The sequence below is a fragment of the Oryzias latipes genome, chromosome 21, assembly GCF_002234675.1.
Source record: "Oryzias latipes chromosome 21, ASM223467v1".
Classification (NCBI taxonomy): Eukaryota; Metazoa; Chordata; class Actinopteri; order Beloniformes; family Adrianichthyidae; genus Oryzias; species Oryzias latipes.
The window spans coordinates 7,307,209-7,581,417 of NC_019879.2; the positions used below are offsets into that span (position 1 = coordinate 7,307,209).

The 274,209-nt window shown below is 38.9% G+C and overlaps 3 protein-coding genes across 7 annotated transcripts; 2 read left to right on the forward strand and 1 right to left on the reverse strand.

The window, feature by feature from the left end:
- The first annotated feature begins 26,264 nt into the window (after positions 1 to 26,264).
- On the forward strand, positions 26,265 to 148,102 carry fgf14 (fibroblast growth factor 14). Of its 3 annotated transcripts, none has more exons than XM_011489299.3 (5): positions 26,265 to 27,029; positions 108,377 to 108,487; positions 110,234 to 110,337; positions 144,545 to 144,743; positions 146,375 to 148,102. In XM_011489299.3, the coding sequence occupies exons 1-5, from the start codon at positions 26,774 to 26,776 to the stop codon at positions 146,515 to 146,517; spliced, it is 813 nt and encodes a 270-aa protein (XP_011487601.1). In that variant the 5' UTR covers positions 26,265 to 26,773; the 3' UTR covers positions 146,518 to 148,102. The 3 variants fall into 3 exon arrangements, with proteins under 3 accessions (XP_011487601.1, XP_011487602.1, XP_004081491.1); XM_011489300.3 differs by lacking the exon at positions 26,265 to 27,029 and adding an exon at positions 59,515 to 59,713; XM_004081443.4 differs by lacking the exon at positions 26,265 to 27,029 and adding an exon at positions 98,971 to 100,485.
- Positions 148,103 to 150,238: 2,136 nt separating this feature from the next.
- On the reverse strand, positions 150,239 to 194,475 carry itgbl1 (integrin subunit beta like 1). Of its 2 annotated transcripts, none has more exons than XM_004081444.4 (11): positions 194,163 to 194,475; positions 191,334 to 191,536; positions 177,445 to 177,591; positions 176,406 to 176,528; positions 174,253 to 174,393; positions 168,238 to 168,378; positions 167,686 to 167,832; positions 158,582 to 158,698; positions 155,361 to 155,507; positions 153,743 to 153,856; positions 150,239 to 150,591 (listed from the first exon to the last, which is right to left on the reverse strand). In XM_004081444.4, exons 1-11 carry the CDS (start codon positions 194,252 to 194,254, stop codon positions 150,503 to 150,505), a joined length of 1,461 nt encoding a protein of 486 aa, XP_004081492.1. In that variant the 5' UTR covers positions 194,255 to 194,475; the 3' UTR covers positions 150,239 to 150,502. The 2 variants fall into 2 exon arrangements, with proteins under 2 accessions (XP_004081492.1, XP_020568656.1); XM_020712997.2 differs by having other exon boundaries at positions 191,334 to 191,532; positions 194,163 to 194,244.
- A 1,564-nt stretch (positions 194,476 to 196,039) lies between these two features.
- Positions 196,040 to 272,484, forward strand: nalcn (sodium leak channel, non-selective). Of its 2 annotated transcripts, none has more exons than XM_020712912.2 (46): positions 196,040 to 196,175; positions 200,574 to 200,676; positions 200,864 to 200,925; positions 202,200 to 202,340; positions 203,308 to 203,490; positions 206,189 to 206,272; positions 206,680 to 206,819; positions 206,913 to 207,041; positions 208,117 to 208,268; positions 210,549 to 210,691; positions 210,825 to 210,929; positions 214,463 to 214,549; positions 227,226 to 227,357; positions 227,676 to 227,843; positions 232,816 to 233,007; positions 235,062 to 235,199; positions 235,590 to 235,664; positions 251,900 to 252,030; positions 253,435 to 253,576; positions 253,833 to 253,906; positions 254,813 to 254,914; positions 255,025 to 255,094; positions 255,241 to 255,332; positions 257,159 to 257,281; positions 257,497 to 257,553; positions 258,826 to 258,946; positions 259,039 to 259,170; positions 260,435 to 260,602; positions 260,825 to 260,929; positions 261,257 to 261,363; positions 261,575 to 261,695; positions 261,781 to 261,879; positions 262,344 to 262,437; positions 264,750 to 264,856; positions 264,955 to 265,029; positions 265,109 to 265,228; positions 265,342 to 265,410; positions 265,492 to 265,640; positions 265,741 to 265,834; positions 265,943 to 266,075; positions 267,574 to 267,689; positions 267,903 to 268,060; positions 270,980 to 271,130; positions 271,217 to 271,366; positions 271,484 to 271,601; positions 271,714 to 272,484. In XM_020712912.2, the coding sequence occupies exons 3-46, from the start codon at positions 200,884 to 200,886 to the stop codon at positions 271,854 to 271,856; spliced, it is 5,232 nt and encodes a 1,743-aa protein (XP_020568571.1). In that variant the 5' UTR covers positions 196,040 to 196,175; positions 200,574 to 200,676; positions 200,864 to 200,883; the 3' UTR covers positions 271,857 to 272,484. The 2 variants fall into 2 exon arrangements, with proteins under 2 accessions (XP_020568571.1, XP_004081493.1); XM_004081445.4 differs by having other exon boundaries at positions 196,041 to 196,175; positions 251,894 to 252,030.
- The last annotated feature ends 1,725 nt before the right edge of the window (positions 272,485 to 274,209 follow it).

Sequence of the window (274,209 nt, forward strand, 5' to 3'; positions counted from 1 at the left end):
ATATGAAAGCAGCCTGTGGGGGGTGTGGGAGGGGGGGACTGTAATCTGTTGCCTTAAGGGACAAAGACTTTTGCATATAGCATGAACGAGTGAGTGAATGAGCAACGCCCTGCTCGAGCCGTTTTGTGTCGTTCTTCCTTCTGCATTCTGGCGCTGCAAGCTACATTTAACATGACAGCAGCCTTTCGGCGGAAGGTGGGGTGTGGGGGGGGGGGGGGGGGGGGGGCTGTAATCTGTTTCCTTGAAGGACTGATATTTTTGCATATATTGTGAAAAAAATTCAAACAAAGCTTTGTTTAGTCCTGCTCATTTTCTCATCCAGAAGGCCTTTTCAGATTAAAAAGTTGTCAATCAAGCAATGATGATAATCACTAACACTGTACCTAAATATGTGAAGAATAGAAGTGATCTAATTTCCACTACAATGTCTCGACATGTGTCAGCTATGTTTGATAACTTGGCTGATCAGGTGGAATGGGATCTTGCAAAGCGCATGTTGATGTGCATCCAGTTTGAAGATTATCTAGACAGCAGCAGTGCAGCGCAGCTGTGTGTTTGTTTGTTTTTTTTGTTTTTCTTTACATCAAGAGAAGAACTTTTGACAGAACTGCCCTTACAAACAAATATAGGAGGAGTTGAAATGTATAACACGGTAAAGGAGTTTTTGTGCAGAAAAAGGTACCATTAGAAAAGCTGGTAGCAGTGACTGCAGACGGGGCTCCTGCTATGATCAATAGACAAACAGGTTTCATCACTCACTGTAAAGCTGACCCAGACTTTCCAAAATGTCTGCATTACTGCTGCGTCATTCACCAGCAGGCCTTATGTGCAGAAGTGATTGGCTCTGGACATATAATGACTCTTATTCTGAAAATCGTAAACAACCTCAGCTGCAAAGCAAAACAGCACAGGATTTTTAAGGTGCTATTGGAGGAGATGTCTGTTGAATATGGTGAATATGAACATTGTGAATCTGAACTTGCATTCTTGACTGACATTACTGGAAAACTAAACCACTTGATCTGCGAGCTGCAAGACAATGGCAAAACTATTTTTTTTTGACCAGCCTGCCTGAGCCAGTGTTTTTCTTGTGGGGATCTTTTCTGCCAGGGCTTGTCAGCTTGGTCAGTGGATGTTGCTGCAGTTGTCTACCTTGCTGGGACAGCTGGAGTTAAACACAGCAGCTCACGGCTCTGAAGTGGACCCCGTTGCTGTCCCAGTCTGGATGGGCACTGTGGCGATGTTCCAATGGCCAGGCTGGCTCCTGGTATAAAGAGATTCCCAAATACCATTTCCTAACCGCAGAGCCAAGGATGTGTTTACATGTTTAGGTCAAAAATGTGATGGACAGCTTCATGTTGTCTAAACATGCCACCCTGTTATTAATCCAGTTGATATGGTTCTCCATCTGTGTCTAGGTGATAGAAAAGCATTTTTTTTTATATTTAGAGCTCTAAGCAAACAAACAGTTGTCTATATAAAAGAGCTTTTACAATTGTGCACTTTTAGCAGGTCTCTGAGTTCATGTGACCAATGTATGGTGGATTTTCACAGACCTTGTTTAAAACTGAAGGTGAGAGAGACTTAGAGAAATGGCTTCATTGTTCTGGAGTTCTTTGTTTCATCCACAGAAGAGTAGAATTGGTGATTGATTTTGAAAAGCTGCTGAAAAAAGTATCTTTTTCAAATTGCAATTTCTAACTTGGGTTTTACATTTTGTGTTCCATTTTTTGTGCTTTAATTGGGAAGCATTTGTTATTTGTTTGGTGTTTTTAAGGTTCTGCAAATATACACATCATTTTTTAGAGACATTTGTTATCAGTTGTGTTTGTTGATTTGTAGTTTAATTTCATTGGATGTATAGATGTCGTGTGGGGGGGAGGCTCGAGAGCAGGTAGGACCCAGGCGCAGAGACGGGAGGCAAACGGGTTCAGGGCAAGTGGGTTTATTTAACTAACAAAAAGCGCTGCAGAGCAGGATGACAAAACTAAAAACAAAAACTTACTGTGGCATGGCAAGGGACATGGACGCCAGACAAGAAGACGTGATCAACATGAGCAGAAGTTAATGGACCAGCACAGGAGGAAGGCAGAGACAAGACTTATATACAGACAGGGCAGACAAGACACAGGTGAACACGATTAGGGCAGATGGGGACCAAAGGAAGTAAAACTCAAGAAACATGACAAGACAGGAAACCTTTCAAAATAAAACAGGAAACAGAACCAAACAAGACAGAACAAGAACTAAAGCGAAAAAAAAGACAACAAACTGAAACCATGACAATAGAAAGGAAAAGAAGTTCAAACATTGATTATAAAAAAGGATATAAGAGATAAAAAAAAAGAAAAAGGAAAAGAAAAAAGATAAAATATTGATTTAATTGCATTTTGAATGAATAAAAAACAATGATTAATAGAATCAGAATCAGAATCAGGAATCAGAAAAAGTTTTATTGCCAGGTTCAGTAGAGCGCACTTTACAAAACGAGGAATTTGACTTGGTGTATAGTGCAATTAAGAATAAGTTAAAAATTAAGTTAACAACAACAACACACTATATACAGTAGAGTAAGGTGAATTAAAGTGGGAGCACAGATGGGCTGGGATGGTGGGGCCTGTAAGTGGCACCGACAGTCCTTTGGTGGGCGGGGGGGGAGGGGGGTCACCTGGGGGAGTTGGGGTTCTGTTCAGCAGGCTGGCTGCAGTGGGGAAGAAGCTGTTCTTGTGGCGCGAGGTCCTGGTCCTGATGGACCGGAGCCTCTTGCCAGAAGGGAGGGGCCGAAAGAGATTATGTCCTGGATGAGAGGGGTTGGCTACAATCCTGGCTGCCCGCCTCCAGGTCCTGGAGATGTGCAGCTCCTGGAGAGACGGGAGGTGGCAGCCGATCACCTTCTCTGCTGAGTGGATGACGCGTTGCAGCTTGGCCTTGTCTCTGGCCGTGGCCGCAGCGAACCAGACTGTGATGGAGGACGTGAGGGTGGATTCGATGATGGCGGTGTAAAAGTCTACCAGCATCTTTTCAGGGAGGTGAAACTTCTTCAGCTGCCTCAGGAAGTACATCCTCTGCTGGACCTTCTTAGTGATGGAGCTGATGTTCTGCTCCCACTTGAGGTCCTGGCTGATGATGGTTCCCAGGAAGCAGAAGGACTCCACAGAGGTCACCGGGGAGTCACAGAGGATGACAGGGGGGAGGGGGGCTGGGGCCTTCCTGAAGTCCACTGTCATCTCCACTGTCTTCAGAGCATTAAGCTCCAGGTTGTTAGCGCTGCACTATGACACCAGCCTGGCTATTTCACTCCTGTAGGCCGACTCATCTCCGTCAGAGATGAGGCCGATGAGTGTGGTGTCGTCAGCAAACTTCAGGAGTTTGACAGACAGGTGACCAGCTGTGCAGCTGTTTGTGTACAGGGAGAGTAACAGGGGTGAAAGGACACAGCCCTGGGGGGATCCGGTGCTTGTGGTCCGAGTATCTGAGACGAGCTTCCCCAGCCTCACATACTGCTGTCTGTCCGTCAGGAAGTCTGTGATCCACCTGCAGGTGGAGTCAGGCACATTCATCTTGGAGAGTTTTTAATACTAAAGATGTATGAAAGACATACCGAAAAAATATGTCTTTCAGTGTTTAACTGGCTGTCTTTGGATTATGCATGCCTGAGTAATGGCCATTCTTACTCCTCATCTCTCTGTTCACTGCTTGCTAATTTACATAGCAGGGGTCCCAGCAGGAGGGGGCGGGGTTGTAACACGACTCCTTCAGCAGAGCCAGGCTGAGAGAGGCTTTGACATGTAAGATGTTAGATGTTAGAATGCCAGATGTTAGAATGACCAGTTCATTTTATATCTATGAAAATATTCAGGTAGCTATGGGACATGTTCAGCTTTAGGTCTGTGAAAATTGGTGTCGATTGTTGAAACATAAGTTACCATAAAAAAATGTTTGTTTGGAGTCTAGACAGATTTAACACAGGTTTTTGGATGAAAAGGATTTTTTATAAATCATCTGTTACACTTTTAAGTCTGAAAAAAATATGGAAGGCAGCAAACACAGATCCCTACCGTTTTTAATTTTTTTGTGCTGATATTTGAAAGATAAGTTATGCAAAAAAATAGGTGTTTGCAGTTTTGCCTAAAAAGACGTTTTCGGACCTTTTTGGATGAAATGCTTCTAAAAGTTCACCTGTAACTTCAATCATTCTGAATTTTTTTAGGAAGCAGTAGCACATAAATGCCTATGAAAGTTGAATTCTTGGTGCTGATAACCTAAACAGAATTTATGCTAAAAATCTTTGTTCAGTCCAAAATTTCATTAAAAAAATCAAGTGATGAAGTTTCTCGTAGACCCTATAGTGTTACATATCAAAGCTGGAGGTTATTAAAGGCATCTAATTCTGAAATCTCAGCTTCCTGAGACAAACGGCTGATTTATAATAAATTTCTATTATTTGGGTGCACATAATCGACCACTTCCTGTTACGCAGGCACCGTCAGGTGTACACCCATGAAACTTTACATGATGAGAGAGGACCCTTCTGAGTATCTCCAGTTTTAATTTCATGCACATCGGACAAAGCAAAGAGAAAATACAGGGCAGAATGTGCCCAATGCAATAACTAGGTGGCGCTATAGAGCTCGTCCAAGATTGTCATATCCATGGGTTCAGAATAGAAGCTTCATCATATCCATTGAATTTCAGTGAGATTGGACAAGGAATGTGCACGTGAGAGCAACTTTTGTGTGCATAGCGAGATGCCCAACTTTGCCGCTCTGTCACGACCACACCCCCGCATTGAAAGTTATGGTTTTTTGTCAGAGTAAACTTCAATGGCTTTTCAACAGGTGGACGTCATTTTCAGGTGTGTCGGCTCATCCTACTCGGAGCAGTGATGCTCCAAGTAAAACATGTCATTTCCTCTTGCCAGCAGGTGGCGCTACACTTTTTCCAGATTTTTTCACTGCAGATGTGTTCAGAGTCAGACTACAATCATGCACATCAATTTTGGATCAGATTGGATTATGCATGGCTGAGTAATGGCCATTTTTCTTTTCATGGCGTGTTTTCGAAACGACCTCCAATTTTGACGCGCCGCCATGGTCACAAACATCCATAAAAACTTAAAAGCTTTGCAATTTAACATCGGACATGTGTCTAGTTTACAAAACCAAAGTTTGGAGTCATTACTCTCAAATCTCTAGGAGGAGTTCGTTCTAGAGCGAGGCCTGCAAATGACCAAAATACAGCAAAAATGACATATTGACATCAATATATCAGACTTCCTGTGCGACTGACAGCTTGGTCCCAAGAGACTTTTTTGTAGGTTTCCATCTGATGAACATGCCCTGTAAAAATCAGCTTGTACTATAAAGCATATGGGGGCTCGCGAAAACAAATTTGCAGGTGGCGCTATCGAGCCATTTTTGTTTACCTATGCCATTCTCCTATAAAATATGAAATTTTTCGCGACTCCTGATGTGTATACAAAATTTGGTGAGTTTTGGGGTATGTTAAAGGCCTCAAAAAGGCGACGGAAAAGTCGGAAGAATAATAATAATAATAATTAAAGCTACAAGTAGCATTTAGCGGGCCCGAGCACGTGCGACCGCATGGCACGAGCGACCGCCCCGTGAGCAACGCCCTGCTCGAGCCATTCTCGTCGTTTTTTCTTGTCCATTCTGGAGCTCCAAGCTATTGTTAATACGACAGCAGCCTGGGGGGGGGGGGGGGGGGGGGGCTGTAATCTGTTGCCTTAAGGGACAAAGACTTTTGCATATAGCATGAAAAAAATTCAAGCAATGATGATAATTGCTATCACTGTCCCTAAGGATGAGAACAATAGAACTCATTCAATTTCCACTACAATGTCTAGATGAGTGTCAGCTATGTCTGATAACTTGGCCAATTAGCTGGACCGGGATCTTGCAAAGTGCAGGTGGTTAACGTCCAGTGTGATGAGTCTGTGGACGGCAACAGTACAGCATAGCTTTTGGTTTCCACAAGAGAAGAACTCCTGACACATCTGCCCTAACAGACAACTACAAGAGGAGTTGAAATGTATAACACGGTGAAGGAGTTTTTGTGCAGAAAAAGGTACAATTAGAAAAGCTGGTAGCAGTGACTGCAGATGGGACTCCTGCTATGATCAATAGACAAACAGGTTTCATCACTCACTGTAAAGCTGACCCAGACTTTCCAAAATGTCTGCATTACTGCTGCGTCATTCACCAGCAGGCCTTATGTGCAGAAGTGATTGGCTCTGGACATATAATGACTCTTATTCTGAAAATCGTAAACAACCTCAGCTGCAAAGCAAAACAGCACAGGATTTTTAAGGTGCTATTGGAGGAGATGTCTGTTGAATATGGTGAATATGAACATTGTGAATCTGAACTTGCATTCTTGACTGACATTACTGGAAAACTAAACCACTTGATCTGCGAGCTGCAAGACAATGGCAAAACTATTTTTTTTTGACCAGCCTGCCTGAGCCAGTGTTTTTCTTGTGGGGATCTTTTCTGCCAGGGCTTGTCAGCTTGGTCAGTGGATGTTGCTGCAGTTGTCTACCTTGCTGGGACAGCTGGAGTTAAACACAGCAGCTCACGGCTCTGAAGTGGACCCCGTTGCTGTCCCAGTCTGGATGGGCACTGTGGCGATGTTCCAATGGCCAGGCTGGCTCCTGGTATAAAGAGATTCCCAAATACCATTTCCTAACCGCAGAGCCAAGGATGTGTTTACATGTTTAGGTCAAAAATGTGATGGACAGCTTCATGTTGTCTAAACATGCCACCCTGTTATTAATCCAGTTGATATGGTTCTCCATCTGTGTCTAGGTGATAGAAAAGCATTTTTTTTATATTTAGAGCTCTAAGCAAACAAACAGTTGTCTATATAAAAGAGCTTTTACAATTGTGCACTTTTAGCAGGTCTCTGAGTTCATGTGACCAATGTATGGTGGATTTTCACAGACCTTGTTTAAAACTGAAGGTGAGAGAGACTTAGAGAAATGGCTTCATTGTTCTGGAGTTCTTTGTTTCATCCACAGAAGAGTAGAATTGGTGATTGATTTTGAAAAGCTGCTGAAAAAAGTATCTTTTTCAAATTGCAATTTCTAACTTGGGTTTTACATTTTGTGTTCCATTTTTTGTGCTTTAATTGGGAAGCATTTGTTATTTGTTTGGTGTTTTTAAGGTTCTGCAAATATACACATCATTTTTTAGAGACATTTGTTATCAGTTGTGTTTGTTGATTTGTAGTTTAATTTCATTGGATGTATAGATGTCGTGTGGGGGGGAGGCTCGAGAGCAGGTAGGACCCAGGCGCAGAGACGGGAGGCAAACGGGTTCAGGGCAAGTGGGTTTATTTAACTAACAAAAAGCGCTGCAGAGCAGGATGACAAAACTAAAAACAAAAACTTACTGTGGCATGGCAAGGGACATGGACGCCAGACAAGAAGACGTGATCAACATGAGCAGAAGTTAATGGACCAGCACAGGAGGAAGGCAGAGACAAGACTTATATACAGACAGGGCAGACAAGACACAGGTGAACACGATTAGGGCAGATGGGGACCAAAGGAAGTAAAACTCAAGAAACATGACAAGACAGGAAACCTTTCAAAATAAAACAGGAAACAGAACCAAACAAGACAGAACAAGAACTAAAGCGAAAAAAAAGACAACAAACTGAAACCATGACAATAGAAAGGAAAAGAAGTTCAAACATTGATTATAAAAAAGGATATAAGAGATAAAAAAAAAGAAAAAGGAAAAGAAAAAAGATAAAATATTGATTTAATTGCATTTTGAATGAATAAAAAACAATGATTAATAGAATCAGAATCAGAATCAGAATCAGAAAAAGTTTTATTGCCAGGTTCAGTAGAGCGCACTTTACAAAACGAGGAATTTGACTTGGTGTATAGTGCAATTAAGAATAAGTTAAAAATTAAGTTAACAACAACAACACACTATATACAGTAGAGTAAGGTGAATTAAAGTGGGAGCACAGATGGGCTGGGATGGTGGGGCCTGTAAGTGGCACCGACAGTCCTTTGGTGGGCGGGGGGGGAGGGGGGGTCACCTGGGGGAGTTGGGGTTCTGTTCAGCAGGCTGGCTGCAGTGGGGAAGAAGCTGTTCTTGTGGCGCGAGGTCCTGGTCCTGATGGACCGGAGCCTCTTGCCAGAAGGGAGGGGCCGAAAGAGATTATGTCCTGGATGAGAGGGGTTGGCTACAATCCTGGCTGCCCGCCTCCAGGTCCTGGAGATGTGCAGCTCCTGGAGAGACGGGAGGTGGCAGCCGATCACCTTCTCTGCTGAGTGGATGACGCGTTGCAGCTTGGCCTTGTCTCTGGCCGTGGCCGCAGCGAACCAGACTGTGATGGAGGACGTGAGGGTGGATTCGATGATGGCGGTGTAAAAGTCTACCAGCATCTTTTCAGGGAGGTGAAACTTCTTCAGCTGCCTCAGGAAGTACATCCTCTGCTGGACCTTCTTAGTGATGGAGCTGATGTTCTGCTCCCACTTGAGGTCCTGGCTGATGATGGTTCCCAGGAAGCAGAAGGACTCCACAGAGGTCACCGGGGAGTCACAGAGGATGACAGGGGGGAGGGGGGCTGGGGCCTTCCTGAAGTCCACTGTCATCTCCACTGTCTTCAGAGCATTAAGCTCCAGGTTGTTAGCGCTGCACTATGACACCAGCCTGGCTATTTCACTCCTGTAGGCCGACTCATCTCCGTCAGAGATGAGGCCGATGAGTGTGGTGTCGTCAGCAAACTTCAGGAGTTTGACAGACAGGTGACCAGCTGTGCAGCTGTTTGTGTACAGGGAGAGTAACAGGGGTGAAAGGACACAGCCCTGGGGGGATCCGGTGCTTGTGGTCCGAGTATCTGAGACGAGCTTCCCCAGCCTCACATACTGCTGTCTGTCCGTCAGGAAGTCTGTGATCCACCTGCAGGTGGAGTCAGGCACATTCATCTTGGAGAGTTTTTAATACTAAAGATGTATGAAAGACATACCGAAAAAATATGTCTTTCAGTGTTTAACTGGCTGTCTTTGGATTATGCATGCCTGAGTAATGGCCATTCTTACTCCTCATCTCTCTGTTCACTGCTTGCTAATTTACATAGCAGGGGTCCCAGCAGGAGGGGGCGGGGTTGTAACACGACTCCTTCAGCAGAGCCAGGCTGAGAGAGGCTTTGACATGTAAGATGTTAGATGTTAGAATGCCAGATGTTAGAATGACCAGTTCATTTTATATCTATGAAAATATTCAGGTAGCTATGGGACATGTTTAGCTATAGGTCTGTGAAAATTGGTGTCGATTGTTGAAACATAAGTTACCATAAAAAAATGTTTGTTTGGAGTCTAGACAGATTTAACACAGGTTTTTGGATGAAAAAGGATTTTTTATAAATCATCTGTTACACTTTTAAGTCTGAAAAAAATATGGAAGGCAGCAAACACAGATCCCTACCGTTTTTAATTTTTTTGTGCTGATATTTGAAAGATAAGTTATGCAAAAAAATAGGTGTTTGCAGTTTTGCCTAAAAAGACGTTTTCGGACCTTTTTGGATGAAATGTCTAAAAGTTCACCTGTAACTTCAATAATTCTGAATTTTTTTAGGAAGCAGTAGCACATAAATGCCTATGAAAGTTGAATTCTTGGTGCTGATAACCTAAACAGAATTTATGCTAAAAATCTTTGTTCAGTCCAAAATTTCATTAAAAAAATCAAGTGATGAAGTTTCTCGTAGACCCTATAGTGTTACATATCAAAGCTGGAGGTTATTAAAGGCATCTAATTCTGAAATCTCAGCTTCCTGAGACAAACGGCTGATTTATAATAAATTTCTATTATTTGGGTGCACATAATCGACCACTTCCTGTTACGCAGGCACCGTCAGGTGTACACCCATGAAACTTTACATGATGAGAGAGGACCCTTCTGAGTATCTCCAGTTTTAATTTCATGCACATCGGACAAAGCAAAGAGAAAATACAGGGCAGAATGTGCCCAATGCAATAACTAGGTGGCGCTATAGAGCTCGTCCAAGATTGTCATATCCATGGGTTCAGAATAGAAGCTTCATCATATCCATTGAATTTCAGTGAGATTGGACAAGGAATGTGCACGTGAGAGCAACTTTTGTGTGCATAGCGAGATGCCCAACTTTGCCGCTCTGTCACGACCACACCCCCGCATTGAAAGTTATGGTTTTTTGTCAGAGTAAACTTCAATGGCTTTTCAACAGGTGGACGTCATTTTCAGGTGTGTCGGCTCATCCTACTCGGAGTAGTGATGCTCCAAGTAAAACATGTCATTTCCTCTTGCCAGCAGGTGGCGCTACACTTTTTCCAGATTTTTCACTGCAGATGTGTTCAGAGTCAGACTACAATCATGCACATCAATTTTGGATCAGATTGGATTATGCATGGCTGAGTAATGGCCATTTTTCTTTTCATGGCGTGTTTTCGAAACGACCTCCAATTTTGACGCGCCGCCATGGTCACAAACATCCATAAAAACTTAAAAGCTTTGCAATTTAACATCGGACATGTGTTTAGTTTACAAAACCAAAGTTTGGAGTCATTACTCTCAAATCTCTAGGAGGAGTTCGTTCTAGAGCGAGGCCTGCAAATGACCAAAATACAGCAAAAATGACATATTGTCATCAAATATCAGACTTCCTGTGCGACTGACAGCTTGGTCCCAAGAGACTTTTTTGTAGGTTTCTATCTGATGAACATGCCCTGTTAAAATCAAGCTTGTACTATAAAGCATATGGAGGTGCTCGCGAACAAATTTTGCAGGTGGCGCTATCGAGCCATTTTTGTTACCTATGCCGTTCTCCTATAAAATATGAAATTTTTCGCGACTCCTGATGTGTATACAAAATTTGGTGAGTTTTGGGGTATGTTAAAGGCCTCAAAAAGGCGACGGAAAAGTCGGAAGAATAATAATAATAATTAAAGCTACAAGTAGCATTTAGCGGGCCCGAGCACGTGCGACCGCATGGCACGAGCGACCGCCCCGTGAGCAACGCCCTGCTCGAGCCATTCTCGTCGTTTTTTCTTGTCCATTCTGGAGCTCCAAGCTATTGTTAATACGACAGCAGCCTGGGGGGGGGGGGGGGGGGGGCTGTAATCTGTTGCCTTAAGGGACAAAGACTTTTGCATATAGCATGAAAAAAATTCAAGCAATGATGATAATTGCTATCACTGTCCCTAAGGATGAGAACAATAGAACTCATTCAATTTCCACTACAATGTCTAGATGAGTGTCAGCTATGTCTGATAACTTGGCCAATTAGCTGGACCGGGATCTTGCAAAGTGCAGGTGGTTAACGTCCAGTGTGATGAGTCTGTGGACGGCAACAGTACAGCATAGCTTTTGGTTTCCACAAGAGAAGAACTCCTGACACATCTGCCCTAACAGACAACTACAAGAGGAGTTGAAATGTATAACACGGTGAAGGAGTTTTTGTGCAGAAAAAGGTACAATTAGAAAAGCTGGTAGCAGTGACTGCAGATGGGACTCCTGCTATGATCAATAGACAAACAGGTTTCATCACTCACTGTAAAGCTGACCCAGACTTTCCAAAATGTCTGCATTACTGCTGCGTCATTCACCAGCAGGCCTTATGTGCAGAAGTGATTGGCTCTGGACATATAATGACTCTTATTCTGAAAATCGTAAACAACCTCAGCTGCAAAGCAAAACAGCACAGGATTTTTAAGGTGCTATTGGAGGAGATGTCTGTTGAATATGGTGAATATGAACATTGTGAATCTGAACTTGCATTCTTGACTGACATTACTGGAAAACTAAACCACTTGATCTGCGAGCTGCAAGACAATGGCAAAACTATTTTTTTTTGACCAGCCTGCCTGAGCCAGTGTTTTTCTTGTGGGGATCTTTTCTGCCAGGGCTTGTCAGCTTGGTCAGTGGATGTTGCTGCAGTTGTCTACCTTGCTGGGACAGCTGGAGTTAAACACAGCAGCTCACGGCTCTGAAGTGGACCCCGTTGCTGTCCCAGTCTGGATGGGCACTGTGGCGATGTTCCAATGGCCAGGCTGGCTCCTGGTATAAAGAGATTCCCAAATACCATTTCCTAACCGCAGAGCCAAGGATGTGTTTACATGTTTAGGTCAAAAATGTGATGGACAGCTTCATGTTGTCTAAACATGCCACCCTGTTATTAATCCAGTTGATATGGTTCTCCATCTGTGTCTAGGTGATAGAAAAGCATTTTTTTTTATATTTAGAGCTCTAAGCAAACAAACAGTTGTCTATATAAAAGAGCTTTTACAATTGTGCACTTTTAGCAGGTCTCTGAGTTCATGTGACCAATGTATGGTGGATTTTCACAGACCTTGTTTAAAACTGAAGGTGAGAGAGACTTAGAGAAATGGCTTCATTGTTCTGGAGTTCTTTGTTTCATCCACAGAAGAGTAGAATTGGTGATTGATTTTGAAAAGCTGCTGAAAAAAGTATCTTTTTCAAATTGCAATTTCTAACTTGGGTTTTACATTTTGTGTTCCATTTTTTGTGCTTTAATTGGGAAGCATTTGTTATTTGTTTGGTGTTTTTAAGGTTCTGCAAATATACACATCATTTTTTAGAGACATTTGTTATCAGTTGTGTTTGTTGATTTGTAGTTTAATTTCATTGGATGTATAGATGTCGTGTGGGGGGGAGGCTCGAGAGCAGGTAGGACCCAGGCGCAGAGACGGGAGGCAAACGGGTTCAGGGCAAGTGGGTTTATTTAACTAACAAAAAGCGCTGCAGAGCAGGATACAAAACTAAAAACAAAAACTTACTGTGGCATGGCAAGGGACATGGACGCCAGACAAGAAGACGTGATCAACATGAGCAGAAGTTAATGGACCAGCACAGGAGGAAGGCAGAGACAAGACTTATATACAGACAGGGCAGACAAGACACAGGTGAACACGATTAGGGCAGATGGGGACCAAAGGAAGTAAAACTCAAGAAACATGACAAGACAGGAAACCTTTCAAAATAAAACAGGAAACAGAACCAAACAAGACAGAACAAGAACTAAAGCGAAAAAAAAGACAACAAACTGAAACCATGACAATAGAAAGGAAAAGAAGTTCAAACATTGATTATAAAAAAGGATATAAGAGATAAAAAAAAAAGAAAAAGGAAAAGAAAAAAGATAAAATATTGATTTAATTGCATTTTGAATGAATAAAAAACAATGATTAATAGAATCAGAATCAGAAATCAGAAAAAGTTTTATTGCCAGGTTCAGTAGAGCGCACTTTACAAAACGAGGAATTTGACTTGGTGTATAGTGCAATTAAGAATAAGTTAAAAATTAAGTTAACAACAACAACACACTATATATAGTAGAGTAAGGTGAATTAAAGTGGGAGCACAGATGGGCTGGGATGGTGGGGCCTGTAAGTGGCACCGACAGTCCTTTGGTGGGCGGGGGAGGGGGGGTCACCTGGGGGAGTTGGGGTTCTGTTCAGCAGGCTGGCTGCAGTGGGGAAGAAGCTGTTCTTGTGGCGCGAGGTCCTGGTCCTGATGGACCGGAGCCTCTTGCCAGAAGGGAGGGGCCGAAAGAGATTATGTCCTGGATGAGAGGGGTTGGCTACAATCCTGGCTGCCCGCCTCCAGGTCCTGGAGATGTGCAGCTCCTGGAGAGACGGGAGGTGGCAGCCGATCACCTTCTCTGCTGAGTGGATGACGCGTTGCAGCTTGGCCTTGTCTCTGGCCGTGGCCGCAGCGAACCAGACTGTGATGGAGGACGTGAGGGTGGATTCGATGATGGCGGTGTAAAAGTCTACCAGCATCTTTTCAGGGAGGTGAAACTTCTTCAGCTGCCTCAGGAAGTACATCCTCTGCTGGACCTTCTTAGTGATGGAGCTGATGTTCTGCTCCCACTTGAGGTCCTGGCTGATGATGGTTCCCAGGAAGCAGAAGGACTCCACAGAGGTCACCGGGGAGTCACAGAGGATGACAGGGGGGAGGGGGGCTGGGGCCTTCCTGAAGTCCACTGTCATCTCCACTGTCTTAAGCTCCAGGTTGTTAGCGCTGCACTATGACACCAGCCTGGCTATTTCACTCCTGTAGGCCGACTCATCTCCGTCAGAGATGAGGCCGATGAGTGTGGTGTCGTCAGCAAACTTCAGGAGTTTGACAGACAGGTGACCAGCTGTGCAGCTGTTTGTGTACAGGGAGAGTAACAGGGGTGAAAGGACACAGCCCTGGGGGGATCCGGTGCTTGTGGTCCGAGTATCTGAGACGAGCTTCCCCAGCCTCACATACTGCTGTCTGTCCGTCAGGAAGTCTGTGATCCACCTGCAGGTGGAGTCAGGCACATTCATCTTGGAGAGTTTTTAATACTAAAGATGTATGAAAGACATACCGAAAAAATATGTCTTTCAGTGTTTAACTGGCTGTCTTTGGATTATGCATGCCTGAATAATGGCCATTCTTACTCCTCATCTCTCTGTTCACTGCTTGCTAATTTACATAGCAGGGGTCCCAGCAGGAGGGGGCGGGGTTGTAACACGACTCCTTCAGCAGAGCCAGGCTGAGAGAGGCTTTGACATGTAAGATGTTAGATGTTAGAATGCCAGATGTTAGAATGACCAGTTCATTTTATATCTATGAAAATATTCAGGTAGCTATGGGACATGTTTAGCTATAGGTCTGTGAAAATTGGTGTCGATTGTTGAAACATAAGTTACCATAAAAAAATGTTTGTTTGGAGTCTAGACAGATTTAACACAGGTTTTTGGATGAAAAAGGATTTTTTATAAATCATCTGTTACACTTTTAAGTCTGAAAAAAATATGGAAGGCAGCAAACACAGATCCCTACCGTTTTTAATTTTTTTGTGCTGAAAGATAAGTTATGCAAAAAAATAGGTGTTTGCAGTTTTGCCTAAAAAGACGTTTTCGGACCTTTTTGGATGAAATGATGTCTAAAAGTTCACCTGTAACTTCAATAATTCTGAATTTTTTTAGGAAGCAGTAGCACATAAATGCCTATGAAAGTTGAATTCTTGGTGCTGATAACCTAAACAGAATTTATGCTAAAAATCTTTGTTCAGTCCAAAATTTCATTAAAAAAATCAAGTGATGAAGTTTCTCGTAGACCCTATAGTGTTACATATCAAAGCTGGAGGTTATTAAAGGCATCTAATTCTGAAATCTCAGCTTCCTGAGACAAACGGCTGATTTATAATAAATTTCTATTATTTGGGTGCACATAATCGACCACTTCCTGTTACGCAGGCACCGTCAGGTGTACACCCATGAAACTTTACATGATGAGAGAGGACCCTTCTGAGTATCTCCAGTTTTAATTTCATGCACATCGGACAAAGCAAAGAGAAAATACAGGGCAGAATGTGCCCAATGCAATAACTAGGTGGCGCTATAGAGCTCGTCCAAGATTGTCATATCCATGGGTTCAGAATAGAAGCTTCATCATATCCATTGAATTTCAGTGAGATTGGACAAGGAATGTGCACGTGAGAGCAACTTTTGTGTGCATAGCGAGATGCCCAACTTTGCCGCTCTGTCACGACCACACCCCCGCATTGAAAGTTATGGTTTTTTGTCAGAGTAAACTTCAATGGCTTTTCAACAGGTGGACGTCATTTTCAGGTGTGTCGGCTCATCCTACTCGGAGTAGTGATGCTCCAAGTAAAACATGTCATTTCCTCTTGCCAGCAGGTGGCGCTACACTTTTTCCAGATTTTTTCACTGCAGATGTGTTCAGAGTCAGACTACAATCATGCACATCAATTTTGGATCAGATTGGATTATGCATGGCTGAGTAATGGCCATTTTTCTTTTCATGGCGTGTTTTCGAAACGACCTCCAATTTTGACGCGCCGCCATGGTCACAAACATCCATAAAAACTTAAAAGCTTTGCAATTTAACATCGGACATGTGTCTAGTTTACAAAACCAAAGTTTGGAGTCATTACTCTCAAATCTCTAGGAGGAGTTCGTTCTAGAGCGAGGCCTGCAAATGACCAAAATACAGCAAAAATGACATATTGTCATCAAAATATCAGACTTCCTGTGCGACTGACAGCTTGGTCCCAAGAGACTTTTTTGTAGGTTTCTATCCGATAAACATGCCCTGTTAAAATCAGGTTTGTACTATAAAGCATATGGAGGTGCTCGCGAAAACAAATTTTGCAGGTGGCGCTATCGAGCCATTTTTGTTTACCTATGCCGTTCTCCTATAAAATATGAAATTTTTCGCGACTCCTGATGTGTATACAAAATTTGGTGAGTTTTGGGGTATGTTAAAGGCCTCAAAAAGGCGACGGAAAAGTCGGAAGAATAATAATAATAATAAACCTAACAGATACAATAGGGTCCTTGCACTCCGTGCTCGGGCCCTAATAAACCTAACAGATACAATAGGGTCCTTGCACTCCGTGCTCGGGCCCTAATAATAATAATAAACCTAACAGATACAATAGGGTCCTTGCACTCCGTGCTCGGGCCCTAATAAACCTAACAGATACAATAGGGTCCTTGCACTCCGTGCTCGGGCCCTAATAATAAACCTAACAGATACAATAGGGTCCTTGCACTCCGTGCTCGGGCCCTAATAAACCTAACAGATACAATAGGGTCCTTGCACTCCGTGCTCGGGCCCTAATAATAAACCTAACAGATACAATAGGGTCCTTGCACTCCGTGCTCGGGCCCTAATAATAAACCTAACAGATACAATAGGGTCCTTGCACTCCGTGCTCGGGCCCTAATAAACCTAACAGATACAATAGGGTCCTTGCACTCCGTGCTCGGGCCCTAATAATAATAATAATAATAATAAACATTCGAATTACAATAGGGTCCTTGCACTCCGTGCTCGGGCCCTAATTACAACAGAAATTCAAATGAACATATATTTGCAAAAAGAAAAGTGAAATATGTTCTGCAATATTGGCATGTTGTGCAATTCATCCTCATAAATAATAGTTAACAGAACGAAATAATGTACAAAACTGATATTCTCGTCAGTGTGTCCGTCTGGCGGAGCAGATAGGTGCGGGCGTGCGGACGGACGGACAGACGTACTAATTGTCCACTGGGGAAAGTTATTTTCATATTAAAACATTTCTTCATAAGCCATGGAATTATGGTATTCATACATATGCCTTTAGTTTGTTTTATTTTTGATAAAACAATGTATGGCGTATGTCTCAACCATTCAGAAAGCAACAAGAAATTACATTTGCGCGGAAAAATTTCCCATTTCCACGTCGATTATTCCCGACATCTGTAGCTTTTCAGATGTAATTAAATGGATGGAAATAAAATGCCCCATCACAATGCGTAATGACGCACAATGGCTGATCTTGCGCTCTTAGAAGATGTGGCAAATGGAAGAATTCGGAGTGAATGCATCTTTAGACAGCAAGAAGTCTTGCTGGCAAACGAGGACGAGTGGCTTATGAGCCGGTTCCGACATTCTCGAGCCGTCCTGTTGGACCTCTGCGGGATTTTGGGCCCGACGTTACAGAGGAGCACTCGGAGAAACCACGCGTGTCACCCGGTGCATCTGGCGCTCCGGTTGCCCCCCCCCCCTGGGTGGCAGAGACACTCTGGCGATGCAGCGCTAGACGTTTTTTATGCCTCGACTTTTGATGTCCGACCATTTCTTTTTTATTTCGGCCACGGTCCGAGGTTGTGAGGCTACAGCATTTGGCGTCTGCCACCGTTCGCCACTCAAGTGCCTTTTTGGCATTAGTAATGCCCACACTGTGACATCCAAACAACATTTTCTCCTCTTTTCCACCTCGCCAACGATAACTTCTACTTCACATTGAGTGAAGTTATGTTTTTTTGATTTCCTCTCTGTGTTTGCCATGATCTCGCAAGACATGAATATTAATTTGTGGGCGTTTCACGGACTATTTATGGGCAACTATGGGCGCGTCATGAAGCCGCAAAAGCTGCGCAGCATTTAGAATTGGTTGTGATTTATTAAGGGAAAGATGCGTAGGATGTGCGTGCGCACGGTGTTATAAATCCGAATATTTCTGTGCGTACGCACGTCCTATGTTTCATCCGTACGCCACTTCTGACGCAAATCCTACGCAAAGTTTTATAAATGAGGCCCCAGGACGCCAGCCCCCCCCCCCCCCCCCCCCCCCCCATAGCTCCGCCTCTGTGCAATAGCATCCTGTAGGTACCCCTTAAATTCAAATACTCAATTTTGTTCAAAACATTGAGACTGGGGCAAATATACATTGAGTATTCTTATACAACTGTGTGTATGGTAACCATATTAAAAAATGGATTTTTCTGATGGTAAACAGCTGTGAAAATCTTTTTTTGGGGGAAACTCTGTGGTTATAGGGATAGTGTCTGCATTAAGAGGGACATTAGCATTTTTAAAACTATCAAAAAGGTGAAGTAAACACTGCACCACTGCAGTAATTATCCAAAGTGTCACTGCATTTTCTCATACATGTGAAATCTCTAGTCCGCAAGTAGCCTGCTGCCAGTGTGTGGCAAAAGGTCCATGTAACTGATGTCAGTTTGATGTGGTAAAATCCACCATACAGGTCGCTCTCAAACAGCTCAATTACATTACAGATTTTTGTTTATTATGAAATGATGCTATCATTTTTTAATTGTTTACATTTAAAAAACGTATGTTTAGTAAATCGTCAGCTGTGGTGGGTCGAATTTTCCCGAATATCTTCCAGGCTGCAGTGAAGTCATCCTATCAAAAGAAAACACACAGATCCTGCTTTGAACTCAGGAAATGTCTTCCGTTAGGTTAATTGCTGATTTTTAATTTGGTGGAAAATATTTCCTTTTCTTTAAGGTTACAGTTATTTCCTTTTTTTTTCTCTTTGGGACAGCAACAGAGAAGGAAAGACTGGCTCATTGCCCAGCACATCAGCAGTTAAAGAGGGAATAGAATGGTCTAAATATTGATTAACTTGTTTGCTATGTAGGAACCAATCAGTTCAATCGCCACACATGGCTTTATATTTGGAGAACCTGATTCTTCACAGCTAAATTCAGTAACTTAAATGTTTCAAGCTTATTTAGTCTTTACAGAAAAAAACAGTATAGTTGATGCAATATAAAGATCAAAAGAATGATATTTAGATGAAGGGCTAGTGGGGTAAAGAAGAAGAGGAGAACACAGGGATAAATATTAGCGTGGTGTGAAAGTGGTCTCTTCTGCAGTAACTCATTTCTGCTCACATATTCACTGCACTATGGGGTCATTCTGGAGGCTTTGGGCGGCTAATTACAGCTGCCATGTTTTACATGACCCCAAAGAAAAAGTACATTTATCTTCATCTCTGTTTAGGCTAAGCCAAGAGCTTCATTTGGTAATCTTCTTTGCAATCACAGACACAAATCTGAAACATTTTACCTATAAAATAAAATAAAAAAAATCAAGATTTTTAACAGTATAACAAAGCCTTTATCAAAGCAAATATCTACACATGCAATTTGTGGTTTGTGGTCGATATTGGTTCATTTTAAATGATATGATTCATTGACTTAAAATGGATCCAGGACATCTTTGTCCTGTTCAGTACCAGTACTGAACAGTGCAGGTGAAGTTTTCTAGTTTCCTTGTTTTTCCTGCAAGATAATCAAGTGTGAATTGAATATGTGTACAAACAAACAAGCAAGCAATTATTAATGGTAAATCCATTCACATTTTAGTTTCCTAAAGTTCAGCCCACTGTTGTTTTTGCACAACAAAATAATGCAAAGGGAACATTATTAGAACATTCTACCACACTGTTTGGTATCGGGTTTCCACACGTTAAACTGTGAAGATGGACTGATCATTTTTTACTGTCATCACATGTGTGTTGTCTCATTCCAAATGTTTTTTTTCTTCCAAAACTGTTTATAAATTGTGTATTTAAATTCATTTCAGCTAGATTTTATTTGTATAGCCTAAAATTACAACATTAGTCGTCTCAATGGGATTCATACCAATTATTTCATTTTAAAATTATTTTATAATTGTATAGGTCAATTCAATTAGAAATGTGCCTCAGACAGATCGATGTGGTTGTAGGAATATAAACTGATTAATCAATTAAGTCAATTACTTGTTACATCCCTCAAACAATGTATTTTTATTGTTAGATTTCTGCAAATGGTCTACAAATTAGTTTTGAGCAATAACATCTATTAACAAGTCATTGCACGTTTTCTTTTTTTTACTGTTTTGTCTCTAAATAATAAAAAGAAATTAGCCAGATGTAAAAACCAAAACACTGCAGCCATAAATACATTTTCAGAGGGTTGTGAACCTGCCTTCAGTTTGTACTGAAAATAACCAAAACAAAATAAAATGATCTAAATTGCAGATCATAACCACACCACAGACATGAAATCGTTCTGTGTCCAGGTGGACAGAAGTGTAAATTTAAAAGTCTTTCCACAAAGGATGTAGGTTGGCTTGCTGTAGAGGGTTCCTGAATTCTAAATGGCTCATAAGTGACCTTGCCCCTATCACTCTACAATAATGAATACTCCTGGCAGCAATGGATTTTAAAGAGAAGTGGTTTATTATATGTGTGGGATTTCTCAATTTGTTTTATCTGTCTTTTGCCACATTAGTCATTATGTGGGTGTAATCTGAAAGAGATCAGCGACTGCAAAGTCATGGCTGGGGAGAGTTTGTGCAGCCAGACAGCACGGGAGGTGGTTAGGTTGGACATGTCTTGTAGGGAAGTGGATGAAGAGGACAAGTGGGGGAAAAACAGAAAACCAAGTGGTGGAAATGGAAAGGAAAGAGAGCTGTGTGGCTTTAAGGGAGGAGCTGAAACATGTTTGAGTTGAGACAAGAGTTTGACTGGAAGGCCACAGCTAAAGAGATCAGAGAGACTGAGAGAGCAGGACTTGGTGTGTCATCTGAAATTAGGAAAGCAGATAAGATGATTTTGTGGTGGAAGGAAGACGTTCAAGAATGTGTGAAGAGGAACAGGGGACAGAGGAGCAGGGAGTTGTAGCACCAAGTGAAGGTGGAGGTGAAAAAATGCCAAACAAAGGGTGTACAAGAACTTGTATGACAAGTTGGACACGAAAGAAGGAAGAAGTGTGTGTACAGATTTTTTTATTTAATCTTTATTTAACCAGGTAAGCTATTAGGAACGTGTTCTTATTTACAATAATGATCTGGTAAGGGAAGAAATATAAAGGTGTCTAAGTGTCTTTGGGCAAGACACTGAACCCCACCTTTCCTCTGGTGGAAGGTTGGCGCCAGTGTTCGGCAGCGCTATACAAGTATACGTCATTTACCATCACATCACAATATATACAACAATTTACATCAAGAAAATTTAGATAAGCAAGGCAGAGACGCTGGAAGGATTTGCAGCAGGTTAAGGTGATAAACAGATGGAAGGAGAACTTTGAAGACCTGATGAACGAGGAAAATGTTAGAGAGCAGCAAAGATCTGTAAAGCTGCTTTGACACCAAACACGATTCGTGCAACAAAATTGTGTCGGACGCCCCTCTTTCACCTTTTGAGGTCACACGATGGCAGTCTAATAACAGACAGAATAGCCCGCTTTTAAATACCCACAGGCTACCGGGCGACTGGTGACACTTGATATGGACGAAGACATTTAAATATAGTCCAATTAGAGATGCTGCCGGTCGGCAATCCGGCCGTCGCCCAATATTGTTAAGATATCCTCGCCTAACTCACTGATGCCTGACTCTCGCCATCTACATTCATGATCAAGCCAAGGATTTTCAAAAAATTCGGGCGGTGGTGAGATTCTGCAGATGCCGCCCTATAACCAGGTGGCAATTGTATTTGTGACCATAGCTACATTCACACCAGCCATGTGATGCACGTTCTTTAATGCGCTTTTAGCCCACGGTGTTCACAATGGACTCTCGATTCCTGATACTAGAGCAAAACGCCACCTACGGTTGAAATTCTTAATTTCTACTCCATGATAATTTTTCAAACATTTGGTATGTCCATGAATTGAAAAGAATCCATATGTCAAAGTTCAACCGGTTTAACTTTCAATGCGCGTTCTATGGATGTGTGTTTTGTACGCAGAGCCCGAAAACTGTTTAAAAATGCAAATAGCCACACCTTATGGTGAGAGTTTTGAATACTGAAGCCAGAGATGCATGTTCACACGGACTTTTCTTTGGAAGTGGTCCGTTGAAACGTGCATTGCCGAGAATGATGTGAACGAAGCTTTGGCTCTCATGGAGCTTCTTGGATGAGAGCGGGAAAGTCTCCATATCTACCAAAGCAAAGTTCCTTCTGCTTTATGCTTTCTGAATGACTTAGAATCTATGCCAGCATTTCACAGTAAAGCCTCCCATAATTCACCCTTTCATTTTAGGGTATTCCTACTACCATAAAGGTAGTGCTGAATGCAGATTCCCAAAGAAAAATTTAAAACACTTTATCTTTAAGAAAAGACAGTATTTTTTTTCTATTTATGGAATGTCTGGATGACGTTAGCCCTCTGGTCTATTAAATCCTGCTTTGAATAACCTAAAACTGCAAATCTTACTAGTATTAATTCCTTTCTATTCTCCAACTTTGATTTATTAATTTTCTTAAAGGAGAAAAGAGGCTCACATGAGCCACTTTTTACAGGCTGCAGCCTGAGCAATCAAAAGGATGTATTCTAATGATCCCTGACAAAATGGTCAGTTGATATCCTCAAGGGTGCAATGATATTTTACATTAGAGTGGATGGATCGATAGCAGAAATGACACGAGGGGCATCTGCAGACGGAGAAAGTTCCAGACTGCGTTAGTCTCCGATTAAGCCTATTACACAATAAGTCCATCAAACCCTGCAGAACAAGTTTATTAATAGATCCACATAGAAATATGTACAGGTATACGGAAAATTCGTAGTTGCAACACAATTGGCTGTTAGGACAACAAAGATTTCATAGTCCATATTTGGAACTGTGACATCGCAACATTACATTGCAGCATAAAGGAAGCATCTTGGTTCAAAATGGCCCACATCCCCAAGGTACCAGCAATCACAGACAACTGACAAGACATGGGTGCCACAAAACTAGGTCATTGAAGTGGATTAATGTGGTAACTCCAAGTTCAATGCACAACACTATTTCAGAAATTAACCGTCTCTGGCCAAGAGATAGACACTTTTCTTTTTCACAAACTGCATCTTTTTCCTGGTTATGCAAAAAAAGCAGGCTGGCATACAGTTGAAATCAGTGCTAATAGAGCCTGAAGGAGGTTTTTATCATTAGACTCTGACCCTGGCAATTAGTTTCACTCTATGTGGCATCAAACACTGGCAAATTGAGTTGACTCAGGATCACTGAAAGCTTTAAAAAACAAAAACTGAACTGACTTCTACCATTCATTCTGAGAATGAACCACTGATCTTAGGCTGAAGAAAAAATAGTACTATGCTATGTTTATAGCATATATATAGCATGACATGGGTTCTTGAACACGCTAAACTCACATTCTTGAACGCCAGCTTAGTCAATGGTGTTCACACTGGACTGTTGCTAGTAAATACTAGCGCAAGTCTGCCACTAAAGTCTGCCACGCTTGGCGTGAAATGTGGAAATCTTTTAAATCTTACCCAGGGTTTTCCTTTCACAGCTCTGTTCTGATATAAAAAATACTTAATGTGATAAAGTTATGGCTGGGAACAAACTGCAATAACTAATTGCTCCCTCATGATCAATTTTCAAACTGTTGGCCCTTCTGTGGAGAGAAAGGGGCATCATCCACACATCACTACTAAACCAAAGTCCCTGATTGGCCAACGTTTAACCTGGTTTAACTTTCAACGTTTTTTTCCACATTGAGCCCGAAAACGGTCGTAAAAACGTACGAACATGAGAGTTTTTAACCCAGAAGCCCAGAATGGGCATTTACATGTGTTTACACAAGTTTTGCATTGTAATTGGTCGCTTGAATGCATGTTGCCGAGGGCGGTGGAGTGGAGGTGTGTGGAGTTTGCATGTTCTCCCTGAAGATAGAGGTTTTCATTACTTCAGCGTCCTCCCACAGTCATCATGCTTCACAAATTGTTGTCTTTAAATTTTTCCTTAGTTGTGACCCTGCAATAAACTGACAAATAACCCAGAATGTGCCCCACCTTCACTCAACACTGACCAGGATAGGCTCCAGCAGCCCTGTGATCCCAAAGGGGATTTAGCAGGTTTAGTAGATGGATGGATGAACTGAAACACCACAAATACTTGAAATACTTCTGAATAAAGAACTTAGTCACTAAATTAGTATATTTTCCATCAATTTAACTGTTATTTCAGATATATGTAAGTTAAATATGTAGGAACTTTATGAGGTCAGCTAATTTGACTTTCATTTTCTTTTCCACATTATTTCCTCTCCCATTTTTCCTTTTTTTATTTTTTAAGGGAAACAAATATTAGTTTGCATGTGTTCGTATGGTTGATAACATTGTTGGCAAACTGTTCTAAAAGGTTTCAAGACTGAATCCACAGGAAACATTTCTAAGAGTCTGTAGAGATCGAACCTTCACTTAAGGCCAACTTTATCCTTTTTGCATGAAGAAAATGATTGATGATTATATAAAATGATAATAATTTAAATACAATTTGAATTTAGGTAGATTTGAATTTAGGTAAATTTGAATGTAGGTAGATTATTTTTAAGAAAAGAAAAAAAACACGTCTGTGTTTGTCCTGCTCTCACAAAGCAAGCAAACAAAAACAAAAAAACTGGTTTGACATCAGCTTGAACCTGTCGCTGCAAAATTGTCTGTGGACTGCTGTGCTTATATCAGGGGAAAACAATATCTTTTCTTTTGGTTGCCCGATGGAAAGTCTTTATAGGACCTTTGAGAGCAGTCATCATTAGAGAGGAAGAGTTGCTGTGAGCAACACCAACTGAAGCTCTGCTGCTCCTGTGGTGCTTAAGGGAGGAAAACACAATCAGTGAGGTATTTTCTAATGACAGAGTCGGATCACCATGGAAGAAAAGAATAAATTAATTCAAAAAGTGAAAAGTTTACAAGAAAAAACTTGAAGAATTACGAGTAAACAAAAATCAATATTTTACAATAATAAAATTAAAATGTCATAAGTTATAAGTTGAGGATATACGAGATTAAAGTCATACATTTATGAGGCAAAAGTTTGTTTACCAAGAAAAATAACAAGCAAAAAAGAAGCAATATCGTGTTTCAGTATGAGAGATGCAGAACGCATTGCAAGCGGCTACTTTAGCATTTGTTCCACAAATAAGGAAATTCTGTCTTTCAGTGAGTGAATGTTGACTTAGTGTAATATAGGCACATTGAATAGAATTTGCAAGAAATTTGACTTTTTCAGATTCAAGCAGTGGATTTTCATTCATTATCATTATCATAGCTGTAGACATTCAAATGCATTATGTGACATAGATTCCTGTCCTAAACTAAATCCTTATGGCATGTGACTCTATTTTTGAATGACCATGGCTTTTCCTTGTAAAACTGCAATATTTTTTCTCATAATTTTCCGACTTTATTCTTGTAAAATTTTCCCTTTTTTTCAAACAATTTCGCAATTTAAAATTAGTAAAATCTTGACTTTTTTTTCTCAGGATTTTACAACTTTATTCTTGTAAATAAAATTGACATTTTCCCTCTAATTTTACAACTTTAACTAAAAAAATGTTGCTTTTTTTCCTAGTTGTATGACTTTCTCATAATTTTACAAATTTCTTTTTGTAAATCTTGACTTTTTTCTCATTATTTTACAACTTTATTTCGGTAACATGTTTACCTTTTTTCTTTTAATTTTACGACTTTAGTTTAGTAAAATGTTGCCTTTTTAAAATAACTTAAAGACCTTATTCTGAATTTATTATGTCCCCCTTTTATGGTGGCTCTATTACTCTGTAGTAGTTTTCTTTAGGTGTTGCTGGCATGAAATGACTTTTCTCGTTCGATTGTGCTGATTCATATTGGAACGCATCCATATGAACCTAAATATTTGAGGTTTTAATACAAAAAGTTGACGAAATTTTGGATAAATTAAGGGGGGGGGGGGGTTGACGTATGTAATAGTTGCAGGTGATGTCGACATGCGCACAACCCCTCCAATTATTGATAATAATAAAAAAAAAGTCCACATGAAAATCAAACATGTGGGACAGATCATTGAGCATCTGCACGGCGGCGCAGAAACCACGTGTTTACGTAACTGAGGGGAGATCTTTCAATTGAACCCCTCCTTCCCGTCCACGTCCAACTGAGGTCCCGTAAGCTGAAGGGAATCCACGCACATGTTCGCTCCGGGCGCACCGCACTTTTTTACTGAGAGACGCCTGCACCCCGCCGCCGACACTGCCTGAGACGAGAGAGAGCACCCCACGGAGGGGAGAAACGCACCAAATAAACAATTAAATAAATAAAAAGAGGCTGCGGCGTGGGACCGTCACGGAGAACTGCTGGCCAGCATCCCCGCAGCTGCTTCCACAGGAGCCACTATTGGACCTGATCCGGGGCTATGTGCTGCTTTGTTGGGGGCTATCATTGCAGCAGAGGATGCATCCTCCCATCCGCCCTCCTCTCCTCAGAGTGATGAACTCATAGGCAATGATCTCCTCGGAAATCCACCGTGACTGTTTCCCCCGTTAGTTTCCTGTCTTCTGGTGCGACCCATGCCATCGCCACAGTCTATTTTCTAATTAGTTGAGGAGGCATCCTTCATCCTTCCATCGCCACAAGAAGAGACGAACTCTGAGACAGACTGACTGTGCAGTCACGTGAATGAAAGCGCATAGGACTTGGAATTTTTTCTATGATCCAACTGGTAGCCTTGCTCGGGATCCCATTGTGTCATTCTTCTTCTTCTTACTATTCTTATTATGCAACCGCACGGATCTCATCTGTATCTGGGTGTTTAAGCCTCTGGAGTGCTCTTCGCCCAAATCAATGTGGTTTCTTTGGAACATTTTCAGCCAAGGAACGCATATGCTGCAGTGTCTTTGTGGCAAGAGTCTTAAGAAAAACAAGAACCCAAGTGGTAAGATCAATTCGGCTTCTTGTGGTGTGCGTGAAGCGGTGCTGTGTTGTGATACTAGATCTGCAGTCATGTTCATGCAGCCAGTTGCAGGAGCATGCATGTGTGTGGAAAGGAACAGAAGAAAGGGGGGGGGGGGGTATTCTGTGCTGCAACTACATATTTGCTAAGATTTTGCTGAAGGGGGGGGGGGGGGTGCAACATGCAGCAAGCCCCCCACCCCCAACACACACACCACCACCACCACCACACACACACACATCCCTTACTCCTGCATCACCACAACGTCCTCATCTCCCAACTTTTTAACTAAGGCTTGCTCACTTGCAGCCCCTCTGTATAGACACCGAAGCTGCACAACATGTGTGTTCTCTTTATTGATTCCTCATCCAATTGCTTCCTCAAATATATATATATATATATATATATATATATATATATATATATATATATATATATATATATATATATATATATATATATATATATATATATATATATATATATATATATATATATTTATTTATATATTTATTTATTTATTTATTTATTTATTTATTTTTTAAATTTCCCCCCTAACCAGATTATTCCATCGTTGGGTTCACTGCAGCAGTATCCCCCCCCCCTCCCCTCCCCTCTGCATCACCACTTCTCTCTTAAATGAGCTACTTGCTGTGTTTTCAGCAAGACAGCCTGAGGAGACAGGCCCCCCCGTCTTTTCATGTCTATATCGCTCTGCTGTTTCAGGCCAGTTCTAATCAAAGCTGGTCTTTTTTTTTTTTCTTTGGGGGGGGGGCTTTTTTTCTCATGAGCTTGAACAGATTCCTCTTCCAAAATTCCTGATCGGTTTTTGAAACAGTTTAAAAGTGCAAACGGGACTAAAGGCAAAAAAAAGAAAAAAATACACTTTTTGTGAAACAAACATCATTTTTGTTTATTGTTGATAAATATGCTTAAAATCTAGCTCCACTACTACAATATCAATTCCTCCGTAGAGACGTTTCGCTAGAATGTTTATTTCAACAGGCGGCTCAGGTAGACAGCATGCAGCGTTTAAAGGTGTTGTGCTGAGCAAGAAAAACAAACCCACAACACTGCAACTGCAGCATAGTAGATCATCTTCTTTAGACTCCAGCAGGACTATTATGCCTTAACGACTCTGCAGGAGCAAATAAATGCATTCTGCAATCTTAATGTCTACGTACTTTAGGAGATTGGCTAATACTGTTTTATTATTACCAAAAAAAACTGCAAAAACAACTTGTCTGAATACATTTAAACTAAGACTCTTATTTTTTATTATGCTTTAGAGTAAAGAAAAGTTAGAAAAAACAAAGAAAACTGTCACCTCCCAAAGAAGACATTAAAATCTACTTGGTTAGGAAAACGGAGGCATAAGAAAAGGGAAAAATATGTTATACGCTAAACCAGTTTCTATTCAGTTCTTGATTTAAGTTTAAGTTGACCTTTTATTTTTGGGCCACCCTGATCTGCTAGCTTGAGCTAACTTAGATTAGCCTGCTTTGTTTCCCTGCGAGGACATCAATAAGATCATTAATAGGAAACGACTGCATGAGGTCAATATGGGTAACACAGTTTGGGGGCATTTTGGTTTAACACTTTAACACCGTAGTTTTAGCTCCTGTCTTGACTTTTTTTAATGACTACTGTAACTCTTTCACCATTGATGCAAATAACATAATTCCAGCACATTCTGAAGCTGAGAAAAGTGGCCTTGCAGTGATATGCAACACTGTGCTGTTGCTGACATAAAGGAAAAGCAAATTACATTTCCTTTTATATTGTAAAACGTGCGCATCGCTGAAACAAATGCATAAACACTTTCTGTAGTGAGGTTTCTGACATCAAGTGCCATCGGCTGTGATAGAGATGCCTGAAGAGTTTACATTCACATAAAGCAGTGAGGCACTGCATGGGAGATCTTGTGAGGGGGGCAAATAGGATAGGAAAAGCTGCTTTTCTGCGTATGAGAATCAGCTGATTCATGGTGATTGCGGCCAAAGATTTACAGTGTGTCAAAGAGCGTGTTTTTTTAAGTTGTTGCTGGCAACATCTCCAATGTTAAAGTCCCACTTCAATCATTTTTTGATCCATTTTCAAAGTGTTCCCAGTGGTCTTTAAATGATGATTATGACGTTTTTAGCCCAAAAAAAAAAAAAGACTGTGCTGTTTTCCAGGACATAGTTTCTGCAGAGCACCAGGTGTTCATAAAAAATTTGCCTCTGACTTGTGGGCAGGTCTTTTGGCGCGGAGTAAGCCCACCCCCACTTCCCATCACCCACCTGTTTACACGCTATCCTGCAAGCTCACAGCCCCTCACACCCCCAAGCTAACCTTACCAGTGGAACAAAAATGGCGAGCAATGTTGGAGCTATGCAGCCATACAGTTTTGAGTTTAGACGAGGAAAACAAAGTTGTACACAAATCTATTTGTCTGCAAATGGATGCATCAGAATGGAGCAGAGCAGGGAGATCGTGGCCGTTCTTCTACATCACAAATATGTTTCATTTTTTCATCTGACATTTTTTTGTCTGATTCACAACAGTTTGAATAATGAAATACTCAGAAATGTAATTTTAAGTTTATATTCTTTAAATACGTCCTCCATCATCAGAAAATAGCCACAAGAACATGTTAAAAACACGATTTTCACCTGAGTGGGTCTTTAAAGCGCCATCAAGTGAATTTGGAGAAACGTTAAGCACCTTCTATAGCCCCGTATCTAACTCACATGGGTAATTAGCAGCTAATGTGGAACTTGTGGACAGTTCCACATGTGGCCCATTTTTCAGCTCATTTACTGGCTACATAGACACCAAATGTCAGTTGACTAAATACTATTTACTTATGATGTCACAAATGGGGCAGGTCTCAAACAGAGGAATTGTGCACCATTGCAGCTTTGATAAAAGCGCATTATGCAGCATTTTACATGCATTCATAGCATTGGGTTAAAAGACCTAGGTAATGCAATGTGAGGCTGGCTTATCTCCGAAAGATTGAAACCTATGCTACGTCTCAGAATCCACCTTTTAGCTGTGATAGACTTTCAGATTTGCACTGCTAACTTACTAACTTCTCTATGTAAACATTTAACCCATAAGAACCCGGACCAAATTTTTCAGAAAAATTAAATAATGCAGAATACACCACAAACCAAATGGACCACTAAACACATTTCTGATATGTTTTCTGTTACACTGATATCACCATGGGTTCTTACGAGTTAAAGTAGGAAGGAACTACAACTCTGTCCTAACATTTTGGACTTGTTGAAATCATTCTCAGAGCTCTGGAATACTCCATCTTTTGGTGAAAGACTGCTTTGCTTGTTTCAATCAAATCTTAAACCTGAACAGGAGGAGGCTGCTGTAAAAAAAACGTCAATGGAACCCTGTTATGGTTTAATAGGATTCAATGGTAGCGAATGAATTAATGATACTACACCAAATATGAAATTGAGCAGATACTCACAAACAAGAGCTAAATCAAAACAGATAGTAAAATGTGTGGTTTTTACTGATGCCTGTAGTGTCACAGCTCTCCTTAGGGTTGGATACGGGCGAAAAATAGGTAAACCTGTATGGGTGGTCCACATGAAATATCCCCGCTTGGTGAGCCCATAGGTCGAAAATCTTCATGCACGCTGTGGGAGACAAGTTGTAGGGAACCCTTATACAACACACAATAAGTGAAATACTTTGCGATACCGCACACAGGACAATGGTATGTTCCATTTTCATGACGTCCCTTATGATGACCGATCCTTAAGGAAACTGCAAGACACACCTGCTGACAACCCAAAAACCTGCAGCACCCATGCGGGTCAACTCCCCGTACGGGCTCATATGACTAAGGTATAAAGTGCTGCGTGTGCTTGATCCTCCAAAATGCCTGTAGTTACTTTATATAGAGACCAAGTAATCCCATTAAGCATTTTCTGTCTTCAGCTACTGATTGGTTTAATTTATTAAAGTGGTTAGAAAAGGCAGAGCCAAAAGACATCCCTGATCTGTACTGTCTGCTAAGTCTTTGTTCATTGGAAGTTTTGAAGTTTCAGCCACTGATAGACTGTTTATCTCTCCAAAGAGAGGAGGTGTTTTCGCAGGCATTTCTGCTCTACTTTTAAACAAGTAGCAGGCAGTGACATGTTTGTCCTAATAAAACCTCATTAACACAGAAAAGAACACAGTTTAAACAGCATTATCTAATCTCTAAAGTAAGAATGGGCCAAAGCTGGTATAACAGCCAACACCATAGTTATAAGTATGTTTTCAATGCAGATTATTTGAATAATAACTGATTATTGCTGCTATGCAGAAATTTACAGGAGGCCATATTTACTTACTAACCACTTTCTCACAACAAACTGTTTTTTAATAACTGAATAAATATATTTTATTTCGTGGAAGATTCCCAATAAATATTGAGGCGAACAGACGTTCACAAAACCGACTGAGTTCAACCAGAAACAGATGGATATGATAGTTTAGATGAGAAAAGTAGGCCAGAGTACAGACTGTGTCAGTGGGGTGCTGTACTGTTTCCTGCAAATAAAATCTGCTAAATCATTGAATTGAAACAGGCAGACGACTCGCACAACCAATTGGTTTAGAGTTTCAGTTGTATTTTAAAACGCAGTCCTACACTGCAGGTGGTCTTCTTAGAAAGTTTACTTTGGCAGGTGAATGTTCACCTGAATATTGGTGTGAACCAAAATAGAAAGGGGGGTGAAGAAGGATGAATCATAAAAATAGCCTTGTTTTGTAAATTTGGTGTAGAGAGAAAGGCGTATAATAATATATGATAGTCATTAGCCAGTTCATTTCTTTTTTAAGTGTCCTCACCTGATTAAAGCTTGGCAGTATGACCTCAGATGAACTGCATAACATTAGCTTTGTTGTTTCTATTGTTGTATCTGTTTTTCTCAACCTACTTGAACTGAATTTGCAAGACTATCCGATGCTACGTTCACACGGAACATATGCTCCCCCGGTGTGAATGTGCTAAATGTTCACATTAAACCCGTATTTTTAATAGTGCTTTTAGCGTATGTTGTTGACACTGAACTGTCCCTACCCAATACTCGCCCATGCCTACCACCTACAGTTGGAGGAGATGGTGTGAAATATCAAAGCGGTGCAAATCTCCCTAATCTTGCTCAAAGGCTTTTTCTTTCACAGCTCTATTACAATACATGAAAGACTTGGTGTCATTGAGTTCCAACCGGGCACAAACTGTAATTATTAATTTTTCCATCATGATTAGCTTTCAAACGGTTGGCCCTTCTGTGAACTAAAAGGGATTTGTCTTTACCAAATGTGAGTCCCTGATTGGTCAAAGTTCAACTGGTTCAACTTTGAATGCGCGTTCAGTGTCTTAAACTTGAGCAGCGTCACATGAACATGAGAGGTATGAATGCTGAAGCCCGAAATGTGCTTATACATAACATAACAATGTAATGTATTGTAATGTAATGTGGCTTAGCATGGCATAGCATACACTTTTCATTAAAAGTGATCAATTGAATGTAAGTTGCCAAGGCTGGTGTGAACGTAGCTATAGTGTCAAAGCACCTTTAGTAGCTAAATATTTTGGTATGACGTTTGTCACAAAGGTGCATTTAATGAAATGTTTTTTCAAAAAACTACACCAGACGAAAGCTGCAAAATCCTAAAATAAGGCTTCATCTATTTTGTTGTATTTTATTAACACATAGTAACCAGAAAAAGACAGTTTGGCCAATTAAAACTGGCTATATTCGTCTTTGTTCATATAGCCATGTTGCCTGGCTTTAGGTTGGTTGCCTTACTATGTACCTCTAATGTACCTAGTTGTGTGTGACTGTCAAGCGCTGCATACAGAGTGCATATTGTCGGTGTGACACTTTATAACCAAGTACCATATATTTATTCATCAGTTTTTTATTTCAGTCATTCTTTCCTGCATATTTCTCCCCCCTCACAAGATCTCCCATGCAGTGCCTTGCTGCTCTATGTGAATGTAAACTCTTCAGGCATCTCTATCACAGCTGATGGCACTTGATGTCAGAAACCACACTACAGAAAGTGTTTATGCATTTGTTTCAGCGACGATGCAGCTTTGCACATTTTGGAATATAAAAAGGAAATGCAATATGCTTTTCCCTTTTTCAGCAACAGCTCAGAGCAGTGCTATGATTATACAAATCAAAGAATGTGACTTTTAGTTTTTTCCTTTTTTTCTATCGTCAACAACAGTTTTACTTTTGAAAAAGTTTTAAATAAATCTTTCACAATATTTAAAAATTATTTATTTTTTACGTTTTTTTAGTGTTTCTCAGCTGTGAATATCACTGCGAGGCGAGGAAAAAAATGCTTTGTGAATTAATTGCTGTTGAGAAATACCATAAAAGACTGGCAGTAATAGTATATACATATACATACCTATATATATATAGATATGTATATCTATATCTATATCTATATATATATAGATATAGATATAGATATAGATAGATAGATAGATAGATATAAACAGAAAAATCAATAATAGTCCTTTCCTTTTCTTGATCTGTTTTCTTATTTTCTTTGTTGTTTTTAAATCGTTTGGAATCGAAAAATCCAAACAGATAATGGACTATTTCTGTTGCCATGTCATAAAAAGGATGCAATTGTGCTGGATTCTTGGGATACAATTAGAGACTTTAAGTGCGAAACATTGATAATAAAAGCTCAAAAGAAGATCATCAAGCCTCTCAGTTTTCTCATAAAATTAGATTGTATTTCCAGTGACTCTTGTTAGTGTTAAGCCCCATTTGATGTATGGGGTACCTAGAGGAGCATAACATAAAAGTAAAGTATTTGCAAGTTTAAGTTAATAACAGAACACCAAAAGATTGTCTCCATACAAAAAATAACATTTATTTACAAATGAAAAAATAACCAATAATAATAATAATCAACAATAACTTAAAAAGTGAAGAAAAAAGGCATCAGTGAAAATACGCTTGATGATACAAAAAGGGTTGGGGACCAGTGATTTATAAGACACCACAGCTATAAAAAAGGTCAAAAATATAATTGTTATTTTTGCAAGATTTAATATGACATATAGACGATCTCTGTCCCAGCATTTTGTTAAAAGTAGATGAAACTAAAATCAGCTGATAGAACTGATAATTTGCTGAAGCCTGATTCACAGCCTGTATGTTAGTACTCCAACTTCTGCTATTAACATGAAGCTATGGAAATATAATCAGTAAAACGCCCCAATACATTTTAATACCAATAGAAGGTTTTTCCGTTCCGATTGTTCCGTTCGAAATTATTTTAGATGGTTAATATGGTAAAAGGATTATTTAAATTTTCCTATTAATATAGGAAACGTGAGGTTTGCAAATATCTTTTAATCTCTGCATGAACTTACAAGCACCTCCTGCTTTCAAGAAAGATAAAGGAATCGTGATGGAAGAGAATATTAAACCCAGCAGTAAAGGACTGTGCAAAACATCAATGTGTATGTGGACAATAGATGATTTTACAACTCTTAAGAAGTATACAAAATAACAAAAAAACCCCACCTAACTGAAATCTAAAATCTTAGCTGTGAATGAAAGAAAAGGGAAATCAATAACAAAACACTAACCTCCCTAGACTAACATAAACAGGAGAAAAAGTACAGTATGTGAAAGAAGACTAAACTGAGTGGGCCTGAATGCAAAAACCACAAAGACTACATTGTGCAACATAAGCTACAAAACAGTTGGGGAAGAACGCCAAACTGCAGTGGAGACAGGTTGCAGCAAAGATCCCTTCTCTCAGGCTGGAGGTCCACGTGGTGCTTTTAAAGGCTGCCCCCATCAGCTTGGGTGCAATGGAAGGCACACCCTTTCCAGCATCACACCTGAAAATGATCAAGCAGCCACACAAAGATCAACAAGCACAGCAAAGTCCCACTCTGATAGAAATTAAATACATAAAACACAGAACAAAAGAAAGAACATAAGCAGATACGGCCACAGCCGTAACAGTTAGTGTGATGCTACACACACCTCGCATGTGACGCGCATTCAAGAACGTGCGTTTTTCCCACTGGACTGTTGATACTCGATACTAGTACATGTACCTACAGTTAGAAGAGGCTTGGAGCAAAATGGTGCAAATCTCGTGAATCTTGCTCCAGGCTTTTTCTTTGACAGCTCTATTATGATATGTCATAATTCCATTCGGGCACAAACCACAATTAATAATTTCTCCTCCGTGATCAATTTTCAAACATTTGGTACTTCCGTGAATTAAAGGGGATTCCATTAATATGCCACCACCAAATCCAAGTCCCTGATTGGTCATTATAATGTGTATGTGTTCAAAGCCTAAGTGTTGTGTGCGTAGAGCCCTAAAATTGGTTGTAGAAACTACAGTAGCTATGCATGAATGGAAGAGTTTTGAACGCAGATGTCAGGAACTGGAGGCCGGGTTTGTTGGCAGAAACTAAAACATTTAATAAATAAAGTGAAACATGACAAAAACCCTTGAGAAACAAAAAGGAGGCAAAGCAGGGCAGATGACCTGACAAGGTAGAAATGAAAACCAGACAGTTCAATACGCTGAGGGTAACTGACAGTAAAGAAAACAGCTGTAAATGATCATCATGAGCCTGGAGGGACTGATAGAGGAACAACTCACATGACAGAGACAACCATGAACGCAACTGAAAAACCAAATGAAAGCACAGAATCCTTACAGCGAAAGCTAGAAACCGTGTTTACGCGCGTTTACATGGACTTTACATTAAAAGTGGTCGCTTGAATGCATGTTGCTGATGGCGGTGTGACTGTAACTTTTACAACTATTATTTTTTTAAGTAACTTTCCTTAGCATTGTAGTTTTCAGCTAAAAAAACAAGACGATTTCTCATTTCTAGACCAGTGTTTTTCAACCCGTGTGCCGTGGGAGATGGTCAGGTGTGCTGTGGTAAATTACCCATTCACTGATCTAAAAATATTTTCCATCTCCAGGATATCATGTTACGGGGAGCGGTGGGAGGTACCCAGGCGCAGAGAGGAGAGGGGGCAGGAGGATGCAGGGAATGGGGTTTAATAACAAAACTAAAGACAAAAACAAGACCACTGCATACGGCAGGCAAAACTCGAAACACTAGAAATGTACTAAGCTCAGAAACCGGGGAAGAATACAATATGGACTAGCACAGGAGGAAGGGAAAGACAGGACTTAAATACATACAAGGCAACAAGACACAGGTGGAAACACTCAGGACTGATGGGGCAAGGTAAAACTCGAAACAACAACAAAACAGGAAATACTACAAAATAAAACAGGAAACCAAGGAAACAAAACACAAAGAAACCGAAACCGTTACATTACCCCCCCCCCTCAAGGAACCGCACCGAGGTTCCTTCTTACAGTCCAGGAGGGGGCGGGCCTGAAAGGCCAACATAGTCTGGAGGACGGCCGGGAGGCCGCGCATTCCGGCGTGGCGGGTCCGGAGGGCGGTCGGGAGACCGCGCAGTCCGGCGCGGCGGGTCAGGAGGACGGCCCGGAGACCGCGTAGTCCGGCGCGGCGGGTCAGGAGGATGGCCCGGAGACCGCTCTGTCCGGCGCGGGGGATCCGGAGGACGGCCCGGAGACCGCTCTGTCCGGCAAGGCGGATCCGGAGGACGGCCCGGAGACCGCTCTGTCCGGCAAGGCGGATCTGGAGGCAGCGCCGTCTGGCATCGACAGTCTAACCAGCAAACGGCTGGCGGCTCGGGGTCCGCGGCAGGCGGCTGGGGCTCGGGGTCCGCGGCAGGCGGCTGGGGCTCGGGGTCCGCGGCAGGCGGCTGGGGCTCGGGGTCCGCGGCAGGCGGCTGGGGCTCGGGGTCCGCGGCAGGCGGCTCAAGCTCCGCGGCAGGCGGCTCGGGTTCGGGGTCCGCGGCAGGCGGCTCGGGTTCGGGGTCCGCGGCAGGCGGCTCGGGTTCGGGGTCCGCGGCAGGCGGCTCGGGTTCGGGGTCCGCGGCAGGCGGCTCGGGTTCGGGGTCCGCGGCAGGAACAGGAGGGGTTGCGTCCGGCAACCTCCTCGGAGCCGAAACGGGTCGTGGAGCGTCCGGGACCCTCCTAGGAGCAGGAACGGGAGGGGTTGCGTCCGGCAACCTCCTCGGAGCCGGAACGGGTCGTGGAGCGTCCGGGACCCTCCTAGGAGCAGGAACGGGTGGGGTCTCGTCCAGCAACCTCCTTGGAGCCGGAACGGGTCGTGGAGCCTCCGGGACCCTCCTAGGAGCAGGAACGGGAGGGGTTGCGTCCGGCAACCTCCTCGGAGCCGGAACAGGTCGTGGAGCGTCCGGGACCCTCCTAGGAGCAGGAACGGGAGGGGTTGCGTCCGGCAACCTCCTCGGAGCCGGAACGGGTCGTGGAGCGTCCGGGACCCTCCTAGGAGCAGGAACGGGTGGGGTCTCGTCCAGCAACCTCTTTGGAGCAGGAACAGGTCGTGGAGCGTCCGGGACCCTCTTAGGAGCAGGAACGGGCGGGGTCGCGTCCAGCAACCTCCTCGGAGCCGGAACGGGTCGTGGTGGGTCGGACACCCTCCTCGGAGCTGGAATCGGACGGGGTGCCTCCAGGTTCACCTCCGAAACCAGGGCGGGACGTCGAGAAGGGCAACAGTGATGACGACGTCGGCGGCGTCCCCCCCTCACTGCCAGATGACTCCCGTCAAAGTTGGAGGCAGGGAGCTGGGGGCAGTTCAAGGCCCACTGGGCCTCGACCCCCTCCTCCTCCAGATAAAGGTCCTCCCACAGCCACAGGTCCTGGTCCAGAGGGTCCAGGAAGGCCTGTGGCTGGAGAATGTCCCACTCCATCCAGGCGTCAGGGGAGGGCTTACGGTGAGGGCGGTGACGGCGGTGAGGGCGGCAGCGACGACGACGACCCCCTCTTGAGGCTAGGCGACTCCCCCTGAAGTCCGAGGGCATCTGGGAACACTCAGGGGTCCACCAAAACCAGGTCCTCTCTGCTGGGTACAGGTTTGGCTGGTCCATAATGTCACGGGGGGAATAGGGGACGTACCCAGGCGCAGAGAGGAGAGGAGGCAGGAGGATGCAGGGAATAGGGTTTAATAACATAAACTCGAAACTACAAAAACAAAACCACTGCAACAGGCAGGCAAAACTCGAAACACTAGAAACGCTCGAAACAGGGGAGGACCAGAATAAAATATGGACTAGCACAGGAGGAAGGGAAAGACAGGACTTAAATACATACAAGGCAACAAGACACAGGTGGAAACACTCAGGACTGATGGGGCAAGGTAAAACTCGAAACAACAACAAAACAGGAAATACTACAAAATAAAACAGGAAACCAAGGAAACAAAACACAAAGAAACCGAAACCGTTACATATCAGCTCTTTGTTCATCCAAACGGGACCTGATAACACACTGAGTAGTTAGGAATATGAAAGATCATACAATACTATTTTCTTTGTGTTTATTTGATTCTATTAAAGACATTTTGATATGAATGACGGTAACGCAATTTAGCCGCAGCTTTAGCTTTGTTTTTGGAAAAGTCCCGCCCCTTTTACTGTCTCCACCAATCATTCTTGGGGGTTTAATAATACGTCACCAGTCTGACCAATCAGAAGTGGTTAAAATCTTCATTTCCTTGTTCTGATTCTGCTCATAAAGTCTCTCAGTTCCAATAAAAATTAAAGCTACAAGTAGCATTTAGCGGGCCCGAGCACGTGCCACCGCCTGGCATGAGCGACCGCCCCGTGAGCAACGCCCTGCTCGAGCCATTCTCGTCGTTTTTTGTTGTCCATTCTGGAGCTCCAAGCTAATGTTAATATGACAGCAGCCTGTGGGGGGGGGGGGGGGGGGGGGGGGACTATAATCTGTTGCCTTAAAGGACAAAGACTTTTGCCTATAGCATGAAAAAAATTCTTAAATCTAAGCCTCGTTTAGACCTGCTCATTTTCTCATCAAGTAGAAGAAGGTTTTTATCAGATTAAGAAACAAGCAATGATGATAATTGCTATCACTGTTCCTAAGAATGAGAACAATAGAACTCATTCAATTTTCACTACAATGTCTAGATGAGTGTCAGCTATGTCTGATAACTTGGCCAATTAGCTGGACCGGGATCTTGCAAAGTGCAGGTGGTTAACGTCCAGTGTGATGAGTCTGTGGACGGCAACAGTTCAGCATAGCTTTTGGTTTCCACAAGAGAAGAACTCCTGACACATCTGCCCTAACAGACAACTACAAGAGGAGTTGAAATGTATAACACGGTGAAGGAGTTTTTGTGCAGAAAAAGGTACCATTAGAAAAGCTGGTAGCCATACCTGCAGACGGGGCTCCTGCTATGATTGACCGACAAACAGGTTTCATCACTCACTGTAAAGCTGACCAAGACTTTCCAAAATGTCTGCATTACTGCTGCTTCTTTCACCAGTAGGCCTTATGTGCAGAAGTGATTGGCTCTGGACATATAATGACTCCTATTGTGAAAATCATAAAAAACCTCAGCTGCAAAGCAAAACAGAACAGGATTTTTAAGGTGCTATTGGTGGAGATATCTGCTGAATATGGTGAATCTGAACTTGTATTCTTGACTGACATTACTGGAAAACTAAACCACTTGATCTGCGAGCTGCAAGACATTGGTAAAACTATATTTTTTTATTGACCAGCCTGCCTGAGCCAGTGTTTTTCTTGTGGGGATCTTTTCTGCCAGGGCTTGCCAGCTTGGTCAGTGGATGTTGCTGCAGTTGTCTCCCTTGCTGGGACAGCTGGAGTTAAACACAGCAGCCTCACGGCTGTGAAGTGGACCCCGTTGCTGTCCCAGTCTGGATGGGCACTGTGGTGATGTTCCAATGTTCAGGCTGGCTCCTGGTATGAAGAGATTCCCAAGTACCATTTCCTAACCGCAGAGCCAAGGATGTGTTTACATGTTTAGGTCAAAAATATGATGGACAGCTTCATGTTGTCTATTGATGTAAGTTTAAACCTAAACATGTTTCCCTGTTACTAATCCAGTTGATATGGTTCTCCATCTGTGTTTAGGTGATAGAAAAGCATTTTTTTTATATTTAGAGCTCCAAGCAAACAAACAGTTGTCTATATAAGAGCTTTTACAATTGTGGACTTTTAGCAGGTCTCTGAATACATGTGACCAATGTATGGTGGATTTTCACAGACTTTGTGTAAAACTGAAGGTGACAGAGACTTTGGAGAAGTGGCTACATTGCTCTGGACTTCTTTGTTTCATCCACAGAATAGTAAAATATGTGATTGATTTTGAAAAGCTGCTGAAAAATGTATCTTTTTAAAATTGCATTTCTAATTTGGGTTTTACATTTTGTGTTCCATTTTTTGTGATTTTATTAGAAAGATTTGTTATTTATTTGGTGTTTAAAGGTGGTACATATTGTATATAAGCAATCTTCTTAGAGACATTTGCTATATGTTGTGTTTGTTGTCGTTGTAGTTTAATTTCTTTGGATGTATTGAAAGGAAATGAAAAGAAGTTGCAGCATTGATTAAAAAAGCATAAAAGAGACATTTACTGTCTGATGTTACATCTGTAGGAGTGTACTGAGACTGGGTTTTGTTTTAGAGTACATTCATATATTTTGTTTGTAAAAAAAAAAAAAAGATAAAATATAAAGTTAATTGTATTTTGGATGAATAAAAAAGCAATGATTAGTGCTAAGGATGTATAAAAGACAAACAAAACAAAGGAAATTGCTGTATTTTAGTGTTGAACTAGGCTTTCTAACTGTTCTACTTTCTGTCTGCCACTCCTGGCTAATTTACATGTGAGCACACAGCCGGGGGGGGGGGGGGGGCTAACTCCACTCCTGCAGCAGGGGAGACTGATGAAAAGCTTGAGGATGTAAGATTGAATAAATAAAATCCTAGAGTTGACCAGTTCATTTTATAAATGTAAATATTTTTTATTTTGGTGCTGATAAACTAAACAGAAGTTATGATAAAAATATTTGCTTGAGTCAAAATGTCCAAAAATTTGCTTTCAGCACAATAGGGTGATTAAGGTGGTTAAATTTTTCTCCTACGTATAGTGCTGCTTTTCAAACGTGGAGCTTTGTAGGACGCATCTAATTCTGAAATCTCAGCTTCCTGAGACAAACGGCTGATTTCCTATGAAGCTTGATTATATGATCATGCTTCATGATCATTTATGAACATATATAGCTCGTTCAAAATTGTCATATCCATGGGTTCAGAATGGAAGTTTCATCAAATCTATTTAATTTCAGTGAGATCAGACAAGGAATGTGAACGTGAGAGCAACATTTGTGCATGGCGAGATACCCAACTTCGCCGCTCTGTCACGACCACACCCCCGCGTTGAAAGATTTGTTTTTCATCAGAGTAAACTTCAATGGTTTTTCAACAGGTGGACGTCATTTTGAGGTGTGTTTGCTCATCCTACTTGGAGCAGTGATGCTCCAAGTAAAACATGTCATTTCCTGTTGCCAACAGGTGGCGCTACACCTGTTTCGGATTTTTCCACTGCAGATGTGTTCAAAGTCAGACTACAATCATGCACAACAAATTTGGATCAGATTAGATTATTTATGGCTGAGTAATGGCCATTTTTCTTTTCATGGCGTGATTTCGAAACGACCTCAAATTTTGACGCGCCGCCACGGTCACAAACAACCGTAAAAACTTAAAAGCTTCGCAATTTAAGATCGGACATGTGTTTAGTTTACAAAACCAAAGTTTGGAGTCATTGTTCAAAAATCTCTAGGAGGAGTTCGTTCTAGAACGAGGCCTGCAAAGGACCAAAATAGAGCAAAACTGACATATTGACATCAATATAGCAGACTTCCTGTGCGACTGACAGCTTGGTCCCAAGAGACTTTTTTGTAGGTTTCCATCTGATGAACATGTCCTGTAAATATCAAGCTTGTATGTTAAAGAACATGGCGGGGCTCTCAAAAACAAACATGGTAGGTGGCGCTATTGAGCCGTTTTTTGTTCACCCATGCAAGTGCTGTGTATCTAAGTTGGAGATATGTAAGGAGGCATCTCATTCTGAAATCTCAGCCTCGTGATACAAACGGCTGATTTTTTATGAATTTTTAATTATCTGACTGCAACGCAATCAACCACTTCCTGTTTGGTGGTGGCTTGCGCAGGCACCGTCAGGTGTACACCCATGAAACTTTAGACGATGAGAGAAGACCCTTATGAGTATCTCCTGTTGTAATTTTATGAATGTCGGACAAAGCACAGAGAAAAGATAGGTCAGAATGTGACATAAAATGTATTTGTCAATATCTAGGTGGCGCTATGGAGCTCGTCCAAGATTGTCATATCCATTGGTTCAGAATGGAAGCCTCATCACCTCTATTGAATTTCAGTGAGATTGGACAAGGAATGTGCACGTGAGAGCAACTTTTGTGTGCATGGCGAGACGCCCAACTTCGCCGCTCTGTCACGACCACACCCCCACATTGAAAGTTATGGCTTTTTATCAGAGTAAACATCAATGGCTTTTCAACAGGTGGACATCATTTTGAGGTGTGTCGGCTCATCCTACTTGGAGCAGTGATGCTCCAAGTAAAACATGTCATTTCCTTTTACCAGCAGGTGGCGCTACACCTATTCCAGATTTTTCCACTGCAGATGTGTTCAAAGTCAGACTACAATCATGCATATCAACTTTGGATCAGATTGGATTTTGCATGGCTGAGTAATGGCCATTTTTCTTTTCATGGCGTGTTTTCAAAATGACCTCCATTTTCGACGCGCCGCCACGGTCACAAACATCCGTAAAAACTTAAAAGCTTCACAATTTAACATCGGACATGTGTCTAGTTTACAAAACCAAAGTTTGAAGTCATTACTCCAAAATCTCTAGGAGGAGTTCGTTCTAGAGTGAGGCCTGCAAATGTCCAAAATGAAGCAAAAATGACATATTGACCTCAATATATCAGACTTCCTGTTCGAGTGACAGGTGGGTCCTTTGAGACTTTTTTGTAGGTCTCCATCTGAAGAACATGCCCTGTAAAAATCAAGCTTGTACGTTAAAGCGTATGCGGGGCGTCGGGACAAAAGTCACTGTAGGTGGCGCTATCGAGCCGTTTTTCTGCGCCCATGCCAATCTCCTATAAAATACGAAATTTTTCGCGACTCCTGATGTGTGTGCCAAATTTGGTGAGTTTTGGGGTATGTTAAAGGCCTCAAAAAGGCGACTCTTCCGGTAGAATAATAATAATAATAATAATAAACATTCGAATTACAATAGGGTCCTTGCACTCCGTGCTCGGGCCCTAATAACAGCTAAAGCTCGTCTTAAGCGGTGTAGCTTTCCACAGAAGCTCGCAATTTTTTTCAGGGTGTAAGCTATGTTCGGAGTGGGACGTTAACACTAGAGTTTTAGCTTCAGCGTTGACTTTCTTTCAATCACCCTACCTCTTCAGTTGTTTCCCCAATCTGCCTGAGTTACGTCAGTTTTGTCCACCTGAATCTGATTAATTGCGTAAGCGGTTGAAGAGTTACAAAAGTTAAAAAATGTGTGTTATTTTCCCGTCACCGCCGACAGCTCTGCAGTAAAGGGTTAAAAATATGTGTGACAGCACCTGACCTTTTAGTATCCGTTTTTTTTACTTGCTGTGGTTGTGTTTATAAACTACCAGTCAGGTGAGAAATATTCTTTCTTGTACCGTTTTTCCATTATGGTCTTTTGCAACTTTAAATAAAGAAATCATGCTTTCTCTTGCTGATAAAGTCATCTGCTGTAAAAATGGAGCAGGGTTACAGTTTCTGTGTGAAAGTGACTGTTTGCCATCCTGTAAAGACTTCATTATCAGTTTGCTTGTGGCTCTAAAAGGATGCCCCAGAATTTTGTCTTTTTATATTTTATTTTATGACATATAGCTGTTGTTTTTCTCTTTAATACTGCTGTTGCTTTTTTGGGAGATGATCTTGTCTGTTATTCATACAGGGACCTACATCTCTCTGAGCCCTTCACTAACTCAATTAACTAATGAGCCAGCTAAGTATGATAGAAGGACATCCAGACAACCCTGCAGCACTCATGACTATGCCATTGGCATTTGAGTCAATATAAATCTTCAAGAATTATACCTACACAACATGCATTCAGGTTTTATTAATAGTAGAGGGTCATTGATGGGATTCGCAGTGAACAGTTATGCGGTGAGCATGCAATGACGGTCAATACTTGGTTGGTATGTAGTTGAAATTTAGCAATAGTAGACGTCAAGAAGTCTCTTTTTCCATAAAGTGCAGAGTTTGGAGTGGCTGTGGGATTTGACACCAGTGGGTGGTTTTCTCAAAAGGTTTACAGCAGTGGTTCATTGACAGCAAAATGCAGATCACAAAACCCGGAAGCTACAGACACACCGGGCATGTGACGCACATTCTTGAATGCGCCCCAGGCTTTTTCTTTCCCAGCTCTATTCCGATATATGAAAGACTTGGTATCATATAATTCTGGCTGGGCACAAACAATATATAATAATTTCTTCTTCATGATCAATTTTCAAACAGTTGGCACTTCCTTGAGCTAAAAGGGACGGCATCCATACGTCACTACCAAATCTGAGTTCCCATTGGTAAAGGTCAACTGGTTTGACTTTTGCACCCGTTCAATGGACGCACGTTTTGTACATAAAGCCCAAAAATGTTCATTCGTAGCTACCCGCGTAGTTACAAATGAACGGGAGAGTTCTGAACATGGAAACCCGAAACATGTGTGTACATAGACTTCTCATTGGAGTGGCTGCTTGAACGCGTGCTGACAAGAGCGATGTGAATTTAGCTTGAGAGATGCATTTTATATTTCCAAGGAAATCTAACTTTGTGACGCAATAAATGACCAGAACATTGTAACTTGTGTACCATCTTAATAAATAAGTCAGAATTAATCTACAGAGCAAGTGATTTTAAAAAATTCTAAAAGTTGTGAGACTTTGTGACACTTGGTGACACATATTAGACTTCTTACATTTTTTTATTGTTATGAGCATTTAACCAGCAGTTTTACATTAGTCATTTAGAGTATTGCCTCCAGAGGAGGGTTTATTATGAGAGTTGGGTAGAACGTCCTAACAATTATCCTTAAGTTAGAGTTGTGTTATTTGAGAACATTATTACTTAAAAAGAGGTACAAATATATAAAGTGAAAAAACGTACCAGAATAAGAGAAAAAAAGTAATTCATTAAAAAAAATCATGTATTTTTTTAGTTATGTATATATACAAAAAAAATTATATTGAAGTTTAAAATATTTTTTGCAACACTAAGGTGTTTATTGATTTTCTAATTTGTAGAGTTGAGTTTGTAGAGAAGATTTTGACCTGGCTGACTTGTTGACATATTCAAACACATTTTCTGTTGATTAAAGTCTCAATTAAATTTGCTCTTGCTTTGTATACATTGTTTCTATTTTTTATCATATCACACTTACTTTTATAAATGCATAATTTCTTTTTTTATTTTCTTTACAATTTTTTTTCCCATTTAGTTTAGCAAGTTATCCATGTAATAAAATAGTGAACATTTTTTTAGTAAAGTCCAAATTTCAAGCATACAGATTGACACAAATCCTTAAAAAAAAAAAAAAAAGACTCATGAAAAAATCGACACAGCCCACATTTGTGTCCTCTAAGTGAATATTTTTTCCGGCCGCATCACGATTTAAACAGTGGTCTTGTTTGTTTTGTGTTAACAACGAGACAGCAGTGTAATTAAAGGGGATGTTAGACTAAAACAAGAACTCCAACAATTTCAAGAACAGCAGTTCTGGCTAACAATGTCCTCCTCTAACCATCCTTGTATGTTGCTGGGTTTAATACAAACATGCTGTTCCAAGTTCGTAAATGCAATTGCAGCACATTCACTCACATGGGGATTGCAAATCAAACGGTATATAAAAGCAGTCAAGTCAGAAAATGTGCTCATACTTCCTCATATTATATCAAATAAAAGTACTAATAAGAAAATGTATTTTAGGACAGCTAAAGACATATGCTTTGGTAAAAAAACAATCATCCAAAGAAAGAAGCTAAAACATGTATTTTTCGATTAAACAGACTAGTATAATGTCAGTGTCATTTGCAGTGTTGACTCAATTTAACACTATTTGAACAGTGAGTATACAGGAAGACCTGCTGCACCTTAAACATGGTAACCTACGTGATTTGTTTTCTATTTTGATTGGATTGACCCGTCCAGGTCCTGTGGGTTTGGGGGTTTTCCGGGCCAGGGTAGCAGACAGGTGCAGCCATATCTTTAAGTTAGCGCAGGTTTGTCTTCCCTTGAGCCTTGTACAGGTCATGAAAATGGAACATACCATTGCTGTGCCTGTGGTAAGTTTATCGTGAAGTATTTGTAAGGATAATGTAAGTTGCACGCACTTATTATGTATGGGTAATGCTGTTGCCCTTACGGCAACACTCAAGATATTAGTGTACTGGCTCCTATTAGACCGTGTGCAAATGCTGCCTGCATGGGTTTGCAGGTGATTTGTAAGTGCCTGTGGGATATCAGCGCAAACTAAACTCTGATTGTCTAATTTCCTCATATCCAACAGTCAGGAGTCCGTATTTATCAAGTGAACACCACTAACAGGCTCCTAGTCCAGTGCACAGGGTTCAGTGGGGTTGAAAAGATGAAAATAAATTGTATGACACCTGCGTCTCACCTTATGTGTTTTGTGTTTGCTACCACTTGTTGTTCACAGCATACTCGCAGAAAGATTTGTATGAACATATTCGCTCTAGGGGCTCATCGAGTGCTCTGGAAACTCAAATTGTTGCGCCCCGTACAGGTTGGCCCTTTTTTCACCCACAGATTCCCTGTATCCAACCATAAGACAGTTACGACTGAGGCAGTAGGTTACCTACTATTTGCACTCAAAGACCACAAAAAACCTGCAATCTAACATTTAGACACCTCCCCCGCCTGTTTTAAAGACTCTGTGTTGTTGGAAAAAACTCATTCTCTGTGAATTTTCTTTTACTTTACTTACAGATTCTGTTAAAAATAGACTCCCTCATTTGTCAGGTCTGAGCAGAATGATTATTTTAGCATATGTTGGCTTTCTGAGTGGCTGCACCCAGCATCTGCTGCTGCATCACACCCATTCATGAAATCAACAAGTTGCATCTTTTCTCTTGGAAGACTTTCTTGGGAATGAAAGGGAAAGTGAGGACGAGGATGCCATCTACCAGTTGAAATTGTTTCCTTTGCCATTGCATATATTCACAGTAAATAATCTGGTGTTTGCTAACAAACTTGTCATGCAGATTTGAAAGGGTTTTACCACGATTGTATGTTCCTGCTATCATTAATCACATAAATCATCATTATGATCTTGACAGTGGTCACAGTCTGAACAGGATACTCTGTAGTCTCTTTAGAGATGCTCCTGACTTGGGCTTTGAAAACCGTAATCCAGTTTGACCTATTTTCAGTCAGTAAATATGGGGAATTTTTGGCAACATTCTTGTAGGAATGACAAGTGTAATGCTTTAATAAAAAAAACAACAGTATTTTGCAGATTTTAAAAAGGTTCAATGACTGCTATCTATATAATTATGTTGCTTAGTTGATTGCTTTGTGACTCAAGTCACATCTTGGGGTTGTATTAAGGTGTTCAAATGGAGTAAAACCACTTACTCTGACTGATACCGATCAGACAGCTTTGTTAGAAAGTGTTAATTAAACACTTTACCTACCTAGACTGTCTGCATATAACAGACTAAAAAAAGACAAAAAAAACACAAGCGAAGCATCCCTTTCAGAAAACAGGAATCCTAATGTCTGATATAAAATGTTTCAAATGTTTTTATCCCAATTTTATACAATATAAAGCATCTGCCTAAAAAAATAAGTCTGAAGCTACGTTCACAAATTAGTGACAGACGTTCAAGTATGCACAAAACTCACATTCTTGAACGTGAGTATATCCCATGGTGTTTAGTCTAAACAAGCAGAGAGGGGCTTCTTCTTCTTCTTTTTCTACTGTTTACTAGCACATGTCTGCCACCTACAGTTAGAAGAGGGTTGGTGCCAAATGTCAAAGTGGTGCAAATCTCGCCAATCTTGCTCCATGCTTTTTCTTTCAGTTCTATTCCAATTGATGAAAGACTTCGTATCATAGGATTCTGGCTGGGCACAGACCACAATTATTACTTTCTCCTCTATGATCAATTTACAAATGATCATAGAGGACGCCATCCATATGCATTTAGCCAATCTGAGTCCCTGATTGGTCAAAATTCAACCTGGTTCAACATGCAACCCGTGTTCAGTGTCTGCGTGTTTTGTACGTAGATCCCGAAAAGGGTCTTAAAAATGTGCGCAGCAAAATGTGAACGTGGAATCCCGAAACATGCATTAACGCGTGTTGACATAGACTTTTCATTGGAAATGGTCACTTAGTAGCTTGTTGATGATGGTGATTTGAGCAATGCTTAAGACTTTCATAGTAAATTACTCTTGAAAACAAATGATTATTTTTAGAAAGCAAACTTTTAGTAAAATAACTCTGAACTGAGTTGGTTGGGACCCTAATTTCTGAGATGACCACGAACATTTTAAAAGGGTTGTCAAAGCTATTTTGTACACAAAATGATTTTAAGACTCACAAGTATCATATTCCTGATCAATTTTGAGTTTGTGAACGAAGGGCCTACAAAATGTGTTTGATCTCCCCTCTCCAGTTTTATGAGGTTAGCAAGGCTCGCTGAAGTGTCAAGGACTGTGACTCACAGACTGCGAGTCTGACAAGAGGAGCCGGTTAGTGACAGATCAGATCACAGGGATCTGCCAAGAAGTGCAGTTGACAAAGCAAAACAGTTTCAGTTCTTTCTAATCTGCTTTCATGCTGAAATGTTACTGACAGAAATAAGTTCATTTAGAGCTGGAATTGTTTTCTCAAGAGATGGTACCCTGTCATTAACCAATATGGCATGAATTTACAAACTGTACCAGCATTTTAAATTGATATTTTTCTGGAGAATATACAGTCGGTGGCCACTTAAGTCAAACCACTGAAGCAGAACTTGGAGACTCCAAAACTAAAAGAAAAAAAGGACAAAATGATTCTCTCACACTTCTCTCACACAAGCTCGGCTCCTCGACCTGGAAGCTTGAGGGTCCTTTGCAGTACCTTTGCTTTTCTTACCACAGCACTTTTCTGCACTGAGAGGTTTTTCCAGGGATGTACTGTAGTCACTCGTCCAGTTTAGACTGTCCAGAGGGGTCTGATCCCCACGAGTACCACTCTCACCTTCACCTCCTAGGCCTCTTCCAGTTCTCCCCAGAGTCCCTAGTATTTCTCCAGTTTCTCATGTTCCTTCTCCCTGATGTTTCCATTGCTTGGTACCGCCCCATCCACCACAACGTATATCCAAGTGTAAAGCTAAAGGCCAAGAGGATGATGAGTTGGAAATAAAAATGTGTTGTAGCAACTAACTTTGCTCTAATGTTTTTTACAAATGTCCCTTTCTTGGAATGTTTTACTTGATCTAATACAGGAAGTATTTGTGATTGGCTGCAGGGTGTGGATTTAGAAGGGGATAAGGTGTGCGTTATTATAAAATTAATGGAAGACGAGGAAGGTTAAACTGTCTTACGTGAAGCATCACGAAGCAACTATCAGACAGTTTACGCTTCCTCGTCGTCCATTTATTTTTTATAATACACACGTCATGTGGCAATATCCCTTACTTAATTTATAGTTTACTAAGGATTTGTGTATCTAACTAAAACAAATAGCTATGATAAAGTATTACCCATTTTACCTTGCATTCCCCGCTGTCGTTTCCGATGGGTTAACTTAAGATCATCTATGAGAAAACGCTGAAGGATCTGTCATTTCTGTATATATGTAGCCTTGATTGTTGAACTTTGGCTGTCCTGTTTATTGGCATCTAGAAACTGAAGGTTTTCATTTAACAGTGTTGGTTTTTTTTGTCTGTACTTAACCGTTATCACACTTGTAGACAATTTGTGTTATGTGTCTTTGACGTGAAAGTTTGGTAAATAAAGTCCAAGTTCCTAAATTATGACCCCAAAATAGTAAATAAAATATGATCAACAAAGAGCCAATAAGACTTATGTAACATACTGTACTGTACAAATTCAAGGTTGTTCAGACATTCTTTTAAAAATGTTAAAAGTTGGCGAAATAAGGTTTAAAGGCAGTGACACACAAAATCGATGTTAAGAAGCAGCAGGGATGCATGGCTCCATTGTGTCACTACATGCTGACTGTTTCTGGGCCATAAAGACTCAACACACCGCGTTGTAAGGGTTCTGTGGATTTGTTTGTTTTTTGTGGTTTTTGGTCATGTTTTGAGTCGCCCTCAGTCACAGTGGTTCCAGGTTCATCATGATCCACAGCAGTCGTCCATTTAGTTAATTGCCCTCAGCCTATTTAACTGTCTGATTTTTTTAGTTCATCCTTGTCAGGTCATCTGCTCTTTTCTGCTTTGCCACCTTTTTATTGCTCCCATGGTTTTGGCATGTTTCAGTTTGTTTATTAAATGTTTTATTTTCTGCCTGGTCTCCTGCATTGTGGGCTCTCTACTAGCGGTTCCTGACACGCATAGGCTTTTACAAAGCAGTGTTTGCACCTTCGCAATCGAAACTGACTGTTCTTCCTGGCAAAGAAATGTTTCCCCATCCCAATTTTTAATCATTTTTGCAGTGGCCCTCTTGTATTTAATGGCAAATCTGTTCACTCTGTAGTACAGTAACAGGTTTTAAAAGCAGCTTCTATAATAATCCCCCTGGCCTCTGATATTTGTTCTCAGATTGAAAGCTGAGACAATTATAGTGGAGATGTTTTAATGAGAGCATTTAGCTAAAGCTGAAAGAAGCTCAGGAGAGTCATAATTTTAGCTGTTTAAAGTTGAGAGGCCTTAAATGTTCACCTGCAGCAAAGACCTGAGCAGTGTTGACTGAGCCTATCAATTAGAAAACATTATCCTAAAAGAATGGGCTCAGTTTTGACCAATGATGTTCACATTCAAATGTCTGAGAAATATTAAATCAGGTCAGATTTAGAGAGTTTAATGAGCTATTATGTTAACCCACAAGCATTGCTCATTTATTGTTTCTTTTATTATATTAACGTGATGTGAGGCTTTCTCAATTTTTCAACAATTTGTATTAATATGAATGCATGTCAAGCTAAAAACCGAAATTAAAGTTTGATTTTTAAAACCTAAACTATGATAGTTACTAGCTGTCTCTTAGATAATTTTCAGTCACATTTGTTTTCAGTCAGAAATCGAAGTGTAGCAGTGTCAAAGGCTATGTGCGAATTCCCACCCTAACCCTTATATAGTGCACTATACAGTGCGTTCAGCATTTTGTAGTGCTGTCCGAATCTACAATTCCCAAGTCGAGTGCCCTGCGTCGGAACAATTCTTGCCCCTATGATGTATTTTTTTAAATAAACCATCAACGTTTTGATCTGAAAGAGACAGTGAACTCGTCGCATAATCGTCGCAAAACGCTCCTACTAATTAGATTTTAACTTTGTGAAATCGATCACGTCATATCCGTCTTTTAAAAAACAAAAAAAGTAGTGAGCATGGTGTCCGAATCACTTTTTAAATTCAGGGCACTATATAGGGCCACACTGTATAGTTTCTTAGTAGTTAGGGGTAAGGGTGGGAATTTGGACGTAACCAGAGTGTTTTTGTGTGTGTTTCTAGCAAGGTTGGGAGTTAGCGTCGTCACAGTAATGTTTGTTTTAGATTTATCACCCTGGTTATTTTTGTGTTGAAAACAAGATTAAGTCTTTTAAATCAAAAACAAACCTTGAAATTGTCACCCATGTCTGACTAAATTATTGCATCTCTTTGTATGCTGGGACACCCAAGGCTTCAATAGCCAGGCTGCAGCTGGTCCAAGATGGCAATGGCCCAGGCGGTTGAGCAGTTCGTCCAATGATCGAAGGGTCGGCAGTTCGATCCCTGCTCCCCCCAGCCAACTGTTGTTGTGTCCTTGGGCAAGACACTTCACCGTCCTTGCCTCCAGTGTGGCTCCACTGGTGCGTGAATGCGTATGAATGTTCCGGTGATGATCAGAGGGACCATAGGCGTAAACTAGCAGCCACGACTCTGTCAGTCTGCCCCAGGGCAGCTGAGGCTACATCAGTAGCTTAGCATCACCAACGTCTGAACGAGGAGTGAATGAATAATAGACACACTGTAAGCGCTTTGGGCGTCTGGAAAAGCGCAGATAAATCTAATCTATTATTATTATTATTATTAGATGCAGCAGCCAGATTTATTTTTGGGGAGAAACAATTATTTTTTTTAAATCTCTATTTCAGCACTTTAGCATCAGCCTAACTCTGTAATGACATTGTTTTTATGCTTTTTTATGATTTTAAGTTTATGACTCGACAATATTTTGATTTGGTTTGAGGCTTTTTATTCTTTTATATTTTATGATTGTGCAATGTTTTGTCCTCCCTGTGTACAGCACTTTGGGACTCCTTGACTGGTGATGGAAGGTGCTTTATAAATAAATAAATAAAAAAATAAATGACAATAAGGACAATAAAGATTGGTAGTACCAGGTATTGTAAATATGCTAAAGCGGCTAACGTGTAGTGGTGTCGGAGTGAGTGTGTTTTTGAGGTGGTACCATCAAGGATGGAAGTTGGTGTAGTCACAGCAACGTTTGATTTAGCAGTATCATTCAGGTTTTTTTTGTGTTGAAAAGGAGGTCCGGAGTAACAGATGTTGTGTATAAATGTAGCACATCACAAAGAAGTTCTAGAGTTACTGTGAAAAAGGGAAAGTGACTTATCTCTGACTCTTATGTCTCGTTCAAAGTGCAGCATAGTTTGGTGTGTCTTAAATGTGACATATATTCATTGAAGGTGCGCCTTATAATCCGATGTGCTCAATAGTGCGGAAAATGTGGTAATTCCCCTTTAGTTCAGATCTGTCTTAGCTGATTGAAGACACAAAAGTTGCTCTAAAACATATACAGGACTTTGGGAATAGATTTTTTTGGAATGTTTCTGACTGGGGGAACTTGCTGAAATATTCACCTTAAAAGATGAACAACTTGCTGTTCTCCTTTTACCTTCTCCTGTTCCTTTACTATTTTCAAAAAACTAGGAATTTTGAAATACTGTAACTGGAATGGCAGTGTCCCCATACAAATAATTACCCAAACTCTTTGGAATAAGCTCATTACCACACTAGTAAAGCTCTGTGGGCAGTTTTGTCCCCATGGCTCTTCCGTAGCATCGCAGTAAAAGTTGAAGCAGAACTCTGATGAAGAAAGTAGGAATTGTTGAGCTGTACCATTGTGTGACAGAGGGGGTTCTGAGAGATCTGTCAACATGAACCTGAACCGATCATAACTGTCTGTCAATTTGATCGAGCCCGTTGATTTGCCCCTAAAAATTGGATAACTGGAAGTAATTGGATAAATTAAAATTGACTAGGGAAATTCATTCATTGGAAAAAATCCTGGTCTACATGGTAATAAATTTTCTGATTCATTTCAGAGGACTAGGTACAAATGGGTCAGGAAATATTGACTTATGAAAGGAAAATCTACATCTAATATCTCAGTTTTTGGATTATTGTGGAATAGACTTTGGATTATCCTGTCTACATGTTACTTGTAACAAATCTGATAATGAATGGATCTTTGATGTGCATGTTAATGGGCTCAGTGTTCTCATTGTCTGTTCTTATCTGCCTGCTTCCAGCACAGTGTACGGGTGTTTATTTGAGTTTCTATGGCAACTACGGGTAATACTTTGCCATCTACAAATTCTTCCTCAAAACTTCAGCAGGGTTTATTTGGTTCATATGTTCTTTACATAAGCATCAGCTTCACATCGACTATGTATGTTAGGTGTATGGACACCTGGACAGAGGGAGGAATTACATGAAAAGTTGGCATGGAGCTGTAGGTGTCTTATGTTAGGATTAGAGTTAGGGGTTAGGGTTACAGATTTTTAAGTGTTTTTCTTTATCTGGCGCAGGAGTGAAATATGAATAACTCATATTACAGAACTTAATAAATGTTTTTATCTTTACAAATACACAGAGCTTGCTGCCACAAAATTCTTGAGCTTGAGAGGATTTCTTAAAACGTCTGGATTTTTGTGATGCTTGGTTCTTGGTCGTGTTCTGTTTGCCGTGTTGCCCCTGTCAGTCGTTACCGGTTTAGGTTGCCAATAATCCACAGCTGTCTTGATTCCACTCACATTTCGTCAGTTTATTTGATTGTCGGGTTTTCAGTTCTTCCTTGTCTTATCTGCTTATCTGCTTTTTGTTGTCAAAGTAGGAAAGACTAACATTTCCAAATTAGAGACATTTTGGACAGTTGAAAACAGATAAAACTGAAATATTAAAAAAAATATCAGGAACTTTTAAAAAATTTTAAACACCCATTAACCCATTATTTACCATGTTTTCTATACTATAGAATGCATTGGATTAAAAGGTCCATTGTGAATAAATGGTCTACTTTTGAACTTACGTCATAAGTAAGGTGCATCAAACTATGAGGCACATTAAGCGAGACCAAAGTCAGAGATAAGTCTATCAGTCAGTCCGACTTTATTAACTGCTTTCACAGCAAGTCTAGAACTTGTTTGTAACATGCGACATGTAAGCCATGTTAGTGTATTCACAATAGTTGTGTAACTCCAAATCTTGTTTGCAACATGTAAAAAAATAGACAAATATGGATAAAAGAAACATTACTGTCACTACGCAAACTCCAAGGTTGTGTACGAATTCCTTCACTACTAACTACTGTACATAGTGGACTATATAGTTCATTGTCCATTTAGTAGGGCAGTCCGTACCTACAATCATACAATCAAGTGCTCTAGAAATGTCCTAGAAGTCTCTGCAAAAAAACAGTTTGCATCGATAATCACTAGATTGGGGAATATAAACCGCAATGCATGGCCTTTGAACATTTTTTGTGAAAAAAAAGGTGTTTCAATTAATTAATTTAAATTTTTTTTTTTTTTTTTTTTTAAATATCAATGTTTTGATCATCTGAACACAGTGGATTCATAAATAGTCATCGCAAAATTTTCTTAGTGATTAGGTTTTGACCTTGTGAAATCAGTGACATCATATTTACCATTTAAAGAAAAAAACAGTAGCGAGGATGTGTCCAAATTGCTTTTAAAATCCGGTGCACTAGATAGTCCAGCACTAAATCGTTTTTTTTAGCAGTTAGGAAGTAGGGAGGGACTTTGACATAGCCCAAACTTCATTAGTAAACATGAAAAAACCACAGTTTGACACCGCTACACGCTAGCCACATTTGCATATTCACACCCCCAACCTTGTTTGTGACATAAAAAACAGACTCATCTCGCCAAAATAAACGTTACTGTGAATATCTGTCACAAGAACAGGCAGACGGCTGGATCCAAATGCAGCAGGTTTATTAACTCAGCTAAAAGTCCACATAGCTCAATCAGAGTAAGGCAGGCAGGGCTCAATAACAGGCATTAGGTCATCAGGGGGGAGACAGGGTAGTCATAGTGATGGCTCCAGGAACACCGACGCGTCGGCTCTCGTGTTGAGCTCATAAAGTAAAATCCCATGTCGGTGCGTGTATCGCTCTTGGAAAAGTCACATGACCGATACAACCAAACAAGGAAGCGCAGCTATTCGCAGTGTTACCAGATTATGTGGTTTTGTCACCTAATTGGGTGGGTTTGATTTGGATTTTGCGGAGAAAATTTGATTTGGGGAGTTGTCACGTCAATTTAGCGGGTTTTAGTTAGTTTTACTATGAGTCTCTAAGCTATCTTTTATTTTGAAAGATATATTATTTTTAAAAACTACTTCTCGGTTACATTTCTGTCACTTGGTGCTAAATCAGTCCAGCAGTGAGTTTAACAAAGCAGGGAAAAAAACAATTATTGATGCCATCCAGCTATTGAATGATTCTTTCGCTTGTGCGCCCCCGTTTTCCCCGTCCACCTGTGTTTGAGGTTATATTTTACTGAGTCTTCAATTAAGTTGTTAATGTGGTGTTTTAATGACTTTGTGGAATTATTTAATAGTTTTAACAGTGTTTTTGGCTTTTTGTTTCTCCTGTTCCTCTCAGTTTCTGCTTGATCTTGCAGAATACAATTCCAGTTCAAACAGACTCTTATTTGAAATTAGTTATTTCATGTTTTGGAGGTTAAATGTGACATTTATTCTGCAGAACTTTTAAAATTAAAAGCACTTCCCCAGTGCTGGGGCATTATGGAGCCAGAAATTGGAACGAGGAACTGCAATGACAAACATTGGATTTAGATGAAATATAATAAGTATTTCAGTGCAGTTTCTTAACTTTGTTGCCTGCGATGACGTTTTTGGTCCAGCAGGAGTCAGTATTAAGTGACACAGTATCGACACAGTAGCAACACAGTTTGGGCAATGTGCCAAACCGCTTCACAAGGCCTCATCTACCCATCACTAGGTAGTCAGGATCCAGGCGAGAGTCGAGGCAGGCGGCAGGCAAACAGAGTCAGATACAGGGTCAGGAGACAGAAGATCAGATCCAAATATAACGCTCAGTAAGGAAGGCAAAGGGGCAAAAACAATACTTTGCACTGAGCTAAGTGCTGAGCTTAAGTATGCTGTGGTTGATTGAGTGAATGAGAGTCTAGAGTGTGGCATGCTGGGTGTCCTGGGAGATGAATTGCTTTCAGTGATCTGGAGGCTGCTCTAGCTGGTGAGACCAGAGGGGGAGACAGAGTTCTGACTTCTGACACTAAGCCAACTCCCAATCTTGTTTGTAACATGTCGGACACCGCTACATGCTAGCCACATTTGCGTATTCACAATAACACCCAATCTTGTTTTCAACACGCAAAAAAATAGACACGCTAAAATAAAGGTTATTGTGACTATGCTGCCTTTTGGAAAAAAATACGGTTTTTAGGGTTAACCTTATGTGAAAATTATAAATGTGGCTTTTAATATTCCAGAAAAATAAGAAGTTATGACTGATGCAAATAATTATTTAGTTAGCCTATTTTAACTGATATAAAAGCACAGACTTCACTAGAAAGATTATTGTACTAAATCTTTTTCATAACATTTTCACTTGCTGTGATTTTTTTTCACAATCCCACTGACACTGAACCCTGCCAGACTTTCCTTTCATATGCTAAAACAAGAAGCATCAAAAGTAATAAGAAGACAGATGCACAGCAATATGCGAACATGCAGCTTTTAACCATTTAACAGTTAATGTGACATAAACCACACTGTAACCATGGCCAGATGCCTTTTAGCAAAGAACCAAAGCGAGTTCAACTGGTTCTCCTGCTTCTCTGTGCTGACAGAACATTTTAATTATTTGATTATGATGGATGACTGATTTGATTTCATGACTCACAGCTGGCCTGTAGCTCATTTATTACTGTTGTCCATCATCTCTGCTCCCATTGATGGTACAAGCTGGGTGAGGAGGGGCTCCATTTCTATCTTTCTCTGCCTTCCTCCTCTTTATTGGCATGAATACCAACCATTATGGGACGATATTATCTAAATTCAAAAATGACTATGAAAATAGATTAACTACTGACGGGCCTTGAAAAAAAATGTATGCCTGTGTTTTAATCTTTTATATCACTCATTAAAATAGTAAGGTGCAAAGTAGTTTTCTTTTAAACCTAATGTTTATTTTGGATTTATTGCTTAAATAATACTTTTTTAGTTATCACAATGCTATTATTGTTTCCAAAACACCGTGTGTTTTTTTCAGAACACACAATTTCTGCTTTGCTTTCTAGCAGAACTAAATAATGTTTCTAACTTTTAAGCTTTGAAAAGCCCAGAAGCATACAGGTAATAATGAAACAATTAAGGATAGTTGTTTGCAATTTTGCACTCTCATGTGTACACAGTTTTGGAAGTAAAACATTTTCAGTCTAAAGTCAGTTATCTGAGTTTTTTTTTTTTAACATATATTGCACTGGATAATGAAAGTGTGTTTTATTTAAAGAGCTTATATTATGCAAAATCTACTCTTTTGAGCTTAAAAGTGTATTACAGTGTTCATTACTCACAAAATAACCACCCAAAGTGATATTTTGACCCAGCATTCCTCTAAAAACCTCTAAAAAATATGTGCGACTAGTGTTACACTTATTTCTTAAATTTAGGATTACTTTTAAGCTGCGTTCACACCAAACACAAGTCGCGTGGCAGAGGCGGCCAGTTTCAATGCTAAGTCACAGACGAAATCTGAGGGCGCATTTGGGCGACGTGCCAGAGTTCACTATGCCGGCTCTGGGAGGCGAGCTGGCGGCCAGACAGAAAGCCGCTGCGGGACGGGGAGCCAGCCTGCTCGGCTCTTCTGAATGTTATTATATTTTTCATATTTTCATCATACTCGGAAATGTCAAAATGAAATGATTACTTATTACATTTGTTCTCTTTTACAACAAAAATGCCAGACACACATGTCAAAAACTGAAAAAATATGATTTTCATCAGAGGGGGACTTTAAGAAAAAGCATGATATAGCATGCGGTAGGGTGTCATTCACTTCACAAGAACATCTTCCTGCCGTTTGTGGATGACTCCACTCGCTCTGAATAAGAGTCAGTGCAGCGCTGAAGGTGGTGGTTGTGGTATGCTGGGTAGTCTTTTGCTGCAGTGCAGCAGGCTCCATTGTACTGCTGCCTCTGTCTTCTCTCAGTGGATTCTTTTTTCTTTCTTCCAATCTTGCTTCTCTCTGTGTGCATTGTTATTACTTTTATTTTTTAGAATGTGTGTAGCTTTGGCGTGCTTTCAGGCTGTAAAAATAAATGACTGAATGAATAAATAATAAAATGTGAAACACGAATAAATATCGAGACGTAACCTTTTTACACTCATCACGCTTGGCAAACCTCACACTTCACATTTTCTTATTTCCAACGCTTTGTCAACTTGATAACCTTTTACATAGGTTACATTTTTGATTCTTTGCAGCTCCCTTTGCAAAAGCCAAAATCATCCAAACTTAATTTTACCTGAAAACGTTTTTTTTATATATATATATATTTTTTTATGAAGTCAACAGTGACTAAGTAACCTGTTTATTTTGGGTGCTCAGCTCTTTGTAAAGAAAAAAGCTGACTTGTTTTTTAGTTTTGGACTCAGGAGCGGACATGGAAGCAGTTCGTCAACAGTTTAAGACTCTATGAAAGACTTCCAAAGAAAGTGTGTATAAACTTGACTGCCTTTTGAAAATCCGTTTTGTTTGCTGACCTCTGCTCTGAAATCAGTTTTTAACTCTCCATGTCACCAACACTATGTAGCCATGGAGGAGCTTGACATTTCTGGTCAGGCACCTCCAGGGAACTGAGAGTGTGACAGTGCTATGATATGATTATCTGTTAGGAAGAAAGTTCTGGTGGGGAGCTGTTGGCAGAGTTTTGGAAGTGGGTGTTAGGCATGGCATGAGTGTGTGTTCACTTATAAAATGGGAATCCTGTTTGTGTGTTTAGGCTTTTGGGATTGGGTTAAACTACAGCACTAGAGTAGCAAAGACTGAGTTCAAAAGTGTATTTATTCACTCAAAGTTTTATAATTTTTTAAGCTGTTCAACTATGGAGGCGGCATCTTTTGCAAAAATTGTGGAGCGACATGTTAGAAGCGTGTTGAAGGCTGAAGGAAAGTATGGTGAGTCAGCATCCTGCAGACAGTTTTCATGGATTTAAACTTGCTGGGTGCCGTGACTGCTTATGTGTTTCCTTTTCAATGTCTGTAAAGTTACGTTCAAGCTACGTTCACGTCACCCTCGGCAACACGCATTCAAACGACCACTGAAAAGTGTATTTAATACGCATGAATACGAGGTGTGCTAGTAAACAGTAGTGCTCTGCTTGTTCAATGTGAACACTATATGCTGAACATGCTTTTAGCGTGTTCTTGAATGTGCGTCACATGCCTGGTGTCAACGTAGCAGTAAACCGCCTTCAGCAAGGCACGCTCAAGCAACCACTTCCAATGAAAAGTCTTTGTAGATGCATGTAGGTAAGCTTTTCCGTGTTTAAAACTCTTGTGCGTTGCTACACAGGTTTTTTTGGTCGTTTTTTAATTTTACGTGCAAAACACACATCCAGGTGTTGACAGCTAAACCAGGTTGAACTCTAACCAATCAGGCATTCCCTTCTAGTTCACAGAGGTGCCAACTGTTTGAAAATTGATTATGGAGGATAAATTAATAATTGTCCGATACTAAGTCTTGCATATATCAGAATAGAGGGGTGAAAGAAAAAGCAAGATTTTCGCCGCTTCAACATTTCACACCGAGCCTCTTCCAGCTGTAGGGTGGTGGAGATGCGCTCGTATCATGTTCAAGAATGTGCATTTAGCCTGCTTTTAGTGTATTAGCCTTAATTTGAACGAGTGTCACATGCCTGGTCTGAACAGAGCATAAAGGGAGCATGGAAAATAGTGACTTCCCATTTGGAGAGGAAAATGCCTTATCAATATTTTCCTTCCACACCAATAACACTAATCACTGCTCTGTGGACTATCATACCTGAAGGTCACATACTGAAGAGAGGGTATGTGTCTGCATGATTACGTGGGACTTTTTCACTCTCTTGATTGCTTTTTATTTAATGTGCAAAAAAAAGGGAGGAAGCCATTTTTATCATGTTTGAACTGCATCTAAGGATTCTCTCTCATTATTTTCCCTGCATAAAACATGAAGCTTTCTAAAGGCTGGGTGAAAAAGAGAGGTGGCTGTGGGTTTACAGTGTCATTGTCTTTCTCCTCTCCTCTGTGAAGTTTGGTACATTTGCTCTGCCAGCTGGACAGTCACTTGTTATATACAGTTTCTGCACACAATCAAACGGATGCAGCAACGGGGATGATGTCCTAACTTGTGAGCAAAAAAACAACCTTTTAAGCTACAGGAATAAAACTACAATCTCCAGGGTAGAGGACGAAAGGTGACTGCTGGTTGTTATGATCGCTGGTGTTACCAATCACCATAATATACCGGTAATCATTTTCAACTCATTGTTTTTTTTAATCCCGAATTTACACTGGTCCTTTTTTCTTCAATGATTTGTGATCTTCTCTGGTGTCCATGGATTACATGAAATCTTTCCACCTTTGTCATGGTAGGAATAACACGTCAATGTAAGGGTGGGGTCATCTAAGATAGCACAAGGGGTATGATGCACTGAAGGAATGGAAATGAACTCCTGCGCAAAGCTAGTGTTGCGTTGCGGAGGGCTGGACTTCCGATGCAGCCACAACTGAGGTGATCTATACATTCCGATTGATCGCTGAACATCATGTTTTTAAGTGTCAACGCAACGGAGATGCACTGAAGATGAACCTGTGTAAATCAGCTTAGGACTGTGGCTGCCGTCTCTGTTCTTGGTTTTGTAGGTATGGAGCTACAAAACGGTTCAAAATTATGAATTTAGCCCACGATGTTCACACTGGAAAAGTAGAAAGCAGCTTCTTCGTCTTTTTTCCCACTGTTTACTAGCAACTGTTGTAGCAATGCTTTTCTTTCACAGCTCTATTCTGATGAAAGACTTGGTGTCATATAATTTAGGCACAAACCGCTATTGTTAATTTCTCCTCTATAATCAATTTTCAAACAGTTGGCACTTCCATTAATTAAAAGGGACGCCATCCATACGTTATCTGAGTCCCTGATTGGGCAAGGTTTGACCTGGTTTAACTTTCAATGCTTTTTTAATAGATGCACGCTTTGTACATAGAGCCAGAAAACGGTCGTAGAAAATTGAAGTAAAATCATTTTGAACGCTGAACCCTAAAACGCTCATATTCGTGTGTTTCCATAGTTTTCATTGAAAGTGGTCGCTTGAACGCGCCTTGCAAAGGGCGGTGAGAACGTAGCGCAAGACATGCTTAAAGACCGACATCCAAGCATTTTGAACAGATAGTAAAGACTTACATTTTAGACTTTTACTAAACTCAGCAGTGACTGTAAGAGACGTGTTTTGTAATTTTCTTGTCGATAACTATGGTTAAAATAGTTTACATGTACTGTACTGAAATAGTAAAAAAAACTATTTGGCATAAGTTTCTTTATTTCCTAAAAAAATGGAAATTACTAGGTTGAAAGTGTTTGTTATCTGGACCGAAATTCATGACTTGAAAAGATAAGAAAAAAATATTTAAAAGTAATGATTTTACAAAAAAAAAAGAAAATTGGAGACAATGTCACATTCTTCTGTTAACAGTGAAGCTATAGAATGACAGACTAAAATAAAATGTCATTGTGCTTTTGTGATTGTTAGAAAGACACTTCATGCTCAAAAACAAATGATTAATCACTTATTGAATATTGTTAAATTGATTGACTTTTAATGATATTACTTCACTTTCTCCAAAAATTGATAAATTGATTCAAAAATCTTTCCTAATGTAGCATAATTTTGCACGTTTTTAACTTTTGATACTTGATGAAATTTTGCTATGAAAATTCCTGAAACAGTGTTGTGTCTACTTTACTGATATAGTATTATGTTTTATTCATATGAATGGCTTTTATAAGTAACATAATCTGCATATATTCCAGATGACTGATCTGCATTTGCCATGTTGATTTCTAAAATAGTTATTTTTGACGTAATACTTAAGTAATTCATCTTTGTCATGTGCTTTATCGATATCTTATGATTTTTAATTCTGTCTGATAAAAACTGGGAACTGGATATTGATAAATCACGTAATAAAATGGTTATAGTATAACGGGGTGGGATTATATAAGTTCGCTTCCTTCCACTCCCTTTCAAGCAATATTTATTAATATGTCTAGTTATCCTAAGTTTGATTAGTTACAGTATGAATGTATAACTGATGATTATATTGCTGTTGTGTATTATTTCTACTTGATTGCTTGATATAAACCATTTCAAAATAAAAAAAAATGCTCTATTTCTGGTACCTGAACCTTCTTGGATAGGGAAACTTTATTGTACATCAAAAAGGAAAAATATTTTATAAATTTGATCAAGGTTTTTATTGATTGTCATCATCTAGTGTGGCTCTGTCTGGCTTTTTCACGTTTAGAAAGTTTACACATGGGGGTTATTTTTAATCAATTTAATTAAATAGTCAACTGTTCTTTTGTTTGGTTGACTAGAGCTGACTTTCTAATGAATTACTGCTGGTCTGCAAAAAACTATGTCTTAGAAAAATACACAGGTTTTTAGATTTTGGTTAAAAGCAGTCCAGTCATATTTAAAAGATCCACCCTAATGTTCTTCTTGATTGTGTCCGAACCTCTTTCCTGGTAGGTCCATCATCAACACCCTTTTACCAACAAATTCCCTGTTTCTCTTCTAAGACAGGTTTAAACCATCAGTCTACTGTTCTGCATTTATCTTCAAAACATCTAACATAATCGCTTCATCTGATTAATTAATTCCTGATCCATCTTTATCCCTCCCAAAGAGAACTTCTACATCTTCATCTCTGCTACCTCCAGTTCTGCCTCCATTCTCTTTCTCAACATCATGGCTGTTCTCCCCACACCTTTCCTCTCAATTCTTGCTGACACTCCTTTGTTACATATCACATCTGACACCTTCATTCACCTTTTCTAACCTGCTTGCACTTAAAAAAACATACCATATTTTAATAATAATGTGTGAGTCTTCCAATATAGAAATGTCACTTCAGAATAATTTCTTTCGGTTGAAAAAAAGCAACAAAAATATGTGCTGTATTGTGAAGCACAATAAAAGGAATACCTTTAATGAAAAACCCAAAATGTGAATAAAGTAAAAAAAAACATCCCCTTTGATTTGATCTATTTAAATAATGTCAATCAGAGCCAACATCTTCTCTTTATATGTTCAAAATGTTTGTCTTTAGGAAAAACAAAAAAAAGGAGTTTTGCAAAAATGCAGCTGCAGACATTCAAGCATCTGTCTTTGAGTTTAATAACATTAAAAGGCACAGTATAAGTACAGGCCACTTTCTGTTATGTATGTCCTGGATTTAATAGTAGCCTTTTATCAGCACTTTGGCTGGGTAAAAATCATTTGTAAAACATCAATTTATAGCATATTTATTAATAGCGCTCCCTTTAACATACATACATCCATTTTATGGTACTTCACTTTACAGGGGCAACAGTCTGAATAAGGATATTTGGACACAGCTGTGGCACTAGCCTAGAAAATACTTTTTTCCCCTCTTCTTATACGCAAGAACACACATGGAAAGCCTTCCTAATCAGATGCTTAAACTAAGAATTCATCAGAGCAGCCAAAGTGATAATTTCCTGGAAGTTTAGCCCCTGTTCAGCATGACAAAAATTTGAATTACCCAAGACTTCTTTACAAAGGGCAAACTAGAAATTCTTTACCGTAAAAAGCCCTGAAATTCAAGATAAATATATGTCCCATATTTTTTAGAACTCTTTAAAAATCCTTAAACTTTCTCAAAAACCGACAGTTATGTGAATTCTGGTTATGTTTACTGACCCTGAACCATTTTTTGGTGGTACACGGCGCTGAAAAATCTGTCAAAAGGTTTTTGTAAGACCTAAACCTACAAAGCCGTACCGCTTGGTGGAATGTTGGAGCATTATGGGTTCTGTAGTGAGGAGCTTGTACTTCATACTGGGCTTCAACATTGGGCTGGGCTTATTATAAAAAAGAAATAAAAAAATACAAAAAAATAATAAAACAAATGATTAATCAATTATTGAAAATGGTTAAATAGATGAACTTTCAATGACTTTTAATGGAAACATGTAAATTCAAAATTGGATTGAATCGAATTGATCCAGGCTCTGGTGAATTGAATCAAATCGACTGAAAATTATTGGTGATACTCTATAAGATAAGCATTTGGACTTGTTTTGCTGCCACATGGATTGGACAACTTGCTGTTTTAATGAGCACATTAAACATTTTTCCTCACACCAAAAATATTCTAGCATCAGATGTTCCACAGTAAAGGTCTGGTGGAAATTGCTATATTTTACCTGAACAAAGAGAGGAAGTCTATCCATTAATCCTTTTTCCAAACCTGCTTCATCTCTTTTAGGGTCATGGGGTTGCTGAAGCCTATCCCTGCTACTGCTGGGGGAAGGCAGTAGCAGGGCAGGTTGTCAGGCTGTTGCAGGCCAAGAAAAAAAAAGAAAATAGTGCAAATGCTTTGTTATACAGTTTTTACTGTTCTATGGAACTCTTAATTCTTGGATTGACAGATTTGGTCAGAGCTAGGAAATAAAGAGCCTTTGCCCATCCTAGAAGTTTCTGTTCCGAACCGCTGAAACATATTTGACCTGAAATAGCAATTTGAATGCTATCTTGGGAATTGTCTTTGTTTTTTTCCTTCACAGCTTCTCTTGGCATCTTGTCTCACTCTTATCTGTTTGTGATGCACTTTGTTTCCTTTTTTTCAAAGTGGTATCACTTTTCCCTGCAAGGGCAACTCTTGCTCTCCTAGACCTACTGCAAAATGACCTATCAGTAAAATCTGATCCTTTTAGACTGAGCACCATGGGTCTTTCTCATGCCAAAGTCTTGTGAATGGAGAACAAATGCCCTCCCAGTGCCCTCCATCTCACTAGCAGCAGCAAGAAAGGATCTCTTGATACCTTTACTGTAACTTTGGATTCTGTTGACATTAACAAAGCAGGTTGAAATTGCAAAAAGAGCGTGTCATTTTTTTGCTTCTACAGTAAAACTGCAAGGGATGTCCTACAATTGTAAATAAATTGCTAAAGAAACTATTTAATTAAATACTGCAAGAATAAATTACTCTCATTTGCTTACTTGCAGTTTAACTGAATCGTATTGTTTTTTATTGTGCTTGATCCCACAACAAACTCTTCAGACTTGCTGTGCAGACATACAGCTGTGATTGTAGGTTCTCACTCCACAAACTCTGAAGAACTGCCAAAGATACTAATAAAAAGGAATGCTGTGAATTAAAAAAAACAGTTCTAAACCCAGCTTTTGTCAAAAAAAAACCCAAGCCGCAGTGCTGCTCTTTCCTGTTTATCCAAACCTATGCAAGTGTCTTAAAGCCTATTTATGTCTGCACTAAGTTACCGTATTTTCTGCACTGTAGACCGCACCGCCAATGAATGATCTAATTTTGAAACTGATGACATATACACAATACATACATATACACGAACAATATGGCATATTAAAGGAGACAAAAGAGTCAGAGATAAGTCTGTCAGTCAGTCAGACCATTAACTGCATTCACAGTAACTCTAGAACTTGTTTATGACACGCTAAACGTTAACCAAGTAAAAGCATTAGCCGCGTTGGTGTTTAGTCAATACCTGTAACTTCCAACGTTGTTTGCAACACTTAAAAAACAGACCGATATCTCTAAAACAAAAGTTACTGTTTCAATGCTAACTCCCAACCATGTTAGTAACGTAAAAAAAACTCAAAAAACAACGCTACACGTTTACGCGTTAGCGTATTTACAACACCACCCAAACTTGTTTGGGACTCGTAGAAACAACAAACTGACACTTGGACGGAGCACCGTGTACCTCTGAATATCGCTACGACATCAGTAAATAAAATACAACCACATTCAATCCATATATAGGCACTCCAGATTATAAGGTGCACTGACATTTTTTGAACAAAATTAAAGGTTTTTAGTGCTCCTTGTAGTGCAGCAATTACATTAACCTTTTAATTAATTTGCATGAACTTTGCAACAACAAGCATTCAATGTTTACTCAAATGTAAGACAATTGACGCAATTAATTTCTGCAAATAGTCATTTAAATGTTGTTTGTGTCTTCTCAAGACCACATACCTGTGCAAGTGACCTGCAGTTAGTCAACATTTTAATGCAATCTTCTTTTCCTAACTGGAAAGTGTTTTCAGGTATTTTTGACTGAAATAAATTAGCTTGTTTTGATACAATGTGATGCCCTAAGTTCCTTTTGTGTTCAATACAGCGAACACATCACACTAGAAACTGCTGATAGTTTTCATGCAGTCAAGCTGTAAGTCAACAAGGTCAATGAATATTTTTGGATCAAGCAATAGCACGACCAGTGAGATGATAAGCTAAGTGAAACTTAAAAGTGATTCTGTCTGTTTTAGGAAACACATGAGCAGAAGAATGCTGAACTGTTGTGCTATGGTCATGACAATGCGGGTTCAAGTGGCCACTTTCAATGAAAAGTCTATGTAAATGCATGCATAGGGGGGTTTTGGACTTTTTCATTCAAAACTCTTGCCTTTGTGTAACAATGCGTACGTTTTTCAGTTCATTTGTAGGCTTTACGTACAAAACGTGTGAAAGTTAGACCAGTTGATGTTTGACCAATCAGGAACTCGGATTTGGAAGTGACGAATGGCAATTCACGGAAGTGCCAACTGTTTGAAAATCGGTCATGAAGGAGAAATTAATCATTACAGTTTGTTCCCAGCCGGAATTACATGACACAAAGTCTTTTGTATCTTGGAATAGAGCTGTGGAAAAAAAGGCTTGAGCAAGATTTGCCAGATTTGACATTTTTCACCAAGCCTCTTCCAAGTGTCAGTACATGCGTTAGTATCGGGTAATGAACGCCGTATGCTAAAAGCACATTCAAAAACCCACAATCAGCGCGTTCTTGAACCTAGCACACATGCTCAGTGTACATGTAGCATTAGGGTCCTGTGAGATAAAAGGATATTGCAGATATGCATCTTTACAACTTTTATTTACTGCATGAATAGTTATCTTAAGCCAGTTTGCAAAAGAACTCCATGACCAATTTAAATCTTGCTGCAATTGGTGGGTGTATTGTTTTAGACCTCAAAACAATCTTGTGATATACATCTGACATTTTATGAAAAGTTGTCTAGTGTGTTTCAATGCTTAGCAAACGTTCCTTTGAATTGTGAGAGCTTAAACACCATTTTATATGTATTAGCACCCAAAAGGAAATACATTTTTGCCCATTTTGCAGTATGAGAGAGACGTTTTAGACAAATGATTATATCTACAGTCCCCAACAGGCCAAAGCTTGTAATTTGAACACCTCGCAGGATGCAACTGTGGGACACTTGCATGTGGGTCTGCATGCCTGTGGTAGGATTTTTCTGATTTGCACTTGTCCTAATTCAATTACCCAGTTTGCTGTGATATGTTGGCAGCAACATTGATGGTGAGGGAAGTTAAGAGTAAGTGACAAGGACACTCACCAAGGTCTCCGTGTCATATACACCCCACTTTGTGGCAGCATTTGCTACTCAGCTCCTCAGAAAACTGCCACCTCAGACTCTCAATAATAATATGTATTTTGAGATAATCTTATTAAAGGTGCTTGGATAAAAATAGATTGTGGAACAGAGCACTAAATGCTATTATACATGGAGTGTGCTATATGTTTATTCAGGCAGAAGTGGCCAACAGGACATCTGAAAGTTAAAGCTGTTGTAATGCCCTATAAAGTGGATGGCAAAAGTGTAAATTTATAGTCTCCACTGTGATTCCAGAGGTCTATCACAGCACAGCCATTGACTATAAATTTTTAACATGCTGTTTAAGTGAGTTGACAAGCATAAGGTCCCCAATATTTGTGTCAAAAACAATACGAATGGACCCCAATAAATCAGACTGTTCAAATCTACAGTGTGTTTTGCGCATGAACTAATTTCTCAGGTTTACTCATACAAGTGAGTGAAGGATATTGATAATCTCTTGGTTTAAACTATCAAAAAGACAGAGAATATCAAGAAAAGATTTTGCTCTTGCCTAAGACATTGTTTTTTGAGGCATTCAGTACATTCTTCACTGACATAACACAGAATTGAGCATGGTGAGCTAGGCCTTGTTGTAGGTGACTACAGTGTCCAAATGACTCCACGAGTAATAGTTTAGTAACATTTCTGTAAATCTTAACTGATTCCAAGTGACAAAAAGGACTGATATGGAGAGCACCTGTGAGATTTTCAGAGAAACCAACAATATGCCACTTAATGTTCTTAAAAGATCCTGATCATTAAGGAAAGTAATGGCTTTACTATCTTTTACACTTTGAAATAGATCATTAAACCAACAGCTGACTTGGAAAAATATTGTATTTTCAACACGATAAGGCTCACTTAAAAGCCTGTAATTCTGGTTGTGCTTACTGATGTCTAGGTGAATTTTGAGAGGTACAGTACACTGCGCTAAATCAAGAATTTTGGTTGGGTGGTACTGAGAATTCCCCAAAATGGCTGATAGGTAGTGGTGTCAGAAAGTGTTTTAAGTTTTTATTTGTTACTAACAAGGTTGGGAGTTAGCATAGTCACTAAATTTTGTGTTTTTTTTTCAGTCTGTTTTATACATGTTGCAAGATCTAGAGTTACAGGTATTATTTAAAACAAAAACAAGGCTAACCCTTCAATCGTGGCTAACATGCTCCTGATTGTTGAGGAAAGTAATAGCTTTACTGTCCTATAGACTTTGATATGGCTTGTATTAAGCCAACAGTTGATTAGTCAAAACACCGTATTTTCAGTACCATAGGGCACACTTGATAATTTAAATTCAAAGATCACATTCTCTATAAAGAAATGTCTTTATACTCCCATAAAACTCCTAAATGAAGTAATCCATAGTATTGCTTTAGAAAATATCTTGTTACAGGAATATCTGGCTTAACTATTTAATGAAGTATTTACGGCATCAGGCATAGGTGAACAAGTTAACAGATGCCTTCACATCTATTCACTTGGGATCCATTTACCACCTTGATGCTCTTATAAGTCTCTCCTTAATTTTCAATGGTAGTGTGCACTCAGAGATTCCAGTTTTGCTGTTTTTCTCATTAAAAAATGGTGAGTCAAGTCTAGACTTGTCAGCGCTAAGATAATAAGGGGAGTAACTGACTGTGGGTCAGCAATTGTATGTGTTATATCTGTTTCTATCTTATGACTCACAGATGGAATCTCCATTATTATTGTAGTTTAATGCCCTCCTTTCCCACATTTATCACCTTTTAGTCATAATGGAACCACGCTTCTGCTTTACACGTCTTTCTATACTTAACCACTACTACATCAGGAACTGCCCGTTCTAGCAAGCACTTAAAACAATTCGTACACATTGGACATAAAAAAAGCACTGAGTGCAGGTTTGTTCAGGTCAATAAACCAAAGTGAGCACATTCTTGTGTGTGCTTGTAGGATTGGTATTAGTACAGTACAGCAGTTGCTGAATTTATTATGGTTTAACCCTGTCCTGCTTTCACAAAAAGCATTTTTGCTGCCCATTGTGGGTAAAGATGCATAAGGAATCAGCCTTTAAAAATAACATCAAGGTAGTGGAAACTACAGCTTTTATCATGGTCCATCCTGAGTTTACTGATGTGTTACCAAGCATGTTTTGGGGAAGTAGGCTGTAGACTGAATTTTTTTACATTCATGATAAAGGAACATGTCATACATATGCAATGCAATTTAAGTGTAATACATTTAATATTTAAATGTGGGTTTTAAATAGGTTAAGTGTTTTATGTCAAGAATTTAAACTCATTTAAATTAATGTGTTTGGCCGTTCTAGGACATTTTGGGAAATTATGTCCCGTGTTTTAATTTGATATCAGTTGTTTCTCTGTTTTGCAGGGGGCAGGTTACCTAGAGAAGGAAATAGTTTTTGAACAGATTAGATCTCCCAGAAATCTTTGTGTGGCAGGGGATAACCCCAACACAAGACGACTGAGCTTGAGGGCTATAGGGAAACCCACACCAGCATGCCACTTCTCACCAGGGGCAACTACAGTGAAAGAGAGTCCAACCAATTGTTTATAGTGCCTCACCTGCCGCTTTCTCGTGTATTTTAACAGGAAATTCAAAATTTTGATACTTTCCCCCCCCCAAAGAAACGTTGAAAACCCACACAGAAAAACATAGTCATTAAATAGACATGTTTAAAAATTAAAAAAATGTAAATAAAAAGTATATTCATTTTATTGAATTTATGTATATATTTTGCAGGCACAGCCTCCCCTGCTTGCACATTACTGTATAACAGTAAAATTTACCTTTACAAAAAAGTGGAGCATCCACACAATTAAGTATCTGTTAGTTCTGCTGCACATCCTTTAAAATAACACAGGTATCATTTCTAAAAATAAGTTACTTTTAATGTGAAATGAAACAACTTTTCCCCCCTTTGTTTCATTCGCTTACAACCTCACCAGAACAATGACAGTGTTACTTTTTGTCTCTGCTTGGTCATGATTTACTGTCTGATAGTTTTCCATTCCTCTTTCCACTGTCTGAGTCACTGATCTATATTTTTGTTCACACGTATTCTTTCTGTGGTTTACTTCTACATCCTATTCATTTTATTACTGATCACACAATGCATAATAACACATGGTTTACAGACATGACAAGCACACATAAATGGCTGAAAGATAAGGGTTTAAAAGAGAGCAAGCGGGAGAGACTTCCATTTCTGAGAATCCAGTTTTATATTTTTAATATGGTTATTTTGGTCGTAGTTTATCAGAAGCTTTCAGAGGAGATGGGGTTTCATACCTGGACTAATGTAATAATTCTGTGCCTATTCCTTCTCACACAAAGATATATGATCTAATTTTCCTGTGCCATTTACAGTATTGGACAGCAGTTTTGCTTCTTAAGATGTTATGACAAACTGATGATGGAAAAATCTTCCACTCTTGTTTTTACTCTGTGTGAGTCATATCATTGAAACAAAATAGAATAATTTCACAATTTTCTGACAAGTGGTTTAGTGGTCTTGGAAGAGTTGGGTAGTAATACAGTAAGTAACACTTAGGGTACTTACTTACTTTTTAAAAATACTGTAAAAGTAGTAGGACCATACTCAATACTTTTAAATTTGATTGCTTTAAAAAAGATACATGTGTAGCCCCTTTTTTGTCTTATGTTGCCTCTAAAACCGTTTGTCTGTTCCATACATTGAATGTTTTTAACTGTTCTTTTAACATCAAGACCATGGGGCTACAGATGTAACAAATGCTTTAGGCTATTTATGCGTTTGGACTCTTGGTTATCAAGTGTTTTATGCAACTGCATTGTCTCTTTTAAAACACACACACACAAAATGTAATAAGTGCTATTCTTACTACATATTGTTTGACTACATTGATCACATTTCTTCCATTTATTCTACATTCAAACTGTACACATAATACATAATTTAAGCTTAATTTGATCTATTTTAATTTTGAAATGCCAACATTTTGCTCATTCTTGAAGGCATAAACCAACAGGTTTAAATTTTGAATAAATTAAAAAAAACATCATAATTATGGTGGTTTAGGGGCATCCAGCATTAACATTTCTTACCAAATTAGTGTGTGTTTCAGTTCTCTTTCGCTATCCTTAAAAATGGGCAGCAGCTAAAAAATAGTGACTTTTAAGGCTCACACATATAGTTGACATTGTTAGATCGACAGCTAAGTTTGGAGTATGTGTTAGCTGCCCGACAGCTTTAGATGTAACATTTAAATGTTGCATTTGAGATTTCTTTACTTGGAAAAAGGTGGTAAAACAGAAATAGTGCTAAGAAAATGAAGCCAAATGTGCGAAACTCAGAGATTCTAAAAAAAAGAAGAAAAAAAAAGAAAACAAGCTTTCATTTGACTTTCAAACTAAATATTATGGGCAAAAAAGTGGAAATAGTTCTTATTTCATCTCTTGATCCTTGAAAGGAAAATGGGGAAATAGTCACAGTGGGCCTTCAGAATGACCCCTTTTGTTCCACATCAGAATCCATATAAAAACAGATTTGAACTTGCTGTGTGTAGTGATTAAGCAAACCCCTCAAATTGAGTTCTCGAATTTTTTGCAAGCAAACTTCTGATGTGGTTTGGCAACAGTGTGAATGCAGACGGATGATCCTGTATCCAAAAAGTATAAAGTGAGTGAAGAACATATAACAGTTTTTGCGCTATAAGGCACACTTATGAGCCTAATTTATTTTCTTATTTTTTTATTTTTATTTTCTTCACCTCCCTGTTCCTTGAAAAGGAGATCTTATCTCAAAAGGGCTTCCTGGTACAAATAAAGGATAAAAAAAAATCAAAGTGCAATATGGATTAATAGGTTCTACTTACTGATGTCAAAGTGATTAGGAGAAGTACACGGCGGCCAGTCAAAATGTCTGGTAGGGTGCTAATGTGAATACGCCAACATGTAGCGGTCTCAGACTGTTTTGTATTTGTATTGTATATTGTGACGATCGTGTGGTGTGTTGCAAACAAGTTCTAGTTAATTTTAACACAATTAATAAATCCTGATTGACTGATGGACTTATCTCTGACTCTTTTGTTTACCTTGTAGTTACGTGCGGCTTAGTTTGTGTCATAGATTTGAAAATAAACGATTGATTGACGGTGCGCCTTAAACCCTCAAACTCACTAATCTCATCTAACTACAGTTACTTCATACATAAATTATAGTCAGAGGAGGCTTGCAGTTAATGGAACCCAAACATTTGAGAGGAACTGATTCCTGTGAAAAAGACTCAAGTGTCTCCTGTTATTTTTGAACCTGTCCCAGATGATGTATTACATAAGAAAACAGCTTGACAGAAGTTTATCTGCTGAATGACTTTACACAAAAATGAAATAAAACAAAAACTGTCCTCACTATCACACATTTCTCACCAATTATTTTCTTTTTTTACCATCTTCCACGGGAAGAAAACATGACTTGCTTTACTCATGTAGAAAAATGAAACAGTTGTTTGTGGTTTTTCTATTTTCATTTTTTGTAAGGTTTCAGAGAAAAAATTGTTGCTGTGACAGACCACTGCTTGGTTTCACCCTGCATAGATCACTGTTGCAATACCTCATGGCAAACCAAGTCTTGTAAGAAAACACTCTGAAGACACACAGTTCATACAGAAGTTTATTTTTGTTTTTTAGTAAACACGATTGTAGTAGAAACTCCTCTTACTCTTGAAGTGACACAGGCCAGCAGAGCAGCCGTCATTTGTGTTCTTGCCTGCGGTCCAAACTTGTCACATGTGCTTTTTCTCCAGATTCCCAGTGAAGTGAGAGATGTTTAATTATGACATTGTGCAGTTAGTGTGTGTCACTCTTCCTAATGTTAAGTGACTGGGCGCAGAAGATAGTCCTTGTCATACACCCAACATGCCTTACTTTTTAAGCTGTACAAGGAAACTGCATTGGGGTCTACAAGTATCCTGGGAGGGAAGATTCAATTTGGGAAGAGGAGAATGGCTCGGCCCACTTGTGCAGTTTTTAATTATGCAGCAGTTTTTGTCTTTTCTTTGAATAGCTTTTTTCTTACAAAATACTGTAATATTTTTCAATAAGGAGAGATCTTATGAACACCAGTAATGATTTGATCAGGAAGATTTGCAGAAACAAATAAGTCCATAAATCTGTGGTGGTTATGCTCGGGGCCGATGACGTATGGCATGCTTGGGATAAAGTTAGACGATAGATGAACAAAAGTCCAGAGTTTAGATGCTAATGTTGGTTAAGGGTCTGAGCGTGCCAAAAGGAGGATCTTGGTTCTTGGAGCGGAGAAACTGTCTGGAATGTGGAGAGACAACCATCCATGAATTTAAAGGCAGAAATATGGTTGTGATTGACTGAGAGGAAGAGGCGGGTAATTTTGCTACTGGTAGCAATATATTTTCCAAAATTAATATCATTTTTGACTGTTTTAATTTACTTTTTTACTCAGTGTTTCTTGTGTTTATCATTAGATTTTCAGAATTATTGTTCAGTTAAAACTAAACATTTAAATTTGTGCATATCAGTTAGACATCCAATACATTGGATACTCAATATTACATATATTATCTGCAAGGGATTAATTTACACCACTGCTTCCTCACCCATGAGTCAGCGCTTTAAATTTTCTAGAGGAACATTTCTCCAGCATTCAGACGCTGCAGCTGCTGTAACCTCTCCTAAATAGCTCATTTTGCTGTCAGAAAGTGGCGCCCCTGGACGTCTCAGACAGACTCCACAGCAGATGATTCACTGATGCTGTGTCACCATTGGTTACTTACACTGTGAATTCAGCGAGGATTTGTCTGTCATGCTTGGAGAAAACAGTGTTTGCCAGTTGAAATTGAGTGACGATATGGATATTTTTAAAGTGCTTCAAGTCAAGTATGAGTGAAGTGGCTCTTATTAAGCAGGTAAGGAAGCGTTAGGGACACTTTTTCCTTCCTTTCTATTTCAGCCTATAAAAGATTTAAAGTCAGTAAGATTGACATCACAAGATTCAAAATATCTTTTTCATTTACCAGATTATTTTTTAAAAGGATCACTCAGTTAATCTCATTTATGTGTTAATCTCACTCCATAGTTTGGGATTGAGATTTAGGAATCAAGAGATGCACTTATTGTCAAAAGAAAACAGATGTTTTTTTTTAAATATCTGCTTTGCCAATTTTTATGGTAAGAGAAAAATTACCATGAACTTGAAGTGCAACTGTTTCCCAAACATCAGAACTGGATTATATCGTGAAATAAATGTTTTAAAATACATACACTCACTGGACACGCTTGTCCAACTGCTCATTAACGCAATTTTCTTATCAGCCAATCACATGGCAGCAACTGAATGCATACAGGTATGTAGACATGGTCAAGACGATCTGCTGCAGTTTTAAACCGAACATCAGAATGGGAAAAACAGTTAATTCAGGTGACTTTGAACATGGCAAAGAATTGGGTCATTTCAGCCTGCAGTGTGAACGTAGCCTAAGGCTACAATTCACACAATCAACAAAACTGGAAAATAGAAGATTGGAAAAATGTTGCCTGGTCTGATGAGTCTCCATTTCTGCTGCATCATTCGAATGGTAGGGTCAGAATTTGGTGTCAATAACATGAAAGTTTGGATCCATCCTGCCGTGTCTCAACAGTTTAGGTTGTTAGTGGTGGTATAATAATGTGCAAGATATTTTCTTGGCATACTTTGGTCCCCTTAGTACCAATGGAACATGGTTCTAATGCCACAGCCAACCTGAGTATCGTTGCTGATCATGTCCATCCCTTTATGACCACAGTGTACCATTTTCTGATGGCTACTTCCAGCAGGATAAGGTACCATGTCATAAAGTTGGAATAATCTCAGACTGGTTTCTTGAACATGACAATGAGTTCACTGTCCTCAAATGGCCTCCACAGTCACCAGATATCAACCCAATAGATCACCTTTGGGATATGGTGGAACAGGAGATTGGCGTAATGGATGTGCAGCCGATAAATCTGCAGCAAATGTGTGATACTGTCATGTCAACATGGACCAAACTCTCTGCGGAATCATCAAGGATTAAGGTAGTTCTGAAGGCAAAGGGGATATTTAGTTAAATGTATTTTGATGTATTTTATAGAGGTGAAGCAGGCTTGTATTTTCAAATGGTTGATACTCCAGTTAATAGCAATCAGAGTGAAAATATCTTTTTTTTGTTTTTGATGCTAATAGGTCAAATACAGAGCCACTTAAGCAATCAAGTCTGTATATAATGAGAGGTAGCTGGTGGATCTCATTTGGAATTAATTGGAAGTGTGTCGAGTCATTTTAGAGGGGGTCCTAATACAAAAATAATAAATTACCTGGAAACAGAATTAGATAACACTAATTACAAATGCAAACAGATAGAAAATTGGGAAGAATTTCTATCAACACTGTGATACATCCACTGATGACTTTCATAACATAATTAAAATAACCATGTCCTAAATTATTAGGCTATATAAACTATAGTTTTTCATTTTCCATATTTTCCTTTTTTTTATTTGTTTATTTACTGTATGAATGTATAACTGATGATTGTATTGTTTTTGTGTATTATTTCTATTTAATTGCTTGAAATAAACCATTTCAAATTCAAATTCAAAATTCTTACCTTTATAGAATAGAAAAAGGGCAATTAAATCACATTCAATGAAATCAAAAATTTAATAGGTTTGTTTGCTATAACTGATCATCAAAAATTGTATTTATTATGAGACCCCTTATAGATAGTCATGATCACATTTTAATTAAAAACAAAAGAACACATAAAAACATAAAATATTTACCAACTAAAGCCCTCACCTTATGTTTCTTAATTGACACAAACTAGAAAGTGATAAATGTTGCACTTCCACAATGACCACTAGGGGCAAAAGGGAGCAGTCACTGTTGTGTTAAAAAATGTAACATGCCTTGTGGTATGTTGTGGTTTCTACACTTTTTCTGATATTTTTTGCTTTCTTATTTATATCTTTCTATAAATTAATTGAACTTCATATTTAATGGTTTCGATGTGCCATGTACTGTATATATAATTGCTAATTGTCTTTAGTTTTGTTATTGTTTTGATTGCTTGAAATAAACCATTAAAATGACATCAGAACTCACATTTCTCTTTTCTTTCTGAGTTTTTTTTTTATTGGCCAATGGGTGGGGCTTAGAGAGCTTTTAATTGCACTTTCTTCTGTGGCGTTTACAAAGTTGTTGACTTGGGTGGATAGATTGATATTGATTCTATTCCTTACCTTTCTGGATATAAGGTGCAACAGTGACAGTGAGTGTTAAGCGTTTAAGAACTACATGACATATTCACACCCATCTGCACCAGCCGGTGCTCTGAAGTAAAATACTACAGTGTCACTTATTTTTGAAATTCTAAAGTAAAAAGTGAAAGCTTTTGTTTTTTTTATTATTAACATAGAAAAATGTGCTAAAATATTCATCACATGCAAGTTATTTGCAGACAAAGGCTTAGTTAAGTTGTAGTGAAGAAAGAGCTGAGCCAAAAAGGAATATATCGATCAGTCTATGTTCCTGCTCTCCCCTTTGGTCATGTGCTTTAGGACATGAACGTAAGCATAAGATTCAGATACAAGCAAACACCTGCAAGGTGCTAAATTGACTGGGTATTGGTGTTCCTCCAGAGAAAGAGTGTGGAAATTGGTCACCTGGGAGGAGCTGGGGCATCTCCTCCTCACATTGTGATGAGCCGGTTGAGGTGGCTGTAGCATCTCTTTCAAATGTCTCCTGAATGTCTACCTAGGGAGCTGTTTGGGGCATGTCCCACAGACAAGAAGACGGGAAGGTTCAAGTCATGCTGGAATGACTATGTCTATGGGTTGGCCTGGGACTGCAACCTGGCTGTAAATGCACAAAGCAGCGTCACTCATGCGTCATCAGTACGTGTATCCTTACAAATACTTCAAGACACACAACACGCACAATAGTATGTGTTCCATTTTCATGGCATCCCTCAAGGTGGCCGCACAACCTCTAATGGAACTGCAAGACACACCTGTGCTCCCTCTAAGTTGCATCAGCAATATCCACTCCTCTTTACGGGCCCATACAACCCAAGAATCCACAGCACTGGTACGAGTTAACCCGCATACAAGTGTGTGTGGCTAAGGCTTTGCAAAGTGTGGTTCAGGTGGGGTTTTTTCTACCAATTCTTCCATTTGAAGGGAGCATCCCCCTCTATTGTTACTTTTTACTTCCTCAGTATGGGATTACACCTTTCAAAAACCCTTCAGTGTAAACTGTTGGTCATCTCTATGGGTTGTTCTTTAAGTACAGTCAAAACAATCTTCCAAAAATGTGGATTAAATTGGATTATAAAGATCCTGAAAATCTATATTCGGTCAGGTCGATGCTGATGCTTTTTTTGTAGTGCCTAAATGTCTTGATTGTGAAAAGGGCAAATGAATTGCACTAAAATTCATTTGAAAGAAACCTGAATAATGACTGTGTCTAAACAGACACTAAAAAGAAAAGGAAGAAAAAAATAATAAGACTATCAGCTTAGACGTCTAAGGATTTCTCTCTTTACCATTTGACTATCATCCATTTAAAATTAACAGTGTGTAATTTCATCTGTCTCCAAAAACACCCATGAGGAGAAAAAAAAAGTCAGCCTATTATCTTCTTGTGTTTGTCATTTTCTTTCATGGCTTCTCTTAAATCGATGAGTCTCTTATACAAAAACCTTCTTCTGTGATCATGGTTTTGCTTATTTTCTAAAACCTAGAGAGTAAAAAAAACAAGCTGTGTCAGCTTTAATTGGGAATGTGATATGTAGTTGTTAAGGTCTGTGGTTGAAAAGCTCTTCTTTGCATTTTTACGCCTCAGGGGTAATTTTTCTAGAATAAAGGTGAAGAACATTCAAGATAAATCAGTTTGTCCTGGATTTTCACACTAAAATGTGGGTCAAAAGCATGACCCGTAAAGCTTTTTGCTTCATACTTTATTCTAATAGTGTGGAATGATGTTAGACAGCACAATACATTGGTGGAGTTACAGTTTGAGTGCTTACTTATATATAGTGTGAACTCACCTAATATTTAATAAAATAAAAAAACAATGCAACTTAGACTTGCATCAACAGTCTACAACATAAATTTGGTATTTAGGAAAGGCACATTATAATTTCTAAACTAAGCAAAAAGGAAAATTGGAACGGTGAATTTCCTATTGTGTGCATTGCTAATGATTTTTTTCCCCCAAGAGAAATTGACTAAATTGAATTCTTTCAAAATCATACTTTTTAGGGTTACTTTACTATGAAAGACATTCCAGAAGCTTTTTGACAGACACAAGAATCAGGGATGCTACATTAGAGGAAGCTACCTGAATTTTTATAGGATGATTATTGAGGATAGTCCTATAAGGACAGTAGAATCATGTTTAAGACTTACAGGGACTCTCCATTGAATCACAGTCTCTCTATTAGTGACGCAATGATTAACTTTCATCGCAATTCGTATCAAACATCAATTTTTGGTCCACCATTTTTGTTTCGGGTTGGTATGATTTGTGTATTTAAAACCAAAAAAAACCCCTAAAAATTCAGAAAAATCTGTTTTTTAAATGTGATAATAAGCAAATAACTAAGAAGAAAAACCCTTTCGTTGGCTGATGCTAAGCCTGGTGTAATGTAATGAATCAATAAATGATAAATCCTTTCTAAATTTAGCTCAACACATGTGTTTGACACTTCACGTAAACATACGCACAAATATGCAGTAGTGATGTAATGATTTACTTTCTCCATAATTTGGTTCAGTGGTGCAACACACAATTCAGTTCAGTTGTTTTAGTCTTCTGTATGGACGGACAGTTGTCTGTCTGTCCATACATTCATGCATTATATTCCTCTGTACATACAAATAGTACATTCGTCTGCACATACATACAGTACATTTGTTTGTACATACATACAGTACATACGTCTGTACATACATACAGTACATATGTCTGCACATACATACAGTACATTCGTCTGTACATACATACAGTACATTTGTCTTTACATTCATACAGTAAGAGTTTTAGTCAAACATGAATTTTGGTAAGCACATGTCTATTTGGTTTTGTTATCCTTTAAATGTATACATCTAAGAAAAATAATTTTAAAGTTTGTTTGCTTTACTTCTGCAACTTTCAAACAAACTACAATCACTTTAGTGCTCATCTACTGTCCGCATACTGAGGCTACTCAGCTGTGTTTCCTCCAAAGTAGGCTGTTTGTAATTGAGAGGATTTTATTATAAAAAGCCCAAAGGATGTTTTAAAACAAATAGGAGCATTCTGGAAAGTACGGCTAGCTATAAGAGTCCTGATTCTGTCGTGGTGATTTACACCACTGTGTTGTGTAGGTTTTCAGGAGGTCTTTCACACACATGACTGGACCTCTTTTGGGGCCAGATACATGATGAATTACCTGGTGGTTATGAGATAAAACATGTCAAACAGTTGATGTCACACTCTCACTGTGCTAAGGGAGCAGTAAAACACAGAAAACAATGGCCTGATAATGGATAGGTGATGAGAGGGTGACAGGGTAACAGAACTGGCTGAATTAAAGTGATAAGAGGTTAAAAAAAGCAGGAGCCAGTGGGATGCCAGGCAGAAGAGACATCCCACAATTATCTGGGGTAGCTTTTCCCTACTTGAACTGATGATAGGAATGCATCAAACAGGAAAAAAAAGTCATTTTAAGAAATACATTTTACCAGAAATGTTTAGGCTTGTTCAATCGACTTCACAAAAACATATTCTTTAATTATATGTGTATTAAAGTAAACTGCAGAATAGGGTGGTGAACATTTTGAGGCAGGAATTGCTTCACTCTTTGATGTTCTGCTGTCCTATCATTGATGGGAATTTCTTCTTGTTATTTTTATTTTTTCCTGGTCCACCTACAGTCACATCACCTTGGAGGACCAAAGGCCATGAATATTCAACTAAGTGTCCACTGTTTATTGCTCTGCAGCAAAGATCAATGCATGCCCTCTGCATGTAAACACACTTTAATCTCTTTGTTACTGTACCAGCCAGCAAACAGAACGGTGAAGGCACGTACTCTGCTGTAATCCGAGGGCAAAGCGGCGAAGAAAGGAACCAGGGGAGCTAATGAGTTCAGTAGACTCATTTCCATCTTCTCTGCAGTTACTGCTGTTGCTCTTTACTCACAGTTAAATTCTGTTTCTCTGAGGGAGTGTCCCCTTTTTCCAACGTGATGCTTGTGCTTAAATTCTCACCATGAATAAGCGGAAAATTATGCTTTCGACTGGCTCAGAAGTAAAGCTACTCTACCATGCCAAATAGGGAGTTTGTGAGATTGTACTCATTCTCTAATTGGCAACCAACTTCACCAGTGACATCTTAGTGCAAATCATTTACCCTATTTTCTGCAGTATAAGGCGCATTTAAAAGCCTTACATTTTTTCAAACAACACCAGTGCACTTTGAAAATCCGGAGGGCCTTAGATGTGGATAAATAATGGTTGTGTTTACTGATGAAAGGCACACGACGCAAAATGTCAGTCTGTTTTTTTACGAGTTGCAAACTTCAAAATCGAATTTCAGTAGTATTTCTTATTTGGAACACGAGGCGGGAGGGGTTCCTCGGTCCAGTTCTCATTTACAGTCAATGGTTCCTCACAAGGTTGGGAGTTAGCGTAGTCACAGTAACTTTGTTTTAGCGGTACCAGACTGTTTTTTATGCCTTACCAACTGGTATTATGAATACACTACATGGTTGACTCCTCTAACATGGATAACGTGTAGCGTGTAACCAACAAGTTCTAGAGTTTCTGTGAACACAGTTAATGAAGTCTGGCTGATTGATGGACTTATCTCTGATTTTTTTTGTTTCACTTGTATATGACTAAAGTACAAAAATGGACCAGTCATTGACAGTGCAACCTATGGTCCGGAAAATGTGGTATTTCAGTTTAAGTACTTTCATCTAAATAAATGTGTGAATACGTGAGCTTCATGTATGTTTTAAAGCCTTGTAAGAAGGGTGGCTTTGGCCATGGAGGTATGGAGATGTGCAGGTTGGTCAGTAGATCGATTGTTTGCCTCGATGTTAACATGTCCTTTGGGAGACACTTAACCCCACACACAATGCCTCTTGTGTACATATAAATGTTCTGCTGACTCCATGTAAGGACAATCTAAAGTCATCCAGTTTTTTTTTTTAGATAAAACTTATACTTCAGTCCAGCAGAAGAGGCTGTGGTGGGGCCACACTTTAACATGGATGAGGAGGTCTTGTATGCAATCAGCTAATGCCACCCCACAGCTGACTTGTCCAGCTGTACGGATGTATCGAGCGTCCTCTGCGCTGAATAGCTGAACTCAGCCACTTACTCCCTGCAGATGAAGAGGGCTTATAATAAAATAGTTTTATTGGGAGGGCTCTCACCAGCAGATCCAATGCAGTGGGAGGAAGAAGAAGGAAGAGTTTGGACTTTTAGCAGGAGGACAAGCTTTGTTGGCGTTTGCATTATCCATGGGAGGGTTTTCACATGTATTGCTTTTTTATCAGACAGCTGTGTTGTTAGGCCGAGGAGGATGTCACTGCAATATGTCAAGAGTCAGTGGCTGCAAGGACGGCGAAACACACGGCTGCATGTAAATGTGGTCACACATGTTAAGTCAATCAATGAAGTTGGGTTTGGCATACCCCTGTGTATATTTCCTTCTGTGCATTTTAATTCCACAAACAATTTGAGAGGAAGACCTGTGGATGGGCACTTCAGATGATTTAGCATTTTCATGGACAAGATTCATGTTTTATGATTATAGGGACCAATACATTAGACAGTCCAGCTTTGCAGATTCTGCCGCACACAGCAATTCACTTTTTCACTCACACGCCTTCATCTTTATATCGCTTTTACATTTTTTTTCCCTCCACACTCTTTTTTTGCCTCACACTGAATACATAAAAATTTTGAATCATTTGTTTATTTTACCAGGCAGCGAGCCCCTTGTGTCCTGAAGAGAGCTCCCCTTTCACCGACAAATGCGTCCTGACTCTGCGGGTTACCTGCGCAGCATATGCAGGCATGTGACAGGCCCCAGAATTTATTGGCGTGTACTTCTCTTCTTGGGTGTTACTTAGCAACTGTGGGTTTGCGCTTTGTTTTAGTCTTCTGAAGCATCCTTGCATTTTCTCATGGCGCTCTGTAAATGCAGGTTTGAAAAGGAAAAACGAGACTAAGCAAAAAAAGAGGCTAAGATCAACAGATGTGTCAGAGGCTAACTTTACTCTGGAGAATATTCACCATGCCTTGCAGCTAAGTGTGCACCTGAGACGGCAGGTGCTTGAGACTATGTGTAGTTTTATGAGTGAAAGTGTGTCTGAACACAAAAAAAAACAGAAGTGTACATTCCCTTCTCCAGATTTATGAGATACTTTTCTTTAAAGACCTGCTTTTGATCTATTTTAAAATAGTTCCCAGTGGTCTTTTATTTATGATGATGCCGTTTTTAGCCAGAATCTAAAAACCTGTGCAGTTTTCTAGAACATAGTTTCTGCAGAGTGACAGGAGTTCTTTAAAATTCATTTTTGACTTGATGGCGGGACCGCTGGGATGAACTAAGCCTGCCCCCACCTTCCATCACCCATCACTCTCCTGCAAGCTTACAGCCCCTCACAATTCCTTCCTGTTTTCCAATAGGAAAGGGTTCATTTTACTGGATGTCTAACCCGTTTTAGAGCGAAGTCTCATTTTCTTGTTTGGTGTTCTTAGTTCTGGAATTTCAAACGGAAAAACAACTGTCAATTGTAGAAACCAAATTAGCAGAGAGTGACTATCTCTCTCCGATTTCAGACCAAGGAGTCAGATTACAAAACAACACAACAATGTACACCATCTTCTACAGGTTTCTTTACAGTCAGGTTTCTGTGGCAGTATTCATTGAGTTTAGGGTTAGGGGATACATTTGTTAATGGAGGGGCAGGGGCATGGGGGTTATTTCAAATGTTGGTAGCTACCTTTTTTATTTTTAAGTTTCATGTCTGTTTATTTATAATTGTAAAGCACTTTAAGGTGATAAAAGCATTCAAAGATTTTTTGGGGGTTTGATTTGATTTGATTTGATTATAATCCTGATATTTTGACTTTTTTACATGAAGCTTTTACGTCAGTTTTTAGACAATACTAGAACGTGTAGTACAAATATAAAAAATTGTAACCTGCACACACTTGCACAGATCGCATTTTCACGCATAAGAAAAGACGCTATAGGTTTAGTGTGTAAACATAATGTTAAGCATCTGCCATTAGTTTCTGTTCTCGGTTTTTCCATTGCACTTTTAGTGCTTTTGATGATCTGAAATCATATAAAATTGCAGAAAATGTCGCAGGAATTATGTTTTCAATGAAGGGATTTGTTAAACATGAGTGCAAATTTCTTTAAGACTTTAAAGCCCATGCTAGTCTGAGTTTTTGTGCCAATTTTTCACAGCTTTTGGCTTTCTCCATTGATTAGTGATTGATTTTTATCATGTTTATGAAAAAAACAACACGAAAATAACATTTTAGGTGAAAAAAATGTGAAAGGAAGTAAACCACCACGGTGATTCACTCAGTCCTGTTCCCTCGTTTGTAGTGCCTGAGGATTATTGCTGAACACAAGTTATGTGACAGCCTGGAAATGAGGCTGGCTTCAAATTTGTTCATAGAGTAGAAATGGTAAAATATGATGCCTTCTGAGTCACAAATTAAACCATGTTCACGCTTATGTCCTCTGGTGTTCTTGTAAATTTATGTTAATAGTTTACAGGTAAACAAAATATTGCATTTTTGCAGAAAAAAGGGAAGAAAATCAAATTACTGTTCCAGTAGTCTGGTAGGAGTGCAACCTTTCCACCAGTCTAATGAGTCAAACCAATCTAATTCAAGCTTATTGAAGGAAATGAGACACATTTCCTCCAAGCAGAAATTGACCTGGTGTCAGTGGGGTTGATGAAGAGAGCAACGTTGAATGTGTGTGCTAATGCACACGCATCTGTGCGTTGTGGCTGCAGATGTCTGCACGCCGGCTTCTCACATGTGTTTAGCCCATCCCAGGAGTTTCCCTTTTATTTCAGAGGGCTGCTATTTTTAGAGAAATGTCAGAAGGGCAGCTCCTCTGCAGGCTGGGAGAACACGAGAGGAACATTACAACAGAAAAAAAAAGATGCACCTGACATAAAAAAAGTCTCAGTCAGAGTCACCTGCTGCATTTTTTATTTAACCAAGTTGTCTTGTCTGGGTGTATTTTGAAACATTGCTGTTCTTAAAAGTTATTTGGCCTTTTTGACTAGTGCACCTGACAGAAAAGCAGCTTCCTGATAAGATCATAATAGTGATTATGATGGACCCAAATACAGACTTCAGACAGAAGCTTCAATAATTCATCAACAACAACAAAAACTTAAAACACAAAAGAAGTGGACTAGAAAGGAGGTAAATGTGCCAAGGTTGATACATAGCATGAAGGGGGATAACAACTGTTTATGAGAACTGGACTGAGTCACTCCTCCCCCTGGTGTACCAGATAGGAAGTACTGTACCCACTAGCTCTAAGAAGCCGAAATCCCATAAACTTCTACTGAGAAATAAAAAGCTGATACTCAGTAATTTTTATTATATTTTTTTCCATAGTGCAAGTTATTCATGTTATAAACTGATCAGATGCCTCAATAAAAGTATGTGAATTGTATGTGGTTATCTGGCTCCAACATGGCGGCATCTGTATCGGAAAAAAAAGGCGTATGAATTGACTTTGTTTGATTGGAGTTGGATGTAAGTCATTTTCAGTGGGTGATGTCACACTCACTTGCTTCAGTTCCCCTCTATAGACCAGGCATACAGGAAAGGGGGGAGTGCCAGTGACGCTCTTTGGAAAAGACAGACAGAGAAGGCAGGGTACCAGAGACCCCCTCTGAACAGGAAGACATGAGAAGGAGTCTGTTTTGCAAAGAAATATGGGTAGTGGGCAGCCTAAATCTGGCAGCACGAGGGATGTCGATGACTGTCACTTTGAGAGGATTCACCCTCCTGGCTGCAGAGTGATCAGATCCTTTTCTTGTCACATGTTTCTTTCTGCTTTTTTCTTTAAGTCATACCAAAAATGGGTGCTGTTCTTGGATTTTTCAAGTCTTGACTTATTTTTTTTGCATTTATGCAGTCCTTTTTTGGGGTTTTTCCACAATATCATTGTGTGCTTCACTGTATAGTCATCAGTAAATGATCCAACTGATATGCATCATGGTCAATTTACCAAGATCTATTGAAACAAGATGCCAACTCCAAGTGGAGGCATACTACAAGTTAATGATATTTCGTACCATTGAAATTGATCTTAAGAGACTCTCTCTTGGCTTTGTTTTGTCCTCCAATCTTTCTGCCACATAATTGGACACCAATTTTCTTCTTTTTTAGCGATTTGTTGGCGGCCTTTGAATTTTTTAACTTTTAGATTATCTATTGTATGAGACTCAAAACTTTCAGCAACATGCTGGCCCAAACCAACACTCTTCTACTGCTGTGCTTGACAGTCATTGTGAGGTGTTTGAAGTCATGTCATATTTGGTAGTGTTTTCAGTAGTTCTTAAAGACCTACTCTGATGAAAATGGTGTTTTTGGTGTTTTTAACATGTTCTTCTGGCATTTTTCTGATGATGAAGAACAAAGATAAAGAAAATTGAGCTTAAAATTGCATTTCGGAGTATTTCTTTATTCAAGAAATTGTGAATCAGGATGCAAAATTGCGGTTTGAAAAAGAGCTTCATTGTGGTGTAGAAAAGTCTTTGGATGAGGCAAAAGCTATTTCCACTTTCAACAATGGGGAGGGGAAAGGGGGGGGCAGGGTTTCTCCACACCAACAATCCCGCTCACAACTTAGAGGTAAATTTCTAATGAACTCCTGCAGCTCTGCAGAAACTATGTTCTAGAAAACAATACAGATTGTTTTTGATTTTCGGCCTGGGGATATAATGCTGACCTGCACAAAAAAGCACAATCCTGCAAACAATTGCAGTTTTTTTTTACACTTTAATTATTTTGGGACAGGTCAAGTTTTGCAATTATTCGGATTTAAAAGAAACACCAAGAATAAGTTATTAGAGCTGTTTCTTCATAGCAGAAACTTATTTTTACCAGCTTTTACCCAGGATGCTCTGCTTTGTCCAGGAATATAATTTAACACCTAAAGTAACAAAAGAGCAAAGGCCTGTCATTTGCGCGACAACAAAATCACAACATCATCTGTTGCTCTGTCTTTTGCCACAAAAAGTCAGCATTAAATACCCAAAACTCAGAGACAGAAACGTGTCCCTTCTCTCGGTCCTCCTCCACGTTCTCTGTAGGTAGGCGTGGAGGAGGAGGAGGTGATAGAGCCTCAGCCGCAGAATAAAGACCAGCATCAGTGTCCTCTTTGCTGGCTGGTTAATAAAGTCTGAATAAAAAAGCAAAAAAAAAAAAAGAATTCTAGACAAAATTGAAATGTTAGAAAATTTGAATTTCTTCAAGTTTTTCGCATCTGTAGTTATTTCTATTCTAATAAACTATGAAAATTAAAATAAAACACCCATCTCACACACACTATTTCAATTCATTTGTTTATTCATCACTGTATTTTTCAATTTGTTAAAAATTCATTATTAAATAATGTGGTTGACACAGCATGAGGAAGACCATGGTCTTTATGCGATAGCACTTCCGAACATTGTAAGTCACTTCTCATTAACTGCTGACATGCAAAACTGTTTTTTAAGTCGGTTTTTGACCTTTACTTCTTTCATAAGTCACACCTTTGCAATGACTACTCATTGCTCAAAGGCACTCACCCTTTTTTTTCTGTCAGCTGACTCAAATCTGCATTTTTGCATAAAATGCTTTTTGGAGTCAGAATAAATTATCTTCTGTTACATAATATATGACTAGGTAAACAAACAGGGAGTCATCTGAGGGGTTTTTGTAATGAAGTTGTTGCATTGATATGGGATGAGGCTCGTTTAGGTTTATAAGTTCAGGGTGAAAGCTGCTTCCTGAAAGTCGACTCTGTGGTCACATGACCTCTTCGTACTGACAGCATAGTCCCACAACACTGCACCATGAACTCCTGTTGAGAGACGTGTGTCCTAAGGTGCTGATCTATATGTCAGTGCTTCTAATGCATAACTAAGAGAAATGAAAATACTAATTTCTTTTAGTTTTTTTTCCCCCCTAATTGTATTTTTTAAAATTTGTATTGATCATAAAATTTCAAAAATTGTGATGAAAAGGCGGAAATGGAATCCATAAGGTGATCATCCCTGTGTTAAGCTCACATACCTTTTTTTGACATACAGATTTCTTAATTTCTTTTCTCCACTTGAGGGATTTTTCTTAACTTTCTTTTTAAATATAACGTTTTTCATTATGTTATATCTATTACAGTCTTTTATTAAACAAGATCGCTGCATAAACTGGTGCAACATTTATTGATAATACAGTTTCATGGACCTAAATTGACATGAAATTAATTTAGCAAATGCACCTTAATGTATTGTTTTTTTGTTGTTGTTGTCATTTTAAACAATTAAAATCTACAAAACATTTAGATCTTTAATTCTTTGTAGAGCTGTTCAGCTTTGGTTGAGCTGGAGTTCCTCTGTGCCATCTGAGCTCTGTGCTGCTCTCTAGTGGTGAAACACCTTCATAGCAGTTTGACTGCAGCATGTTATAAATGAAGAAAATTGCAGAAAGATCTGCAATTTTGTTTCACAATTATGTATGTGATAAATTAATCTGTCGGCATTAATAAAATCGACTCTGCTCTACATTTGTGTCGACTTAATGGGCTATAGAAGCGGTTGCAAAAAGATATCAAGGAGGTTTGATTAGCCTTAGTAAAAATGTAGATAATATTTAGATCACTTCATGTTAATATATGTAATTTTATTATTAATCAGTAGAAAAGGAGCATTTATGTTTTTCTTAAAACCTCTTGTTGGTTTCTTACTTATGTTGTAAAAAAAAAATCTAAAAATCTGCACCTCATATTTATTTGAAATTTACTTTAAATAAATTAATAATAAGAAAAGTGCTTCCTTACAGAATGAGTATGTTTTTTGCAAGCCCAGACCGGTTTATGTGGAAATAAAATATTGGTTGTTATTTTTGTTTGGCAAATTATTTGATTAATAACAAAATATTTCATTTGATCCTATTTAAAAACAGTTAGGAGATGTGAATAAAAAACTAGATAGTGCTTAATTTAAATAGTTAGATATTATAAACCTATTTTTTGCATAGCTTTGCTGCACTCCTTAACATGCTTTGTGATTTTTGTTTCCACTGGAAATGTGCATATTCAAAGGTTTGCCATTTGATGTGTGCCACCATCAATTCCATTGTAATCTGTCCTGAATTATCACTGTTATTATGAGAGATTGTTCTGAATAATCACTGCGCTGCTCATCATCTCCATTATGCAACAGTCGAACACTTGTTCTCATGCGCACTTCTGCTGTCACGGCCGAGCTTCTGCTGGTGTTTGTCTGACTGAACTCCCAGTGAAAAAGAGGGTCGTAGTGCAAGCAAGTCCACGTACGAATAATTATTATGAGCTGTACAATTACAAACATCATTAGATTTTAATTTCCTCTTATGAAAACCTCAATGGTTTGAGCTGTCAGGATGAGGCTCCTAATAGGGATTTATGGAGCATGTTGTGTGAGTGCCAGTGGATTGTTTTGATGAAGCTGTGAGCTTTAGGTCAGACTGCATCTAATGTGTTGTCTTTAGTACCTCCTCCAATGTTTTTAACATGTTATTGCATCATTTTCTCATAATGGTGGACTTTTATAAAAGAATATACTATTAAAACTACATTTCTGAGTATTTCTTTATTCCAATTGTGGTGATTGAGGAGCAGATAAAAACCAGAAAAAACTTTCAGTTTTGAAGCAGCAACTGAAATGGGCGGGGCATAAGCTCCCTGCTCCTCTCCTCTTCTGAGGTGGAATTTGGCAAAAAAGTCTACGCTCCAATGTTGCTCGCCATTTTTGATGTACAGATAATGTTAGGTCAGGGGTGTGACGGGCTGTAAGCTAGCAGGAGAGAGCGTGGACAAAAAGGAGGGTGCTAGCGGTCCCACTCACAACTCAGAAGTGAATTCCTAATGAACTGCTGCCGCTCTGCAGAAAATATGTCCTAGACAACGACACAGTTTTATTTTGACCAAAAACGACATTATCATAAATAAAAGAACACTGGGAACGCTTTTTACAACAAATCAAATATGACTGAGGTGGGTCTTTAAAAACTTTCAATTTTTTTGTATGTCTTTGCTGTATAGTTTTTAATATTATTAATAAAATTACATTTTTAAAAAACAATTAGATAAATAGTGAAAAATTAAGAATTTCTGCATTTACGTTGGTCCCCATGTGAGATTTGAAATAACTCAAAAACTAAATGTACACAAAAAGTTGCATAAAACTATGTAAACACTGGGCATGTGACACGGTTTCAAGAATGGTCTACTTGAAGGCGGGCTAGTGTTTACACTGGACATGCAGGGAGGGGCTTCTCCGTCTTCTTTTTCTGCTGTTTACTGATGCTATTTTCAAGCCAAATTCCAGCCCCTATCTATCTATCTATCTATCTATCTATCTATCTATCTATCTATCTATCTATCTATCTATCTATCTATCTATCTATCTATCTATCTATCTATCTATCTATCTATCTATCTATCTATCTATCTATCTATCTATCTATCTATCTATCTATCTATCTATCTATCTATCTATCCATCTATCTATCCATCTATCCATCTATCTAACTGTCTGTCTGTCTGTCTGTCTGTCTGTCTGTCTGTCTGTCCATCTATCCATCCATCCATCCATCCATCCATCCATCCATCCATCCATCCATCCATCCATCCATCCATCCATCCATCCATCCATCCATCCATCCATCCATCCATCCATCCATCCATCTCATTGAAGGCTTAACAAAATGCAAATTTTCGTCTGAGTTTCCGCTTTTCTGAAAACCTATTTGACAAAGACCTTTCTATTGTTAGCTTCTGCATCAACTATGACAGCTTGAAACACTCAGCTACCTACTTTAGATCCTAATATGGACCTTAAATAGGGACACATTCTTTTGTTTTTTTCCTCCTCTACTGCACCCACCACCACTGTGGTTTTGCAAACTCATTTTACTGGCACACAGAAACGTGGCATCTTGTGTATCCCCAGAAGCATTTACTGACCTGGTTTCCTCCACATCTTTGCTGTGAATTACCAAACGCTGCCTCACCTGACCTGACTTTACTCTGATTAACATTCTGTTGAGCAATGCGACATACAGATGCACCCGGCTCCTTCACCTGCAAGATATTAATTTTAATGTGCCTTCTTTTTTGCATTTAGACACTCGAGCACACGGTTGTGGTTACCTAAACACCCTGAAACAGACACGCACAGGCTTGTTGTCAGCCCGTCAGCTCTGGAGGAAGGCTTTTCCAGGGAGGCTTGGATTAATTGATATTCTCTGACAGCATGATGTCCAGGGTTTCTCCGAGGATCCACTCTCTGTGAAGCTGCTGACAAGGCATATTCCATCACTGCTGCAGACTTGGGGGGGGGGGGGGGGGTTGTGTATGCAGGGCAGACTGGCAGGTAGAGGTGATGGGACAGAGGATCTAAATGACCAGAATGTAGATCCTTAGCATATAGGGGCAGTCTGACAGTTACGCTTTTATTCACATTTGATTTACTTAATTATCTCATTTATTCTAGACAATAATTACTCATTTGCATAATCAGCATTTCAACCGTCTTCATGTATTATTCTTCATGGTTTTTCATGATTTCACTTTATTCTATGCATTCTATATATAAATCATGTTTTTTTTTATTCATGTTTGGCTATTGGTAACAGTTTGAAGCCGCTGTGTTTAATTAATGTCTCAGTCTGAGAACTTCACACCTCCAGCCCACTCCATCTCACACTGGGGACAGTCCTGCACTCCATCATCGTACATACATATACAGACATTTCATTAGGCAGCTATGCATAATCTATACCCGCATTTTTAAATGACCTTTTGCTGATTGTAATAGATAATGAGATGTACGTTGAATGTGTGAGATGATGGAGCTGCCATTGAAGCAGATTTAATGGGTTTCATTCACTCTGCGTCTTTTGAATCACTTCTTCCAGAAGTCTTGGGTTTAGCACTCAATCAAGTTTGCTGTATCATTTACTCACATGTGCATCAATCTTGCACACGCTATATATTAGCGTATTCCATTTAAGTGAAAAAAAAATGGAAAGACTATAGTCTCACTGGATTAGTGTGTGTGAGTCGTACTTCATTTGTAACTCATACAATGCATTTTGTGTAAAATTGTGTGTATTTGCAACAGTGTATTCACATGTACACTCAAATATCAAAAACTTGCGCATACAAAATACAATTGATGCACGAACAACTTCAAATGACGGCAGCTTCAAACAAATTCAGAACAGCTTCTACACAGATTTGCGGGAAGATGATGCATTCAAATGCAGCTAGAACGCTGGGTCATCAAAGTTTTCTTATCAGCCACTTTGAACTTAGATCGTGAATAATATCTGGTAAAAATGTGACATTTCCACTTTCTTAAAACAGAGATGCCTGGATAATTAAGATATCAAAAAAGAAAAATGTCTAAATACGTGTTTCTAAACCACTAATCACGGTGCTATTGCACAATTGCAATTTAGTATGAGCTCAGTTTAGTGTCAGTGGGCTCTGAGGTTTGAGTCGTTTAACTCCTCCCCATAAACTGTACGTTAGAGCAGAGTGGCCTCCCATTGAATGACTGATCTACATAACTCTTCTTGGGCTTGTCCCATTTTTTTTAATTCTCATCTATAACGGTCAAGAAGTCATCCAACTGTTCTTTCAAGTGACTTTTATTTTTTGCTTGTTCTTGCCAGATCCAGTTTTGGAAAACAAGTTTTTAATTCTGCTGCCTGGAACATCCTAAAAACTGAGATAAAACTCTCTAATTTATTCCTTTTTTATTATTTTTAATATTTTAGTTTAACAAATAAAACATGCAAGTCTTTCAAACAGTGCTTATGCTCCTGATTTATTATTACTCTTCTGATTCTGAACTGTTGTCCTCCTGAATTTCTATTTTATCTACAGTTTTTTTTTTTTACTTTTATATATTTTCTAAGATTGTATTTTATTTGTACTTATCTTTCATATTTTGTCTGTTTTGTTTTTATGAAATGCCAGATCACCCTTTAAAAAGAGACCCTGATCTAAAGGGGTCCTTAGCTCTTCAAAATAAAGGTTCCATTAAAAAATAAAAATAAATTGAACATTATGCACTGGGGAAGGGGAAGAAAGGTCCAAATAAATTTTAAAACAAACTGCCTTCTAGTTATTTTAGAAAAAAATGACCCTCCCCTGGGGGATTAATTATGCAAAACTGAACTCTTGAGTCAAGCTTCTTTGAAGTCGTCCTCTATTTCACAGAAGTGCAGTTTTTTGAAAGTTGCACGTCCTTCATAACATAATCAGGCGTCTGGAGGTTCGCGTTTTTTTGTTTCTCAGCAAACATTTTCTGTGGGACAAGCCGAGTTTCTGCCGTCATCTGGATTAACGACGTTGGTTTTCACCTGACAAGCCTCCGTCGGATGATGTTGGCTGAAAATCCTACAAAAAAATGAAACATTAAAGAAAATGAAGAGTAATTTTCCTCTGTTTTTCCTTCACAGCTGCAGGTTTCCAACTGTGAGGTTACATTTTCCATTAAAATAATACACCTTTAAAGGATAAATGACAGCAATTCACGCATATCTCACATAATCACTTAAAACCCTCAGTCTAAGGTCTTTTTGAGCATTTTTTTTTTTTACAATTGACTCTATTCATTTTTCTTTAAAACTGTTTTTGTGACAATGCTTGAGCTCCATCTTTTTAGTAAAACTCCACCTTCTCTCTTTTAAAGATACCAAAAAAAAGTTAATACAATGTGAAATTTTTCTTTAGCACCACTGAAATTTCGAGAGATGTATTCCAAGGGGTGTAAAAATTTTGTGTCATAACTCTCGTGTTTTTTTAATTACACAGTTACAACTTTTTGAAACCTTAAATATTAAATGAAACCAAAGCTAATGGGGGTCAGTGTCACTCCTACTGTCCTCTTCCTGTGCGAGAAGGAAACATTCTGAAAGAGAAGCCAATAGAAATGCTTGATTTCACAATAAACTTACTAAAGAACAACACTTTAATCCTAAATCAACGGTGGCTCTGAAGGGACAATCACACCAAGAAATCACTCAACATAAAAATAAAACAAATAAAAGCAAATCAAATAATAAAAAAAACACATTACAATCTTTTAACCTTTCTTTTTGATTATTTGGAAATTACTTTTGTTTTCTGAGACAACTTTTAGATTTCAGTATTGGGAACTTTGTTTCGATTTTTGAAAATGTAATGTTAATTATTTGCTCTGCTTTTTTTAATTGCAATTTTCAAAAACCTTTTTGTGTTAAATGATTTGTTGGTGCGATTGTCTTTACAATTCTGCACCCTTGAGCAAAAATTTGCCTCTGCCACAAACTCAAAAACTCAACACATACCAACACCTGGTGAAGAATTTTGATAGAGTGAAAAAAATAATAATAATAATAAAAAAGATGACATCATAGTGGGAGAAACCATCCAAAAAAAATGAACGGAGCCGAAATCTCTTACAGGGCTCAAAAAAAGTATTTCAACATGGCCACAGGACCTGCAGCTGCCATTTTGTGGCAAAGTGTGATTTTGGTGATTTTCACATTTTCACACAAAGAACACTTTGGTTCAAGCGATCTGCATGACATTTTGTGTGCATACGACTAGCTTTATTCTAGAACCACAACCAAAGTTCTATTGACCTTTGACCTTAGACGAGGCTGCCAAAAAAAATCCCCTTCTCAAGCATTTCAATCTAGTGCCTCCCAACTCCCTTTGCATCATTTGGAACCTACTTGGAAAAAAACGTTGTAGATTTTCCACTGCAGTACCATTGAAAGCTTGCAAAAGTGGCGTTCCCCTGTTCCTTTCACATTTTTTACCCGAATGTTGAGAAAATGTAATGCCTGAATTCATGGCTCAAGATGAACAAAACAATATGATATACGTACAATATGAACATAATAAGAATATGGGCGAGATTAATAAAAAATCTCTCAGTTGCCAAGGACATTTTTTAAATTACTTTTTCCAATTCTTCTAAAGCTTTCATAGATTTGTTCATCACCCCCATACGACCAAAAATTTAAATGGTTGCTATGGAGATAAAACCAACAGAAAAGCCGCCATTTTGAAAAAAAGTGTTTTTGTTTTTTTTTATGAATATAGATGCAGCCATGACCAGGGTAACATACTAAGAGGGGGGTGGAGGGTTGTGTCTGCAGGCCATATAGCAGTGCACTAGGCTTTAATCTCTCTTTATCTTAAAGCTGATTAACGATGTTGAACGACTAGTCTCTGCAAAAACACAAATAAATTTAAATTTAAACTTCATGCTTGAATCTGTCACAAGAACAGGCAGTTGGCTGGATCAAACGCAGCAGGTTTATTAGCTCAGCTAAAGGTCCACAAAGCTAAATCAGGGTCACGCAAGAAGGGGACAATGACAGGCATGAGAGCATCCGAGGAGAGATGGGGTAGTCTAGATCCAGGCGAGAGTCGGGGCAGGCAGCAGGCAAACAGAGTTAGACACAGGGTCAGGAGACAGAAGAGCAGATCCAAATATAACACTTGTTATAGAAGACAGAGTGGCACAAACAATACTTCACAGTGAGTGTGGCTCAGGGCAGTGCTTAAGTAGACTGTGAGTGATTGAGTGAATGAGAGTCAGGTGTGGGGCTTCCAGGAAGTGCATGCTGGGGATGCTGGGAGTTGAAGTGCATTCAGTACTCTGGAGATGGTTTCCGCTGGTGACCGGAGGGGGAGACAGAGCTCTGACTTCTGACAGAATCAATACAAGCCTCATAACGATAGCTGTTTCAAATAGTGCAATGAAATAACCAATGAGGTTACAACATAATGTGTCTGCACTTCTACAAATCTAACACAAAAAAAAAAAAAATGGAAACAGATACATTTGCATTTGATCTGGATGCCATTGTGGTAGAAAATAAAGAAAAAACAAATGAACATAGTTTAAAAGTCATGAATTATTATCTCACATTTGATATATCTATTTATACAAATACATTACTTTTGTTGTTATTCTTTTTCTTAGTTTTGAGTGCTTACCATAAAGCAACTCCAAATCTAATTCCACTGAGTGCCTGTATGCACATGAGGTTCAAGTCCAAATGACAAGTGTAGATCATTAGTTCATCAGACTTTTTTAGTAAAAATGCTTTCAAAAATCATAACAATGGACTATTACGGTTTTATTTGAAGTTGTTTATTTGCCTTTTGGTGGTTTGCATGTCTCGGTACAAGCCCCAGTCTTCATGCTCTGGTTAGCTCCGACTGTTAGACCCATCAAGACAAATGAGACATAAACAAGCTTTGTGGGAGATGCGCTTGTGCATATGGGGCTCAGAGCTTTTATTGCTCGGTGCATAGGCTCATTACATTAAGTGCTTCAACATCTTAAGCATTAAAGTGGGAAAAGATGAAACGGAAAAGAAAATTACATAAATCCTGCAGTTTTAGAAAACATTCTCTCCCTAAATTAAATTAACTTTAAGTCCTTGATAATACTGTGGATTTTGATTAGCATATTTTCTTTTTTTTTACAGACTGGGCTCAAGAAATGCTGACTCATTCTGCAGCCCACCCCCCATTGGATAGAGTGATAAAATAACATGTCCTAAAAAACAAACAAAGTAACAATTATGACCAAATGGGTTGTTTACCCCTTCGTGTGACATTTGCTGAGGCCCAGCAGCAAGGCACCTAATTTGATTTCCTCTAAGGAGATTGGACTGAAATGTCCTGACCTGATGAGGCTGCGACTGCTTTTATTCTGGATCCTGCTCCTCTGAACAAACTCGTCAGACCTGCCTTGTATTTCATGCACACAAAATCTAAGTCGTGCAGTTCCTGCTCTCTACTGTCCACGCTGTTTTGTTGATGAGGCCATAAAGCCAAAACCTTTTGCATGTAACTATATTCTCTTCATAATTAGTCTTTTTTTGTGACAAATTTATGTTGATGACACCAAACTGTTCGCAAAAATGTTGATTTTGTTATTGTTTTATTGCATTTTTCCTGGTTAGAAAATGGAGAAATGTTTCATTTGTGGCCAAGCTAAAGTGAACACCTGAGGCCAGAGTGTCAGTTCAAAGTAACCACATTAAACCCTTGAAGGACCAGTATATAAACTGAAGGCACAAGCAAAGGTCCCGACTTAGAGATGGAGTGGGACTGCCATGGACCCACACACATTCACAAGCAGGAGGAAAAAAAATGTAGGTATGTGCACCTTAGCATTTCCTTCATTCATCAATGATTTAATAGAGTTTTGACGTGTTTTTCTGGGACACCTTGAGCTGTACTTACCATGATGATGCGACAGTAATAAAGCTTTAGGAATCCCTGAATGTAAACGGGAAGCCATGCGTGCCTTTACCGTCATGCTGTGCGACTGAGCTTGAAGATGAAAGCCACAGTTCATCTTCTTTGTACTTTGGGTGCAAAGTTGTTGTTTCTTTTGGTCCTGCATGGTTCGCCACATCAGTAAAACTAATTAAAATCTTGAGCTGCGCTAATGCTAAAGAAATTGATTTTTTATTAAACATATTTTGCAATAGAGAAAAAGCAAATTCCTTTATTTCATTTTCTTTAAAAAAAAATCAAGATATTTTTTATGTAAGTTAGTTGTTACAATTCCCAATTTGAATCTGATTTCTTTGCACAATTTATCTTTTTCCCTCCTTTCTAATCATGTAAAAATGTAATTTTAATTTAAAGAAATTACCGGGAACTAAGCCTTTAAGCTCTATTCTATGTTTTAATGTAGTTTTAAATTAATGCAGCTGTTTGGGGGTATTTAAATCACTTGATTCTTCAAACGACCAGTGCTCACATGAAATCTGTGCTGATCCGTCCCGATGTGAGCTGTAGCTGAGCTGACAGTGTCCGCTGCTGGCTGCTACCTTAACTGCATTCCTCACATCAGTTAGCAGCATCAGCTGCAGGACAGCAGCTTTGCTGCATCCACAGCACTTGTTGATGCTCTTGCATTGTACTCTTGTGTCTAAATGTGTGCGTTAAAAGACTGGAGTTGTTCATTTTTCCTCTCAACCGTGTCTTTAGCTGTATCCAACTGACTGTCAACAGGTGTGTGCGTCTCCGTTTCCAATGAGCCCAGCAGGTTTAATTACTGCAACAAACAGCAGATGGCTCTCTTGAGTTTTTTAATTCCTGTGCTTGTGAGTGTAGCTGGCTTTATAGTCATCTTAAAACCAACCAAATGGTTGAAAACTGGATCTTGAAATGGTTTTTAAGAAGGAGGAACATTGGGATATAGATGAACATGTAAGGTGGGGTGTCTTCACATGTCGGGGTGAGGCTGGCACATCGCTTTGGTGGACCTCATGCACCCTTTGGCGCAAGGAGATGTGGTTGCTTTGGAGGAAGTGCTGAAATGAATGGCGCTGTCCGCGGTGCTGAAACTACAGAGTGAAAATGAGGGGTGCAGCCTGACATTCGGGGCTTCTGTCTGATTTTCTTTGACGTACAAAGTGAACAGCATTGGGTTGGATGTTTTTGACAGTTATTTACAATATTGAGGTGAAAAACAGATGCATGTACCCCCGCGATTTTCCTTCTGCAGTGAGAATCTAAGTGTAAAGTCGCCTGAAAGTGTCTCCTCGGAGGCACGAAACAAAAAGAGTGAAAGATGGCAGCCTTTGAGCAGCATGGAGAGCGGCAGTTTTTCCACCTCAAAGCAGGGTCTTGGTGCTCAAGAGGGAGGGTGTGGGGGAGGACATCCTCCACAGTCAGGCGTGTACTAACGAGTGTTCAGGACTTGTTGATGGGGGAGAAATGTGTTGATTTAAGAGCTGAAAGCTAGTGGGTGACCGTTTTTTTATTTTTTTTCCTTTGTCTTGGAGGAATATTTGGCGCGGCGTTCTCGGGAACATCCTCCTTGTGCTAACACAGAGCTCCTTATGGGGGTCGCATGACGCACGGATCGCATGTAGTTACGTCCTTTTTTTAAAAATTAGATTTGGATACATCTCGCCAGAACATGCCATCGACACAGAAGGTATTTTGCTCTCTTCATACCTTCTCTCCAACATGAACACACGAAGAGATAAATCCCCATCTTTTTGGCACCGCTCCTTTCTCTGCGTCCCCGTGGCTCCTCGGGGGACCACGTCGCTGATTCCTTCTTGGAAACTTGGCTTGGCCCCACGCTGCGCGCTTCAGTCGGGCGCAGATCCTTGTAGGAGGCGCCTGTGTTTGTTTTAATTGCCGGCGGCGCACCGCACGGGCGTCCCCGTCTTCTGATAAAGCTGTCTGGTGGAAGGAGCGAGGACGACGAGGAGGAGGAAGAGGAGGGGTTGGATTTTTTTTTAAATGTTGTTCGTGGGGTTTTAAGGGGAGACTATGCACGTGACCACTCCACAGACAGTGAGCAGAAAAAGGACCGTATAGGTATGAATAATCCTCTGGAGTATCTGCGCGTGCGAGTCTGACATTGCTCTCCATCCATTACTGATGTGTGGATTTACGCATGGAGTGATTCCATTTTTTCCCCACCCCAATCGACGTTTTTTTAATCTTTTCGATGAAGACAATTTGCTTTCATGTCGTACTATAAGAATGAGATTATAGAGACCTGCACAGCTGGAGTTTGACATCACGCATAACTGCGACCATGGAACTGTGACCCGCCGGGCTGCGAGCTCTGACAGGCGACTGTTTGTGTAGTCTGTGCTCCGCTGGGCGCAGACTGGACCTGAGCAGCTGTGACATTTTGAGCCATGGCTGCTGCCATCGCAAGTGGGCTGATCAGGCAGAAGAGACAGGCGCGGGAGCAGCATTTGGACCGACCTTCCACCAACCGACGCAGAAAAAGCCCCAACAAGAACAAGGGGCTCTGCAATGGAAATCTGGTCGACATCTTCTCTAAAGTGCGCATCTTTGGTCTCAGGAAACGGAGGCTAAGGAGGCAAGGTCTGGGAACTTTGATGTGTGTTTTGTTCATGTGTGAGCTCTTTTTGGTGAAAGTTCTTGAACATCTTATAAGAGCAGCAAACCAAATCTTAGGTATGTTCCGCTTGCTGGTAAAAGTTACCACCTAGAGCAGAAAAGTGTTCAGTTTCTGCACACCAACTGTATAAGAAGAAAAACACATACATTAAAAACCATCTGATTTATTTGCAATGACAGGTAGCCGTCAGGATCCTGTCAGTTTACTGAGCTATCACAAGCGCCACTTTTAAAAAAAATGTTGTTATTTAATGTGTCTTATTCATATAACTGTAGTGTGCGATACTGTCAGCAGTGAATCCCGTTTCTATGAATGTAAAAAAGGTCAATGTCTCCCTGGATTGAAGACTACACTTTTCAAAACTGATCTTCTCTTAAAATTTGGGGGTCATTGACCTTCTCCTCCACATATTCATCCCAATTAGAAAAATGTCAGGAGAGTAATTAGTTCAGTGCAGCAAACAGTGGGTTGATTAGGTAAATGTAGATATCAGATTGGAAATTGAAAAGAACCCCCCCCCCCCCCCCAACTATTTCAGGGGGTGAACGTTGGTTCCTTTGAAAGATCAGGTGTTTGACCTGTTGCTTCAGCTTTGACCTCATCTAATTTATGTGAATCTTACTCATTTTAGCTGCTAAAACAAAGGTTTGGTTGTCTGTTTTAGTTTTCACGGTGGGATTAGAGGTGTCTGCCCTGCTGACTGCTTTCAAATTCATAAATGACACTGAAACGTCTCCTTGGTTGTCCCTCCATGATTACAAGGATTATAGGCTTTGATAAAACAGGATCCACGTCTGAACCCAAAGAGGACACATCTGGACAGAGTTAATGAGGGGGGGGAAAAAATCATTTATTTTGATTCATGATGTTCCTCTGTTCCATCTGTGTAACACTAAAAGAATCGCTAAATACATGTTTAGATACTCCTTGTTTTCCCCAAGTAGGATCATAAAGCTCCTAGATACCACACTTGGGAGCAGATTCTGTTGCCACGTAAGGTTGAATACTTAAAACCAGTAGAAACATTTGGGAAGTTTGGAATTCAAATTTTATTTATTTCAAGCAATAAAAGCAAAAATTACTAAGACAAACAAAAGACCGATAAAAGTAGATGTATCAAACTTCAGGGGATAATTCAGGATTGGAGTAAAATAGGTTTTATATATATATATGCATACACACGTTTCTTTAAGTCCTAAATAGACATATTTGACATATTTGCATTTACATCTACAGTACATGACATAATGACTCCATTCAATGTACGTCAAAAATCTTTTTCCGTAATTAATTGCTAAAATGACACTTAATTGTAAAAAAAAGCTTTGTAATGTTAGAAACAATAGAAATTCTTTGGAAAAACCTTTTAAAAAAACCTTTTGTTTCTTCTACTACTTTGAATTTCTCATTGCGTTTATTCCACTCCGATCATCTTTTCATCTGTTGTAAGTGGTCTTTTAATTATGATTATGCCATTTTTACGCCAAAATAAAGATTAAAAGGATTCATTTTCTCAGATACAGTTTCTGCAGAGTGGCAGTAGTTCATTCGAAATTCTCCTCTGAGTTATGGGCGGGACTGTTGGCACAGAGTAAGCCTTCTCTCTTTTCCCAACATCCATCTCTTCACACGCTCTCCTGCAGCTTACAGCCCCTCACACCCTAAAATTAATATTACTGGTGCAACTAAAATGGCGAGCAATGGAACTTTTCATCCGCACAGCTTTGAGACAGATGCTGAGGAACGTGGATCTATTTTGTTAGAATGGAGTGGAGCAGGGAGTTTGTGGCTTGCCTTTGCCGATTTTTTTTCTATCTGCTCCTGATGAAACTTTTTGTAAAAAAAAATCCCCACAAATGCAATTTTAAGCTAAATTTTCATCATATATGTTCTTCATCATCAGAAAAATGCCAAAAAACATGTTAAAAAAACCCAAAAAGATGATATTGATCAGAGTGAGTCTTTAAACTTCTTTAGGTTACTCAACACATAAGAAATAACACAGATAAGATCAAATTTTGCTGGCATGTTTATGCAGTAAGATCCACTCACTCACATCCTTCAAGAGTCGTTTTTGCTACCAAAGGTGGCATCTTGTGGGCTGCATTATTAAAAGTTAAGGCAAAACAGATCACTTGTTTTACTGGGGCCAGTTTGCATCATCTTTGAGCTTTGTGATTGCAGCTAAACATAGATCAGCAGATTATTTTGTCACCTAGAATGGAAATATGTGCTGAAATAAAACCCACCTTCAGGGATCTGTCGGCATACTGGGGCGGGATTCACTTTAAAGGAACCCTCAGTCCCGTTCTACCTTTGGCCCATGGGTATTGATCTTGTCATACACCAGATTATCTATATTTATGTACTGAACCGATTTCTGCTGTCGTCTTTCTAAGACTTCTTTTTTTTTTATCAGAACCAGACAACATCCTTTTATTTTGAAAGGTTACAATCCTATAGGTTAAAATAAATAAATAAAGATTCTTGTTATGACACAGCTGTGGTCTTCTGTTCTCCTCTGGGAAAACGCTGGGAACACTTTGTGTCTTTTCTGTCACATTAGCTCCAATTCCTCATCGTTCTTGTGCATTGAAGGCAGATGCAGAACCACCAGATAAGCCTGATTTTTGAAGGATTAAACGTTGGTTGCAAATCCTATTATGCCTTAACCCCGGCAAGTGAACAGAGGGCACATCCAAGCTCGGACCATAATCTCACTGCCCTGGCTGTAATTATCGGGTAAGATTAGATTCATAAAACCGTTAGATCAAGTTACGCAGATCAAATGATTAGATTAGTTAGTATGATCTAGAAACCCATCTGAGATGAATGGTTTCCTGCACCTGTTTGTTGAAGACAGAGCACAGCAGTGCAGCTTTCACAGCTGTCAGATGACTTATTGGTGAGGAGTCAGAAATAGGGTGGGACTTCTGTAAAATTTCTCTTCACCTTCATTTATGTGACCGTGGAAGTAGCACGGAAGGGGGTCTTTCCCTGCTCAGCTGGAAAAGCCCTTCTTCAGAAACATCCAAAGTGGGTCAAACGAGGGAAGAGCTGACAGCGGTCCACAAACGCTGCTGCAGCTGTGTCCGTGTCTGCGTGCCAGCCCTTCCTTCATGCTCTGCTTGCTTTGCCTTACGTGTGTGTCTGTGCGTCTGCAGGGATGACACAACAGAAGAGGAAGACAGAGAGGGAAATGAACGAGCTGCCAAAAGGACTCTTAGAAAGGCGAAGAAACATAAATAAGTAAAATTAGACCCATTTCATGGCAGCCTCATTTACATAGAAAAAGGACCCTGGCTGGACAGAACAATTTAAGATTCTTGTGCTTTTCTTTTTCAAGGAAACCCCCCGCTGCTGCCAAAACCAGCACTCCGTTTCCCTAGAAACAAAGAAGTAGCATGTCGAAACAGGCAGTGCTTCAGTCGCAAAATAAAACATGAAAATAGATCCTATTTTTGACTACTGGTAGATTTTAAGAGAACAGAAAGATGAAGACCTCTGTATCTTAGATGATGCCACTGGGATACTTTTTAAGAGTTAAAGCGTGCACATCCATTATTCAATTTTAATACTTTCCATTATATTGTTTTGCTCTTTCCTTCACAAGAACCACATTTATTGTCATTTAAAACCCACTCTGATGAAAATCCAGTTTTTTGGTTTTCCTCACATGTTCTTGTGGCTTTTTTTCTGATGATGGAGGACATGTATAAAGACAATTAAGGTTAAAACTGCATTTCTCAGAATTTCCCCTTTCAAATTGTTGTGAATCAGGAGATGATGAAAAAAATCCCATTGGAAAAAAAGCTTGCAAGTGTGGTGTACCAGTTTCTACGGCTAGCCACAAGCTCCCTGCTCCGCTCCATTCTGATGCAACCACGTGTAGACAAATAGATCCGTGTGTTTCCCTCATCCCAGATCAAACTGTACGGCTGCATAGCTCCGATGTTGCTCGCCATTTTTGTTAGGTTAGTAATGTTAGATTGGAGGTGAGAGTGGCTGTAAGCTAGCGAGAGAGAGTGCAAACAAATGGATGATGGGAAGTGGGGGAATGCTTACATTGTATCAACAGTCCTGCCCTCAACTCAGAGGAGAATTTCTAGTGAACTGCAGAAACTATGTCCGGACAATTGAAAAACAACATAATTAAAAAACCATTGGGAAAACTTTTATAACAGATCAAAAGATGATCGGAGTGGGAATTCAACAATGATGGAATGTTATCAAATTGTCATTACATTAAAATATTAGCAGGCAAATGGATAAATGAATGAAATCCATGACATTTATGACTTTAAAAGCACACACAAATCTGTTTTTAGTCGCCAATCATAAATAACCCACGACTGTACATATATAAAGGTATGATTGGGTTCATGCCTCCAAAGAGAGCCACATGTTTTTGAACAATTTGAGATTTCCATTGCAGTTTTATTCAAATATCTAGATTGTGCAGCTTTTTGTGTCAATGTAGCTCAGACTCACCAAAAATCGAACCACGAAGGGGCGGGTTTGATCTGTGTGTGAGAGATACACTGTCTCCCTCGCCCAGGAAACACAGCCAGTGTCGTATGATTTATAGCACAATGAGGGAGCCAAGTTCACATGGCAGCCTCCCTTCATGCACTCACAATACGCATTCACACGGAAACCACCGTTGAGGCCATTTTAATTTTTACAAATTGCTCTCTAGCGAACTTTCCCTGAAATCAATCTTCCTCCAGCAGGTAATGTCCAAAGACCGATCAAAGTCATTAATGGATTACATATATATGTATCTACTCAAAGCCATGCATTCATCTAGAATGCATGCAAAAATACATTACTGGTTGCTTTTGTAGAAACGGGGTAGAAAATAAAGGTTTGAGACGGTACAAACTGGTTCCACCTCCCTGCAGAATCCGGATTCATCCCTACGACATCTTGCTGCAGCCAGAGGGTAATACTGTAGGGCCTTGCAACTATTCTGTACTTGCACTTTGGTGATTGAAACCACCAACTTTGCAGAGGGGGTACTGGTATAATGAGAGCAATTTGCATGAGTAATACAATGAAGGAGGGCATTGAGAAAGATGTTGGTGGTGCAGTGGAGTTTTGTTTGCTCGGATGCGAAAAATGGAAATGTTGGGATGTCTTGGGGATTAGTTTGTGGGTCAGCTGGCAGAAAAAGGACACTTTTTGTACTGTTGTGTAAATTATACTGCAGTAGAATGATGGTTCACATATTCTCATGTGTTGTAGATGGATTTGTTCTGAATATTGACTATCATATGTTATTTTAACCATCAAACTTGTTTAACCCTTAGTAGTTTCTCTACTTTTTAAAACATGTATCTGTAAAAGAGGTTTTGGTGGCAATGCTTGATATATACTTTTGATTGTATTACACAAAAATTCAACAATGAATCTGAAAATGTGGAAAAAATTCAGTTCTGAGTGGTAAATTCTGACATTTTTTTTCACGTCAAAAATCCCCAAAATTTAGATCAAACTGTTTTTAGGCTTTATATCAAAAAGATTCAACATGTAAAGATAAAATGAAAGTGTATTAATCTGCAAACAAAGAGCAAAGAAAAGGTCAAAATAAGTGAAAATTGTCTAAAAAACAGAGGAGGATCCACTAAAGTAAATAGAAAATTCCAGACTTTGGAAAGGTGGCAAACGAGAGCAATAGGGTGGAAGTCCATTACAAAGAAAAGAATGACAAAATGTATTTTAATCAGTTTTACTATTGTTATTAATATTAAAATATTAAAACAGCTGTTCCTTTCACTGGGGTGCTATCACTAGTGCTTAAAGAAGCTTCTATTAATGAATTCTTATTTTTTTTCAAAATGATACTAATATTGACTCTAAAATTGGGGGGGGGGGGGTATTTTTGCTGTCCCTTTGCTAGGTCCGCCCCTGATGTATTCCAAGGTGTGTCTGAATTGTGTGTGATAACTAATGGTATGTTTGTTTTAGAGCAAAAATGTTGAAGCTAAGACCTCTTTTGAAACTTTCAGGTTACATTTTGGTTCCAAACAATGCTTATGGGGGGGACTACTGAGGGTTAACCAGCCAGTTTAAACTAAAATCTGTAGAATTTCTTAAAAGCTCAATTAGTTATTGTTTTTGTCTATTATTTCCATCGAATTTAGAAACTTTTGTTTTTACTTTAGTGCTGTGGATCGGCAGTGCACCTTTCAGATCTATCCACTCTTTTTATAGCAAACGGTCTCAGTACAGTAAACCCTTGTTTTTCGCGGGGGTTACGTTCCAAAAAGAACCCGTGATAGACAAAATCCGTGAAGTAGAAACCTTTTTTTTTTAACTGTTGTTATACAATTAAATACTCTATTATACATTGAAAAGAAAGAACAAACCATTTTACAGGCTCATGCATTTGTTTCACAAATAAAGGTACTTTAGAAACGTTTTTTTTTTCAACAAATAACTTCTGTACTGTCAAATAATAATTTTAATCATCAATGTGAACAGAAGACTTCAAATCGCGGAGATTAGCCCCGCCCACCGCGACCCGAGTAATTGGATTAAACGGGAGAAAATGTAAAATGATTATGAAAAAAATACAAAGTACAGTGGGACAAATAGTGACTCAGGTGTATTTCACTGATCTTCAGACTGAGCCGCTTCAACCTGACTCCGTTCTGCATTGTTTTCTCCCTTTGAAGCCCGCGGTGCAGGTGTGTTTGATCGGGAGAAGAAGAACATAGTGATAGTTGTTGTCGCTCTTTTTTTTTTATGGGTTTTAGAGAAACTCGAAATTGCAAGAGAATTTGCACGTACGTAATGTAAATTTGGCAAGCTGTTTTACGTACGTGTACATATTAAACTGCAACGTTATTACAGTGCAGGTAGAGAATAAGCGGAGTGACTTTTTAGCCAATCAGAATACAGAACACAATGCACGATGCAAATCCGTGAAGTAGCGAAACCGTGAAAAGTAAACCGCGTTATAGCAAGGGATCACTGTACTTCCTAATGCCTTCACCTGAAAGAACCATTTCAGAATAGAATGTCCTGACCTGCAAAGTAGCAAAAAATAAATAAAAAATACGCACACCACATGACACTGCCCTCATCTAGACCTCTTGAGATCCCCTCAGTGGGCACTTACCATCTATCTCTTCCTGTGTTTCTCACACACACTCACACACAGCTGCTCTCAGGAAAGATGTTTAGGCGCAGGTGAAGTTGATTTTTCACCTCCCCAGGGTGTTTTAAAATAAAATCCTGTGTGATGGCTGTCTCTACAATAAATCTGTAGCTGAGGGTATCGGGGTTTGCACACTCAGTGTGAAGACGACTACTAAAGACTAGTGAGGAGTAACGTCTCTAACAGCATCTAAAATACAACTTTTCCAAACATCTTTTTAATTTCATACTTTTTCATTTCGCCTCGTTCGGTTACATAAAGGCTAAACAAAATGAAAAAAATAAGACTCTGAGCTGCAGTGGCTCTAGGCAATTAAATGGCAGGAGCTATTTATTTACAGTAAATATGAGGCCAATTCCCCTGTTGAATTAGCCAGACAGTTCAGAGCACTTGCTATTATATTCTACGCATTAAGAACCCAGAGAGGGAGCTGTTGGGTTCGTTATGGGAGTCAGACAGTCCACAGATTAATTCTGATGTTTATAATTAGATAGCCTGTCCCTGCGCGGGATGGGCCTTATAGAACTGGGGGGGTGGGGGGTGGTGGTTTTGCATTCGGGAATACAGGAGTCACAAAATGTTACCGGGCATGTTTGCATTTAGGACCGTCCAATAAGATACGGCTTCACCAAATCAACTTCATCAACTGTTTAATTTGTCTTTTGTTCTGTCTCATTTTGTCTTTGCAGATCCCCAGCTTAAGGGTATAGTGACCAGGTTATATTGCAGGCAGGGATACTACTTGCAAATGAACCCTGATGGCTCTCTTGATGGGACCAAGGATGACAGCAGTAATTCCAGTAAGTATCACTATGGTAATGCCTTGCAATCTGCAAATTCTCTGCAGTTGTTTCATAGGGATGAGCTACGGTTGCATTACATGACTCAGCAATTTTTTCTTCTCTTTTATTAATAAGCAGTCGGGCTCTCTCAGAGAATATCTGTAATGTTAGAAAATTGGACCTGTTCCCTGTTAACATTTTATGATGTCATTATAAAATCTTTGATTTTTTTCTAGTATTTTTAAGAACCTCTCTTGTTGAAGAAAAAACAAGAAAGAAATTCTTTTTGCAGGTGGAACGTGGTTTTATTAGCCTGTTGTAGTCCTGCTCATCCTGCACCTCAGGCTAGGTGGTTAATTTAATTCCACCGCTTGGTGCTAATGCTAGCCTGACACCCCACATTGTGTCACTTGCTGCTGTCAGCAAGAGGAGTTGTGGCACATGTCACATCTGATCAGCTTAAGTGACTTATTTAAAACTGTTAGCTTCATAGATATCGTCTGCAGGGCATGTGGCGTGTCATAACTTTAAAGATCTGTTCTGTTGGCGGCAAGAAAATGTTCCCCATTAAACTTTTGTTGGAAAATGACGAGATGCACATCAAGAAAGACTACATTAGTTCTTTAACCTTGAAATACCAATCACCCTGTTGGTTTTAGTGTAAGGGGAGTTATATGTCTGAAGCTATGTTCATATACGGCATGTGACGCACATCCAAGAATGCGCTCAATGCGCGTTCTTGAACGCACATCAGTTGATTGTGTTTTAATTTGTTCTAAAATAAAAGGTTTTCATCTTCATAGTTTGTTTTTTTGTCTTATGGTTTTCACACAGCAAAGTATCGATAAGAATACAGATAAGATGCCGGATGGATAAGCAGTATCGATAAGAGGAGTAATGATACCCATCCCTACTAAACAAGTATTCAAGAACCAGCGTTTAGCCCATGGTGTTCACACTGGACGAGCAGGGAGGGGCTTCTTCTTCTTTTTCTGTTGTCTACTAGCGCATGTCCACCTCCTATAGTTGGAAAGGTTTTGGAGCAAATCTCGTGAATCTTGTTCCAGGCTTTTTCTTTCACAGCTCTGCTCCGATCTTTGAAAGACAGCGATTATTATTTTCTCCTCCTTGATCAGTTTTCAAACAGATGGCACTTCCGCGAATTAAAAGGGACGCCATCCATACGTTACTACCAAAGCAGAGTCCCTGATTGGTCAAAGGTTCAATCTGATTTAACTTTCAACACAAGTTCAATGGCCTCGCGGTTTGTATGTAGAGCCCGAAAAATGGTCTTAACAATATGCATAGCTATGCATGAATGCAAGGGTTTTGAACCCAAAAGCCTGAAACATGCATTTACACGTGTTTACATCACTTTTCATTGGAAGTGGCCTCTTGAACGCGCATTGCCGAGGGCGATATGAACCTAGCTTTAAAGTCTATACATACATAATTTCACAGCAGCCCACTACTGCTGTTTTTTTAAAGAACAAACAGCCCTGACCTGCCAGACCCAACACAACTGCCATGCACCTGTGGAGTCTCCCGTTCCAGCTGCCTCACAGACAGCACTGTGAGACCCATCAAGTCCGATGACAAAGCTGCCATTCCTCTCTGCTAATGAGCCAAATAACAAGATTTGATCAAATAGGCAAACTGTGCTCATGCCATAATTTCATTTACACGATCAGGCCTGAATACACTAACAGATATCGGGTGTTATTTGTGTCTGAATGTGTTTGTGTTTGCATGTGTGTTTTTCAGCTTTGTTTAATCTTATTCCTGTGGGCCTCAGAGTTGTCGCCATTCAGTCAGTGAAGACAGGGTTATACATCGCCATGAACGGGGAAGGCCATCTCTACACATCAGTAAGAACAACAAAAATCTGTTTTTTTCAAAGGATTTTTAAAATGCTGGTCCTTGCATATAAATACATAAAAAAGGTAAATATTGGAATCCGCTGATATTTTTTTAATTCCTCATCAGTATAGTTCTGTTTTGTGTATCTGTCTATGATAAGCTACTGACTTCAACAAGTCTATCATGTGGTTATATTCCGAAATCTGAGACAGACGACAAACTTCCTTTAACATATTTTTAATCCGTACTATAGGAATATAAGGCGCACCATTAATGAACTGTCTATTTTTGAACTGTTGTCATATTTAAGGTGCTCAGAGCTATTATTAAGCGAGAACAACAAATAAGACATAAGTATGTCATTGAGTTAGACTTTGTTCCTGAGTTCACATTAACTCCAGAACTTTTTTGTAACACGCTACACGTAAGCCACATTAGAAACGTTAGCTGCATCAGGGTTTTAACAACACTCGAAACTCGCAACCTTGTTAGTAACATGTAAAAAACCACACTGATACAAACATAAAACAAAGATTACTGTGACTATGCTGACTCCCAACCTTGATAGTAGGGCGTAAAAGGCCCAGTTTGCCACCGCGACACGTGTTTATGGATTCACAATAACACCCAAACTGAGGGGATGTAGGAACCTCAAGATCAAGTTGATAAGAACAAAAAGAAAAGTTTTTCTGTCTGTGTGTGGCACTAAACCTTCTAACAGGTTAAGCAATGAGCTCAAACAATGTTAAAATATCCTAATATTCAAGAAAAAGTACAAAGTAACTCTGCTTTCATGATATGAAGATAAGAGGAGTTAAGGATCAATAGGTGTTTAAATAATTCCAAATACATGTGTGAACTTGATTGTGGTATAATAATCAAAGCTCTTTTAATTCAAATCAATAAGTATAACATTCTGTAATGTGCAATAACGATTACAATTTCAATAACGATGTTTTTAATTACAATCAATGAGCTTTTGATTTTCTTTACTTGATCTGCAATGTGTAGCAATAATTAATGGTTAAATAAGATAAAGTTTTCTAATAATCAATGATTATTATTTATCGGCTCCATGAAGTGTGAATCATTAATGTTTACTAAAAATATGTAAGAATTCTTTCTGAGGATGATCAATAAGCACTCGGTTTGTTACTTGATAACTTGATCTGCAATGTGTAGCAATGATATCTGGATTTCATGAATTTGTATTCTGAATATAAACAAAGAGTTAAACATATCTGTTACATGGTGCTTGATTCTCGTTACCGTTTACTGAAATCAAAATGGATGTTTTCTGAAGATAATCAGTCATTACTAGGGACTGGATTTTGTTACTTGAAAAGAATCTTTTTGATCAGAGCCGTACTACGAAAACTAAGTCAAAGTGTAAAAAAAAAAAGAACTCATAGGGGTGGGATTATATAAGCTTGCTTCTACCAACAACTTCTCAAGCAATAAATGAAGGTCAGCATGTCTTTAGTTAATGATCACTATATTCAATTAAGCATGTGTGATTAAAGTGTGTCTTTGTTTATTTTTTTATTTTTTTATCTATGCATTTCATGATTTCTGTATTGGGTTTGATATACTATATCTGTGTGATTTTTTTAATTATTATATTGACTACAATTAATGCTTGAAATAAATAAATAAATCAAATCAAACCTTGTTAGCGTAAAAACAACAGACTGACATTTTAAAGCTCTTAAAACCCTAAATAAAGTACAAGTAGAATTATTGCCTTTAGAAGATGCTCCAGATTAAATAAAGGAATAAATAAAACTAGGACTTTTATAAGTGCACCTCATAGTGCACAAAATACGGAATATCATCCATTAAGCAGAAAAAACTACAAAATGTAGTTAACGATACAAAAAGGAGAAATTATTTCTTTACCAAAGGAAGGTGAAAGTATAAATATGAGTAATATAAGTCTTTACAGATTGAAAAATATCTTCAGAAATTCAATATCCTGAACTCCTATCTCTTCTTATTTAGGCCTCTACATTAAAATTAATAAAATAGAACAGAGAACATTATTTCAAGATTCACTATAATCTGTGGATTTATATTTTTCCTTGAAATTATTAAAGAATGTTTTTTAAAGGCATAAATTGCAAGTTTTTTTTTTTAGCCTAAACCAGAACATCATGCCTTCAATCTCACTCTTTCATATTGTCTTTACTCAGAGCACAGAGGAGCGCTGGAAGTGAGGCTCGTCATTCAGACTAGGCTTTCCATCCAAATCACAGTTTTTTAATCTTCCTGCTTTTCTAATATCTTCAATTCTCAGAGCGCAGACCAGCAAAGGTCACCTTATTCTTCATTTACTACCTCAGGGGTTAGGAATAGCTACCTCGCATGTAGTTTTTATGCACTCCAGAGGAACTTTCCAATGCTTAATACGACTTAAGCCATGAAATGAAATTCATCTAAAGAGTATTGGCCTAGATTCCTGTACATTTTACTAAACACTTACATAACACATTCCTGTACATTTTACTAAACACTTACATAACACCGACTATACATTAATATGTCCTACCATCGCAAAATGCACAAATCCTTTTCTCTTCTGGTTGCATAGTATTTGATGCACAGTATGTGTGGTGGCATTGAAATAACAACTGACTTCAAAAATGTCAAAAGTATTTAGCATTTCTGCTATAATATTGTTGTTTTTTTCAGCGTCCTTTATCATATGGATTCATATTTGTTTGTTCGATCAGAAAATTGCAGCATCTTGTCCTCGAGTTTACAACAGTCATTACAGCTGTTGGTTAATAATGCAACTTTCTTTTCTTTACTTTTTTTTTTTTTTACTGAACATCAAAAATCAAAACTCTTAATGAATATTAGCTTTTTTTAATTAAGCAGCAAATTTCTTTTTAGGGGAAAAGACAAAGTAAACACATGCAAGCTAAAAAGATTAACGAAAGCAATTAGCAAGATTTGCAGCACCTTAAAGCATTTTGACATTTGGTGTTTTCGACACAACAAAGGAAGTAAACAATTAAAATGGGGAGATTAATGGGTGAATTCAATTTATCAAAAGCCAGACTTGTTTTTTTATAAATGTATTTCTTAATATTAAAGTTCTGGGCTTATTCTTCACAGCAAAACTGTTTAAGTGTTTTTTCCTGAGAATTGGCACGTAAGAAAACCTCATGTGTGAGAAATGAGTAAAAAGTGTTATTATGAAATGTAAAGAATTTTTTTTTCTTAATTATTAAGGCTAAATTGTTAGATGGTTTTATGACATTTAATTAAAATGCGTAGAGGTATTCAGCTTTATTAAGCTCATGAGTGAGTTACTTTTGGATAACAAATGTCCAAACTTGACTAAACTGGGTAAAAACACCAAAATAAAAGCCTCAGAATAAGATTTAGTTACGAGAAATTAGGAATGGGGAAAAAACAAGAGAATCTCAGGAGAACTCCGTGCACCCGCCAGCAGAACAAAACATCTTGCAGCAAGTAAAGTGTCTGCAAGGACATCAACAAGTCTTATCTACACCTCCCTAAAAGCCTTTGAAAATAACCATAAACCTGCTAAAAAGCTCCTGTAGAGAGGTTCAACAATGCGGCGCTACAAGAAACTTCCTGCAAAGAGGTGCAAAAAGCCTCTAGACAACTACATGGGGCATTCAAAGGGTTGACGGTGTCACAAAAGCTTTGCAACCAAACATCAGGGAAGGGCGACAGCGGCTACTTTGTGAGCATGTGTTGCAGTCAGCGCTCAGAGTTCAAGGTGAGCAGCAGTCTGACCTGCACTTTGCTGTGCATTTGTCTGTACTTTGAGGGATGCTTTAAATAGTTTTTAAGAAAACATGGATCATGGTTTTTAAATATATATATATTTTAAATATTCTGCTTATGTAGAGATTGTGCCAAGCGTTTTTTTTCTATACTTCTTTCAAATTAAAGGTTTGCAGTTAAATAGAAAAGTCTGCTTTCAAAGCATATGAGGAGGTTGATTATCACGTTCAAGAAGAACTTTCCGGCTGTGCTTTTGCAGCTGTGATTGGAACTCACTGCTTTTGATCAACGCGTTATTATGTGCCGTGGCCCCTTGACTCACTGTGACCGGGCAGAAGAGCTCTGGAGCGTGTCTTAGTTTGCCTGGTCGGAGCATTATGTCCTTTCAGCGTGGTAACAGACATCTTCTTCTCTTCAAACCGCTCCCTGCCTCCATTTGCAGTTTATTTCCTTGCTAATAGAGGTTATGATCAGACCTCAACTATCCCAGCCGCCCACTCAAAGAGCTTCTCAGTGTGTGAATTACTCTGTTAATGGCACTCTTCTGAGACCTTCTTCATCCTCCTCCGTATCCAGCGCTCTCTTCTTCTCTGCGTCCTCATTTTTTCCACTTTAAATCAGCTCCATCTCACTCAAAAACTTCATCTTTTCGTAGTTTTTTTCTTTAAATAATAATTTTATTTAAAGTGTGTTTAAATTAAACTTTCTAAAACAAAAACTCATGATGAAAGGTCAGTCTGTAAAGCTACCAGAGTCAAAAGTGGCCTAATTTCCAATCAGGTGTAAGATAAAAGAGAATGGGAGGACCGTAACTCTGTGTCTTACCTTCATTATGAAAGAAAATCTGATTTACTACAAAAAAAATGGACTTTTCCATTGCTGTGGAAAATGTGTAAATTATGCCTTCTTTGTACCAAAAATAAATAGATGGAATGAAACTCTTGATATAAAGGGATTTTCTTTTTTAGCAAAAGGTTTAAACTTAGCTTTTTGTTGGATTTTGACCAGTTTGTACAGAATGTTGCTTTCCAAATCGGAAAACGGGTTAATATACAGAAATCACAGCATTTAATTTATAATTTAGCAAAAACAATCAGTGGAGGCCACGAATTTCGATTTTGGTCATTGATATGGTGTTGTGGTCAGAGTGGAGGACCATGCTCTGCAGAAAGACAGCTGCCTCTTCCCCGATCATAACATTTAATTAGCCCAGTCTTGATTTTTGAAGGTTTTGGGCTTTTGCATTTCTGCCAGCTCACATGCCATTTCTGCTGTTTCTCTTGAGACAACCCCTCAGGTTAAAGACCCCCTCTGATGAAAATCGTGATGAAATTATTCTTATGGCATTTTTCTCATTGTTGAGGACAAATGTTAAGGAAATTATGCTTAAAATGGCCTTTTTTGACTATTTCCTAATTCCAATTGATGTGAATTTGAGACGAAAAAATGTCGTTTGAAAAAAGAGTTATTTTGTGATGTAGTAAATACGCTGGAGGGGCCACAAGCTTCCTGCTCTGCTTCGCAAGAGAGGGGAATGGGGGAACTATGTCCTAGAAAATAAAACGCTTTTTATCATTTTAGCTAAAGAAAAACAGCATAATCATATTTCAAAAGAGGATAAATTTTGCATTCCTTTGGTCCAGTTTCTTACCCAGCAAGAGTCGCAAAGTCCCACCTCACCTTTTTGAAAAATAAAATCTATTCATGTTTTTGTGACCATTAAACCAATTATTTATAAAGAGTAGCTTTTAGGTATTTACAATAATTGAATTTTAACAATGTTATATTTTTATTGTATGACATTGGACAGCAGCAAATACAAGTTCCTTTCAAAATAAAATGCAGCAGATTTAGAATAATGAACTTTGCCTTTGAACAGCAACAAGACATAAGTTTAAACTTATTCTGACAATAAACCACTCCGACAATAAATAAACATTTTACCATCATTTTTTATCTGACGTAAGTGCATTTAGTTTTAGTGTGGTCAGCTGTGGTCAGAAAAATCTTTTACTGATGTCAGCTCACCTTAGTGTAAAAATCTAAAAAATAAATGGCAAAATGTGTCTCACAAACCTATTATTTATTGAATTTTTTTGTATTTTTCTTCAAAACCAGAGAGGAGAAATATAAGAGCCCGTTATCTACAGTAGGTGTAGCAGAATTGGAGTGCATCGTATTGCCACAAAGTTAATTTTATGTATGGATTCATGGACCGTGTATTGAGACGGGTATCGGAAAGATAGACACTCCTCTATAGAAAAAACGGAAAGGAGGACTCTTAGTTAACAATAGTTGCTGTTATCCTTTCCTTATAAGAGTGACAAGCTCATCTTATTACCCGTTGGATACCATTACCGAATTCAAACCATTACCAGGTAGTTTATATATCCAAGAGTGACACTTGAAATGACAGAGAAAATAAAAAATTCCTAGCCAGGCCCATTTAAGGGCTGCCGATGGTGCATCATAATCTTTGTGTGACGCACCAAAGGCACAGAGTGAGGCTCAAATGACAGCGATAGAATCAAAGTAGCAGTGCAGCCTGCCACAAAGGACGCATCACAGAATAAAAGGGAGTTCAATCATCTCACCTCTTTTCAATCTGCTCCCTTTGTGTCTAAGCCAATAAACCCCCCGCCATTTTCTCTTGCAGGCTGCTCCCAAAATCAGGCGCGTCTTCTGAAACCTAATAAAAGAAGTTCTTCCCCCGTCGGCTGTAAAAAAAATAGCTGGAGAATTATGAACAAGACAATCTCTTTTGTGTGTGCAATTTTGGAAAAATAATTACATATAAGAAACAAGAAAAAAAATCAGAACTATACATCCCTTATGAACAAACAAAAACCGGTGAAAAGCTGATCACGTAGTTCCCTTTCCATCCTGCCACGGTGTCTACTTTGTACAAAGGCTGAACATTTAAGGGCTTGGCTGACTTTCTTTAGAAGACTTTCTCCAGTCTCTTTGCATAGCCTCTCAATGAAGGCCCCTCTCCATCAGCACCCTGCACTTGTTAGCCCTATTTTTCATTCTTGTTAAATTAACTTGTCACATCACTTGAGCGGTGCTTTCAGAGGCAGAATCCTTGAGAGGACTGAAGCGGAGCACCAAAGAAGTTGCAGCTCCACTTTTTAAAAGCTGTATCGTCAGAAGCATGAGAACAGACGACTGAGGGCATCTGCTTCCTGTTGAGTCTAAGTCAGTCTGTTAAAGCTCCAGAGAGCTTGATGGGAGTGTTCCACGTGTTTACATGGAAAAATAAGTTGAGTGAACTGAAATGGAGCTTGTTCAGAGCATGAAAGTATAAATGTAAGCTCTTTAAGATGTTTGAACACTTCACATTTCTCTCCTACTATATTTCATTTTCCTATTTGTCATAAAGTTTGATGTTTTTGAGTAAAACCAATTCACCAAATAACTGAGAATGTGGTATAAGAACCGAAATTGCTTCCACAGATTTCTCCTAATGATAACTCTTAATGATAACTCAGGTGGATGCGTGTGATGCTCAAAGCTGTGGTGGGACTTCAGCTGCTCTATAACACCTTTTTTGGTCAGGTGGAGAATTGATAACATGCAGTCTGATTAAAACAAAATAAAGGTGTATTCAGAATGGAAAAAAACCTTTAATTCGGACTGATTTGATCATATTTATAATATATTTCCAAAAGTTATAATCATCAAGATCACATTAAAACATTCTTAGATTTTGTCTTTTAATGTGTTTGTACAGACTATGGAGTGAGAGAAACAGCACTTAGGTCATTTTTGCAATCAGCTTCTCTTTTTTAACCTTCTCCACTATCGTCTTCAATCACGCTTTACGAGTCAGTGACTGATCTGCTTTTCACACGAGTACACTCACACATCATCTCCTCACACCCTCACTTTTATCCTTCAGTCCTGCAAGTTGATTCAACAAGAATTTGTTCTTCGGTGCAAAACAAAAGAAGGAATGAATACAGATGTTCTTCCCTTACTTCTCAATTATTAATTTCTCCTCCATGATCAATGTTCAAACGGTTGGCACTTCCACGAAGCGCAAAGGGACCTGATTGATCAAAGTTCAACCTGTTTTGACTTGCAACTCATGTTAAATCGCCGCACGCTTTGTCGGAAAACAGTAGTAGAACCTTGCATATCTATGTGTGATCGTGAGAGCTTAAACGCCAAAACATGCATAACTATGGGTTTACAGACTTTTCGTTGAAAGTGGTTACTTGAACGCGCGTTGCTGAGGGTGGTTTGAACGTAGCTTAAGAGTTTGCCTTGAATGATGTGGTTGGACATCTGTTCTTAGCTCAGATGTAAAGTAGATAAACATATATAAAATATATCACACAGCTTCAAGTATATCCATATTCATCCCACGGTGAGCCTATGAGCTTCAGATTGTGCCCATAGAATAAAAGCATCATAAATCTAAGCTGGTTTAGGTGCAGGAATAATGAGAAATATATATATTCGAGAGAACCTAACTGTTTTTTTTTTGTTGTTGTTTTTTTCAAAGTTAAGGGGATTATGATAGAATTACAAAAAAAAACCAAAAAACTAGGTGTGTTGATGTCGCTAGCAAATCATTGCCTTTCTTCCTGGTTTTCCCAGATATTTGTGCCAAAGAGATTGTGTGTTGGATTAAGTGGATGGCCTCCATCTGAACTCCAAATCTCATTTAAAACACCTTTTGATCTGCCCCAAAGTGAATCTTCTACCATCTGTCCTGTAGTATGCCTGTATTATGTTCAGTTTGGTAATATACAAGTGACCCCACCCCACTATTACACAATGTGATTGTCTTTCGTGATGTTCTGTCGTGTCGCACAAAAAAAAAAAGTATTTGTGCTGCAGCCTGAGAGTCTGTGTGTCAGTGTAACTTTCTCAAATCCCTTCATTACGTCTCAGAGATCTTTCATATCTGTGTCTTGCCAGTGAGAATGCATTTTCCGGCTGCACTGTGTTGATTCTTTTTGTCCTTGGTGGCACCCAGCCGAGTATTGATCTGTCAGCTTTCACTGAATCTCCCTCATCTATCTTGGGTAATCTTAAAAGCTGTGTTAAAAAATTGGAGCAACTCAGAACTGAGTAGCAGCTGCTTGCAGGAAAATCAATGGCTTCTAATAAATATGATGTTGTCAGACAATAAGGAAAGCAGGTAACAGAAGATCATATAAACAGGACAGCTATAGCGGTTGAGGGGGGCGGGGCGGGTGTAGAGCCAAATCAGAGAGGATTTTCCAGGGAAGCCCTTGGCATACATGCACGCATTCGCGACTTGTTGCTCTGATTTCTCAGCCATTTTGTCCTCTTCAGTAAGTCATCATGAGTACGATAAAAAAAATAAATGATGATAAAATATACAGAACTCTCAACGTGGGAACCACGTGACGCCTCAATGTACAAAATGTTAAAGTTTAGTGTGTTTCTACATCTTGACAGCTGTTTATGCTTAACCTCTGAAGAAGACCTTAGAGTGTTGACTTATTTCCATCTTTTTCAGTGTTTTCACATCTCAAATGCACCTAATTTGGCAACAAATGTAAATAAGAGACTTTAGAAATTTGGCAGCAGACATCAATATTGCTAAAAAATAAACTTATACTTTAACCCTTGTGCTATCCTAGGCACTTTAACATTGGGAGTTGGGTTATCTAGACCCGCTAGACAGTGCGCTGAACCTTTTTTCTTTAATGATTTGTGAACCTCACTGGTGTCCATGGATTACATGAAATCTTTCCACCTTAATCCACCTTTGTCATGGTAGGGAGAACACGTCAATGGAAGGGTGGGGTCAACTAAGATAGCACAAGGGTGTACTCTGCACCACAGACAGCTTTACTCAAAGTTTATTTGTTTCATGATTTTTGTCAAGAATTGCTCTTAAACACCCCCTCCAAACAGTGAGCGAACGGTAATGATAACATTCAGCTTTGTATGTAATGATCTCTCCCTCACCCGCCTTCAGACGTTAGCATAGAAGCCTCATAGGCCTTCAGCCTGCATAGAAAGATTGAAGATAGATGACGCATACGAGTGTGGAAGTGAGAATTAAAGGTCTCGTCTGTGCTTCTCTGTGAGACCCACAGACGGCACGTCATTCTGCAGAGGTACACATAGCACCGTTACCACTTCTCCATGCACATTACACTAGCTATTATAACAAACATATTCACAGAATTGATGACCCCAGTGCTGTCCTAATTGCTTTCCAAGTGTGTAAATGTCAAGCAGCGTGCAAACATGACTGAGCCTCTTGAGCATGCTGCTTCAAGAGCGATGTTATGTGCAAATAAGCAGTGGAGGATGAAAGCTGGTGAGAGCAACAAGTAGTTCAGCAGCTCAGTGTCTGAATAGTGTTTAAAAACTGGGGACATGACACGCACTTACAGTCTTCTTATTTGGCTGTTCTTTTTGCCTTCTTTTGGTCACCTGTTTTAGGACTGCCATTTAACCCTATACAACCATTCGTTTCATATTTGATACATTTCTGAGTTCTCTATCTCATTAGCATGATCCAAACGTTCCCTAAAAACCCAATGTTTATAACTTGGACCATGTTTTATGCCCTGTAGTTCGTCATCATTCCACTAGGGGCAGTAGAAGGGCTTTTTCTGCTCAATTCAAAATGGCTGCTTCCATGAAATTGTAAAAACACTATAAACGGGAAACGTTTTGCAAATGTGCTTATTTTATGGTGAGAATAACTCATCTATTGTTATTCATTTATTTCAATGACTTCTTGCAGTATTAATGTAAAAGTTAGTTCTTTATAATATAGTCACACCATGTTTAAAATGTGTGGATTTAAATTAAGACTAGGGCTGGACGACATGATAAAAAACTCGCAATTTGGGATTTTAGGGATCAATATTGCAAAGATTATATAACTTGCGATACATGAACAAATAGCAAAACAACCAAAAACATAATTTCAATTTTAATGCAACAGTTTAATTTAAACAGCAAGCAACAAAATTTAGATTACACTCCAAATGACCCTCGACTACATAGGAGGCAAACATACATAAAAAGGCTCCATTTGATTGGGATTTCTTTGATTCATAAAACACTTCAAGCTCCCATCAGCTTGTTTTAGCACATTTAAGATGACCATTTATCGCGATTTTTGCAGACTTTTGCAATATGCGTATTGCGCAACCTGATGTCACGATAACGATAAATTTGCGATTTATTGTGGAGGCCTAATTAAGACAGATCGGGTCTTTTTTTCCTGAACACTCATGTCAATATTTTTACATCTTAAACTAAAATTTATGTGAGCAAAAACGTATTTGGGTTTTACTGGGTTCAAATTGTTTAAGAGTAATGTTTATTTTGTTGTTTTTATCAAAAAACGAGCAGCATGTATTTTTTATTCAGGATTCTGTATCAAAATTAGAACAGGGCCAAAACAATGGCTAACTTTGCTCTAGAGAAATAGGAATCGATATGGATTAAATGATGCTGCTTATCTTGAAAGCATCCCAAGGAACCGATGCATTCTGATGGTAATGGGCTCTCCTCAGGAACATTTGTGTTGGTTACAGGTTTGAAGTCCTGCTCAAGCTTCTCCGCTCGATCAAAGAGCGGGGGTGTAAGCGATGGAGCTTCTGGGTTTCTTTGACAGAAAAACTATCGCTGTTCACACCTTCAGGTGCTGCTTTTCTAGTTTCTGTATGTTTCTTTAATTGTGATTATTTTCCTTTGTTTCTTTCACCCATGAAATGAAGAAAAAAAACATTTTACCAGCTTTATCACTGGGGGGGTAAAAATCAATGTAGTGAAAGCTCTTAGATAGAAAAATGTGCTGTACATTTTTAAGATTCCCTCTCTAAAGTCTGTTTCTACTGTATCTCTTTACACTAAGTCTGTCAGTACAACAGCAGGAACACTTTCTAGTGCCAGATCATAGACAAGTGCATAAGTACATATGTTAAACATTTCGTGGAGTCCCTTTCTCTCCAGTACTGGTAAGCTGTGATATATCCCATTATGTTAGCAGCTTTTATTGCACTTTTTTTTGTTGTTGGGATGCACAATAAACCATAAAACACATCTCAAGGGTTAAATGAGGATGTGGTGTGATTCATCCACACATGCTAATCTGGTAGAAAAAAAAGGAATTTTTTGTGGAGAAAAAATGTCCCTTTGCAATTGTACAATTGCAAACCCAATCAGCTGTGGATGTTATATATAAAGCTCGTCAGAGATTTATTACTGAGTTATTATTTTTTTCTATTATTCCTGCTGTATAATAGTTTGTTTCTCTATTTTACAGACAATCAAATTGATATGAAATATCTGTACATATCTGTTACACTTGGAAGTTTTTTTTTGTTTGTTTTGTTTTTAGGAAATTCATTAGACAACAGGTTAAAGTCTCACAGAAAGTAACTGAACTGATTAAAAAATGTTATCTTTTAAAAATTGAGTTTTTTAGAGGTACCACAATTCTCGGTTTAAAAGTGAATAGTTTGTTACACCGTTGAACCAAATCATGGGGAAACAAACTATTAGATTTAGATTAGATTAGATTTGTTTTTTAAATCACAAATTATATACTATGACCCAAAAATCGAGGTTTGAACCGAATTGTGTGAAAAGTCAATCATTGCACCCATAGTGGTTATATTTGCACACTACAATAATGTTCTACTGTAAATAGCAAGTCAGCCTAAAAATTCCTGTTAATGAGCCCATATTGTGTGTTTTATCACGGAGCAGTTCAATTCTTTCTGGCTGTTACACCCATCTCAACCTGCTGGAGTGACTATTGTCTCATTTTCTCCAAGTGAAAACACATTTGTAGTCATCCTGTGAGGAGACGTTCTAACAACACTTAGTCAAAATGACAAGAGGAGCCGTGAGGCTTGTTAGCATACCGATTCAACAATCTGTGTTAGATGACTGAAAGAGCCACAAATCTATCACAAGACACAATGCATGTAGTCTTCCTTTACATTGCTTATTGCCGTCAGGATGAAATTATAATGGTATTCCTACTGAAGAACTGTAACCAACTCAACCTATTCTGGAAATTAGTTTATTCAAACTTTGATAAACATTATGGAATAACTTGCAATTGTTTTTCTTTAAGAATTTCTCGTAATCCCAGAATTCCACAACTACTCGAATGATTATGGCTGTTATATTGACTGCTTAAATTTGTGTCACATTTAAAAGATCGCAGACATACAGAGATGTGAGTCAAAAAGTCTGTTAGTCAGACTTTAGTAACTGTTCATAATTTTACGCATTACACGTTAGCGTATTCACAATCCCTGTAACTACACGTTAGCCACAGTAGCAAATTCCTCTCAAAACCGCTTCAACCTCAATAAGCACAACCAAAATTAATCCATAAATAAGGCGCTCTGGATTCTAAGACAAAAAATAATGTTGTTAAAAAAGAAAAAGAAGTACGTCTTTCAGAGCAGAAAATAAGATGGACACATTTAGGAAAATTCAGGGTCCTGTTGGTGCATAACTATTATTTTTATTTATTTTTTTAATTATTCTTTTTTTTTTTTTATTAACCAAGTTATGACATTGCAAGTTTGAAATTAGTCAAAATTACCTTCTCAGTTTTTCCAATATACCAAACTTAAAATATTCTAGAGATAAATCTATTTATTTAAGAAAAATGCCTATGTTAAAATCATAGTGTGCATATTGTTGTAAAATAGTTCAGTGACATATTTAGGACAGTTTTTCTTCCTAAGAGACAGATCTGCAGTAAATGTTTTTCTTAAAAATATATTGAAAGTAGCAGAGTGCATGATTCAGCCACTGACATTTCTAAAATGACTGTCAACAGATCGACTGTCTCAGTGAGTTTCCACTTCAAAATCATTGTGAGGCAGATTTAATCTCTCAGTTCCTGACTGACAGCACCTGGCTTATGGTTGAGCTGTTGATAGACAGGCCAGAAGGTTTCATGGTGCCTTTCTGGCCGACTAGCTGTCTCACTTAACCTTCCATGGAGGGAGACAGGCTGTGGGGAAATCCCTGGCTGTCTTCCACTGGCTCAGGATGAGCGCTTTGGCAGCTTTTCAGAAAGGATGGAGGAGCTGGCCATGTTTTTAAGCAGTCAAGTCAGACCTTAAAATATCAAATTGATGCTGCTACAGTGAACATTTTTCCTTTCTATTATATCACTAATTCAATCAAAACATTCCAACAAGACTCTGGCAGGGAATTTGTTCCCAAAAATTTACGGCATTTCTCACACTATAAGGCGCACTTAAAAGCCTTTTTTTTTTTTTTTTTTTCTTTGTAGTGCGTAGGGTTTTAGGGGGGTGGCTGTGGCTGTGGGTGCGTGGCGATCCCTGGGTTGCTAAGGTCGCGGGCCTGGGCTGGCTTGCGGGGACGGGGCGCCGGTCGGGTGGTGGCCGGCTCTTGGGTTCCGGGGGCCCTGGCTTCGTCCCTGGCCTTTGTCTCGGTGTCCGGCGCCCGGTGGCCCCCATGGCTGCCGCCTGGTACGGCTAAGCGCTCCTGTCTTGTGGCCTGGGGGCCGGACACTGGGTTCGCTTGTGCCTCTGGGCATTGGGGGGGCCCCTGTAGGGGGGCCCTCTCTGTGCCTGGCTGGTGGGGTGGGCGGTCCCCTCCTCCTCCCCTCCCGGGCTGCCTGGGTCCGGATGCTGGGGGGGCTTCTGGCCTGGGGGGCTCTCCTCCCCTCTCCTGGTCTGGCTGGTCTGGCTGGGTAGGATCTGGCTCCCTTTATGAACACACGGTTCACGTCGGCAGCATGCATGTATCTCCACCCCCACGTGCACGTGCACACTGCCACACTGCTCCCTGTCTGCTTCATCCCTCCTCCTTACCTACAGTGTATTGATGGACAGTTTTTTTTTCTCGCTCATCTTAGTGTCAGATTTTCACCTTTGATGTAACATTCGTCTTTCCAGCAGATCTGGTATAATTGTTACAGCTTAAATTAATAACTTAGTCAAATCAGTGCTTGTATCCCCCACCTTTTCACCTTTCTTCCTTTTACTCTCTTCCACCCTCCCCTCACATTCTTCCCCTCTCCCTCCCCACACACACTAAATGTAACAAATAAATAAAAAATAATACGACAAAAAGGGGTTTATACAAATCTACACTCTAGTTTCTTGAAGCTATATAACCTCTTTTTGTGATAGTAAAACCTGTCCAACACAAAAAGCCTTCAGCTCTAATCTGTTTGCTCAGCTGTTGGACAGAACAAGTTAAAAAATAAAAAAAAAAAGCCTTTTTTTTAAATCAACGGTGCACCCTATAAATTGGAGCGCCTTATATATGAATTAATTCTGGTTGTGCCTAGGGATGTCAGAGGGATTTTGAGAGATAAGTGGTAGTGGCTGTCCAGGCATATTAGAAAGTCATGCAGTCCAATGGCAGGCCAGTCGCAGAAAGGCAGCAGCGCGATAATTGACTAAGAGGAGGGTCTACAAAGTCCCCAAAATCGACCGATGATTGGCCGAACGGGCCTGCTGCCGTCCTACTGTCCGGTTATTAAAAATCGCACGGTTACAGTGCGGGCATTCGACGAGAGCTGTTGAGATGGGCCGGGGGCCCGGTGACGACTGGGGAGACAACAAATAAATGGGGAGGTGACATTGATGCTTCACAAAACTCATCACAGCGTTGATAGCACCACAGCCACTCCGAGACCTGCGCCTTGACGACTCGCAGTTCATGCTGGGAAGAACACGAAGAAGACAGAACATTGTGCTTGCTGCGCTACTCCTAGAAGAAGAGCAGCACGCACAAGAAAGGCGAAGAAGAAGAAGTGCTTGAACAAGGCAGTGTTTGCAACGCAGAGTGATGCTACCGGGCGGCCACCAGTGCACCTTATACATGACATAAGTTCAAAAATAAACCATTCATTGACAGTGCAATTTATTATAATCCAATGATTATGGAGCAGAAAATACGGTAATTTGGGATTTTAGGGGAATACACCCCTTGATGTATTATTTTGTGTCTGTATATTTAAAACAAATCAGTATGGGCTTGTTTTTTTTTGGTTTGGTTTAATACCAAACTCAAGATGATTATTTTTATAAAAGAGGGGGTTTTCATTGTGCTGACAAAATCAGAAAGAGGTATTTCACGAAAGATTATGAAAGCATCAGTATCAGTGACACATCCGAGTGCAGGAAAAAAATAGAACTTGGCAGTTGGCTCTTGTCTTTGTTCTTCTCTTTCATGTACAAGACTGACGTTTGGCTGGCTCTAAAGTCACATTACAGAATCCATCACTCTCATCCATGCTGAAAGATTACACACCTTCTGTTATTAATCTAACAGAAAAGGTTTGGATCACCTTTGATCTTCTGAATCATCCAAGGGGACACATTTCATGAGGTCGGCTGTACTTCATCAGTGATGAACAGGTTTTTTCTTTTCTTGCACCCTTCTTGTAAAATTCAAAATAGTTCCCAGATGTCAGATGTAACTTGGTGGTTGTTAGACCTTTTATTCTTTTGTTACCTTGCAAGTAACACAGCGGGATGTGCATGCTGTTTTACTCCTCTGGGAAGAACACAAGACTGAAGGGTGCAGGAAAAAAAAAATCCCTTAATCAGTTTTCTAAATGCAAACTAAAAGTCAGGTTCTGGTGCATTTAGTAGGCCAAAAGTGTCATCTTTAAAGAAGTGCATTATTAACGATGATACTTATGTCTGTATACTGGATAGTTTACCTTAAGGATCACTAATATACGACAGAGTTTTAGGGCCAGTTTACCAACACATTTTATTTTAACTATTCCAAATTTAAAGTGATAAATTTACTAGAAAAAAGTTGTAGCTGTTAAATTTGTGGTATAAAGTTGTATATTAACAACTGTAAAAGTCATAGGCTAAATATGTGACTTTTTTTCTCATAAATGTTTGTGTTTTAAAGTATTATATTTATGACTTTACAAGTAGAATATTTCGGACTTTAAAACATGTAAAGTTACAAGAACAGAAGTAATTAATTTATGAGAAAAAATTCTAAACTAACAAGAAAAAATGCCAAAGATTTATGAAAGACGTCAAGCCTTTCGTGAAACTTTATTTCCTGATTGCCCCTCCAAAATGTCATTATGTCATTTCTAGCTTTTGAATAACCCTTGATTTCATAATGAGGATCATATTTATGTACTCCTCCTTTATATTTATGATGATTGTTTTATATTTCAATTGACATTTTCTGTTTTTTAAGCATTCACTTTGTTCTTATTATTTAATTTACTTTTTATTTCTGTGTCTGTTCTGACTGTAATTTGTTAAACATTTTATGCAGATATTGTAAACTTTAATATTGTCAATAAAAAAGGAAACCATTTCTGGAGAGGTTTCAAAAACAAATCCATTCTGAACCTTTTTGGTGACACAAAATCACATTTTTTTCAGCACTAGAACATTGAAAAGATATAGCTAAAAACTGGGTTTTTTTCAGACGGAAGTATCACACAGACTTGGTGGAGAGCTCGTCTTTCGTGGAGGAGAAAAGGATTGAAGTGGACAGCTGCAGGGATACTGATGGCTTCATCAACAGGCTGCAGGGATCATGCAAGCCACCAATCAATGAATAAAACATTAATAAACTGTAAATCAAACAAATTAACTTCCAAACATTTGTAACCATATCAATAAACATTCAGCTTACCTGTTTAAATCCAAGATAGTTTGACCAAATTTGCACACTTTTTTTTTGGTGGCCTTAATACTCTGTTGTACTAATGAACAGTAAGATGACTAATTTAAACTTCTGACACAAAAAGCTACATTTAAAAAAAAGAAATAAATTCATAGAAATTGAATTTATTTAATAAATTCATAAAAAACTATTATTATTTTTTCTTTCCTTTAACCATGATTATTTTAGATTATCTGCTGACGCTGCATGGGTTAACATTTAAAGAAACTCAGCCTATTGCTTCAGTTAATTTGCATTCAGCAAAAATCAATGGGAAATGTTTAATGATCCATTTATTATGGCTCTGACCACAAACCACAGTCATTGTTCTGCTAATGAAATGGGGTTGTGGGGCTGTAGTGAATTCAATATTGGGAATAATGTAAGCATAAATTTTGTCTTTTATGCAGGAGCATGTACACATTCACAAAGAAGAAGAAAAAATAACACACCTCTGGTTGTTTACATGGGACTGCATTAATTCATACTCCCTAACAAGCTTTCTTTCCAATTGTCTTATTATAAAGGTAATACTGAACAGGCAACACTTCTCATCCATCCTTTGAATGTGCTAAAAAATACCGGCTACACCTAATTACCGTTTCTGTTTTATTCCCGGAGCTTTGTCAAGTTTCTGGCCTTACCTTAATCAACGAGATTTCATAACTGGCATCAATTAAATCTGGGTCTGCCTGCGTGTGTGATAAGAGCTTGTTCCCCTGCACAATTTACTGCTAAACCTGCCATCAAAATCGCCCTGCATTACCGATTATCGGCATACACACAACCTCTGCGTTCCGGTCCGCCTACACGGCACAATGTGCTGCAAAAGATGAAAGGGGAGGAGGGGGTGCAGGTGTACCTGATAAAATTGCACCTGTTTTTCCTGTCTCTGCTTCTATGAAAATAGAGGTCTTTATCCTTCTGCCAGCTGAGGGGTGCAGTTGTAGTTGCAGTGTAATGGCAAGTCGGATCTGCAAGTTCTTGGGTCCAAGGGAAAGCATCATAGGGTTTAAACAAAAAACTATGACTATGACTACTCAAAAAAAAAAAAGATTTCATAGCTCAGTAGAGCAGGATGTCCAGCGCCCATAAGACACGTCTGGACTGACATGTAGGTTTATCTGTGGAAGCAGGGCCTTTTATATTCAACACAAAGAAACATATCCTTTTATACTGTGTAACCACAAATGTGACTCTGCATTTGCTCGTGGTTTCTGCATTTCTGGAAAAAATTATTGTGACAATTCTAACAACAGTTTCTTTTTTAAACTGATCTATTGTAAAAGCTTTCCCAGTGGTTTTTTAATTATGATTATAATCTTTTTTAGGTAAGATCAAGAAACCTGTCTCGATATCCAGGATATAGTTTCTGCATAGCGGCAGGAGTTCATTAGAAATTCACCTGAGTTGCAGGCAAGACTGATAAAGTGAAGTAAACCCACTCCCTTTCCCTCCCTGTTGCTGAAAGCTCTCTGTTTTCGTGCTCTCTTGCTGGCTTATATCTCGTCACACCCCCAACCTAACATTTCCGGGGCAACAAAAGCAATATTAGAGTTATCCAGCTCGCCCATCCTATTTTCTGTGTTACAAATGCAATCTTTTTCAAACTGCATTTTTTCGTCTCCTCCTGATTCACAAGAATTTGAATAAAGAAATACCGGTACTCAAAAATGCAATTTTAAGCTTGATTTTCTTTAATTATGTCCTCCATCATCAGAAAAATGTAACAAGAACATGTTAAAACACAAAAAATAATAAAAGTAATAATAAACTCACATAAAAGAGCCACTAAAAAATAAAACAAAACATCCCAAAATGAATGATAAATATTTATTACCCACTTTGGCACAGTGGCTCAGGTGGTTGAGCAAGTCGGCCAATGGTTGAGGGGTCAGCGGTTTGATCCCCGCTCACCCAAGTCAACTGTCATTGTCTCCTTGGGCAAGAAACTTCACCCTCCCTGCCTCCAGTCTGGCTCCACTGGGGTGTCATGATGGTCAGAGGCGCACATTGGCAGCCACGCCTCTGTCGGTCTGCCCCAGGGCAGCTGTGGCTACATCAGTAGACACCATCACCAAGCATGAATGAGGAGGAAATGAGTATTGGACACATTATAAGCGCTTTGAGCGTCTGGAAAAGCGCAGATAAATCCCATTATTATTATTATTATTATTATTATTATTATTATTATTATTATTATTATTATTATTATTATTATTATTATTATTACTTTGGTAGCAGTTTTATTTGACCTTTAACCAGTCATTGAGAACCTTATGAAATGTTTGAAACTCTTTCTGATGTCTTGTGCTCATCCAGCTGGGGGCTTCTCTCTAAAGTTGAACCTGATTCTGTGTAGGACATTGCAGATTTCAGGATCATATTCCCCAGAGAATGGGCCTTTTGGGCAGCATTTGTTTTTGTGGGTGGGTGTGTAATGAGCCAGGGGAGCCATATGGGTTCAGTGTTGATGGGTTTCTGCCTTCAGGGAAACTTTATTGAAAGAGTAAAAGCTTGTGATGGTGAAACACTGAACGGGTGAGTCACTTGACATATTCATGTGTTTAAAAAAATACAAACTTTTAAAAGCTACTTTTGTGTTTAAGGGTAAATGGGGTCAATCACAGCTTGTTGTTTTTTCGTTGTTAAAAAATACAAATTAATCGTAACCTTTATGTCATATTGATGCATTTCTCAATTATGCTGTGATCTGTGTTCAGTATTGGTTAAGGGGAAATTAATTCTATTAAAACAAAGAAATAGTTAAATATAAAATGATTTTCTATGACATTAATATTCACAAAACCAGTTATTTTATGTCAAATTTACATATTTTTCTAATTGTTACTTGAATTTATTGTGCCCTCTAAAGTGTACTTTAGTGTACATGTGTGACAAAAATGTAAATCTTTTGTATTTAACCTATTTTATTTACTGTAGTCATGAGCACCATTTTTTCGCTTGTACCATAGCTATTTGGTTCTTTTAAGTTATCAATTTGATTTTTTACATTTAAATGGTGGAAGAAAAGAACAACTCAAACTGTATCCTCTGCCATTTCAGCTGTTTTAATGGACCCCCCCCCTCCCTTTTCCCTCCCTGATTTGAACAATCACATGGGTGTGCTGAAGCACCTATGTCTGCACACGCTGTCGACGTGACTTCTTTACATATGAGAGAGGCGCGGCATTGTCAATGCCGCTCAGCTTTTCCGAGGTTGACCTTTTTCCATGCATTAATAGGTTTTATGTTGGCAGCATTAATAAACAATTTCTTGGTTTCCACAGCGGGGTGGTAAGCTGTCACTCTGCATATTAATAAGTGCCCTCCTTCTTATATTAACCTCTTCCCAACTATGTTTACAGATCCATAACCACAACATGTGCTGTAGTTTTAATAAGTGTATTCACCCTTCTAAAGTTTGGTTTAAAGCTCCTCTTAATTGGGAATTGTTTAATCTGTTTAGGTGCATATCTCTATTTTATGCCTGGATATTTATAAGAATAGTTCATTTTTATCTTTATTCACTCTCCGATTGGATTTCTTTTTTCAATCAGTCAAGATTTTCTGGTTTGCACTTCGTCTTCCTTATTTCCGTCCTCGGCTTTGCTTTGTTGGAGGCGGCTGGCTGTGAAGGGGGTGAGCATTTTCAGCCCTGACACCGTCTGTGGCCAAGGTCAATTATGGGTTTCCATTCCGAGTATGGCCAATCAGAGGCCGCAAAGCCAATGATGTGAAGCACCAGGTGGCGGAGATAAAGTAGGTAGAAAATCATCCATTTTGTGTTGGAAAAACGACTTAATCTCAGGCTGCTGGTGGTCCTCTTGTTTTCTTTATCCATCTCCATTTAGATACCAGATTTCGGTTTTAAATTGCCTAGCTGAAAACAATTAATGTAATTCATTTTTTGCCAAACTTTAAAATCTTCAGACTCAGAAATGTAAATGTAAAATAAAAGTAAAAATCCTCTTTTTCTATTGAATCAGAATGAAGCAGCATTTTTATGAGTTATCTCTCCGAAAAGGATCTCTGCTACCTTTTTTTTAGTTGCAGCATTTTAGAGTGCAGAGCTTTTATACTTTTCAGAAACAAAACAAAAAAATATTAGGGAAGGTTTTTCTGCTTGAAAAACAGTAACATTCTGGATACATCAAAATAAAGACCTGCTAGAAAGCTTTATTTCAATTTTGTGATGCTAATAATGCATACTTAAAAATGTTTTGTTTCTATTTATTTATTCTCTTTAATCGCTGCTTTGGAATGCCTGAGCTTTTAAATGCACAGTGCCTTGTATCTTGTTCCATGCAATGCTTTAGTCACAACTGCCCTTATGGATACGGGCTGTCTGTAAATGAAAAATGGGCAAACCTGTGCAGAGCACGCAGGTGGCTCACACACAGTTTTAAGACTGTAGAGCGCTGGTTGGACCCCCAGAGCAACAATGTACATGCACAATTTTTCTACGAGCATGGTGAAGATGACAGTTCATAGTGAAAGGGTGGAGTAGGTGAGATGCTGGCGTGTTAACCCTCCTGAACACTGCACAAGGGGCCCGCTAGTGCTGTTTAAGTGATAAAATTGCGTGCTCTTTATGTGCAACCTAACTGTAAGATATGAGGAAATTAGACAGTGTAGTTTGTGTTCATCTTATGACGTCCTATGTATCCCCTGCCCCCACCGTGCAAGCAGTGTTCATACGCGGTCAGTTAAGAGCCAGTACTCACACCTTACTAAAGATTTGTAAAGGGTAACAAACGACAGTATAACCCGTACATCATAAGTATGTGTAACTTGCATTAACTTACATTATTCTCACAAATTACTTTAGGGAGCCTTCACCAGACGGACAACAATGGTACATTCCATTAATGTGACGTCCCTCAAAGTGGCCGCATGAGCCTCAAGGGAACTGCGAAAAACACATTTAAGATGCAGTTGCTCCTGTCTGCAATCCTCCAACCCAAAAAGTCGCAGCACCCATAGAGGTCAACCACCGTACTGTTGCATGTGACTAAGGCCATAAGGTACCATGTAAATAAAACTGAATTAAATGGAATAATTTCAGCTCTGTCTACAAAGCTTGAAGGGAAGCTGTCACGCATTTATACCTGTAGATAAGTTACCAGAAATTACAGACCCCATGAGACACTCGTTCGTTTTTACCGTCTAGATTAGCCGCGGTTACATGTACAAAATATCTTGATCGGATCAATGGTCGGATTAGAATTCAAGCGTGTACATGGGCCCAGAAAAACGTTTTCCGATAAGAACAAACGTTTACATGCGCAGCACTTTCGGTCGGGGTAAATCATTTGCATATGCTCAGTCATGTTTAAAATATCGGAAGAGCTGCCACATGCATATACAATATGTAGCAGCTCCGTAATATGCGATATGAACTGCTAAACGAGCTTTTGTTAATGTGCCATTGTGGTCAGTGCTTTTTTTGTGGCGGAACGAAGCCAGAAGAACGGTTAGGTGAAGGTTAACATGCGCTATCAACAACATTTAGCCTGGATGAGCATAAATCGATGCGGGAAATGCCGCAATCTGCATCCTGGCTGCACTTAAATATGTGGGAACAACATCACCAGCCTTTATTTTGTCGGGACACGTCTGGAAACACAAATCTATGTGATTGTTTGAACGGTTTCTAAGGACTGAGCGACATTTCTGCCCCAAAGCCCCTGTGTGAGCTGGCGGCCCGAACTCTGCTGGAGACGGGAGACATGGTTCTCCTGAATTTGGCTGCTCGTTCACACGGAGCTGCAGGACGGATGGCAGTCCAAAGCCTCCCACACGTAACAAAGCATCTTCCCCTCAAACACAAAGCTATAATTCCGCCTGCTCTGCTCAGAGACATGGTTCGCTCCGTCCACCGGCAGTTCGGACATCAGGGGGCACGAAGCGCTTCCTGCGGAAACTAAAAAGATCAGGTGCTTCACCAGCCATCATGACCACATTCTACAGAGGAACCATCGAGAGCATCCTCTCCAGCTGCATCACTGTGTGGGGGGGCAGCTGTACACACAGCAACAGGAAAACCCTGCAGCGCATAGTCAACACAGCCAGGAGAATCATTGGAACACCACTCCTCTCCCTGCAGGACTTATACATCACCCGCCTCACCCGCAAAACACTAACAATAATCAAGGATGCACACCACCCTGCACACAACCTGTTCAGCCTTCTGCCCTCAGGGAGGAGGTACAGGAGCCTCTGCTCCCGGACCACTAGACTCAGAAACAGTTTCACACACCAGGCCATCAGGATGCTAAACACCCTCTCCCCTCTCCACCTACCCACCACCCATATCCCCCCATGAACAGTGCTCAAACGAACCCCCCCCCCGCTGCCTTGAGACACTGCCTTAAGTGCACTCGCACTTTTATAGCAAATTGCCAATGTTTTATATTGTAAATTGTATCTTTTTCTTTCTTTTTACTTATTTATTTTATTTTAAACGTATACTTTGTTTTTATTTTTCTTCCCCTGAACAGACACGAGAGAGTAAGAAACGGATTTTCGATTCATTGTATGTGATGCACATGTGAAGAATTGACAATAAAGTTGACTTTGACTTTGACTTTGACCTACAATTGGAAGAGGCCTGGTGCGAATTGTCAAAGTGGCACAAATTTCTCAAATATTACTCCAGGCTTTTTCTTTCACAGCTTTATTCTGATATGTGAAAGACTTGGTGTCCTATAACATAAACCGCAATTTATCATTTCTCCTCCATGATCAATGTCCGTTGACTTTTGTCACGGTTGACACTTCTGTACTGTTTTAAAAGGGGTACTACCCATATGGCTCTGCTAAATCTGAGTCCCTGATTGGTCAAGGTTCAGCTATTTGACATTCAAGCAGTCAAAAGTTCAGCTTGTTGAACTTTCAGTGCACGTTCAGAGAACGCTACATTTGTTTGGAGAGCCCGGGAACAGATTACATGGATTATTCAATGAAAGTGAACGCGAGTTGCCGTGGGTGGTGTGAATACAGATACATCAAAAGTCATGTCAAATTTGACCGTCATGTCAAATTTTCTCTTCATAATAAAACATTAAAGATTCTGTCAGGATTTACTTCTTTGTAGTGTAAATTAGACACAGATTTTTGGCATAAGGATGAAAAAGAATAAAACTTGAAAATCAGACTAGTGGGATTGTCAAGGGAAAAAAAACCCCACAAAATTTGAGATGTAGTTGGCTTTATCAAATATTTTGACAAAACTCAAGTGCCCAGTTCTTTGTTGGAGTTACTCCTTATCTCGTTACCATAGTGATAGGGGACCTGCCCCTCTGTTCTGCTTGATTGAAAGCGATAACATAATTATCTCCTTTTTTCATTTACTTACTATTTTATATTTTCAATTTTTACATAGAAAACATTGCATCATGGATTGACTTCCAATATTCCACTTTGAATCATCTTAAATCAATAGAGCTTTGCAGAAAATAGAGAAGGCAACCAGTTTTGTCCTTTTTTTTCTCAGATGAAGTATTTTCCATCTTTTGCAGCATCTAAGGTCGATTTTTTTGAGTTTTTCTAAAAAAACAACCTTTTTTTATCAACAAATCAAGACCATGACGATGATTTGTCTTGCTCCCACAATTAAAAACACAATCAAAAACATGGCCTCTAACCACAGCTGCTGTTGTCTCCTGACGCTGCAACCAAAGCTGACCATCTCATTTGACAAACAAACCACCTCCACCTGCAGAAGCTTTGTAAACAAAAACCAATGCTTATGCAAAGGCGTTTGATTAGCCACAATTACCGCCTCGGCCCCAGCTCGCTTGATTACTTCTCCTGCAGGCTGTTATCTAAGTAATCATTGCTACTGTCACAGAATTGATGTGTGTTATTACAGCAGCCAGCCAACCTGGTGTGTGGCTCACCTCATAAGAAAAAAAGCAAATTACCTAATTGTTTTAGAGACAAGTCATGGAACCGTGAAGGTAAAACTGTTTTGCCTTTTATTCGCTTCATCTTAGGGATTTTCATGTTTGATCATTCTTAAGGAACAGGGGGGTTTGGTTCACCTCACACACTTTAGCTCGAAGCAAGTGTGCAAAAATCTCTGGGAACATTTTTTTTTTTGTCATGTCATTTCACTCGTTCAGAAATGTGTCTGTATCATGGGTTTAGATAAATCTTTGTGGTCATGGCAATCTTGGGCGCAATAATTGTTCATAAGGTATTTAGTGAGCCTTCACCGAACAAACAAAAAAGCAAGAGTGACAAGACCTTTGGGTGTTTTTACCCGCATGTTATGTTCACACCGGTCATGTGACACGACTTTATGCTACGGTCATATAGCCAAAAGTGCCACAGCGACCTAAATGCAAGTTTTTCAGCAAATTTGGCAGGTGGCCGCGCAGTGATATTTGTAATCGGGAGGCGGCAGTCGTGTTTTTACCATTTCCGGGGAGGTTTCAAGAAAAAGTGACACGCAGAATGGACCATTTTTTACAAATTTACAGATTGTCCAATCTGAGCTGATGCCAGCCAACAATCTGGCTGCCACTGCCCTACTCTTGTCGTAAAAGCGTGATCACCCCCTGACTGACTGGTGCCCGTCCGATTTTTGGAAAATCATTGGCGTGGTCAAGAAATCTTCAATATTCTGCGGATGCCTTCCCATTGCGCGGTGGCAGTTGTATTTGTGACCGTAGCCTCAGTTCATTCTTGGACGCCTGTTTAGCATACGGTGTTCACACTAGACTACTGCTACCTGATACTACCGCAAATCTACAGTTGGAAGAGTAAAATATCAAAATCTGGTGGATCTTGCTCCAGGCAAGCCCTGTTCTGCTATATATAAGACTTGTTATATGTCATATTATTCCAACCAGGCACAAACCGCAACTATTAATTTCTCCTTTCCGGTCAATTTTCAAATGGTTGGCACTTCTGTGAATTTAAAGGGGACGCCATCCTTACATCAATTCCGAATCCAAGCACTTGATTGGTCAAAGTTTGATCTACGGTAATTTAAAATTCAACACGCGTTCAATGGCAGGGTATTTTGTGTGTAGAGCCAGTCAGTTTATTCTTTTACTTTCTTTTCAGAAGCTGACATCCCACAAAATTGATAAATGTCTTGTTTTTTTAGACAATGATCAGTCAAACCAGGGTCAGAAAGTAGGTTTCTGATCCACAACTCATGAATACTCCTACTCGCTTACACCAACTGCTTTGACTGACCTCAGCAAACTCTCTGTTGTGCATCATCCAAGTGTCTTCCACTCAGAAGCTAGTCATCCAGCAAGGACGCAGAGGAATCTGAAAAAACAGACGGGTAATCCTTAGGGTTGTTACTGTCATCCCAGTTGTCTGTTTGCTTCTTCTCTGAAGGATAAGCTCTGACAGGAACAATTCACCAAATTATTTATAGAACGATCATGGCTTTAATACTTAAACCTGACCAACACTGTTACAAAAGATTTTAAAAAAGAATAAAAGTGTTTAGTGTGTTTATTTAAAAATGTTTAAGCATTTTTGACTTCTTTTTCTTTTATTTTACACACCATCAACCTTAATGATATTTTGCTAATAAATATTGGCAAACTGTTGAAAACAGAACACAGGGCTTCTTCTAACGATAAAATTCAACATTTTTCAGAATCTAGAGTCAAAACAATTTTAAAAATGTAAAATAACATGTTATAAGTTTGTGAAAAAAACACGTCCTTAAAAAGAAAGCATTTTATTAATGTCCTAAGTTATGGATACACCTAATACAAGAAATCGCTAAACTTGGGTTATTGAACGTGACTATATCCCATGGTGTTCACACTGGACAAGCAGGGAGGGGCTGCTTCTTCCATTTTTAAGAAGAAATCAAAGAAGAAGTGCATGTCCGCTACCTAAAATTAGAAGAGGCTTTGTTAGAAATGTTGAAGAGGTACAAATCTTGCTGAAGTCTTTCTGTCACAGCTCTATTTGCGATATATGAAAGACTTGGTGTCATAGAATTCCAGCGGGACCCAAAGTTCAATTATTAATTTTTCCTCCATAATTTATTTCAATCGGTAGGCACTTCTGTGAATTAAAAGGGAACACTACCCATACATCACTACCAAATCCAAGTCCCTGATTAGTTGCGTAGCTATGCATGAAGGCGAAAGTTTTGAACGCATATATGTGTGTTTATATGAATTTTTATTGAAAGTGGCCACTTGAATTCGTGTTGCCTAGGGCGGTAGCTATGACATATAGCTGTAGTGCTGAAGAAAACAGTTGAAGCTGCTTTTGGAGAGAATTTCTCTTGTAGGCGTCTTGGCTTTAGCACTGTTAAAACGTCTTACTAAAAAATAAAATATATTTCTCTGCAAAGATGTTTTCTGTGATGGAGGCTGACTTTACAATTAGAAAATGCATTTGGGTGTTTAGGTTTCTGTTCCATACCCTCCAACAGACCAGACCCTCCTGCATTAGTTCCCAGTTCAAGTCTCTGAGCTGAGAACTGATAACAAGCTGAAAGGGTTCCCTCCTCCTATGGCAGAACATTGTTTCTCAAAAGGGGTTTGAAATTCCCCATACAACTGATGACAGGACAAAATCAGCTCTAACAAAGAAGAAGAACACAGCCTGGATCAAGGTCACAGAAGACTACTCTGAGTGATTCGGTTACATTTTGGTGGGTCTACCCCAGTGATTCCTAAAAGAGCTCCTGCAGAAAACGATTTTCTAAATCTGCTGGCCAACAGATATGTATTATCCAGAATTTTCTACTCTAGGGTCATTTAACAATTTCTAAACACAGCTATCAACAGAACGGTGAATATCCTTCCTTCTCTTCATTTGTTATATTTTTTTCATTTAACCTATCAAGAGACTACGTGTTCTTCTTTCACAGAGGTCACCTTCTTTCCTGCTCTTTGTTTGTTGTGGCCAAAATAAAATAAATGGTATTTTACGGACAGCTTTATATTTCTTACAGTATTTTGCATTATAAAGCACACCGTCAATGGATAGTGTATTGTCAAAATTTTGTCAAATTTAAGGTGCATTTAAAAAGACAAAAGTCAGAAATAAGCCTGTTAGTCCGACTTTATTAACTGTGTTCACATTAACTCTAGAACTTGTTTGTAACACGCTACAGAAGCGTTAGCTTTGTGAGCACATTAACAATACCTTTTACTCCCAACGTTGTTTGCAACACATGAAAAAAACACACTGATAGAGCTAAAACAAAGGTTACTGTGAATATGCTTACTCCCAATCCTGTTAGTAACACGTAAAAAACACATTTTTCCATTCTTAAAAGTAAAAAATTTGCTTAAAAATTATATATTGAGTATATTTTATCCTTATATCAAGATGCAAAAATTATTGCAAAATTTTAAAAAAACCCACTTAAAAGTACTTAATAATTCTTCAAACGGAATTAACTTTTTGGATTTAATCTTTAGTTAGACAAAGTATTTTTGGAATATTTTGTAAAACCAACTTGCTAAAATGCACCTTAAAACTTCAATCTTTTCCAAAATTATGTAGAAAACAACAGACCAATGGTAAATGGTGTGTATTTGTATAGCGCTTTTCTAGCCAAAACTCTTCAAATTCACAGTCCTATTCACACATTCCCACACTGATGGTGGCTCCACTACCAAACACTGGTGCCAACCTTCCACCAGAGGCAAGGTGGAGTTCAGTGTCTCGACAAAGGACACTTCAACATATGGGCGAGTAAGGCAGGAACCCAACCTGCAATCTTCCAATCAGAGTTCGACCACCCTACTGCTAAAGAATTGGTTTTGTTGATCACCATATATGGACTTTTTGTTTTTTGCTTCCAATTAAAAGCATTTTTGCAAAATCACTGACAGTCAACAGTTGATGCTTTTTCATAATATGATGTCAATGAATCAGGATAGACTGTTTCAAAGGGAGGGGCCTCCTCAGTTTTTGGTCTTTTTTCTTTAAAATGCAAATTTGAAGAAGCAATAATATTCCAGAAATGTACATTTTATTGTACATAAATTGGCTAATCTCACATGTTTTGATCACGGTTGACTATAGAAAAAATAACTTTAGCCATTACTGATTAATGTCAACAGACTAAAATCGTAGCCATTTATTGGATTCCTGAGTCTTTTTAGGGACGACATTTAAAAAGCAGAGCAGCACAAGGTAAATCAGGATCTGAACATACAGTCTCAGAGCTTTCTTTTTTTGAAGCGACTCACTGTGAAATACTCCCTGTAGATGTGTCAAAGCTCTCCATTGTGATGAGCGCGCTTTGATTAATATACCTGAATGAATGCCTTTATTTTTAGCCTTGCAGGGCAGGCAGTGTGGGCATGCTTTTTTATTCTCCTTCTGCTTGAAGAGGAATCGGTGACACCGGAGAGATGAAGAGTGGTGGTGTTCATACATCATCACTAGACTAGGTTGAATTGAACAACTTGATAAGTTCTGCAATTGTTCAAACAAAGTTCAGGCAGGGATTTTAGGGAGTGCTTGTTGTCGCAGCACAGAGTTTTTTGTTGATCGTCGGAAATAGACATCAATTCCTGCAGAGATTGTTTTGCTTATGCCTTAGTCATAACTGCCCTTATGGGTGGATATGGGCTCTCTGCAGACGGAAAATGGGCAAACCTGTTTGGGGCGCACAGGTGACCATCAGGAAGTATCAAGATTGTAGACCGTAGAGCGGAAATGTTCATGCACCTTTTTTCATTAGGCATGCTGCGAGCGACATGTTGTAGCGAATACTTTACCAACATACAAAGTAGGTAAGACACATGCATGTCATACAAGGTTTTCTTTAATTCAACCCTCAGAAACCTGAGCACTTTAGTGTAGCTATTACCTATTGAATTCTATATATTCATGTTCTTAATGAGGTCATGTTTATCATACAATTACGGATATGAAGCCCACTTGCAGCATTTGTGTGCGGTCAGTAAGGAGCCAATAGACGCACCGTAGTATTGATTAGAGTATTGCATAAAGGCACCACCATACTACAGCATCACCCAATCGTCATAAGTGTGTGTAACATACATTATCCTTGTGCTATATCAAGTCAAAGTCAAAGTCAGCTTTATTATCAAATATGCTCCATTCATACAGCACAGATGAAATTGCTTTCCTCTCGCCCCACAGTTCAAGCAGCTTATAAAATAATAAATAAAATGACAGTAATAATAAGAAGAATAAGAGTAATCTAAACAGTGCAAAAGAGCAATGAGATGGTTAAAGTGGAAGTAAAAAATGACAACAGTGCTAAGAACAGTAAGTAGATGAGTCTCTGATGGCAGTCTTTGGTGAAGATGATGTTCTGAACAGGTGTGAAAGTTTTCAATGTGAGTTTGTAGCACGGAGTGGAGGGGGCAGAGGGGGGAGGGCAGGGAGGGAGTTGAGTTTCCTTATTGCCTGGTGGAGGAAACTGTCCTTGAGTCTGCTGGTTCTGGCCTGGAGATTTTGTAGTCTCCTCCCTGATGGCAGCAGGTCTAAGTGTCTCTGAGATGGCTGGGAGGGGTCCACTGCAATCTTGATGGCTTTGCGGGTGAGGCGGGAGTGATAAATGTCCGAGAGGCCAGTAAGTTGCAGTCTTTCAGCAGCAGGACGCGGTGCAGGCTCCGTACCATACGGTTATGCAGCTGGACATGATGCTCTCGATGGCGCCCCTGTAGAAGGTCTGCTGTTGGGGGGAGGAGCTCTGGCCCTCTTCAGTTTGCGGAGGAAGTACAGGCGTTGTTGGGATTTCTTGGCCAGTGATGCAGTGTTGTGGTTCCAAGAGAGGTCGTCGGAGATGTGCACCCCCAGGAACTTGGTGCAGCTCACCCTTTCCACAGCAGCACCATTGACGATCAGTGGAGCGTGCTGGGTGTGAGTTCTCCTGAAGTCCACATCCATCTCCTTTGTCTTCTCCACATTCAGGTGGAGATTGTTGGCTTTGCACCACAAAGCCAGCCTGTTCACCTCACTTCTGTAGGTGGTCTCATCGTTGTTGTTGATGAGACCCACCACTGTTGTGTCATCCACAAACTTGATGAAGAGGTTGGAGCGTGATGTTGGGGTGCAGTCGTAAGTCAGCACATCCTTGGGGGACCCCTGTGTTCATGCTGATGGTGCTGGAAGTGTTGTTGGCGACACAAACTGCCTGTGGTCTCCCTCTCAGAAAGTCCAGCAGCCAGTTACAAAGGGAGGTGTTGAGTCCAAGTTGGTCTAGCTTGTGGATGAGCTGCTGTGGGATGACGGTCTTGAAGGAGCTGAAGTCAATGAACAGCATTCTGACATGAGAGTCTTTTGTTTCCAGGTGAGTGAGGGCTGAATGGAGGGCTGTGGAGATGGCATCATCGGTCGATTGGTTAGACCGATATGCAAACTGGTAGGGGTCCAGAATGGGGGGGGGGGGGGGGGGTAGACTTGATGTGCTGCATGACCAGCCGCTCAAAGCACTTCATGAGAATGGGGGTGAGAGCGATCGGGTGGTAGTCATTGTAGCAGGAGGGAGAAGACTTCTTTGGGACCGGGATGATGGTGGTGGCTTTGAAGCATGAAGGGACAACAGCCTGGCTCAGTGAGAGGTTGAAGATGTCGGTGATGACATCTGTGAGCTCGTCAGCACAGTTCCTCAGGACACAGCAAGGAATGTTGTCAGGTCCTGGGGCTCTCTGTGGCTTTATTCTTCCCAATGAGCGCCTCACGCTGTCGCATGATAGCGTCAGCACCAGGTCACTGGGAGGGGGATGAGTCTTCTGTGCTGGGGTGCTGTTGTCTGCCTCAAAGCGGGCAAAGAAGGTGTTTAGCTGGTCCAGCAGAGGGGCTGATTCGTCGCAGACCTTTGGGGCGGGCTTGTAATCCGTGATGGTCTGAATGCCTCGCCACAGGTTCCTTGTGTCACTGCTGTTTCTGAAGCGGTCAGTCATCCTCCTGGAGTGCTCCCGCTTGGCCACCCTGATGCCACGTTACAGGTTGGCCCTGGCTGATCTTAGACCAGCTTCATTCCCAGCTCTCAAGGCTGCGTTCCATTCCCTCCAGAGTCTGTGGACGTCTTCTGTCAGCCATGGCTTTTGGTTGGCTCGGAGGGTGATGGTTTTGGTGACTGTGACATCGTCCATGCACTTTCTCATGTAGGATGTGACAGTCTCTGTGTACTCCTGGAGATCAGTGATGTCATTATAGGTGGCTGCTTGTTTGAAAATACTCGAGTAAGTGGTGGAAAAACCAGTCCTGTAGAGCCACAGTAGATCCCTCAGGCCCCTCCCGAACCACCTTTTTAGCTGGTCTGATGGCTTTCACCTTTGGGTTATATGCTGGCATTAGCATGACAGTGGTGTGTTCTGAGGCGCCCAGGTGGGGGAGGGGGGAGACAAAGACACAGCACTCACTCGCAGTCTTGGACGGTGTGCGGAGCAGGCAGATAAAGTCCAGTCTATTGTCCAGAGATTGTACGTTGGCCAGCGTGATTGTAGGGATAGCTGGCCGGTGAGGACTAGCCGCTAGCCTAGCACGGATGCCTCCGCGCTTCCCCCTCTTTTGCTTCCTCATGCACCGCCTGTGGCGCCTCCATTCTGTCCAGAGCAGATAGCAGTCGTGTAGTTTAACTGGTACATTTCTCAGAAAATTGTCCGAAACAGTGGTTCCACCGATGGCGAGCAGAACCTTGCGGGGGTATGTGTACAATCGGTTGAAAACAATTAAACCCAGTTGAAACCCAAAAAGGTAAAACCCAAAAACACATCGAAGACAGGGGAGAGAGGAGCCGCTGCGTGTGCACGCGCCGCCAGTCAGTAAGTGATGCGCGTTCAAGAACACGCTAAACTGAAATTTTTGAACACAGTTTTAGGATATGGTGTTCACACTGGACTGTCACTACCCGATACTAGGACATGCACTCACGGTAGGAAGAGGCTTGGTGCAAAGTGTTAAAATGGGGTAAATTTCATGAATCTTGCTTGAGGCTTTTTCTTACACAGCTCTATTCCGATTTCTGAAAGACTTGGTGTCATAGTATTCCGGCTGGGCACAAACCGCAATTATTAATATCTCATTTTCAAACAGTTGGCAATTCTGTGTTTTAAAAAAGACACTATACATCACTAACAAATCTTAGTCCCTGATTGGTCAAAGTTCAACTGTTTTCATTTTCAACAAGCCTACTGAGACTCAATATAGGTAGAACCCAAAAATGGGCTCAAAAACTAGCCACACATGAACACAAGAGTTTTGAACGTGTAAGCCTGAGAGACGCAAATATGCGCCTTTACCTAGACGTTTCATTGAAAGCTGCTTGAACGCATGTTTCTGAGCCTGGTGTGAACGTAGCATTACAAATACTTTACAATGCACCCACACTACACATTTTCGTGATGTCCCTTAAGGTGGCAGCTTGAGCCACAAGGGAACTGCAAGACACACCTTTGCTCACCTTGAGATGCAGCCCTCCCTGCAACTCTCTACATCCCTGGACAACCCTACAACCCACAACATGTGACTAAAGAATTAGTTGGTGAAACAATTACTACATTTAATGAATACGATCAACGAGAGAATGAGTTCACTGAAGCTATAGGAACTAGAGTCAATCTGTGGCAATCTTCTGAAAGACAGGGGAATAAATGTTTACTGTTACATCACCCAAATGTGAGGGTTTACCCACCATCCCATAAATAATGAACATCTGTTTCCTTCTAACACTATAAAAAGAAAAAAAACATAATTGTGACTTATTGTGGATGATCTTCAAAAGCCAAGTCATGACCTCATGTGCAGCATTTTGGATGGATGGATTTTAATTGTCTCCTCTGTGTGTTTTTTCAGGAACTCTTTACAGCAGAATGCAAATTTAAAGAGTCCGTGTTTGAGAACTACTACGTGATCTACTCGTCCATGTTGTACAGACAACAGGAGTCGGGGAGAGCGTGGTTTCTAGGGCTTAACAAAGAGGGCCAAGCCATGAAGGGGAACCGAGTCAAAAAAACAAAACCAGCTGCCCACTTCCTGCCTAAGCCATTAGAAGGTATGTCATCGTCGTTATCTTTTTTGCAGCAAAAAACATAAAATTAGTTTTGGTGTCTTTAGTTAAAGCCCTAAAGCTAAAATTGAACATTAGTGCCTTCATTGTCCTTAAAAACCCACGACAATCATCTTTTGGTCAATTTTAAAAGCATTGCCAGTGGTCTTTTAATTAGGATTATGCCATTTTTTTGGTTAAATCGAAAAACATGTTGTTCGCTGAACATAATTTCTGCAGAGTGGCAGGAATTTATCAGAAACTGCCCACTAAGTTCTGGCTCGGAAATAAGCCTCTCCTGATATCCCATCATCCCTTTGTTTACACTCTCCCACTAGCTCACAGCCCCTCGCAACCCCAACCTAGTAGTGAAACAAAAACGGCTAGCAATATGAAAGCTATCCAGCTGTACAGTTTTGAGCCAGATTCCAGCTCAGATGAGGGAAGTAAAGACATTACCGTATCTACACTGACCAAAAATATAAACGCAACACTTTTGTTATTGCTCCCACTTTTTATGGTATGAACTCAAAGATGTGAAACATTTTCCACATACACAAAATAACCAGTTCTCTGAAATATTGTTCACAAATCTGTCTAAATCTGTGATAGTGAGCACTTCTCCTTTGCCAAGACAATCTATCCCACCTCGCAGGTGTGCCATATCAAGATGCTGATAAAACAGCACGATTATTGCACAGGTGTGCCTTAGACTGGCCACAACAAAAGGCCACTCGAACATGTTAAAAACACCAAAAACACGATTTTCATTGGATTGGGTCTTTAAAACATCAGAAGACATCTGTACTCTACAGTAAATTCTAATCTCATGCAGCACAGGTACATCCCTGCAGCTGAAACATCTACACTTGACATATATTTCTACATATGTTCGCTGATTCACTGCTTTTCTGCTGCTGAAGCAGCCATGGAGGCTCAAATGTATGCAGGAGGGTTGATTGCTCTGCAGATGCCACCATCACTCTTGTCAGCTTGATTACCTGCCATCACTTTAGACGTGAAACCTCAGTGAAGTGTCCCATCAAGACGGCATTACAGCCGTGCAGTGGCTGATGAATCAACTGTAAAAGTAGGGAATAATAAAGGTCCTGAATACATTATTCTTTTTTGCGTGTTCTTTGAGAGAAAATCCTGACTTTTTCAAAGTCCCACTCTGATCATCTTTTAAAGTATTTTCAAAGCATTCCCAGTGGTTTTTTATCACAGTTATGCTGTTTTTAGTCAAAATTTAGGAAAATAAACTGTTGATTTCTAGAACGTAGTTTCTGCAGAGCAGCAAGTGTTCTTTAGAAATTTTAAAAAAGTTTTACATCTTTAAAAAAAATTATTTTTTTAAAAAAAAGCGGTGAATCAGCAAACATGTAGAAATTTGTGTCAAATGTAGATATTTCATGTGCAGCGATGTACCTGTGCTCCATGAGATCAGGATTTACAGTAGAAGACAGAGGTTATGTTTTAAAGACCCAAAACAGTGTCCCTTTAGCTCTTGAGAGATGTTGGAAAAATAAATGTTTCAGGACAATATAGAGGGAATAGTTGAGAATGGCTGTTGTAGATGTTTGATAACAGGTTTTTCCTTTCTCTGCCTTTTTCTTCTTCTTTGTCTGCTCCTTCAGTCGCTATGTACAGGGAGCCATCATTGCATGATGTTGGAGAAACGGTGCCCAAGGCGGCGGTAGCTCCCAGTAAAAGCACAAGTGAGCCTGCAATGATGAACGGAGGCAAACCTGTCAACAAGCCGGACAAACCCCCGACATAGCCACGCCTGATCGGTGACTTATGTGCACATGGAAAAGGGGGGAAAAGGGATGGAGACAGGGCTTTTTTTCTAGACAAGACTAAACTCCAGACTCTGTTTCTACTGTGGATCACATCTGAGCAAACCTCCCTTCCTCTATTCTCTTGCTCCTCCTCCTCCTCCTCCATCTTTTTCTCCAACGGTCGACGGAAATGGATTCTGAACATTTCCAGCATGGGAGGAAAGAGGAGCTCTGATCTTGGAATGCCTTTAGGTTACTCTGAAACTGTGAAAAATCCTTATCATGCTTGTGGTACCGCTTGATAAAAGAAAAAAAAAAGAAAAATAAAGACAAATAAAACCTTCCTTTCTCTATAATGCCCTGTTGCAGCAGAGTCGGTGTACCTTCAAATATATTTTCTATACAGCAGTTCACCAGCTATGTTCTGGGATAGAGACGATATAGATAAATCAAATATTTGGATTGTTGTCTTATATTTTTTACAAATATGTTGTCTTCTTCTCCTCTTTCTATCTATAAACACACCTTTCTCTTTGTCAAAGAACATAGATGAAACCACATTTTCCAAGAGAGTTGTTTGGTTTTCTAAAAGAACATAACTGAGGCATCAGGAGCAAGAATACACCTTAAACAATCCAAAATCCATTCTTTTGCCTACAACATTGCACACACTTTCCAACAAAAGTCACACACACACAAAAACCATAAAGTTTGTGAGGCAAATGCGAGCTGTTGCGTTTTTTGCAGCACATAAAAAACACATTGGAGGCTGACAGATAGCTCCTGCAATCATAGTTGATTAAGTGCTAATTACCGCCACTGCAATCAAAGCAAGAAGCTCCTCACACACACAAACACATTCATAGACAGGTGTGCGTGTGGGTGGAAGAGGGGCTGTGATGAATGGTGTATACATATCACTATGTTCCACCGGCGGTTCATTCCGCTTTTCTCTGGTAAAAAAGAAAAGCTGAAATCTATTTTTCTTTATCTTTATTTCAGAGCGTGGGCTCTAGGAATATTTCTAGGCCTTGTAGGCCTCTGTCTATCACTCAACTGACATTGTTGGACTGCAGGCGGGGCTTACAGCTTCGACCCAGACGGTCTGCCTCTGCAGCGCTGGCGGTCTTTATATGGCACTACTGCTCAAACAAATATAGCTGTAAACCAGGTTGTGATATTTATACTGGCTGCGTCCCTGCTTGGTTCAGCAAACTAAAGCATGGATGAGGTTCTCTTTTTGCAGCAGTAATACAAGAGACGGCTTCTCGTGTATCATTATCACTGTATAAATCTTAGGGAAAATGTCTATTTAAACCATACCTTTTTAAACGACTAAATATTATTGTTCTTGTTATGAGAGAATTTGTCTCCGAACTCAGCATGCAGAGTCCAGTACTGATCATCTCGGCCTATCACGTGCCTGTTTGGACCTTGACTCCCGGCATGCAAAAAACAAAATCCCAGTCCCCACTGGGCCAAAGGTGCCTCGGTCACCCATTCATGTAGAGGATACGTAGCATTGCTCACTAAAAAATTAAAAAAAAAAAAAAAAACGACCAAAAAAACAATTACACTTCCTTCTGAAATGACCAAAGTCTCTTTTCATCCCAACAAAAATTGAGAGTATGAAAATCCAATAGCACAGCTATCAGAACCAGACCCATCGAAGCTTTCACTGTGATAGCATCCATTAATTTAGGACGAATCACCTCTGCTCAGACCCGCAAGGGTCTCGACTGATGTCATTTTCGGGAAGATATAGCTTGAAAACGTTCCTTGCATGAGATTTCGGTAGGAACCAGGTAAGGGCTTTACTGTTTGCCAGTCTTGCAGCTAACCCGGAAGTAATCCACTACACTTGGTTCTTCGTCACGGCAGTTTATCAAAACTCTTATCTGATCAATGCTGTCTTTTTGCTTTGATTATTTTTTTTTACCAAACAAGATTTAAATTAGTAAAGATTGCTGCTGTATGCTTCTAAAAATGCACTTATTTTAGGAGAGGTTGGTTTGTTTTGTGTGTCTATTAGGATAAATTGTACATGATCATTTCTTGGAACAGAACAGTAAAAATACATGTCTGTACAAAACTGGTGATGTTATGACTAGAGCCTCATCCTCATGCTACTTTCACACCGGGCATGCGACTCGCATTAAAAACGTGCAAGATGCGCATTCCTTAACATGCTTATTGTAGTGTTAACAACGGTCAGTCGCTACCAGATACTAGCGCATGTACAGCTAAAACAGACTTGATGTGAAATGTCGAAGCGTTGCAATTCTCATGAATCTTGCTCTAGGCTTTTTCTTTCACAGCTCCATTCTGATATATGAAAGACTAGGTGTTATATAATTCCAAACAGGCACAAACTGTAATTATCAACTTCTCCTTCGTGATTAATTTTCAAAGAGTTGGCACTTCTGGGAATTAGAAGGGACGCCATTCATACGTCACTACTAAATCCGAGTCCCTGATTGGTCAAAGTTCAACTGGTTTAACTCTCAACACGCGTTCAATGAATATGCTTTTTGCACGTAGAGCCCAAAAAACCTTTGTAGAAACGTGTGTAGTTACACATCAACGTGGGGGTTTTGAACATTTAAAACAGAAAGCTCGCATTTATGCGCATTTACATAGACTTTTCATTGAAAGTGGTCACCCAAACGCGTGTTTCCAAGGCCGGTGTGAACGTAGCATACATGCCGGGCTGGTTCCCACCCCTGTCCGGTTAACTGCCTTCTCCAAGGTTGACGTTATTTTTGTAAATGATAGCACTGTAAATGTTATTTTGTGTTGTTTTGATCTTTGCAGCTCCACCTTTGGTTTGTCCATATCTCTCTACAGGAATATTATGTAATCTTTGTTGCTTCTGTTTTGAACCTCTTTTTTTCTGTACGTTATCCCATCTGTTGCATGGGGAGGAGGATGGCGTTGATGATCTGCATGTAGTAGGTTATGTCTGTCAAGAACTGTTGGTATGTACTGCTAATTTTACACATATGCAATGAGTTTGTCTACAATATACAGTTTGTTGTATACATATATACAACATATTAAATAAAATATTTATATAAAGGTGTACTGTAATGTCAGTAACTTCATAGTTAATGCAATATCGTGTGCAGTATATTATTGCACTTGTCGTTTTTTTTGGGATGGGACGAAGAAAACAGATGGAAGTACTTGGTTAAGCATGAAAAAAAAAGGCCAAAGTAGACTTACAGTAAAAAATACCTTTGCTTTGTGGCTTTTGATGAGTTGATCCTGCTGAGCTCCTGCATCAGTGCAGCTCTAATCCCCTGATGTGACCATACGGAGTGACATGAACATCCAGCATGCCACAGATAAACCATTTGTTCTTTTTTTATGTATTTTTTGATTAATGAAGATTTACATGTCAGGTGTCCTCTTTATTTATTTTCATGCTTTTTTTCCCTTGCTGAAACCGAGTAGGCTCACAATGTTTTTAGAATTATATATAATATGCCATTTCAAGTATGCCCATTGTAGTTATGTCATGTTATAACAAATTTGTAATCATGTATGATAGTGATGCATTGTTTTACATGCAAAATGTTGTGTCAGTGCGGCGCATTTAATGTTTTATTAGGGGGAAAAAAGGAAATAAAAAGAGTTACTTCCTTTTCCATTTCCTACAGCTTTTCAAAACAAGTTTTCAAAAGGGCATTGAAGAAAAAACACCAACTAAACACAATAATGGGTTTGCTCTCTGTATTGAAACACATAATCTTTGCTACAACATTAAAACAGATATGAAAAGTGAATGGCATACATTGCAGACAGGAAATGCGTCTTTTGCACCAGCAAAACTTGCAATCATTATAATAAAATATTGTTTGTCCTATGGAGATTACATCCGTTTTTAATCCTCTTCTGGGGCTTCCAGGCTTGGTTGTTTTTCCCGGCGGGTCATGCTGTTGGTCTTTAGTCAAAATGGAGAACTACTGTCCTTTTCTCTCGTCAGTATTCTGCTCCCACCCAGATTTCACAGGCGTTCCCTGTCCATCCATCCCAGCACTCACAGCTGCCGCAGTTGCACAGCCCGTTCCCTGTGAGGAGATGTGAGAAGAAAAGCTGTGAATTAAAAGAGCTTTCTCATCATGTCCGACCTTTACCAAGGTTCCTCTTTTCCCACTGCTTCCCTTGAGGCACTTCAGTAATGATTGGGATGGGGGGGGGTTAGCTGTTTTCTTCAGGATTGTTTTTTTTCAGCTTCCTTTAAAAAGAAAGCCAGAGAAGGAAATCTGGACTGTTTAACGTTTGGTTCTAACTTCTACAACAAATACTTTAATAAAATTAAATCAATGTCTAATATGTACACTGGGCGTGTGATGCGTGTTCAAGTTTTAGCATATGGTGTTCACACTGGACTGTCGCTGCCCGATACTACCACATGTACTGTACCTACAAGTGGGAAGGGGCTTGGTGCGAAATGTTGAATCGGGCGCCGATCTCACAAATCTTGCTAAGGCTTCATCTTACACAGCTCTATTCCGATATATAAAAGATTTGGATCATTAAATTCTGTCCGAGCACATGATCGGTTTTCAAACGGTTGTTAAGGACATCTGAGTCTCTGATTTGTCAACTACTTCAATGCATTTATTTGTGCAGCCCAAAAATTGACCCAAAAATTGAAGTAGTGACTCTTGAACGCTTTTGAACAGAGAATCCCAAAACGCATATTTACTTAGACTTTTCATTGGAGTTGGTCACTCGAACCCGCATTTCTGAGCCCAGTGTAAATGTAGCATTAGTGTTGTGGTAAAATGAAAGTTGTCTTTTTAAGATCATTAACAAAACCAAATGGTTGGACTGGATAGAGCCTTGAGGTGGATTTTTAGCACAATTTTTTTCCCTTGTATTTATTGTTTTTCTGCATATCAACTGGAAGAACAACAAAAGCAGCAAAATGTCTGAATGTAACATTTTCACTTTGTTTGAATGATAATTATGTTGAAATAATTGACAGTCTTTATCCTTGAGCTCAGCTTCACAAGCCCTTAAAGATACTGGGGTTAGGAAAAGGACTCCTGCCTGACACATTTGAAGAGATACTGCAATCTACTGCAAAGGTTCTCCCTGGAGGTGTGGTTGTGCAAAGGATGCGAGAAAAAGGACAAGGGAAGATGATGCACTCAGCTTGAGTCATCATTTGGCTCCACCCTACTCCACACACTATAAATGACCTGGGTTCTTGTAGATCTGATGACACAGGTAAGCCTCTTTCACACATAAGATGTGCATTCACGCATGATTTTTAAGTATTTTAGAGTTTTTAGGTCTTCCGTTTTCTCACATGATATTCCCATTGACACACTGTTACAGCATTGCTGATGCAACCAACAGAAAATGTCCTTTTTCCACACAAAAATTGGATTGTATTTCTACACTTTAGGGCACAGATGATTTTTAGGTGCCCCATCAATGAATGGACTATTTTCTGACTAATGTGATATGTAAGGCATACTGAACAATAACACACATTAAGCGTGACAAAAGAGTCAGTCAGACTTTATTAAATGCGTTCACAGTAATTCTACAACTTGTTTGTAACACGCTACAAGTAATCCTCATTAGACCTGTTAGTTGCTTTAGCTTATTCATAATACCTGTAACTCAACCTTTTTTGCAACACTTAAAAAACTACTAAAACTAACGTTACTTCTTAGTAACACACACAAGAAACACAACTTGACATCGCTAATCGTTGGCCGCGGAGACTTTTCCTGGAAGGGGCTGTTCCTCATTTTGTGATGTCACAATGTGAGAACCCACTCGTTTCGGTGGATTGGGAGAGGCTGCTGCTAAGACTGCAGGTTTTAGAGGAGTATTCAGTGAGGCATGAAAGGATCAAAATACTGCTTTGGGGTTGGTTTTTGTGAGGAATTAACATTATAATAGACTTAAAAGCTCAAAAAGTTGATTTTGAATGAAATAGACCCTTTCATACAAAAATAACTGTTAACCTAAGTCTGGAGTCTGTGTTCTTTTTCCTCCTATCAGCTCTGCTACACACGTGCGTTCTAAATAATTTTGATAATGAAATAGACAACAAAAAGGGAACCTAAAACAATGGTTTGTTTTCGTTTCGAGGTAATAGAAATGGCTTTTTCCACCTAAAAGTACTTATTTGTAAAGACTCTTTTTAATCTTAATGCTCATCTGCATTGAAAAGCAAACATTTACAGTAATAGTTGTATTTTATTGACATTTTTGATTCAAAATCTGATAAATGCATGAGGTGTTTGTATCAGACCCTAACATCGCACAGATGAACACGTCGTTCATAAACCAACAATCTGGCATCGTGTCAAAGAGTGGCTTGATTTTTCTGGGTTGCAGAAAAGCTAAGCAAACATTCTTTTCTCTTCTCAGAAAGCTTTGCCAGGATGATTGCATGTATTGCATGAAATGAACCGGGGAGCATCCCTAATACGCCAGATTTTGCACATCGCTCTTCAGTTGTGCGTGTAATGAGAATCTACAGCTTTGAAAGATGCGTGAAATCCTTGGATGCCGAATCATTTCTTGGCAAACCTGCCAAACTGATTTTCAATCATTACAATGAAAAAAAAAAAGACTCAATCAAATCTATCTGATGGGGAAGAAATGTGGAAAAATAGTGCCTGTCATTCGTTTTTGTTTCTTTCTAATTTAAATCCGCTGGAAGGAAATAAATGTTCATGTAAATCACTCAGCTGTCAACATAATACTAATGCAAGCAATTATTTGTATTTACATCTCTACAAGTAATTATAGTTAGTGAAGGTTAACAGATCTTGCAATCACACTTAAATGATTCTTGCGTAGTGTGCTCTTTGAATATTCCTCAAATGCAAAAGAGTTTTCTCCACATAAACACTTAAATATTATATTAACTCTAACTGTTCCTGATCATTTAACAAAATATCAAATGTCATTCAAAGAGTGTATTTTGTTTTTAATTTTTTCCTCATCGAGCAATTTTTTTTTGTATTTCACATTTCTTCAGAGAGGAACAATTAGTTTTAACCTAATACCCCTTTTATGTCAGTAGTTCCAGTGAAATTTACAACTGCTTTCTGAAAAAGTAACTCCTGCTGTGAGACATTTTCCGGTTTTTAGACTCAGTTCTTGATTAACTTGATTGTAGACCAATCAAAGAGTTTTGGAATGAATCCATAATAACTGGTGCATTGGTGGCGTGTGGTTCAGTACCTGTACAGATGAGACCGTCATGTTTGTCACACTCTCGATCATCACACTCACAGTAGTCCCCAGACACCCACCAATCTTGAGGTGAGCAGATACACTGGCCGCAGTGGCAGGAACCTGCACCAAGCACACAAACACACAAAAGTTTAACATTTTAAAAGTAAATTTGTTGCTTCAGACTGCTATCCACAGAGTGAACATTCTTTGTCATTCCATCTTTTTGTACTATTTCCCATTTTCATTCTTTTTTTTTCTGCACAGCAAATCCAATTGTTTGCCAAGTGCCTAAGTGGAAAGACAAAGACAGATACACACTTTTACACTTTCTCCCATCAGTGATCCTACAGAAGTCTAAGACGTTTTTCAATTAAATAATTTCACACCCAAAGATCTGGTAGTTATTGTGTGTTTTTTTTAACCCACTTACTACTTAAGTGTGTTGCATAACTGGAAGCAACAATTAATACTGGTGTTAAAAAATTTAAAGAGAAAGAATGTGAAACACAGTCAAAACAAAAAGGCTCAGGAAAATAATAGGTTCTGCAGGCCTAAAACTATATTAACGCCCTTGGCAAGGCGCATTCAAGCAGCCAAAAAAGTATGCAAGTGCGCATTTTAGGTTTCCACATTCAAAATTCTCATGTTTACACACACTTATATGTTTTTTTACGGTTAGATTCAGTCTCCACATGAAAAGCACATGGCCAATAAACTGCAAGTCACACCAGGTTGAACTTTGACCAATCAGGGACTCGGATTTGGTAGTGACGTATAAAAAATTGATCATAGAGGAGAAATTAATAATTGCGGTTTTATGGCAAGCGCTTGTAAAAGTAGAAGGATAGTAAGAAAAAGAAGAAGAAGCCCTTCCTTGCTTTTCCAGTGTGAACACCATGGATTATGCTTGAGTCCAAGTATGCGCGTTTAGCGTGTTCTTGAATGCGCGTCAAATGTTCGGTGTGAATGCAAAATCAGAAATAAAAAGTCTTGCTTCAGGTCTGCAGCTTTGCCAGCTTGACATTAGTTAATGTGTGTACTTCTGGCTTAAGTAAAGCTTATCCAGCAGGTCATTTGGATAATTATCAAGTTAAAGAAAAATCCAATAAAAGTGTCTTTTGATCACGGATAGGTTGTGTAGTTCTTTCTAAACACAAATTCTGACATTGTGTTTGGACCTCTGAGTTTAAAACTTTAGAGGATTAATCCAAATGTATTCCCTACCTCTCTGGCTCCTCCCTGTTGCCCAAATTGTAGGGGCATTTGGAGCTGTTGTGGTGTTCAAAATTGTTTTTTTAAGGAGGTGCCGTAGAGACTTAGGGCTGGGTATCCCTCTGCCGAGGAGAAACACATTTCTTCACGTGGGTGTGCTCTGAAGCACAGAAGTTTGCATTTAAATGTACAGTAAGCAATGACAATAAGTCATTACTTACATGGGTGACCAATGTTATGTTTTTTTTCAAGTGCTGGCAGCTAACGTAGCTCACCGGCGACTATTATTAGTAACATCAAGCATTGAAGACACTATTTTTCTGTATGGAGGGATTCATTTAGAGGTAGGGAGAAGCCATAGCAATTCAGAATCGACCTTAAAATGATTTTAACAACTTAAATAAATGGTCACCTTTTCCACTGCAAACAACTCCATCGGCAGTCTCACAAAGCTCTTTGCTTTGGGCATCGCTCATGTCGCAAGACCTGGAAAACCGACACAATTTCCCAAACCAGTCCTCTTCACAGATGCAGCGTCCACATGAGCAGTAACCATGACCTGCCAGCGAAAGGGGGAGAAAACCTTTATTCAGAGAAAACACAATATGGTGCAGCATGATGAAAAATCAAATAAAAACAGAAAAAAAGGTGTGAGGTTTTTTTGGATGACAGAAGGAGCTATAAAACCCATAAATATAGAGTTGACAGTGCAGTCTTCGAACTTTGACACTAATAGGTAGAAGAGAGGGGCAGAACTTCAGGGAGATGAGACAGGCTTACTGTTCTTACCCTGAGGACATAAAAGAAACTGTCATCACCGGCCTTGGCCTGTCACTAATGAATCTCTTGTGCTTCAAAGACACAGGAAAAACTAACACAAATGGCCGGCATAAACACACACACACACACACACACACACACACACACAGGCACAAGAATCCAAAGAGCTTTAATTGGTCAGTGAAGGCAGCAGGATGCTGAGGAGCCAGAATAGCTGTTAGCCTGGCTTGAGTTTTAACAAGCACCGTCAAACTTATTCTCCTGTCCTTTGACTGCAAGAAAAATCATAAGAAATAAAGCTTAACCTTTCTTAGTGTATGAACAGTCCACTTCATGTTCTGAGGTAGTAATGAGACAGGAATTGTCACAGGGAGTCTTTTTGTAAATCCATAGTTTGTTACTCGAAAGGTTTTTTTTAAACAAAGCTCATGTGATTTATTTTTTCATGATGGGAATTACTGCCATGACACACATTTATGAAACACAAAAAGAGCACATACATGTCTTAGACATATCTTTATTAACTTATTTTTTTTAATTTCTTTAAATTTTAGTATTTAATGTAAAGTGTAGCCACAGGTGACCCAAGGCTGGGTTTCCCGGTGAAGGATTGTGTCAGAAAGGCCATCTGGTGTAAAACTATCTGCCAAACCTCCTGTGTGAATAAGTGAAATCTGATTCGCTGTGGGGACCCCTAAAGGGATGACCGGAAAGGTGAACAACAGTAAAGTAAATAAATGCCAAGCTTGGGTTTGCAAAAAAAAAATAAATAATAATAATTAAAAACCAAATATTCAATAACTGAAAAGATTGTGTCCTTTTGTTCGATTTCAGTTACATTTTTTTGTAGCTAAAGTTTGTTTTGGAAAATTCAGTGCGGTGATTTACAACATTTAGGCTAAGTGAACAGTGTGTATTTTCACTGTGGATTATTACTTTTTAATGCACACCCGGCAGCCAATCAGAATCGAGTATTCACCTGAACCATGGTTTAACCAAATTTACCCAACTTTGCAGAAGCAACCGTCTTCCACTTCACGTCAGACGCCTCAGGCTTCCACGGCGTGCGTTGATTTCTGAAAATGCGAACTTTGTCTTTTACTATCCCTCACTTGATTGAAGTACAAAGTGGCTAAGTAGTGAGTTGTGTTAAATTTAGCAATTGAGAATGTAGAAAATGAAATTTCCATCCTGTTGTCACCAGATGCTTAATCAGAAAACCTGCAGTAATCAGTGTAAAGTGGCTTCACACCGTTTATTGCTGTAACTTGGAGCAAATGTTAAATGTGAGAAATTAATGACTCAATTTAAACCTTTTATAAGAGAATTCTAGTCTGTTTGAAAATCTATAAATGGACAGCAGTAATCAGTTTTTTTTAAAAGGGCTTTTGCTAAATACCTCACTTAACTGATGCCAAAACAAAACAATAACAAAAAGAGTTAAGCTTCTTAGATTAAATTTTTCTAAATAAATGCATATTTTTTAATGTCCAGTGTGATCCCTGCTTGCTTGAATAACTCTTTATTACTGTCGGCTCTGCTGGAATTTTTAAATATCTTGGAGTTGTAATGGTGGGGGTGGAATATTGGAAACGCTTATGAGTAGTATGTTTTTGCTGGAGGGTTATAAATGAAACGAGCAGCCTCAGCCGTAGGTGAAGTGGAGTGGCAGCCATGGCTGGTCATGTATAACTGCTTTAATCAACTCGGATGGGAGAGCGGTTAATTGCTTTGAAGGTACAACAACCTTGCCCTCCCTCAATTAGTTTGCACCTGCCTTTCACAGAGCTCGCAGGGAAGAGCTGTGAGGGAAAGCAGTTGGGAAGACAATTCCTACATATATATGCTCTCAGAGCAAAGGAAGTCTGTTATGACAAATGCAAGGAAAAAATGGGCAGCATGTCCATTTTTCTTGCTAAAAACAATTGGTCATTCTAATCTGACTTTTAAGAAAAATCAATTAAAGTGATGTTAAGTTTAAAAAAAAGCTTCTTACAATGGAAGTAAACTTAATTTGTTTGCTTTTATTTTACTTCTTAAGCATGTTAAAAAATGAAAACAAAGGGCATTAATAAACAACAAAAAAACAAAATAATAAATGGCACAGAGATTGAGGCTAACTTTATTAGAACTCCTGCCTCCACTGCTGCCTAAAGGTGATTGGTTGGTTAATGTCACTGCTTTTTATACATCAATGTTTTGTCTTTTATGTCAAGTCAAATTAAGGTAAACAAATGTTGTCTTGTTCTTGAGGCCTAAAAAAACCATTCTTTTCAAAGCATATTTTCACATCAGGATTTGTAATTGATCGTCATAAGCTTTGGTTTTGATCAGTTATTCTTTATAAGCTTTGATGGAACGGAAAAGAGCCCCAAAATGATCATAAATATAAATAAATAAACAAACAAATAAATGGGACCTTGTTTAATTAGACATTATTTTTTCCTTTTTTAATTAAGATAACAATTGTCTAAGCACGCTTGAGTAAGTGTTAAACATTGTTCAACTTTCAGAATATCCCCTTAAGGGTGGCAGAGAGTTTTACGCAGGATGCCCTTTCAGACACAACCGTATATTTCATCTGGGCTGGGGACCGGCACAGGGAAACCCAGACTTGGGCCTCCTTGTGGTTACAGTAGGCAGTAGTGCTAAGGGTCTACTTGATTCAGCTCGTTGCACCCCCTGGGTAAAAAAGACTGACACGCCATTCCTGCACGCAGCCAATTGAGCCATCCAGATGCTTGAGTAGGTATTAAAAATGAAAAAATATGCAGAAACCTGCTCATATATGTTGCATAGATTGTATATCAGTCTCAGATTTGTTGCTGTGCACTTGTGTCTTTGTCCTCTTACCTCCACAGACCTCTCCATTAATGTCCTCGCACTGGCGGTCGTCACATTCACAGTTTTTGCCGTGAACGCGGCTGTCTCCGGGTGGGTGGCAAGTACACTGACCACACTGGCATTGACCTGGAAAAAAATTAACACTTTTTTTAATACTCATCCTCAGTTTTAAAATGAAAATGTTTTAAGGTTTTATTATTATGCACTAGTAATGCAAGTCTTTTTATGAAAAACTCAACATAACACTGAAATCCTTAAATAATTGGTTACGCAAATCACCTAACCAGCAGACTAACACAGTCTGCCAAAGTTGATTTTCTGCATCTTCAATCAGTGAGCTTTTTTTTTTTAAATGGTTTATTTCAAGCAATCAAATAGGAATAATACACCAAAACAGTACAATCATCAGTTATACATTCATTCAATAACTAATCAAACTTAGGATTTCTTTTAGTAAAGATAGTCACCAGTAAGCAAAACTGAAGCTCAATAAATAAATCTTTGGCCTTCAGATAGATCAAATATATGCACACTCTTTTAAATCATCATTTTTGCTCATATTTTGTAATAACTTTGTAATGAATCTTTGACAAATGAAAACAAATGCATAAATGAGATTATAAGATTAACCCTTGTGCTATCTTAGATGACCCCACCCTTCCATTGACGTGTTCTCCCTACCATGACAAAGGTGGATAAAGGTGGAAAGATTTCATGTAATCCATGGACACCAGTGAAGATCACAAATCATTGAAGAAAAAGGGTTTAACGCACTGTCTAGTGGGTCTAGATGACCCAACTCCCAATGTTAAAGTGCCTAGGATAGCACAAGGGTTACATAGAACCATGATGGAATGTGTCCTTTCTTATTTGAAGATATAAGTAGTTCCTTTTATGTTTTACAAATCTAAAATCAACAACCTTGGTTGATCCATTTCTAAATGCTCAAAGGTGAATCATGTGAACGGTCCATTCATGTTTCTATTTCCTCCAAACTTGGCTTTGCAGGGTAACTCCTGACTGCAATCTCTTCCTGTGAGGGACATTTAGTCTCAGTAGTCACTTTACATGTATCCATAATGTGAATTTGGCTGGCTCTATCATTTTGATCACTCACTGAGCGGACAATAAATTGTGCAGAGCATGGATTTACAGGACAGCTATGGCACTGTTAGTGTCATCTAACGTGCCGTCCTTGTTACACTGCTGTCACTTTTTTACAACCGTGCACATAAACACATCCCTGTGGCATTTTTATCCCATGCTTGGGAGCAGCTCTGAGGACTCAGTTACCTTGGCAAAATCTGTTTTGGCAGAAAATTTGTTATACGAGTGTTTTTCAGCTTCTGTGTTAGTGGATTTTAAATATTAGAAAAAAATAAAGAACCTTTTCACTAAGTAATTTGGTCAGAAATATATAAAAATGAAAGTTGCATGTTGAATTGTAAATTGCAAAATGCATTTGAATGACATAAACCCATGACAATTTAAAATACAGCTAGTGTTTTTATTTTAGAAAGTTTCCATATTGACTTGTACATTTTTATATTGAATTCTAAATTGCAAAATGTAATTTCATACTCCAATTCTGAATTGCATATTGAATTGTCAATTGAGAATAGTATATTCATTTAAATTATGACTCAAAAATGTACATAGTATTCAGTTTCATAATTCCGTTCAAAACTTTAGCTCGAATCAGGCCCCATTATTTAATCGATTTCACCTGTTTATTTATTTTACTTAAACTAGGGTCCCAGTTCCTAAAACCCGTTAAAACAATCTGGATTTGAAAACTGCAGAAATCGCATTTACTTCTCAATAAAATTGGTCAAGACAAAGATTACGATAACATCAAATCTGGCATGTGCGGGGGAGGCTCGAGAGCCGGTAGGACCCAGATGCAGAGACGGGAGGCCAACGGGTTCAGGACTAAAGGGTTTAATAACAGAACAAAAAGCGCTGCAGAGCAGGATGACCAAACAAAAACTTACTGTGACGTAACGAGAAACAGGGAACAAGGACGCTATGACCAGAGGACGTGAAACACATGAGCAGAAGTTAATGGACCAGCACAAGAGGAAGGCAGAGACAAGACTTATATACAAGCAGGGCAGACAAGACACAGGTGAACACGATCAGGGCAGATGGGGACCAAAGGAAGTAAAACTCAAAAACGTGACAAGACAGGAAACCTTCCAAAATAAAACAGGAAACAGAACCAAACAAGACAGAACAAGAACTAAAACAAAAACCAAGACAAAACAAACTCAAACCATGACAGTCCCCGGGGGGTACTGTCACTTGTCACTTGGGGTAAAGTCACTTGAGGGGGGATGCCCGGAGGACAAACTTTGACGGGCAACATAGTTCAGGGAGGCCAGGCTTGGCACATCGGTGAGGCAGAGAAGAGTCCGGAGGACGGCCGGGAGGCCGAGCGGTCCGGCGAGGCGGGTCCGGAGGACGGCCGGGGGGCCGAGCGGTCCGGCGAGGCGGGTCCGGAGGACGGCCGGGGGCCGAGCGGTCCGGCGAGGCGGGTCCGGAGGACGGCCGGGGGCCGAGCGGTCCGGCGAGGCGGGTCCGGAGGACGGCCGGGGGCCGAGCGGTCCGGCGAGGCAGGTCCGGAGGACGGCCGGGGGGCAGGTCAGGCGTGGAGGCGTCGTCAGGCATGGAGTCAGGCATGGAGTCAGGCATGGAGTCAGGCATGGAGTCAGCTGGCGGGTCGGGCCAGCAGTCGGGCTCTGGCGGGCCGGGCCAGCAGTCGGGCTCTGGCGGGCCGGCCAGCAGTCGGGCTCTGGCGGGCCGGGCCAGCAGTCGGGCTCTGGCGGGTCGGGCCAGCAGTCGGGCTCTGGCGGGTCGGGCCAGCAGTCGGGCTCTGGCGGGTCGGGCCAGCAGTCGGGCTCTGGCGGGTCGGGCCAGCAGTCGGGCTCTGGCGGGTCAGGCGTGGCCTTGGCAGCGGGGGTCGGTCGGGGCGCAGGCGGCACCCCCCTGGGAGCCGGGTCGGGGCGCAGGCGGCACCCCCCTGGGAGCCGGGACGGGTCGGGGCGCAGGCGGCACCCCCCTGGGAGCCGGGACGGGTCGGGGCGCAGGCGGCACCCCCCTGGGAGCCGGGACGGGTCGGGGCGCAGGCGGCACCCCCCTGGGAGCCGGGACGGGTCGGGGCGCAGGCGGCACCACCCTGGGAGCCGGGACGGGTCGGGGCGCAGACGGCACCCCCCTGGGAGCCGGGACGGGTCGGGGTGCATCCGGGACCACCACTGAATGTGGTTGTGGTGCATCCGGGACCACCACCGGAACATGACGGGGATGGGGTGCATCCGGTACCACCACTGGAAAGGGATGTGGTGCGTGCCGGACCAAATCTCTGGAACAGGAAGGGGACGGCGGGGACGACGGCGACGTCCACCCCCCCTCATGGCGAGACGGCTCCCAGTGTAGTCTGGGCGGCTCCCACTCCAGGGAGATGAGGGGAACTGGGCCTGATCGAAAATCCAAAAAGTTCTAGTCCTTTCTGCTTCCCGGCAGTAGGTTTCCAGACGAAGCATGTCCCGCTCCGCTGGGTCCTGGAAAAATGGCTGGTCCATTCTGTCCCGGTGGTGGGGTGGCTTGAGAGCCGGTTGGACCCAGAAGCAGAGGCGGAGACACGAGGATCAGGGACTAGGGGTTTTAATAAACAAAAACCAAACACAAAGCGCTGCAGAGCAGGATTTCTGAACAAACAAAACTTACTTGATGTGGCGAGGAACATGAAACATGGAACGTGGCAAGAGACAGCGTGGCAAGAGACAGCATGGCAAGAGACAGCATGACAAGACAAATGAACCAGCACAAGAGGAAGGCAGAGACAAGACTTATATACAAGCAGGGCAGACAAGACACAGGTGAACACGATCAGGGCAGATGGGGACCAAAGGAAGTAAAACTCAAAAACGTGACAAGACAGGAAACCTTCCAAAATAAAACAGGATACAGAATCAAACAAGACAGAACAAGAACTAAAACAAAAACCAAGACAAAACAAACTCAAACCATGACAAAATCCATCAAAATAAAAGTATTTTCAAAATTATATGTCTATCTTTAATACAGACGAGATCTGCATCTCCACCCAGATCTGCATCTCCACCGAAGTCCTCTAGAACATTCTGCTAGACTGGCAGTAATTTTGGTTTGAAGAAAGCAGAGTTTACCAACCAGCCCAAATCCTGACTGACTGACTGTGGAGATTTCCCATTGGACCTACAGCAGTTTGGGTTCTGCTCCTCACCAGTCTTTCCCCAAACCCTTGAATCATAATTCCCAAATGAAAAGCAGGCTTTTCTTTCATCAGAAAACAGGACCGTGGACCACTGGCCAACAGTCCAGTCCTTCTTCTCCTTGGCCCCGTAGAGATGTTTCCTCCGTTGTTTCAGGTTCAGGAGTGGTTTGACCCAAGAAACAAAACAGTTGTAGCCCATCTCCCACATGCGTCTGAGTGTGGTGGTTCTTAAAGTTGTTCCTCCACCTCATTTCACTCTTTCTGGATTTCAGCTTGTTGAATCTTTTGATAATCCGCTGAAGCCCACGGTCGTCTCTTTTGCTGGTGCATCTTCTCCTGCCACATTTTGCCCTTCCATTAGACTTGATTCCATGAATCTGCTTGGACACAGCGCTCTGTTCCTGCCTAAAAAGTGTTCTTTTTTTAGCTAAGAACTTTTGTGGCTGTATACCCACACTATGGAGGGAATCAACAATGGTCTTCTCGTTAGTTGTCAGGTCTGAAGTCAGCTGAACCAAACAAAACCAATTTAATGACATGTGAGAAACCTGTGCAGGCGCTTTAAGTTTAGTAGATCATTAGTTGGTGAAACTCAGGCTATGTCCAAATTCCTGCCCTAACCCCTAACTACTATAAAATTCTGTTGTGCGGAACTGCGTAGTGCGCTGGATTTTAAAAGCAATTACGACACCATGCTCACTGCTTTTTTTTTTCCACAGCAAATATGACGTCATCGATTTCACAAAGTGAAAATCTCATTGATATGAGGGTTCTGTGACGATCAGTTATGACTCTACTGTCTTCTGAAGATAAAAACGTTGATCGTTTATTAAAAAAATACATTTAAACACAGTTTTTTGGGCAAAAATTGTTCAGACGCAATGCATTGTGGTCTATATTTGCCAATCTAGTGAGCATCGATGCACACTGGTTTTTCGCAGAGACTTCTGGGAAAATTCTGGGGCGCTGGATTTTGGAATTGTAGATTCAGACAGCAAAATGGCGAACGCTCTACACAGTGTAATTTGTAGTAAGTAGTGGAGGAATTTGGACATAATTCAGTTTAAAATATTCATGCTCTGCAGAGTTTGGGCAAATTTCACTACAGTATTCAAAACCCTGTTTTGTGGGTTTTATGACCTGGAAGCCCAATTCATGTAAAAACCAACAAATACTTGAATTTGAACACATTTTTCCTTGATTTTCTATTTTTGTTTTTTGAAATGTGAATGTATACTTAAATTTTAAACATTTGTTGAATGTTTTCATTTTGGTTTGTTATTGTTGATTACTCTAAATGATGATGCATCATAGGAGTGTAAAACCTAAAGACTCAAGCTGTTCTCTTTAAACATGTCTAATTAAAATCCAATAATAAAGGTTTGCAAGCGGAAAATATCTCATATGAATGAGAGCAACAAAAATCCAAAGACAGTTAAAGGCTGGGGATACTTTCAATATAGGCCACAGAAAAAAAGAATCAGCACGACTAGAAGTTGAAAGCAGGTGTTTCCTTGAGGAAATACCACAGCATGAGAAAAAAAGGAGGAAAAGTGTGCTTTCCACATGCGTCTTGTCTCTCCATCTTTCAGGAAGAAAGGCTTTGAAACTGCTGCTTTAAATTTCAAGGCTTCTCAGCTCAATCTCCCATCTGTACCAGCCACATTCCTCCATGCCTAAGCGATTTTCAACATTCACTCTCCACTCTTTTTCTCTTTCTGTCTCCTCCTTTTCGTCCTCTTTTGTCCCATATTTGAGCATCAAAGCACTAAAAGTGATTGTAATAACTCAAAACTCATCTGCTTTTACCTAAAGATTAAACCAACTCTGTAGTTGTAGCTGCACTCAACTGAAATAAACACACACATTAGGAATCCTATTGCATTTGGATTCTTTTCAGTAAACAAAGGACACAAAGCATGTGCTGAGTGTTGGATATACTCATTTCCCAGCATATCTGTAGGTGATAAAACTGCCTCATGCCAAGAGAAAACCCTGAATACCATTAATTTCTGTGTTGCAGGGAGTAATTAAAATATCCTTTTGGTTGCAGCATTTGAAGATAATTTAAAGGTACTGCTGTATGAATTTAAGTTAATTAGCTCTCCCAGCACTAGTTAATCTTAGACGTGTCATAATGTGAGTGGGAGCACATTATGTGCTCCCAGGCTTGCTGTTGTGCTGGATTGAGGCTGTCAAAATGTAAGTCTGTCTTGCTTGAAATGTGACTAGTAGTTATCAAAAGAGCATCTTGGTGTTGACTTTGCAAAAAATGGCTGCTGCTTCTCAGTTGGCCTATGTTGATGTTTTCTAGTGTATATAGTTGATATTTTGGTGTTTTTTAGCAGCAGTCTGCCTCATGTGATCTCAGATGTTTGATATAATCAGCTTCATGGGCATTTCAACAGCAGCTATGATGAATGGAAAACAGCCCACATGTTCTCCTGCAACGTTCAGGACAAAAGCAGCGGGTCTCAAGCTCTCATCAAAGACCTCTCACTCAGTTTGAATAAAACATGACATCAGTGGTTTGCATGAAGCCCGGAGACCTGACTGCCTGAATCCTTTCACTGCAAATTATTTGATCCTAGCAAAGATTTAAAACCGGGTTGTTTGACATACAGGATATTTGACCAGGTTTGAAGTTGTTTTAACTTCTCTTTGCTCTGCACCATTTTAAGCTTTCTCAAAATCAGAACTTTTTTGTCTCATTAAAAGCTGTTGTCTTGCTTTCAGCGTATCCCTGTTCTCCACAGCACACCAGCTTTCACTGATTTGCACAGGTGGTTTGGAGTACATTTTTAACACCAGGATGCCCTTCCTGACACAACTCTGTATTTTACTCGGGCTGGGGACCGGCACAGGGAGGCCCAGTCTCCTTGTGGCTACATAGTTAGGCAGCATTGAAAAGGGTCTTGTCTAAGGATCCACACTGAATGGAGCTCATTACACCTCCTGGGAATTGAACCCTGCATTCCCGTGTGCCATCCTGCACTTCACCAACTGAGGCGCCTTTAACAATTTGTCTACAGATTAGATAAAATTCTTTGGCTCCCTATACTCTTGACTCTAGAAAAACTTGATTTAAGACTCATATTGCATTGTCGTTGTTGGTTCATATTTAAGGATGTTATTTGATAGTTCAATGAATTAAGTTAGATTGGCATTCATTGTCATTTTGGAAACAAAAACTGAAATTTCTGATTATTCTTAGAACACACACTGCATACACTGACAAGTGTTTTTGTCTAGTTTTTTAGTTTTCATATCTTATTACACTTGATGTAAGACAAGGCGAACTAGAGAACCATGCTTGAATACCAGTTAATTTAATCTTGAAAACATCTTATTCTAAGCAAAAGCTCTGATTATATTTTTAAGCAAAAATGTTAATTGTGAATGGTATTTTGGTCTTTGTTTTAGGAAAACTGGAAATTTTATTTGACTCATAATTTATATATAATTTACATAAGACAAATGTATCTTTAAATGTGTAATGTCAGTGTATTTTAAGATGATTATGGTCTATGGTGTTTAAATTGAATATTTTTTTGGAGAAAATATAACCATCTATTATCATAAACTTTTTAAATAATAATAACACCCTTTTTTGAGCAATACAGATTTTTTAACATAATATTTCCCATTACCAGAGTAGAATACCTTAATAAACGTTTTGTTGTTCATTTCAAGATAGCATTTTCGTCCAGAACATTTTCTTTGGCAGATTTTCTTCACTTTGTTTTTTGAAGGATATTGTTCCATTATAGTTTGGATTTTATGAGGATTTATTAAGATTGGTAAACTTGTACTATCATTATCTCCTTTTGTTCTAAAATGAATCATTTTTACTTATTATATTAGTTTTTGCCACTTTAATCAACATGAACTACAATTAGGTCCACAAAAACTCAATATTCAATTTGTAGTAAATCTATCTAACAGTTAGCTTTTTAACTTATTTATTCCCTTTTTGAATGCTTATGTGGAATTCCTTGTTTCTAGATTTTGAAATTTTATTATAAGATTTCTTGTTAAGGAAAATTAATATCAAAAATGTTCTACTTAGTGATTTTCTTTCAAGATTAGTGCTCATTTCCTATTTTGCACTACCTCACTAGTTCACTAAATCACTTGTTTTTTTCCTCAGTTATAAAGATTCTGTTAGACATCTCTGTAATTTAGAACCTCTCACAACATCCAGGGCTAAATACACAGTCTGATGAACATTTAAGTCTTTTCTTAGATAAAACATAAGTAGGAGAAACTGACAGAGAAAAACGCTGTGACTGAAACAAAAGTGCAACATTTCATACCTATTTTGTGCTTACTAATATAAGCAGGATTGTCGTTCAGGTAAAGTTTTAAGATAAAAATAGCTTTGTTTTTGGGCACAAATCGGCCTCGAAAAGGGCCCAGCAGGTGTGATGCATTTGTCAGAGGTATGAACAACTTCTTGGTTGATTTGGACAGCTTGCCATGAAGTGTGAAATAGTAGTAGTAAGCATTATTGGCTTAAACAAGATTGTAGTCAAATATATATATATATATATTTTTACTAGATGCATCTGTGTTTACAGAAAAAAGCTGGAAAATTTATACATTTTGGACTTTTTTTTAGTGATTTTCTTTTTTCCAATACATCATTGATCTATAAAGTATCAATAGATTTGATTGCTGTGTAAGCATTAAGGTCTCCATATTTCCACAGCTGAATGATTCATCCTCTATCTTTAAATTCTTGGATAAATAGGGCCTAAAAAAAGAGTAATTTGAAAATATACTTATATTTTACGTGATGTGAGAGCACAATGCGAGTTTGATGCTGTGACCGTAACAGGAGCAGGACAGGTACCTCTTCCAAAACAGGGCAAATTGGACTTCCCTCTGCACTTCTTCAGGCTGCTTTCTGAAGACATGGAGCATGCCACTGGATGCTCACACTTTTTTCCCGTCCACCCTTCCTTGCAGTCACACCTGCCGCAATTACACTGGCCATGTCCTGTCAAAATTAAGGAGGCAGACTTACAAAAAGTAAAACAAAGTCTGTGGTCAATTTTTCTGTTTTACTTTTTTTAAAAGGGTTTAAAATGTGCAAGAGAACATGATGGGAAGTGAGTGGTGAAAAGCTGCATTGTAGAAGCTGTCAGTGAGAAAGCAGGGCATCATGTTCCTGTATGATCCACAGCTTTCAGAGTTCACATCAAATTTTCCGTTGGAAAATATTTAGTTCTGCTGTGTCTTCCACTTTAAGCTTTTCTAAAAAAAAAATCTTTTTGGTATATGGAAGAAAACCAGATTCAGTGTTATGGCATTAATAATATTTTACATCATCCAAACTGAATACAGATGTGAAGCACATCAGGCAGGGACTAAAGGTGTTAAAGGCAAAGACCGGCATGCTAACCTGAGCAGAAGTCATCAGTGTATCGGTCATAGGTGGCGTGGCAGTTCCTCTCGTCGCACTCACAGGTGTTGCCGTGAATGTCCCCCCAGTCCCCAGAGGGATCTACATCGTAACAGCTGCACTCCCCACACACGCAGGTTCCTGACGCCAACAGCAAGCAGAACCACAAAAGAAAAGCACATCTGTGGTCCACATAAGTATCAACAACAAAGATTTCTGATATTGTAAGTTTAAATGTTTGCAGTTGACTTCAGCTTTTCAGGCTTTAGTGTGGCTAAAACACAAATGTACCAGGAGAAATTCACATAGAACATGTAAACGCAAAGCTGTCACAATTTCTTTCATCCTCATAATGGCAACGTGAACTATTAGCATATTTTTCTCAATTAATTGATCTAGAGACAAAAATGGCTAAAAAGATTAGGCATTTAGAAAAAAAACAATCCTTTGTATATTAAAGATTTTTTCCCTAAAACTAATACATATAGCCTAATACTACGTTTATTAGGAAAATAATAAACACGTGTGGAAATTCACAGCTTATTTACTTAAAGTTGTATCTTAGACTAAACTGACATTGAGCTTCATCTTGACGGACAGCAGGGACTGTAATTAAAGCATTCAGTCCGAAAATTGTTGCTGCTAATGCTAACATGTTAACCAACAAAACCAGATAGTAAGTTAGTTTAAATTATATTAAGAAAGCCAGTTTAAAGAAAAAAAGACTAATAAAAAACAATCAAAAAAGCTAAATGCATAATAAATTCAATGTAATAGAACCCAAAATTAGCAGGGTAATAGTAATGTAAAAGCTAAATAACAATAAAAGTAGATTTTTTCCCCCCATTGGGAATACCAACATTAACAAATAACCTGGTTTCATGCTTGAAAATGTGACTAAATGCTAAAATTCGCAAAAGGAACTGTTGTCCAATGTAGCTAGCTTGTGCAAAAGCAATTACAAACATCAAATTTTTTATAAAACAGAAATGTTTGACAAAGCCTAAATATTTTGTGATTTCTATGGCAAAGGGAAAAAAAATGCAGGAGAATAAAAAAGTAAAATTATTCTTTTATTTTTTAGGCGTTGGTCATTTTTCTATTAGGTTGATACTGCTAGGACGTATGATGAATCCAGCATGAATAAATAATACTTTTTGGACAAAAAGATTGGATTTCTTAAGGCCCGTACACACCGGGACGAATATTCGCCAGGCGTTATTCGCCAGCGTTTTTCGCCACGTTTTTTGTGTTCACACCCAGGGGATTTTCGCTGACGGTGAGCCGAGCGAACATGCAATTTCATTCCCTGACATTAGATGGCGCTTAATGTAAACAGAAATACTCCTGTACACAAGGTGGCGCTGCGCAACTTTACGCTTCTTAAAGTCGCTTTTCACTCAGAAGAAGAGAGAAGGTATTTACGCGCTTGTCAGAATAATACAAAGAAAACATGAATATTTCAAGCATCAGTAGCTCCAACTGGTACTTGGTAAGGGGATATTTAAGAATGTCCGTCATTATTTCTTTGCGGCAGTGTTGACGCTACTTGGCGTCTATCTTCTTCGCTGGTATGTGTGCTCAGCAAGGCAGTTTTGTGTTTGAGCGCCCCCAAGTTGTGTTTTACTGTAACTTCAGAAGCTCCAGACACGTGTGCAAAAGCGCCATTCTCATTGGTCGAATAGATTTCGACGCGACGCGTCGGAAAAAAAAAACGAACCCGAGGCGTTTTTTTTTTTGACGCTTTGTCGCGTGGCGTTTTTTCGCGTCGGTGTGCACACTCTCATTGGTGCCCTTTGTTTAGTCACGAGGCGTTAAACGTCGGCGAAAATCGCCGGCGAAATTCGTCCCGGTGTGAACAGGCCTTTAGGTTTTAGATAGGTGCCATTGACTGATTATAGTTGCCAAACGCTCTGAGAGGCCCACAGAAAATGTCTAATTTCTGGCTCCAACTAAATGAAGTCAGTAAGGATGTCGCCATGTTGGAGCCAGACGCCTGCAGGGATTGGTCTTACTCTCACCAATCAGGAGCGATTTTGTTGGAAGGCCACATCCCTTCAGCTGAAAGTGAGAGAATCTGTTCCAAACGTTTCTATGTGGGGGGACGTGGGTACCTTTTCCAGGCATCTGATTGGTCAGTTTATAACTTGAATAACTTGCAATAAAGCAAAATATCATGAAGAAAAAAACGAGTATTAGCAAGAACATGTTAAAAAAAAAAGGTATCAGAGCAAGAATGGTTATTCTGACAAATAGAATGACTGAGTACTAGCTGGTTATTTTTCCATATGTCCAATTGCTAACACTTCAATTAACCAAAACATTTACCTATCATACAAAAGAAATTAGGATGAGGGCAAATGCTTTTCACAGAGCTGTGTGCGTGTTTATTATTTATTGTTATTTATCTATATGTATTTTCTATTTTTATTTTATTTCTTTATCCATTTTATCTTGTTTTATGAACTTGAACCTGATTTTTAACGTGTTATTTTAATTTACCTTATTTCAATGTTTTATCGTTTTTATCAATATGTTTACTTTTTGATTCTCAATTTTTATTCATTTTTATTTCCGGTGCTTCCTCAGCTGGAACCTCTCCCTCTGGGACGGCTGCTGTTCCGCCACTGCGGCTCTGGGTGGGGACCTGCATCACCGCTTAGCTGTGGTGGAGTGGTCCCAGCCTGTGATGTTGCATTTGGCTGTCTATGCGGCTGTTCACAGGGGGGGAGGTTCCAATTACTAGCGTTTCCCGCATCATGTTTTTGTGCTCAGCATATGTTTTACAGCCTATTTTTCATTGTCATTTTCCATCAGTTAGAGAGTGGGAGGTGTGAAAGGCGTGGGGGGCTAGGTACGGGGAGGGGGGCCCTATTATTTATTTATTTATTTATTAATGCTTGCTTGTTTTTATATTTTGTTGTTTTAATGTAAAGCACTTTGTGTTATATTTTTATATGAAAAGTGCTTTATAAATAAAGTTTGATTTGATTTGATTTGATTAGTTCAAATTGTAAATTTTGGAAAAATAAATGTTTTACAATAATATATTGAGAAGGAATTTGGTTTCCATTTCCCCTTTGAAACTAATAAATATCTGAACTATGTGACTAAATCTCAATGCTCTAGCCTTGAGACACACACACACCTGCTAGCTGTCTGTGTTAAGCTTGTCACTGCCCACACATCCTTAAAAATGGTGGTACAGACTGGTATTGCTAAGGGAAAACCTCCTTATTTTGACAACTGGTGCCTCAGACATGTCATGCTGACCTGTTCTCACCCAGAACATTCAAATAAGCTCTGATTTCTTTGTTCTAGGCCATTCTGCAGCTGCTCCGGCCGACCCCACTCCATTGTAATTCAGTGGCGTTTTACTTTCAATGATGGAGCACAAACAGCTCATCCATTCCAGGTCATCTTCAACCTTGAGCCACAGCCAAGATGATGGAAACCTTTTCATTTATCCTCCTTCATCTCTGCCTGCTTCTCCCCTTTTATTTGTGTAACGTCCCTGCCCAGGCAGCGACCAGTGGAAATCCCATTTCCTCTTATCAGCAAAGACAGAACACGGAAACTCTCAAAGGGGGCAGACCAGCTGGCAAGCCTGTAGGCTGTGGCTGGAGCGCATACCATCTCCCCCTTGCCGTGACTTAACCCTGGGTTCCTGCATTAATAGATTTATATTTCATTCCTGTCCTCCGCCAATGTTACAACTTGATTTCAACCGAGTGGACAGCTACCTTTGTTAGCAATCTTTGCAAATCTATGAACATCTAAAAATCTGGAGGTCATGGTTGATTTTGACCTCTAGATTTTCACAGAAAATGGTACAAATACAGATCGGGATGTTTAAATTGCAGAATTGCTTTTCTTTCTATGCTGGGGTAACAAAATGAGCTTAACAGACAGTGAGGGGTTGACAGTTCGATGGGATAAAACAGAATTATTTATTACAGGGTGCTGCCAGTCACATCATTCAGTCATGCGGAAGATTAAGGTTACTGATGATGAGTGAACATAAATGAAAAACATTCTACAATCCCATGGAAGACACTCCATATCTCTACATCCATATAGGGTAATAAAATGAAATCAACCGGCTCTCGATTTGTGATCAGAAACTGCTTTCACGGACATTTAAACAGAGTAAACGGTTGCACAAAAATTAATAATGCTTCAACAATAATCAGTCAAAAGACTATTCCTTTCTCTTTTAATAGACTTAAAATGGAAATGGCAGGTTTTGGGGGAATGTTTTTCTACATTGTTATGCCAACCTTATTCAAATTCTGATGTATTTAATTGTGTTTTGAGTGCATCACTTCCAAAGAGAACCCTAATATTTTTAGCTGGAAGATGTTGAGGTTCTCTTTGGTAGTGATGAGGATGGATAGGATCAGGAAAGAAATGGCAGTAATGAAACAATGCAGAATAGAAGACCAAACATTGGTTCAGAGACAGAAGAAACAGAGCTGGAGGGGACAGAGATGTTGTCTTTGGGATCGGGAATGAATACCTCAGAGGAACAGATCATCTTAGATGTTTTGGAGTTAAATGCAGGAAAGCCAGATTGAGATGTTTGGACACGTTAAGAGAAATGTTGGTAAATGGATGCTGAAGTTGGAGCTACCAGGAGGTAGAGCGGAGAGGCTGCTCATGGGCATAGTCATGGAAAGGGGTCTACAATCTTCAACACTCACAGAGCCAATTGGGTCGATTTCTCACTGACCCCAACCCAGTAGGAGCCATATCACCCTTCAGAAAAATATGACACTGACTTTTACGATAAATATAAATGAACTATTGTTTTTTGGGCATAAATAAAGCATGAAGAGAAAATAATCTTTAATAAAATATAAAATAGTTTCTAACTATTGACAGAAGCTCACATGACCTCCCGTCACACCCTGTGTCACATTCATATTAATGCACCAAATGTAGTATTGCAATGTCAGCTGTGGTGTCACGGTGCCTGGCAGTCTTCTGGGTTGCAGCATCTGGGTTCCTCATCCTTGTGAAATCATGACATGTGGTTTTAAAAAACAAAAAAAAACTGTTTATTTTACTGTTTGTGGTGCATTGCTGCCAGTAATTTGTAAATTAGCAAACTAAAATTAAATTAGAGCTAATTAAGAGACCCTTACAATACTTTTTGAACCTAAGGTGCACTTATAATCCTTGAATTATAAACACACCTTATAAAACGGCGTGGTTGTGCTCACTGACTTTCAATTCATTTTCTGTGACAAATGGCGCTCAGAAATCTGTCAAAATGTTTTATTTCAACTTTTGGTAAACCATGAAGCCAAATGGACTGTTGGAGTATCACGGCTGCTGTAGTCAGACACCTTGTGGAGTACTATTCTTTAACTGTTTGTGAATGAGCTGAATAAAGTTTGAGTTAGTTTACTTCACTTTTTACTTTTCAAAATGAAAAACCTTACAAATTTTTCTTTGAGCAGAGAGCCACACTTGAGAGATAAAAGAGCCACGTGTGGCTCCGGAGCCGCAGGTTACAGACCCTCGGTCAAGGTGGAAGTTGTTAAAAAGTTAACAAAGTGTTTCAAAATGAACCTTTTTTTAAAACCTTTTGAATTAAAATAAATATGTTTTGATATCAGAACAATATTTGGTGCATTTGTATCTGTTAACACATGTAGCATGTTCATGGCTGCTCATATTCCAACGATTTAAGCTGCAAGAATTGTGCACCCATTGGAATAACCCTGTAGATAGGATCAGTTGGGGTAATTTGAGACTCTTTGACCTATCGGCTGTGCATGGAGAACTTGCAACACATTTCCGCTTATATTTTATAAAGTTTATTCAATATATTAAAAAAAAAATGTATTGTGGTTTCCCCGTTATATTTACTAAATTGGAAAGCAAGGAAACAAGCTGTGAATGTATGTAACTGTTTACAGAAGCCAAGAAACAATGAGAAACCTGTTAAATGACTAAACAAAATTAGTGTTATATAAGCAGAAATATGAAAAGTGTAAGTGAACAGACCTCTGTTGCTGCATATTTTGCCATCTGGAGATGTGCATCTCCTCCTGCTTTCCCATGGGCTGATGTCACACTGAAACTCACATTTGTCTCCATGCCAACCGGCCGCACAGTAACAGTTTCCACAGTAACACTGCCCGTGGCCTGGAAGTACAAAAACACATGAGCACATGGATAAAGACTGAAGCAGTTTCAGATTATTTAAAACAGCACAAAAGCAGAGCCAAAAGGCTGTCGAGAGGATTTGTTGTTGAAGCAACACATGTTGAAAATGTCACAGTAAACACCTTTCGCTACAAATAAGACAGATTTTACTTGCAGCTCTGCACTTTGACTTTTTATCACATCTGCTATTCTGCTAATGGTTTTTGAGAGGTTTTTGTTTTGCCAAAACTGTCAATGTGGAATGGAAACTGAAAGCTCTAACATGTTATTTTGTGTCCTTTTTCAACAGTATAGTTGTGAATGAATGTTTTTTCCTTGCTTTTCACTCTGACCTTATGGTAAATAATTCAGCATAATGCAAGTGTATTTACTTGTGTTCTTGTCTTCATGTGTGGCTTGGCAGGCCAGACTCCTCAAGAGATCTGTCCCTTTAGTAGCACACTATTATGTGGTACAATAGGCTTATTGTGTCCAGTTTTACATTGATGTCATTGTTTTACCATTTGGAAGGTTTGTTCTTCCAAAAAACAACAACAACATGATTCATGTTTTTAATTTATGTTACTTTTATTTCTTTCATTTAATAAACAGGAATTGAATAATGAATAATCCGGCCTGACTGTGTTTAAAACGGCGTATTAGGTTCCTGCTCTGCAAAATAGAAAGCTCTGACATACATCACACATAAAATGACAAGACACGACAGAGAAAGCAACTGAAAAGATAAATAAATATCATGCACAAGAAAAATCATACAATCCTTACAGTACAAACATGGCAGTATAAGGAGGATCTGAAATGTCACATTCGGTGGTGGCATTATCATTATTTTCATAATACTTGAGCCCTTGGGGCTCGCTAACTACAAATCAGTCCCGTCATTGCACTTTAATATGTATTTTTGAATTGTTTTCCATTGTTACTTTTCATTAGTATTACTAATCTTTAGAGTTCATTATAGTAAAGCCATTTATTCAATACTTAAACTCTTCCAACTCACTAAACTTCCAACAAAAAATACTGAATTCTTTCTGAAGCCTGCATCAAAAACTAAAGTCTATGATGCACAATATGGAGGGAGTTCTCCAGCTTCATGTGCACACCTGCTTCCCTCCAAGAACCCTCCCATGAATCTAAGAGAAATCATCAAAAATGACATGAAGAAACATTTTTACAACACCCACACTTTAAATGTGAAGTTTGCTCCGCTCTGGGACGTTTTGGATTAAAGTATATGGTAAATGAATGTGAATCAGTTTGTTTGACTTGCAGAGTTCGTTTTTTGTTCATATTTCAACTTCTGCTCTAATATGTCTAAATTTTGTTTAATATTCCATGAGTATATGAGTATAGTCATACTGATATTCACTTTTTGTATTTTTTTTATAAATTTCATTTATTCATTAATTTATCTTCTAAACCATTGTTATCCCAGGGTTGCTGGAGCCTATCCCGGCCACTTGTGGGCGAAGGCACGGGACGTCCTGGACAGGTCGCCAGTCTGTCGCAGGGCCACAAATCACACACCCATTCACTCTCACACTCACAACTATGGACAATTTAAAGTAACCAATTAACCTATGAAGCCTGTTTTTGGATATGTTATGTCAAACATAGAAGAAAAAATTGTAAACAATTATCAGGACTTTGTTTTTCAAGGTAGAAATCTTGGATAGCAGTCAGATATGTTTATCATATTTATTATCTATCTGCTGTTTTTAATAGAGCTATGGTAACAAGGTAATTCCCCTTTGTGAAATCTATAAAGTTCTATTCTATTCTATTCTTTTCCATTCTATTCCATGTAAGAGTATAGATTGTTATGAATGTTTTTATGGCAAGAGATTCTTGTGTTTTAGAAAAACGTTTTCTTATGCCCAAAACACTAAGTTTGTCTGTCCATTAATAAAAGAATGGAAGCTTTTTGTTAAACAACTGTGATTTAGAGGAAGGAGTAAGAGCTTGTATTTGTAGACTCGTCCACCTTTTACCTCCGCAAACCTCTCCCGTGTCCTCGTCCAGACACTCGCTGTCATCGCACTCACAGAAGCGTCCTGTCACCAAACCTCTGTCATCATCATCGTCACACAAGCAGCCTCCGCAGTGGCACGTTCCTGTGGAGAACCAAACGCCAGACGTATTAAAATTATTTGAAAAAGGTCAAGTTTCTGGATGTGTTTTGGTCACCATAAAAAACAGATGGCAGGATGTTTGTGTGCAGTGTTTCAGTGCAGTGAACCCCTAACGCCAGGAATCCAGCTGGTGTGCAGCTGTGCAGGAGGATGCATTGTTAGGGCCGTGGGGGTAATGGGTCGCCGCTGGTGTTTGACAACTAAAAATGGAGGTGGCATGTTTGTGTGTGTCGGCTGAGCCTTTATGGATTATGTGTTAAAAAAACAAAAAGCAGAGGGTGAGAAACCACGCGTTGTGAATACATTTGCATTTTTGCATATTTCAAGAGACCAATGCTGCACAGATGTATAAAGAAATACATCCCTGTGTTTCTCCGCCCCTCTGCCAAAAGCAGTGGGGCTAGGAGGTTCAAGCCCAGGGGACTTGACAGAATTTCCAATAGATTATAGCTGGACCTTACCCAACAATGGGCATCTTTAAAGAACCACTCAATTATAACTGAGCTACAGTGTTTTTAACATGTTCTTGAGAGGCTGTAAGCTAGTGGGAGAGACTCCATCATGACAAAAGAGCATGTTAGAAATACCAAAAAGCAACATTTTCATTGGAGTGGGTCTTTAAGGGAAAGTAATGTTGGAAAATAAAAACACTTAAGGATTCAATTAAATGATTGGTGTTATTATTTATTTACAAGATGTTTAAATTCAACACGTTTTCAACTAAATACTTCCTAAAAAAGGTTGAAGCTATTTTTTATTATAAAGGAGGAACATGTGGAATTGAGGGAAAAGTTACTAAATGTACATTCCTTCAAGTTTTTGTTGTCATATTTTGAATATAAATGTGTTGCTTCTGTCAGTTGTGAGTAATGGGTTTGTTCATGTGTGCTTGCTCTACCTCTGTTGGAGCAGATCACCCCCTGTTGGTTTTTGCACAGCTCCCTGCTCATCTTGCTGCTTCGGCTGCACTCCTCCTGGAACTGGCAAGCATCTCCGAACCAGCCTTCGTCACACTCACAGATCCCACAGTCACAGTAACCACGTTCTGTCAGAATTCACAACACAGCGGATTACTGTTATCGGTGCATCCACACAGCCAGCAAGGCGCATTTCTCTGTCAAAATAATGACCCAAGGCTGCTTCAAACAGGTGTAAAAACAGTTGTCCAGCAGTAACTACACTACTCTATAATATAGCTTTCAAACAACATTTTTTCGTCTGCGTATAATTCGCTACTATTTGAATTAAGAAATTCTTACAAATATAATTTCAAGCTTAATTTTCTTTATATTTGTCCTCCATCATGAGAAAACTGCCACAAGAACATGTTCAAAGCACCATTTTCATTGGAGTGGGTCTTTAAGCCGATTTACTTAACTGCTTCTTGTCATTTTCATGATTGTAGTATGCAACATTAAAAATCAGAGGAAACCCTTGATGCAAATGAAAGTCTGTTGACAAATTACTGCACATGTCGGAGTTGTTGCTTCTTGCTGCAAACGGCCTCGCCTGTCATCCTCAGTCATTCCCTCTGCTCATTTGTCATGTAAACGTGAGGTCCCTTTTTTTCAAGGGCCAAGTCTCCTCCATTTTCTCATTATCAAGACTTCTCAGGGGAAACAAATTTTTGATTTTGATTTGAAATAGTTTATTTCAAGCAATCAAATAAGAATAATACACAAAAACAATACAGTCATCAGTTATACATTCATACGATGACAAATCAAACTTAGGATATTTAGACATATTAATAAATATTGCTTGAAAGAGAGTGGAAGGAAGCGAACTTATACAATCCCACCCCTGTTCTACCGTAACCATTTAGTTACATGATTTATCATTATCCGGTTCATAACTGTTATCAGACAGAATTAAGGATCCTGAAGTATCAATAAAGCACATGACAAAGATGAATTACTTAAATTATGTAAAAAAAAAAAGACTTTTTAGAAATCAACATGGCAAATGCCGCCGAGAGCCACAGGCGTCCGTGCTGTAACCCGGAACCGGAAAAAAAACACATATCAACGTGTTCAAGGAGAGACAGGGTATGGGAGATGCGCTCTGACAAAAATCACAGAGATTTTATTGATATTTTAAACTTTGAAGAGCAGTTGGTGAATCAAATCTAACTTTATATATAAAAAACAAATACATACATTTGCATCCTAACCTAAACTTCTGATGAAGTTGTTTTTAAGTGAAGAATACCAGAATCCCATTTGATTAAAAATGACATTTTCATTAAAAAAAAAGGTACAACAAAATTAAGAAGTAAAACTAAACTTGGAAACTTGAAGAATCACACAAAAAACACACAACTTGATTGTGGAAAACCTAAAGAACAAAAAGGTGAAACATAAATCAAACAACCGAAAGTCTGCAGACACATCGGGCAGGTGACGCATGTTTAGTGTGTTCTTAAACAAGCATTTAGCCCTTGGTGTTCACACTGGACAAGCAGGGAGGGGCTTCTTCCACTATTTCTACTGTTTACTAGAACATGTCCGGTTCGACAGCTGGAGGAGGCTTGGTGCCAAATGGCGGTGAAAAGCGGTGAAAATCTTGTGAAAATGGCTCCAAGCTTTTTCTTTCACAGCTCCATTCTGAGACTTGGTGTCATAGAATTCTGGCCAGGCATAAACCACAATTATTAATTTTCAAATGGTTGGCACTTCTGTAAATTAAGGGGGACGTAAGCTGTATGTCACTACCAAACCTGAGTCTCCGATTGGCCAAAATTTGACTGGGTTTAACTTGCTACATGCGTTTATTGGCTGCTCTTTTTGTACGTATAACCCCAAAAGTGTTATAAAAAACATGCCTGTTTGAATGAGAAAGTTCTGAGTATAGAAACCCGGAACATGCAATTTGAACGTGTTTATGCATGTTACATCCATTTGTCATTGGATGTGGGCGCTTGAATGCCCTTTGTCGAGGGCTTTGTGAATTTTGTGAAAATGCTTCTAACATAGTTTCAGCAGAGCGGCATTCTTGTGTTTCTGCATAAACGAGATAAAGAAAATAGCTTTTCTTTTAAAATATAAAATACCTTTTGACAAAGGTTCATATGACTTCCATTCAAATAGAAGACACTCTGTGTAACATGGGATAATCTCAATCCAACAAATGTATCAGCAGTCAATAAAAAATACTGTTTTGTGGTTTGTGGTTTGCATCTCAGCCAGAAGTTTGTAAATCTAACCAACATATATTGAATCAGAGCTAATTAGTTGGCCGTTACCGTATTTCTTAAACCTTATGGTATGTTTAATAATCTTATTTTGAATTTATATTACATTTACCGGTATATTTGAATAGAAAATTTGCCTTATTATCAGGTGCCCCTTAAGTATATTTTCTGTCTTACTAACCCCAAATTAGTTTTCTGTGCTACACGGTCAAACATTTGTCAAACATTTTCAGTCCCTAACTACGATGGATTCTTGGGGCATTATGGGTACTGTGGTTAGAAGCCTTGTAGACTGATGCGTTACTTTACTTTTTAAAAATTAAAAACGTGTTATTGTTTTTAGACCAAAGAGCCACACATGGCTCCACAGCTACATTTAGCAGATTCCTGGTTTCTATAGATTCAAATGGAAGAACATAGAATGCTTATGTGTTAAATAAAATGGTAAAAAAAAAAAAAGAAATTGCAAAAAAACGTGATGTAACAATATATTTTCTGTATGTTGTGAGCAGAGTAATCTGCAGATATGTTGACAACTGTCAGGTTTAGAGGTTAGCTTGTTCATGTTTTCTGTCAGAGTTCATGCAAAGCAAAGGCTTTAACTTAACATTTTGAACTTTCTAGGCCTTTTTCTGCTCATTTGTTACCAATCAGAATAATATTCTCCTCTTTTTGTGTTCTACTTGAGTTCTCTAACAAAATGCTTATTTCATGGGTTCACATTACTCAGTTTTTTCATTCTTGTGCCTTGTAGTGCATGAAATAACGTAACAGGTTGAGTTATGAGTAAAAGATCCACAACATCCCTGTATATCCCTGTAATAGCTCATATTTTGTGCCGCTCAAAGAACTACCATTCCCCCCTGTTTTTCTTCTAGTTTTACAATTTCTACAGTTATTTTCGGCTTTGTGGGATTGCTGTTCACTGGATCAGAATTGTACGTTACAATGTTTCTAAAGCAGCATGAAACCCTGCTGGGGTTAATGAATTTCACAGAAAATTCTAATGCCACTAGTCTTGGACAAACTTGAGTGTCTTTTTCGACTTGCTACCCACGCTGAAATCATTAGGTGAGTCACCACATGGAAAGACTGCCCAGCAGAGCTCAGATTATCAAAGTGAGAGCACATCAAAACGTGTGCAGGCAAAAAATAAAAAATGAATTGGCTGAAACAGCTTGAGGACTACATTCAAGTACTGATGCCCACTTACAGATTTTGCTCTTTTCTTGAAAAAATCAACATGAATTTCTATCTCAGTTTGACTGGTAAAACCTGTCTGATGTTAATTCTCACAAAAGGATTGCCAAGCTCAGAACACGCACTCTGATTGATTTGGTTTAGTGCTGGATAAATTGACTCAACTATGTCAGAACGTTAAACCCCCTCGGCTTAAATCTCTGACAGAGGGGGGCGCACAATCTTAACCGTTTAAAGCCCACTGCATCAAAGAAATGACAGAAAATTTAAATGTTTTTGAATAAAGTGAGTATTCGCAGGTCATTTTCTTAATACGTGCTGAAGTTTTTTTCTTGGCCGCACAGACTCGGAAGAAGGGGTAACCCTTGTGCTATCCTAGGCATTTTAACATTGGGAGTTGGGTCATCTAGACCCACTAGACAGTGCGCTAAACCTTTTTTTCTTCAATGATTTGTGATCTTCACTGTTGTCCATGGATTACATGAAATCTTTCCACCTTTATCCACCTTTATCATGGTAGGAATAACACGTCAAAGTAAGGGTGGGGTTATCTAAAATAGCATAAGGGTTAAGGTTAGGATTACGGTTAGAGTTAATACAGAAATAGTTCTCGAGAGCGACTATGTCTGCGGCTCACTGCAGAGAACAAATGACACACACAGGTGCATGACTTAATCCAACTTCAACCTTCAACAACAACATTTAGAATAAGTGCAGGCAATGCAGCAATGTGCATCTTGTCCGCACACATTACTTGGGGCCAGCATGAATTTCCATCACTTGTTGTGCTTGGTTGCTTGTAAATATATGCGAATAACATCAGCCTTTTTGGAATTAAGATGTTTTTTAAACCCTTCGATGAAATCCACAATAATTTTTATAATGTGATTTTTTTTACAAAAAAAGAAAGTATAAATTGTGATCCATTGGGTGATTTGGTAAGTTGTTGTTTTTTTGAGCAATACAAGTAGTCATTAAAAAAAATAGCAGTCATTCTCACCATAGAGTTTAGAAAATTAACGGAAACTTTTCCAGCTTAACACGTTCTTGAGATTTTTTTGGAAGCAGGCATTTTGAAATGAGCAGGAAAATCCCTTCTACCGCCCCTAGTGGACTGATGATGAACTACAGGGCAGAAAATATGGATCAAGTTATAAAACAATAAGTTTTTAAGGAAAATTTGGATAATGCTTATGAGATAATGTTCTCAGAATTGGAGGATTTGAATGGTTACATAGGGTTAACATTTTGTTTGGAGGGAAAATAAAAGTTTCTGGTCTGAGAGGATAAGGCAAAAAGCTTTTTTTTTCTGGCAACGTCTTCACTCTAGAAGAATTTGTTGTGAAAATAAGGTCAGCTTTTTTATGTTGAATTTAATTATGCTATTTGAGGTTAAATATTTCATCATTTATCCTTCAGACTTGCATTACTTGCTATGTTAAAAACCCTCTTTATATTTCAAATGAAAATTAAGTGAGCTAATTTTTTTACTTAAATATTTAAAGTTAGATTTCTTTTCTCTTTACTAGCTAAAAATGAATACAGGAAGCAAAAAGTAATTAAAATATTACACAAGTGCAAGATGCAGGAAAGGAGAAGAACACTGGAGACAGGCTTTTGCTCATCGCTGCGGAGGAAAAAGGAGAAAAGCTTTTGTTCGTCGCATTAAATTTCATCAACAGATGGAATAGCAGAAGCTAAAAAAAAAATTAAAAGCTATCGCAAATAACTGGCTTGAATTTGTCTTCGAATAATTTAACATGATAAATGCTGGTGCTGGGGAACTTGTCATTAATCATTAGCATGATTCTTGTATATGTTATTCGAAAAAGGATTTAGAAAAAAAAGACATTAAGGAGAGATTTAAGCACAGTCTAGCAGAGGAATGAAATGACAGAATGTTTTTGCACAGTTGGTGAACAGATGTTGGAGCAGGTCATCCTCTAGTTGCTCAGCTGTAAAATGGGATTTGTGTGGGTGTAAAAAAAAAAAAGTAGAAAAAAACAGGATAGCATCAGTGCTTCTGCACAAACAACACCTATTAAATCAAGCACCAGCCTTATTTATTTTTCAGGTAAATATATGCTAAAATGATCCCGATGGAACATGTGGTAGTTTTATTTTTACCCTAAAATAGATGACAGCATTATGCAATAGAGCTATTTTTATATATTTTTTAATTTTAGAGTAACATAACATTTTGAGTTGTGAAACAGATTGTATTATACGTTATATAAAGGCCAGACTTTAACCAGGATGAATTTAGATTAAACCTTTGAGCAGCAGAAAAACCAAGGTGACGAGTGTGACCTGTTGCTTCAGAATGATTGTGATTTATATGATTGGATAAAATAGGATGCATCCATTAAATACCGCATTGTATCAAACTGACCTCCTTAACAGCTGATGACATAGGACAGGGCTGCCTATGTCCTCCCTGCCTGTTTTTCCTTGCTGCTTGTTGGCTGACTCATGGTGTTTCCATGTTCTGATTGACTTAACGCACTTGATCCAGGTGATCAGCAGCACCAACAAGACCAGGAAGAGCTGGAAAATGGTCAAAGTGGGATCATTGACTGTATAGGAACTGGTCATAGTGACTGGGGTGTCACCCATAGAAAATGCCAGCAAAATGATGCCAATTCAGTCGCCATTTTTCCGCTATACGGACCTCGCCATGTTGAAGCCAGACGATAATGATTGGTGACACCGTTGCTATGGCAACTACTGTTATCAATCATGGTGGCTCTGGAAAATCTGTTAATGAAACATTCAAGGTGGGGGCCAGCAGGGACCACATGCGTTTACTGATGTATCTGATTGGTCAGTTTATAACTTGAATAACTTGTGATAGAGGAAAAAATATCGTGAAAAAAAGTTACGATTAGCATAAAATTAAGAAAAAGGTTCCAGAGCAAGTAAGGTTCGTCTGACAAATAATGATAACTGTTTATTTTTCAATAGAAGTCTACAGTATTTCAGCTTCTTGGAGCCAGTTGGTACTTCCTGTTTGTAATGCAATGGGGGTGGCATCACTCAGTCCAGTTTTGTGTATATTCAACGTGTGGGAGGGCTTGGGGACCAGAGTAAGCAACCCTGTTCTAGGATTAGGTGGTTTTTGTGTTCCTAACGAAAACTGTTAATTTTGGAAAGATACAAAAAAAGCAAAGTAAAAAAAAAAAAATAATAATATATATATATATATATATATATATATATATATATATATATATATATATATATTCATATGTACATATATTCATATGTACATATGTATGTATGCAGAAAAGCTAAGCCGGAAAACGGTCTTGGAGCTGCACAACCACAGTTCTGTGGGTTTCGACTTCTCTATTAAAGTATTGGCTACTAATTATTTTAAAAAAATGAAAAGAAAGTGCATGTGTCCTTTGTAGATATTTTTGGTTATTATTTGAGTTTCTCCAGTATTTTGTTCTGAAACACTCCCCAGCCCATGGCATATTGAACTACTCCATTAGTCAAATGACCAGAGGAACCATGAGTTTCCCTTAGAAGCAACAACTCAGCACAGCACAAATAGGTGATTTTAGAAAGAATAGCTTCGTATTTTTACCCTTGCACTTAAATTTGTTACCTGGCAAGTTTTTTAAAATGTTTTTTTAATACCAATCGGTCTTGTATCGATCTTAAAAGTGTGGTATCACCCATGGTGCACAGAGTAAAATGTCATTCCAAGAAACCAATTTGTTTCAAAGCAAATTCAATGACATCTCCTGAGATTCTTTTGACACATTTCAGTGGGAAAATTACCCACAAAATTTTCAAAGAAAAACATCTTTATTTTTCTTGGTTTTCTGCTCTAACTGAAGGGATTTCATTCAGTCTGAATTTTGCGCACTATTAAAAAAATCTCAGGGCCAGCAAAGCAAATGTTTTTGGTAAAGAAAGCCACACTCTTATTCCCTACGGGAGAAAATCTATTGGATCTTATCAGGCTGTTGTGAAAAGCGGAGATAAGGGAGCTGCAGGGAGAAACACTGCCTGCAAATGACAGCAACCACACAGGCGCGATACCCTCTGGTGAGCCATGTTGTGTTTGTTGCTGTGTAATTGCTCAGCGCTTCACACACACGGGCATATTCATGTGCTAGCTGGATCTCTGTGGCTGTGTCAGTGGAGAAGTGATATTAGAGAATCAGCCTGATCCTGTGGATGCATGTGTGAAAACCCATCTCTCTCTAGATGCATCTTAGGTTCCAGTGGCAGGCGAGGTACCAGTGAGTGAAACCCCATTATCAGGATAAAGCAAGGCCGTTCTTCAGACGGGTGAACCATAATGAGCTCTTCACAGCAGCCAGCTTGTCTGTCCAAATAAATCACTCTAGTCCTCAGGTGAATGCTCACACACGTATCCACAGCTTCTTAATGCATGAACTGGATGCTCCTATATCTTCATTACACCTTGACATCCAAAGCCAGAAGACAGAAATATGTTTTTTTTTTTATCTAGCATCTGTAAAGTGATGCTGTAAAGTTTGTTTGTAAAGCATTTTACCTAATAAATACATAGAAAGCCATGAAAAGAGCTCGACAGCTGTGCTATTTCTCGATATTCCAGATTTCATTCATCCTGTAAAACATTGCTACTCAGTACAAAACCACAATTCAAGAAGTAGTTTTGGTTGTGATACAGCACTTTGTATATAAGAAAAGTAAAATACAAATACCAGGTTTTTGCAAAATTTGACCAGGGGTGTGACTAATTCTCAGGAGCAAACTTATAGTCAGAAATATACGGGTATCAAATTGTCTAAAAAAAAAAAGGAGTAAAAGACAACAGTGATTTGTATGTATTGCTATGTATTCCAATGCTTTGATAAAGTTCTTTAAAGTATTTAAATGCAAATATTTGAACAAATTTCAATTCATAGGAATGTAATCCGAGTACATTTAAAAACGTTGCTTTTAAATAATTCTGACTATTCTATTACACAGCAAAGCATTTGCCCTGTAAACCTGTAAAAATCCATGATTACCAACAACTTAAATCAATGTTTGACCTGTTGTGGAAAATGGTGAAGTTTTTTTTTGCTGATTTTTTTGCATAGTTACCACACTGAAAGGCTTTGCAAAAACAAACAACTTGTTATTGATCGTGTTGCAATAATATTTTTGATCACTTTTTCTCTTTCATTTTGGCCATGTTAAGGCTGACTCACTGTTTTTTTTTTTGCAGTATTAATGCCATGCTGTGCAATCTAAATATGCAAAGGCTTGTGCTTACGAACCAGTCAGTAGGAATTTATTAAGAATAGTCATCCCAGTAATAAGCTCCAAACCAGGGCTGGCCAACCCCACCTGTTTTCCAGTTCTACCCGACCAGCTTGCTGCTGATTAGCTGACTCAAGTGATTCCACATCCTCATTGACTGAACACACCTGATTTAGGTAGTCAGCATCAAGCAGTCCGGAGGGGGTTGGAAAACAGGCAGTGTTGTGACTCTTCAGGACAAGGGTTGGCAAGCCCTACTTCAGACTTTACATCATCCTTACCCTGTTTGCTGCTGATCTGACTGACTGAGCACACCTGTTTCAGATAATGGCTTGAGAATAATTGTTGCATTCCAGTTGTAAATTGATACTTTATTTATCCCACAATGGGGAAATTCTTCTCCACGTTTGACCCATCCCCTGGGGGGAGCGGTGAGCTGCAATCGAACCGCGCTCGGGAGGCAGTGGCGTTAAGGGTCTTGCCCAAGGGCCCCCACTGGGTGATGTTAATTGCTCGCCATTGACATGGTAATTGCTGCATTACCATTGTTCATTCCCCTCAGGGAATCGAACCCTGGATTCCTGCGTGGCAGCCTTCCACCTTACCAACTTTTCAAAAAACGCAGCAAAAAATGCAAAAAATGCAAACAATTCAAACGTTTGGAAGTCACGTAATTTATCCATTGAGTTTTTGAAACTGCTTGGTCCCATTTGGGGTCACAGGGTTGTTAGAGCCTACCTAGCTCCTACCCAGGTGAAGATGCAAAAAGTGAAAATCTACTGTATATGAGCTAAAGTCCTCATCACATCCATCTGTACGGGGTCAACCCGTACGGTTTTTGGGTTGTCTCGGTCTGTTTAGGGTCGTAGAGAAGAGCGGCCACATCTTAAGGAGAGCACAGATGTGCCATACAGTTCTTCTTGACGCTCTTACAATCACCTTAAGGTTGTATTTATCCCCCTTTTTCTATATTTATTGAAAAACAATTCATGTCTCAAGGGCATTCTGCTTGTGCTCTTTCAGTCATTTTTTCCTCCTGTTTATGTGATCGTATGACATTCCAAGGATGGGAACACAAAAGAAAGCTCTATCTAAAAGGCAATGCTGGAGCAAACGTTGCAACAAGAACAGCTGTTGTGTCAAGTTGCTCTCTTTCCATCTTGACTATAGTTATGTGAAACCCCATCTTTCAAGTTGCTGTCGGTTCTTGTCGGGTGATGAAGTCAACTGCAGTTGGCAAACAATGCAATCAGGCAGGGGGATATTCCAGGAAGCATGTTTAAACTAGCCTGACTTTAAGCCTGAACTCTGGCTGAAATCCGCCTGAACTTGCTTACTCGGGGTATGTCGGTTCCAAAAGACCGGATATAAGTTAGCGTAATTACGCTCGACTTGGTAACCCTGGGTTAATGGGCGTGCACAACGTGTACATAAAGACATTCTCAATAGATCGCCGATTTCTGGAGTCACCATGGAAACGCGTGGTGGAAAAAAAAAAGAAAACGCTGTACTTCAGTGAGACGGAGTCTGAGATTTTAATGACGGTGTATGAAGATTACTTGTCCATCAAAAAAGTAACACGGCTGCATCATCAAAAGGAAGAGTTTCTGCGTGTAGAAAAAGAGCAGACAAAGTAAACGCACAAGTTTCTGATCTTGTTTCCATTTTCCTTGTGGCGCATATAAATATAACGTATCCAATTTTGCCAACTTAAATAAATTACTTCTATTGGTAACAAAAAATCAGGTTATTTTATTTATTCAACCTAATTTCTTACGTCTATAAAACTCAATTATTGTTTATACAACTTAAATTTACGTATTTATCTAACTAAATGTCATATTACTCCAATTCAAATAATCTTTTTTCCATCTTAATTAATTATATTTCTTGAACTCTCATATGTCTAAGTTTGAGCCGGCAGATATTCTCATTTGTATAACAATTAAAAAGACGGGGGGAAAAACAAAACTGAGCAAATAATTTTCCGTCAACGTAATTACAGCAATACACCATAGGGGAGCTATATAAACTCATCATCCTCTCCTTCACTCTCACTCATGGTGCAGAGGCGTAAGCTTAGTAGGACAAAATAACTCGGCAAAACACAGTAAAACAGCTAAACAACTAAACACATTTGGTCAAAAACCCTCACTTAAACCCAAATCCATCCAGGCAAAGGGAATGATATCCCAGAATCCTTTGCGGTGCCGATCTAACAGCAGCACCAAAGTTACACCTACTTAATTGAATTAATTTGAATGAAAGCAAAATAACTGTCTGAAAACTACGTGTTATTTTTAAACTGACTTACCAAAAAAATGATTTATCTTAACTGAAGCAAATAATTAAGTTAGATCAAAATAAAAAAAAATAATTTTCCAACATCCATACGTGGTCTTATCACCCTCTCACGGTGGAAAAAGTATTATCTGAGCTTCTTCATCCACTAAATCATCTTCAAATGGACACGCCATGCTGCTTCACCTCTCTGAAAACAAACTAGGCTTCAACTAAACCTGCTCCAGACCAGGTTATGTTCAGAGCATGAGTTGCCATGGCAACTTGACCTACCCTGAAACATACCTCCATTTCTGGAACCGAAAGCTGAGGTTATCAACTTCCTTAGCCTCAAACTCACCGTGAGAGCTAGCATAACCTGCTTTCTGGAATACCCCCCAGGCCAATTGTTTTCTACTGTGCAAACAACTTATGTCTAGTGTCAGAAGTCAGAAGGCAGAGCTCTGTGTCCCCTTCTGGTCACCAGCGGGAACCATTTCCAGAGTTCTAACCACACTTCCTGGATGCTGCACACCTGACTCTCATTCACTTAATCAACCACAGCTTACTTAAGCAACTTACTGAGCTTAGCTTAATGTGAAGTTTTGTTTGTGCCACACCGCCTTCCTTACCAAGCGGCATCCCTGACCCTGACCCTGACCCTGACCCTGACCCTTTTTGCCTGCCTGCCCTGGATTTTGACCATGTCTCTTCTCTGATGATCTCATCCCTGTTATTGAATCCTGCCTGCCTGACTCAGATTTAGCTTTCTAAACTTTTATCTGATTTAATAATCCTGCTGCATTTGGATCCAGCTGTCTCCGCCTGTTCTTGTAACATCTGGTGATAATGTTATATTATATTATATTCACCGGGCACTTTATTAGGTACAACATGCTAGTACTGGGTTGGACCCCCTTTTGCTTTTAGAACTCCTTTAATCCTTGGTGGCATAGATTCAACAAGCTACTGGAAACATTCCTCAGATAGTTTGGTCCATACTGACATGACAGCATCACACAGTTGCTGCAGATTCATCGGCTGCGCATCCATGATGCCAATCTCCTGTTCCACCACATCCCAAAGGGGATCTGTTGGGTTGAGATATGGTGACTCTGGACGACATTTGAGTTCAGTGACTTCAATGTCATGTTAAAGAAAACAGATTATTATAACTTTATGACATGGTACCTTATCCCTCTGGAAGTAGCCATTAGAAGATGGGTTCACTGTGGTCAGGAAGGGATGGACATGGTCAGCAACAATAATCAGGTAGACTGTGGCATTGGGACCATGCTCAATTGGTACTACGGGACCCAAAGTATGCCAAGTAAATATCCCCCACACCATTATACCACCAACAACAACCTGAACCATTGATACAAGGCAGGATGGACCAAGGCAGGATGGATCCATGCTTTCATGTTTTTGATGCCAAATTCTGACCCTACCATCTGAATGATGCAGCAGAAAAGGAGACGCATCAGACCAGACAACTTTTTTACAATCTTCTATTGTCCAGTTTTGGTGAATCTGTGTAAATTGTGCCCCAGTTTCCTAATCTTAACCGACAGGAATGGCCCCAGGTGTGGTCTTCGGCTTCTGTAGTCCATCTGCATCAAGTTTGGACATTTTGTTGCATTTAGAGATGCTGTTCTGCAGACCTACATTGCAACCAGTGGTTATTTGAGTTTCTGTTTTCTTTCAATCAGCTGGACCCAATCTGGTCTTTCTCCTCTGACCCCTGGCGTCAACAAGGCATTTCTGCCCACAGAACTGGCAATCACTGATTAGTTTCTCTTTTTCAGACCATTCTCTGTAGATCCTAGAGATGGTTGTGGGTGAAAATCGCAGTTGATTAGCAGTTTCTGAAATACTCAACAGCCCGTCTGGCACCAACAACCATGCCACTTTCAAAGTCATTTAAATCACCTTTCTTCTCGATTGTGATGCTTGGTTTAAACTGCAGCAGATCGTCTTGACCATGTCTACATGCCTAAGTGCATCAAGTTGGTGCTATTAGAAATTTGCATCACTGAGCAATTGGACTGGTGTGGCTAATAAAGTGGCCAGTGAGTGTATATTATATCAATTTTCTTGCCCTGGGATAAATTAAAGTTCAATCCTCTATTCTATTCTATTCTATTCTATTCTATTCTATTCTATTCTATTCTATTCTATTCTATTCTATTCTATTCTATTCTATTCTATTCTATTGCTTGTTTGTTTGTTTTTGCACTGTCTACCTTTATCTGTCATAAAATAGTTGAAGTCAAGAATGCAGTATTTGTGATATGAGGTTTTTTTTTTAGTTTTTGACATTACACCAGAACACAACTACAAGAGCTAAATTCCATGTGTTATTTTTTTCTGTTTGGAGACTAAGCTAGTCTGATCATGACAAACTTGCTGAGTAGAAAACAGAGCTGAAGTTGAATGAAGTTCAAAGCTGAGGATTCAAAAGGCAGATGAGACCTTTGTAACGCCCTAGAACCAACCAGCTCCATGTTATGGGTGGAACTCTTTGAAGTGCTGCCAGGAAATTCTTGTTTGTCAAAGGTAAAAGTCTTCAACCACTGCGATTCTGAAGCATAGAAGGAATTAAAGGTGGAGCAAAAACAATCACTCTATGTAATGGCATGAATGGAATGAAAAGGATTTCCACTTGTCCAGCATCTGGCTTAGATTAGTCCTATATATCATCCTGAGAGTCCATTCCACAAGATTCCCTTTGATTCTACAGTAAGGAAATCTGCTGCATCACTTGGATGACCTACTGTATCCATAGAAGCCACACTGATCAACAAAAATGAAACAATGTGAAAACAGGAAAACAGGTGAAATAATGCTGTTTATCTACGCACCATTGCAAATTTGCCCATTATGTGTTGCACAGACCCAGTTCTGACACTCGCAGCGGGGACCGTAGAACTTCCTAGGTGATGTTGCGTCACAGATGCAGACGCCGCAGTCGCATTTGCCCTGACCGCTGCATATCTTTCCATCAGGTGTCCGACAGCGGCGATTGGACGAGTCTGTTGATAGTCTACATGCCTCACCTACCTGGCTGGGAAAGAGGAAAAAGGTCAACTGTTTTACTGTTTTAGGAGATTTCATAGCTCAAGTATTTTGCCATCTGGTATTTTACCAACTAACCTCTGAAGCCACAAAAGCTTTCCTGAGAGCTGTCTGGAAAACTTCAAAAATATGTGCAAACTTCTTTAATCTAAGCTTTCCATTTTGGCAAAATCAAATTAAGAAACAAAATCTTTTCTGTAAATAAAACGTTTTTTTTAAATCAATTTTCTAGATCTTTTGTGACTATTTTTATCTTCGAATATCTTCTCTGTTTTCCTCTCTTAAAATCACTTTGCAACAAAAGAACTTTAATTCTTGAAAAAGTTTTACTCTTGGAGGAAGAACTAAATATTTTAAATCAGACTAGTCCATATGCTTTTGGCAAAAAAATGCTTTTATATTCCTGCTCAATAGAATATACATCTCCTTTTTTCATGAATTCACTTAGCAGCTGTTGCTGTTCTTCATCAAACACCTCTTGTTTAAATGGAATTTGGTTTCATTTGAGTTTTATCTGACATTCCTTTTCCATGTTGGCCTGGTCTTTATTTTGGCCCACTGTCGTGTTTGGCAGAGTTCAAGTCATGGTAAACAGCTAACAGCTCAAATGTTCCTGGCTCTCCCATTTAAAATAAACATGAAATATGTGTTTTCATTGGTTCGCCCCATTTTACTGGGCTTCAGATATTTAGTCTCCCAGAGTTTTCTCACACTTACTTCAAGCAGATGAGAAGTGATCCTTTGTTCATAATACATTTATGGCTCTTTTTATTCTGACTTAATACACCAATTGAAGCATATTTATAGACATTTTACTGCAATGGCTCATTCAAAATGTTACAGTCTGGAATAATAAATTTCAACATTTTCTAGTTGAGCTCCTTGTAAACTGCCTGTTATTTTGTAATAGTAAAATGCAACAAAAATAATGTTGTGTGGCAGTGTTGTCTAATTTTAGTATAAACTGGTTTTCACTTGACAGACTTAACTGTTTTGGGAGTGAGTCACAGGAAAGACTGAGTATAGATCAGTCTCTCAGTAACTTCAAAGACCTCATATTATTTTCGGTCTTTTTAACAAGTTCTTGCTACAGTTGTCTTAAAATAGCATTTCTGAATATTTCTTTATTTACATTTCATATATGCAGTTTGAAAAAAGCGTATTTGTGACATAAAAAATATGCTGTGCTGGCCACAAGCTCTCTGCTCTGCTCCATTCTGATGCATCCACTTGTAGATGACTAGATCCACATTCGTCTTTGTTTTCCTCATCTGAGCTGACACCTGGCTCAAAACTGTACAACTGGATAGCTCTGATAATGCTAACTATTTTTGTTGCACCTGTAATTTTAGGCTGGGGTGTAAAGGGACAGAATGTAAACAGATGGATAACTGGAAGTGGGAGAGAGGTCACTCTGTGCCACTTCAGAGGTAAATTTCTAATGACCTCATGCCGCTCTGCAGAAACTATGTCCTAGAAAACAACACAGGTTCTTGAATTTTGGCTAAATATGGCATAATCTTAATTAAAAAACCACTGGGAATACTTTTAAAAATGGTTTACCAGCTGATTTGATTGGGACTTAAAATAATCCTTAAAACAAAAGAGGTTTTCTGTATTTTTTTAAGATCTTTTACATCAGGTGATGACCTGAACAACATTTTTACTGAAATTTGAACACAAAGGCTGTGAGAAAAAACTGAACAAACTGTGTTTTTTCAGGTAGTTTTAGTGGTTGGGAACGCTCTGGGGTCCCTAGACTTTATCCGGAAGAAAGACATACCCTGTGTAAGTTGAAAACAAAAGTTACATTGCACATTCTTTGCATAAAAATACAATTTAACATAAGAATTTCTTCACCAAAGCTTTTGTTTTTTTGACTCTGTAAAAAATAAAAAAAAATGTATTGAAAAAATTTTTGTTTTATTATTGGCTGTAGCAATGTTTTGATGGTTCCCACTGTTTGCCTTTCATTCTGCCAGTAAGTTGCCATTCAAATCCTTAATTATCGGTCTAATTTTCTGTTTTTGTCCCGTCACAGTTAAAGTGTTTAACAAGTCAGACAAAAAGGCATAAAAGAAATTTGTAATTTGTGTACAGACTTTTTTTTTTAGATTAAACTAAGTTGGCCATCTCTAACCTAGCCGCATAACTCACTCCAAAGGAAAATAAAACCATAAAACCTTATGTTGAACCCTGTGTCTGAATGACTGAGTTATTAAGGTCACGTCAGTGACTTTAAATTCTTTTTTAAACTACTAACAAATAAAAATAAAGATTCACATTAACAACGAAAAGGAAAAAAATGTGAGCATGTCTTTAAAAACATAGGGTTCTGCTTTATTTGATCTTATTGGCAGGACATTTTATGTGTTCTATATCATAACATACTCGGTTTAAACCTTTAATATAAATACTTGAATAGTAGAACATTTTCTCTGCAAGTGGTGCAATCTTTCAAAAACTTTTTTCAAGCTGACCTGCTGGAATAGGAGTATATACATTTTTTCCACACTTCAGTTTCCAAAAGTTGTTTCTAAGCAAAATTTAAACCCTCTAACTTTCTTCACTCCCTACTACCCCAAAATAAACAAGAAAAAGCTGTGGAAACTCACCTCACAGACTGTAACAAAGTGTCCTCAATGGTACAGAGGACGATCAGGAATAACGGCACTAACATGGGCTGCACCAAAATCTCAGTGTGCATGTTTAGATTCCACAGAAACCTGAAGTGAAGTAGCTAAAAGGAATTCCCAACCTTTTTTTTGCTCTTTAAAAAGACAGGACAAGAGTGGAGAGTGGGAAAGCAAAGAAAAGGAGAGAAGGAGAAAAAGAGCAGCAGGCTGGCCTGAACTGGTTCATTCCCTTCAGAGTCCCGCAGCCCTCTGCATTCAAAATGCCTTTCACTTGGTCTTGACTCTCAAATGCAGTCCTGGGCTGGAGCTGAAAGGGGAAAAAACAGCCAAATTGAAAAGTTGACTCACCAGTTTGACATGTAATTTGAAGCAGACTATTTTTTTTCTACCTTTTCCTTCTTATTTGGACAGATCCTCTTTGTTATGCAGTTTTTCTTTGACTCTTACTGAAGATGAACAAAACAGGTAAACATCAAAATCCCTTTAGGTCGTCTTTGCATCTCTCAAAGGAAGAAACAACAAAAAGTAAAAATTTTCCAATAGATGATTTTGGATGGGAATTGTTAAGTTTTATCCAACTAAATTGATATTACAGATTGGTTAATGGAACATGAATAAAATTGACCTCAAATCAGGTAAATTCAAATCGAGGTACAGCATTATATCTTAAGAGATGGGAATGGGTTGGGCCTCATTCCTATTCCTTGGACGAGGATCTTCCTGGAAATATCAGGTGATGCATGTCACTACAGCTGGAGGCAGGCACTTGTGCAGGTTCCAAGGCCGGGTAAATGCAGAGGGTTGGGTCAGGAAGAGCATCTGCTGTAAAACCGAAGCCAAAAAACACGTGTGAACTGTGTGTGTGGAAGGGGGTTGCTGTGGCGTCCCCTTCTTTTTTTTACTCTTCTCTTCACACTTTTAAAAATGTTTACTTACAATCCTACTAAGAGACTTACATATTATTAAGTAAATATTTTTAAGATACTTACATATCCTACTAAGAAACAAATTGGTCTAAATAGGATTTATAACTACAACTTTAAAAAGCAGGATCTAAAAACACATGAAATCAATAATTCCTTTTTACAGTGTAAGGGCTATATGTGAACATTTTTATCAAAATTACTCTAAATCATTTTGATGCATCTTGAGGATAAAATAAAACTTAATTGAAGATTATAAAAAGTTTCATTACTTGATTTAGAAAATGTTCATAAGACATTAAAGAACATTTTATTAAACAGAATTATTTTTTTAAACTCTCCCATTTAATTTTAAAATTTAAGAATAATAGCTAGTTTTAGATTTTATGAAGATGTGCTAAACCGTACCGAGATTATATTCTCATTTTTGTTCACATTTTGTGATCAAAATTAGTCATTTAAACTGATTTTATCTTTTGTCACTGTAATCAAAATAAACTACAATTAGGTAGGCCTACACATAAACTTAGAGAATATGAATCATTTGCTTTGAACCATCGATAAATACATAAATAAATAAATGAATAAATACTTATCAGGCTGTACAATATTCAATTGAACAGTTACATATTTATAGCTATTTTCCCTGTGCTAGTGTGAAACTCCTTGTTTCAAGATTTTGACATCTTATTGTAAAATTTCTTGTAAAACTAAAAATAACTTGCTGCTTGGAGATAATTGTGCTTCTTTTTAGTGATTTTTTACTTGAGATTTGTGTTCTTTTCCTATTTTAAGGTATTTTCATTGGATGCAGTTTAAAATGCAGGTGTTTGTCTGAAATGCTTCCGGACAGGGACAAATACATTTTGAGTCGTCGGGATGCAGAGACAGGAAGAGCTCAGTGTGTAACCATGGAAACGCCCGCGCGCCGCCGGAGTACGCGCTTGTCCTCTTGATGTGATTGCATACTGCGCGCTCCCGGGCTCTCCTACACGAATCCAGCACATCAGAAAACACCTGGTTCATGGACAGGGCCTAACACGGCAGATAAGGGTCCCTCCCCCCTCTAGTAAGTGAATTTCGGAATGTTTGTCGCTCTTAGAATCGTCGTGAGCGCGCGCACGCGCGCACGTTCACCGTCTTTGCTTGGCGGATGCTCATCGAAGCTGCTGTTCGCTAGCTTGTTGACACTCCAGGAACTGGTGGAAATCCCGTCCTTTACAGTAGGCCTTCATAGAAAAACGTCGTGTTTCTGCTGTATTTTCACCTGACCGAATTGAGACGCATCATATCGGCTCCTATTGAACCTGTAATCATCCATATTCACCAACATAAATATGTATTTACTTCATTTTTTGCCATAACACTGCTTTGTCCCTTATCGTTTCCATAGTAACCTTGGCTCCGTACGTCTCATCCTTGAAACTTTCATAATTCAGAGTTTAAACAGCAATTTAACAAGTGTTTTTATACTAAAGAAAACCCATTAGGACATTTTCTCTATTTTCCACTAAGCCCACATGTGGACATTCATAATCCTCTACACATTTTACTTTAATCTTTTTACTTTACTTGCAAAAATGATCCAGCAGAAGTAATTTTAACTATTCATTTGAATTAGCACAATATTTGGAATCATTTGAATCATTTGAAGCTTTTGTGCTGGACTATTATCTTTGTTTTTAAGATTTTTTTTTCTAATTTAGTATTGGATGGATTACTATAGTAAATATAAGAAAGAAATGTGCATTTACTTTAGTGTAAATGTTTCTGTTTGGGATCCCTTTTAATACCATATGATCAGTGTAACTGTGCTCAGAAGTTTAGTTTTTAATGAATCTGAGCAACATAAATAGCACTCATCACTGTGATGCGGTTCCGATGTGTTGTTGTGGCAGTGTTGTGGCACATGCTGTCAACACAAAAACACATTCAAAATCAAAACAAAAACAAAAGAATTTTTTTTTTAAAAGCAACGTTACATTTAAGTAATTAAAACAACATTTCAGAAACCAAAACGTAATTCCATTCCAATTCCATTTGTTTCATTTTTTTACATTTTATTTTGATTTCTGGAAATCACTTTTGTTTTGTTTTTTCTACATTTTGGTTGCTGAAATATTATTTTCAATTTTAAAATGTAATGTTGTTGTTTTATTATTTGTTTTGCTTTTCTAATTTTCGTCGTGATCTTGTGATTATGTGTTCTTGCATCAGGACCAATGTATGCTATAGGCTCTATCCAGCAATATGCCTGCTGTTTGGCTTTAGTTAAAGTCGTATGACATTTAGTCATTTTTCTGGTAAAATTTCAAGTGTTCTAAATGCTATAACATGGTATTTTTGTGCAAAAAGTGAATTTTGTTACTTTAAAAACACGAGTTAGTAGAGCTGTGATGGTGTGGGATTTTTGATCACCGCGGTGATGAACCAGCAAGCGGCATTCACCGGCGGCCGCGTCGCACATGAATACAATTATAACGCAGTATTCTTTATTAACAAATAACAGTAACAACTAACTACAAACTATATAACTAATTAACTAACTATATAGGTGTTGTAGAATAACTATGTGTATGTGTGTCTGTGCGCTGCGTGTGTAAAAGGAAGAAGCGCGCACACATGTGTTGGGGGTGCGTGTTGATTCTTCTACAGCGGACCGCTCTCACCTGAGTTTCACCTGTGCTCTCTGGTACAGACATCTTCTCAGAATATTATATATTGCCCGGTAATAAACGAGACTGCAGACACTTTGTCACCTTTCCGGCAGCCATGAAGCCTGATACCCATGAAGAACACGGGGCAGGAGGCTCCGCTTTGTTATACAGACACGTAACGTTGCGCTGCACAAAATAGTTCCCAAACAAAACATGTAGCGATATTCATTGAAATCTAACAGAGTGAAGGAGAACAGTAATAAACCCCCCCCAACCGTGTGGCGCACTCAAGAACGCACGCAGCTTGTAATGGAAATTAATACAATGGAAATGAATAATTAGAATGCAGTAAATTTGTCGTATTTCCTCGCGAGACGGAAAAGTCTTTTGTAGACTGAGGATGTGTTTCTAAACTGCGCGCGTGTGTGTGTGAGTAGAGGGAGCGCGCGGCGCGTGCAGCGTAGAGCGAGTGACAGCCACGCGCCGGCAAGACGGAGTGAGAGGCGGGGGCGCAAGGAGTGAAGGAGAACACTAATAAAAGGTTTCCCCAGAAACCCTTTAAATCTGAACACAGGACTAGCGGAAAAAGTAAATTATCAGCCAAGATGAATGTGTTTAATGTGTTTATTATAGTTCCAATCACGCACCATATACAGAGCTTAAAAAAATAAATAAATAAAAAACGTTCAATAAAGAAAAGTGCGGTGATGGGGTCATCACCGCGGTGATGTGGTTATCGTCACACCCTTACGAGTTCGATACTTTCTCCAAACTCTGAATGTATTTATCTTTTGTTAGCCATTTTACCCTTTTAGTAATTTTGCTAACACAGTAGAATCAAATACAGTATAAACTTTAGAAGGTCTTTCTAGGAAGTTATGCCTTCTACAAACAGAAAAAAACCAAATCAAGCCTCCTATGTTACAAAAATAAAACAAAATACATAAAAAACTACTTCTTGGCACTTGCCTCGAGTAATACATGTACATTAAACATCATTTTCTGAAGAGTTTCCATGAAGAAATGCGGTTTAAGGACAATTATAATTCAATAGATGTAAAATAGAACAAAACTACAAAAATCTGCTAGTTTAGTTCTCATATGAACATAATTTTATTATCTATCCTGAGATTTTGTCATAAACTTTGTGCAGTTTGATTGATGTAATGAGTTAAACTGCCTTACGTAAATATTTGGCTAAACAAACCCCAAAATGGCTAAAATGTTTTTGTTGGTTGGCATGTATTAAACTTTTTTCCCATTTAAGAATGTCAGTTCCTTTGAGAATTAAACTCAATTGGGGATGGTATGAATAAGCAACTTACAGTTACAATTATTCTGCCCAGAGATCACATCAAACTGGGTGAGGAACAGTTCTGTCTCTAAATGGGAAGGTAATTGCAGTCTTTGCCACCTATACTCCCACATAATAGCACTTAGTCTCTGCAATTTTGTTTTCACTCTTCCCCATGTCTTCATCTGCATATGTTAAGTGTAGCAATTATCCTGGGAAACCGCTTCTAAATACATGGACTTTAAAAAGGTGGATGGTTTCTCACGTTGCTAAGAACTTTAAAGAAAAACCAAAGTGTGATACTTTTGCTTTATTTTTGTGCTAACACAGGAAGCACACCTTGCTTTTGATATTTTAGTTGAGTAAATATTGGCTTTATTGTGTCTGGCCTTGTGATTTCTCCGTCTCCTCCTCTGTAACAATCGGGCTCTTGCTTACCTGGTTCCTCTTGTATAAATTGTCTATGGTGTCTCCACTGCAGCTTTGAGGATGTTTCTGGAGAAGAACAAAAGGTCAGAAGGAGCTGCATTGTGTCTTTGTAGATCTAATGAAAGTCTATGACAGTAAATAGAGAGGAGCTGTGAAAGTCTGAAGTGGTAGAGAAGTACGTTGAAGTTGTATAGGACATGCATGAGAGCTTTGAGATGTTTTTTAGGTGTGACAGAGAAGTTTAAGGTGGAGGTGGGACTATATCAAGGATCAGATTTGAGCTCCTTGTTTTATGTGGTGATGGACAAACTGACAGATGAGGTTAGACATTAATTGTCATTGACCACACTGTTTGCAGATGACATTGTGATCTGTAGTGAGAGCAGGGAGCAGGTGGAGGAACATCTAGAGAGGTGGATGTTGACTCTGGAAATAAGGGAAATAAGAAGGAATGAAGTTTAGTCGCAGTAAGACAGAGTATCTGTGTTGAAATGACATGGACTCAGGTTTCATTTTGAAGCTACAGGGAGCAGAGGTGAAGAAGGTGGAGGACCTTCAAGTACCTAGGATCAACAGGGCAAAGGTAAAGAGTGTGGGAAAGAGGGGGCGAGTTGTTTGACAGTAAGGGTGTAGAAGACTGTGGAGACCAGCAATGTTTTCACTAGTGTTACTGAAGCTGTAGATACTGTATATACAACCTGCAATGATCTTTGAAAACTAATAAAGTTTAGAGACTCTGGACAAATCTTTTAAACTTTATTAATCCTCTATACATTCTACGGACTAAAAGCCAAATAAATTATCGACCAGCCATTTAAGTCTTGTGTTTATGTGATTTTTCTGTTGTTTGTAGAGACCATTAAGGTAATAAACATAGTTAGAAAAGTTAAAACAAAGCTTGTGTCATGATCACTGGGAAAAATGCTGAAGTCACCAGATCTCCTTTTATTTTGTAAATAACTACAGTAAACCGCTTTTGGACTTCATCAAGGGAGAATTATACACCTTCAATCCTTGGCTACACCTGTACCTTGCCTCACGAATGTATTCTCACATGTATTTTCTGTGACTGCTACCTTTGTTGCAGGACTTCCAGGCCTTTGGGACATTCTCACATCTTCACTCTTTCTCTGGTTGGTGTTTCCACCCTCCGTGACCTTGGGATGAACGCACCAATGAGGAGCCTCACAGTGAGTCTGCTGGTCCTCTTCCACCTCATCCTCTTCCTTCACACTCACTCACTCAGAGTGTGTCGCATATATGCCTTGATGTCAGACGTGGTGGGCATTCCTGTCTATGAGCATACTGTAGATGTGGGTAATGTACTGTACACCATATAAGCCATGATGTTGACTAACTGTTATGTGTTATTTACAGGGTATGCCTGATCGCATGTTATGTGCAGTGCTGGAGCAATTTCAGCTTTACTTTTCCCTTTGGTATGTGCGCTTTGTCTCCATTCAGAGTGTCTTTTCTTCTTGTGTTCTTATGTTGAAACTGCCTGTAGAGTTTTTTTCTGCATACACACCCTCACACAAACGCACATACAGATGTTGACGAGCTCAGGTAATGCCAAGTCGCAACACTGTACAGCATATTCCACTGGCACCTTGGTGCTCAGTATCGCGAAGATCTCGAATGATCTTTTGACATGGTAAGTTACTGGACTGTGGATACACTTGTTCTCCGTTTCATGTGTGCTGTGTTGTGTATCACGGTGGCCATTCAACAATGCAACCCATTCAGTATAAAATCTGCTCTGCTCTGGCAATTCAAGTCAGGGAAGTATTCTTCATGAAATACAGTCCATGTTGCTAAAGCTTGATTCTGCATTTGTTTAGATACAGCCACTATTGATACACAGCTTTATGACTCGAGTAAAATGAAACATGGCTAACCTTGTGTTTGTACCGTATCTTCCGCACTATTGGGCACACCAGATTATAAGGCGCACCATCAGTGAATAGTCTATTTTGAAGTTATGTCGCATATAAGGCCCACTGAACTGCAAGGCGGATTAAGTGAGACAAAAGAGTTAGAAATTAATCTATCAGTAACTCTTTTTGCCGCATTCACAGTTATTTTAGAATTTGTTTGTGACATGCTACACAGTAAACACATTAGCATATTCACAATATTTCTAAAAGCAGACGCTACTGTGACTAAGCTAACTCCCAACGTTTTTAGTAACATGTAAAAAAAAGGAAAGTCTGACACTGCTTCTTGTTTAAGCATATTTACAGAACACCCAACTTTGTTTTGCATCTCGTAAGAAAAACAGATTAACATTTTAACAGACCGTCGTGTACCTCAAAAAATCACTTCGACATCAGTAAACACAGCCAGATTTAATCCATAAAGCAATCCAGATTATTAGGGGTGCACTGTTTTTTTTCCCAAAATGTAGGACTTTTTTTAGTGCGCCTTATAACTTGGAAAATACAGTACATGTCTTTCATTATTGAAGAGACTATTTCATTTTTGGAACATTTGTCCATATTAATGTTGCCATGTTTGTAGGAACAAAGTACTGTGGAGCTCAGATTAAAAAAAAAAGTTTAAACTTAAAATCAATTTTCCTGAGAATACAGTCACCAGGATTGGAGTTTAAAAAAGTTGTAACGCCACTGCCCCGGCTTGAATGTAGCCAGAGTTCCCCCTTCGTTTTCATTAAGATTTGGTCACTGTCGTTCACCTCCCCCGCTTTTTCTAGATCCACTCTCTATATAGCACTGCCAGCCCCAGCATGCTGAAGAGGAAACAGAGCTCACGGGTGGAGGCCCAGCCTATGACCGACTTTGGGCCAGACGAGACCCTTGCAGACAGTGCTGACATCTTCTGGATTAACAAACCAGTAAGACTTCTTCCATATTCACAGACACAAGTGAATCTCACAATGGAATAACACCCTCGCACTTGTCTGGGCTGTTAATTGGATCAGTTTGGATCAGTAGACCACATAATCATGGAGAAGATACTGGACCTGTTGTCCAAACAGTTCTGTTTTGGTCCCAGAGTGCAGAAAACAGGAAATACAGAGAACCTGACCTAGCTTGAATTCCAGTGTAAACTGTATGATAGTTTTTGTAGCCTTAGCATCTGCTGATGTTGTTTTATCACCTCTAAGGTCAGCACGTCCATCTAATTGGAAATATAGCTCTCCATGCTTCCCTATGCTAACCAGCTTTATAGAGTTTTTGCTGTAATTTTTTTTCAATATCTGATTTGATTTGATTTATTGATTTATTTCAAGCATTGTAGTCAAAGCAATAAAGAATGTACACAGATTTGTCAAACTCATTACAGAAATGATAAAATGCATAGATAAAAAAACAGAAAATAAAACAAAAAAAGACACTTAAATCACATATGCTTACTTAAAAACAGTGATCATTAACTAAAGTCAAGTAGAGCTTGATTTATGATTTGATTTGAGTTAATTCTTTTATAGTTTTATATAGTTTTTGTAATCCGGTTCTAATCAGATAGATTATTTTCAAGTGACAAAATCCAGTGCCTAGTAATGATTTGTTATCTTCAGAAAACATTCAATTATTATTTCAGTAAACAGTATTATTCAAACACCTGTTGATCCTTACCTCTCTCTATCTCCCCAACACTACTAAAAGAAACAAGTCCTTAAATAGGACCTGTGATATAAAGATGATTGAGTAGTTAATATCTCTATCTGAACTACTATAGTAATGAAGTTCATGTTGGTATTTTAAATTTTGGGTGTAACTGTGTTTGTTCTGTTTAAATGACATTGCAGTTAGAGAGTCAAAATGGAGCAAAATTCTGACATTGTCTTTCTGTTGCAGTGGGTCCATTCTTTGCTCCGGGCCTGTGCTATCATCAGTGTCATATCTGTGTGTATGAACACCCCAAAGACCTTTGAGCACTACCCTCCTCTGCAGTATGTGACTTTTACACTGGACACACTGCTCATGTTCCTCTACACCGCTGAGATGATCGCCAAGATGCACATCCGAGGAATCATCAAGGTACTAGCTAAAGGGAGTCTCTTTAATGTTTTAAATAGGAATTCAATATTTGATATTATTTTATAGTACAATATGACAATGCATTGTTGTTAAAGTATCCTTTAAGAAAATTGCTGGTGTGATCATCACAAAACTAGTGTTAGGGTTGCCAGAGGACATGGATGCCCCAGACTGTATGAGTCTCTGTGATGGCAGCACGATGCAAAAACTCAAATACTTTTACTTTGTTTAGATCTCTCTTCCTAATGTATTTACTGCTATTCAATTAAATTTTTTTGGGTTGTTTTTTTTTGTAATTTTGTATGTTTAGTCATACAAGTTAAAGCTAAAAAAAGAAAACTATAATCTTATTTGAATTAAAATAACTAGTGGTGTAAATGAGATCCTGATTACATCCTACTAAATGCGTACTTGTAATTTTTGGTACTTAAACTGGTAATAGATGCGACCAACTAATCAGGGCAATAGAAAAAAAGCAAGTGCTATAATTTTCATTTTCTTTTTAATCTAAAAGAAGAGAATTCAATTGAATGGCATTGTCATGAGATAAACCTGTTCTACTGGCAAAACTTGCTGTCACCTAAATGGCCATATGCCTTAATACTACTACTATTTGTTTAATGAAATAGCTATTCTATAGTTTGCTTGCATGTTATCTTCAGATTGATAAAAAGGTGCTTCTTTTGCTTGAACTTAACCTTGAAATACCTACAACCCAACAACAAACATTGGAAAATAAAAAAAAATAAATGACAAAGAAATCTTTGAACCAGGTACTGAAGTTACAGTGATTTTATTTAATCATTAAAAAGAAGCCAAACTTTTGACCTTGTTTTTAAATTGTTTGATGCTAAATGATTTCATGTTCCTCTAACATACTGTATAATGTGGAAGTATTTTTGTATCATAATTAAAAATAATAGTCAATACCAGAAATGCTTTTTCATTTTCAAAACGAAGCTGCATTTTTTGACTCAAAATTAAAAAGAAAAAGCAATTCGCCAAACCGCTTTTTCTTTTCCTTCTTCAATACTGCTCATTTTTGTCACTTAATGATAAAGTTTTAGAGGATTTCTTAGAGGCCCAGACAACCTGCAGCACCTGTATGAGTCAACCCCTGCACAGGTGCATGTTCAAAGGCTTAAGCCTTGTACAAAACAGAACTTAAAAATATAAACAGGCAAAACCCATGACTTTTACAACATGAAACTTCTCCTCAGGACTACACGTATGTTATCATTTGACTGAAATCTGGTACTTTTGTATGTTTATTATATTAACTATATGTATATATAAACATATAACACGTCAAAACCAAAAAAATGTTGCTCACATCTGAGATGCAATTATTGCAACATGATATGAGGTTGTAAATGCTTATCAAAGGAAGACGCAGAGGTGGGGAAGCTGGAAAGTTCCAGTCTGATCTGGATTTGTGATGTAACACTGCCTTGATAATGTAAATGGCTCTCAGGATTACATTAGTCATCAGGTTGGTGACAATGTTGACTGTGGGTCTTTGAGTAGCCAGTCACTGTGGGTTGTCATCCAGAGAAGCAGACAGGTACAATAATCACTGTTATATAGTAATTTAAAGAGATGAAAAAAAAAAGAAATGTTGAATTTCTTGATGTACTGTTGCTTTTAGCTGTATGAGGCAGTCCTACCCTTGCATGTACCATTGATTCACTGATACTTAGACTTGTATTGGAGTGTAATTGCATGCTTTTGTCCTTGTCTGTGGATGTCATCAAATGTAGTTATTTTCTGTGAAGTGGTTCAGAGTACACCCTTCCATTTGCAGCCTTTTTCCCCCCGATAGAAGACTTGTATCTTAAGAGCCTGTTACACAGTCTTTCTGTCTTTGTACGTGGTAATTAAGGATATGCATTTCTGCTGGCCTCTTGGCATTTCTGTTTGCTTGCACTGCAGGCACTCGTGTTGAAAACGAGGTGCTTTAACATACTGTAGTTGTAGTTGTCACTCTCAATTTGGGGTACGACTTTGCACATTCTACTGCCCTTATGTTGAACAATACCAAAGACACAAATTGGTTAAAAATTGATCTTTTAGGATTCCTAGTTTTAAACTGCTTCTAACTCTATTGCTACGTTCATACCAGGCTGAACGTGATTCTTGAACACGCTTTTAGAATATGGTGTCTACACTGGACTGTCACAACCCAATACTAGCACATGTACCTACAGTTGGAAGAGGCTTGGTGCAAAATGTCAAAGTGATTTTAGTCTCACAAACCATGCTCCAGGCTTTATCCTTCACCGATATATGAAAGACTTGGTGTTGTATAATTCCAGCAGGACACATACTGCAATTAATAGTTTGTTCTGTGAATTCAAAAGGACCCCACCCTTTATGTCACTACTAAACCGAAGTCCCTGATCGGTCAAAGTTGATCTAGAAGAACTTTTAGTGCATGTTCAGTGGCCTCTGTAGGTAGAGCCCAAAAAGGGACTTACAAATTTGTATATTGATGTGTAAACATGCTAGTTTTGAACGCAGAAGTCTAAAATATGCGCTGCTACATAGATTTTTCTTTGGAAGTGGTTGCTTGAACACATGTTGCTGAGGCCAGTGGGAATGTAGATTAACTTTAAACTGTAAATTAAACATTACTGAAGGTGCAAAGTTCAAATACTTGAAGTTGTTGGCATTTTCCTCATGATTTCTTTCTTTTTAGGGGGAAAACTCTTATGTGAAAGACCGCTGGTGTATGTTTGATGGATTCATGGTGTTTTTCATCTGGGTCTCCTTGGTGCTGCAGGTGAATTGACCCATTATTTGTAGAGTTCTCCAATCAAATGATTGATGGTTCAGTACCCCATGGAAACTAAGCTGTAAAGTCAGACTCAAAAATGCTGCGATAAGGGATTTAGTGTTCATATTAAACTTTATACTATTACGTTAAAAAAATAATAATAAAGGTTTGTTAGGATCAAAACCTTTCTGTGTGTATTAAAGCATCATTACAAATCCAACTGTATATATTACACGTTTATATGAATTTCATATATTCACATTTACATTTCCTCAAGTTAGATTTTCAAGATGTGAAGGATTACATTAAAAAAACTCAATCAAAGCACAGCGTATAAACTAGTTTGACAAATTTCAAAGGATGACGTGTAAATTCACTGCTCTTTGTCCCTGACACATCCTCCTTTGTTTCAGGTGTTCGAAATAGCAAAGCTTGTAGATCAGATGTCCCCTTGGGGAATGCTGAGGATACCCCGAGCGCTTATAATGATCCGCGCCTTCAGGATCTACTTCCGCTTTGAGCTGCCCCGATCACGCATCACCAACATTCTAAAGTGCGACATGATGTCGGGCATCGGCGCTGTTTGTGCTGCTCACACATCATAGATGATCAACTGATAAATGTGGCTCCTTCTCATGCTTTGCAGGCGGTCTGGAGAACAAATCTGGAGCGTCTCCATCTTCTTGCTCTTCTTCCTTTTGCTTTATGGAATTTTGGGCGTTCAGATGTTTGGGACTTTCAACCATCACTGTGTTACAAATGATACACAAAAAGAGTAAGAACGACCTCTGAAAAACTCCCCTAATTGTTTTCATTGTTATTATAATTCAATCTACTTTGTTTTTTGAATTTAATACATTTGTATATTGGCACACAAGACATTTTGAACCTTTAACGGACTTAATAATCTATACTTTCTTAATTACATTGCAGAAGAGGATATGTCAGTATATAACAAATCTACGTTAAATCTAAAAGTAACATTTCTAACAATCTTTAGCTACCCGTACAGACAGTGTAGAGGAAGTAGGTTTTGGCAGATGCAAATGTTTAGAAATGAGTTACATTTAAAAAAAAAATGTTTTTTTTCAGCCCATATGAGTAATATGTAGGAAAGTAACAAATGTTCAGATGAAGCATTTATGGTGAAAGCTGCTGCCAGCAGTTTCATTAATTTAATTAGAATTTCCACACATTGTTCAGTTTGTGTGTGCACATTAATTTTTCTTTACTCTTGCATGCTAAAGCTGCTGTTAGCAGCGTGCATATTCCTACACACACAGATTAGTAGACTCCACAGGTTAAAATGCATTTAGTTCTGCTGAGCTAATGAAAAGTTTGATCAATATTTATCGATACTTAGTCTTACCATCATTAATTTGATAATCGAGCAGCATTTTTGTTTGGCAAAAATGAACATTTGTTGCATATGTTGCTGTCTTTATGGCAATTTCATTAGGAATAAAATTAAGCTTTCACAAGAAACTCTGAGGATTTTTAGCCTGACAAAGGGAGGGTTATCTGTGCTTACCACAATGCATCTGATTGCCCTTTAGTGATAGTCCAATAAATTATCCCCTTTGAATTATGTAGCCCTTAATAAACAATCTGCATGAGTGTCTGGGCAGGCAATTTGGAGGCATTAGATTTCATTAGTGAAATTAAACTGCTCTTGGTTACACCTGTGGTTAGAAGACTAGGATACAGATTAGAGAAATTTAACCTTATGGCTTTTTTTTTTTTTTTTTTAGTTCTGTCTACATGCAATGCTATTCCTCCAAATACATCCAGTAGAAATAGACATGTTTAATGTTTAAACTTGCCTTAATCTTTTTACTGTTTTTGAATAGCCACGTGACATGGAACAGTTTGGCTATCCCTGACACTCACTGCTCCCCTGATGGTGAGGGTTACCAGTGTCCTCATGGCTTCAAGTGCATGGATCTGGAAGAGCTGGGGCTTAGCCGGCAGGAACTCGGTTACAGCGGCTTCAATGAACTTGGTATACTTTTTCCTTTTTACATTTTAAATAAAAATCAATTGAGGAGTCGATGCTATATGTATCGCTTGAGAAACCTTTGAAATTCCTTTTTCAGAACAATACTTGGATAACATAAACAAATAACATCTAGATGTCAAATGTCATGACCAAAAGAATAAGCATTACTCTGTAGGTCTGGCTGTTATATATTTATTAATTTTCATTTCAGAATGTGTCACCTCTCTTAAGACAACTTGACAGCTCAGTTTGGCTTAGGATTGCAGGTTCTTGCCCAATACCAACTAAACCAGCAGTTTGTGCTTGAATTTAAAGGAAGTAGTAAATGTTGCAGCTCCTAACTACCACTGGAGGCTGGTATCACAAGCGAGCAACAACAATTTTACAAACTTAATTTCAAAGTTACACCACAATAAAAACGTTTCAATAATTATTTTATTCTATCCGGCCCGCCAGATGGTTCAATCAGTCATGAAGAGTAAAAATTATAATGATGTTTAAAAAAAAAACATGTTTCTAGTCCATTCCTGTGGCGAGTTATGATTTTTTAAAGTAAAAACCAAAATGCGCAATTCTGCCACTAGGGGAAGCAAAAGAAAAGCAAAACAGGTGTAACAGGAAATCTCTGCATGTGCCAAAAGCGAAACCTAACAGCTCTGTGTCTTAGTAAGATGTAGTTTGGTTCCCTGTGAGCCCCACTGCTGTTGCATTGCTATAAGAATGATCAGTGTGACACCCTAATGACCAAGATGTTGTCAAAAAGAAAAAAAAGGTTGAAGTGGAGGGCTGAGCTTTCCAGGAAAAATGGACAGAGTTTTATTTATTCACAGAGTTGAAATGCAAAACCTGCATGCTTGGTATGTCATCAACAAGTGGTCAAAGAATATAACATTCAGCACCACTATGAGACTCACCATAAAGAAGTTTCACCATTTGCAGGGGGAGTTAAGAAAAAATGTTTACAAAATATAAGCTGGACTGATAAAATAACCGTCTGCATTTACTGCAGCCGTGACGTCAGTGATGGACCAGTGACACCTAGCTACCTGATTGCAAAAAAGTTAGTGCAAACATTCAAACCATTTTCGGATAGTGAACTTATTGAAAAATGCTGTGGCTGCAGAAGTCTTGTGCCCCAAAAAGTAGTCGACCTTTGCCAGCATAAGTCTGTCAAGGATTTCGATTGCAGATCCAACATCTCTGAGGAGACTTGGGCGCCAAATGAAGGAATCCAGTCATTTATTGCAATTTTGCTCACTATTGATGAAAGCACAGATACAGATATTGCACAACTGTGTATATTTATTACAGGTGTTAAAAAGACGTCACAGCGGCGTTTCTTGAGTTGATGGACACAACAGCTGATGACATAGTCAACTCTTTAGCTACTGTGCTGTGCCACAAATTCAGGCAGCAAACCAGAAAAAGACTCTTGGACATTTCATTGTGTATTACAGACTTAAATGACAGTAAATGTGTCGCTGGACAGGATTTGAATCCTGATATTAATGACTGGGTGAAGTTTCAGGAGAGAAAGGGAGGTTAACTCTAAATTCTTATGTTCACAAATGTTTGCAAGTTTAACTTAGTTTAATTTTTCATTGAGTTACACATTTAATAAATTTAAGCAAATGCCAATTTAAGCAGGCTTTACTTTCTTTTTTATTTTCAAAAATTGATCATAGTTTTTTTTGCTGATGGCAGACAGAAATGTAAAACTGTGTAAGACGTTAGTGATACAGTGCTGTTGTGATCCAGTGTTAGCACTCACAATAACTGCCCTTATCTTTAGAATCAATGGCATTAATCAGAGATCCGGATGACTTTGCTTCAATGTGAATAAAGTCTTTTGTCAGTTGGGCCAAAAAAGTGTTAAAAGGTTTCCCACACACTTCTTGTAGCCCAGTTTAGACTTAAAAGTTACTATTGTTAAACCAGCAAGTTTCGTCATGTTTGGTATTACATAAGTGCCACTCAGAAAGAAAAAATACCATTTGAAAACCTTTTTTTTTACATTTTAAATTAAAGTTCCTTTAAAAAAGTGACCTGACTTATAAATATTTTAAGGTTGACTACTGTATACATTTAATAAATCAAATGCATGTACTCCTTTCAGTTTAGCTAAAAACAGCTATATTACATATTTAAATGAATTGCTAATAGTATAAAGCCCTCCATTCGGTACCTCAAGGAAACTTAGTTTTATGCACATGCTAGCAATCTTGCACATTTTTCTGTGTGCAAAGTTTCGGTGAATTAGGCAGTCTGTGTGTTTTTCTTTAGGCACGAGTATCTTCACTGTGTATGAGGCTGCATCTCAAGAGGGCTGGGTGTTTCTCATGTACAGAGCCATTGACAGTTTCCCTCGCTGGCGCTCATACTTCTACTTTATCACCCTTATTTTCTTTTTGGCATGGCTTGTTAAGGTAAGGACTTCTGTCTCTTCTCACCTTTCATCTTTTCTTATTTGCAGAATGTTCACCAGCTGAGGAGTGAAACATAATTCATCCGCAGAAATGACTCCTCACAGCACTCAATCTATTATTTTCTCCCCCTCAGAATGTGTTCATTGCTGTTATCATTGAGACGTTTGCTGAGATTAGGGTGCAGTTTCAACAGATGTGGGGGTCGAGGAGCAGCACCACATCTACAGCTACAACACAGGTACAACTGTCACATTCAGATACACCGCTTTGCATGCAAGGATTTAAGCTAAAGTATTTTAATGCTATTCCTACCTTCAGTTACTCAAAAGTTTGTATTATCATCTTTTTTTAAGACTATTTTTTAAAAAGATTAAGATTTTTAGCTTGTTTGACAGTTTGGTTGAGGGACCGGTTCATAAGGTACGACCAAGAACCTTTTTTCCCCCCACAAATCAGGGTGGTTTTGTGATATTTTATCTGTTTAAATCAATACAGGATTCTCTCTTTTGTAAATTGAAACAGCCCTTTGTCTTCAAAGGTTTAACTCTAGTAAGCTACATGTATGACAAGCTTGAAAGGTTATAAAATACTTTTTATTGGTTGGGTCTTTGTATTTCATGGTTACCTTCGTATTACCATTTCTGTGTTTTAAGGAAGAAATAAAAAATTTCTTTGAAAAAAAAAAGAAGCAATTTTTAAAAATTCATATCTGCTAGGCGTTTGCAATTGCAAGAGTACAATGTGTATTGCAATACATCACTTGTTCTCATCAGGAGCCCACTACAAAGCACCACTATCCACGTGTTTATCTGATACTGCAACGTGGCACAAAGTTTTGATTTGGTACCCATCCCAAGTAAAAACTACATTGAACATGTCTCATAACAACAAAAACTGCTAGGCGGACTGAACATTTAGCAGTTAACACAAGCTGATCTTGTTTGGTGCTGTGTTGAGCTGCTCAAAGAGGCTCAGTGTGCGGTGCTGCCATCTAGTGGTTAGGGGTGTAAGTGGAAAACAAGAGCCTGACGCTGAAGGACGCTCATAATTAAATAAACACTGTCTTTACAGCATTTTAAATCCATACAAGTATAGCCAAACGTCAAATATCGCGATAGATGGCTGATTTTCCCTTACACACCTATCTGCTGCCTTTAGCTAATGTTCAAGTTAGGGATTGAAAATATGTTTCATTCAAGCAAGTATTACTTAAGAGTAATACTTAAGCAAGCAACATGCACACATGGGATTAGTGTGAATGCTGTTGTAGCCCCAACAAATCTAATTACTAAAATACATAGTAAATATATATAATTGTTGCATACCTACTACATACCAGTGTGTTTAGTTGAAAGCGTCAAACATGTTAAACTAAAGAAAGTTTTATTGTTTATTTTCTTTTTGTTACATTACACCAGACCTGTATAAGCCAACTGAAAGTTTTTTTTTTGTCATTATTAGCTAATTAAAAATTATAAAGATTTTCCTGAATTGTTTGTTTTTCTGTGTTTTGCAGTACAGTGATCCCTTGCTATAATGCGGTTTGCTTTTCACGGTTTCGCTACTTCACGGATTTGCATCGTGCATTGTGTTCTGCATTCTGATTGGCTAAAAAGTCACTCCGCTTCTTCTCTACCTGTGCGTCAATAACGTTGCAGTTTAATATGTGCACGTACGTAAATCAGCTTGCCAAATTTTCATTACTACGTGCAAATTCTCTTGATGGTGGCATGTCGGTGTATAAGGATCTTTTTGCAAAGCAGAAAAAAGAGCGACAACAACTGTCAATCACTATGCTCTTCTCCCGAACAAACACAGCTGCACCGCGGGCTTCAAAGAAGAAAAGACTGCAGAGCGGAGTCAGGATGCAGCGGCTCAGTCTGTAGAGCAGTGAAATACACCTGAGTCACTATTTGTCCCACTGTACTTTGTATTTTTTTCATAATCATTTTAAATTTTCTCCCGTTTAATCCAATACTCGGGTCGCGGTGGGCGGGGCTAATCTCCGCGATTTGAAGCCTTCTGTTCACATTCATTAAAATAATTATTTGACAGTACAGTACAGAGTTATTTGTTGAAAAAAAAGTTTCTAAAGTACTTTTATTTGTGAAACAAATGCTTGAGCCTGTAAATTGGTTTGTTCTTTCCTTTCAATGTATAATAGAGTATTTAATTGTATGATAATAGTTTAAAAAAATAAAGGTTTCTACTTCACGGATTTTGCCTATCACGGGGTCTTTTTGGAACGTAACCCCCGCGAAAAACAAGGGTTTACTGTACAGAAACCATGTATCAAGTTGAAAGAAAACTGTGACCCAAAAGTCGAGGTTTAAACCGAATCGTGGGGAAAAGTGAACCCTCTGTTACAGGAGCAAGCTTTGACACTCTGAGCACCTTAAACAACATTAGAAACTAGAGATGTTTGATTTATGATTACAATTTGACATTTAGAAGATTTTAGAAGATCAGTGAACTGGGAGTAATTTATTATGATGATTAATTTCCGAAACACTTTATTTTATAAAGCTTCCAACCCATAAACAGAACAATGTCACACTTAAAGCTAAAGGTAATTTGGCTCCATTAGTAAGCTTTTTGTTTGTCATGTACGCAAAAAGTCGACTGTAAAACCTGCTCTTGATTGGATGGATCACAACATACATGACTTCTATTTGCTTGTAGAAACAGCTTTTTAAGCTGTACAAAGTTTTGATTGCTGACATTTGCTCAGATGTGACCAATGCACCTTGGAAAATTGTGAAAAATAAAAATGTTGTTTCCTTAGTCTCCATCTAAACAGTCTGTTATAACCTTGGAGCCCTATTAGTTTTTTTTTTCGTATATAGAATTAATCATGGACCTATTATTTTAACACTGGTTTTTATCTTGGATGAAGGGAAACAAATAGGCTATTTGTCATAATACTTAAATGTCAATCAAAGAGATTGAGACCGGTAATCTGTCTTTATCCTCCCCAGAGTGGAAGCTTGTGTACTCCTTGAACTTGCCCCATTGTCTTTCACTCATTTAGGCTTAAATAAAGCTTAATTAAAGATTGGATTATAACATTCTTATAAGAAGAGAACGTTTGACTTTAGTTTGTCTTGGTGTAATTTCCATGTCTTGATGCATGAACTTGACAATCTGTCCAACAAGTCTTTGGCAAAGTGGACATGAGTAATATCCTCTATATTATCAATGCCGTGGATGCAAGAAATAAATTATATTTGAGGCTTTACTCTTAATAAATCCTGCCCGACTCTGTGAGAGCCAGTGCTGATCTGCTTCAGGGCAACCATTAATTCATTAGTGACCTTATAAAAAGCAACACATTTACAAAAATTATCAAATCATTTTTTAATGCAACTTTTCTTTATTCTCTTAGTTTAGAGGCATTTCGGGTCACCAAAGAATAAAATCTAAACATATTATAGGGTTGTGTGTCAAAACTGCTGCTGCATTCTAAAGATACATTGACACGTAAGGTCATCTGTACGTTAAAAACAAAAAAAAATCCTTGCTGTTTTCTTTTCTGGTGTTCCATCCTTAGGCGTGCATTCTCTGTTTAGCAGCCGGTTTGTGTGTGTGGGCCCCAATCTGGGTATTCTGTGCCCAAAGCTGCTTCTTTTTTTTTCTTTTTTTTTTTTGTGGTCACAGATGTTTTCTGATGATGTAGCCATAGGGTTAATCTGAGTGTTTTGTGTTTTTCTTTCTGGTACTTTGAATGATGTGTGTGTGTTCTCCCACCGACGCGCTGCCCCTGTGCCACAGATGTTCCATGAAGACGCCGCTGGGGGATGGCAGCTTGTAGCTGTGGACGTCAACAAACCACATGGTCGGGCGCCTGCCTGCCTTCAGGTAAACAAACCAAGAAATGAATATCATGGTGTGAAGTTCCTGTCTAATGAGCAAATGTATAATACTACCGCTGTACACTGAGAAAGATGCAGTGAGCCTTAAACACATTGTAACACATTTTCATGTTTGCTATTGTGTATAGCACTGGTATACAATGACAAACGACTACTAAGACAAAAGGGTCATCTGCTTCAGCTTTGTTCGGCATGGACCCCTTTCCTGTAATCCAAATAGTTGTACTTTAGAGAAAAGCAGCAGGATTTCCAGTGCTAATAGTAAGCCTTAGCTGAGTAAATTTGAAATTCACGTCTGCAAAAGGGTGGACAACTGTCAACATTCCCTTGAGGAGTAAGTACAAACCAATTAGAGTCCTCAAGATTAGCTCCAATGGATAGAGAGAAAAAGTGAAGATGCAGAATTCTCACATAAACTGGACTGCTCTCAGAACCTCAGATGAAGAAAAAAATGTGGATGGAGGGATAACCAGAGGGATAAACCGGTCTGCCTTCCTTCTGAGCCCTGAGCATCACATCAAACAGTAAAGGATTTCTTTCACTGACGCATTCTCGTGTATCATAAAGCTACTGATATCTGCTTTGTAAGTTAGCAAGACTGCTATTTCTGCCAAAAGTAGAAGTAAATGACTAACAGAGCAGCATATAGGTCATGCGTAGAACTAAGTGATCCTTGGAAAATTATTTTTAAAAAGGTTTTTATATTCTATCATATTATAAGTTGCAGCACAACTAGAGACCTTTGTAAATGTGATCAATTAGTGAACTAGTGATTGGTTCTGACTTTGAAGAGAGTAATTGACATTTGCAGTACATCTTAGCCACATGCACCCGTACAGAGGTTGACCTGTATGGTGCTATGGATTTTGTGTTGCCCAGGCGCGAGGGGGGTAGTAGACAGGTGCGGCTGCAGGTGTACCTTAGATTCTACTCGAGGCTTGTGCGGTCACCTTACAGGATGTCATGAAAATGAAACATTTCATTGACGTGCGTGTGATAATTGTCAAGTGATTGTAAGGATAATATAAGTTACACACACTTGTGACATACAAAGGATGCCGTCATAAAGTGTCCTTACGTCGCTCTCTAGTCATTAGTGAGGTGCACGTACTGACTACTTATTGACTGTGCGCAAATGCTGCATGCACAGGGTTTGACGGTAATCCGTAGGTACCCGTAAGACGCCTGTCCACATACGCTCTGATTTACCCATTTTTCACCCGTATGCACCTGTAAGGGCAGTTGTGTCTTAGGCATTAGTTAGCATTAGCATAACCCATTTTTAGTAGTTTAACACAGCTAAATTTATGGAACCCGTACAAATACAAAAAACATCTGGTTATAATGAAAGTTTTCCAAAAAAACACATTTGTTATTGAAACATTTTTCAGCTCTTTAATCATATTTCATCGATGAGGGTAGAAAAACTATTGATATGCTTTGGATTCACCATTTCAAGAAAGGATTTGATTTACATTTTATGAGATGTCATAATATGTTGATTTATTTGTTAAAGTTACTTTATTAATATAATTAGTGTGGTCATGAAAAACTGGTCTCACATAAATACTGGTTAAAATTGATCAAAAATACAACTTTTAGTGATAAAATTGTCAGTTGATACATGAAAAAGTAACAAAAAAATCAGTTTTTTGTATAAAACAATGAAATCTCAAAATGTAAATGCAATTTGAGAATTTGAAAAAAAAAAACCTGTAATTTTTTTAAGTGAAAACGATTTGATGAAATTATTTTACAGCCAAAATCGATTCATTAATGAATGTGTTGCAAAAAAATAAAATAAATAGTGATGGCCTTACATTTAGCTAACATGCAGTACCTGTCTAATCAGTTCCGAAAGGCCTTTTTCTTCTTCTTCACTTGTTCGTCTCGTGTTGAGGGCAGCTGTGCTGAGTGAACAGGCAGGTAGAGTGAAGATAGGGAAGTCAGATCAAGACTGCAGGACCATCTGGAAGTTCTGTGGAGCTGAAGTGCAAGTTTCTGTTCCACTCTGTCTAGCTCCAGAGTAGTTGGCTCACAAATGATTAAAATGTTTCAGGGCTGGCAGGTTGGGTGCTTTCCACAGACAGGTTTCCTTGCACTTGTCTTTGCTTTGCTAAACCGTCCATACTTACCTGATGGTTTCTTTGTTTTTTGTCTTTTTATACCACTTAAACGTTTCTGGTTCGATGTGTGTGTTTCTAACTGTGAAGCCAGACAGTCTGCTTGTTGATGCCTGTATTTGTGCGTGTTTTGCAGTCTGGATCTGTCTGTGTCCAACTAGCTGCAGCATTTGGAGATAACACATAATTGATTAACCACCTGCTCACTTTGGAGCAGAGAGGAAGTGGCAGCTTCCACTCCGGAGGGGCTTCAAACCAAAATAGCCTTCAAAGCAGGAAGCACCACCACCTTTCTTTTCCACTGTGGCAGTTTCTTAGTTGTTGTTTTTGCTGTCATCCTTTTTTTTCTGTTTTTCTGTTTCTTATAGTGAATAACGATGGAAAGGTTCTAGTTTATAGTTTCCCTTGTTTTATTTTTTATATATCAGTTTTCAAAAGCATTATTGGAGGCTGCTGCTAAAAAACAAACGAAAAAACAACAAACTAACAACCAAAAATGTTTTGTTGTGTACTGCATTACATTACCGTTGGCAGATTTTTTCCAGTTGAAGATTTGCTGTAACACAAGAACAAAATAAAACAAAAAAAACTCAGAAAAAAATCACTAAATAAATTATTTATTTGACGTTTTATTATTGTTTAGATCAGGGGTGTCTGCACTTTAAGCAGAGGGCTGGATTTGGAGCGGTGAAATTGTGAGGGCCAACCATTCGGTCTGTATTCTATCAACCCTTACCCAATAACATTTAATGCAAATTAACTATTTAATGACATCTTTCTTCACATGAAACAGAAATACATCTAAATACGTTTTTACCCAAATTACTGTTAATTTCCTACTTGAAAACTGGAATTTAAAAAAAGGAAAATACATTTTTGTCAATATTAAATTTTGGTTTAAATTAAATATTATATATTATTCACCATTAAAGGCTCATTGTAAACTTCTTAATTTAAATCACGTCAACAGGAAAATAACACAAATGGTCATCAGAAGTACAAACCACTGTGGTTTAGATCACTGAGGCAAAGAAATCTGTTCTTGTTTGTCCATTAAGGCTCTGAAAGCACAGGTTGTTGCGACGGGTTTACAACGGCTCACAACGTAATTTAGCCAATTACTATCAAGAAATTATGCACGCAGTTGTTAGAAATTGCTGCATTTCAACTTTGATTTTTCAACTTTGATCATTGATTTTATGACAGGAGACCGCAGGCTGGTGGAGTTTTTAACGCAGGCTGCATTTGACCTACAGGCCGGATCTGGATTTGCCTGCTTTAGATTCTTGAAACCCCAATTATTATATATATATATATATATATATATTTTATGATTGTAGTCTTTTGGATGTAGATTTTTCTGTTACTCAGCTTGGTTTTGCTCAATGGATGACGAGTGGTAAAGATTAATGAAGGTTAATGAAGTATGCTGTTGTCTTTCCTCATGGATTTAGTCTTCTCATTAACCCTCAGTTTCTCCCCATGACATACATGTGCTGCTGACAGTCTTTGGTTGGTATAAACACAACTCTTCAGCTGCACCTTACTGGAAAAAAGAATGTCCTTAAAATTAAAGCACAAACGCCCAAACTAAAAGGAAAAAAAAGAGAGAAACCAGTGTTGAAGTTTAAAATTTAAATAACTATTGTGCAATGTTAATAATGGCAAGCAGCAGATGCGTTTTAGTCTGTCTCCTGTCTCCATAGATACAAAAAGCAGTTGATATCCCACTAACTCACTTTTTGCTGAGTTCAAGTGAATGAAACCGTTTTACTTATCCCTCATAAGCCAGAGGTTATTGATTTTCTGGAAGCTTCCTTTTCTGTTTAACGCTGATCTTTGCTCCCTGGATCTCTGCAATTTTACGCATTCAGACAACCTTCCAAGGTTATGGTCACTACCTACTCCTTGTGTGGGAAGAAGGAGGCCTCTTAATTTGACTGGCAAGAAGATAACGGAGTGGAAAAAATACAGATAAATGCATATCGGCTTATAAATATAAGGATTTTTAAGAGAAAATTGCAATATAAAATGGATTTAATTATAATGTTGTTAAGTTGGAAGAAATTACATTCTTGTACTTTATTTATAGATTTATGCGTTATTGTACTTTAGCATTAGATAAGTCACAAAGTGTACTTTGAAAGGGCAGAGACGGCAAAGTACATTAGATATTATTAAGACATTGAGGGTTCAGAAAGACGAACCATAAAGTTGCATTAAGACCTTTTTTGCAGCCAGATTCATGACTCAGCTCAATGGAGTCCAATCTGTGCTAAGTTAAGGGGGGCCTTTATTTTATCTTACGATACGATTACGGTTTAATGCTTTCACTGCATCAGCCAAAACTTTATTTATTTATTTTTTTAAATTAAAGCAACTTTCTTGACTGTCAGCCACAGAAAATGGCTTACTTTGGGCTCCAATGAAATAAAGTTAATTCTGAAACCATTTTTCTCAATGTGCACGCAGCCATGTTGGAGCCAGACTAAGTTAGTAAGTAGTGATTGGTCCAAATCGGTTTGGGAATTGTTTCAATGCCAACTACTCTAACCTATCAAGGGTGAGCTTTTTGGAAATTTAGACCCGTACTGACTGAAAGTGGACTTGGGAGAATATGTCAATCAAATGTTTAGCATGAGACCACATACTTTTATTGAGTCATCTGATTGGTCAGTTTATAATTTGAACAAATTCCACGACAGAAAAAAATTATCATGCAAACAAATCGGATAAACAAGAACATGTTAAATAAGGCCTCAGAGCTAGAATGCTTATTGTAACAAATAGAATAATGTCTCTGGGTTTTTGGCTACTTGGAGCCAGCGGGTACTTCGTGTTTGTGATGCCAGGGGGGAGGGGTCACTTAGCCCAGCTCTCTTATGCAGTCAATGGTTTTACCATTTGTACACAATATATTTTGAATTAACTGAAAAGATAATGAAAAACCCTGATGTGGTTTACTGATCATCTCTGCTTTATTTGTTTTCAACAAAAAAACAGCGCATAGACTGAGCAGTTTGCTCAACTGAAACAGTCTGTCATCCCACTCAGTTTCTCCTTAATCTCAGCAAACAAGAGAGAGAAAACTGTCTCTGCAGGAGGTGCCAGAACATGGTCCATGCAGTCTGCTGGTGATAATTCCTGTGTGAGCGCTGCTCCGTTGTGCCCGCTACAGGCACATGTGCTATACTCATCCTGTCATGAAGCAGAGAGAGCGTTTGTGCCCCGCGACAATCAGTGCGAGCAGACAAAGCACGAGGAAACAACCAGTCTGCTTCTCTGATTCGCAACAGTTCTACTGGACGTGTTTCAGGAAAGATGTGTCGATCCTCTTCATCCAGGGAATCAAGATGCCTAACATTTTATGAACAGAGTTGAAAGTTGCCTTGGGAGACTGAGTTTTATGTAACACTAAATAGACTGTCATATGGTATTACAATTGTTTAAGTGGCTGTGCATAAATTGGTGTTCAAAAATTCAAGCAGTGAATCTGATAGTCTTCTTAAAATTGTATTAGCATCAAGAGTATAGTAAGCAGGGCTTAGTCATTCCTCGTTCCTCTTAACAAAAAAAGAAGCTTCATGAAGACACTTTAGGTTAAGAAGCTTTGTCATCAACAGAAGGAATGCTAGGGTTGTTTGGTCAAATGCCAAACTGCAACTTAGTGAGTTTCTTTTTCTGCCTGTGAAACTTCCGCTAGCACATTTGTGTGGACGTTCCCTCTTTGTGGCGCTACTGTGTGCACCTGGTGTTTCGCTGAACAATTACATAAAATAAGTGAGAAAGACTTGATGTTTTTTAATCCCAACTGCCCTTTGGGGTGAATACGAGCTGTCTGCTGGCGAAAAATGGGCAAACCTGTAAGGAGTACACACCTGATCGTTGACCACTTGGTGAGCCCATAGAGGGAAAATGTTGATTTACATTATTTTTGAAGTTGTAGCGAACACTTAACAAGTAAGGGTAAGTAGGGGAGATGTAGGTGGGACACAGGCACGTTGTATGGATTTTTCCCTTTTTATTTTCCCCCAAACTCTGTGCACTGTGCTGTTCAAGTGATTAGTGCACGCTCCTTGCGGCCCCATTGCACACCCTGCGATTGCACTGTTGGAAACTTAGAAAATTAGACAGAGTGTAAGCCATCCTATGGACAATCTATGAGGACTTTACATTCCACCTGCACACACCCTGTGTTCAGCTTTTGTGCAGTAAAGCCTTGTTTCCACTGAGCGTGATGGTATGGTCCGGTACTTTAAGTGTTTCCATTATAAAATAGACCCAATTAACCAAACCAAACCGTACCATTTTTGGGCCCCTGTTGGTCGTAGGTCCATAGAACAATGGAATGGAACAGTTAGGGTGGAGCTTCTGTCATCACATGGTGAAACCCTTTGATTGGTGGAAGGTCATTATGATGAAAGGATGCGCCAAACCAGCCAAACCTCTTGTTTTTTTGTTTTTGTTTTTTTTAGCCAAACTTTATTCATTTTAATCATATTTGAAAATCTTTTGTGTTGGACCGGACGGAAAAGGAGAGGAGGTAGGAAGAGAGATGGATATAAGAGGGGGGGGGGGGGGGGGGGGGGGGGGTAGGAGGGTGATTATAGAAGGGGGTGGGGTGTAAAACCATGAAGCAGCATAAAGAACCAAGTTTCTGGATGGTTTTACTCATTACGGTGAGGTTCAGATGTAATACAAGTTTATAAGGGCGGGGCCTGTCCACGTACAAATGTTATAAACATACCTGTTGGCTCCAAAAATGTTCACATGTCAGCATGTAGACAATACAAAAATTGTTCACACACGCATACTTATGCATTCAAACCAACAATCACGCAAAATATCAGTGCAACGATGAGCTAACACCTGTGCTGTAGTGAGTGTTTATGTTCTTCTAAAATGGATGATGGAATGTAGAAAGAAGGAGGGAGAGTGACCAGCCATCCCCCACCAAGACCCCCGCCGCAGCAGCAGCGGCAGCCAGAACCCCCCCCCCAACACCCGCACGGCAGCAGATAGAGAACAACCGTCCTCCGGGTGATCACATCCGCTACCCAGGCCAGGGCCAGAAGGACCGCCACGGGGGCCCCCAAAGCCAGAGAGTAGGGAGGTATTGAGGAAACCTGGGCCAAACCTCTTTTCAGCTGTATGTCTCTTTGCCGCTTCTCTCAAGCAACATTAAATGACTTGTATACCAAAAGTGGAAAAAAAAGTGCTGCTGGATGACCTCCTTTGTTGTTGTTGATAGCTTTGCTTTTGCTGCAATCGCACCACTTAGACGTAAAGTTACGCAATCTGTGTACATATCTGCTGTAAAGGTCCAACTTTGAGTGGAAATGCTCACCAAGACCCTTCTAAACCGTACCATATTGTTCCGTACCGCTCAATGGAAGCGAGGCTTAAGTGGCTACCTTACTAACAACAAGATTGTGGCGTACGACAGCATTACCTAATCGTTATGAGTGCATTATCCTTAGAAATACTTCACGATACACTTACCACATATCCCTTAAGGTGGCCACACAAGCCTCAATGGAACTGTAAGACACACCCATACACTAATCTTAAGATACGCCCGCACCTGTCTACGACCCTCTGTGGACACAGACAACCAATATCCTATAGCACCCGGACAGGTCAACCCCCCCACGCTGGTGTTTAAGTTGGGAAACACCAAACCACAGGAGGAAGCATCTAGCTCTGCATGTGATATGCTGAAATTGTTTCTGACATTTTGAGTTGGTCTTATAGGTCTTTGGATCCTCACCTGAAGTATTAGCTGGTTCATTTTCCTCTCATCTTTCTTTTAAAGGCATGAAAATAAAAAAGTAAGGTGTGCAAAAGATTAGAGAGTTATCAATGAGGAAGCTGTATTTGCATATTGAAGAGGTTGTGCCACCAGTTTTCAGCTGGCTCCTCATGTTGCCTTGGCAATGCGATGGCTAAAAATGACAAAACATTCAAAATCGGGAGCTTGGGAGAATGACCGTAATTCTGTACAAATGAGAACACATTTTACGTTGTCTTTCAGTCTACATCCATCTCTTCTGCTCCTTTCCTCACACACTTACATGCAAACCTCTCTCCATTCAGCCAAAAGCCCCATGGGGTAGAGCATCTGGATGCTGTAAATGTCAAACTGCTTTGTCACGTCCACTCTCAGTCAGAGAGCCTAACCCCTGTGTGCTCTGAAATAACACCCGTCCTTGTGACTAGCAGCACTATCAACCTATGAGTCATTCCAGGGGGAAATATCATCCTATTATTTCATGTTTTTGTGTCAAATATGTTATTGTTTCACAGCAATTTCTGTCAAAAGAAATTACACCAGATTAAACGATCTCATTTTGGCAGGCATGTTTTTTAACTTTGCTTTTTAGGTTTCAAACATCTAATGAACAGTAAACACACATGTGAGAACAAAACAAGGTGTTTCTGCCAGGAAGGTGACCCTGAGCAGACTTATAACTGGAAATCTTCCGTTTTATTAAATAAATACGGAATGTAGTTTTTATTTTCTTAGGATGTAAAATAAAAAAAATTTTGGCCATTTATAATGATGCATAGTATTGTTTTTAACACTTTTCATTAAATTATTTTAATTTTTTAATTATTGAATGCAACAGATATGAAGGTAATGCAACAACCTTCATTAATCTGACAAAGGTGCTTTCTTTTGTTATTTTTTTTTTGTCATGCATTCTATTAACTTTGTAGTTTTGTCTTCATTAATCAAAAAAGCAATACCAGTTTGCCGATGATGAAAGGACCTTTGTTTTGCCTGAGGCTTGTTTTCGATTTTCCATGTGCAGCGTATTAACAAAGTTGTTTTTTTTGAAAGGTTAGGTTATCTTTTTTCTATACAGTTAAAAATTTGTGCAACTATCATGACCCCACTGACAAGAACCTGTCAGTTTTATTAGTACAGATAATTTGAGTTGGCTTTGTTGAAAGTCAAATTTTAGATATACCCATCCGTCTGTTTTTTTTAACCCGTTTAATCCTTTCCAGTTGAGTCAAAGCCTAAATCAAATCAGAAAAGACAATATTAAAAAGGCTATATTAAGAAATACATTTTTGCCTGGGGTCTCTGTGAGACAAAAGATGTTCAGTATTTTCTTTTTTCGGTTTGTGTGTACAACAAAGGTGACTGAGCCACAATTTAAAAGCTTTTCCAAAATGACTGAGGATCAGTAAAAAAATATCTGAGCACCGGGAGGAAGAAAAAGACAGAGGAAAGACAAATTATTACTCTGTATGGGTAAATGTATGGGTGAAAGGCTACATAAAGAAAATGTTTAGCTATCTGCAGCATTGGAGTTTAGTTTATGCCTACGCCATAGCCCTTCTTCCACAGTGTCTGCCTAGTAATGTTGTCTTTGTGAACTTTGTGAAGACAGTGGATTTTTGGTTAGAGTGCTAGCTATTTATTCTTGTCTTTAAAAAAACTGTTTATTAACATTTGCAATTATATTTTACTCATGTTGTTCAGACCTTTCTTATAGTTACAAACATTTCTATGGTGTGTGCATGATATTATCTGTGAATTTTGGCCTAAAATATTACTAAAATTCTTTTAATCCTATGAACTCTAAGACTGTGAAGAAAAGAAAATTTGAAAACGAATTAAAAACCCTGTAGAGGTAAGAAAAAATATATTAAAGAAATGTAGTTATAAAAGATTCTAAAGAAATGCATTTCCTATACTATTTGGTGGTTGCCCTTTAACAAGACAAAATGTAATATTTTTTAAATCATGAAAAATTAACAGTATAAATAGAAATTTAACAATAAATGAGTTTTTGCAAAGTTTGAAAAAGGCTTTAGATGAAGTTTGACAGCTTATCAAATCCAAAATCCCTTTTTTCAAATCAGTCCTTTAATTTACACAAACAGTAATTTTACATAAAAAAAACAACAAACAAAACTAAATTCACTGAAAACTATCTAATATGCTCAACGGAGACCATAAGTGATTAACTTTGCATAATTTGAAATAATTTTGGTAAAGAAAGTGACCTGTTATTTTTACACTTCTATAGCTTGCAGCAAAAGCAGATGAAACAAGTTAAGATCACACAAACCAGTGTATCATTTCATTTTTTCCCAATTATTTGAGCAGTAAGCTAAACTGCAGATGGTTTCTTCCAGACTTGAGTTTGTTTTATTCTAAGCACATGTATGTGTAGGAGGGTGGATGGCAGCAGTCCTGTTTTTTTTTTGTTTGTTCCGGGGTGAATTTGATCTTTCTAAAACTCCCTTTTACCACTCTTCATCTGTCTTCAAATATTCCTCACATATTTATTTTCTCCATTTTTCATGCGAGTCTGTTTTAGGATGTGTGATTCTCCCCACTCATAAGCCGTTCGTTCTGTCATATAAGTGGAGATTAAGGTTGCAGTCACAACTGTCACATTGTTTTGTAAAAGAATAAATGGTTACTCCCTTTTGTCTATAAGAGGAGCGTGTTTTTGTCTCGTCTCTGTCTGGATAATGAGTGCATCTCCGCTCATGAATTTTTCTCTAATCTGATGTTGCTGAAGGCAGTGCTGTTGCTATTCCCGCAGGAAATTGTGTACCTTTGTTGCATCTGCCTTGCTTGTTCTTCGTTTCTGAATACTCACTGATTCGGGGGTTTTGCACAATTGCTAATAATTGCTAACTTCTCCTAATTTCAGGCAGTTTTGTGTCTTCTCTTCTTTACCCTCTTTGTAAACTACTGGATAAATTTAGAGCCCTAGATAAAAACTGGAACCATGTCTATCATAACACCTGTATGAATGTGTTCCGTCTACACTTATTGTACTTTAAAAAAAACTTATTTTGTTAAATATTTTCTATTGGTTATTTTGAAATCTATTTTCAGTTTGACTGTTCAGAAGTTTTCATAATAATACAATAATGTTCTAATGTTCTTTAAGGAATGTTTTTTTTAGTAGATGTTTCAGGAAGTCTGCTGTTCCTCAGCCCCCAAAAATACACTTCTGGTAATCATGGTGAAACAAAAAAAACAAACAAAACAGACGTTTAACCTTAAAACTAATCCCCGACAAAATGTATTACGCATTTTGAAAATTAGGGGATTAAAAACCAAATAATAAAGCTGTTACTGGTTCAATAAATGATTAATTTGGTTCAATAAAAAAATCTGTTTAGTTTTCAATTTATTACCTAAACTAGGTTTGCTTGGTTTTGATAAAAAAAAAATCACATACGGTAATTCATCTTTTAAACAAAATGGGAGCATTTACAAAGAAAATTGCAAATGATCAATAAAACCTGAAGCAGTGTTTTGCCTAAAAATAAAGGTAGGAAAAAGAAAATGTATATATTAAATCGCTAAGTTTATGTTGATGAGCTAATTAAGAGCAAGTTAGAAATTAATTGACCAATTTTTTAAAATTACCTACTAATTTAGAAGAAAATCTCAGAAGAAGGATCGGGTCAATTGACTTGTGACTGAAAACAGTGAGACAAATGATCACATGGTACTTTAAGGGATAATTATGGAAGCGTATTGCATTCAATTTAAAAAATAGATTTAAAAAAAACACGGGAGATCTTCATTCAAATGTTTTCTGTGATTTTAGTTTTTCAGAACGACAAAAGCAAAAGATAACAACCTCTGTGCATGACAACTACAAGATGAGTGGCAATTAAAAGTTGGAACGCCACAGTGTGTTCGTGTCATAGACATTATCTGTTTTGTTCATTTGTTTATTTTTGTCTGTAGTGATGCAGAAAACGAGCAGAGGCAAGCAGGGACCGTCAATAAAGTACACAAAAACATCCAAGACAGTTTCTCAGTAACTCACCGTGAATAATGTCAAAAACATCACAAGAAAACTCACTAATGTTAAAACCAACTCCACAGAAATCCGTAATGGCAGTTCTCTTTCTCTTAGAGTGAACCAGCATGTTCGAGTAATGCAAGATGTAGACGCGTCCTTATCTCTTTGCTTTAGGACTACAACTGTTGTAGTCTGAAAAAAATTAGAACCAATTCCAAAAATATTTTATCAAATTCAGAAAACAAATTATAGCGAATTCTGGAAAAAAACAAAAAAAACAACAACAGTTTCTAAAAAAATTATTGCAAATTCAGAAAGAAATTGTGGGAAAAATCGGAAAAAAATTCTAGCAAAGTTGACCCCACCCAAAACATCAACGTCCAGCAGGTCACCCACGAACTTCACTGCTTTGTGCCCGATATTGCCGTCGGGATTGACTCACAAACAAACAAAAATAAACAGTTTATACTGCTCGATATTTAAAACTTTCCAAACGTTAGTAAGTAAGAAGACCAAAACATCAACAAAATGGATCATGTCTATGGACACACTGTGGCTTTTTAACTTCTTTTGCAAGTCATCTTATAGTTTTTATGAGCAGTAAAGGTTGGTGCTCAGGCGGTTTGTAGTTTTAGAATAGAACAAAAGATGATCAGAGTGGGACTTGAAGATATCTTGGCTGCTTTCTTTGCATTTAATTCACACTGAATGCATTTTGCAGATAAACTTTGCTCTGTTTCCACAGCAAATGATGCGATCCTCAGTCTTCCATATGTTCATACTGAGCATGGTGGCTGTTGATGTCATCGTAGCTGCAAGCAACTACTATAAAGGTGAAAACCATCGAAGACACTATGATGAATTTTACCTGGCTGAGGTGAGTCCATTTATTTCTACCTCTATTTAGAGTTGTAAAAATCTTCTGTTTTTTTTATTTTATGGCGCTGCTGTCCTTAAAGTTGCAAAAGCAAACTCACATCCAAAATACCCAAGATTCAGTTTAAAGACTGAAGATAAATAGATTCACATGTATGTCCATGATTGCATTCTTGCTAAAAACAACTTTTGAACTGTTTTTCATTTAAAAAAAAACATGCACACATCTACATACAGTATGTACACTAATATACTTTGAAAGTGGTGACTCAATGCAAAAACATCCATTTGTTTTGTTTTTTGTTTTAATCCATTTCAGGTTGCGTTTACGGTGCTTTTTGACTTGGAAGCTCTTCTGAAAATTTGGTGTCTTGGCTTCACCGGCTACATCAGCTCCTCTTTACACAAATTTGAATCCCTGCTGGTGATGGGCACTACACTGCACATCTACCCTGACCTGTACCACTCCCAGTTCACGTATTTTCAGGTATGGATGCAGAAAGAAACAGAGACAGATTTTTTATGTGAATACTTGCTTAACTTACTCTACCAAATTAGAATGTGAGTCATTTATCATTCCCTTGAATTAAATACAATAAAAATGAAACATTAGTCAGAAAAAACATTTGAATTTTGGGCTTAACATGATCTGTGGTAATACATTATCATAAAGATATCAAAATACACATTTTTTGTTTAAAGCCATATTATCTAAATATGTTATCAGGATGTTACTAATGTACCGTAGTGCCCACCTTAAAGTAGAAGTTCCCATGTCAAATTATGAGAAAGTCGCTTTAGAGTTTCTGTCTAATATCTCTCTTGTATACTTTACAGGTTTCCAAAATTAGAAATAAAAATCAACTGTAAAAATTATTGCCTTATTGCACTAATAGCATCATAGGGCAGATACAAGGCTCCTGTTGCCAAGCAGGACCTGCTGACCCCAAATTCTTCACAAGCCGACTTGTGAGAAGCAATTTCCCCTGTGGGATCAATAAAGTATTCACATAAGCAATTTTGACAGTGCTCTTAGGAGAATGTATTTTATAACCTAAACTAAAGCAGAGCAGCCAGGCTAATCTTCTCAGGCTTAAACTATAACGAGCATGAGGACCAACCATTCTAAAGGGCCTGTTTTCTGCAGAAAAATAAAGGAGCACAAACCAAGAGAATTAAAAGTGGAACTGATAGGCAACAAACTACAATGCAATGATGAAAATTCATCTGACTTTCATTTATTTGTGGCGCTGTAACAGACTGGCAACCTGTAGGGCAGGGGTCGGGAACCTATGGCTCGCGAGCCATATATGGCTCTTTTGATGGTCACATGTGGCTCGCAGACAAATCTTTAATTATACTTTTTTTTTCATTAGACCAGTCCTTCTCGGGCGCGATGCGATGCCAGAGGCGCGCAGTAGTTGCGGTGCTTGGAGAGAAAAATCTGCGCCAGCGCTATAAGTTTACAATTATCTATAATTTCACAGAGTTTGTACCAACTGGAAACCTGTGAATTGCCGTGCCTAAAACTGCGCGCTCCCGTCTCTGAGAAAGAGCGCGGAGTTGCGGGGACGGGATGTGTGAGGGAGAAAGCAGAGGGTGGGGGTGAGGTGTTGTGGGGACAGGCAGCAGGTGAACCGCGCAGGGATTGTAAAAACGTAAAACCCGCTGCCTGTCACTCACTGCAGCGTGTGAGTGTGTGTTTGGCTCCCCGTCTGCATGTGAGCGTCTGCCTCACATCTAAAGAACAGTCAGACATAAGATCACGTTTAAAGTCTCAATGCCTGCATGAAGCAGAAACTCACCACGTATCAACCAGACTAGACCATCAGCAAAACTACCACGAGAAATACTCATCATTTATTAGCAATAGCATAACAATGTTATTAAAAATAATCCACAGACTTATTGTACTTTAAAAGTGTTGAAATTACATCAAATGCACACATTCACTTGTATATTTAGTTTCAAACATATCGTTGCGGTCTGAGTTGGACTGGGTGGCTGTTGGGCCGCGTTATAAGTTCTGGAGTTCATGAAACGCATCAAGCAGAGATCTGATTGGCTCTCAGTTCTGTCGCTCAGCCTGTTGTTAGGTAGTTTGGACCTATGGGGTTCAGCTATGGGCCGATTAAGGGAAATGGGAGGGCTGACGCGGCAGTGAGCGAATATAAATTTGGGAGACGCGCTCTCGTCTCGGCGGGAGAGATTCAGGAGTTGCTGAATTAATTTTACGGCGTTTGTTGTGGTCTACAGTAACCAGAATAAAGAACCTTAAAAGAGGTTAAGTCTCCGTGCCTCAGTGTGGGATAGGGACGCTACATTATTGTATGGCTCTTTTTAAATTACATTTAAAAATATGTGGCGTTTTATGGCTCTCTTGGCCAAAAAGGTTCCCGACCCCTGCTGTAGGGTGTTCCCCGACTTCACCCATCAGTAGCTGGGCTGACTCCAGCAAGGATTTAGTGAGTACAGAAGATGGATGGATGCATTTATTTGCTATAACTTTATATATTTATGCTCCTATATTACAATACTGACCGATTTAGTCCAAAAAGTTCAAGTCCTCTGGTCAAAATACGACAGTTATGTCTTTATAATTCCTTTTATACCAGTTGGCTAACCATTAAGTTGGTCTCTTGACTACTCTGGCTCCTTTTTCTGTCCTATCTCAGTTTTCTATTTTAAACTATCTCCTCTGTCCTTCTACTAACATTTTATCATTACAAACAAACTGCTCTAAATAACACTTGAGGCACCTATCAGTACATGAGAGAGCATTTAATCAGAAGCAGTAGTGCTTTCTGTAGAACATACAAGCGTTATTGGAACGTACTTCTCTGTCTCATTCGTGGTTTCACCTCTTACAGTTGTCACCTGGTTATTTAAGGAGTACTCTATCAGCTTAAACAAGTATAACTCAGTTTTGTTCACAAGACGTTCATTTCAGTCTTGAACCCATTTATGCCATATGTTGCTAATTTGCAAGAACTTTTGGAAATACTGTAGGTACTTGAATATTTTTTATAAACCTCACTTTGCAAAGTATAAGTTGCAGATATTTGTGTAGTTTGGCTGGGGTTGTGAATTATACTCAGGTTCGACTCATGTGATTTTTAAAATAAAAATAAATAGCAACAACCACTAGATAGCACTGTAGGGTTGTGTGTCAGTATTTACTACTGACAGAAACACAGAAGAAGCGCTGCATAGTCTTACTCAGGGCTTGGCAGAGTTGTTCTGAAGTGACACAGAAGATTAAAAATTAAACAGATTTAGTGATTTAATACGATGTTTAAAGTTTAGGTGACTTTTAAGAATGTTCTTTATGCAATGGCTGTCTTAATAATTGTTCATATGTTGCAGTAATTTGCTAGATTCCTCCAATGTTTCATGAAGCTAAATACGGTTACAGCAGTAAAGCGTGCAGATATTCAGTCTATTACTGTTTTCTATTAGGGTTTGCCTTTCAAGATGAAACGTCCATTCTTGCTCCCGTATTTTGTAACATACATTTCTCCCAAAAGTGCAATTTGTACTTGTATTAATCCCATATGTTGTTATGGGACATTCGGCAGTGAACTGGTAGAGATTCAGTAGATTTTCTTTGCTGTATAGTTAAGGAAAATATGCTGATGATAATATCTATGTAATAATAATAATGATAATAATAATAATAGTAATAATAATAATAATGGTAGACAGAATTAAAAGAAAACTAACCCCCCCAGCTGGATAAGCCATGTGAATAATCTGAGGTGCTCCTCAAATGCAAAATAACTAATGGGTTTTGTTTTTCGAGTAGGTCACTGGAGACCAGAATAAACACGGAGGAGTCACAGGACATATTTTACATGATCCTATTACAGTATTTATTTTTTTAGTTTATTTTTTTAGTCAATGCTTTTTTCCCTAATGAGTGGTATTTAGGAGCCCACATGAATAATGCACCTCACTTGCTTATCACAAGACGTCCTTCATCATCCATTTTTGCTGATATCTATAAAAGTAAAACCCCGTTTAAATGTGCGACCTTTAAGTCACAAGTAATTAACCTTAAAGCTTGGTGCTGAACCCAGAAGTGTCCCAGTCATATGTGAACGAGCACAGATCAGAAACCTTGTATTTTTATTTTCTATTTGATTTTATTCATACACAAATAAGTGACATTTAATTATTAAAGGTTAGACTTATTATGTTTTGGTTTGAATGAAATGTCATTTGCTTTGTAAAGCAAAGCAAGCTTTGTAAAAAACAGTGGTTTTATTAGAACCAGTTCGACATTTTTTCTTTTGTTTTGAATTCTGTAACAACACTTATTTCAGCACATATTATTGTTATTTATAATAAAAACTTTGAAAGACCTTTTTTTCTTTTTGACAAATGTACATAATAAATAGATGTAATTTACCCGCCATGTTTGGACTGATTGCCTGCAGTATTTCTCTAAAGGTTTTACCACTGCCTGATTAAAAACAAACAAAAAACTGTTATTTATCATTGAAAAATCATTAAACTTTGTTTTGTCTCACAAAAAGTTAAAGCTAGACAACACAGTTATCTGATACTTTCTTTAAACTAGTTTCTAGAGTATATGAATTGCTAAAACATGTATATTCCAAATATTTCATAAAAGCAAAACATGCTTTAATAAAACAAGTTCAAAATAAGTGTTAAAAGTTGCATTAGGATTAAATAATATCACCTGCTAATAGGGAACATTTCAACAATTTATATATATATATATATATTTTTTTGTGTTATAACAATAATTATTTGACGTAGAAAAACCTCTCACAAATGTGGAGAGATTCACAAATGATTATTAACAATTGTTTCTTTATTGTGCAACTGCATGTAAATTTCTTTAAATTGAAAAATGTGCAATAAAGTTTATTTAAAAAAAGATTCACAAATGAGAGCGGGTTTGTGAATGCACATTTTAAAATTTGCATGATCTGTGAGTTCATATTGCAAATGTACCTAAAAATGATGTCTTTGAAGCATCTTTTGTGCATTTCTGAAAAATTTATTGTGAATTTCTGAAAGATTTATTGTGTTTTTGTGAAACACAGCGTTCACATTTGTGAGAAACACTTGTTGTGCATGTGTGAAACATTTAGTGTGCATGTGTAAAAGACAACGTGTGTGTTTGTGAAACACAGGGTGTGCATTTCCAAATTTATATTGCATGTTGCGTAAAATTACAGTTGTGAATCAGAGCGTGGGTATTTGTTGTGTGCAGGTTGTGTGCATTTCTGATTATTGAGACTGAATTCACTCCATACAATAGCCTCTTTGTTATTGATATTAGCAAGGGCAAATACATTTTCTGGTTGTTATTTTTTTCATTAAAAATGGATTTATCAGATGAGGTTTCAAAATGATACTTATGCATGTTAATAAATGCTTAATGTCGCAGAGAAGAAAATAAAGTTGTGTATGTTTCTGTCCCTTAGGTGCTGCGTGTGGTACGTTTAATTAAGATTTCACCAGCTTTGGAGGACTTTGTGTACAAGATATTTGGTCCAGGTAAAAAACTGGGCAGCCTGGTGGTCTTCACAGCCAGCCTTCTCATCGTCATGTCAGCCATCAGTCTTCAGATGTTCTGTTTTGTTGAGGAACTAGACCGTTTCACTACATTTCCCAGGGTAAGCACCTCTCATGCCATACCTACCTTTGTCCATACAAATAAAGCTTTCAACATTCGTAGACATTTGATTTCTGAAAAGTTATGAGGGATCTTTTCAAAAAAAATCCATCCTTGATTTGTTTTTTATTTTAGTAAACGACACATTGGAGCGATTCTAGTTTGCATAGGGGGCATGTTTTTGTTTTTCACTGTACCTAAAAAAAAACAAGACAACTGTATTCTTAAGAGATTCATTTACTCTGTTAAGTAGCGACATCTGAGGGGCTTCGGGACATTTTCTTTCATTTGTAAGTCATGAAAGCTTAAATGAATTCCACTTGTATGGAGAGAAATTAGACTCAGTCGGATTTGTGCGTGCGTAATTCTTGATTTGTGCGTAAATTAGGATTTGTGTATGCATATTCTTGCTTTGTGCGTGCGTAAATTAGGATTTGTGCATAAATTTGGATTTGTGCGTGATTTGTTAATCATATTATACGTTTTGTGTATAAGTTCAAAAAATATAAAATAAAAAAAATACAAAATGCAATTTACGTATGCACAAATTAAGATTACAACAGCTTGAAACTACTTACACACACACGTCTTTAAAAAACACGCACGAATCCTTTGTTACGCACACACGAAGCCAAAGTTACGCACGGATCTACCGTGAGACTCTTTTCACGTCTCACAAATTCGTCCGTAAGTGCTGCGTTTAAATACCAGTGGAATGCTCGGTCATTAGACTTTTCCTATCAGCCTTCCCTTCTAAACGTATTTCCTTCAGTGGGTGTAGCAGGGCTTAAAAAAACTTTAAAGGAAAATAAAAATTATTATCTGAGAATATGACGTTCAATTTTAAACGCTAATATATATATTAAAAGTATATTATTCTCCGAGACACCAAATTGATACAAAATGCGTAACAGGAACAACCAGTAGGGGGCACTGTTTTTTTTCTTCTGGAAAAATCAAAGGCAGTCAGACTGAGAGGGTCACGGGAAGAATGGCGGCCCATCTCGGTGGTCAGCGCCCCGAAGTAAGTAGCCTCTATGTTCAACACTAACATCTACTGTCTTCATGTATTGATTGAGTCATTGTCTGGATACGTTTAGAAGGGACGGCTGATAGGAAAATTCTAATGACCGAGCATTCCACTGGTATTTAAACGCAGCACTTACAGACGAATTTGTGAGACGTGAAAACAGTCTCACGGTAGATCCGTGCGTAACTTTGGCTTCGTGTGTGCGTAACAAGGGATTCGTGCGTGTTTTTTAAAGACGTGTGTGTGTAAGTAGTTTCAAGCTGTTGTAATCTTAATTTGTGCATACGTAAATTGCATTTTGTATTTTTTTTATTTTATATTTTTTGAACTTATACACAAAACGTATTATGTGAGTAACAAATCACGCACAAATCCAAATTTATGCACAGATCCTAATTTACGCACGCACAAAGCAAGAATATGCATACACAAATCCTAATTTACGCACAAATCAAGAATTACGCACGCACAAATCCGACTGAGTCTAATTTCTCTCCATACACTTGATAATGTGAGTCTGTTAGTGTACCCTAGTGTGCTTGGACAATAGTTTGAATGCAGATGGACTACACAACAGACCAAAAAGAGGACGTTAACTCAATAGAGTGCTAAAAATAGACTACACGGTTTAAAATAATGACCTGCTTTGTCTGTAATTGTGTATTGAATTAAATCCTAAAATTATATTTAAAAAGCAGTCTTATGGGTCTCAGCCTCTCATACTGTTTGGTAAGGTATCAGGTGACAGAATCTGGCTCTTTTTCTCCTTTTTTTCATCTATATAATCAAAAAACTAAATGAAAGTAATCATGCTGGTGAGACAAGGTCGGTGTGGGGGGGATGCACACTTAACTGCGCTATTTACTCTCAGTGCGTTTAAAATGTCTTGTCTCTTTGCAATGCCCTCAATCCATTTGTTGTTATACCTCTCTGTACTGCTGTTTTTCTGTGTTGTGTACCTTCTGGCCTTTTTAGCCTTTAGCATCCTCCAGGTTCTCCTATCATGTTTTTTTTTCTCCCTGCAGGCATTTATGTCAATGTTCCAGATCCTTACACAAGAAGGCTGGATAGATGTCATGGATCAGACCTTGGTGGCTGTTGGACGGATGTGGGCTCCAGTTGTTGCTATTTACTTCATTCTCTATCATCTCTTTGCTACTCTGGTGAGCAGAACTACTGTGTTTGTTTTTTAACTATAAATTATTTTCTGTTCGGTTCCATTTTATTTTGATCATCAAAGAAAAGCTGGAGGACACAAGTGGGTCAAACTCCCTTTTAATGTGATCCATTAGTGCCCTGCACTTCTAATGTCTTATCTGTCTGTCTGATAATCAGACATTTCCATGTTTGTCCCCCGATACAGCAGTGACACCATCATTCTCAGCCACACCTGTCTCCAGAAAGACAGGATGCAGTAAATCGACCTGACAGTGCTACTTAAAAAAAAGCATTCTGCGTTGTTTTGCTCAATTACGAATAAAATATTGTTATTGGTTTTACATTTTTCAGCTGTATTTAACATTTTGAATAATGTTACTCTTACTTCATTTTAGATTCTGCTGAGTCTTTTTGTGGCTGTTATCTTGGATAATCTTGAGTTAGATGAAGACTTAAAGAAGCTCAAACAGGTAAGAACCCCGTTGATTCTGCAAGCTAAACACGTGTGATTTCCTGCTCATAGCTCTATACATTTTTTGGCATTTGTGTTCCTGTCTAAAAGGAAATCCTGACTCCACAAGGTTTAGCCTTTTTCGACTACGTTCACACTGCAGGCTGAAACGACCCAATTCCGATTTTTTTTGCCCCTATGCGACCTGGATCTAAACTTTTCATGACAGTCTGAACGACACAGATCCGATCTTTTCAACTGTGACCCAGGCCACTTGGGTATCTTCTTTCTCTTTCGGCTTTTCCCATCAGGGGTCGCCACAGCGAATCATCCTTTTCCACCTCACTCTATCATGAACATCTTCTACCCTAACGTTAGCCAACTTCATGTCCTCTGTTAAGACATCCATGTATCTCCTCTTTGGCCGTCCTCTTGCCCTCCTGCCAGGCAGCTCCATCTCCAACATCCTTCTACCAATATATCCACTATCCCTCCTCTGAACATGTCCAAACCATCTCAGTCTGGCTTCTCTGACTTTGTCGCTAACACAGGCAACATGAGCCGTCCCTCTGATGTACTCGTTCCTTATCCTGTCTAACCTGGTCACTCCTAAGGAGAACCTCAACATCTTCATCTCCGCTACCTCCATCTCAGCCTCTTGTCTCTGTCTCACTGCTACCGTCTCTAACCCATAGAGCAGAGCTGGTCTCACCACTGTCTTGTACACCTTTCCTTTGAGTCTTGCTGGCACTCTTCTGTCACACAACACTCCTGACACTTTCCTCCAACCGCTCCAACCTGCCTGCACTCGCCTCTTCACCTCTTTTCCACAATCCCCATCACACTGAACTGTTGACCCCAAGTACTTAAACTCCTGCACCTTCTTCACCTCAGTCCCCTGTAACCTAACGCTTCTACCTTGATCCCTCTCGTTCAGACACATGTATTCTGTCTTACTACGACTGACCTTCATACCTCTTCTTTCCAGAGCAAACCTCCACCTCTCTAGCTGTTCCTCCACCTGCTCTCTACTCTCACTGCAAATTACAATGTCATCCGCAAACATCATTGTCCAGGGAGATTCCTGTCTTACCTCGTCTGTCAGCCTGTCCATCAGCATAGCAAACAAAAAAGGACTCAAAGCTGATCCTTGGTGTAGTCCCACCTCCACCTTGAACTCCTCTGTCTGACCTACAGCACATCTCACCACCGTCATACTTCTCTCATACATGTCCTGAACTACTCTGACATACTTCTCTGCCACTCCAGACGACCTTATACAGTACCACAGCTCCTCCCTCGGCACCCCGTCATACGCCTTCTCTAAATCTACGAACACACAATGCAGCTCCTTCTGACCTTCTCTGTACTTTTCCATCAACATTCTCAAAGCAAAAATGGCATCAGTGGTGCTCTTACGGGGCATGAAACCATACTGCTGCTCACAAATCTCCACCTTCTTCCTAAGCCTGGCTTCCACTACTCTTTCCCACAGCTTCATTGTGTGGCTCATCAACTTTATTCCTCTATAGTTGCTGCAGTTCTGCGTGTCACCCTTGTTCTTAAAGATCGGGACCAGAACGCTTCTCCTCCATTCCTCAGGCATCTTCTCACTCTCTAAAATCCTATTGAACAACCTTGTTAGAAATTCCACTGCTGTCTCTCCTAGGCACTTCCATAGGAGAGCAAACGATTTCAAAAGATCGGATACCTATTGGATTCAGGACCACATACCCAGGCCACTTGGGTATGTGGTCCTGAATCCAATAGGTATCCGATCTTTTGAAATGCGACCACCGTCTGACCGGCCAGGCCACATGTATCTGACCCGTACGTCATTGATACGCTACAAACTTCTTAATTCTGCATTGAAGTAGGCGGGAACGAGAACATAAACATCAACCATGGCGGACGATGTTGCTGAGACCAGTCAGTGGAAGGGAAGCAAGGTCAACGATTTGATTCATATTTGGGGTGACAGCTCTATTCAGGCCAAACTCAAGGGCTCTTGATGCAACTGGGCGGTTTTTGAAAATATTTTGAGCGAAATGGCCGAGCGTGGTGTTGAACCTTTCCCGCAATGACTTTTTTTTCCCCTTTCCGACCGTGGTCAGAAGCACGGGGGACCTCCGGGGTTCACTTCCCCGTTCTGACCCTTAGATTCTCGAGAACGGGTTAGTAAAGAGTCAATAAAATTTATTCTGGGGGAAACCTTTTATTATTGTTCTCCTTCCTCCGTAACACACAACATGAATGCGCGGCCCCACTGCCCCCCTCATTCTCTACCTCGCTGCACGCGCTATTCTCCTCTCTCTCACACACGCGCGTGCGGCCGCAGCACATACACATCCCCATTCCACAACTGTGAGTACAGACGATCCTGGCTCCATTGCCTTCTTAAAATGAAAAGATATTCATTGTGCTGGCTCCTTCGTGAAAATAAATGTATTAATGCAAAAAGAGCTCCACGGTTGACAACACTGTTGTTGACATCCATTTTTAACGTTAGCCACTTCCGCAAACAACGAGTGACGTCGTTCACCGTTGAGTACTCTTCTGCCCATGCGGGTCACTTCTGGGTCATTTTACTTTCACACAGGAGATCAAAAAAGTTCGGATTTAATTGGAAATGTGAACGGCCTTGCAAAAAAATCGGATTTTTTCATAAAATCGGAATTGAGCATTAAACCCTGCAGTGTGAACGTATCCTTAGTTGGAGAGCAGATGAGAAGCCTTGGGTTACTTGATGTTTCTTTTTTGTTTTTTACTCAGATAACTAATGGAGGTAATAACTATTGTGTTTGTACATTCGGTCCAGAAAACACTTGGTTGGCAAAGTGTGGTGTTTGTGTCCCCAATTATGCCCTCAGGTTTTTCTCCAAGGTTGTATTTAGACTGGAAAGGTTTGTTGGTCCAGATCAAGTTCTGAACCTTGTGTTTGGTCTTTAATCAGACTACCTTTCATTGGACATTTATGTTTCGAACCAAAGCTTGTAAACAAAAGCAAGTTGCTAAAGATCTTCTCAGTCATTATAAGGGCGGGGCAAAGAAGTGACCAGAAGAAGTCCGACGCTTTGCAGTCCTTGTCGGGATAGTTCACTTGTTTAAACTTTATATTTCGCTGACCAATTCGCAACGTCAGGTACAACACTTTTTACTACTACCAGTACTTTGGTACGGCGACGGCATGCTGCAGGGCGGTTACTGAGGAGACGGCGAAAGGTATGCTGATAAGGGCTTATGACAAATAAATTGTCAGGGAAATTGTGAGAAGCAATGTGTGTCATGTTAAAATTTGTTTTAATGAGCCAAATGTCAATGAGTTCCTGGTTCCATGCCAGGCTTTGCTTGAGAGTATTCAGACGGAACATTTTTCTAGACTACCTTGCGAAACACTTTTGTGTTTGGTTTACTTAAAGTGAACCAAATGTGTCTTGTCTGAATACATCCTAAATGAAAATAAGTCTACTGTACTTGAATGTGACCACTCATGTTAGTAAAAGGGCAGGTGCCAGTATCGGCCGATATTTGCATATTTTGTGTTTATTGGTATCGGCCTGATATTTAAAAAATCTACCGATATTCTTCTGACTGTTTTCAGTCTTTCAGGCATATTTATATGAAAGTTTTAAAGTGAACTTGTTCCAATAAGATCCTTTGCCTGTATGTCAAAAACGTCAAGTACCATGTGATTGTCCAGTAAAAGAAAATTTGTGCATTTCTAATAAAGAAACAAAATGGAAATCTAAACTTTGTGTTACTTTAGACCCTTAAGATCCGGTATCGGCAAATATCAACTATCAACCACAGTTGCAGGGGAAATATCGGTTACTGTATCGGCTAAAAAAGTTACAGTTAACACTTTATTATAAATTGCGATGGAATAACATTTCAAATGTTGAAATTACACATTATATTTAAAGGCATATATTTTTCAAAAATGTGAATTATAGCAATTTCTTTTTTATTTACTAGCATTTATTCCTCCACTATCAGTCAGAAGCTCATTAGCTAAAATATCCACACATACTCACCTAGAACTCTGTATACTTCCATGGCTTACTGGCAGGTCTCAGCTTTTCTGAAAGGATTTCTGCCCCCTTAGTTGAGTGATTAGGTGCAGCCACTGTAAAATTGCCTATTTTATAGGTGCTTCAATCATGGATACAGAGACAGACCATAAATAAATTGTTGATGGTTATTACTGTGCTATAAGGAAAGGCTTGAAAAATCCTAAACCTAAGTTTGTGTTAACAGAAGAGTACAAAAATAAATCTCTGATCAAATATTTTGTTTTATATATCTATTTATTGCTTAAATTTGACTCACTTTGACAACTGTGATACATTATCAAACTGGCAGGGATTGATAATGTGTTTAACTCTTTCAAACTACATGATCAATGTATATTATGCTTTTAAAAGTATCAACCTTGACCCTAGATCAGGGGCACTCATTATGACGAAGTGTGTGACAGTAGATCGCGGGCCATACAAAATAAATTGACAAAATATATATTTATTTTTTCTTAAAAGCCTTCAGTGAATAATCATCCTCACCGTGAAGTATCTCACTTGATTGACTTACAGAACGGCCAATTAAACATCCTTTGAGATAGACGTCACTGCACGTGTGTTTAACTGCACTGTAACGCTGAGCTGCACATTCTGTTGCTATCGTCAGTCGGCCCAGCTGTGGGCCGGGTCCACAGTGGAGGGCTACAGCGGGCCGCTGGAGCGTATATTGAAGCCCAGGCTAGCCCACGTGCAGAGTAGAGTAGCGAGCAGAGTAGGGATCTTGTGGCTTGCTCAATGTATATTCTACATAACAAACAGGATCTAACCTTTTTTTGTCTCCTCCTTATTCATAACAATTTGAAAAAAGAAATACCAACAAACCTAGTTTTAATTTTAGTTTTACTTTATATATCCGTATCAAAAAATGACTTTAAAAACACCAAAACCCCTATTTTCACCAGAATGGGTGTTTAAGTTTAAAACCTGTAAGGTTAAACATTTAATGGAGTGGCTTTTTCTGACCAAGAGCATTAAAGTGTGTCACATGAAATGAACCCCATGTGAGGGTAATGTGTTCAGTGGAGCACTAAATCAGTGTGTGTGTAAAAGGCACAAATAAGCATTGTTTCTTGGAAATCTGCTGTTACAATAACATCATAAAAGGCATGCAGGTAGAAACATCCATCATTGTTCGTAAGTCGATTGCAGCCCGGCCTCCAGGGGGAGTGACCTGCATCTGTCATCTAGGACAGACCATTTGTCTTAGCGTTGTGTTTCATGTGAGAGCTGGAATCAACAGGGGTATCACGGAGCCTTGTGGCAAGCTGCAGCTCTTTGCCTAATCCTGCTACGTTCTTAGTTTGTCTGCATGACAAATTCTGATGTTTGAAAATCGAATATGGGATAAATCAGTGCATGGTGCCACGGGAGAACCAAAAAATGTATACTTTGGGGATTTCCATTCATTTACCTCTTACGTTCCCATCACAACCCACACATAAAATCCCATCATATAATGACTGATTCCTAATGATCCAGGAAGAGAGAAATTTGGGGTTCAGCTTATTAAAAACTAGTGTCTTTCTTCACTGGGGAACATGGCACTGGAGTTCATTTGGTCCACACGCAAATACCCCACAATCATTTAGATATACTTTTTTTTAGATATACTTTTTGTCTTTGTTGTATATGGAAAGCTGCTAAAATCATTAACATGAATAATATATATGTATCTCTTTAGATTAGGTTTGGTTCAAAATTTAATGGATTGAGGCCTCAGGTAGACATCTGAGAACAACAAAAGTGAAGGAAGGGGGAACAGGTATGCACATCTTCATCAGCACAGTAATACACACCCTGCCTGCAAGGTGTTTTCTCTCTGCAGCAAATGCACTGTACATTTAAAGACATACTCCAATCATCTTTTGATCTATTGTAAAAGTGTTCCCAGGAGTCTTTTATTTATGATCCTGCTGTTTTTAGCCAATTTAAAAAAAAATAAAAACGGTGTTGTTTTTAGGACATAGTTTCTGCAGAGCGGCAATAGTTCATTGGAAGTTCGCCTATGATTTGTGGGTGGAACTGTTGACGTAGAGTAAGCCTGCCCCCATTTACCATCATCCATCTGTTTACATGCTCTCCTGCTAGCTTATAGCTCCTTACAATCCCAACCGAATATTACTGATACAACAAAAATGGTGAGCAATGTTGGAGCTGTCCAGCCGTCGAGTTTTGAGCCAGATCCCAGCTGAGACGAGGAAAACAAAGACGTGCGTGGATCTAATGGTCTTCAACCGGATGCATCAGAACATATTTTCTACGTAACAAATAACGTTTTTTTCAAACTGCATTTTTTCGTCTGCTTCTGATTTACAACTGTTTGAATAAAGGAATACTCAGAAATATAGTTTTAAACTTTATTTTCTTTAGATATGTCCTCCATCATCACAAAAAATGCTACAAGAACATGTTAAAAATAAAAATTTAATTTTTAATCAGAGTGGGTCTTTAAAGAATAAAGTTGACTTTAAACAGAAAAATTGTGCTCCAGTAAAACAATTTAAGCTAGTGCCCTATAAATATCAGCCTCCGCTTAAATATGGAGTTGTGTGCAGTGACAGTCATTCTATTCAAGTATGCATGAAAAAAGACTTTAAAGAGGTTGTCTATAGAGGTTACCTATTTTTGGTAGTGTATTGGCTTGATTGCCTTTGTGCAGTGACAGACTGATGGCCTCTACCATCCAACAAATCAGTTCTGCCAACAGAGCAATGCAAGACCAGAGGGAAGAGCAGGAAGAGGTGGTGGGGAATCTTTATCCAGCACTGGCAGTTATCAGCTAAATAAGAGAGGCTGTTTACCCCTGAGGATAGTGATAAAAATGATAATGTGTGTTTGTGTGTGCGTGGTATGAAGTTTTGGCGTTGTGTTACATCCCAACACACCCACAGCTTTATTTAATATGTTATAGCCTGTTTGGGTGAGAACGGAAGAGTCTGGCAATCAACGGTCCTGAGGCCAAGTATATGAGTCACCAGAAGCATGTTTGTTTTTTTGTTTTTTGAAAGAAAATTCTTGAACAAATCGGAGAATGATGTTTTGCAGTCACCCAAAATTCATAGATTCTGTCAAATCCATTTTTAATACTTTGTTCAAATGACTTTCCTATTCATTTTGTGAGTATAATACTTTGTGCTTTTGAAAGGAAAATACATGTTTGATACCACTATTAAATTAATTAGATCATATAGCTGATAAGTTTATACAAATTTTACTTGTGAAAGCTTGTAGAATAGTTTATTACCTGGCATGTTGAGTTTGAATAAAATGTGTTTTATTTGGTGAATGTTGGATTTGTTCATCTTTTTTTTCTTTCTTGTTTTTAACAGCCACAAATCAAAACCCATGACCGACCTCAAATAGGTTGCTTTAGAAATTAGATTAAACACTTGGAATTGCACAAATGAGGCCCAACAGCTTAATTAAAATAATTTCATTTCACTTAGCTCTGAGGTTTCGTCTTTGCCAAACAGCGTTTAATACTGAAGATGTTTGTATTATTTTCTCCACTTTTTCCAGAATTTTTCCTTCATGTTTTTCTTATAACCTTTACTGAAAAAAGTGAAGTGAGATATAAAGAAAACCAATTTCTTTTTTTCTTCTTCATTTTCTTTTGCAAACTGTTTGCCTACAAAACCAGGTTCACCATAGTGGTACAGCAAAGTGGCATCATCCTGGTTATGTCATGCTGCGTTCAAGTTCTGTGGGATGTTTTTGACTGTTTTACATATTATATTATATTATATTATATTATATTATATTATATTATATTATATTATATTATATTATATTATATTATATTATATTATGTAAGGGTTAATGGCCGACAATGTGTGCGTTATTACTTTTTAACGCATGCCGTGGAAACCTGCTTCCGCGAAGTGCGTTAGAAAGCAATAACGCACACTTCGAAGGCCATTAACCCGCTTATACCATGGTTACTTACAAAAACAATACATATTAACCAGTTTTTAGTCCTTAATTCTTGTTTTTTTCCGATTTGGATCACTTTCTCACAAAAAGCGGACTATGTGTTACGTGATGCGGCCGCATCACGTAACACATAGTCCGCGCCACGCAGCACCACCGCTGCAGCACCACCGCTGCAGCACCACCGCTGCAGCACCACCGCTGCAGCACCACCGCTGCAGCACCACCGCTGCAGTCAAGATTCAGCGATATAAATATGCCGATCGTCCCGATGGGTCGAATAAAGCATCACTTCAGAGGGAAAGTTCTCCTCTTACCGCTTGTTTTTGTCCAAATGATGAAGCAAAAGGTTGTTTTAAAGAAGCTGGCGCCGTGATATAAAACATTTAAGCTAGGTGACCGGAACTTCTTTTTTCACCGTGCGGTTATCGGGTTTTAATGCACACCCAGCAGCCAATCAGAATCGAGTATTCAACCGGACCATGGTATAAATTTTGTTATAATATAATATAATATAATATAATATAATATAATATAATATAATATAATATAATATAATATAATATAATATAATATAATATAATATAATATAATATAATATAGTATAATATAATATAATATAATATAATATAATATAATATAATATAATATAATATATTATAAATTATGTTCTACTTCTTTTTAAATTTGGTTCAGTTATGACCAATGTAAGGATCCTATCTAGCCAAAGACCTACTTTGATATATAAAAAGTTTTTTTTTTTTTTTTTACATGTTCTTGTGGCATTTGTCTGATGATGGAGGACATATATAATGAAAATTAAGCTAAAAAAATACATGTTGGAGTATTTGATCATTTAAATCGTTGTGAATTAGGAGCAGACAAAATATGCTGTTTGAAAAAGAGCTTATTTATAGCATAGAAAATACACTGGATGGGCCACAAGCTCCCAGCTCCACACCAACAGTCCCACCCACTACTCAGAGGTAAAAATCTAACTACTGCCGCTTTGCAGCAACTGTGTCCTTAAAAATAACACACTTTTTTAGATTTGGTCTAAAATGGCATAATCATGATTAAAAAACCTGGTGACACAAAAAAGGACTGGTGACACATTTTTACAATGGCGTGGGTCTTTAAGACCCACATATTCATTATTAGTCTACTGAATGATTTTACCAGTGGTGCTTGTGTTCATAACCTGTACATCTCTCTGTGCTGCTAAAGTCTAACAGGATTTAAGGTCTGGTTTGACATATGATGACAGACAGTTGGTCTTGGATCCCTAAATTGTGTTGAGGTTAAATACAATGGTGACGGGACCACATGCACATCCTTGGAGAGAAGCATTGTGGGGATTTCAAGAGGCGCCAGACGGTTGGGGTGATTTGACACAGAGGTAATTAGATTGATGTAATGTGTATGGCATGTCATATTGTAGTAATAAAGAAAACCATGGCAATCATGGAGCCAGGTTGTATGTTGTGTTAGATCTTTCAATTTGTTTTGTGTCATAAAATGAGCATTGTGTTATCGCCCTTTGGATGTGGAAAGAGGGAGGTGACGTGAGCAGGAGGACAGTGAGAAGAAGATGAACAGCATGAGTAGAGATTAAAGGTGTTTGCATTGGCATGAATAAGGTGAGCAGAGATATATGAGGCAGTGCTGCTGTTGGTGTCTGATGGAGGCCTTTTATGGCCATGACTTATTTATTGTGATATGAATTCATCTGCAATGTTATTATGTGTTTAAATCTGACTTAGCAATTGGTGTTTTTTCTGTCTGCACTGCAATGCAACGTCTGTTATTTTCCAAATGCCCCACACTAAATATTCATTATGCCCAGCAGAATTCATTTTGGTCAAATGCATTAAGAAGGGATTGCATTTTGGCCTTCCAAAGATTTCATTATTTATGAATTAAACTAAAAGCCTGCCCTCCATTTGTGCGATTTAATAGAGCGAGGACTTAGTTCAGGATTTAACGGAGGACAAGGAATGAGAAGAAGGCTCTGAGGGTAGAGAAGACAGAGCGTACTCCTCAGAGAATCCTACCACAGTGTGTTCTTATCTCGTCAATGTCATTCCCAGGTTTCTGCAGAAGGAATTTCCGGGTCCTATGTCTCTGATAATACTAGCACCAGTGCACACAGCAAGTTAAAGTCCAAAATGTCTTCTCAGGCTTTTTTTTTTTTTAATGGGCAGACAACAGCTAAAGTATCTTCTATAATGTAACATGAGTTTAGTCAAGGATCTCCAATGAGCACTTCATCAAGAGAGTTTCATAAAACTGTCAGGCTTTGGCAGATCAGCAGTAAAAACAGGCCAAAATGTGGCAATCCAGCACTGTCAGCCACCAATCATCAACTCTTTATTCTCTGATGATGCAACAGTATGGCCCTCTTGAAAGCTCCACAATCAGTGAACTGTTGGACGTTTGCAGTCACTTCTATTTATGGCATGCCGGTGAGGCACAACCGTAAATGCTCCATCCTATTTATAATTTTGTGAGCGATTTGTGTTAGAACAAAGTCACATTATTAATAAGAAGGGGACTAGTTATTGTGGCAAACCTGGCTAGAGGGGGGTTTGCAGGGATCCCGGGAATGGTGGAACAGCATGAACAGCATGAGTAGAGATTAAAGGTGTTTGCATTGGCATGAATAAGGTGAGCAGAGATATATGAGGCAGTGCTGCTGTTGGTGTCTGATGGAGGCCTTGTCTGATGGATCAACTGAATGTTTTTGAAGCTTTCAACCCTACTTTGTGGTTTCTATTTTTTTATGTGTATTTTCTGAGAAGTTGAGCATGGCTAATTTCTGAAACAAATCGATATTCCTTTCACTTTACAGTTGTTTGATCATAATTTCTCTTGAGCTCATAACTAGTCTGGATAGCAGAGGTTTATAGTTGGTCTTACAACAGTTATAAAGCATGGCTCATTACCCAACATGTCTGAGAAAAGGGTGAGCCTGCCAACGTGTTCTCAGCCCTCCTTCCCCCTGGGTGCTCAGCTCCACTGACTCTTAGCCATCAGGAAGATTGTGAAAAATGGAGCTTCAAAATATGTCTCTTGGGTTCTTTAGAAACCACAAGTTTTTCTTAATGCAAATTCCTTTTATTTCTGCTTTGTCAGCAACATATTTCATGATTGATTACTCAACATATAAGGCTTTGTCCTAGTACTAAAATATGCAGACACATTCTCAAAATTGCTGTTGCCCAGATGTGTTGGTGAGTGGCAGGCTGTGAAGGCTGAATGGGAAAAATGTTGATGACTGCTTGTACATACTCCTACAGGCGTTTGGCGGATGTGTGTGGGTTGTTTCTTTGTAGGCGGCTCTTCATCAGTTCCTCATTGTTCCACTGGCTAGCCTCACAAATAATAATTTGCCTTGTTTGTGTGTCTTTGAGGTACTTCACAGGACTAATCTGAGTTTACAGGAATGAAAAAATAAAAAACAAACTATGCAAATGCCTGCTGGTGCTCATCCTTTTTTTTCTTCCTTGCAAAATACTCAAGTTACCATATGTTGACAACAATTCCTAAATTATGTATTTTTTAACTGTTTGGAGGATCATTTGATTAGGGGCTGGGCCGTTGTGAATATCCAACGTTTGACTTTTTTCCAACTTTGTCCTATATACTTAACCTCATTTTTCCTTCCTGACACCCTTTTTTCATAAATGTAAAATGTTTGTAAGATATTGGTAAATGGTCAATGGCGTATTCTTATATAGCACTTTTCTACCTTCTTCAAGGTCCAAAGCGCTCTACAGTCACAGACCCATTCACTCATGCACACACATTCACACACTGATAGCGGCTACGCTGCCGAACACTGGCGCCTACCGCCCACCAGAGGCAAGGTGGGGTTCAGTGTCTTGCCCAAGGACACTTCGACTCATGGGCGTGCAAGGCGGGAATCGAACCTACAATCTTACAATCATGGGTCGACCCCCTACTGTTGCACCACGGCCGCCTGTATTCTAAGGGTGTCAACTCAAACAAAACCCAATGCGATACTTTTTCTGTTAATATTAGGGCTGTAAGGATTTGGTTCAACAATGATATGATTCAAATCGTAAAATATAACATGAGACTAGTTTGATGTCTGATTTCTTTTGATGTATCCCACATGTGGTTAAAGAGCATTGTTTAAATAATTCTTTATCCCAACCCTTTTAGTTGTTTTCACATATTTTTTGTTTTTTATTACCATTTATTACCAAATCTGTCATTTCAGTTCTAGCTGCTTTCATTTCTTTCCTATGCTTTCCTTGAGCTCGGATCAGATTTGCTTTAAGGCTAAGTTATAGAGCTTTTTTCTTCTTTTTCTCATTCGAGCCATGGTCAAAAAAGCTGTGGAAAATCCAGGGAGGGAAGTTCTCTAGCTCAGCAGAGCCTGAAATTGTCTTGAATGGAAGGAGAAATCCTGGCAGGTCACCTGAATGGGTGTCAACGGAAAACACATTAGTCTTGCTTTCATTGTCACACTGCCGGACACTAAATCTCATCTGTGACAGGCACACTACCTTTTAGGATTTATCCTCCTCTCTTTGCAACAGAACTAAACATCTCTGCCTGAAATGCCACACACAGACATGCAAACAAAATCAGGGTTTCTAACAGTGGATTCTGAGCACATTTATTAGTGAATTATTGTCAACTAGTATCCATCAACTAGTGACTGACCTCAACTTAAAAAAGTCATGTTTTTTAAAATTTTGTTAAAGCCACCCTTATTCCATTAAAAACGTCTTTGTTGCATCCAGTAGTTCACATTCAACATTTGACCTTTAATGTAAATGGTAATTATTATTATTGCCAACTCTATAATTTGACTGTGAAAATTAAATTATAGAGTTGGCAACCCTATTGGTTGGGTTTGTTCTTGTGTGCATTGATTGGGCGGATGGGGAGAGCTTAGATCTTACGAAACAAATCTTTTTTTTTCTTTTTTTCAGCTGCTTTGGCACAAACTGGGAATGTTTAGCTCCAAACCTGCTATCCAGTTTGCAAGATGCAGTTTCTTTGGGTTTCTGTTTGGTCAGCAGTTATGTGAAGGGTTGTTCTTGTCAATAAAAGATCCATTGGGATGCTGTGCACAGCTCTGAGTTGGCTCATCACTATAAGCCAAGTCCTTTTTATATAACATTGTGAACTGTGTTATTGATCCATCGATTCAGATTTATTGATTTTGATTGTCTGAAAATTCCACCGATAGAAATAAATGGCATGTAAATAAATCCACATAATGTATAATGTTGACAAGGCCGCAGTTTTATCCTGGAGACTGTTAAATTTTACATGAACCGATTGTTGAATAGAGACATTTCTCCTGCTTGTTTGTGTGTTCCTATTGATTGAGTTCACATATACAGAAATGCATAAATAATCTTACATGACATCTTGTTGGTGTATCTATTTGCTTGTTGTGCATCTTAACAGCCTAGCCAAACACTGTGTACACACAACGATGCAAGTTTTACACACTTGACATCTACTCTAAAAAACGTGCGACTAACCTGCAAAATCTGCTAAACTTTAATGTTTATAACAGAGACAATAAGACTTAAACTTGCAAACAATAAAGGCAGGGTTACCTTAATTCTCCATTTAAAACCAAACTGTATGTCGCCATTGAACCTTAGGGAACAGGAATCATTGCGTCCATACAGTTCACGGATATGTACGTTGAAAGTGTCAAACGTGGTGTGCAAAATTTAGCATTTTATTTAGTGTTTTACTACATTACAGTAGGCTCAGTAGAGGCCTACTGAAAGGTTTTCTTCATTGTTACATTAGCAAATTAAAAATGAGATTTTTCGGAATTTTTAAATTTTAGTTTTTGTTTTGTAATACACAAATCATATATTGAACCAAAACAAAACCGTTTCCCAAAAATTGAGGTTTGAACCGAATCATGGTGAAAGTGAATCATTGCATCCCTAAAAAAGACATAAACCACTTTGTAAATTGCAAAATGATTACTCCTAAACACTGTTGTCCATTTATAGGCATTGAGTTAGTATTGGTCATTTTAATGCAGTATATATATATATATATATATATATATATATATATATATATATATATTTATATATACCTAGCAGTAGCAAAGCATGCCAAACATACATCTGTGTGCTCTTCTTGCTTACAAACAACTTCCCTGCTTAAACTGCTTGTTTTTGGACCATATTTTATACTATATTAGCTATACTATATTTGCCTTACTGCTTTTAGCTTTATATGTAGACATTAACTTCATTTTACAATTTTAGCTGTACTTTGACAGAAGAGCTTCAGGGCAATACTAAGCCAAATTATGTTCAGTGCAAAAAACCCTTCTGTTCACATAATCCTTTGAAGATTGTTGTAATTTTGCTTATGGAGACAAGAAGGTTTCTCCCACTGACTGTTTATGAAAACTGGACTGAGTAGAGTGACGTCATCCATAGAAAATGGTTGTCTTCTGGCTCCAAAAAATTGATATCGATTCAACTGCCATTTTTTTGCGGTACGGACACCGACATGTTGAAACCAGAAGTAATTGGTAAGCTGTGATTTGTCTGCGTCATTTTAAGTCAACATTTCTATGGCAACCTCTCTCAGCAATTAAGACTGAGCTTGTTGGAAGTCCCAAACCACACCACTTGAAAGCGGGCTTGGGTTCATCTGTTAATAAAATATTTCGAACGTTCAATGTGAGACCACCTACTTTATTGAGGCACCTGATTAGCCAGTTTATAATTTGAATAACTGCACTTAGGAAATGCATGTCATCATGTTCTAAAATAAGATAGCATAGCAAGAGTGGCCGTTCTGATAAATATAATGATTGAACATTAACTTTTTATTCGAGGTTTATGGGATATTGGCCTCTTGGAAACAGCAGGTACTTCCTATTTGGAAGGGGGAGGAGTCACTCAGTCCAGTTCTCATAGACAATTAGTGGTTTCTCCTTAGAGTCCTGCTATAGACACCATTCCTACCGAGTATGTTTTTCTTATAGCTGACTGTGAGGGAGACATTCATTTGCTTTAACACAGCTAAAAAGGTCTTTTTAGGACTCTGCAGACTATTCTATTTGTAACGATGTGCAAGACAGAAGACTATTTTATAGATGTTGGGAAGTTGCTTTCCATTGTTGTAATAAAATCCACAAAAATATATAATAAACTTTGAGCTTATATTTATTTGTGAATCTACTGTGCATTTTCAACGACCACAATCTTTTCCAAATTTAGTTTTCCTGGTTTTTCTATAACCCGCGTCTATCTTAGGAGTCAGAATACCGACAGAAAGCTTAGACAAGCAGATGCTGCTGCATAATTTCTACTTCACGGTATGCCACTCACCCACTCAGGGTGAAAAAGACGCTCTTACATTTTTGTCTGTTAGTGGAAAAAAAAAACGAATAGAGACATTTCAGCTTGTTTGTTATGTTCAGCTTCTTATTCTGAACATATATTGCACACAGTGAGGTACCAACACCCACTGGCATTAAAGGGGAAGAGAAGGATCCGAAGTGACAGGAAAACATTTGCTGAGCCTAGTCAATGTATTTCACAACAGTTACCTACATGACTGATAAGCAGTCATTCTCAATTGCTCCAAATGTAGTTCACTTGTGGGCCTAATCTGCAATGTATCAGGGGTTATCTCCAGGCACCCAGACAGCCAACACCTATAAGGGAATATCAGTCAGCTTCTGCTATATGTGATTAAATGAAAATAATTGCCTCTATTGCCTTATTATAATTTTTTTATCCCCTCATTGTTTCCTAATTTGCTTAAGCCTGTGCAGCCGCACATGATTCTGTCTCTTTTTTTTTTACCCATAACCACTCCAAAGTAATCTCTTCTTCTGCTCTTTTGTTGCCATCTACCTTCATTTATTTTTTAAAAAGTAAGTGCAACCTCATCCTAAACATGGTGGTCTTGTGTGTTGTATTTGTTGTAGTCAAGGGTCTTGCTGCCATCAACAGGCAGAAAAATAAAGCTGCACTCCTTCACCCAGCATTTTTCATCTCCTAACAACCGATTTGGTTTATAGCAGTTTATCCTTCCAAAGGTAACTTCCCATGCCCTCTCAAGACCTCCCAAGTGACATTAACCATCTTTTGTGTCTTGGTTTAATCCCTATCTTCGTCTCATCACTTCATTAGAGTTGTACTGTACTGTCTTATCCTGATACCTTGTAAGGGAACTAAACTGATTCTCATCTTGTCTTTGTTAGCTCAAGCAAAGTGAAGCTAACGCTGACACCAAAGAGAAGTTACCGCTACGACTCCGGATCTTTGAAAAGTTTCCAAACAGACCTCAGATGGTGAAGATATCCAAGCTCCCATCAGACTTCACTGTGCCTAGAATCAGGTACACACTTTTATTCACACGCATCCATTCATGTGGGGGGGGGGGGGGGGGTGTATACATATCTATATATATATATATGTTTTTATACATCTAAACATAGCGTTAATGCACTATTTTAGAAAAAGATCCAATTCCGAGATACACAAACAAGTTAAGTCCATGTCACACAGCCACTATGAACTTTTTGCGCTTTTTCCAGGTATGACATTTCGGTCTTTCATAATACATGCGTGATATGCGTAAGTGTTTCTTGCGTTGCTTATTCGTCGATGTGCGCCGATATCTGTCGAGGGTTTCGGCCGACGGGTCTTTACGTGAATTTGAGGTGTTCAAAATTTTTGGTCGGTTGAGAATTAGGCTGTTAATGCGAATTTTTACGTAGTTTATACGGAATTATTGCGTTGATCCCAATTGTTTGTGGCTTTCCACGACCATTCATAGAAAATTTCACCACAACCTTTCTAACTTTTTTCATGTATATTCATGTATGACCAACTTTTATCCGTGCAATGTGCGCAAATCTTAGTAGTGGCCTTGTGACACAGCCTTTATCCACAGTTCCCATAGCATCATACATACAGCTTTTCCTATTTATAACACTAGTTACAGTATTTATAGAGGTTCAAGCATTAAAATGCTGTTACTGATTGGAGCACAGCTGTTTTTATTTCCCTGTGCAGTCCCTCATTTGGAGAAGGTACCGTGTCCATATATACCCATTAATTAACCAGGAAAGTCCCATGGAGATCCACTGATCTCTTTTTCATGGGTCTCCTAGCCAGGAGGCAAATTACTACATAACCAAAACCAATGTATACAATTAAAACAGTAATATAATGTAAAAACAACATGTTAGTGGTTTCATATCCAGGTACAATGGAATTGGAAGACCGAGACAAAGTTGTGAAATGGTAGTTGAACTGTCCTTCGCAGAGAATTCCTGTCAGTAGGTTAGAGTTATCCAACATAAATTTGAACACGTGCAGAACCTGGACTGGGGTATTTGTGTATAAAGTATTCCCAAAATCCAACACAGGAAGAAATGTTGCTGACACAATTCTTTTTCTTCTATGGAAATAAAAAAAAACCATAGAAGTGTTTCTGAAAAATAAATTAAGCTTAAACACAGCTTTTTAAAAATAGAATTAAATTTTAAAAATAGAATTAGGGCTCAAATGCCAACGAACCATCAGATAATCTACCCAAATAGTTGAAAGCTCTTTAACTGAGCCATCAGGTGCCACAATAGTGGGAGGTGTTTTTCAGCTTGTCTTTTATTGGAAAACATTATTACTTTAGTTTTTAACTTATATATTTCAGTGATGCAATAATTAAATGTTGCATTTTAAGGTGGAAAGCAGCAAAACTTAAACCGAGTTCATTACTGTTTCTTTGGTTTTTAAGGGAGAGTTTTATGAAGCAGTTCATTGATCGCCAGCAGCAGGACACCACCTGTTTGTTCCGGCGTCTCCCCTCTGCCTCTTCCTCTTCCTGTGACCACTCCAAGCGCTCAGCGATTGAAGACAACAAGTATATTGACCAAAAGGTACTTTGAGATGTTTTCCTCATTTACTTTTCCATTAAACAGCTCTTGAGGACCACTTTCTTTTTTCTTCTTCTGTTATAGCACTTCTTAAAAAGTGAAGCAAAATTTATTTTTGTCTCTTTAGTGCCCAATGTAGAAAATTGGCAGCAGCACTGTTCAAAGGCTTGAGTCATATAATGGTTAGGACAAAGTGTGCATGGTATGCTTTAAGATACTAAACCACATTACTATAGACTCTCATAATTTGATGTCTTAGCTTCGCAGATCAATATTTAGCTTTCGAGCACGCAATCTTCTGGAAAAAGAAACTACAATCAACAAGATTCTACGGTAAGACACAACCTAACCGCTCTTTTATGTACATTTTCCATCAATTTAGTTCACTTAATATGTGCTTGTAAAATAAACTGCAGATAAGTAGCAACTGAAACTTCCAAATACAAGCATTTATTATTTTATTTGTAAGGATAAGAGCATTTTCAATTATTCTAAAGCTTTTAAAGCTGTGCTTTTAATCTCCAAACATGCTTATTTTTTGTCCAGCTAATAAAATGTGGCATAATTATTTTATTTTTTTCCAAATCTTTATTTGGCATTTTAAATCTTCTGTGGTGAAGTAAAGATGCACAGTGTCATGCCTGTGTTTGTTTCACACACACTCACAAAAGCACCAACACCCCGACGTCAGGCTCATCTGCCGTTTGGATGAAGTAAACGGTTAATTTGCTGTTCAGCATGGCAGAGCTGGCACTAAGTGCAGATTAGCTCGCTGACACAGTGTCCAATCTCCACCTCCCCACCCCCTAACCAATATTCTGTCTGTCTTTGAGCTAGACAGCAGATCAGTAGTCCTGGCACGTTCTGTCTGGCACGCCATCTTTCACACAAGCGCACAATTAGGCTGAAATATTGACACAAGCTAGCACACGGTCTAGCATAGATAGGTATTTGCGTCTGCTTATTACTAATAAACAAGTGATCGTTCAGAGTTGCCACAAATGATTCAAATAGACAAGCTGCTGGTGTCTGGTGTCATGACCTCTTCTCTGGGCATGTCTCCACTGTTTAGTAAAAAAAAAAAGCAAAGATGGGGTATCACAGTGACAAACAATGTCCCTAAAGTTATGGGGAAACACAGATAAAAGTTTGGACGTCACATGGAAACGTTATCTTTCTATTTTTTGCTTTTAAATGTTATTGGAGTCCTCCAGTCGCCTTACATCTATAATATTTCAGGGCTTGTACCAGACAACGGATGCTAAGCGGATCCTTTGAGGGCCAGCCAGCCAAGGAGAGATCCATACTCAGTGTGCAGCACCACATCAGACAAGAGCGCAGGTCTGACACACAAGGGCCGATCTTTTATATGTCAGCATGTAATTATGCATTCATGTCCATCCTAGTAAAAAAGGTTAATGCTTGAAACGTCTGCTTTTACCTGTCTGCAGATCTCTACGACATGGCTCCACCAGTCAGAGGATCAGTCGAGGAAAGTCGCTCGAGACTCTCACCCAAGATGTAAGCACCAAGTCAAACACTTGGAAACATTAGGTTTTGGATGCTGGCATTTTTTCATAGTATCAGTTCTTCACACTTGCATATTAAGTCATATGGGCACAACAAAAAACATGATACAGTACATTTTTTAAAATGTTTTTCCATAGCATTCCAGCACAGTGCGCTACCGCAACGCCCAGAGAGAGGACAGTGAAATCAAGATGATCCAAGAAAAGAAAGAACAAGCTGAAATGAAAAGGTATTTCCTCAAAGATCTGGAAATATTTTACAAACATGTATTGAAATTGGGGCTGTCACTGTTAATGCGTTTATGCCATCGATTCATTAAATGATATTAGCATGTTGGTATTTATTAACGCAAATTCGTGAAACAACCGTCTTCCGCTTTGAGTTGGATGATCAGGCTTGCGTTAATTTCTGAAAACACACACTTCGTCGGCTTTTTCCCACTTGTGTGATGTCACTTAATAAAAAAATATTCAACCGATTTTTAGAAATGTTTTCTTGTTAAAAGCTGACTATTTGATGCGTTGTGCGGGCCATTGTCACGGTAACACATCAATGCGCCACTGAGTCGGCTACTGACATCGACTGCAGTAGCAAAGGAAAGTGATGGGTCTGTCTATACATATCATCACGATAGGTTTAATAAAGCATCAGTTCAGAGAGAAAGTTGAACTCTTATTGCTTGTTTTCGTCCAGATAACGAAGCAAAAGTTTGTTTTTATTAGAGCTAGGTTGAGAAATTGATTAATCAATCTGAGTTGATCCAAGCCTAAAAAAGTAGAGATTGATCTTTTATGCCTTTCTTTTTCCGATGACCTAACGCATAACAGCAGTTGAAAATATGTTAGCTTGATGCTAACGTATAATAGAATTTCCCATAGGATGGCTAATGCTAACACTTATTCAACCTAAACATACATTGCTGACATAGGCTACGTTCACACTGCAGGCTGAAACGACCCAATTCCGATTGTTTTGTCCCTATGCGACCTGTATCTAATCTTTTCAGACAGTCTGAACAACACAGATCCGATCTTTTCAAATGTGACCCAGGCCACTTGGGTATGTGGTCCTGAATCCGATACGTATCCGATCTTTTCAAATGCGATCCCGGTCTGACCGGCCAGGCCACATGTATCCGACCTGTACGTCATTGATACGCTACAAACTTCACTTCCTCGTCCGTACTCTTAAAATCCAGGGCGCTAGATATTCCCACACTACTATATCGTTCTTTAGTAGTCAGGGATTAGGGAGGTAAAACAGACATAGCCTACGCCTCTGTTTTCCTCACCCGAGCTGGTATCTGGCTCAAAATTGTACAGCTGCATAGCGTCATTATTGCTCACCGTTTTTGTTACAGCGGTAATGTTAGATTATTATATGTCAGCTACTGTGAGAGCCTGTAAGCTAGCAGGAGACCGTGTAAACAGAAAGTTCATTAATGGGTGACAGGAAGGGGGGTGGGTTATCCCTGCTTCAACAGTTCTGCCCACAACTCAGAGTGGAATTTCTAAAGAACTCCTGCCGCTCTGCAGAAACTATGTCCTAGAAAATAACACAGGTATTTTTTTTTTTTTTTTTTTGGCTAAATACGACATAATTATAATGAAAAAAATACACTGGGAACACTTTAAAATACATCAACAGATAATCAGAGGAAGTCTTTAAAAAAACAGGCTTTAAATTAACTGATTGCAAACCAAATCACATGACTGGAAGTGAATGTAGTCACATGTTTCCTAGTAAGAACATTAATGCAACATACCAGAGAAAACTGCTTGAATTTATGTAACTTGAGTGAGATTACTTTAGCCAAAACTACTATCACACAAAGTTTTAGTATTTGTGACTTGTATCTGTAGTATCTGTGGCATATGTACCATTAAATAAAGGAAAAAAGGTTCATTTGAAAACAATTATTTCTGAAGTTTTCAAATGTGATATCCAGTTGTGTTGTCTTGTGCTACTTCAAAAAAACTATCAACTTATCCTATCAGAATGATTGACATGTTGTTCATACTTCTGTGCTTCGTCTCCCAACTTGTGGCTGAGTAGGAAGGTCCAGGAGGAAGAGCTGAGGGAGAACCATCCCTACTTTGATAAGCCTCTCTTCATCGTGGGCCGTGAGCATCGTTTCAGGAACTTCTGCCGGGTGATCGTTCGGGCTCGATTTAATGCGTAAGATTGCTTCAAGTGCTATTGCTTTTAAAACCACCTAAGCAAGTGTTTGGAAAAAATATTCAATACATTTAAGTTTAGCTTATGAAAGAGAGATTATAATGCACAATTTGGCCAAAAAGAACAAAAAAATGAAGAGAAGCTACTTTTGTTTCTAAATGTGTCGTTTTCTTCCATAACCATGACTATTTGGTGTCATGTCAATGTATCTTCAGATCCAAAACAGACCCGCTAACAGGAGCAGTGAAGAACACCAAATACCACCAGCTGTAGTAAGTCTGATGAATTATTGATTTTCCTCCCTCCCCATTGATCTTTTCATTTTACATCTGTGGAATGCTGATTAACTCTGGAGCTTATTACCTTCCTGCTGTGCTTTCTAGGTTGTGGTAAGGAATAAAAATGGTAAAGTGCAGTGCTATCCCACCTATATGAAACTGAATCAGAGGGAGAAATTAATTGGCACAGATCAGTTGTTCCTTGATCAAGTGTTGCATCCTCTTTTTTTCCCCTTCCCTTTTTTTTAAGACTTTTTTCTTTTCCTGTTATTTGTCTGCATCTCCTTTTTAGTTTTTTTCGTTTTTTTCACGATTGTTTTCTAAAATGCTGCTGACTATGTATGCCTTATGATCACAATGCCAAGACCTGCAAACATTAGCCTTTCACTTCCTTAATTGAAAATGCCTGTTTGACAAATTCTGAAACTAAGGCACTCTTATTAGATGCTAAAGTTGCTCACTTTGAGTTAAGAAAAGCTTTTTTTATCAGAAAATAAATGAAAACCATTTTAACTATAGAAAAACACTAGATGGCATTGGCTTGCATGATATAAGTAACTTGGACAAATGTGAAAGCAGAGTTTGTGTGCATTCAGACCCCACTGTCCATGTCACTCACTAATTATACAGCCAAATGTGTATCATTTGGTCTATTTAGCTTCCAAATCTTGTCAGAACATTGTTTATTCAAAATATCATGCACCGGTAACAAATTCAGTAGAAATGCTCAGACTTAATTCAAATTTAACCAAGGTAGAATGAGTATACCATTCATCAAAGCACAACACAAATGTTTCTTTAGCACATTTAATCACATCTTTAGTTTCATATCAATTCAAATTTTGTTTTGTTTTTTTGTCATGAATTGTATGTAAGCGTATTGCAATAAAAAAAAAAAACGATTTTCAATCTAATTTCTCTGTGTTAAAAAAAACCACAGGAATTATTTTTATTCTAAAATAAAGTAAAGAACTACAAACAGGGCGCACACTTCATCTGCTCATAAAATTATAGCCAATTAGAGTCAGTGAAAGTTAAAAATCTGGATCCTATTTGTAGAAAAACTACGGCTATAACTCATTTTCTGCATCATCACAAACAAAACTAAATAGTTCATAGCACATAAACTAAACTTGTATGGCATAGACACATTATGGATTTTTTTTTAAACAGGAGATCTTTTTTTATCTTATTTTATTGAATACAATTCTCTTCTACACAATTGAGCTTTTGAACATTATTTTTCCCGTTGTGTGTCCTTCTTAGTGACCTCCTGGGCTTAGTCACCTATTTGGACTGGGTCATGATTGTGGTGACCATCTGCTCATGCATCTCCATGATGTTCGAATCTCCCTTCACCAGGGTGATGCAGGTCCCCACGCTGCAGGTATAAAAACAGCAGACAGATTGATGGGCCCACGACTCAGCGTGAGGATCGTGAGCGGACACATTTTACTAAAGCCATTATGTCTGTTTCAGATCGGGGAGTATGTCTTTGTGATATTCATGAGCATTGAGCTCAACCTGAAGATCATGGCCGACGGTCTGTTCTTCACCCCCACAGCCGTCATTAGAGACTTTGGAGGAGTAATGGACATCTTTATTTATCTTGTAAGATCTGACAACATCATTTAAACTGAACTAGTTTAATGTGACATGCTGTAAAATTGATTTATAACTCTTGTGAAGTCTCTTTCTTTACCATATAACACAGTAAGCCTGGAAAATACCAGGTAGAATGAATGGAAAATAGTTCATCTTTGAAAAATATGGAGAATAAAATGTAAACATCTACTTTTCTGTTTGTAAAAAGCAAAATCTTTAACCTTTTTTCTTGGAAAAGCTAAATGAAGAATAGTTTGAGACCCGTTGGCTGCTAATCTCTTATTATAACTGAGCAACATTCTGTTAATGAATATAGTGAACGGAGGGAGGTGCCATGATCCAAGGAGACTGAACCTTCTCTAAAAATACTTTAACACCTCCTAGATATTTCTGTTAACAATTTGTCACCAGATGTCAGAGCCTAGTCAAGTTTTAGCCTACGGCAAATATTTCACTGGGAGGCAACAAATCTCGACCAGACAAAAGCTGAAGGAAGGTGATCAAACTTCAATCTGTTTACACTTCGAATCCTATTTGAACACATTTCTTGCCAGCAAGATTAGGGCACAAATTTACCAGATTATACAAATGGGTTGTTTTTGTTTGTAAAACAGATGTTGCTCATGTAGCACAAGTTTTGCTTTCTTGTAAAAACTGTTCACGTTTTTTTGTGAGCTATTGAAGCCCAGATGAAATGCAGTCACGCAATAAACACAGTCAGTTATTCGTATTCAACTCCATTCCCACAATTATACATTCCAATGTTGTTTTTGTTTGCTAAGGGAATAAAACTTCTAGAATCTCCTATAATACTCTGAACTTCATTAACATGTCGAATTTCATTTCTATATCTTTCTAAATGGCACATCAATGATCTTGCGGTTTTGCTTCTAAATATAGTTCATTCATAAAAGCAATCAATGAAAGGCGTTAAAAAAAGGTGCGAGTGGGCAAGTTCACAGTTAGCTAAAGGAGACACAGGTGGTTGAAGAACAACTCCAATGAAATTTGGCATGTTTAACATGTTATTGTAGCTGTTTTCTCATGATGGAGGACACATATAAAGAATATTTAGCTTACAATGGCATATCCATAACTAATAGACCACTGAGAACGCTTTAACAATTGATCAAAAGATGATTGGAGTGGGACTTTAAACATTAGGCCATGCTGTTTTTTAATCTACATCATGGTGTCTAGGATAAAGATGTATACTGTTTTGTTTTTTTATTGCCTCTGTTTAGTGTTTTATGTGATCCCCCATCTGTAGGTGAGTTTGATTTTTCTGTGCTGGCTTCCTCCCGACATCCCCCCGGAGTCTGGAGCTCAGCTGCTGATGATGCTGCGCTGCCTGAGACCGCTTCGCATCTTCAAGCTTGTGCCTCAAATGAGGAAGGTCGTGCGGGAAGTTCTCAAAGGTTTCAAGGAGATTTTCTTGGTTAGTGCTCACATGAAATTCTTGTGATTTTATTTGTTTTTAAAGCTTTCTTTAATAGAAGGCAAACACCAGAGTTGACCATTGTATTGTGATTTTAATGCATTTTCCTGTTTTGTGAAGCACTTTAAATTACTTTCTGTACGAATTGCGCCATACAAATAAACTTGGCTAGCCTTGCTTTGCCTAGATCTGCCTTAAACCTTCCCCCTCGTTTCCCTGCAGGTTTCCATTCTGCTCCTCACTCTCATGCTGGTGTTTGCAAGCTTTGGAGTTCAACTGTTTGCTGGAAAGCTGGCCAAGTGTAACGACCCAAGTATTATACAGCGGGTACTGAAGTATAAACTCTGCATTAACTATCCTGTCCTTCGCCTTTTATCAGAGCTGACTCGGAGCTTCCTTTTATGTCATTTCTTGCAACACCCAAAACGTTTGAATTGTTTTTTGTCATATTGCATTGAAGAAATCTTGATTAGGAATTGTAAAGGTCTTTTAGTATACTTACAGTGTTAATTTTAAGTTAAATATTTGTTGATAATACAATTTTATTTGTAAGGACAAAAATTAGAGAAACTAAAGAACATTTTTTTTGTCCTTAAACTGATCTTTGCATGTTTTTGTTTTCTTCTTTTCTGTATTGCTGTTGATCTGTTACAGGAGGATTGCCACGGTATATTTCGAATAAATGTTAGCGTTTCCAAAAATCTCAATTTGAAGCTAAAGCCTGGAGAAAAGAAACCTGGCTTCTGGGTACCCAGAGTCTGGTAGGCCTCTTTCTTTCACATCCATCCAGTTTCTCACAACAGTTTGATGCTGGTAATGCTGTTTGACATGAATGAAAACTAGCTTACCTGTTGCTTTGTCAAGGACAAGACTCACTCTGTCAAAAAGCGACTTTTTTCTTTTCCTGATCTTTACATCAATCTCTGTTTTGTGGTTGTCGAGGCTAGAAGCATTTGGTTTTTCCTTTTCAAGGGCCAATCCTCGGAACTTTAACTTTGACAATGTGGGGAATGCTATGTTGGCTTTGTTTGAAGTCCTGTCCCTCAAAGGCTGGGTCGAAGTCCGAGATGTCATAATTCATCGCGTCGGACCGGTACAGATCCCACTCATCTGAACTATTGAAGTGACTTTTCTGCATCTCACAGAGATGACTGTCCATCTTCTGAACTTGTTTACAGATCCATGGCATCTACATCCACGTTTTTGTCTTTCTGGGCTGCATGATTGGACTCACGCTCTTTGTAGGTGTGGTCATTGCAAACTTCAATGAGAACAAGGTAACGACATCACATGTATTATGCAGCTAATCCACAGGGCTGTCAGTCCTTACCCTTGACTGTAGATGAGTACTGGACCGAGTCAGTAGGGCGTCACACATAGAAGATGGTTTATGTCCAGCTCCAAATCTGTAAAACGTCTTAAAACATTCAGCAAAGTGGGCAGATACTTCCTGATTGGAATGCGATGGGGCAGGAGTCATTCATTTTAGTTCTCATATACAGTCGTTGATTCTTACCAACATGTATGCTTTGCTATGCTATGCCTTCATGTATGCTAATTTGATGTTAGAATCGTGGAAAACTTTAGTCCAGGTGCTTTGTTTACTATTCTATAAATTCAGCAGAAGACAGTGTAGAGAAATCAAACTATTCAAATCACAGATGTACATCTATTTGTGTTTATTTTAGACCACCCAAAACAGCACCTGTGTTAATTAAAGTGCTTCTTTTTTATCTGTCAGGGTACGGCTCTGCTGACAGTGGACCAGAGGAGATGGGAGGATCTGAAGAGTCGACTGAAAATAGCCCAACCCCTCCACCTTCCCCCCCGCCCAGGTCCGCTTTACTTTAGATATAAAAACACGCCACCATTACTAACAACTAAACCACAAAGAAAATTCCACTGTCGAAGTTTTTACACTGCAAAAACTAAATCTTAAGAAAGTACAAAACCTTTGTTTTTAAGAATAATGCTCTTGTTTTCTGTCTTGCAAGAAAAGATAATTTTGTTAAGAAAGTGTTTCAGTAACAAAATAAACCTAGTTTAAGAAAATGACTAGAATTTTTTTTCATAAAGTAAGAGTTCTTGGTTTTCAAATGTCAAGATTTTTTGACATATTTCTATGGGGCCGTTTTTTGCAGTGTGTGTTCATTTGTGTCACCTTTATGATTTGTTCTTACTTAGAAACCAGGGTTTTTCAATTATAACTGATCCTTTAAGTAATCAGTCACCAAGGCACCGAAGACTTTAAACACTAGATCACAGCTAACCACAAAAGGTCTTTTAACTTCAGTTGCAGTCAACTACAAGTGCTGTCTGCATTTCATTTACATTTAATGGACAGGCGGTAACCAGTTTTTGTCCTTACAAATCCAATTTCAACCTGGGAATACTGCATGTTAACCTGCTGAATTCCTTTACCGGAGGCCATTGGAGCAGGAGAGGGACCTGCAAGGTGGTGTGGGAAATTACATGTTAGTACAGTAGAGGCTGCAAACTAACAGAAAATCAATGACTTCAGTTTTAGTCAGCACTGCAGTGTACCACAACAGCAACAACTTGACTTTGATTTACATCCAAAGGTATTTGCTCCCCTCTGGCAACAAATCACAGCTTTGACCTTTGCTTTCCAGTTTGTAGTCAATACTCACCGTAGAAATGTGATACTGTTACTATACTCCGGCTCTTGTCAGCAGTGACTTTTTGGAAGTCTACATCTGCTTTATAAGACGATAAAGTCCCACTCCAATCACATTTTGATCTGTTGCAAAAGCATAATGCCGTTTCTGGCCAAAATAAAATAAAAATCTGTGTCATTTTTTAGGACATAGCAGCAGTATTTCATTAGAGATTCAACTCTGACTTTTGGAGTGGAGTAAACCTGCTTCAACTTCCCATCATCCCTCTGTTTACAATATCTCCTGCTAGCTTACAGCCCCTCACACCCCCAATTTAACATTATTGGTACATTACCGTACAGTTTAGAGCCATATGCCGGGTCAGACGAGGAAAACAGAGACGTACATTGATCTAGTGGTCTGCAAGAAGCAGGGAGCTTGCTGCTAATTTTAGATTTCAACTAAAATTTGCCTTTTTTTTAGGCTTTTTTCAAACTGCATTTTTTGGTCTGCTTCTGATTCACAACGATGTGAAAAACTCAAAAATTTCATTTTAAGCTTTTTTTTCGTTATATAGATCCTCCATCATGAGAAAACACCAAAAACGCTATTTTTATTAGAGTGGGTTTTTAAGAGTTGCACCATCTTAATGAAGATATTTAAAAATTTAATGATAGCACTGATTAACCCTTGTGCTATCCTAGGCACTTTTATATTGGGAGTTGGGTCATCTAAAGATAACCTTTGCACATTTTTTATTATCTATTTATTTAGTTTTTTTTTCTATTTTACACATTTCTTTTTTGATTTGATTTGATTTGAAATGGTTTATTTCAAGCAATTAAGTAGAAATAATACACAACACCAATATAATCATCAGTTATACATTCATACAGTAACTAATCAAACTTAGGATAATTAGACATATTAATAAATATTTATACTTATTTATAATTCTTTTGCACATCCTTTTACCTGCACTGTTCTGTAAATAGCTTTTTAAATTATACAACTACTTTGATGTTTGCATTTATGCTACATTTTCTTTGTTCTTGTTTTTTTTATTTCATTCTAAGTCTTTTTTTCCCTCTGCTGTCAGTTGCTATGGTGACAAACAAATATCCCACATGTGGGATCATAAAGTACTTCTGATTCTGATTCTGATTCTGATAGACCCACTAGACAGTGCGTTGAACCTTTTTTCTTCAATGATTAGTGAACTTCACTGGTGTCCATGGATTACATGAAATCTTTCCACCTATGTCATGGTAGGGAGAACACGTCAATGCAAGGGTGGGGTCATCAAAGATAGCACAAGGGTTAAAGGTCCAAAGGCATCCTTGAAACTGCAAGAACTGTGCATGATTGCATCTAGAAGCGTGTGAATAAAAAAGGCGTGTGGTGAGATGGATCAGGAGAGCCATCTTCTGGACAGTGCTAGAAACAGCTGACAGACTCATGGTGAAACTGCTGCAAGATGGATAAGATCTGATTTTTATTTTAATCTTAGGATTGTTTTCTTCTCACAGAGAATGGAGGATTCAGGGCCAAGATGTATGATATAACTCAACACCCTTTTTTCAAGCGGGGCATTGCTGTGCTGGTGCTGGCACAGTCTGTTCTCCTGTCAGTCAAGGTAATGCCACATGCCACTCGTGTTTTTTCACATTTTATTCGTTTTTTTTGGTTGTTTTTGCTGACAGTTGATTAAACCTGACCTCCGCTCCCCTACAGTGGGACGTGGACGATCAAGTGACCTTTCCTCTGGCCACCATGTCCGTAGTTTTCACGTTCATATTTGTTCTGGAGGTGAGTTTGTGTTGACTGTATCTTTGACGAGCTTTTTTACTCTGGTCCCTTCTTCTCATGTTGACATATTGTTTCCTAGGTGACAATGAAGCTGATAGCCATGTCTCCGGCGGGTTACTGGCAGAGTCGAAGAAATCGTTATGACCTGCTGGTCACATCGCTTGGCGTCATCTGGATAGTTCTGCATTTTTCCCTACTGGTTAGAAAAACGTTTTTTTTGTTCATGAAAGGTGTGTGTGTGTGTGTGTGTGGGGGGGGGGGGGGGGTCCCACAAAATGAAAACATGTTTAACTCCATATCTACTTCTTGCAGAATGCGTACACCTACATGATGGGCACATGTGTGATCGTCTTCAGGTTCTTTACAATATGTGGCAAACATGTAGGTTTGAACAGTATCTCTCCGATGAGATGATTGGATGTTTTTAACACAAAACCTTTGCTTTTCCTAACATTTGTGAAGGTGACACTGAAGATGCTGCTGCTGACTGTTGTTGTGAGCATGTACAAGAGCTTCTTCATCATCGTGGGCATGTTCCTCCTCCTCCTCTGCTATGCTTTCGCTGGAGTTGTTCTCTTTGGAACGGTCAAATACGGAGAGAACATAAACAGGTTGCGTATGGCATTTCCTGTCGAGAAATACAGAATGTGCAGTCGTGTAATGGGTGTTTGGGAAGGAATTGACACATTTGTTTGTGTCCTCCAATCACAGACATGCCAACTTCTCCACAGCAGGAAAAGCCATCACTGTTCTCTTCCGCATTGTCACAGGGGAAGATTGGAATAAAATCATGCATGACTGTATGGTGAGAAGAGCTCGAATTGTCGCAATTCTCACTGATACTGTAGATGTTTAAGCAAAAATGCATCGTTGTTGATTTCTGAAATCCTCTTTTTCTTTTTTTTGTCAACAGGTCCAACCCCCCTTCTGCACCCCCGACAAACATCGATACTGGGAGACAGACTGTGGCAACTATGCTGGAGCGCTCATTTACTTCTGCTCCTTCTATGTCATCATAGCTTACATTATGCTCAACCTACTTGTAGGTCAGTGGTTATATGTGTGCGTTTGAAGCTGTCACTAGGATCAAATGAGGGCAAAAACAAAAGCAGACAACAAAATGCTGCATTTTTTAGATCCTGATGGCAGCTTTACTTTCACCAAGTTAAATGTAATTTGTGACAGTAACAGTTAAAACACAATTTTTGGACTACATATGACAGAATGAAAAATAATCAAACATAATGGAACAGAAAAAGTAAATGCAACCATTTATTGAGTCCAGGAAAAGCATTTAATTCACATCAGAGCAGAGTATACTCCTAGAAAATGCTTTAAAAATGTTTTTTTTTTCCTTTTGCATTTCTTTCTGAAGCTAAGGTTTAAAAGGAATTGAAACATTATTGGACATTGTCACACAACATATTATTTAGTCTGGAAAAAAGATTTTTCGGCAAATTTGTACCCTTTTTACTATTCCCCTAGTCCAGGAGTGGGCAAACTTTTGGACTCGTGGGCCACTAAAGGTTTCAAAATGGGCCAAACCAGAAGCAAAAATGTGGAGCATTTTGGGAAACCAAGAAACAACATGTAATCCGGATTTTGGAGTTTTTCTTTCAGAATGGTGGCTTTGCTTTCATTTGAGTGCCAATTGTACTAATGTGTTGATGTTCCTCAGATAAAAAGGCAAACTTAGAGAAATGCTGTGGTGTTGGAATGATCGGAAAAATGCCTGTCTGACACCGAAAAACGACACATTTTCCAACACCACATCAATCCAAAATAACTTTCTGCACCTAAACAGAGATCAATTCATTTGTATTGCACCAACTATAGGTAGACATTAGATTACATTGAACATAAAACATGATTAATATACATTATTCCAGATGAAATAGTTTAATTGGCCTTATATAGTCGTAGTTTGCCCACCCCTGCCCTAGTCTAGATCTTGACCTCATGCTTATTATGATTTTTTTTTTTTTTCCAGTGAGTGATCTTTAACCCTGGTCCTCTAGATCCACTCTTGTTTTATCAACATCTATGTCGTACTTCTCGCTAAACACTGGCATCAGGACTGTTCTGTCAATCAAAGCATTGGATCACAGGATGCAGCTAATCATGAGTGAGCGGGAAAGAGATAGGTGGAATTCAAGTGAGGGGGTTGATATTGAGGACCGGGGCTGAAGATCACTGTTTTATACATTGCTTTTATTTCATAATAAACATATTTAGTTATTTCTTTCTCATTTTATCTTAAAAATGACTAGTTCAAGTTTTTCAGAAAATGAGCGTAGGCTAATTTAATATTCTTGATTAAAATTATAATAAAAATGTAAAACCTTTTTCATCTTAGTCCCTAAAATCTTAGGATAAAGTATTTTAAATATATTTTTAAATATAAAGTTTTACATTTTCACCATGCCTTCATAGCAAATATTACTATTTAGTGACTGTTTTCCCTTTTCTATTGGTTGATATAAGACTGAGAATGGGCTGTAAACCAATAAAAAAAGCTATCTTTATTCCTCCATTTATCCACAGCCATCATTGTGGAGAACTTCTCTCTTTTCTACTCCACTGAGGAGGATCAGCTGCTCAGTTACAATGATTTGAGGCACTTCCAGATCATCTGGAACATGGTAGACGACAAAAGAGAGGTGAGCCGCCGCCATTAGCTGGGAGGACACAGATTGTTATTGGCAGGAAAGGATGAGCTCCAAAGGTAAAAGCTTGACAAGTGAGTTGCAAGAAATGGAATTACAGCAGAGGAGAGTTTGCTGTTTTTTCTATGGATTTGAAAATGTATCAATGCTCTCGCAGCCACCATGAGACATCACCAGCTGGTTAAATCTTAGCATCTTTCTTTGCAGGGCGTAATCCCGACATCCAGAGTGAAGTTTCTGCTCCGCCTCCTCAGAGGCAGGCTGGAGGTGGACCTGGACAAGGACAAGCTGCTGTTTAAGCACATGTGCTATGAGATGGAGAGACTGCACAGTGGAGGGGACGTCACCTTCCATGATGTTCTGAGGTGATTATTCAGCACCATGTGTTCTAATCGGAGAACTTAAAAGGAGGAATGTACACTTTGACTCTCAATATTTATAACTCCACCCCCAACCTGATGAGATCACCATGGCACTTAATGTGGGTCCCTTTTAATGGTAAAAGAAAACATCATGGGAGGCATCCTAGCCTTATTTTAGCAAGTCAAACCCCTGTAACCATTTCAATCCAAATTTCATCTTGGACAATTTGGCAGCAAAACTCTGACATCACATAATTTTAGATTTAAAAGACTTCCTAAACATTTATCTAGTTACCAAAATTGATACACATACTTTACATGTGACTTGACTAAATAAAATTGAAATGTCAACAATGGCGCCGAATGATCGTACAGGGCCCAGGAGAGGTTTGCTGGAGCAGAGCTAAGGAGGGTTTCATTGAATGGTGCCGGCCATTCAGTGCCGCTTGCAGCTTTAATTTGAATATACAATATTCCCTCGTTTATCACAGTTCTTCTTCTAACTACCCTTTACGCCTTGAGGTGCTTAGGGCAGCAGCGAAACCTTTCCATTTCTGACGTTCACGGTCCAAGGTGTAAATGGTTCCCCAGGTGTGTCTACATCCTTTCTTTTTTTTTTATGAACTTTTCAAAGACAAAAGTGTCCAAATCCTTCTATTCAGCGCCAGGTGATCTTCGGCCAACCTCTTTTTCTTATTCCATCTGGTGTCCACTGTAGGGCTGTCTTTATGATTGTGTACATTCCAGAATCCTAATCTAGCCCTGCTTTTAGTGTTTAAGACTTCCATCTTCCTGTCGGTGGCTTCCAAGGTCTGGCTTTCACCACTGTCATCCATACAACTCTCTTGTTGGGACTCTGGGGGCTCATTGCACGTTGGAGTGGTTTTTTGATATGCAAACAGCAAAACCGTAACGGAAGCAACGGAATACAGCAGCAGTTTGAGCAGGAAGCACAAAAAAACAGTTCTGTCAAGTTAGTTCACAGGTTCAGACTTTAAAACGTCTCTAATAAATGTTTTAAACTGAAAGCAATTTTCCCATGTTTTGTCTTAACGCAAACAATGACCTACAAAGGCATTTCAACAGATAAAAAGCAGATTTTTGTTTCTTTTTAAAGGCGACGTTTACACTGCAGGCTGAAACGACCCAATTCCGATTGTTTTGCCCCTATGCAACCTGTATCTGATCTTTTCATGACAGTCTGAACAACACAGATCCGATCTTTTCAAATGCGATCCAGGCCACTTGGGTATGTGGTCCTGAATCCGATACTTATCCGATCTTTTGAAATGTGACCCCCGTCTGAACGTCCAGCCCACATGTATCCGACCCGTACGTCATTGATACGCTACAAACGTCATCATTCTGCTTTTAGGTAGGCTGGAGCGAGAACATAAACATCAACCATGGCGGACGATGCTGCTGAGACCAGTCAGTGGAAGGGAAGCGAACTCACCGATTTGATTCATATTTGGAGTGACAGCTCTATTCAGGCCAAACTCAAGGGTTCTTATCGCAACCGGGCGGTTTTTGAAAAAATTTCCAGCGAAATGGCCGAGCGTGGTGTTTGATTTTTCCCACAATTACTTTTTTTCCTTTCCGACTGTGGTCAGAAGCGCGGGGGAGGCCTTCTCCAGGGGCGAAAGCGGATCCTCCTTCGGGGTTCACTTACCCGTTTGGACCCTCAGATTCTCCAGAGCGGGTTAAGAAATAGTCAATAGCAGTTCTGCTGGGGGGAGCCTTCTTTTATTATCATTCTCCTTCCTCCGTAACACACAACATGAATGCACGCCCTCACTGCCCCCCTCATTCCCTACCTTGCTGCACGCGCTCTCTCTTCTCTCTCTACACGGCCCCAGCACATTCACATCCCCATTCCACAACAGTGGATACAGACGATCCTGGCTCCAATCCCTTCTTAAAACGAGAAGATTGTAATTGTGCTGGCTCCTTTGTGAAAATAAATTTAATAATGCAAAAAGAGCTCCGCTGTTGACAACACTGTTGTTGACATCCATTTTTAACGTTAGCTACTTCCGCAAACAACGAGTGACGTCGTTCACCGTTCAGTACTCTTCTGCACATGATGGTCACTTCTGGGTCATTTCACGGTCACACAGGAGATCACAAAAGTTCGCATTTAATTGGAAATGTGAACGGCCTTGCAAAAAAATCGGATTAAAAAAAAAATTTTTTATCTGTATCATTTTTTTCATCTTTTAAAAAGATTTTACAAAGGTATCGTATCTTGACTGGATACTCAAAATCAAATGACTCGGAATTGGATCGAGGCAGAACAAACCTGATAGGCACATCCCTAGTTTATATGTAACCCTTTAAACTTTTTAGAACACCCAAACTTTTGCATATATTTATTGAAAAGCACCCATTTTAATACCCCAATATAGAAAATAGAATGGAATATAACTCATACAATCTTTTTATAAACTGAAAGACTGAAAACTTTTGACTCATAAGAGCAGACCCTTTCTCCATATGATCTTCCAGAATGTTCTTCCCAACTTTTTGGCAAAAGTGGTAGTTTTTCCTTTTATGAAAGGTCATTAGAGGTCATCCTGCTGGAGGAACCTTCAGAATACTGTAGCAATTACTTTAGTTCAGTCACCAACCCAGCAGAATCAGAACAATCTGCCTTCTCTATTTGACAGTTGATGTTAAAAAACATTTATAATTCCCTGAAAATGACCTTTTGCATAATTTGAATGCTATAATTATCAACCCGTTTTAGGGAAACCTTAGTGTTTTATCAATTTTTTTCATTTTCTGCCATTTAAAGCAATTTGTAAAAGCTGAACTGTAAAATGTATTACATTCAAAAAATAATCTGGGGTGTTTTTCGACTGGTATTATATGCTATTCATTTTTTTTTGTATATTGAAATAGTTTTGTCATCGTTTCTAGCATGTTGTCGTACCGCTCAGTGGACATTAGAAAGTCTCTCCAGCTGGAGGAGCTGTTGGCCAGGGAACAGCTGGAGTACACCATTGAGGAGGAGGTCGCCAAGCAGACCATACGCATGTGGCTCAAGAAATGCCTCAAACGCATCCGAGCGGTACGTCCCTTTGCAATAAAAAAAATTAAAATAAGCTGTGCACACGCACACACCTCACAAGCATCTATGTCTGCGTGCGCTGGCAGAAGCAGCAGCAGTCGTGCAGCATCATCCACAGCCTGAGAGAGAGCCAGCAGCAGGAGCTGAACCGTTTCCTCAACCCTCCCAGCATCGAGACCACAGTGCCAAGTGAAGACCACAACACTAACAACGCAGACAACCCCTCGCAGCCTGAGGTAAAGCCCCGCACTGCACGCACACATGCACACAGCGTGATATTTTGCGAGAACATCATATAATCTGCAGGTATGCTCTTGCGCTGGAGCAACAAAGGATGTCTTGTCTTTGTTTAGATGAGTGGCCTCCAGCAGCTTCTGAGCCCCACACTGTCAGACAGAGGAGGGTACAGGCAGGACTCTACAGAGCTGGGGAGACCGCAAAGGAAGCTGGGACAGTGGCGGCTGCCTGCAGGTGTGTGTCTACTCTGTGGAGTTTTGCTCAGCCTTTAAAAACACATAAAAAAGTCTTTTGTTCTAAAAAGGCACAAAATAAAAAACTAAATATGGGGAGTTTGTGTTGTCAGGTCGCACAAGCGTCAAATCTATAGTGTGTAAGATGAACCCTGTCAACGACGAGGCATCTTCAGGGTCAGAGGTCAAGAAGTGGTGGACCCGTCAGCTGACTGTGGAGAGCGACGAGAGCGACGACAACCTCATCGACATTTAGACACAGAGCTGCAGCAGCTGGAAGGACACTTTTCCTTTTTTTAGCAAAGTTTTGCTGCATCCTGATCAACAAGGAGAGAGTCCCCTCCTTTTTGTCATTTGCTACCTAGTTCTCAATAGCTCAGGTTTGGCAGACTTTGGGTAGAGGTCACTGATAATTCTCTGAGTTAGCAGAAAGAGGTTCATAACTCTTAGGACAGGTTGTTATTTCCACTTCTCATTTTTCTATGCAGATCATGTGACCAAGCAGACTCAAGAATTATCTAAACACAAATCAAGAGAATGTTGCTGGGTGTCTCCTTTAGTGATCACGCCAGTGTTAGAAACTGTCAGTAGATGTTTGTCATTTCCTCCATGTCTTTTTATTGTCATCAGTGTTTCTGGTTAAGTCTCCTGTGCTCCTCAGTGGGACCCATGTAACCATGGGCTTTGTCTCTTTATACTTCAGCCAGGCCTCTCCTTCCTGTTGGAAGAACAGGGCGAATTAAAAGAAACTTTTACTACTATGACCCTGAATGTGCATTGAAGTCAAATCTACATGTATTTGTGAAGCACTAAAACTAGATCTATTTTATAATGATGTCCAACTATATGTACCTGTTATAATAAAGGCCTATTATATGAGGAAAGAGGTGTTCAGTTTCTATCTTTTACACCACAATAAGAACTTAAAGGTCATATTCTTCTTCCAACCATTTAAACACACCTTTTAAAAACAATTCTAAATCTTTTTTGCCACCTTTTAAAATGTGTTTTATTTTTAAAAAATCATTTTGTGTTAAAACATAAACCCCAAATGATTTTGAAACAAATGCAAAAAAACAAAAACTCATATGAATGGACTTTTCTCAACAATAGTGGGAATTGTAGTACATTTTACTAAAAATCTAGAATATACCAATAAAAAGTGACTTTGTTTGCAGCAGTTTTAGAGTGCAAGTCAGTTTCCTTCAAAACTGGGCATTTTCATGCTTTTATTTCATTTAAATAAAATAATTGTTGTGTAAGTACACTTAAAATGTACAGTTGAATTAATCAGCAAACAAATAACATAAAAATCTTCTGTTTTTAGTGTTTTGATCAGAAGTTATCTTTTCCGTTTTGCCATGGAACTAGTTTTAAATGCATCACCACACATGCAGTAGTTATTTCTGTCTCTGAAATTCAATCTGCAACTTCACTGGAAGTCAGTCAAAACACACTTTTTATTCATATACTTTATTTGTTCCAATTTTTTTCAATATTCATTCTCGGCATGCCTCCTTTCCTGGAAAATTTTCCAGGAAGATACAAATTAAGATAAAAAATTACCTTTATTCTTTTTTTTAAACTTTTTACAAAACTAAAATAAGACCTCAGTCTTTGCAGAAATATTGAAGATTTGCGCTTTATTTAAGCCAAACAATTTCAATTTCCTCATTTCAAATATACTGCCTATATAATAGTTAAAATTTTAATTTCATAGGTTAACAGGTTACTCTGGATTGTCCCTATAGGTGTGAATGTGAGTGTGAATGGGTGTGTGATTTGTGGCCCTTCGACAGGCTGGCGACCTGTCCGGGATGTCGCCTCCCTTCGCCCACGAGTGGCCGGGATAGGCTCTAGCAGCCCCGTGACCCCGTGAGGGACAAAACGGGTTTTGAAGACGAATGAATGAAAATAATTGTGTAGCTTTATGACAATTCGGTTTATATTATAGAAAATGAATTATAACCACCTTTAGTACTTGCTGAATTCCTTTTGAGGTCATGTAGCTGGCCCAGGCGATCTACTGTCAGGTGAAGGTGGGGCACACCTTGAACAGGTCACCAGTCTGTTCCAGGAACACATGTGCACATGTAAAGACAGTTTAGAGACACCGATTAACATATGCAGCATGTTTTTGGACTGTGGGAGGAAGCCAGAGAAGATCCACACCTGCATGGGAAGAACAAGCAAACTCCACAGAGAAAGCTTCCAGTCGGGATTTGAACTGGGTCTGACTCGCTGTGAGGCAAGAGCGCTTACAATCCCACCACCACGCAGCCCTTTTACAAGAACACAACACCCTCCAAAAAAGCCAAATGGACATTTTTGTTTGCGCAAAAACAAATCTGAAGAAGACACTCTGCCCCCTGGACACCATTGCCCCCTCCGGTGTACACGCTGCACCCCTCTGATCAGAAGTGAACCACTTGTCCCCTTCAGTTCATTTGATATGTTTTCTTTTTTGGACGATAATAAACAAAGTCAAAATGATGACGAAAAGCCTTTTCTCGCTTGTATCTGAGACCGGTGATGACTTCCCGCAGGAAGTCCTGCCTGCCTAATGAATCAGTCTCATCTGCCCCAGAACTCATAAACTGAGGTGTGTG

Excerpts from the sequence above, each read along its gene's own strand:
- fgf14 (XM_011489299.3), top strand. The coding sequence starts at position 26,774 with ATGAAAGCGCATAGGACTTGGAATTTTTTCTATGATCCAACTGGTAGC. Across the intron at positions 108,488-110,233 it reads GGATGACAGCAGTAATTCCA|CTTTGTTTAATCTTATTCCT; the intron begins GTAAGTATCACT and ends TGTGTTTTTCAG. Across the intron at positions 110,338-144,544 it reads AAGGCCATCTCTACACATCA|GAACTCTTTACAGCAGAATG; the intron begins GTAAGAACAACA and ends GTGTTTTTTCAG.
- itgbl1 (XM_004081444.4), bottom strand. The coding sequence starts at position 194,254 with ATGCACACTGAGATTTTGGTGCAGCCCATGTTAGTGCCGTTATTCCTG. Across the intron at positions 177,592-191,333 it reads TAATGGGCAAATTTGCAATG|AACGTGGTTACTGTGACTGT; the intron begins GTGCGTAGATAA and ends GAATTCTGACAG. Across the intron at positions 158,699-167,685 it reads TTTGCCCTGTTTTGGAAGAG|GTCAATGCCAGTGTGGTCAG; the intron begins GTACCTGTCCTG and ends ATTTTTTTCCAG.
- nalcn (XM_004081445.4), top strand. The coding sequence starts at position 200,884 with ATGTGCAGTGCTGGAGCAATTTCAGCTTTACTTTTCCCTTTG. Across the intron at positions 214,550-227,225 it reads GGGCGCCTGCCTGCCTTCAG|CAAATGATGCGATCCTCAGT; the intron begins GTAAACAAACCA and ends CTGTTTCCACAG. Across the intron at positions 255,333-257,158 it reads GAACAAGCTGAAATGAAAAG|GAAGGTCCAGGAGGAAGAGC; the intron begins GTATTTCCTCAA and ends GTGGCTGAGTAG.